Source organism: Manis pentadactyla, chromosome 3 (genome assembly GCF_030020395.1).
Source record: "Manis pentadactyla isolate mManPen7 chromosome 3, mManPen7.hap1, whole genome shotgun sequence".
NCBI classification, from domain to species: Eukaryota; Metazoa; Chordata; class Mammalia; order Pholidota; family Manidae; genus Manis; species Manis pentadactyla.
In genome coordinates, this window is record NC_080021.1 from 89711743 (window position 1) to 89946326 (window position 234584).

General features: G+C 42.7%; 3 protein-coding genes and 2 long non-coding RNA genes across 12 annotated transcripts; 2 read left to right on the forward strand and 3 right to left on the reverse strand.

The window, feature by feature from the left end:
- Positions 1-1904: 1904 nt before the first annotated feature.
- LARP4B (La ribonucleoprotein 4B) lies at positions 1905-143546 on the reverse strand. Of its 3 annotated transcripts, XM_057498103.1 has the most exons (18): positions 143280-143546; positions 110591-110724; positions 109925-109984; positions 66831-66981; positions 66440-66580; positions 42532-42610; positions 40824-40960; positions 34705-34808; positions 23693-23803; positions 22672-22725; positions 22377-22586; positions 19267-19373; positions 18482-18730; positions 10358-10403; positions 9010-9174; positions 6711-6835; positions 6517-6625; positions 1905-5486 (listed from the first exon to the last, which is right to left on the reverse strand). In XM_057498103.1, exons 2-18 carry the CDS (start codon positions 110669-110671, stop codon positions 5214-5216), a joined length of 2202 nt encoding a protein of 733 aa, XP_057354086.1. In that variant the 5' UTR covers positions 110672-110724; positions 143280-143546; the 3' UTR covers positions 1905-5213. The 3 variants fall into 3 exon arrangements, with proteins under 3 accessions (XP_057354086.1, XP_057354084.1, XP_057354085.1); XM_057498101.1 differs by lacking the exons at positions 109925-109984; positions 110591-110724; positions 143280-143546 and adding an exon at positions 82712-83182; XM_057498102.1 differs by lacking the exons at positions 9010-9174; positions 109925-109984; positions 110591-110724; positions 143280-143546 and adding an exon at positions 82712-83239.
- A 234-nt stretch (positions 143547-143780) lies between these two features.
- LOC118925149 (uncharacterized) lies at positions 143781-153002 on the forward strand. 4 transcript variants are annotated; one of them, XR_008996328.1, is made up of 4 exons: positions 143781-143824; positions 144595-144811; positions 150159-150433; positions 151158-153002. It is a non-coding gene; the product is annotated as an uncharacterized LOC118925149 (long non-coding RNA). The 4 variants fall into 4 exon arrangements; XR_008996327.1 differs by having other exon boundaries at positions 143811-143881; XR_008996326.1 differs by lacking the exon at positions 143781-143824 and having other exon boundaries at positions 143833-144811; positions 151158-151274; positions 151350-153002.
- Positions 153003-186451: 33449 nt separating this feature from the next.
- Positions 186452-193290, reverse strand: LOC118925175 (uncharacterized). Of its 2 annotated transcripts, none has more exons than XR_005029944.2 (3): positions 193198-193290; positions 188596-188755; positions 186452-187634 (listed from the first exon to the last, which is right to left on the reverse strand). It is a non-coding gene; the product is annotated as an uncharacterized LOC118925175 (long non-coding RNA). The 2 variants fall into 2 exon arrangements; XR_005029942.2 differs by lacking the exon at positions 193198-193290 and adding an exon at positions 193028-193175.
- Positions 193291-193330: 40 nt separating this feature from the next.
- On the forward strand, positions 193331-224945 carry GTPBP4 (GTP binding protein 4). Its single transcript, XM_036910736.2, has 17 exons — positions 193331-193440; positions 194220-194390; positions 196989-197092; positions 197172-197308; positions 198367-198467; positions 198848-198940; positions 199558-199749; positions 199828-199893; positions 201721-201810; positions 202427-202537; positions 218916-218993; positions 219204-219255; positions 219746-219846; positions 220236-220433; positions 221456-221521; positions 223397-223540; positions 224332-224945. Exons 1-17 carry the CDS (start codon positions 193393-193395, stop codon positions 224482-224484), a joined length of 1905 nt encoding a protein of 634 aa, XP_036766631.2. The 5' UTR covers positions 193331-193392; the 3' UTR covers positions 224485-224945.
- Positions 224946-227243: 2298 nt separating this feature from the next.
- On the reverse strand, positions 227244-229629 carry IDI1 (isopentenyl-diphosphate delta isomerase 1). 2 transcript variants are annotated; one of them, XM_036910777.2, is made up of 5 exons: positions 229237-229629; positions 228850-229022; positions 228674-228766; positions 228340-228470; positions 227244-227712 (listed from the first exon to the last, which is right to left on the reverse strand). In XM_036910777.2, exons 1-5 carry the CDS (start codon positions 229350-229352, stop codon positions 227395-227397), a joined length of 831 nt encoding a protein of 276 aa, XP_036766672.2. In that variant the 5' UTR covers positions 229353-229629; the 3' UTR covers positions 227244-227394. The 2 variants fall into 2 exon arrangements, with proteins under 2 accessions (XP_036766672.2, XP_036766680.2); XM_036910785.2 differs by lacking the exon at positions 229237-229629 and adding an exon at positions 229143-229234.
- Positions 229630-234584: the final 4955 nt, after the last annotated feature.

Sequence of the window (234584 nt, forward strand, 5' to 3'; positions counted from 1 at the left end):
ACTGTGGCTGCACCACACTCTGCCTGGCCATTGTTTCCAGGCCTGGGTAGCAGTTGTGAGCTCCTGTCCCAAGACACAGGACATAGAAGCTGCTGGGGATGCCAGAGGCCTCCTCAGTCTGTCACCTCTGCACCAGTGTGCCTGCACACTCCAACCTTGAATCTTGGGGCCCACAGTAAAGTGCTGACCTCGAATGTGTCCCAAGAACTGGAATGCATCCTTTCTGCCAAAGCATGGGGCAGAGAGCCAGGTAGCAGCTTATCTAGTTTCATGAAATCACTGGAAAAGGTCAGAGTGGGAGGGGGTCAGTGCGTGGTCACTGTCTTCCTGGGACCATCTGCTGGTGGTGGGTGCTCAACTGCCAGGGTCACCCAATGATCTAGACAAATGGGATCTTAACACTAGTAAAAGAGGCAGGCATACCAAGGACTGGAACACAGCCATTTCAGTTCCCAGGGTGGAGGGAGATTTAAACACTTGGGATTCAGCTCTTGCACCCCTCCCACAGCCATGGAAAAACCACTGTGGCTGGCCACCTGCCCAAAGGAGATGCATGGCAGTCAGGATCTGTGAGCTGAGCCCACGTCAGCCAGTTCCCACGTGTGACTGTCATTTTAAGCTGCCGAGTATTCTCGAGGCTTTAAGGTGGAAATAACAAAGCAACACACAGACCCATTTCTTAGATTTCCTGGGCCAGTGCTGTGCATGAAGAATACCCCTCAGCAGGACGTCATCAACTTGACAAGGCCTAATGGGCAACCTCAGTGTCACAGACGGTGCACTGAGAATGGGGTGCAATGTCCACCAGGCATGCCGAATTCATGCCTAACTCCTGTGGAACATGTTTCATTACCATCCTGGTGAGTTCTGTGAAGACAACTCTTAGGGAAGCAGGATGATGGGCTGATAAAACTGGACTAGAGCAGCAGGAAAACACCTGCAGTGTGGAACACAGCCAGGACAAGACATGTGCACAGGAGAGACTCTGCAGGTCACAGGAGCAGCATGCCATTTCAGTGGACAGATAGTGACCTACTCATAATTAGTAGTGATTTGGGAAAACCAATTTCCCACCTGGCAAAAAGCAAATTGGGTTCTTGCCTCAGACCATAAATGCAAACCAAATCAGTCACCCCACCAGATTGGAGACATGCATGCATGTTAGCATGCAAGATCTACTTATGACCCCAGCATAGGGACAGACTGGCATGCAAGACTGATACACTCACACCATGAGGGGGAAGAACTTACAAAATTTATGATGCAATAATTAAAAACTGTGAGTCAGAAGATACTCTGAATAAATATAGCTGGTATGGAGGTGGGCAGAAAGTATCTAATACACAGCAAAGGTAAGCAGCCAAAGGCAAATACTAGGTCAACAGGGAAAGAGCCCTGTAGACACACGGGAGAAGGGGACAACCCCTCAGTTTCCAGGGAGGAGACCCTGTCCACCTCTCAGGTCCCCATCACCCACCTCAGCCTGTGTCACACTGGCATCACTGGCCTTTAAGGATGAGTTGCCACTTTGCTTTTGAGGTTCACTTGTGATCCAAAGACCACGAGGCCCTAATGTCACTGCCAAGGGCTTTTGGTGACATCTCCTAAGTGGCCATTTCACACAGGAACAAAAGACCCAACACAGGGCATGTATTTTTGGCAAACACTGGACTTAATGAAGCTATTTCCTCATGAATATTTGACTTGAACCTCACCTGGGATGTCCTAAACCACAGAGCCTCCAGGGACAACTTGCACGTGTATGGGGTAAGCCTCTGTCATCCACACAGGTTGAAAGCAACCTGTATTTCACTCTCATGACACTGATGGAAACAGACAAAAATAATTCTTTAAAAAGATATATTCTTGAAGAAAATTTTAATTTAAAAAAAGCAAAAGAAAAATTGAACAGTGCCTAAGTTTTTATTTTTCATAACCTACATTTTTTTCAAATTAGACAGTTTTACACTGAATGACACAAAAGGAAACTTAAATTACCAATAGTTTACACATAAGCTTGATTCCAGTCTTAATGAAAAGGAGCAGAACAAAAATAAAGCCCTCAAGAAAGCTTCCGAGTTACACTCCATTCTGCGAATTGGCAGCTGCTGGCTCTCTGGGTGCCTGATTGTTGCTCTCTGTGAACAGGCTGCAAAGCCTCCAGCCCGGGCCCAGCCCGCTGACGGCAGATGCCACCTCCTCACCTGCTGCCCTCGTGAGAAACTGAGCCAGCTCTTACACGTGAACTGCAGTGATCCTGACTTTACAGCAACATGAAGCGTTTTCTGCCACCCGCTTGTGACAACCGGCGATGTGATTACAGGAGGGCCTGATCAGAAACATTATGACGCAAACTCCTAAAAAGCAACTACTCTACTTGAAATTCTGATGAAGTGGGGCCAGATTCTCATTCTTACATTTCCAAATGGGAAGAATAGTCACCCAAGCCTGTAAGTTTGGTGATTGCTGTACCTGATTCTAGACCTTGAGATACTGCTGGGGAAAGGAAAAGCATTAAGTTTCTAAAAATGGATGAAAACCTCCTACTGCTGGCTGCATGTGCCTCATCCCAGCTGCCTGTGTGTCAGCTCCCATTCTTTTCTGTGAGTGTAAAACCTCACAGTAGTATCAGAAAGACTGGGTTTTCTTGGACATTACATAGCTAATTGGCATATTGCCTTTGCTTAATTAAAAATGCTATGAAAATCACATCAGAGTGAAAATTCAGCCCTTGATGAAGATTCAGACTCTGGTTGCAGGCAGAGTAAATGTGGCACAGGAAGCTCATACAAAGGCAGCAGAATCTGCAAGAACATGCAGCGTGCTCGCAGCCAACACGCCACCTTGTGTCACTACCCACCACACCGCCTGGCTGCAGTCTGCTATCCTGAGTAACCACTCCAACCCGCCTGCAGCTGCCGAACCCTGCAATCTCCCCCAGTGGACAGCAGCCAGCCAGCCTCAGCTGGCCCTAACACATACCCACCTCCAGGGAAAGAGGGTCTGTCCTTAAAAACCAGTGTCCAATGCACAGGGTAATGATGGCTGACAACCCCGGCTCCCTCCACGAGCAAGGACTGCAATCTTAAGGAACCCTGGGGCTCAGAGCTGGCCTTCCCAATTCTTGTACAGTACTCATTAGTTTGGGTGTAAGAGGTCAATTATTTCTGTTATCTTTAATCAGCAATCTGACAACTGCTAAGAAATTCCCATGTTCTTTCACCAGGAATTTGCAAATATTAGGGCTGTATGTATTTTCAGGTATTTAAATCATGACAGCTTTTCTGCAGGATAAGCAATAGTCAAATACACCAGGGCTTGTGTCCCTCTGGCAGGTAAGCCACACCTAGCTATGTGATTCTAAGTCATTATTCTTCACTTTCATCTTAAGGCTCTCCAGTTTCTCTCTCTTTCTGCACTTTCACATTAGCTGTGATCAGTACATATTTACGTACTTTTAAGAAGAGCATGAAAAGGCTTTAGTAAGACCCCACTTCCCTTCTGCAGCAGCAAAGAGGCAGAATCAGTTCAACCCCAGTATAAAGGAAAAAGAAAGACCCCAACAAACTAAAATAATATTCAAACCACAACATTTAGTTTATCTACATCCAGCTCCATAGCAACATTTATAATATAGTAACAATTTTTATCAGATTTTCTCTTTAGGGTACCTGTTTAATATGTTCTGATTATTTACAACTGTACAAGCAAAGCACACACTCCCAAGTGCACATGTGATACAGTATCAACTATTTGCATTTACAGGGTTTTTCAACAATCTGAAAAAAGATCAACTGTTGAGGATCTCCTTGGTATATTACAACATGACTGTTAGCTCTCACAGTACATAAGCCAACTCAGTAAGACCAGCGACAGCAGCCCCCACCTGACTGAGTAGCTCTGTAATCCAGCCACGCCAACCCAGGGCCGGTCTCCATGAACTCTAAGCTGTCTCATACAAAAGTTAAGGCAAAGTCATTTTCAAGTTTAAATAAAATTCAAGTCTTTTAATATTGGATGGAAATAATTTTTTTTAAAAACCCTCAGTCTTGTTAAATAACATTGTGTGGAATAAACTGTATGGTTACATTTAGTGGGAAATATTTTAATGTATGCTGCTTACAATACTTAAAGAAATTTAGGCCTTTTAAAACAAAATAATTTATGTGCAGCTTTATCATAAACGGCTAGCTTCTGTGTGTGCATGCAGCACGGCACCTGCATAGGGCATCAGCAAGACCCTGGTCCTGGCGTTCGGGACAGCGGGGACTTCCATCTACCACCAACGGCACCAGGCGCCCTTCGCTCACGATTCAGCAACGTCTCCATTGAGTGCCGATGCACAGGCGTAGGCAGGAGCTGCGAACGTGGGGGAACCCCCGGAGCCACGGCAGGCTCCCACACCCTCCCCATAGCTTGCAGGTTAAGACCACATCAGGGTACAGGGTCGAGTTGACAGGTCAGTGAGCAATACAGTTTTGTTTTTTCATGTAGGTTCTATTCACAATGTGCTCTGAATCTACCTTACATAACAACCACTTGAGACTGGAGTGAGAAGCTGGTTGCTTGCTTACAGCCCATCAAAACTCAAGGTTTCAAGGTTTTCTCGGGTCAACTTTGCCCAGTAGATCAAAAATGGGCTATAGTTTTTTAGAGAAAAAAAATGCCAGCATCACTTAAGATTCTGAAAAAGTCAAGTCCCGTGCCAGCGTGTGACGCAAGCAGACCCTACCTTTCTCCAGGCAATGCTGGCGTGTGCTTTGTGCCCTTGTCTGGCTGTCCTCAGCTACGCCGCCATCTGGACAACTCATATACACACTTGCTAACCAGTCATTCAAAAAAATGAAGTAGCATAGTTCCGCATAATTCAGAAAAACTCACTATATATAGCTTGCATTCATAGCCATGTGGAGGCTTAATAAAAATATCAATTTGTTAGGATAAATGCATTTTCTATCCTGAAAAAAATCAGACTTATGCATCACCTCCCGTTAAGCACCAACCTAAAATAAGGTTTATATTAATTAAATCCTGAAAAATAGATTTTTTTCAAGAGGGGGAAAATCCAACTCACAGAAGAAAAATAACTTGCAGACATCTCATGGGCCTGGGCTACACTGCAAGCTCCTAACCAGCGGCTCATTCCCGGTACCGAGTGGGACAGTGCTTAGTTGTGGTGACCTCAGCTCCTCAGGCCTCCCCGACCTCAGCGCTCACTGAGGGGACTGTGGAGGGGTGCTCTGTTCTCTGTGGGGGCGCCTCCCTGTCGCCGGGGGGGAGGGCCGGCGGCCCGGCAGCCTTCTCTGGTCTCTAGGTGGTCCTGGGTTGGACTTGGTGGTGGGGGGCTCTCTCTCGGTGAGCTTCTTTTCTTCCTTTCCACAACCGACAGGATTTGGCTTTTGCTCTTTCTGGGGTTGCAAAAGGGCAGATGGGGGCTCTCTACTTGTCCTCTGACAAATCTCCGCATAGCTGGGCTTTCGCAATTCCTGGGAAATAGACAAACTCCGGGATTATATGCGTCAAATGGGTCTCCAGCGACATGTAAAAACAAAGTTTACTTCAGACAAAAGCAAAGTTTGCAAATGCAACCAAACCACCAAGTTCAAAAGTATTACTTTTACGAAGTTCATGAATTTCAACACTGGTGCTCCCTTCGCAGCACAGCTTTCCCTCCAAAATGCTCTAGAACATACTGTGAACAGATGAACTACTGAGGAACAAGTGCTGACAGGACCCTCGGCCCTGGGCTGCACCCCCACACTACACACAGTGGCTGCCCAACTTGTCGTGGACAAATGACCTTCAGAAACCGTTCTCCAGGGTCTCTGTGCACATTGCAAACTAGAGGGCTGAAGGAGTGGGTTCAGGAAAGGTGAAGAGAGTCAAAAACTAAAAAAAAAAAAAAAAAAAAAAAAAAAAAGCTAACAGGGTTTTAGGTAAGTAGTAGCATAAAGGCTAAATGACAGAAGAAAAGAGAACATTTAAAACCATTTCACCTCCATGAACCATTTAACTTAAAAATAACTTAGACCTAAAAATTATTTTAAAGACTCAACAGGGGATGATAGTAAGGGCTTCTCGTCCAAATCTAGTTGACAAAAGCTCAGCCAAAATCAAACTGAGGACAACACAAATCAAAATAAAACAGGCTGGCTCGCCCTGGCAGGTCTGTGGAATGGAGGTCCCTGGGAGCAGGCGGTGGGCCCTGGCGGTCGGGGCACAGTGCAGCTCTGACGGTCACAAATCCCTGAGAACACTGGGATCTTAATGCCCCTGGTGAGGCAGCCTCATTCACACAACACTGAAATTTGGCCCTGTGGCTATGTGGCAAGAAATAACCTGAGAGGTCGGTGGAAGGGAGCAGCTGACACCAAGGTATCCCACAGAAAGCACAGGCACATGGAACAAACCTAATGGGCAGATTTTACTGAAAATGAGATGACAGAGGGGAGGGGCTGTCCTGCCCTGAGGTACCAGCGCTGCCTCTGCAGGAAGCAGGGGGTGGCGGGCACATACCGTGGCAACGCCGTTCACCTGCACCGATTTACTCGCCGTGGCAGCCAGGGTGGAAGGAAGCCTGTCCACACCGAGGGTCTCCCTCTGCTTCTCCACCACCTTGTGATCCCTGTAAAAAGCACTCCCATTTGAGTCTGCCACACGACAGTAGCTGCACAGGTTGATGGGGACACATGGTAGCACGTAGTACTTACTCGGGCAGGCAGGCTGGGGATGGGGGCCGTGCACGGGCTGCTGCCAAGGCACAGGGGGCCGGCGCCACGGGCTCTCTGGAGGTTGCTATAGGACCGGTGTTAGAGCTTGTGTCCATGGTCAGGCTCTGAAACCATGGGAGTGGCAGCTTGTAAGTGGGTCCTATCATCTTAAAGATGCCAACAAAGGCACCAGCCTCCCACCCCCACGGACATGGTGTGTCCTGCCTGCTCCACAGGGAACAGAGCAGTCTTTCCCTGAGGGTCCCCTTTCCGTTCCCGTTTGGCCACCCCTGCCCCAGGCCTTCTTCTGGGCTTCCACTAGAGTCATCTGTGAGCTTGTTTCCTCAGGTGAACAGATATCAGAAGCATCTTATTCATGTGGGACACCCCAGCACTTAGCAGGCTGGCACACAGCGAGTGCTCCCACATCTATAAGTGGGGAGTTCCAGTGCACTTCAGGGCAGCTCATTCTCATACCCAGAACCAAAGACCAGCACCTCCTGCTGATACACATGTGAGTGCCTGGTGGTTGTGGCCAGTGCTGGCTGTGGTACCCTGAATCCACAAATGGGCCCGGGAAGCAGAGCCAACTCTCCCAGTTTCACAGGCGGGGGCACTGGAGTTAGCTTGCCGGTTGTCAGGGCAGGGACTGAGTAGCACACCCACTCCCGCCAGAGCCCCACCTCCATGGGGACAGCTCACACGTGGTCATCCTCACCTTGAGTGATTAGTAAGTAATGAGGTTAAGTGTAAAGAGACATTTTCTAAAAGATTTACTTTTCAAATCAGAGAAAAGGTTCCTAAAGTGAATTAAACCAAGAACTTCTTAATGGAGCAAGATGGGGAATGGCACCATCCCGGTTGGCCTGAGAGGGACCTGAGGCATGCAGCCCTCCCCAAGAAACAGAGCCTGTAATTCTGTCCTCAAGCTGAGCGGAAAATGCCTCCTTTTGTGAAAGCTCATTCAATCCAGGCTACGCGGAATGCAGTTCAAGCAGCCCCAAGAGAGCTCACACCTGAGGCCCCTGTAGCTGCTAAGCCCCCTCCTGCTAGATCCCAAACGCGAGTGTCAAGGTGACCCAACAGCTCCTCGAAGAACCAGGTTCATTCAGACTTTTCAAAAATTTCAATTCTTTCTTCAAAAACAAATTCAAATGTAAGAAACAGCAGCTGCTGTTCTCAAAGCAGGATAGAGGCCAGCCTCGTCTGCTCCTCTGCTCACCACTGAGAGGTAGGTTCGTTTGAACATAAGTCATGATCTTTGATCTGCCTTGATTCCCCAACATCATTCTACAGGGCATTTGTAGTCTAGAAATTATTGTTTGGAAGTTTAAATACTAAATATTAATGCACAACAAGACATGCCAAATTTAATGTGATGGTTAATATAAAATGCACTCTTGGAATTCACTTAACTTCGAAGGTTAAAACCAGAGCAGTAACCAGTACCCATATGAGAGGACTGAACACACTGGGCTTCAGCAATCACACTGTCAACCTGGCCTGGTGACTGAGGAACTTCAAGGTGGTCTGCAGGTGTACACGGTTGGGACGTGGCTGCAAGGTGGTGCCAACCCCCATCCAGAGGCCAGGGCTTTCTGACTCCTTACATTGGAGGGTAGTAGGCTGGCAGGGATGGGCTTCCATTAGGAAGTTCCACAAGGCTGAGTACTCGCACAGGGACCTGTGCCAGGGGCTCCTCTGCACAGGCGAAGAGCTCACAAGCCGAAAACACCAGTGCCAGCAGCAGGACAAACCCCCTCAACTCGTTCCCTACAGCAGAAGCCAGAAGGCACACTGGACGCTGCACTCTGACTCTGCAGCCCAGCTGGTTCTTGGGACTGTCATCATGGCTGGAATGAGAGCAATTCCTTTATCAGTCTACAAGTTCACCAAAGCTAAAGGTTATGGCAAAGTTCTTCCTGGCTTCCTGTTACTAATGCAGATTACTGAAAATTATCATTTAGATTTCTCTGTTATATTCTGCTGATTTGTAAAGTAGGGGCAGGTCCTCAATAACAACAATAATGCAATAATCTGCATTTCTGGGTGTGAGAAGTGTCTACACAGCATACCCCCCCACAGGCTTCTACCTCTGACCCTGGCAGCAAGGGAATTATGAGGGTCCAGTCCTGGGATCAACTCTGGCCCTACTACTCAAAATCTGTGTGGCCTCGGCAAGTCCCTTGCTTTCTGGCAACCCTAAGCACTGCATGGTAAAGAGTCCAGCAAGGTGCCTGGCACAGGGTCTGTGCTCCATAAATGTCAGCAAGCACCAGGCTGATAGTAAGCATCTTACCCTTTCTTTCGATGTTCCTATTAGCAAACTAGACAGCCTGTTTTCAAACAAGTCCTCTGTCTTCAGATGGCCTGCTGCCCCAGGCAATGGAGGAAAGCTGGACAACCCTAATTCGAAGCTTGGGGACGGAGGCTTTGGTGGTGTTGGAGACTGAGTTTGGCTCCTCTGAAAGAAAACAAGACCAGCAAAGTACACAGTGTAGCAGTCAGCATGGTACTGAGAAACACCAAAAAAGATAGAGGCAGATAGCCAGGTCTCCAATCTTGTAATCTCCCCATCTGTAAAAGCAACAGACAGATAATCCAGCCACACCAATGTTTGGTCATGTAATCGAAGGCCACTTGTTAGGCAGCTTTGAGCACTGAGACCAGAGCTGTAAGGCTTAGCCCTCAAGGCTGCTGCCGGCCACGGCCTGCACACCCTTCCTTCTCTATGCCCACCATACCCTCTGTTGTTTGGCCCCCCGAAAGGATGCAGGTGTGCAGCTGAGAGCAGATAGGGAGATGCTGCAAAAAACCCCACCCCTGGTCAAAACTCAAGGAGCCTGAGTCTACACATTAACGATACTCATCTCCAGACAAGTTTCATGTCATCACAGAATGTCTGTAAACTGGATCATAGAGGAGACAGAAGATAAAACAATGTTATTCTCTCAACTCTACAACTTACATAAGAAATTTTACAGAGATATCCATTAATGGTTTAACAAAAAAAGGGGACGCTTATCTGAAAATTAACTTATGGAAACACTTTATATTTTAACATCACTATGTAAAAATATGGCATTTGACAACGGATTCTTATTGGATTCCTTGACTTGAAGAATAAACTCAGCATAGTAATATCCAAACACAATACTATCTCAGGAGAGAGGCAGTGATGGAGCTTGGGGAAAAGCAACCACTTGGCTTGCTCTAACGAACTGGCAGTCATTAGATGCTAAGTGTCCAGGCCTTGGCTGAAGATTACAGAAGCAGAAGGGGAGGGGCTTGTACACGGTGGACACAGGCTTAGTGGATGGTGGGCCTGCCCACTAGGCTGCTCGCTTCAAAGGGCCAACATTTCCCAGCAATTTGTACTGACAGGAAGCTCCCTCCCCACAGCAGAGACCAGAGCAGTTGGCTGAACTCAAGGTGAGTACAGGGCAGAGCCAAAATGCTGCAAAAACCCCGCCACCCCTCTCGGAACCCCTGCCAACCTCTCCTTACTAGGGTGTAGGTGCTGGAGGCCAGCTGGTTTTGATGAGGTAGGTGTCCTCAGAACTAAGCTTGCATTTAATAACCATGTCTGCTTAGTAGGAATTGAACTTAAATAACTTGCAAAAACAATGCAGGCTTCAAGTACTCACTGTGAATTTGTCCTCCCTTTTCTTACGGTAGCCAAAGGAATTCTTCCTAGTAGAGAGGAAAGTGTGACTGTTAGTTCTTTTGCACCTGCAACATTTTTCATAGAGCACATGTGAACACATATATTCAGCCTTTATTCCTTTGTAATCTTTTATAGGAGCCTCCTGACTCTACAACACCAGTCACAAGAAGTATAAGCAAAATGAACAAAAGTTGTATAGTAAAGCACTAAAACTGATGTCCAGATAGTTCTCTAAAGGAAGTAAAACAAATTTATTGGAAGGATTTCCTAGTGGTTACTTAGAACTCTTGTTTCAATATGAGTATGTGGCCATCTGTCCCGTTGGAGTGCAAGATGTGCAAAATCTGATACTGAACTACAAAGGAGCATTGTGAACAGGAGGCAATGAGGATGCATCAAGGTCACCACCAAATGGGAAGAACCCAAGTAGCTGGTCATCCCGCCCATTCCCCTCCACCCAGACACTGCCATCAACGCCCACCCTTCACCCCTGAACCACACCCGGACCCTGCAGACAGTAGGGTCTACACCTGACTGCCAGCCACATGCTCCATGCTAAATTTCCATGGCTCAGAATCAGAGACCACTGGCAGCAGCGCCGTACTACATGTCACAGCAACAAACACTGGCCAAAGACTTCAGGACAGGCCCTGAAGATTCCAGCACACTTTCACTGCCCTGGACAGGCTCACATGACCTAATAACTCACATTTCATTCTAATTTAATTTATTTACCCTGTGTCATTTCAGCTGGGTGCAAAGACTCCCTGGGGGCCCTGTATTATATAAGCTGGAAAGGAGCCTAGAAATAACCTTGACTAGTTCCTTTATTTTACAGAAAACCTACAAGCAGGCTTACCCATGGCTTAAGTTGTCAGAGCCTTAGACCTCTGCTGAGCGGGGGTGCTCCATGGAGCCCTCGCTAGCCCATCCAGGAGGGGGACAGGGCAGAGCACACCCTCTCCTTCAGAAACGACTCCAGAAGCAGCTCGTGCCTTCAACCAGTTCCTAGTGAAGACCAAACACCTGCCTAAGTGGTCACAGCCAATGCACATGGGGCACCAGGCCACGGGGATGGCGCCCATGGTGGAGCAGCAGCAGTTCTCAACCCTCACTGACAACCTCACAGGGATCCCCTCAGCACCAGGACCTGCAGAGGGGTCCTAACCCAGATTACAGCAGCAATGCCACATACCAATCCACTCTGCATCACACCCCATCAAAAGTACCCTGAGAACCAGTGTGTAGGGGAATCTTCCCATCACTGTGTTTGGAGGCAACCTGTGCCAAGGTTTGCCTGCCTACCACTACCAACAGTATCCAGCCTGGCCTGGGACACCAGCCACTTGGCAGTACACTGATGACATTGGCCCTCGCCCACTCTGGAGGAGGCAGAGCATCCGCTGACTGCTGGCCTGTCAGTGCCACGCAGGGGCCCATGGAGACACTCATACTGCCAGGTGAAGGGGCCAGCAGTGCCTACAAAGGGTGGTCCCAGCTCAGGAGCTGCAGCAGATGCTGTGACAGGGTCACAGCAGCTCATGTAGCCCGAGCACATGGCTGCGTCCCATGTCCCATGAGCACCATCTGTGCTGCCTGTACTTGTAAGTCTAAATCCTGGTGGCTTGGCTGTCTTAGTTCCCACCAGGTGACATGACCGGGACAGCCATCTGCTCCCTGAAGTCCACAGCCACTGAGGCTGGCTGAGGACTTCCTTGAGAGCTGAGGTACCAAGGGTGGCAGTGTGACATGTGGTCTAGGGGCACTAGGGTGCTGCGTACCACTCTCTTACCACCTAACAAAGCTAAAGGAAACTGAGGTGAGGGAGCCAAAATGGCAGAGTGAGTAGTTCAGCTGAAATCTCCTCCCAAAAACATACATATTTTTTAAAACAAAAACAAAACAACTATTTCTAAGAGACACCAGTGGATACAGTACAACAGCCAGGCTACATCTACATCTGCGAGAACTCAGCACCACACGAAGAGGGTAAGATACAAGCCGTGGCCAGGCGGAACCCAAAATGGAAAAGCAAAACCTGCGAGCAGATCCCCACAATTGGCGCCCCTGAGACAAAACAAAAGCAAGTGCTTTTTGCAAGTTTTACAAGGACAGGGACCCCACAGCTGGACGAAGTCATCCCGGCACACTCAGTCTAGCACCTGGGAATCCCAGGGAACTCTAGGGGACTTAACCCCCTGGGCAGCAGTGCAGCTCTTAAGCCCGTCACGGCGATAAGGAACCTGCCAGTTGTTCCCCCATCTGGCGTGGACTCTGACACACCGGCCCAGTAGTGGGAGAGTGGCAGCACGTGACAGGGGCAGCGGTGCCAGAGGGGCCCAGGAGCGGCCCGCGTGAGCCCACGGTGGCAGTGGACAAGCAGCCCGAGGCCGGCTGGCATGAGGAGGCAGCGGCTGAGCAGCCCAGGGCCAGCCCGTGTGAGCCAGCAGTGGTGGCGACAGAGCAGAAGGCGCGAGCCCACGGTGGCAGCACCAGAGGGGACTGGGAGTAGCCCGCATGAGGCCATGGCGGTGGCAACCAAGCAGCCCATGCGCGCCAGCGGCAGCGGCGAAAGAGGGGTTTGGGAGTGGCCCGGGCACGCCAGTGGCGGCGGCGCCAGAGGGGCCCGGGAGAGGCCTGCATGAGTCCAAGGCAGAGGTGACCGAGTGGCCTGGGAGTGGCCCGTGCATGCAAGCGGTGGTGGCACAAGAGGGGCAAAGGAGTGGCCAGCGCACACCTGCGGCGGTGAAAGAGGGGTTTGAGTGCAGCCCGAGCACGCCAGCGGCGGCAGAGGGGCCCGGGAGAGGCCTGCATGAGTCCAAGGCAGCGGTGACCGAGTGGCCTGGGAGTGGCCCGTGCACGCAAGCGGTGGTGGCACAAGAGGGGCAAAGGAGTGGCCAGCGCGCACCTGCGGCTGTGAAAGAGGGGTTTGAGTGCAGCCTGAGCACGCCAGGGGCGGCAGAGGGGCCTGGGAGCAGCCTGTGGGAGCCTGCAGCGGCAGCAGAGGAACAGCCCAGGAGCAGCCGCACCCTCAGCAGCCGCCCAGAATCTCAGCCCGGCACACAGCCGCTTGGGCCAGACCGAAAGGCCGCTGCCGGCACACAGTTGCCTGGCAGGGGGCTGCTTTCACAAGAGAGCGCACATGGCGAGCCTGCCACACCCCACAGGTCTCTGCACTACTCTGATGGAGACTCCGCCCACAGCAGCTTAGGGGATTAACCCGGAGGCTTCTCCAGGAGTGCGGGTAACCGACACAGGCAGCGGAGACAGGCAAGGCAACCAGCAAGCATGGAACAACTTTGTTCTCCCAGCTGACACACGAGCTATCTGCCTATGCCTACCTCTATCACCATGAAAAGGCAGAAGAATTTAGTCGAGTCCAAAATAGTCCAGACAACCCCTGAGAGAGGGCCTGGGTAGATAGATCTAACCAATCTCCCCAAAAAAGAATTCAAAATACAGGTCATAATCAGGCCGATGGATCTGCAGAGAAATATGCAAGAGCTAAACGAGCAAGTACAGAGGGAGAACACAGAAATAAAACGATCTCTGGAAGGACTTAAGAGCACACTGGATGAGGTGCAAGAGGCCATTAATGGAATAGAAATCAGAGAACAGGAACACAGAGAAGCTGAGGCAGAGAGAGATAAAAGGATCTCCAGGAATGAAAGAATATTAAGAGAATTGTGTGGCCAATCCAAACAGAACAATATCTGCATTATAGGGGTACCAGTAGAAGAAGAGAGTGAAAAATGGATAGAAAGTGTCTTTGAAGAAATAATTGCTGAGAACTTCCCCAAACTGGGGGAGGAAATAGTTGCTCAGACCACGGAAGCACACAGAACTCCCAACAGAAGGGACCCAAGGAGGACAATACCAATACACATAATAATTAAAATGGCAAAGATCAAGGACAAGGACAGAGTATTATAGGCAGCCAGAGAGAGAAAAAAGGTCACCTACAAAGGAAAACCCATCAGACTCCTCAACAGAAACCTTACAGGCCAGAAGAGAATGGCATGATATATTTAATGCAATGAAACAGAAGGGCCTTGAACTAAGAATACTGTATCCAGAACGATTATCATTTATATAGGAAGGAGGGATTAAACAAGCAAAAGTTGTTGTTCCCAGACAAGCAAAACTTGAGGGAATTTGCTTCCCACAAATCACCTCTACAGGATATTTTAGAGGGACTGCTCTAGGTGGGAGCACCCCTAAGGCTAAACAGATGTCACCAGAGAAAATAAAATCACAACAAAGAAAGCAGCCCAACCTAATATTAACTAAAGGCAAAAAACAAAATCAACTACCCACAAAAGCAGTCAAAGGAAACACAAAAGAGCACAGAACAAAACACCCAACATATGAAGAATGGAGGAGGAGGTATAAGAAGGGAGAGAAGAAAAGAATCATCAGACAGTGTTTATAATAGCTCAATAAGCGAGTTAAATTAGACAGTAAGATAGTAAAGAAGGTAACCTTGAACCTTTGGTAACCACAAACTTAAAGCCCACAATGGCAATAAGTACATATCATTCAATAATCACCCTAATGTAAATGGACTGAATGCACCAATCAAAAGACACAGAGTAATAGAATAGATAAAAAAGCAAGACCCATCTATATGCTGCTTATAAGAGACTCACCTCAAAGACATGCACAGACTAAAACACTAGGGATGGAAAAAGATATTTCATGCAAACAACAGGGAGAAAAAAGCAGGTGTTGCAGTACTTGTATCAGACAAAATAGACTTCAAAATAAAGAAAGTAACAAGAGATAAAGAAGGACAATACATAATGATAAAGGGGTCAGTCCAACAAGAGATATAACCATTATAAATATATATGCACCCAATATAGGAACATCAGCATATGTGAAACTAATACTAACAGAATTAAAGGAGGAAACAGAATGCAGTGCATTCATTTTGGGAGACTTCAACACACTACTCATTCCAAAGGATAGATCCACCAGACAGAAAATAAGTAAGGACACAGAGGCACTGAACAACACACTAGAACAGATGGACCTAAAAGACATCTACAGAACTCTATACCCAAAATCAACAGGACACACATTCTTCTCAAGTGCACATGGAACATTCTCCAGAATAGACCACATACGAGGCCACAAAAAGAGCCTCAGTAAATTCAAAAAGACTGAAATCCTAACAACTAACTTTTCAAACCACAAAGGTTTAAAACTAGAAAAAATTGTACAAAGAAAGCAAAAAGGCTCACAAACACATGGAGGCTTAACAACATGCTGCTAAATAATCAATGGATCAACAACCAAATTAAAATAGAGATCAAGCAATATATGGAAACAAATGACAACAACAACACACAGCCCCAACTTCTGTGGGACGCAGCGAAAGCAGTCTTAAGAGGAAAGTATATAGCAATCCAGGCCTACTTAAAGAAGGAAGAACAATCCCAAATGAATAGTCTAACATCACAATTATTGAAATTGGAAAAAGAAGAACAAATGAGGTCTAAAGTCAGCAGAAGGAGGGACATAATAAAGATCAGAGAAGAAATACATAAAATTGAGAAGAATAAAACAACAGAAAAAAAATCAATGAAACCAAGAACTGGTTCTTTGAGAAAATAAACAAAATAGATAAGCCTCTAGTCAGACTTATTAAGAGAAAAAGAGAATCTACACATATAAATAGAATCAGAAACAAGAAAGGAAAAATCACGACAGACACCACAGAAATACAAAGAATTATTAGAGAATACTATGAAAACCTATATGCTAACAAGCTGGAAAACCTAGAGGAAATGGACAACTTCCTAGAAAAATACAACCTTCCAAGACTGATCAAGGAAGAAACCCAAAATCTAAACAGACCAATTACCAGCAACGAAATTGAATCAGTAACCAAAAAACTACCCAAGAACAAAACGCCCGGGCCAGATGGATTTACCTCAGAATTTTATCAGACATACAGAGAAGACATAATACCCATTCTCCTTAAAGTTTTCCAAAAAATAGAAGAGGAGGGAATACTTCCAAACTCATTCTATGAAGCCAACATCACCCTAATACCAAAACCAGGCAAAGACCCCACCAAAAAAGAAAACTACAGATCAATATCTCTAATGAATATAGATGCAAAAATACTCAATAAAATATTAGCAAACCGAATTCCAAAATACATCAGAAGGGTCATACACCATGACCAAGTGGGATTCATCCCAGGGATGCAAGGATGGTACAACATTCGAAAATCTATTAACATCATCTACCACATAAACAAAAGAAAGACAAAAACCACATGATCATCTCCATAGATGCTGAAAAAGCATTCAACAAAATTCAACATCCATTCATGATAAAAACTCTCAACAAAATGGGTATAGAGGGCAAGTACTTCAACATAATAAAGGCCATATATGATAAACCCACAGCCAACATCATACTGAACAGCAAGAGGCTGAAAGCTTTTCCTCTGAGATCGGGAACAAGACAGGGATGCCCACTCTCTCCACTGTTATTCAACATAGTACTGGAGGTCCTAGCCACGGCAATTAGACAAAACAAAGAAATACAAGGAATCCAGATTGGTAAAGAAGAAGTTAAACTGTCACTATATGCAGATGACATGATATTGTACATAAAAAACCCTAAAGACTCCACTCCAGAACTACTAGAACTAATACGGGAACTGCATGCTAGCAAGGGGTCCTCAGCTTCTCACCTCCCGCACCTCTTCCATGACACTGGACAGGCAGGCATTCCACTGCTAGGACATTTTGTGTCCAGCTTTTCCCAATGGGAGGGCCTGGAGCTTTTGTTCCTGAGGGTGTTTTTTTTGCACTGTCTCTCAACCAGCATGACCCTCAGCCCTGAAGGCCCTGCTTCAATCCACTGCTCTAACCACCACACCTTCCATGCCCCTACAGCCCCCAGGTGGCAGCTGCTTCCTAAATTCCCTGTCTCTATCTGCTCGGTGTCCAGTACCTGTGAACCAGCTCTCCATCAAACACCTGAGGATCTGAGGGTGTGCAGTCCAGCCAATGCCCCATGGTGGGCTGCTGCAGCACCTGCCCTGCCCTATGGCCCCCCCACAAGGCCCAACCACACCAACATGACCATGACAACATAACGGCCTGCCTCTGGGTCCCTCACACTGAGCTGCACCAGAAACCCATGCCAGGCCAGGAAGAGAGCGGAACCACTGATCCTGGAGTCTCCACGGGCCAGACATCATGCAGGTACACGGTGTGCAACTTGGAAATGTTCCCATTTAAAGTTCTCAGAGCACACCTAAAAGCTTAGGCAGGTTGAGCACTTGCTAGTTCTCATTCAGAGGGGACTTCCTTCTAGACAGCCCACAATGAATTAACCACCTAGAGCACAGACGGGACAAAGCCAGCTTCAATGAGTCAATAGTGGGCAGAATACCACTGACAGCGTACCCCGCAACTCACCTCCATCTGCTCTATCGCATCTCTGATGGAGGCGCGGGGCAGAAGGCAAGACAGCAAGCAAGCAGCAAGCTGCACCACAGGAATATGAGTGCTACACAACAGGGGATGACCCAGTTAAGGACCAAGACACCGAGGGTCATGCCCCAGGAGAACCAGCAAAATCTCCCCCACACATGGTCAGCAGGCACCAGGCAACCATGACAGCTTGTGTTCACAAAGCTCAGTACAAATGGAATTTAAACTCTGGTCTGCTGGGTTACGCAACTTGCCTTCCCATCACAGGACACTGCTGCCAGGAAGGAGCACAGCTGGAGTATGTGAGCAGGTGCAGGTGGGTGGGGGCCTCAGGTCTGCAGGGAGCAGAGTCTGGCACTTGCTGAGCTCTCCACACACTTCTCCACAAGTAGTGACTGTGCCCTGACACAGAGAAGTAGGTTCCATCTACCCTTCACACGGAACTACTTTGCAGTATTAAAAGAGGAAACCAATTTGGTCTCTGCTTTAAAAGTAACCCTTTTGAACGTTGTAGCCTTCAATCAGATCTTTTGTGATGTATTTGAAAATAATGATCATAAGACACATCTTAATTAATAGTATCTGAAAATATTGAGTTTACCATGTAGACACATGGTACATGCTCAACAAAAATTGTAACTCACCTTCCTCTACCTAAACCAGGAGAGGACTCAAGACTGCTCTGTTCCACCCGTCCACTTCCTGCCTCTCTCTTGGCAAAGGTTGGTGGGTTCTGTATCCGGGTTCTAGGCTGACTTGTCTGCCTTGTCTGTGGACTCCGCACACCATTAATTAACCGATCTGCAGTGAAGTTAAATATGGAAGGGCTCTCCAACAGTCCAGGTCTTTCTGCACTGGGAATGGCATGGCGTAGGTGGGATTTACTAGGATTCCTGTAAATAGAATGTTTGTATACGCTAAGTAATAAAACGATCACAGCATTACAAAATAAGCATATTAATACAGGAATGTCTAAGCTAAAATTTGCTAATTAGAAAACTATAAAAAATGCTATTTAGAACAGCTACCACATATGTCTGATAATGCAAATCTGCAAATAAAGTGTCAGTGTTCTGTTCAGCTACAGTCCAGGTCCAAATTAAAAGCAGGAACGCACACATGCAAGCTGCAAGCTGCCCCAGAAGCTTTTGTCTGGAGAGACTCTGTCCTTTATGTACTAATGCACACATTCTGGGTTTAAGCCTCACAGTAAGTGATTCTACACTGAGTAGTTTTGCCTCTGATGAACACTCCTAGTAGTTAAATATATTGGAGACTGTCAGAAGAGACCCTTCCCACATACAAATGTGCCTTATGTACAGTGAGGACTACCCAGGTTTAACACATTTTGATTTGCTTTCCTTTTGCAAGTGTCCAATGTGGTGGTGCCTCTTATCATAACAGCGTTCTAATCACTAATGGAACTTGCCTGCTTCTTGGAGGGCACTGTCTGAGTGAAGTCAGAGGAGATGCTGCAGGTTTGAAGGTTGGAGACGTAAACCCATTTATAAATCCAGTATTTGGAAATGGAGTTACCTAGATTCATTAAAAACAAACAGGTCAACAAGCCATACACAGACTCTGAGTTGGTCAACCCTGCATCCTGTGGTGACCTGGGTTGTTTCTTAACTTGTTGAATGGTGATGTTCTATTTTATACTTAAAATATTCCAAGGTTGCAAAGAGCACTGTGTGTGATCATTACTAGTGCTCAGTATTACTTGAGCCCAGTTGGGGCTAAGACCCTTTTCTGGGCTGCATCAGCTGATCCTCAGAACAGCACATGGGAAGCCAACTTACACATGTGGCAACTAGCCTGGAGGGAAGTGCTACTTAAGACCCCTAGACCTCGGCACAGGCCCAGAACCTGAGCTGCTTTGAGTACCGCTTGTCCCAGCTGTACTGGTAACACCATGTCCGTGACTGGTGAGAACTCAGTGGCTCACTATCCCTTCTCCATTGCAGGGACATTTCTGTACCTATTACGCGCTCATAGCCTGTGACAGCCTTTTTGACCTTCACCTCCATGCAAGTCTTGCTCTGAGTACCAGGATATATTCAGATCATTAATAAGTATTCCCCAATCACAATTTAAGATGATACACTTCATATAAATACACTGACATATGATTCAGAAGAGAATTTAAAAGGGCTACAGTGCCCTTAAAAGACATAACCCTAATTATAATCTTAAAAAGTTAAAAAGATTAAGTACAGAATAAATATCAGCCAACTATTTTTTAAAATGTAGGCAAGGCACAGACAAAAACAAGATAAAACTTAGTGTTGAAGCAGTTTAAAAAAAAAATGAAGAGGGTTTGGAACACAGGGTTCTAAACACTTTCTACGTTGATGACAATCTTCAGCAGGTTTCAAGGCATTTAATCCTGATCCATCCCTTCCCATCTCCACCCTAAACTGAGGCTATGTACAGGCCCCTCCTGGTTTGGAAGAAAGGGAAAAAAAAAAAAAAAGGAAATGAGAAAAAGCAAGCAATTCTGTTAACCAGAGCTACTTGGAAGCTCTGATAGAAGACAGCTTTAAATAAAACTGTTGTCTAATTTAAGAAAGTATTTGTGACCAGCAAAAAGCAAACTCTGGAGAGAGAAACACAGAACTTGTGGGAAGGTCCACAGCACTGACAAACTCTACAGCTGGTCAGAGCCAAACTACTCAAAAATATACCCATCACACAACACAAGGGATTCTGAAGACCAACTGAGATGAATTGTTTCATACATGTTCTTCTACATTAAGAATTCTGGTATTGGGGAACCTTTGTTCTAAGTGTAAATATATGCTGATTGCTAACACAGTAATTCAATACAACTTACACAGTAATTCAATACAACTTGAATTTCTCCCAACTTCTGCTCAAAATGACAGTGTGTTTGAGAGCAAGCAAAAGGGCCTCACCCCACAAACCAGGATGAGAGAGACCATCCCAAATGGCCAGATAGCTCTGGTCAGGGACAAATGTCAAGGGACAAGTCAGGAAGGCAACTTAATTCAAGCAGAAGAGACAGGCACACACACGTGGGCTGCTGCATCTGCCAGAGACACTGCCCCCTGCAGGAGTGCATGGCCATCCTGCAAGGCTCCCCCTGGCCTACTAACTCATGGCTAGTGTGTACCTCTACAGGTAATATACCCATCACACCACAAGGGATTCTCTACAGAATGTACTAGTCATTTTGAAAGAGCACAGTAAGAGACAGAAGCTACTGTGAAAGTCAGCCCCTCTTCCACCAGTTCCTCCCTAAGCAGTTCTGGTCCCTGAGGGAGCCCACCTGTGGTGACCTCTCCTGACTCAGCCCTCTCCCAGCTGCCTGCGCACATCCCACGGCCTCCCTACAGGCCCTGCCTGGTAGAACTCACCTCGTGTTTCCCCAGGGCCTGCCCCCATGCTTGCTCACCACACTCACCACCCACACCTACCTAGTGCCTCTGTGCACACCCTCTCACTCCATGTCCTTCCCCTCCTCACCTTCTGATGAGCTCATCTTGATGACCACATAGGTCTGATAAACCTGGCTGTAGATTTCATGGAACTCCATCCACGCCATGTTGACATATTTGTCTTCTCCAGACCTGTGTGCTCTTTCGTGGACATTCTAGGGCATACAAGGCACTGACCTTCTGGCCTGAGTCAACCCACCTTCTCTCAAGTTCACCCTCTTGCCACCCATCAGTGGGAATGAGAGCCCCAGGTGATACCCCACCACTGGAGCCTGCCACCACTGAGCAACGCACGGCTGATGGGGTGTCCTGCCTTCCCTTGATGAGGTCCACAGCTACGGCCTGTCCTCAAAGTGACTACTGCAGTTTTTGCTTTCTGAAACCTATTCCTCTAGTGCCAATTAAAGTTGCTTTGCAACCCCAGGCAAACCTCCCATCCAGGGTGGGAGTGGAATGACCACTTCCTTTCCTACTGCAGAGAAGCCCAGATTATCACATCCACACACTCTATCAAACTCATGCCAGTGCCAAGCCAGAGCCCATGTGGGCTAACATCTACAGCAGCATAGCGTGAGGAAGTAACTGGATCTGTTATACATCTATCCATCCCACCACAGGCCTTAACGCAGTTCAAAGCCTGCAAAAAATAATCCTGCCAACCAACTGTGGGGCTGGTGGGAGAAATAAACCTTATAGGACAGCATGTCCCCTACTTGTCTTTGACTATAAGAAAGAAGCCTATTAAACCACCTCTTATCCCTGAAAAGCATCCCCTGTGCTCACGAGGAAACCTGCAATCCTCCATTCACGTCATGTGCTGTGATTTACAAGGAAAGGAAATGCTAGACAGGAGGGCAGCAAACTGGGCAAGGGACTGAGACGACAGCGTCTGATGGTTTGTTAATGCACGTGGCTCCACACGTATCTACTGTGTAATCTACCTTGAAGGTCTGCTTCACTGTGCAAACTGCAACCCTACCTGGTTCCCTGATTAGATGAAGGTCTTTACCCATCACAGTACCTGGTGCAGCGTCCACACCATACCTTCCTGTCACCCAACTCCAAGTGAAGGCACACTCACCAATGGGGGGTCGAGATAGCTATGTGTTGCTGACCATGTCTGTGGGGCAATGAGGCTGTACAGGGGAAACTGCTGCTGGGGGCTGTAGATGGGCGGTAAGTAAAATGATGCTGTGAAGCGCTGCTGCGTGTAGAGGCTCACATCCACGGGCCGGAATCCGTTCTTTGGCAAGAATGTATTTATAGCTATTGCCTTTGCTTTTATCCGTGCCTGTTGGAGACGGAGAAGTGTCTGTCAGAACACTTACAAATACTGGTGTGCAAATCAAGAAGGTATAACCAATGATCTCGCTTACCTTAATTGGTTTTCCTTGAAAAGTTTTGACTTCTTCTCGCAGGTATTTGTAAGCCTGAGGGCAAAAATCACCCAAAATCCATGCGTCAATCTTGTTTAAGTAACATGAGCTGACCATCAATACCTCAAATGAGGAACTGTAGTTACAATGTGGTGGGCAGGTCCTAAAGCAGTGATCCTTAACATCTGTGTCACAGATTCCTCAAAGGAACCTGGTTGGAGCTATGGAAACTCCACCCAAAAGTCTCATCAACACTGGTGTACAATTTTAAGTACTAAAAGATCCTGTAAAAGCCTCCTAGACCAAGAGGCTAAGAATCTTAACCTAGGGGAAAACCATACTGGGCTCCTAGTAAGAACCCGTATTTGAAATGGAAAGATCAGGATCACAGTATTCTTCTCCAAGTTCCCTGAGCAGCTCTGAAGGCTCTCAACCTGGAGGCCTCAGCACTCCATTGCACACACGCAATTGCACCTCCTGCCATAGCCCCACCCCCCACCCCCCTAGTCACAATGCCCTTGCAGACTGTCTTGTGGGCCCACACCATTTAACACTTTGCACCACACCCACATTCCCTTGTGCATGCTATTATCTCCCTCAAACCAGACCCTTCCTTACAGGGCAGGGAAACCATCCTAACTCCATGTCTCCTGAATTTTTGGGTGCCTCTTCAAGTAGCTTATAACACACAATAATGTTTAGTCAAAGGTCAGGTTAGGTTCAAATTTCCCAGAGCACTTTCCAAATATTAAGACCTTTTTCTGCCCCAACATAAGAACAGAACCCATCTTCCTAGGCTGCCTGGACTATACGTCCATAGAAACTAGTGTCATATGCTTTTCATATTGCTACCAAAACTGTCTCTACACAACACACCTACTTAAGTTTCTACATTATATTTCCTCTGCACTTCCTATTCAAACTTAACACGACAATGCAAAGTAATCTCAATGCCCAAATTTAGTCCCACTATGTGCTAACTCTTAAGTAATGGTAAACTGAGGTGGTGGAAAAAGCTTACCTGTTGTGCATCAGCTTCTGTTTCAAATGTAATAAACCAATTATCATTATAGGCAAATTCACAGTTTATGAATTTCGGTAAATTATCTCCTTTGAATAATGCTTCTACGTCCTATAGACAATAGAGAGGTTACAAAATTAATTCTTAACAATGCCACTTACTGTCCTCACCAAATAAAAATGATGCTTACTCTGAGATGAAGAGTCCAACATAGCGATGTCCAGTAAACCTTTCTGTCAAAATGGTTGAGGAGTTAAGTATGGCTTCCACAATTAGGATCCCCTTGCCATAGGATGATCAGCCTGCAACTTACTAACAGCTTTCCCTACTCCCAAGATGCCCTGAGATAAATTAATGTGAAAATTTCATTCCATTTTACCAGAAGGCTGAGAACCACACAATTTAGTGGGAGGGGAGGTAACTTAAGAAATTTAACATTAGGTGGACTCTTGCTCTGGATGAGATGGACCAGATTTACCCTCCCACACGAAACAATTAAAAACAAAAGACAAAATACATGAAATAACAGTTTTGTGAGAGCAGACCTCAGGCCATCTCTGAGAGGAACAGTGAGGCGAGGGCTCAGCATGCAGGACACACCATCTGAAACAATTAGAGGGAATATCCAGAGCCCAGCAGGCAGAGTGGAAAACATTCCTCTCTCACAGAACACCTGGCTGAGCATGCAAAAGGGCACTGCCTCGGTGTGGGTAAGATGCAGCCCCAGGATATGCAGCTCCATGCCTGCCTGGCAAGGCTTCTGATGGGCCAGATGAACTTCAGAACAAAGTTCGACAACATCACAGGAGGAACACAAAGACTCAGTAACCAATAAAAGGAAACCCACAATGCCTGGCACCCATTCCAACTTTACCAGGCACACAAAGAAACAGAAAAATATGACCTAAAAGGATAAAAATCAAATTAGACCGAGAAATAATACAGATGACAAAATCAGTAGGCAAAGACATGAAAATAGTTACTGGATAGATATTCTATATTCAAAAAGACTGAGCATGCCAAATAGAGACATGGAAAAGTTAGAAAACAGAAGAAATGGAGATCCATAATGTCTGAAATGAAAAATACACTAAACAGGACTAATAGCTAGTCAGAGACACTCAGAAGAAAAGAAGAGAAGAGGAAAAACATTTGAAGAAATAACGGCTCTGTAAACTTCAAGTACAAGAAACCTGAAAGCTGTATCAAGGCACATCACAATTAAATTGCTTAAAACCAGTGACAAAATCTTCAAAGCTGAAAGATAAGGGGCATACTCATTACATGCAGAGCGATGATGACAGAAATAGCAGATTTATCCTCAGAACATTGCACACCAGCACAGAGAACATCTTTAAAATAAAGGAAGAAAAACAACCCTGCCAATACAACATTTTATACCCAGAAAACATATCTTCCATAAATAAAGGTGAAATAAAGATTTTCTCAAACATACAAAAGCTCAAACAATTCATTACAGGAGACCTGTACCACAAGAAGTATGACAGGGATCCTCTGAAAGAGGTGATGCCAGGTGGAGGTCTACGGTCAGCAAACTATAGAAAGCACTGTAATTGGCAAGAACTAGACACATATAAAGTACATTTTCTTACGTTTTGTCTCCTTGAAAGAAAACTTATGTGTTGAAAGCAAATATAAGATAGTGTGCGGTTTATGACTTCACAGAATTAAAATGTATGACAATAGGACACAGTGGGCACACGGAGGAATATTTCTGAAAGACGAAAAGAAGGGGTACCATAGTAATTAAAGGTGACATTAAATTACTACAAACCCTATGGCAACCACTAAAACAAAAGACTTGTATCTAACAAGCCAAAAAAGTAAATAAAAATACTCATTTAATCCAAAAGGAAGGGATTAAAAAAAAAGAAAGCAAACAACAGTAGAGACACAAAGAAAACAAGCTGCAAGATTGGGAAGTTAAAACCCAAGTGCATTAAATGTAAATGGTCTAAACTCCCCAATTAAAATGTGGAGAGTTCTGGACTTGTTAAGAAAACCAGGACTCAACTCTAAGCTGCTTACTAGAAGTCCACTTTAAATATAAAGACACAAGTGGGGGATTGGATTAAACATGGCAGTGTGAGAGGTGAGACAGAGACCTCCTCCTAAAACCACATATAATACGAAAACATAATTATTACAACTAACCCTGAAAGAGCAAGAGGAAAGAATGCTGCACCAGACTGCATACATCTGGAGAAAAGAGCAGACCTCATGGAACAGGGTAATGTACCAAAGCTGTGACCCAGCAAAACCCAAACCCTTCCCCCACCCCAGCTCCCTGGAAGGAGGAAGAGAAACAGAGCGGGGAGGGAGTGGAGGCCTGGGACTGCTGAACACCAAGCCCTGGAGATCCACTCTAGGAGCACAAACCTACATTTCATGGTGCTCTGTTGATGAGCGGTATTGGAAAGCTAAGACAGGCAGAATACCTGGAGACCAGAGATTCCAGCTACTTGTGGAAAAAAGGAATTCATATCTGGCTGATATGGATGGGCAGTCTGAGAGACTTCCCAACAGCGAGAGGGCTGCTAAAGGGGCAAGGATTGCAAAGAGCTTACTGCTCAGGAGAAAGGACAGGTAGACAAAAAGGTGCACTCTGCCCAGCAGGTTGGGAACTTAAACGATCTTCAGGTGCTTCATCCCCTTGGCTGGCTATGCAGCTCCAAGGCCCCCCACCATGATAGGCTGCTTGCTGTGTCTTCCTCCCAGCTAGCCTGCACCTGGCTTCCAAACCGGCAGCCCCTGCCCTGGCATCAGGCCAGTCAGAGGGAATCCCTGCCTATGACAGCTACAAACACAAAGCACAGAGGCTTACACCTGTGTGTTCGGCCCACTGGTTCTGGCAGGGGAGACAGGCATAGCAGCAAGGAAACAGGAAACAACTCTTTCCTCCCTCCAGGCACCAGCACCACTCCCATGCAACCCCCCGACATCACTCCAGGGGCTGAGTAGCTCCAGAGAGAATAGCTTCTGGGTGCCACATACAAATATGAAACGTCAAAGGAACCTGGTTCAAAGCAAAATCTCAACACCAGAGAAAGGACTGAGTGAGATTGAATTACATAAATCTTCCTGAAAGATATTTCAAAATAAATATCATAAAGATGCTCATGGAGGTACAGAAAAATATTCAAGAACTCAGGAATGAATTTAGGATGGTGATCCATTCATAGAAGAGCACAATGGAAGGTATATTAAAAGCAGATTAGATACGGTGGAGGAGACGATAAATGAAATACAAACTAGGGAAAAATACAACGAAGCTGAGGCACAGAGAGAAAAAGGGATCTCTAGGAATGAAAGAAGACTGAGAGAACTGTGTGACCAATCCAAACAGAACATTATTCACATTATAGGGGTACCAGAAGAAGAGAGAGAAAAAGGGATAGAAAGTGTCTCTGAGTAAGTAATTGTTGAAAACTTTCCCAATCTGGGGAAGGAGACAGTCTCTCAGGCCATGGAGGTGCACAGATCTCCAACACAAGGGACCCAAGGACAACACCACCAAGACATATAATAATTAAAATGGCAAAGATCAAGGATAAGGACAGACTGTTAAAAGCAGCCAGAGAGAAATAAGATCACATACAATGGAAAAGCATGCAGGCTATCTCAGACTTCTCAGCAAAAACCTTACAGGCCAGAAGGGACTGGCATGATATATTTAATGCAATGAAGCAGAAGGGCCTCAAACCAAGACTACTTTACCCAGCAACATTATCATTTAAATTTGAAGGAGGGATTAAACAATTTCCAGATAAGCAAAAGCTGAGGGAATTTAGCTCCCACAAACCATCTCTACAGTGTATTTTGGAGGAACTGCTATAGATGGAAGTGTTCCTAAGGTTACAGAGCTGTCACCAGAGGCAATAAAAGGAGACAAAGAGTACAGAACATAATACCTAATATATAAAGAATGGAGAAGGAAAAAAAGCGGGGGGGGGACCCTTTAGATTGTGTTTGTAATAGCATACTAAGTTAGTTAGACTCTTAGATAGTAAGGAAGTTACCCTTGAACCTTTGGTAACTATGAATCTAAAGCCTGCAAAGGCAATACGTACATACCTATTGATAATCACCCTAAACGTAAATGGTCTGAAGGCACCAATCAAAAGACACAGAGTCACTGAATGGATAAAAAAACAAGACCCAACTATATGCTGCCTACAAGAGACTCACTTCAAACCCAAAGACATACAAAGACTAAAAGTGAAGTGATGGAAAAAGATATTTCATGCGACTAATAGGGAGAAAAAAGCAGGTGTTGCAGTATTTGTCTCAGACAAAACAGACTTTAAAACAAAGAAAGTCACAAGAGACAAAGATGGACATTACATAAAGGGGCCAATCCAACAAGAGGATATAACCATTATAAATTATCTATGCACCCGATATCAAGAATTATTATAAACCTACTGTGATCAAGACAGTGCAGCATTGACACAAAATGGGCAGATTAAACCTACAGATCGGAGAAGGGAGCAGAGAAGCAAACTCATGCTCATATGAACACAGGAAGTTTAACAAATGTCAGATCATTGGGTCTTTTAAATAATGTTTTTGAATGGTTGTATAATTTTTTAAAAAATAAATGAACTAACACACACACCCTACTTCACACATATATGAACATTAATTCCAAGTTGACCATAAATGTATATCAAAAGAAAACTAATAAAGCTTTGGAAGAAAAAAAATTATGTCCTATTGTGAGTGACAAAAATTCAACACAAATAAGCATAAGCAAAAAGGCCTTTATTGGTTAATGTAATTGGGAGATCTGGATTATGGACCTGAAATATCCTAAGTACAGCTTCTCTCCTCACTTTGCCTTGCTCGCTTATGCTCAGGCCCTCTTCCCAAGTGGACCAGATGGCTGCTGGCAGCAACAGACCCATATCCTTTGATATGGACAACTCAACCTAAGAGAGAGTCTTTTCAGGTACTGACTGCTAGGCTTGACTCATATATCGGTAGTGAATACAGTGCAATGTCCATGAAGAGAGGATCATAACAGGCTCAGACAGAACTGTGTTCCTATGGTAAGACAGGACTTGTGATTGACTGCTACACAGGCATGACCTAAAGGGAGAGAGTGCTTCTCTTTTCTTGAAAACAATGTTGACCATCTGAATTTTAACATAAAATAGCAAAAATGAATTTTTTGTCTCAAACTTACAAATTACATATCAGAATAATGCAACAGAATCATAATAGTCACTGAAGTGTTTCATGTAATGTTTAAAATACTGCATGCTTATTTTTCCAGCAATATAATAAAATATACTGTGAACTGGAAAAAAAAATATCTATGCACCCAACAGAGGAGCACCTACATACATAAAATGAATACTAACAGAATTAAAAGGGGAAATAGAATGCAATGCATTCATTCTTAGAGACTTCAACACTCCACTCACTCCAAAGGACAGATCAACCAGACAGAAAATAAGTAAGGAGACAGGTACTGAACAACACATTAGAACAGATGGACCTAACAGATATTTACAGAAGTCTACACCCAAATGCAGCAGGATACACATTCTTCTCAAGTGCACATGGAACATTTTCCAGAATAGAATACATACTAGGCCACAAAAAGAGCCTCAATAAATTCAAAAAGACTGAAATTGTACCAACCAGCTTCTCAGAACACACAGGTATGAAACTAGAAATAAATTATGCAAAGAAAATGAAAAAGCCTACAAACACATGGAGGCTTAACAACATGCTCCTAAATAATCAATGGATCAATGACCAAATAAAAACAGATCAATCAATATATGGAGACAAAAGACAACAATAATTCAACAACGCAAAAAATCTGTGGGACGCAGCACAGGCCATGCTAAGAGGGAAGTATATTGCAATACAGGCCTACCTCAGAAAAGAAGAACAATCCCATATGAACAGTCTAAACTCACAATTAATGAAATAAGAAAAAGACGAACAAATGAGGCACAAAGTCAATACAAGGAGGGACATAATAAAGATTAGAGCATAAATAAATAAAATCAAGAAGAATAAAATAATAGAAAGAATCAATGAAAGCAGAAGCTAGTTCTTTGAGAAAATAAACAAAATAGATAAACCCCTAGCCAGACTTATCAAGAAAAAAAGTCTACATACATAAACAATCAGAAATGAGAAATGAAAAATCACAATGGACACCACAGAAATACAAAGAATTATGAGAGAATACTATGAAAAATTATATGCTAACAAACTGGATAACCCAGAAGAAATGGACAACTTTCTAGAAAAATACAACCTTCCAAGGCTGACCCAAGAAGAAACAGAAAATCTGAACAGACCAATTACTAGCAATGAAATTGAACTGGTAATCAAAAAACTACCTAAGAACACAATCTCTGGATCAGATGGCTTCACTGCTGAACTTTATCAAACATTTAGTGAGGATCTAATACCCATTCTCCTTAAAGTTTTCCAAAAAGTATAAGAGGAGGGAATACTTCCAAACTCATTCTACGAGACCAGCATCACCTAATACCAAAACAAGGCAAAGACATCACAATAAGAAAATTACAGACCAATATCCCTGATGAACACAGATGCAAAAATACTCAACACAATATTAACAAACCAAATTCAAAAATACATCAAAAAGATCATCCACCATGATCAAGTAGGATTTATTTCAGGTATGCAATGATGGTACAATATTAGAAAATCCATCATCATCATCCACCACATCAGCAAAAAGAAGGACAAAAGCCACATGATCATCTCCACAGATATCTAAAAATCATTTGACAAAATTCAACGTCCATTCATGATAAAAACTCTCAACAAAATGGGTATAGAGGGCAAGTACCTCAACATAATAAAGGCCATATATGACAAACCCACAGCCAACATCATAATTAACAGCAAGAAGCTGAAAGCCTTTCCTTTAAGATTGGGAACAAGACAAGGATGCCCACTCTCTTCACTTTCATTTCACATAGTTCTGGAGGTCCTCACCATCGCAATCAGACAACACAAATAAATAAAAGGCATCCAGATTGGTAAAGAAGAAGTTAAACTGTCACTGTTTACAGATGACATGATATTGTACATAAAAAACTCTAAAGAATCCACTCCAAAATTACTAGATCTAACATCTGAATTCAGCCATATTGCAGGATACAAAATTAATTCACAGAAATCTGTTGCACTCCCAATACACTAATGATGAACTAACATAAAGGGAAATCAGGAAAACAATTCCATTTAAAATTCTATCAAAAAGAATAAAATACCTAGGAATAAACCAAACCAAGGAAGTGAAAGACCTATACACTGAAAACTACAAGACACTCATGAGAGAAATTAAAGAAGATACCACTAAATGGAAACACATCCTGTGCACATGGGTAGGAAGAATTAACATTGTCAAAATGGCCATCCTGCCTAGTGCAATCTATAGATTCAATGCAATCCCTATCAAAATACCAAGAGCATTCTTCAATGAACTAGAGAAAATAATTCTAAAATTCATAGGGAATCATAAAAGACCCCGAATAGCCAAAGCAATCCTGAGAAAGAAGAATAAAGCAGGGGAGATTATGCTCCCTGACTTCAAGCTCTGCTACAAAGCCACAGTAATCAAGACAATTTGGTACTGACACAAGAACAGACCCATAGACCAATGGAACAGACTAGAGAGCCCAGATATATACCCAGTATATATGATCAATTAATATAAAACAAAGGAGCCATGGACATACAATGGGGAAATGACAGCCTCTTCAACAGCTGGTGTTGGCAAAACTGGACAGCTACATGCAAGGGAATGAAACTGGATTATTGTCTAATCCCATACACAAAAGTAAACTCAAAATGGATCAAAGACCTGAATGTAAGTCATGAAACCATAAAATTCTTAGAAGATAACATAGGCATAAATCTCCTGAATATAAACATGAGCAACTTTTTTCTGAATGCATCTCCTTGAGCAAGGGAAACAAAAGCAAAAATGAACACATGGGACTACATCAAACTTAAAAGCTTCTGTACAGCAAAGGACACACCATCAACAGAACAAAAAGGCAGCCTACAGTATGGGAGAATATATTTGTAAACGACATATCTGACAAGGGGTTAACATCCAAATTATAAAAAGAACTCATATGTCTCAACACCCAAAAGGCAAATAACCTGATTAAAAAACGGGTGGAGGATATGAACAGACAATTCTCCAAAGAAGAATGTCAGATGGCCAACAGGCACATGAAAAGATGCTCCACATCGCTAATTATCAGGGAAATGCAAATAAAAACCACAATGAGATATCACCTCACACCAGTTAGGATGGCCAGTATTGAAAAGACTAAGAACAACAAATGCTGGCGAGAATGTGGAGAAAGGGAAACCCTTCTACACTGCTGGTGGGAATGTAAGCTAATTCAACCACTGTGGAAAGTAATAGGTTCTTCAAAAAACTAAACACAGAAATACCATTTGACCTAGGAATTCCACTCCTAGGAATTTACCCAAAGAATATAATTTCTCAGATTCAGAAAGACATATGCACGCCTATGTTTATTGCAGCACTATTTACAATAGCTAAGATATGGATGCAACCTAAGTGCCCATCAGTAGATGAATGGATAAAGAAGATATGGTACATATACACAATGGAATACTACTCATCCATAAGAAAGAAACAAATTCTACAATTTGCAACAACATGAATGGAGCTGGAGGGTATTATGCTCAGTGAAATAAGCCAGGTGGAGAAAGACAAGTACCAAATGATTTCCCTCATTTGTGGAGTATAACAACGAAGCAAAACTGAAGGAACAAAACAAGAACAGACTCACAGACTCCAGGAAGGGACTAGCGGTTGTCAAACGGGAGGGGTCGGGGAGGATGGGTAGGGAGGGAGGGAGAAGGGGTATTATGATTGACGCACATGGCATGGGAGGGCCAGGGGGAAGACAGTGTAGCACAGAAAGGCAAGTGGTGACTCTATGGCATCTTGCTACACTGATGGGTAGTGACTGCACTGGGGTATGGGGGGAATAAGATAACAGGGGTGAAGGTAGTAACCACATTGTTTTTTTTATGTGAAACCTTCACATAAAATACCTTAATAAAAATAAATAAATAAAAATATTAATAAAGACACAAGTGGGTTAAACATCAAAGGGCAGGAAATGGCATACCAAGCTAACATTAATAAAAGAAAGCGGAATGGCTGTATCAATACCAGACAATGGAGAGTTCAGAGCAAGAAACATTACCATGGAAAATAGGTTCATTTCATAAAAGACTATTACCAGAAAAACTGGTAATAAAACACAAACATTACCACAAATCAATCGTATGTACTCCAACACACTTAAGAAACCTGTATACAATGGGGAGGAAACTATCACAAGTCTTGATAACTTAACACAGACTATCAAAAGGCAAGGCACATTTCAAGAAGAACTAAACAAATAACCAAATGAACTACAATTTAAAACATTTTCTAATCACTGACAGGTCTTGATTCTATTTAAAGAGAAACAATGTTCTGGCCTCCTAGCTGCTGGTGGTCCTAAGCTCCAGAAGAAGGGTGATCTCTACTCTCCTTTTCTTATTCACATTGTTTGGACTATTTTCCCTTTCCTTTCTTTTTCAACTTCTATGATAGCCTTTACTCTAAACCTTCTCTCTGAAGACTTTCCTCATTCAAGTTTTACAGCAAATATGGGGTGTGCTATTTGGAACAGAAATATATAAAGATAAATGTCTGCAACTAAAGGAAAATTCTTCTTGGTTGTAGTTTTTATAAATGTCTTAAGTCTTGAAACTAAGGACCTATGTTTTCAGTATTACTGTGAGTTAATAAAGAAATCTAGGTTAGTACTAAGAAATGTGCTTATCCTTCATATTTAGAACCTTAATTTAAAAAATGAGGAAAAAAATTTTTTGCTCACATATTACAATATAGAACTGGTAAAAATAGCCTAAGTTGAACAAAAAGTAAAACTTGTTAGAACAATGCCATCCTTAAGAATGTGTGATTTCTTATCCTCAGGTTTGTTGAGGTCCTCCCTTGAGTGGCACTCCCATCAATGGCATTCTTCAGCAAACCAGCACACACATTCGTCTACCCGCTCACAGAGAAGGCATTCAGGATGTGTGAAGCACGTGTCCCTCAGGCTTGTTCCTGGAGACCCGAGACAGACTGGCTGAGCTTCCCAGGCTCTTCAGGAGTGACCAGGGCAGACATGGAGCACCCTGGCTTGGCCGAGAACCGATCTCATCAGTGCTCTGTGCAGATTTCTCACACCCCTAGGCACCACCATCAGTGTCCACAGTGCAACTGAGTTTAAGCATCTGAATAAGTAACAGACTTTAAAGCAATGTGGCAAAGGTAGCCTATTTGTTGTAACTCTTCAACTATCAAATACTGTGGGTTTCCTAAAATACTGCCTTAGTTAAGAGCTCTCATATCATGATCTCCAGACCTCACTTACATAAAAAAAGATGTCTTTGCTTTTTGCCAGGGTGAATCTACACTGGTGCACATCAGCAAGAGGCAACCACAGTGTAACTGGTGCTCATGCAAGTCTTCACAATGCTCCTCTGGTCATGAAATACTTCTTTTGAAGTTATTTATCACAAAATATGTTTTTATTCTTATGGATTTATTATTCTTATTTTTAAATGAATAAAACACTTAAACCTTTTCTTACTTTTAACTTTTAAATATTGAAATTATGACATACTCTTGCAATTTCTTTAATGTAAGTGTGTGATGGAGTCTTGATACCCAAAAGCCTGAAAACCACTCTTACCAATGAATCACACAGTAACCATTAGTGTGTAAGTCCTGGGGAAAAGTGTTACCATATATATTTATTCTTTAAAATAAATCCCCCAAAACACACACACACACACACACACACACACAGATGTAAACAAAAAATCAAAACAAAAAACTCACAGAAAAGGTCCAAATGCCCTTCAGAGGAGCAATGACTCACCTCCACAGGGGTAGACTCTGGTATTTCCCGAAGTATCACAATACAGCGATTTTGATTTGGCCTTACTTTTTCTCCTTTCTCATCCACTTGGACTAAAGGTAAAGCTGCAAAGAGAGGAAAAACTGGTAATAAAACACAAACATTACCACAAATCAATCGTATATACTCCAACACACTTAAGAAACCTGTATACAATGGGGAGGAAACTATCACAAGTCTTGATAACTTAACACAGACTATCAAAAGGCAAGGCACATGTCTCAAAACTAAAGAACAAGGGAATTTTAAGTCCTCTAATAAAAGTAACAATACGAATAGTTTAAACAACTTAAAGTAGATTACAACTCAGGACAAATGGCTTTCTCCTTTCTACAAGTCCCCAAAATAAAATCATTTTCTGTCTCCATTATGACTGTATTTGAGCTCACAAGAAGGTGCTGCATGCCCCTCACCCAGTGATGACATCTTCCACAACTGTAGTCCCCTGTCCAAACAAGGAGGCTGGTCTGCTAATGCAGGGACAGGCCTGATTCAGACCTCTTTTGGTTTTGCACTTCTTTTGTTTTTGGTGTCATATCTGTCAAATATATCACCTGCAGATTTGAGTCACAGGATACCATGATAACAGGGCTCAGAGCTCTCCACCACAACAAAGACATATGTTAACCACCATCATGGAAGAAAGACTAACTTCGCTACAGGCTCTACTCACATTAAAAGAATCATAAGGGAATATTATGAAAAAGTTCATGTTAATAAATTAGACAACTTACATGAAATAGAAATATTCCTCAAAAGACATGCTCACCCTCAGAAGTGGTCATCAAAATAGACCTGGATCTAGGAGAAAAGAAAGCCCAGGGGCCCACACAATTTCTCCAGAGAATCCTATCAAACATTTAAGAAAAAAACACCAATTCTACAGTAAGCACTCTTCCAAAACATGTAAAAGAATACTTTCCAATTCAAAGTATGAAGCGAGCATGTCGGATATCCATCTTAAACAAAGACATTACAAAACAAGAAAACTACAGACCAGTATCCCTTAATAACAGAGATAAAAAATTCTTACCAAATTTTCCCAAATTGAATCCAACAAAATGGCAATCATGACAACTGGGGTTTATCTCAGATTTGCAAGGTTGGTTTACTAACTGAAAACTATATAATGTAATTTGCACATTAATGGACAAAAAAAATCCCATATAATTATCTCATAGATGCAGAAAATGTACCTACACGATCCAACACTCATTCCTGATAAAAATTCTCAGCAAACTAGGAATGCAAGGGAAGCCTCTTTGCCTATGAGAAGCCACCAGCCAGCACAGCACATACGTAGAGGTGGACCAGGTAGCAATGCCAACCCCTTCATCAAGGCTGTCCAGGTGGCTTGAGCCAGCAGAGCAAGACAACAAGCAAAGACAGTGCAGGCAGACAGCATCTAAGGCAAAGCTTCATACACAGACATCTCTAGGTAGAAAATCTGATACAAGTTTCCACAAATAAACAAGAATTGAGGTTAGCAAGGTTTTCATACACAAGATAGATACACAAAAATGAATGGTACCTCTACACACTAGCACCAAACTGACTGAATTTTTAAATTATCATTTTCAACTGTGTAAAAAACATGAGTAGCTGTAAATCTTGTAAGATATGAAAGACCTATACAGTGAAAACTGTTAAACACTGCCAAGAGAAAATTTTAGAAAAGATCTAGTAAGTAAGTGGAGGGATAGTCTTTGTTCATGGGATGGGAACTCAATACTGTTATGATGTCGATTCTCTACCAACTGATTTATAGGTTGAATGCAATCCCAACAGAAAGACACATAGGCCTATGAGTTCACTTAGATGTGGAGTCTAATAAACAAACAAACAAAAAGGAAAGAGTCTCATAAATGCAGAAAATAGAATGATGGTTACCATGGGGTCGGGGGCTTGGAGGAGTGGGTGAAATAAAGAGGATAGAGGTACACACTTATGGTTATGAAATAAATTTGTTATGGGAATAAAAAGTACAGCATAGGGAACATTGTCAAATACTTTGTAACATCTTTGTATGGTGACAGATGGTAACTACACTTACCATGGTGAGCATTTATTAATGTATAAAATTGTCGAATGACTATGTTGTACACCTGAATCCAACAATATCGTGTATCAACCATATTTCAATTTAAAAAATAACAGGCCTTTCTGAAAATTGAAATGTTGATTCTAAAATCCATATGGAAATGCAAAACATTTTAGAAGAAACAAAACGAAGTTGCACATTTTGGACCTACTTTGAGATTTACTATAAGGCCAGAGAAACCAGACTGCAGTATTGGTGTCAAAGAAAATAAGGAGGTCAAGGGCAGACACATGCCCACAGACAAACCCACACACATGGGCAAATGCTTCTGAAGATGGCACAAAGGCAATATCATGGAGAAAGAAGTGTCTTCAACACAGGGCTGGACCAGCTGCTTATTCACATGTGCATGGGTGAGGAGCTTGGCCCTGCATCCCACACCACATAGAAGAATTAGCTTAGAATGGAGTGTAAACCTAAAAAGTAAATCCTAAAACTGAAAATTCTAGGAGAAAGCCTTTGAGACCTTGGATTAAGCAAAGATTTCTTAGATACAATACCGAAAGCAAGATCCATAAAAGAAAATAATGAATAATCTCAACTATATAAAAAATTAACAACTCCGCTTTTCAACTGACACTACTACAACAGCAAAAAAGAGAAGCCACAGACTGGGAGAATGCATGTGAAACTCACATACTTGATGAGATTCATATCTAGAATACAGATAACTACATTATCTCAGATCAAAATCACCCATCTGATAAGAATTACATGCAGAATGTAGAAAATCTACAAACACACACACACACACACACACACGAAGCACCACCCCTCCCAAATCAAATCTCAATTTTAAGCAAACCAATAACAAAGTGGTAGGGAGGGTATGTGAACGGACATTTCAGCAAAGAAGATAAAAGGAGGGCAAACAGCACAAGGAAAGATTTTGTGACGTCATCAGGCGTGGAATTAAGGAAACTGAAGTAGGAATTAAAACCTGAATGGAAATGACCATGTGAGCCATGGTCTGCCAAGAACATGAAGTGCTGGGGCTCCCATCCCTGGGGCAGCACCCTGCAGTAAAATGGCAGCACCACCTGGAAACTTGTGGCCAGTTTCACAAGTCAAGGCACCCCTACCATACCACCCAGATACCCCACTCCCAGCTACAAACCCAAGAAATGGAAGCATTCAACCAAACAGAGACTTTTCCACAACTGTTCACAGCAACTTATTTGAAGTAGTCAAGACCTGACAACAGCCTAGACATCTTCCAACAGGATAGAATTCACCAGTGTGGAGCACTGACTCAGTGGACGGGGTCAGCAACAGAACAACAGTGCTGTGTCAGAGACACCAGACCAAGAAAAGTGATACTGCATGACTGGTCCCATTTACATCTAGGTTTTAGAAAATGCAAACTCGTTTAAAGAGACAAAAAGCTGATGAGTGCTTGCCTGGGCAGGAGGACACTCTGGGGGGTGATGGACATGTTCATTATCTTGGTCATGGTGGTTCTCTGCGTGTACAAACATGTCGGAACTTACACTAAAACCACGTTTGAGTTAAGGTATACAAATGCTACCTCAATAAAGCTGTAAAAACAATAAAAGCAAAGACAGGCACTGGCAGAAACCCTCTGTGCCTCTCCTCCCGCTCCCCTGGTCCTTCCTGAGCCCACCCTCCCTATAAACTCTGCCAAGTCAGGAATCTCAGTCCTTACCCTTTGAATCTGTAAAAACAGTTCTCGGTTCTACATGTACCTGGACTTTATATACATGGCATCATACTGTGTGTATTTGAAGTATGCTTTAATATTCAATATTATGACTTTATAAATTGAGTCTTATTGAAAAATGCAGGCCTATTTCATTTAAGTTGCTCAAGGAGTCACTGTAGGGCTATATCACAATGAATTTATTCACATTTTGGTGACAAGTACTTTAGTGGGTTTTTTTAATTAGCAATTTCAGTTGTATTAGGTATAAAAACAAACATGTGAATCAGATATAGTGCATGCACTGTATGTATGTTATGACAAAAAATAGGTCAAAAGTGTAATTAATACAATTCAACACTAGAATTTCAGTGATGTATTAAGAAATATTCCAATTAAACTAAAACTTCATCAAATGTCCACTGTGTGTGTGAGTCCCTTTAGGCATTTTGGGAATGGGGATAAGATCTTTGTTCAGAGGCTTATTTATTTATGTAGCTCTTCAAAACTACAGCTACTACAATAATACACTATACTCTGTTGACATAGACTATTACATATACACATTCATTTGTCCAAAACTAAGTGAAAAGAAACAATTAGGCACTAATGAGCTAAATACAAATGGATAGAAGGCAACATTACAACTCAAGAGTCCCCACAAATACAGTCCTGGAAAAGGGAAGGTCAGCTGTGGTGCAGAGGAAAGGCCATGGATAGAAATGGCAACTTTAATTAAGCAACTACGCAGGGCAAGTAAACATGTCTGTGAATCAGATATAGTCTGCATCAATGACCCCTCACCAGCAAGCAAACTGGGAAGTGGGGCAGCTACATTTCCAAGGGATGCCAAAAAGGAATGATTAAATCTGGGATTCCTAACAATAGCTGCAGACTTAACAGAGTAAAGTGTTTTAGGTTAAGAAAGACTCAAACCTTTTTAAGTGGGACAGATGAAACTAAACAGCTACATAAAAACAGGTTTCTGTTATAAACGGACTGCAAAAAAACAAAGTAGCATTGGAAAGCATAACACTGTTTCAGGAAATGGTATAATTTTCAGAATTCAAACTTGGATTGTGTCTGCTGGTTTCTTCATTATTTGCTTTAATAGTTCAATGAACTTAGGACAGTTGCCAAGGAACTGAAAATAGAAAACATTTATCTGTGAATAGAAAATCCAACTAAGTTCTAAGGTTAAGATGTTCATCTTTTCCTACTACTGTTAAGTCACATGCACAGAAGAAAACACCTCCACCAACTCTCAGCACTACAGCTAAGCAGCAGAGGATATGCAAACACTTCTGCATCAGTGTCCATGACAGGAAGCCCCAGCAGGGACACAGAGGAATGGGGCTTTAATTCAGGCATGAAAAATAGAGCATCATTTAGAAGTATTTGGGAGTGGGACACAATGCACACTGTTCTTTATGAAGGCCACAGAGCAGTTCTGAGGTAGACTATAGAAATAATTCACCAGGTATTGCAGTCCTATTATAAAAAGTGAACTTATAATGAAAAGCAATCCCATTTTTTAAAAAATCTAATATATCATACATTTAATATAAAACTAATACTCACTGAGACCATCTGCGTAAAAGCAAAGAACAAGAGTGTTACAAGAACACAAGGAGCCCTGACCATGGTGATGGCTTCACTGACGTAGATACATTCAAACTGATCCACCTGTACACTGTAAATACACACAGCTCACTCACTACGTGACAATTATACTTCACTGAAGTGGTTCAGGAAAAAAAACCTGGTTAGTTTGTACAAAATTCAATCTGCAAAGCAAGGCAGGACAAAAGCAAACTACTGTAAAAATACTTTTAGAATTTACATTTCCCGAATCCCTAAGGGTCTCTGGTATAACACCTAAACCTTCCTTTGATGTTGCCAAATGTCAAAGAAACAATCTCATTCACAATACCCTTTTAAGGGAAAACCTCAGTATTTCACCAAAACTTCATGAGGAAGTTGACGTCTCAAAGAAATGTTTTTCATGGCTAGAATGCTAATTAAAATGTATTCTACTATACCCCAACTATTATTATTTATTTATTTTTCGGCATGTAACAGAGGCCTTTAATCTGTTAGCCTTCTCTACTTCCATTCCACCTCTACAACCTGGGCACATCAGTGGTTGTCAGCTAAGGAGCTCGTCAAAGCCAGCACCAAACGTGGTGCTGGTCAGAAAGTCCTGGAAGGTGAAGGAAGACCCCATTTGCTGTCAAACACCTGAGCACGACTGGCTGTGGATTTGAAGGCTCTCTTGGGCATCCGGACGGTGTGATTGCCCAACTGCCTTCTACTTACACCGCAGCACGTCGACAATCAAGTCCACATCAGTGCTGAGCTTCTTGATGTGGTCCAGGTTAGCCACTGTGGTGATTGGCACATACTGATCGCTGTCCATCTGTGATATCAGGTACATGTCACTAGCAAGGTTCTCCCTACAGAATGAAGACAGCTGCTTTCAATTGATACTGCTTTGAAAGGAAGCTTCAAATGAGGTTTGAGTGTGGACGTATCACTTCAGAATTAGATGTGAGTTCAGATCCCATGTGTCCTCTGTCATCTCTATGACCGTAGGTGAATTGTTTTTCAAAGACATAAGGGGGAGAGAGAGAGAGCAAAAGTACCTGCATAGGGCACAGTACACAACCACTATTAATAAGCAAGTGAATCTTCAGAAATGTATTTACAGTTTATCTTTGTTCTAAAAAAGTGTTTGAGTGGCTTACTGAAAATACAAACATGATTTTTTAAAGTAAGGGAATCCAGCTGAAGGTAAGAAAACTAAGCAAAAGCCAGGAAAAATTGTTGCCCAAAGTGATTGCTGTTCAGTCTGGAACACTTGCAAGACCAGCTGCAAATCCAACTCTGTCTTCCTAACACTTTCTGGCAGCCAGAATTAAAAAGAAGGCAGTCATCAATAACATGACCCACAGGGCCACTCCAGGCAAGCCACAGATAATGAACCAGTGGTTTAGGTAAAGGTGGGTGAATTCCTGGTGCCTAAGTTTAGGCTCCTGAGGAATGTCTCCACTGAGTTTTCATAAAGAGAACAACATGCTTGGGAACATCTCAGCACCAACACAATAAACTCTGGGTCTCACTGTCCCACAACAAAGGTGGGTGGCAATCTCAAGCTCAGGGAGACTTGATTTGCAGAGGGAAACACAGCTCTGTCCTATCATCTGGCAGACATAGGGATCCTGGCCATGTTGAGGGCAAAGAGGGGCTGCTGGTATGGGTGCAGACAAGGCTTTTCAACTTCTGCAGCAGCTCTGTCCCCTTAATTTATGTCGTCATGCAGCATATGCGGCTCCCTGACCTGTGACACCAGGACCCAGCGCATAGCCCCTCGCCTCTCCCTCAGGCAGCCTGACTGTTCCCAAAGGGGCCTGCATCAGGCCCTTGGGAGGCATGAAGGCAGGCCCAGAGAAACACCTAGAAAGTGACTACTAATGACAGAAAACTTTATACATGATCAGTCAGCTGTCTTCATACTCAAAGAAAATTACATTTAATCCAATCCCATCTTGTAGGTCCAGCTCTGCCATTTCAACTTTAAAGGTTCTACTCTCTTTTTGAAAGGTATTTTTCAGGGGAAAAAAACCTAAACATATTAGTGCTACATAAATAAAACAATTTGCTACTGCAGCGTTTGGCCTATTTTGAGAACTAATACAGGAAATCTGTACTCAAACTTCTTAGTGTGCTAAGGAGTGTCTCTCTGATCTCATAGGTATGGGGCAGGGCCCAGGAATCTGAACTTCAGAAAGCAACCCAGAAAATAACCATCAGGATGGACTTGTGGACAGCTGGGGGATTATGTTCAGTTCTCTGACATGGCAAAGGCTGTTCCTCTTCAGTATTCTAGATTTCCTATTAACAGATGTACACAGACACAGATATGAATAGATGCATACCCTTCCTATGTAAGGTGTCACATTTGTATGTAATAGCCAGTGAGGACGACCTTCGATATTAGGTTCCAAAAAAACCCTATAGTCTTTACCTGGACAAGCAGAACTCCAGAGTTTTTTTAAGTACTTCTCGGGGGTCTTCCTGGCTTTCTGGTTGAGACTCATTTCCACCTACAAAAAAATAATTATCAACTCAGGAAGAATGGCTTAAAATTTATCAAGCAGATGATTCAGAAAGCAATTCTAATGGTTTATCAACATACGTATTAATTCATTTACATACTGTACAGAGAACATAAAAATGCTAGTTTACTACTATAACAAGGAAACCACAGGCAAAAGACAAAAAATAATCTCTATCCCCATCAAACACAAACAACAGTTTAAAAAAATACTCAGGGATAAGATTTATTAGCTAAGTTTAGCAGGTATTTATCATGCAAAGTATGAGCTTAGTTAATGCCTTGTCTCAGTTCAAAAAGGATGTGCAGACAAGAAAACAGACACTACAACAGTAACAGAATATAAAGGAGAGGATAAAAGTAAGAGGAAGATAAATATAGGCCAGAAATTGAGGTTGAGAGTCATGGACACATAGGCCGTCAGGGCTGAGCAGTATCCACACTACAACCTTTAAGTCTCCAGGTGGCCAGAATTACAAGTGAGAAACTGCTGAGTTAGAGATTCTGCCAGAGACTACTAAGCAAGCAGATCCTCAGGAAGAAACAAGCTGGCACTAGACTCCCAAGATACTGACGTCACAGTGGACATTCGGATATTCGAAATGGACTGACTTCATGCCTTTATCCAGACAGGCGTCTCCTGATCACACATTTAAATGCACACCCATGCCCCAGGTTTCTCCTGTGTGCCAGGCACTGCTGTACTACCATTCATTCAGCCTAAATAAGGCAAAGTGGGAGGGGAAATCCATACTTATATAGGTAGACGGATAGATGCTGTCAGGTAGGCTCAAGACACAAAGGAGAGTACCACCCACGTCCCATTCTGCTCGAGAGGCCGTCAGGAGGCAAGGAGCAGAGCTCTGATGGAATGGCTGCCCCGAGTCTGTGAAAGTGCATTCCAAGCAGAGGGCTGCAAGCACATGGGCCTGGGTTGGGGGAGGAGTTCAGCAAGCCTGGGAGAGATGATGGGGAACTCAGTAAGAAATGAGGCCACAGGTGGGAAGCATAGGAGCCACATTCTGCGGGCCATGCGGGCGCTACAGTGAAGACATGAGATTTCTGACCTAATATGATAGGAAACCATTGTACATCTGAAGAGAGCGCTCTGCTTGTGTGGGAGATTGCTGGGGAAGGTACACTGAGGAGCAGGAAGCCCAGGGAGGCCCATGCAATCTTCAAAGATAAACTAATATTTTGGACTCTTCAGGGTTAGGGTGAGGCACAGCCAAAATGTTGGACAACTGAGCCCTGGACACTCCAACCTCCCTGAGGATGCAGCCATGGAGGCAGGATATGGAACTGTTGGGAATTACAATGTGCCTCAGTTGGGCAGCACCACATCACTGCAGGCCTGGACAAACACACAGGATGGGGCTCGAGGGTGTTTCATTTAATACAAGAGGATACAGCAACATGGAGAAAGTCCTTCCAGCCCATAAAGGGCACGGGGAGCAAGGGCCTTGAGAATACAAAAGTACAGTCCCAGCAGAAGACAGCAAGGTCAGTGCCAGGGTGCAGAGGTGCCTCTGACGGATCATCTCCATGGTGAAAAAGACAGGAGCTCATTTGCTTCCAGGCAGGATGGACCACAGGGCCAGACTGACCTTCCCTTGAAAATGGCCAGCAAAACTAAGTAGAGGGGCAGGAGCGTCAGCAAGGGGGCAGGACAGGAGGTCCCCACTCATGTCCCCTCAGCAACAACTGGGCACCCATCCTCAGACAGAAGTGGGAGCTATGGGGTCCAGATGAGAGGCTGGGAAACCCTGCTGTGTTCCAAGACCGAGAGCAGTTTTGAGAAGGCAGGCCCACTGTCAGCAGGCAGTGCACTCACCACAGAAGACCTCGCTATAGCACCATCTGGCAAGGGGCCTGGCATGACCCTTGAAGTGGCCCCTTGAAACACAGTCCATGAGAAGTCCTGTTGGCCAGACCCCTGCTGGAAGATGCCCCGTTATCTCCTTCTGGAGACAGGCCAGCCAACCTTGCTGTGAGAGTAGGTCCAGAAACAGACCTATGAAGACCTGTGGGCTGCAGGCCCGCCCATCTGTGCTGCCAATCCACTAACAATTCTGCCCATCCAGAAAGCCTCTAGGAGAGGTGCCCAACCGTGTCCCCAGAGTGCCAAGGGACCAGACGGGATCCATGCCTGGCTAACAGTTTTATAACCCAGGTCATATGTAGCTTCACGACCCAGGTCCAACACAGGACTGTGACTCCAGAGGTAACCCAACAGGAGAAGACCTTCACCTGTCAAAACAAGTCTATAAAAATAGGAAGAAGTATTTGCTTCTTCAAATGTAGGCACCAAAGCAAGGATACAATAATCAGGCAAATACGACACTACCAAAGGAAATAAACTGACCCAAAAGAAACAGAGCCCTGCAGTGACCTGACAAGAGAATCCCAATCACTTTAAACTCTATGAAATTTAAGAGACAGACAGACAGCCATACAAAATCAGGAAACAGCATACAAATGAAATGAGGAGGTTAATAAAGAAAAACCTTAAAAAAGAACCAAAAAGAGCTGAACTAACAAAAAACTGAGATCTCAGCACCACTATCAAGTTGGGGGAGAGTCCGCCAACTTAGAGACAGTCACAGGAAACTAGCAGTTAAGAGAAGCAGAACGGGAAGGAGGAGAGAGTGAAAAATGCCAACATGAATTACACGATAGCACCAGCTGCATTTCCATATACAGTGACAACCTGGCTGGAAGAGATTAGGAAAACAATTCCAGTGAACCCGCACCACAAAGCATAAAATACCTGCAGATAACTTCCACCAAAGAACTGAAGACTATAAAACAGTGAAAGAAACTGAAGATGACAAAAATAAATGGAAAGATCCCTCTATTCTTGGAAGAGTTAATGTACTGAAAATCACCATACTACCTAAAGTGAGCTACAGAGTCATGTAACCCCTATCAAATTCCAATGGCATTTTTCATAGAAACAGAACAATACTAAATTCATATGGAACCACAAACATCCTGAAAAGGCAAAGCAATCTTGAGAAAGCAGCACAAAGCTGGGGATATCACAGTCCCTGCTTTCAAACCACACTACAAAGCTGTGGTAATAAAAGCAGTATGGTACTAGCATAAAAGCAAACACATAGACCAATGGAATATAACAGAGAGCCCAGAAATAAACCCCCCTACACACAGCCTTCAAGAAGGCTGCCAAGAACACACAATGGGGAAATGACAGTCTCTTCAATAAATGGTGTTGGGAAAACTAGACAGCCACATGCAAGAGAATGCAACTGGCAATTTGTAATACACTATATACAAAAATCAACTCAAAATGGATTAAAGACTTAAACATAAGACCTGAAACTGTAAAACTCATAGAAAAAAATGTAGGAAAAAAGTTCCTTGACATTGATCTTGGTAACAGTTTTTTGGATCTGACACTGAAAGCACAGGCAAGAGAAGCAAAAACAAGCTAATGAGGCTACAGCCAACTAGTGAGCTTTTGCATAGCAATGGACCACTGGGCAAGATCAAAGCAACCCACAGAATGGGGGAAAATATTTGCAGACTATGTATCTGTTAAGGGCTTAGTACCCAAAATGTGTAAGGGACTCATTCAAACTCAACAGCAGAAAAACCAATCAACAAAAAAACCCAATTAAAAAATGAGCAAAGGACCTGAACAGACGTATTTCCAAAGATACAGATGTCCAACAGGTAAATGAAAAGGTGCTCAATGTGACCAGTCATCAGGGAAATGCAGATCAAAACCATAATGAGGTATCACCTCACCCTAAGTCAGGATGGCCACCATCCAAAAGACAAGAAACAAGTACTGGAGAGGATGTGGGGGAAAGGGAGCCCTTCTACACGGCAGGTGGGGGATGCAAACTGGTGCAGCCTCCATGAACAGCAGTTTGGAGCTTCCTCAAAAAACTAAAAATAGAAATACCATTACGATCCAGCAATCCCACTACTAGGCATATAACCAAAGGAAATGAAATCAGCACCTCAAAGAGATATCTGCACCCCCATGTTCCCTGAAGTATTCTTCACAGTAGCCAAGACATGGAAACAACCTGTCTGTCAATGGATGAGTGGATAAAGATGTGGTACATACACAGTCACACATGCACGCACAGTGGAATATTATTCAGCTCTAAGAAAGAAGGAAATCCTGCCATGTGTGACAATATGGAGGGGCCTGGAGATTATGCTAAGTGAAGTAAGTTAGAGGAAGAAAAAATCTACATGATCTCCCTTACATGTGAATCCAAATAAGTCAGAATTCTTAAACCAGATGGTACAACCATGGTTATGGGGTGGCAGGGACAGGGAGATGTTGGTCTCAGGGCATAAGCTTCCAGTCTCAAGATGAATGCATCTGGAGGTCTCATGTCCAGTGTGGTGATTACAGAAAACAACACTGGGTTATTTGACTGAAATTTGCTAAAACAGCAGATCTTAAGTGTTCATAGCATAACAACAAAAGGTACCACCTATATGAGGTGGTGGGCATGTTAATCAGCTTGACTGTGGAGACCACTTCACAGCACATGTGAAATATCAAACCACTATGTTGTACACCTTAAGTATATTCACCCTGTGCACCTCTATAAAGCCAGAAAATGCTGTCTCCTCTCCCATCGTCTTCCTTTCCGTTGTGTTCATACCTTTAAGAGTATATACATCACCAGCTTCACTATTAACTGTCAGTGTCTGCCCATAGGATGCAAGTTATACTTACTTGTGTATCCCAAGTAAATGTGGCTCATGGTGGGCTTTGAAAAAATATTTTTTGAATGGGGAAAAAAAAACCAACCCTAACCAAATAGAATAAAAGAAACAAGTTTTCCAGATGTAGAATACTGGTTCCTGAGATAGGACACAGGTGACTGTCCTAGCTAGGCCTGAGGTCAAGAAACAGGAAGCCAGGTGGGACCTAGAGGGTATCTCAGCAGGAAACAAAGAGGTGCCAAGACAGGGCACAAAGAAGGGCACAGGTAGAGCCCCCATCAAGCATGCAGCCATGTGACAGAAGGAGGGTACTCCCTGAAGCTGGGCAGAGGCCCTGGAAGGATGTGAGTAGCATATGTGTCTCTCACAGAGCTGGAGAGCTGGAGGCAGTGCCCATCCCATCAGCTGGACCAGAGCCCTTGAGCTCACTGAACACTGGCTGCCCAGCTGAGAAAATTCCCAGATCAAATACTGTTCCACTCATAAAATAAGATGTGAAATGGCCAAATCATTTCCAAGGGACTTTGCTACATCCTGGCACAATAATCAAAGTATTTACACAGCTACAAAAATATTGAGTTCTCAATACAGACAAATTCAATCCAACCAAAAATTACCATTAATGTGAAAAAGCAGGAAAATATGACCCATTAGTCAACAGAAACCTACCTAGAACAGACACAGATGTTAACATTCAGTGACAGAGACAGTATAATGGTTATCCTGATTGCATTCCACAGGCTTAAAAGGTTATACACGAAAAATATTTTTAAAAGACCCAAAGGGAACTTCTACAAATGAAAACAACCACGTTTGATATTAAAATATACTTCATAGAATTATCAACATATTACACAACGTTGAAGGCTAATGAACTTGGAGATATAACAGAAATTTTCCAAACTGAAACACAGAAATTAGAATTCCTTAAAAGGGCAGGGGGTCAGTGAGCTGTGGGGCAACCTCAATGGGCTTAATATAGGCATTACTGGAGATCTTGAAGGAGAAGAAATGGCCAGGGGCAGGGGGCATTTGAATAACTATGGCCAAAGTTTTCCCAAGTCTGATTAAAACATTTATAAATCACAGATCCAAGAAGTTCACTGAACACCAAGTGCAAGAAACATGAGGATTACCTTTAAGATACATCACTGTCAAAATGCTCAAAACCACTGATAAAAAGAAAATCTTAAAAGTAAGCAAGATAGCAGAGGGGCGGAAGATGGCGGTGTGAGTAGAGCAGCGGAAATCTCCTCCCAAAACCACATATATCTATGAAAATATAACAAAGACAACCCTTCCTAGAATAAAGACCAGAGGACACAGGACAATATCCAGACCACATCCGCACCTGAGAGAACCCAGCGCCTCGCGAAGGGGGTAAGATACAAGCCCCGGCCCCGCGGGAGCCGAGCGACCCTCCCCCCAGCTCCCGGCGGGAGAAGAGCAGGCAGAGCGGGAGGGAGACGGAGCCCAGGACTGCCGAACACCCAGCACCCGCCATCCGGGCCAGAGTGCAGGGCCCTCGATACTAGGAAAACAAGGCAGCAAGAACAGTGAGCAGGCACTGGAGGCTGGGCGACAGAGGACATAAGAAAAGCGCGCGACCATTTTTTTTTTTTTTTGCTTTTTTGCTGTTTTGTTTTGGCGAGCGCTTTTTGGAAGTCTTAAAGGGATAGGGACCCCAATACTAGGGAAACAGGGCAGAAAGACCGGTGAGCAGAGGCCTGAGGCTGGCACCGGAGAATAAAGAAAAATGAACGACCACCTTTTTTTTTTTTTTTAATTAAAAACTTTTTTTTTTTTTTAATTAAAAAATTTTTTTTTCTTTTTTTTTTTTTTGGTGGTCGTTGTTTTGTTTTGGCGGGTGCTTTTTTGAAGTCTTAAAGGGGCAGGGCGGGTCACTTAATCCAGAGGTAGGGAATCTGGGATCTCTGGGCACCCTAACCCCTGGGCTGCAGGGAGCAGGGAGGCCCCTTACGGAGATAAATAGCCTCCCAGCAGCTCCTGCTCCAACGCGACTCCACCATTTTGGAGTAGCTGCCTGAGCCAGGCCACGCCCACAGCAACAGCGGAGATTAACTCCATAGCAGCCTGGCAGGAAGCAGAAACCCTGTCTGCGCACAGCTGCGCAGCACCAGCCACTAGAGGTCGCTGTTCTCCCAGGAGAGGAGGGCCACAAACCAACAAGAAAGGAAGTCCTTCCAGCCGTCACTCGTCCCAGTTCTGCAGACTATTCCTATCACCATGAAAAGGCAAAGCTACAGGCAGACAAAGATCACAGAGACAACACCAGAGAAGGAGACAGACCTAACCAGTCTTCCTGAAAAAGAATTCAAAATAAGAATCATAAACATGCTGACAGAGATGCAGAGAAATACGCAAGAGAAATGGGATGAAGTCCGGAAGGAGATCACAGATGCAGAAAGGAGATCGCAGAAATGAAACAAACTCTGGAAGGGTTTATAAGCAGAATGGATAGAATGCAAGAGGCCATTGATGGAACTGAAATCAGAGAACAGGAACGCATAGAAGCTGACATAGAGAGAGACAAAAGGATCTCCAGGAATGAAACAATATTAAGAGAACTGTGTGACCAATCCAAAAGGAACAATATCCGTATTATAGGGGTCCCAGAAGAAGAAGAGAGAGGAAAAGAGATGGAAAGTATCTTAGAAGAAATAATTGCTGAAAACTTCCCCAAACTGGGGGACGAAATAATCGAACAGACTACGGAAATACACAGAACCCTCAACAGAAAGGATCCAAGAAGGACAACACCAAGACACATAATAATTAAAATGGCAAAGATCAAGGACAAGAAAAGAGTGTTAAAGACAGCTAGAGAGAAAAAGGTCACCTATAAAGGGAAACCCATCAGGCTAACGTCAGATTTCTCAACAGAAACCCTACAGGCCAGAAGAGAATGGCATGATATATTTAATACAATGAAACAGAAGGGCCTTGAACCAAGGATACTGTATCCAGCACGACTATCATTCAAACATGATGGTGGGATTAAACAATTCCCAGACAAACAAAAGCTGAGGGAATTTGCTTTCCACAAACCACCTCCACAGAACATCTTACAGGGACTGCTCTAGATGGGAGCACTCCTAGAAAGAGCACAGCACAAATCACCCAACATATGAAGAATCGAGGAGGAGGAACAAGAAGGGAGAGAAGAAAAGAATCTCCAGACAGTGTATATAACAGCTCAATAAGCGAGCTAAGTTAGGCAGTAAGATACTAAAGAGGCTAACCTTGAACCTTTGGTAACCACGAATTTAAAGCCTGCAATGGCAATAAGTACATATCTTTCAATAGTCACCCTAAATGTTAATGGGTTGAATGCACCAATCAAAAGACACAGAGTAACAGAATGGATAAAAAAGCAAGACCCATCTATATGCTGCTTACAAGAAACTCACCTCAAACCCAAAGACATGTACAGACTAAAAGTCAAGGGATGGAAAAACATATTTCAAGCAAACAACAGTGAGAAGAAAGCAGGGGTTGCAGTACTAATATCAGACAAAATAGACTTCAAAACAAAGAAAGTAACAAGACATAAAGAAGGACACTACATAATGATAAAGGGCTCAGTCAAACAAGAGGATATAACCATTCTAAATATATATGCACCCAACACAGGAGCACCAGCATATGTGAAACAAATACTAACAGAACTAAAGGGGGAAATAGACTGCAATGCATTCATTCTAGGAGACTTCAACACATCACTCACCCCAAAGGATAGATCCACTGGGCAGAAAATAAGTAAGGACACGGAAGCACTGAACAACACAGTAGAGCAGATGGACCTAACAGACATCTATAGAACTCTACATCCAAAAGCAGCGGGATATACACTCTTCTCAAGTGCACATGGAACATTCTCCAGAATAGACCACATACTAGGCCACAAAAAGAGCCTCAGAAAATTCCAAAAGATTGAAATCCTACCAACCAACTTTTCAGACCACAAAGGCATAAAACTAGAAATAAACTGTACAAAGAAAGCAAAGAGGCTCACAAACACATGGAGGCTTAACAATACGCTCCTAAAACAGAAAAGGACATGAGGTAAGCTGTACCAATATTGCTTAGTAATTGTAGCAAATGTATCACTATGTGAGATGTTAAGAACAGGAAGAAACTGGACATCTGGTCTATGGGAACTCTACTCAAGTTCTCAACTCTTCTATAAATCTAAAATGATTCTCAAATAAATAGCAAGGTTAAGAGGCTCAAACCTCACTGTAACAATTACTATAGTAATATTAATGCTCCAAATATTTGAATTAAAGGCAGAGATCACAGGATTTTATTTTTTTAAAAGGCAAGACTCAACAGTTATGGTATCTATAAGAAAGGTACATTATTAAATATAAAGAAACAAATAGTTCAGAAGTGAAAGGATGGAAGAAGATAGGTCATGCTAACAGTAGTCAAAAGAAAACTGAAGTGACTATGTCAGAGTAAATTCAGAGCAAAAAAATTGCCAGAGATAAAGAAGGTCATTTCATAATGAGAGGAGTCAACTAATCAAGAAAGAGGCCCTAACAATCTTAAAACAGAACCCCACAATATATTAAGTGAAAACTGACAGAACTAAAAGGAAAACAAGATAAATAAAAAAAGTTGATAGAACACCTCTTAATAACTGACAGAACAAGTAGGCAGAAACCAGAAAGACTATGACAGACTTAAAACTATCACTCAACAAGACCCAGCTGATATTTATAGAACACCTGCATAGCAATAGAAAAATGCACTTTTCTCAAGTGCTAGGAAACATTTACTAAAATGGCCAATATCCTGTGCCACAATCCAAGTCTTGGCAAATTTAAAGGCATTCAAGTCTCACAAAGCATTTCCCTTGACCACAATGAGGGTTAAATAGAATTAGATCAAAGAAAGTTACCTGGACTATACAGGCCCCAAATATATGGATACTAAATAACAGACTTCTAAATTACCCATGGATCAAAGAAGAAAAAAAGGAAATTAGAAAGAAGTTTGAACTGAACTTTAAAAGGAAAACACATGCAACAACCTATCACAATCTGTGAGAGTGTGATAAACCAGTACTTGGGAAAAATTTATGGAACTAAATTGCTACATCAGAAAAGAAAAAATGCCTCATACCAATGAACTAGAAAAATGACAAATTAAACCTAAAGTAACTAGAAGAAAGTATATTATAAAGATCAGATGAAAACTGCTGGAACAGGTAAGAACACTTAATGGAACCAAATACTGGTTCTTTTTGAAGATCAACAAAAATGACAAACCTCTATCCAGACTGATTAGGGAAACAAACAAAAAAACAAAACAAAAGAGAAACCAGGAACAGGAATAAGTGCTGTAACATGACCACATATTCTACAGATATTAAAGCATAAGTAGCAGGTTAGGGGCAAGTCTATGCAGTAACTATGACAAGTTAGATGAAATGGACCAAATCTTTGTAAGACACAGGTAACAAAAGCGCTCTCAAGAAGGAACAGGGAACCTGAGTAGCCCTATATTTAAAAAAACACTGTAGGGAAAACTTTCTCTGAAACAAAATTTAAGGCCCAAATGGATCCACTTCTTTATTTAAGGAAAAAATAAACTCTTCCAAAAAAAAACTGGACAGGAAAGAATGTATCAAAAAGAAAACTACAGATCAGTATCCATCCCATGAACACAGGTGTAAAAATTCTAAGCAAAGTTTGTCAAAAATGTTATATCATGATGTGGTGGTGAGACTTGTTCCAAGAATGTAAGGCTGGTTAAATATTTTTTAAAAAATCAATGTAATTCATCTTAACACACTAAAACAGAAAAAAATGATTATCGCCATAGATGGAGAAAACGCATGAAAAATTCCAATATTCTTAAAAACCCTCAGCAAATCATAAAAGAAGGGTAACTCATCAACTTGGTAAAGGTCATGTATGTAAAACTACAACTAACATTATTATCAATAGTAAAAGACTGAATGTTTCTCCAGGATCAGTCAGATGCTGGCTTTCCCCACATTGTTCACCTTTGTAATGGAGGAGCTATCCAGTGCAATCAGGCAAGATAAAGAAGTAAAAGGGAAAAGACTGGATAGGAAATAAAACTGAATTTATTCCCAGATAGCAGGATTGTCATGATGTAGAAAACCCAGTGGAATCTACAAAAAGTCCCTATAACTTTTCAGTGATCTTAACAAGTTTTCAGGGTATGACATCCAAGTCTAAAAATTAATTCTATTTCTATCTACCAGTAACAACCAAATGCAAATTAAAGTTTTAAAAAACACAATAGTATGAAAAATTACAAAATACTTAAGGATAAATTTGATAAAATATGTGAAAGATCAGTACATTTAAAACTAAAAAATACAGCCAAGGCACACTGAGGAAGATCTAAGCAAGGGGAGACACCTGCCTTGCTCTGGAGCACTGAACAGAGGTGCCAATTTTCTCCAGCTTATCTGTAGATGCAATGCAATCCAATAAAAATCTCAGCATTTTATAGACACCAACCAGCTCATTGTAACTGGTATGGAAATGAAATTAGAATAGCCAAAAAAAAAAATTTGAAAAAGAACAAAATTGGAAGGCTAACACTGCCTGTTGGATTTACAGTAATCAAAATGGTACAGTACTATTGTCAAAACAGACTAACAGATACATGGGAAGAAAGACATGGTCCAGAAATAATCCCATGTGCTTGGACAGGTGGTTCTGACAGCAGCACAGAGGCAATGGAGGAGAGGAAGGTAGATGCTGGAACCGCTGCATGTCCACTTGTGGAAAATGGAACTGTGCTCTGTACATCACACCAAATACAACAAGTAGCTAACAATGGAGCAGGGACCCAAAACAATTAAAACTTAAAACTATACAACTTCTGGAAGAAAACCACTGTGACATTCAATTAAGCAAAGACTTCTTTGGCACAACACCAAAAGCAAAATCCAGAAAAGAAAAAAAACTGAAAAATTGGACTGTATCAAAAATATTTAAGTTCTACTTTTCAAAAGATACTGTTAGTCCTGGGAGCCAAGATGGCGACATAAGTAGAGCAGCGGAAATCTCCTCCCAAAACCACATATATCTATGAAAATATAACAAAGACAACTCTTCCTAGAATAAAGACCAGAGGACACAGGACAACATCCAGACCACATCCACACCTGCGAGAACCCAGTGCCTCGTAAAGGGGGTAAGATACAAGCCCTAGCCTGGTGGAACCTGAGCGCCCCTTCCCCCAGCTCCCGGCGGAAGAAGAACACGCAGAGCAGGAGAGAGATGGAGCCCAGGACTGCTGAACACCCAGCCCCAGCCATTCGGACCAGAGCGCAGACACAGTGCGTGCGTGAGGCCCTGGATACTAGGGAAACAGGGCAGCAAGAACGGTGAGAGGGTACTGGAGGCCTGGCGCCGGAGGACATAAGAAAAATTAGTGGCCATTTTTTTTTCTTTTCTGTTTTGTTTTGGCAAGCACTTTTTGGAAGTCTTAAAGGGATAGGGACCCCAATACTAGGGAAACAGGGCAGCAAGACCGGTGAGCAGATGCCTGGGGCAGGCGCCGGAGAATAAAGATGAACGAGCGGCCATTTTTTTTTTCTAAATTAAAAAAAAAAATTTTTTTTTTGTGGTCGTTGTTTTGTTTTGGCGGGTGCTTTTTTGAAGTCTTAAAGGGGCAGGGCGGGTCACTTAATCCAGAGGTAGGGAATCCGGGATCTCTGGGAACCCTAATCCCCTGGGCTGCAGGGAGCAGGGAGGCCCCTTACGGAGATAAATAGCCTCCCAGCAGCTCCTGCTCCAACGCGACTCCACCATTTTGGAGTAGCTGCCTGAGCCAGGCCACGCCCACAGCAACAGCGGAGATTAACTCCATAGCAGCCTGGCAGGAAGCAGAAACCCTGTCTGCGCACAGCTGCGCAGCACCAGCCACTAGAGGTCGCTGTTCTCCCAGGAGAGGAGCGCCACAAACCAACAAGAAAGGAAGTCCTTCCAGCCATCACTCGTCCCAGTTCTGCAGACTATTCCTATCACCATGAAAAGGCAAAGCTACAGGCAGACAAAGATCACAGAGACAACACCAGAGAAGGAGACAGACCTAACCAGTCTTCCTGAAAAAGAATTCAAAATAAGAATCATAAACATGCTGACAGAGATGCAGAGAAATACGCAAGAGAAATGGGATGAAGTCCGGAAGGAGATCACAGATGCAGAAAGGAGATCGCAGAAATGAAACAAACTCTGGAAGGGTTTATAAGCAGAATGGATAGAATGCAAGAGGCCACTGATGGAATTGAAACGAGAGAACAGGAAAGCATAGAAGCTGACATAAGGAGAGATAAAAGGATCTCCAGGAATGAAACAATATTAAGAGAACTGTGTGACCAATCCAAAAGGAACAATATCCGTATTATAGGGGTCCAGAAGAAGATGAGAGAGGAAAAGGGATTGAAAGTATCTTGGAAGAAATAATTGCTGAAAACTTCCCCAAACTGGGAGAGGAAATAATCGAACAGACCACGGAAATACACAGAACCCCCAACAGAAAGGATTCAAGGAGGACAACACCAAGACACATAATAATTAAAATGGCAAAGATCAAGGACAAGGAAAGAGTTTTTAAGGAAGCTAGAGAGAAAAAGGTCACCTATAAAGGAAAACCCATCAGGGTAACATCAGACTTCTCGACAGAAACCCTACAGGCCAGAAGAGAATGGCATGATATATTTAATGCAATGAAACAGAAGGGCCTTGAACTAAGGATACTGTATCCAGGACGACTATCATTCAGATATGATGGGGGGATTAAACAATGCCCAGACAAACAAAAGCTGAGGGAATTTGCTTCCCACAAATCACCTCTACAGGACATCTTACAGGGACTGCTCTAGATGGGAGCACTCCTAGAAAGAGCACAGCACAAATCACCCAACATATGAAGAATCGAGGAGGAGGAACAAGAAGGGAGAGAAGAAAAGAATCTCCAGACAGTGTATATAACAGCTCAATAAGCGAGCTAAGTTAGGCAGTAAGATACTAAAGAGGCTAACCTTGAACCTTTGGTAACCACGAATTTAAAGCCTGCAATGGCAATAAGTATATATCTTTCAATAGTCACCCTAAATGTTAATGGGATGAATGCACCAATCAAAAGACACAGAGTAACAGAATGGATAAAAAAGCAAGACCCATCTATATGCTGCTTACAAGAAACTCACCTCAAACCCAAAGACATGTACAGACTAAAAGTGAAGGGATGGAAAAACATATTACAGGCAAACAACAGCTAGAAGAAAGCAGGGGTTGCAGTACTAATATCAGACAAAATAGACTTCAAAACAAAGGAAGTAACAAGACATAAAGAAGGACACTACGTAATGATAAAGGCCTCAATCCAACTAGAGGATATAACCATTCTAAATATATATGCACCCAACACAGGAGCACAAGCATATGTGAAACAAATACTAACAGAACTAAAGGGGGAAATAGACTGCAATGCATTCATTCTAGGAGACTTCAACACATCACTCACCCCAAAGGATAGATCCACTGGGCAGAAAATAAGTAAGGACACGGAAGCACTGAACAACACAGTAGAGCAGATGGACCTAACAGACATCTATAGAACTCTACATCCAAAAGCAGCGGGATATACACTCTTCTCAAGTGCACATGGAACATTCTCCAGAATAGACCACATACTAGGCCACAAAAAGAGCCTCAGAAAATTCCAAAAGATTGAAATCCTACCAACCAACTTTTCAGACCACAAAGGCATAAAACTAGAAATAAACTGTACAAAGAAAGCAAAGAGGCTCACAAACACATGGAGGCTTAACAATACGCTCCTAAATAATCAATGGATCAATGACCAAATCAAAATGGAGATCCAGCAATATATGGAAACAAATGACAACAACAACACTAAGCCCCAACTTCTGTGGGACACAGCAAAAGCACTCTTAAGAGGAAAGTATATAGCAATCCAAGCATATTTAAAAAAGGAAGAACAATTCCAAATGAATGGTCTAATGTCACAATTATCAAAATTGGAAAAAGAAGAACAAATGAGGCCTAAGGTCAGCAGATGGAGGGACATAATAAAGATCAGAGAAGAAATAAATAAAATTGAGAAGAATAAAACTATAGCAAAAATCAATGAAACCAAGAGCTGGTTCTTCGAGAAAATAAAATAGATAAGGCTCTAGCCAGACTTATTAAGAGGAAAACAGAGTCAACACAAATCAACAGTATCAGAAATGAGAAAGGAAAAATCACGACGGACCCCACAGAAATACAAAGAATTATTAAAGAATACTATGAAAACCTATATGCTAAAAAGCTGGGAAACCTAGGAGAAATGGACAACTTCCTAGAAAAATAAAACGGTCCAAGACTGACCCAGAAAGAAACAGAAAATCTAAACAGACCAATTACCAGCAATGAAATTGAACCAGTAATCAAAAAACTACCAAAGAACAAAACCCCCGGGCCAGATGGATTTACCCCAGAATTTTATCAGACATACGGGGAAGACATCGTACCCATTCTCCTTAAAGTTTTCCAAAAAATAGAGGAGGAGGGAATACTCCCAAACTCATTCTATGAAGCTAACATCACCCTAATACCAAAACCAGGCAAAGACCCCACCAAAAAAGAAAATTACAGACCAATATCCCTGATGAACGGAGATGCAAAAATACTCAACAAAATATGAGCAAACCAAATTCAAAAATATATCAAAAGGATCATACACCATGATCAAGTGGGATTCATCCCAGGGATGCAAGGATGGTACAACATTCGAAAGTCCATCAACATCATCCACCACATCAACAAAAAGATAGACAAAAAACACATGATCATGTCCATAGATGCTGAAAAAGCATTTGACAAAGTTCAACATCCATTCATGATAAAAACTCTCAGCAAAATGGGAATAGAGGGCAAGTACCTCAATATAATAAAGGCCATATATGATAAACCCACAGCCAACATTATATTGAACAGTGAGAAGCTGAAAGCATTTCCTCTGAGATCGGGAACTAAACAGGGATGCCCACTCTCACCACTGTTATTTAACATAGTACTGGAGGTTCTAGCAACGGCAGTCAGACAAAACAAAAAAATACAAGGAATCCAGATTAGTAAAGAAGAATATAAACTGTCACTATTTGCAGATGACATGATACTGTACATAAAAAACCCTAAAGACTCCACCCCAAAACTACTAGAACTGATATCGGAATACAGCAAAGTTGCAGGATACAAAATCAACACACAGAAATCTGTGGTTTTCCTATACACTAACAATTAACCAACAGAAAGAGAAATCAGGAAAACAACTCCATTCACAATTGCATCAATAAAAAAAAATACCTAGGAATAAACCTAAGCAAAAAAGTGAAAGACCTATACTCTGAAAACTACAAGACACTCTTAAGAGAAATTAAAGGGGACACTAACAGATGGAAGCTCATCCCATGCTCGTGGCTAGGAAGAATTAATATCGTCAAAATGGCCATCCTGCTCAAAGCAATATACAGATTTAATGCAATCCCAATGAAAGTAACAGCAACATTCTTCAATGAACTGGAACAAATAATTCAGACATTCATATGGAAACACCAAAGACCCCAAATAGCCAAAGCAATCCTGAGAAAGAAGAATAAAATAGGGGGGATCTCACTCCCCAACTTCAAGCTCTACTATAAAGTCATAGTAATCAAGACAATTTGGTACTGGCACAAGAACAGAGCCACAGACCAATGGAACAGACTAGACAATCCAGACATTAACCCAGAAATATATGGTCAAGTAATATTTGATAAAGGAGCCATGGACATACAAGGGCGAAATGACAGTCTCTTCAACAGATGGTGCTGGCAGAACTGGACAGCTACATGTAAGAGAATGAAACTGGATCACTGTCTAACCCCATACACAAAAGTAAATTCAAAATGGATCAAAGACCTGAATGTAAGTCATGAAACCATTAAACTCTTGGAAGAAAACATAGGCAAAAACCTCTTAGACATAAACATGAGTGACCTCTTCTTGAACATATCTCCCCGGGCAAGGAAAAAAACAGCAAAAATGAACAAGTGGGACTATAATAAGCTGAAAAGCTTCTGTACAGCAAAAGACACCATAAACAGAACAAAAAGGAAACCTACAGTATGGGAGAATATATTTGAAAATGACACATCCGATAAAGGCTTGACGTCCAGAATATATAAAGAGCTCACACACCTCAACAAACAAAAAACAAATAACCCAACTAAAAAATGGGCAGAGGAACTGAACAGTTCTCCAAAACAGAAATACAGATGGCCAACAGACACATGAAAAGATGCTCCACATCGCTAATTATCAGAGAAATGCAAATTAAAACTACAATGAGGTATCACCTCACACCAGTAAGGATGGCTGCCATCCAAAAGACAAACAACAACAAATGTTGGCGAGGTTGTGGAGAAAGGGGAAACCTCCTACACTGCTGGTGGGAATGTAAGTTAGTTCAACCATTGTGGAAAGCAGTATGGAGGTACATCAAAATGCTCAAAACAGACTTACCATTTGACCCAGGAATTCCACTCCTAGGAATTTACCCTAAGAATGCAGCAATCAAGTTTGAGAAAGACAGATGCACCCCTATGTTTATTGCAGCACTATTTACAATAGCCAAGAATTGGAAGCAACCTAAATGTCCATCAATAGATGAATGGATAAAGAAGAGGTGGTACATATACACAATGGAATACTACTCAGCCATAAGAAAAGGGCAAATCCAACCATTTGCAGCAACATGGATGGAGCTGGAGGGTATTATGCTCAGTGAAACAAGCCAAATGGAGAAAGAGAAATACCAAATGATTTCACTTATCTGTGGAATATAAGAACAAAGGAAAAACTGAAGGAACAAAACAGCAGCAGAATCACAGAACTCAAGAATGGACTAACAGGTACCAAAGGGAAAGGGACTGGGGAGGATTGGTGGGTAGGGAGGGATAAGGGGGGGAGAAGTAGGGGGGTATTAAGATTAACATGCATGGGGGGGTAGGAGAAAAGGGAGGGCTGTACAACACAGAGAAGGCAAGTAGTGATTCTATAACATTTTGCTATGCTGATGGTCAGTGACTGTAAAGGGGTTTATAGGGGAGACCTGGTATAGGGGAGAGCCTAGTAAACATAATATTCGTCATGTAAGTGTAGATTAGTGATACCAAAAACAAAGCAAAAAAAAAAAAAAAAAGGGCAGTTCCTGTGTGGTAACCTCCAACGAGTTGTACACAAGGGTATAAAGGGCATATAAAAGTGTAGGCAAAGGGTCTGTTTGTGTTTATACAGAGGATCAAAGCCTAATTGGGCTACCCCGAAAATGAACTAAGATACGATATGAAAAAGAACTTCCAACATCTGCACTCTCTGGAAGACTCATGCCAGAAGATGATCATCAAAAAACCCCAACAAAGATCCACGCACTGCTACAGCTGTAGATGCACTCATCCCACCAGCTCCTGGACTTGCCATGGGAATGAAGGAGATATCTAAGCTGGCCTGTGCATACAGTAAAACAACAAATTTGACTGGATCTATACTGTTGGAACTCAACCAAGAATTAGGAGAAGTGCAAATTGTAGTGCGCCAAAATCTTACAACTACAGACTATTTACTGTTTAGAGAACATAGGGGATGTGAACAGTTCCCAGGAATGGGTTGTTTTAATTTGTCTGATTTCTCTCAGACTGTTCAAGTTCAGTTGGACAATATCCACCATGTCATAGATAAGTTTTCACAAATGCCTAAGGTGCCTAACTGGTTTTCTTGGTTTCACTGGAGATGGCTGGTAATTACAGATATGCTTTGGTTATGTAACTATACTCCTATTATGTTAATGTGTGTGTGCAATTTAAGTAGTAGCTTAAAACCTGTACATGCTGAAGTTACTCTACAAGAAGATATATCAAAGAAATAATCAATCTTCCCATGTTTTCTGCCGCCTGCTACTTCTATAGCTTTTCTTCTTCCTTCCTAATTACAACCCTTAAATAGAATTCGTGCCTCATATCAAATTTACCGAGTATCATAATTCTTCCAAGTGGTAAAGACACCTCAAGACAAATGCTGGGCATAGAAGCCACAGGGCATAAATATGCAAAGAAGTAAAAAGCTAACCTTTTCAAACAATAAGGCTTCCCTCTCACTTACCAACTTCACATTTCCCTGTATGGCCCCGGAAGATGACTGGTTAGCCAGAGACGGGTAAGATTCCTCAAGGGAGGAACAACCTAAGACAGGCACAGTCGCAGGGGGGCCATCAGGTTAGAAATTGGGGATCAACAGAGGTGAGGCTTAGAACCTCACCCCCCCTCTTCTGAGAGAAATCTTCTGCATATGTGGATGTTTTATTGCCCTGGTCTAGCTTGGATTAACACATAGTCTACAGGCACACACCTGATCATCTACATTTGCTCTCTTACAACACTAAACTATGTTTTCTACCTTTATCTTGCATCTACCTACTACTTAAGCATTTTATTAAAAATAATAATAATAAAGAGAGAAATGTGGTATCCACATATAAATCAAGTATAAAAACCAAATGAGTATTCATATTTGAACTGACTGTTTAGAGTTCATAATGCATGAGCAAAACTGAAAGTTTCTGTGATGACTGCCCTTGTACTGTTCACTATGTAACTTATTCATTATGTAAGAATTTGTTCTACATGTAAGAACTTGTTCGTTATGCTTCAGAAGATTGGAGAGTGACGAAAATTAGGTTTGGGGTGGATTAATGATTGTGCATTGAGCACTGACTCCCCTATACAGAATTTTATTGTCGTTAATAACCATTTGATCAATAAATATGAGAGATGCCCTCAGAAAAAAAAAAAAAAAAAAAAAGGACAGACTTCCAATGGTAAAATAAATAAGTAACCGGGATGTAATGTATAGCATAAGGAATATAGTCAAGATATTGTAACAGCTTAGTAGGGTGATAGCTGGAACCTAGAATTATGTATATAAATGTTCTACCACAGTGTTGTACACTTGAAACTAATGTAATGTAATACTGTGTGTCAACTACCCTTCAATAAAAAATAATTATTTAAAAAAAAAAAAAAAGTGTAGGCAAAGGGTCTGTTTGTGTTTATACGGAGGATCAAAGCCTAATTGGGCTACCCCGAAAATGAACTAAGATACGATATGAAAAAGAACTTCCAACATCAGCACTCTCGGGAAGACTCATGACAGAAGATGATCAGAAAAAAAAAAAAACTCCAACAAAGGTCCACGCACTGTCACAGGTGTAGATGCACTCATCCCACCAGTTCCTGGACTTGCCATGGGAATGATGAAGGAGATATCTAAGCTGGCCTGTGCATACAGTAAAACAAAAATTGGACTGGATCTATACTGTTGGAACTCAACCAAGAATTAGGAGAAGTGCAAATTGTAGCACTCCAAAATCTTACAACCACAGACTATTTATCGTTAAAAGAACATATGGGATATGAACAGTCCCCAGGAATGGGTTGTTCTAGTTTATCTGAATTCTCTCAGACTGTTTAAGTTCAGTCGGACAATGTCCACCATATCATAGATAAGTTTTCACAAATGCCTAAGGTGCCTAACTGGTTTCCTTGGTTTCACTGGAGATGGCTGGTAATTACAGGTATGCTTTGGTTAGGTAACTATATTCCTATTATGTTAATGTGTGTGCACAATTTAATTAGTAGTTTAAAACCTATCCATGCTGAAGTTACTCTACAAGAAGATATGTCAAAGAAATAATCAATCTTCCCAGGTTTTCTTCTGCCTGCTACTTCTATAGCTTTTCTTCTTCCTACCTAATCACAACCTTTAAATAGAACTCGTGCCACATGTCGAATTTACCGAGTATCATAATTCTTCCAAGTGGTAAAGACACCTCAAGACAAATGCTGAGCATAGAAGCCACAGGGCATAAATATGCAAAGAAGTAAAAAGCTAACCTTTTCAAACAATAAGGCTTCTCTCTCACCAACTTAACATTTCCCTGTATGGCCCCGGAAGATGACTGGTTAGCTAGAGACGGGTAAGATTCCTCAAGGGAGGAACAACCTAAGACAGGCACAGTCGCAGGGGGCCATCTGGTGAGAAAATGGGGAGCAGCAGAGGTGAGGCTTAGAACCTCACCCCCCCTGTTCTGAGAGAAATCTTCTGCATACGTGGATGTTTTATTGCCCTTGTCTAACTTGGATTAACACATAGTCTACAGGCACACACCTGATCATCTACATTTGCTCTCTTACAACACTAAACTATGTTTTCTACCTTTATCTTGTACCTACCTACCACTTCAGCATTTTATTAAAAATAATAATAATAAAGAGAGAAATGTGGTATCCACATATAAATCAAGTATAAAAACCAAATGAGTATTCATATTTGAACTGTTTATCGTTCATAATGCATGAGCAAAACTGAAAGTTTCTGTGATGACTGCCCTTGTACTGTTCACCATCTATCTTATTCACTATGTAAGAATTTGTTCTCCATGTAAGAACTTGTTCGTTATGCTTCAGAAGATTGGAGACTGATGAAAATTAGGCTTGGGGTGGATTAATGATTGTGCATTGAGCATTGACTCCCCTATACAGAATTTTATTGTCGTTAACAACCATTTGATCAATAAATATGAGAGATGCCCTCACAAAAAAAAAAGAAAAAAAAAAAAAAAGGACAGACTTCCAATGGTAAAATAAATAAGTAACCAGGATGTAATGTATAGCATAAGTAATATAGTCAAGATATTGTAACAACTTGGTATGGTGATAGCTGGTACCTAGAATTATCATGTATATAAATGTTGAATCACTGTGTTGTACACCTGAAACTAATGTAATACTGTGTGTCAACTACCCTTCAATAAAAAATAATTATCTAGAAAAAGAAAAAAAAAAAAGATACTGTTAGGAGAACAAAAAGTCAAGCCATAGACTAGGAGAATGTATTTGCAAATTATGTATCCAATCAGGACTTGTGTTCAAAACATATAAAGAACTCTAAAAACTCAAAATAGAACAACCCAATAAGAAAATGGGTAATAGACTTGAACAGATCCTTCAGCAAAGAAGATACAAGCAAATAAAAAGATGCCTGACACCATTAGTCATTAGGGGAATGCACATGAAAACCACAGTAAGATCCCACTGCCTATCTTTTAGAATGGCTAAAACAGTAAAGCTGAAGGTACCAAGTACTGGGGCCTCTATGGACCAGGGCAAGTCATTTTTTAGGCAGCTGAATATATGCCCACCAGATGATCCATCTGTCCCATTCCTACATATTTACCCACAAGAAATGAAAATGTATCTATACAAAGTCTTGCTTATAAATGTTATAGTAACTTTATTGGTAATATCCCCAAACTGAAAATGACCCATTCATGAACAGGCGAAGGGGAAAACACACTACGGTAGAAAATGGAACAGAATACTCATCGGCAGTGAGGAGGAACCATGGATAAACATTATGTGAATGAGTCTCAATGAATGAACTGGTAAGCCAGTACCAGAAGCCTGACAGAGAGAGAGCTCGTACTCTCAAACTCCATTTACATACAGTTCTAGAAACTCAAACTAACCCAGCGATAGAAGGCGGACAGGTGGTTGCCTTGGTGGGAGGCGGACAGGGAGGGCACAGGGTGCAGAGTATTTCAGGGTGATGGCTGTGTTCATTATCACTGACTGTGATGGTGGTTTTACAGGTGTACACGCATTATAAAACTCAGATAAATCAACGAGAGACAGAGTCAGCAAACAAGTCCTACAGTACACTCAATATTGTGCTTTGAGCAAGAGAAGTAAAACTTAAAGAAAAACTAAGATACACTTAAAATATGCAATGTTCACTATACATCAGTTTTGCCTCATTAACGGTCTATCCTTGGCCCCCCTGCCACCCCTGTGAACAAAAGGTGAGAGCAGGATCTAATGGGAGAACAAAGATGTCAGAGAGGTTCAGGAAGGCGTGTTCCCTGGGCCACACTGATGTTTGGTGGGCCAATGCGGGAGGCACTCAACAAGGGCTAGCCCCATTGCCAACAGTGAAGACAAGGTCTTCCTGGAGGTCACCCTTTAGGTGGAAAAATGAAACAAGTACTTAATGCCACTTATAAGGTGCTGACTACGTCTCGTATGTGACAGATGTTCAGTAATGAGCAGGCGACAGCACCACAAAGGATGGCATGTTTCCTCTAACTCAAGGTCTCCAGATGTGATCAGCTGGGAGACTGATCACCCACTGTGCACCCACTCACCACCATCCCCATGAGCCACTTGTGGGGAGATACTTCTTCCAGTCAAGTTGCCCCATCCAACTGGTAACAATGGAAGTGCAGCCCACCCACTCTTTCGGTCTGGTGTGGTTTTAAAAACATAGTGGTCTTTTAGATTAAGGCAGAAACAAAGCTGGAGGTGAGCAATCAGTGTCCCATTACCTACAGGCATTTCTAGTTCAGCCCACACCCTGGCCACCAAAGGGAACTGCTCTCTTCTCCCTGTTCTTTTTTTTTAATTAAGGTATTATTGATATACACTCTTATGAATGTTTCACATGAAAAACAATGTGGTTACTACACTGACCCATATTATCAAGTCCCCACCCATACCCCATTGCGGTCACTGACCATCATTGTAGCTCCCTGTTCTTTCTCGTCTCCTGAAAATAGCTTTAAATACCCCTTTTAAAGAACCAAACTTGGGTTTGACTCTTCATTTCAACATTAACATTCCCTCTCTGCAGTTTTACCGACTCTCTGCCCTACAGTCAACCTTCTGCTTCTCCCAATTCATCCAACTCGCCTTTCAGGAACTGTGCAGGTCCTACACTCTGCAGGATGCCTTCCCGGACCAGAACTCACCGCTGTATCCTCACAAGAGCGATGTCAAGGTAGAATCGAAGGAAGCAATGGAATGCACATTGTTTAGGGAAAGATTTAACAAGCTCAATTTCAAAAAGTAACAATAAGAGCCCATAGTCTGTTTGAAAATGAACTCATAAAATAAATGAAGTCTATGAAAACGAACTCATAGCTTTACCTGTTTCGCCATTCTCAGGCAGAGACTCATACTCTGAGGGGTCCAGAGCCAGAGGGCTCGTGGCTGTCTGGTCTGACTCCTGTAAATCTGACAGTGCCACATGCTCATGACTTTCATCACCATCACCACTGGCATCCAGTCCTGTAATTAGGAATTTTACCCCAAAAGGCAGGATTAGAAGAACTTTCTCTTACAACAACAAAAAAAGTTTACACTTGCAGTTGCCTGAATTATTTTAATATGATTGTGAAAAGATCTGCTGGCTCTTAAATATGTCACAAATCATGACACAAAATTTAAGTAGCAATTTCTCCAAGATGAATTAAAAGGAAACAAAAATCAAGCCTTGAGAGCAAAGCCACTGCTCACCATGTTCTCAAGCACAACTCACCACTGTGGCTGCAGTCTGTGTGATGGCCAGACCTCTCTTCCCAGGCTGTGCTCACACCGCCGTCCGCTGCACTACTTGCCTTCAAATGTAACATGTGAGTCCCCCATACTTTTGCATTAGGGTTTAGCTCAGAAACCCTGGCTGTTGGTACCTAGGAAAAAATTTGATTATGTACATTTGTATCTGAATTCTAACCAAGGGCAGTTTTACTTACTAATTCAGAGTCAACACATCCTCAAGCAAGGCTGAGCCTATTATTTACACGTATCTGGGGGTGAATCAGGTATACAAAGTTGATGCGTTCACCACTCAGTTCTTCAGCTCCTACCAAGTACAAGGCTCTCTGGTAACTGGGAATAAAAGGCAGGGTTCCCCACCTTCATGGCGGCATCAGCACCCTATCAACCTGTAACTTGATGAACACCTGGTGATGCAATCATCCTATTTGTTCTAGACAACCCTATACAACTTTCAGATTTACAAACCTGAATAGAATGTAGATAAAATTCTAAAATAAACCTCAAACACTCATATGAACAAAGTACATAAAAATCAGAGTTCCTCAGGATAACCAAGGTTTTCTTCCAGGCCTATCACCAGGCAATGCTCATCCCCAGGCAGGTAGGCTGGCCTCCCTGCTGCTCTGAGAGTGCCGGGCATTTCTGCCCTTAGTGCTCCAAGTGTCCAGGACATGCTCTAGATGTCCACACAGTTTGTGCCTCCACCTCTGGTGTAGATTTCCCAGTACACCTTATTAAACCCGCAATCACCCTTAATTTTTCCTCTCTTAAGAGCCTTCAGTGACTCCACAAAGCTAAAGGAAGCTCATGGCCCAGGAACAGCTGCTTCCCAGACTAGTTCCAGTTCTGCTGCCACAATCTCAGCAAACCCAGCCTAATTATTTGCCTTTTCCAAGTTTACAAGTCTGGACACCACTGTGTATGGAGCAGAGCTTCCTAAGAGAGGAACAAAGGTCTAGGGCCCCAGGAGCCCTCAGGCAGTGCCAGGCAGGAGCTCCAAGCTGGAAGCAGCCTCTGTCCCAACCCCAAAGAGGAGTAGGTGTCATCAATGCTACCTCCAAGTGTGGAAAGGGTCAGGAAGTCCTATGATGAGCTATCAGGAAACAGAAGGATTAACAATCTTACAAAAACAGACTGAATTCACTGTGGCTGGGGTGATTACAGCTTGCAGTGAAAAACAAAACTATTTCTGAAATTGAGAGTAAAAGCCGATGTGGTTAGAACTACTGCATATACTTTGCTCACATGTGGCAGGCAAGAGCAATAAACACCATGCCCACAAAACCAGGCACCTAATGCACACCCATATAGAACTGTTTATTTTTTTAGGTATTGGTGCTAGGGCAAAGAGCAGGATCCCCCTTCATTCAAGGCTATATACCCACCAAGCACTGATTCAATTCCCCTTACATGACGCCTAAACCTGTGGGTCATCCTTGGCCTCTGCTTCTGCAGTGTTTGTCTTCTGTCTTTCTCTTCTCTCCATCTCTCCAACAATTACTGCCTAAATGCTCATTAAATGCCAGGCACAGCGCTAAGAAAACAGGGCCTACTGGTGAACAAAGCTGGCACAAGTCCTGCCTCGTGAGCAAAGAGCTCAATGGAGATGCTCCTAATGGAGACCTCCCTGCCTTCCCTGCCTTCCCCCCCACCCCCACAGCTTTCCATCTGGTCCTCTGTCTCTTAAATGCATTCTCTCTTCTCTTTCCTCCTCCAATACGTGCATAAACCATCTCTGGCTCAGACCTTCCCAGCTTTCCTGATTGGAGCTGGTTTCTTTCCAACACACAGCACATGTGGTGCCTTCCCTGCATTAGTGCTATTGCACCCAGAGAATGGTTCCCTCATCTCATGTGCATTCCTAACACCAGCTTTGCTGGACTTATCCATTTTCAGTACCTTTGCAGCACCATGCCATACACAATACACACTCAGTTACAGTGCAGTTCCTAGTACTAGCCCCACAGCCTCCTAAAAACGAGTTACAACACTCTGAGACCCCTGCAGTGCTCGCACTGCTGGACCATGTTCCCCTCGTCCACAGGCTCTCTGGTGTCGCTTCTGTGCACTACTGGGTCGCTCCAACCTCGCAGTCCTGAAGTCATTACAGAGACGCTTGAGAAATCTGCTCAAGAAATCAAGGTTTAATAAAGGAGTAACATTTGTGCAGGCTTTATGCCACAGCTGAATAAATCCCTATTCTCACATAATTTACTACCTCCAGTTCCAGGGCTGGAGGTTTCCTGGGCCACCCAAGGCTGCACAGCCAGGCCGCCATTCCCACAGGACCAGCCTGCTCCTGGCTCACCATGATGCACACCTAGCCCCCTGCTCTTGGATCCAAGCCAGCTCTGTCTCCTCAGCCCTTCTGGATGGGCAGACACCTGCTGAAGCATATTCCCATCTCCCTCATCCTGTTTGGTGCCTGGATGTTTTTTTCAGATAACTTTTAACATGCTGCCTCGACACATGTTTTGGGGAGGCCTAGGCAGAATCTTCCTCATTCTCCCATAAAAATGATGATAACTGTGTTCTAATATCACAAACAAAACACTGATCAAGAGGGGGCGGAGCCAACATGGCGGCGTGAGTAGGACAGTGGGAATCTCCTCCCAAAAACATATATACTTTTGAAAATACAACAAACACAACTAGCCCTAAAAGAGAGACCAGAAGACGCAGGACAGTGGCCAGACTGCAGCTACACCAGCGAGAACCCAGCGACTGGTGAAAGGGGTGAGATACAAGCCCCGGCCCGGCGGGACCCGAGCGCCCCTCCCCCCAGCTCCCGGCGGGAGAACAATAGGCAGAGCGGGAGGGAGACGGAGCCCAGGACTGGTGAACACCCAGCCCCAGCCCTCCGGGCCAGAGCGCAGACACAGTACATGCCCAGGGGGCCCTGGATACTGGGGGAACAGGGAGTAAGACCTCTGAGCGGGTGCTGAAGCTGAAGCCCCTGTGACAAAGAAAAGCGGGGGCTTTTTGAAAGTCTTAAAGGGACAGGGACTTAACAGCTTGACGGAAACAACCCAGGTCACAGTACAGCAGCTGGAAATTACAGGGAAAACCGGGTGCACTAACCCCCTGGGCAACAGCTCTGAGACCCCTCACGGAGGCAAACAGTCAAGCAGCCCCCCCATCCATTACCCCACCGGGCGCTGCGAAAGCAGAGAAGCAGCCTGAGACAAATTCTGCCCACAGAAAGGGAAATTTCTCCCCTCCGGCCAGGAAAGACACAAAGACCCACTCTACACGCAATTACCCAACACAAGCCACTAGGGGTCGCAGTTGCCCAGTAAAGAAAGGCCAGTAGCAAGTGAAAATTTTGGCCCTCCCAGCTGACAGTCAATAGCACCTGTCAACATGAAAAGGCAAAAAAATATGATCCAGACAAGACTAACCCAGACAGCTTCAGCATCTGCTACATCTTCCCCTGAGAAGGAATCTGGGGAGATAGATTTAGCCAGTCTACCTGAAAAAGAATTCAAAACAAAAGTCATAACCATGCTGATGGACTTGCAGAGAAATATGCAAGAACTAAGGAAGGAGAATTCAGAAATAAAACAAGCTCTGGAAGGACTTCAAAACAGAATGGACGAGATGCAAGAGACCATTAATGGACTAGAAAACAGAGAACAGGAACGCAGAGAAGCTGATGCAGAGAGAGATAAAAGGATCTCCAGGAATGAAAGAATTTTAAGAGAGCTGAGTGATCAATCTAAAAGGAATAATATAAGAATCATAGGTATTCCAGAAGAAGTAGAGAGAGAAAAGGGGATAGAAAATGTCTTTGAAGAAATAATTGCTGAAAATTTCCCCAAACTAGGGGAAGAAATGGCCTCTCAGACCACAGAGGTACACAGAACTCCCATGACAAGGGATCCAAGGAGGGCAACACCAAGACACATAATAATTAAAATGGCAAAGATCAAAGACAAGGACAAAGTATTACAAGCAGCCAGAGAGAAAAAAAAGGTTACCTACAAAGGAAAACCCATCAGGCTATCATCAGACTTCTCAACAGAAACCCTACAGGCCAGAAGAGAATGGCATGATATACTTAATGCAATGAAACAGAAGGGCCTCGAACCAAGACTACTGTATCCAGCACGAATATCATTTAAATATGAAGGAGGGATTAAACAATTCCCAGACGAGCAAAAGTTGAGGGAATTTGCCTCCCACAAACCACCTCTACAGGGCATTCTACAGGGACTGCTCTAGATGGGAGCACTCCTAAAAAGAACACACAACAAAACACCCAACATATGAAGAAGGGAGGAGGAGGAATAAGAAGGGAGAGAAATAAAGAATCATCAGACCGCGTTTATAATAGCTCAACAAGCGAGTTAAGTTAGACACCCAACATATGAAGAAGGGAGGAGGAGGAATAAGAAGGGAGAGAAATAAAGAATCATCAGACCACGTTTATAATAGCTCAACAAGCAAGTTAAGTTAGACAGTAAGATAGTAAAGAAGCTAACCCTAAAACTTTGGTAACCAAAAACTTAAAGCCTGCAATGGCAATAAATTCATACCTTTCAATAATCACCCTAAATGTAAATGGACTGAATGCACCAATCAAAATACACAGAGTAATAGAATGGATAAAAAAGCAAGATCCATCCATATGCTGCTTACAAGAGACTCACCTCAAACCCAAAGACATGCACAGACTTAAAGTCAAGGGATGGAAAAAGATATTTCATACAAGAAAGAGAAGAAAGCAGGTGTTGCATTTCTGGTATCAGACAAAACAGACTTCAAAATAAAGAAAGTAACAAAAGGCAAAGAAGGACATTACATAATGATAAAGGGCTCAGTCCATCAAGAGGATATAACCATTATAAATATATATGCACCCAATACAGGAGCACCAACATACCTGAAACAAATATTAACAGAAGTAAAGGAGGAAATAGAATGCAATGCATTCATTAGAGGAGACTTCAACACACCACTCACTCCAAAGGACAGATCCACCAGACAGAAAATAAGTAAGGACACAGAGGCACTGAACAACACACTAGAACAGATGGACCTAATAGACATCTACAGAACTCTACATCCAAAAGCAACAGGATACACGTTCTTCTCAAGTGCACATGGAACATTCTCCAGAATAGACCACATACTAGGACACAAAAAGAGCCTCAGTAAATTCCAAAAGATTGAAATCCTACCAACCAACTTTTCAGACCACAAAGGCATTAAACTAGAAATAAACTGTTCAAAGAAAGCAAAAAGGCTCACAAACACATGGAGGCTAAACAACACGCTCCTAAATAATCAATGGATCAATGACCAAATCAAAATGGAGATCCAGCAATATATGGAAACAAATGACAACAACAACACTAAGCCCCAACTTCTGTGGGACGCAGCAAAAGCAGTCTTAAGAGGAAAGTATATAGCACTCCAAGCATATTTAGAAAAGGAAGAGCAATCCCAAATGAACGGTCTAATGTCACAACTATCAAAATTGGAAAAAGAAGAACAAATGAGGCCTAAGGTCAGCAGAAGGAGGGACATAATAAAGATCAGAGAAGAAATAAATAAAATTGAGAAGAATAAAACAATAGCAAAAATCAATGAAACCAAGAGCTGGTTCTTCGAGAAAATAAACAAAATAGATAAGCCTCTAGCCAGACTTACTAAGAGGAAAAGAGAGTCAACACAAATCAACAGTATCAGAAATGAGAAAGGAAAAATCACAACAGATCCCGCAGAAATACAAAGAATTATTAGAGACTACTATGAAAACCTATATGCTAACAAGCTGGGAAACCTAGGAGAAATGGACAACTTCCTAGAAAAATACAACCTTCCAAGACTGACCCAAAAAGAAACAGAAAATCTAAACAGACCAATTACCAGCAACGAAATTGAAGCGGTAATCAAAAAACTACCAAAGAACAAAACCCCCGGGCCAGATGGATTTACCTCGGAATTTTATCAGACATACAGGGAAGACATAATACCCATTCTCCTTAAAGTTTTCCAAGAAATAGAAGAGGAGGGGATACTCCCAAACTCATTCTATGAAGCTAACATCACCCTAATACCAAAACCAGGCAAAGACACCACCAAAAAAGAAAACTACAGACCAATATCCCTGATGAACGTAGACGCAAAAATACTCAACAAAATTTTAGCAAACCGAATTCAAAAATACATCAAAACCATCGTACACCATGACCAAGTGGGATTCATCACAGGGATGCAAGGATGGCACAACATTCGAAAGTCCATCAATATCATCCACCACATCAACAAAAAGAAAGACAAAAACCACATGATCATCTCCATAGATGCTGAAAAAGCATTTGACAAAGTTCAACATCCATTCATGATAAAAACTCTCAGCAAAATGGGAATAGAGGGCAAGTACCTCAACATAATAAAGGCCATCTATGAAAAACCCACAGCCAACATTATATTGAATAGCGAGAAGCTGAAAGCATTTCCGCTGAGATCGGGAACTAGACAGGGATGCCCACTCTCTCCACTGTTATTTAACATAGTACTGGAGGTCCTAGCCATGGCAATCAGACAAAATAAAGAAATACAAGGAATCCAGATTGGTAAAGAAGAAGTTAAACTGTCACTATTTGCAGATGACATGATACTGTACATAAAAAACCCTAAAGACTCCACCTCAGAACTACTAGAACTGATATCGGAATACAGCAAAGTTGCAGGATACAAAATCAACACACAGAAATCTGTGGCTTTCCTATATACCAACAATGAACCAACAGAAAGAGAAATCAGGAAAACAACTCCATTCACAATTGCATCAAAAAAATAAAATACCTAGGAATAAACCTAACCAAAGAAGTGAAAGACTTATATTCTGAAAACTACAAGTCACTCTTAAAAGAAATTAAAGGGGACACTAACAGATGGAAACGCATCCCATGCTCATGGCTAGGAAGAATTAATATCGTCAAAATGGCCATCCTGCCCAAAGCAATATACAGATTTGATGCAATCCCTATGAAACTACCAGCAACATTCTTCAAGGAACAGGAACAAATAATTCAAAAATTCATATGGAACCACCAAAGACCCCGAATAGCCAAAGCAATCCTGAGAAAGAAGAATAAAGTAGGGGGGATCTCACTCCCCAACTTCAAGCTCTATTATAAAGCCATAGTAATCAAGACAATTTGGTACTGGCACAAGAACAGAGCCACAGACCAATGGAACAGACTAGACAATCCAGACATTAACTCAGACATATATGGTCAATTAATATTTGATAAAAGAGCCATGGACATACAATGGCGAAATGACAGTCTCTTCAACAGATGGTGCTGGCAAAACTGGACAGCTACATGTAGGAGAATGAAACTGGACCATCGTCTAACCCCATATACAAAAGTAAACTCAAAATGGATCAAAGACCTGAATGTAAGTCATGAAACCATGAAACTCTTGGAAGAAAACATAGGCAAAAACCTCTTAGACATAAACATGAGTGACCTCTTCTTGAACATATCTCCCCGGGCAAGGAAAAAAACAGCAAAAATGAACAAGTGGGACTATATTAAGCTGAAAAGCTTCTGTACAGCAAAAGACACCATAAACAGAACAAAAAGGAAGCCTACAGTATGGGAGAATATATTTGAAAATGACACATCCGATAAAGGCTTGACGTCCAGAATATATAAAGAGCTCACACACCTCAACAAACAAAAAACAAATAACCCAACTAAAAAATGGGCAGAGGAACTGAACAGTTCTCCAAAACAGAAATACAGATGGCCAACAGACACATGAAAAGATGCTCCACATTGCTAATTATCAGAGAAATGCAAATTAAAACTACAATGAGGTATCACCTCACACCAGTAAGGATGGCTGCCATCCAAAAGACAAACAACAACAAATGTTGGCGAGGTTGTGGAGAAAGGGGAAACCTCCTACACTGCTGGTGGGAATGTAAGTTAGTTCAACCATTGTGGAAAGCAGTATGGAGGTACATCAAAATGCTCAAAACAGACTTACCATTTGACCCAGGAATTGCACTCCTAGGAATTTACCCTAAGAATGCAGCAATCAAGTATGAGAAAGACCAATGTACCCCTATGTTTATTGCAGCACTATTTACAATAGCCAAGAATTGGAAGCAACCTAAATGTCCATCGATAGATGAATGGATAAAGAAGATGTGGTACATATACACAATGGAATACTACTCAGCCATAAGAAAAGGGCAAATCCAACCATTTGCAGCAACATGGATGGAGCTGGAGGGTATTTTGCTCAGTGAAACAAGCCAAGCAGAGAAAGAGAAATACCAAATGATTTCACTCATCTGTGGAATATAAGAACAAAGGAAAAACTGAAGGAACAAAACAGCAGCAGAATCACAGAACTCAAGAATGGACTAACAGGTACCAAAGGGAAAGGGACTGGGGAGGATGGGTGGGTAGGGAGGGATAAGGGGGGGAGAAGTAGGGGGGTATTAAGATTAGCATCCATAGCGGGGTGGGAGAAAGGGGAGGGCTGTACAACACAGAGAAGACAAGTAGTGATTCTACAACAGGCTGCTACGCTGATGGACAGTGACTGTAAAGGAGTATATAGGGGGGACCTGGTATAGGGGAGAGCCTAGTAAACAAAGTATTCGTCATGTAAGTGTAGATTAATGATTAAAAAAAAAAAATGCAGTTCCTATGTGGTGACCTCTAATGAGTTCTACACAATGATATAAAGGACATATAAAAGTGTAGGCAAAGGGTCTGTATGTGTTTATACAGAGGATCAAAGCCTAATTTGGCTACCCCGAAAATGAACTAAGATACAATATGAAAAAGAACTTCCAACATCAGCACTCTCGGGAAGACTCATGACAGAAGATGATCAGAAAAAAAAAAAAAACTTCAACAAAGATCCATGCACTGTCACAGGTGTAGATGCACTCATCCCACCAGTTCCTGGACTTGCCATGGGAAAGATGAAGGAGATATCTAGGCTGGCCTGTGCATACAGTAAAACAAAAATTGGACTGGATCTATACTGTTGGAACTCAACCAAGAATTAGGAGAAGTGCAAATTGTAGCACTCCAAAATCTTACAACCACAGACTATTTATCGTTAAAAGAACATATGGGATATGAACAGTCCCCAGGAATAGGGTGTTCTAGTTTATCTGAATTCTCTCAGACTGTTTAAGTTCAGTCGGACAATGTCCACCATATCATAGATAAGTTTTCACAAATGCCTAAGGTGCCTAACTGGTTTCCTTGGTTTCACTGGAGATGGCTGGTAATTACAGGTATGCTTTGGTTAGGTAACTATATTCCTATTATGTTAATGTGTGTGCACAATTTAATTAGTCGTTTAAAACCTTTCCATGCTGAAGTTACTCTACAAGAAGATATGTCAAAGAAATAATCAATCTTCCCAGGTTTTCTTCTGCCTGCTACTTCTGTAGCTTTTCTTCTTCCTACCTAATCACAACCTTTAAATAGAACTCGTGCCACATGTCGAATTTACCGAGTATCATAATTCTTCCAAGTGGTAAAGACACCTCAAGACAAATGCTGGGCATAGAAGCCACAGGGCATAAATATGCAAAGAAGTAAAATGCTAACCTTTTCAAACGATAAGGCTTCTCTCTCACTTACCAACTTAACATTTCCCTGTATGGCCCTGGAAGATGACTGGTTAGCCAGAGACGGGTAAGATTCCTCAAGGGAGGAACAACCTAAGACAGGCACAGTCGCAGGGGGCCATCTGGTGAGAAAATGGGGAGCAGCAGAGGTGAGGCTTAGAACCTCCCCCCTCATGTTCTGAGAGAAATCTTCTGCATACATGGATGTTTATTGCCCTCGTCTAGCTTGGATTAACACATAGTCTACAGGCACACACCTGATCATCTACATTTGCTCTCTTACAACACTAAACTCTGTTTTCTACCTTTATCTCGTATCTACCTACCACTTCAGCATTTTATTAAAAATAATAATAATAGAGAAATGTGGTTTCCACATATAAATCAGGTTTAAAAATCAAATGAATATTCATATTTGAACTGACTGTGTATAGTTCATAATGCATTAACAAAACCGAAAGCTTCTGTGATGACTGCCCTTGCACTGTTCACCATGTAACTTATTCACTATGTAAGAATTTGTACTCCATCTAAGAATTTGTTCGTTATGCATCAGAAGATTGGAGACTGACGAAAATTGGGCTTGGGGTGGATTAATGATTGTGCATTGAGTATTGACCCCTCTATACAGAGATTTGTTGTGGTTAACAACTATTTGATCAATAAATATGAGAGATGCCCTCACAATATATATATATATATAAACACACTTCCAATTGTAAAATAAATAAATAACCGGGATGTAATGTATAGCATAAGGAATATAGTCAAAATATTGTAACAACTTGGTATGGTGATACCTGGTACCTAGAAATATCATGTATATAAATGTTGAGTCGCTGTGTTGTACACCTGAAACTAATGTAATGCAATGCTGTTGTCAACTACCCTTCAATAAAAAAAATAATTAAAAAAAAAAAAAAAACACTGATCAAGAGTTCATTAACTCCTATAATTCATATGAGAAATCTTACATTAAACATATTTCTTTAAAAATTAGTTTATTTTCTTATGTTCACAAGAAACTCCAACCAATCACTAACTCACATTTTATCTGCTTGACTACCTAAGTGTTATTTTGCACTGAAAATTCATGGCTAAGCAATGGTTATTAAACCCAGAAGTAAGTTGACCTTAACAGATGAATTCTAAAGCAACTTTTATATAAATGACCACTGCTACTCTTTGAAGAGTACAGCATCCCCAAATTCTAAAGGAACTCTGCCCCCCCCCAAACACTACAAAATAACCTACTGATTCACAAATGTGTGTTTTCTGGCCATTTACTGAGTAGGAACTACAGTAACCAACATCTGGGAAGAGAGGGTGCCAGAAAAATGTGAAGCAGGGGAGACAACAGGGGAATCGCTCAGTTCTGTACTTCAGGCTGGCCCAGACTATGCCTGGATTTGTCCCGAACTACGTTAACAATTCAGAGCAATTCACTGGCTTTATAGCCATGACATCTATCTCCAGCTCTCTACTTTTAAATAACAACTGCTACATGACATTAGTATAAAAAATGTATATCACTTTTATGACTGCCCTTGCACTGTTCGCCATGTAAGAACTTATTCACTATGTAAGACCTTGTTCACCATGTAAGAACTTGTTTGTTATGCTTCAGAAGATTGGAGACTATTGAGATATAGGCTTGGGGTTGATTAATGACTGTGCATTGAGCCCCCTATACAGAATTTTATTTTTGTTAACAACCATTTGATCAATAAATATGAGAGATGCCCTCTCAAAAAAAAAAATGTATATCACTTTGACAACTGGAGATGTGAAAAGAACGTACCACCATTGAATGTGGTCTGCAATTAGAAAAGTGCTCGAGCGCCTCTGGTCACGGGAAAGCTGATACAGCACAGTGCACAGGAACCTCACGTAAACTCCCAAGAGCAGGGTGGCAGGCAACCAACGTGCCCCGCACTGTTATTACACCATTTGCTTGAAGGCCCAGTTTTATAGTGTTCTGCACCCACAACTGTTGAAGGATCAAAACTGACTAACTTGAACATAACTCTTTCTGGTATAACTCCTAAATGTGGGAATGGAAAGGAAACAAAGGAGGTTCATGATGATTCCCTAAATTATAGAATTTAATTTCTTTGTTTATTTCCATATAATAGGTATTAACATTTGAACCACATCTATTTCCTTACTATTATCAACTGTTTTTCTTGCCTAATGCAAGAAATAATAGTAAACTAATACTTAACTATTATCTAACATTCAAGAAATTATAAGCACGGGTGAGGATGTGGAGAAAAGGCAGCACTTGTGCACTGCTGGTGGGAATGTAACTGGGGCAGCCTTGATGGATGGTAGTATGGAGGCTCCTCAAAAATTTTAAAATATAACAACCACATGACCCAGCAATTCCACTTCTGGATATTTATCTAAAGAAAATGAAAACACTAACTTGAAATGATAAATGCACCCCTATGTTCATTACATTTACAACAACAAAGACATGGAAACAACCTAAGAATCTGTCAGATGAATGGATAAAAGATATGGTAAGGAACAAACGTGTGTATGGAACATACAATGAACATTTTTCAGCCATAAAAGAAGGAAGTCTTGTTATTTGTGACAACATGGATGGACCTAGAGGGCATTAGCTAGTGAAATAAGTCAGACAGAGAAAGATGAATACAGTATGATCTCACTTACGTGTGGAATCTATAAACAAACAAAACCAACCAAGCCCACAGGTAAAAAGAATAGACTTGTGGCTGCCAGAGGCAGGTGGGGCAGAGGGTGAAAGAAATGGCTGAACTGTTTTGTTTAGTTTAGATAAACCGAATAAATAAACTATTGGTTGGATCGATGAATTTCTGCTATAACAAATATGACTTCTCCATCATGTCTTGCTTTAGGAGCAAGACTAACTTCCTATTTGTTGAATGTTTGCATTTATTACAGAATTTATAAAAAGATGCTCTAACTAGCTGCCCACTGCAGAAATCATCTGCAAAGACTATTCCAAGCAAGTGGGGACTGACCAAGGTGGTCTGAAAAGCTCCAGGGGCTTCTGACTGAAGGGAGACAGAATCAAGATTTTAGAGCCAGGTAAAAGCACATTCTACCTGCCTTAGTTACCATACGAAAGTAGCTGAAAGCAGAGTTAGATTCATTTATCCTGCAATGGGAACTTTTGGTAATGGTTTTAAATATTCAATGGGCAAATGCTCATTCTGCTCCAACAAGGAGATGGGGAGAGAACAGGGCTGGGCAGGTGGCCACCATGAGTACATGCACAACATCCACACAGAGGCAGTCTGCACTGTGCTGTGTCTCAAGGCCCAGCAGTGTGGGGGTTAGTGCTAAAAACAGATGACACACAAGCTCTGGCTTAAACCCAGCAAGCAGAACTTAACCTTTTCCAAGCGGGAGAGTGTGCATAAAGTTGACTAGAGTAACTCACAGCCTTACATAAACATTCAAACTGACCATGCATTGTTTGGAAGAAATTTTCATTAATTTTAAAATCAAAAGCAATCAAAACAAAACACTAGTGTATCACATCACAACAAAAATTGTTCAAACATACTTACCAACTCTGTATCTCTATTTTGCCATTCCCAAATAACCCCATCTTCTGCCACTGGTAGCAGATAAGGGGGCTTTTCCACCCAAAACAAAGCCATCTCTGTGTCCTGTGGCTTCCCGCACAGGTCCTCACTCAATACCTGTTTACCTACTAAAACATCTGTCACAACCCAATCAGCCCACAGGCAGCCCTCCAGATATCCACTGTAACCGCCGGCCAGTCTTTGAGAAGATATCTGACTTGCACACGTGCCCATCGGGTAATAGGAAAGTTCATTCAGAAACCGGGAGTACAATTCCTCTGAGAAGCTCTGCAAATCCCCTTTCGGGGGATTTTCTTCTGTGAATAAAACATGGTCCTCACTACCTGGTTCTACCATTTCTCTGCTGTCACCTGGGGTGGTGGGAATTACCTGCAGCACTTCTTGAGGAGCAGCTGGGTATCTGTCCACCTGGGTAGGACCAACCCCAGCCAAGCAGGAATACCCCTCAAGAGGTTCACATACCTCCATCTTTTCCAAAATCACCTTTACATCTCCCACAAAACCCACGTCACCGTTTAAGGCAGGATCTGTGACTGTAGGCCTAGTGTTCCTGCAGCTGAGATGGCATGCATGTCTGCCTGGCCTGTTTGGCCCACATGGCCCCACACAGTCAGTGATGTTGGGATCAGCATTGCCCTTCTGTCCCTCCCCTGCTGGTTTTGGTTCACTCATACCAGACGCACCACCACCAAAGGCACCAGAAGCTTCTTCAGCTGATTTGCAGAAAACCTGTGTCTGTCCCAGATGTTCAACACTGTTGACAGAGTGATTCTCCTCTACTCCTGACTCCTGTGAACCTGAATTCAAACTTAGGTTTAAAGGTGGTAGAAGATTTAGACTTTTACGTCTATAGTTATTCACTCTACAGGTTTCATCACTTTTATCTATTTGGTTTGCTGCAAACTCAGGAGTTTCTGTTACACTGGGCATTGCCGTGCACTTCAGTGTATCTGTTTCCCAGTCGCAAGCTGTTCTAGCACCTGACACGATGTTCCCTATGTCGTTCTCACTTGTCTCCCTATGATGAGCGTTCAGTGACTCTTCTCCAGTGTTTTCTAATCTGTGAGGGTCACTCTCTGAGCTCTTCACACACATTTCAGCTTCTGTTCTATAATATAAGCCTGTTCTACTTTCTTCTTCATTGCAGGTGAAAACAAATGCAGAAGAAATAAAGTTACTCTTAAGATACCTGGAACCATCAAGAGACTTGCTATTTGGAGGCACTTCCTGGGGAATTCTGAGCTCCGGAGTGTCTGTTCTTTGGAACTCACACCCTGAGGCTATTCCCTGCATCACAAGAGTTACATCACAGATCTGGGCCTGAGCCTGGGCCTTGCTGGCCCCAGGATCTTCAGCACACAAATGGGCCTGATGAGATATCCATTCAAAAGTCCTCTTAGCAAGATTCTCATGTTGAAAAGTGCTAACCTCACCCTCACCTTGATAGGAGGTGCAATTTTCAAATGGCAAAGACAGCTCTCCTTTGTTTGCAAGCTGGATGCTTCTAGTCTCCAGGCCATGGTCGCCACAGTGCTGCTCCTCCACCATTACTGACCCCAGGGGGTGGTCAGGTCCGGGAGCATCACCAGGTCTTTCAGGGGCTACCCCTCGGAAATTAGCACAAACAGGAAGACCCTCATTTCCAGAGGTCAGTGGGGCCATGCACCTACTTGAGCTTATGGAAAGAAGACTGCTGTTTGGTCCACTCACTTCTAAGTTGGACAAGCCCTCTGGTAGTTTTACAGAGTTATTTTCTCTTTCCCTTTCAGAGTGCAAACTCTGACCTATACTAACTGTTACAACCCCAGCTTCACCATTTCCTTCAACATTTGAAGTGTCATTCATTAAATTAATGAGTGACTCGCCCATCAGACTTCCCAGTCCTGGTCTGTGGCTCACTCTCTCTTCGGGCATGGCACACGCACACTCTAGTGAGCTGGCATCTATGTTAGTATTTAGTTCAGGGGGTGTGCCCACACCATGGAACTCACTGGCACTGCCTTCCCTGCAGTTGTGCAGGAGCCTGGTGTGAACGTTTGCCCTTAAGGACTCAGCCTGCATGTCACTGGTATTTATTTGGCAGGGTGGGTCACTGTCAGCCAGAAGTTCAGAACCAGGTTTAGTTTCCTCATCAAACAAGTCCTTCACTGCATTTGGACATGGCCTGCCATAAGGGGATAGCTCTTCCTGCTGTGCCTTGAGCCCCCTGGGCCCTTCCGCGATGTTATCTGGCAGCCAGGCCCCTTTGCAAATCCCCTTGGAGGGGGCAGCTGCTCCACACCTGGGAGCACACATATCATCTGCAATGCCCAGGCCATCAGGATCCACAACACAGAGACCGCATGGTGCGCTCACCTGTGAACTCCTACATCGTTGGTGACCAACACAAATAGAGTTTTCATCCTTCATCTCCCTACCAGACGTACCTACAGAGTGGTTCTCATTATCACTCATGATCTGAGTTTTTACTGCAACTTCATTCTGTATCATGGAGTTTTCATAAGTGACAGGGCAGTGGCAGAGATGGTTATTTACACAGGTTCCTTCCTGCACACCCTGGACACACGAAACAGACTCATCCTCTTGAGAACAAGCACCTTCAGAGAAAGCCCGGCCACTTCCAGTACTCACGCATGGAGCACCACAAACGTCACTGTGCCACTCAAGAGCAAGGTGTTCTGCGCACGTGCAGGTGTCGTCCGGGTTCTCAGACCTGGCTAAGAGCACACACATGGAAGAGGAGACAGAGTTAACTGGCAGCCCCAGTCTACAACCCTGCTTGTGCCCAGGCCTTGCAAAAGCCCCAGTGCACACATTAGCTCCAGCAGCTGCCCTGCTGGCTCTGAGTCCAGTCCTGTGAAGCTCTCTGCCCCCAGAGGGATCAAATAATGAAGATAAAGCTGTACTTATCTCCTTCTCCAGCTCCTTCTCCTTCTCCGCAGATTTCTGTAACAGGCCAGTTTTCTCACTGTCATCACTACTTAATTCTTTGCTGAAGCAACAACCCATGGTCGGGAGTTCAAAAGCTCACATAACAATGCACTGTTTCCTGGGCCTGAACAAGACATCTCACACTAACTTTCTACGGTTTCTGATGAGAAGCCGACACCCAGACACCAAAAATAGCCCATTGCACAGCAGTCACATGTCCTTGCCACTCAAATCCAAATTCTAAATTACCACAGACCCTGCCTAGCAGCCATTCTACTACACACACCACCACCTACAGAGCACGCAGAATTCAAAGACCCTGAACAGCAACAAAAAAAGTTTCAGATTATTTTTCTTAGTCTGATAAACTCGTAAAAAAATAACTAAAATTATTATCCCAGCCAGAAGGAATTTCAGACATCTGTGCTTTCAACAGTGTTTCAGTATTCTTTGAATTAAGTTTCATGGGATGGCGGCAACCAAAGAAGTTAGCATGTATATTCCCCCAAAGGGAAATAGTAATAAAAACCTATTCTTGAAAATTCAGGGGGTACTTAGTTGTACCTAATTTTCTGCCTTTGAGAATTAAGTTCTGTGAGTGTTTGGGAGTAACTGTGCTAGGCATAAGATTGGAACACACATGTAAATGTGGATGGTGGACAGCACCTTGTCTGGGATTTGCTTTAAATACCTAGGAAATAAGAAGGAAATAAGTGCACTCATATGTAGTATACATCTAACGTGTGTGTGCAGTGGGGAGGAGCTGAATGTGAGTAGTAGCTGCTCAAGTTCATACGAGCACACCAGGTTCAACCTGTTATTCTTGCAGGTTATCTGAAAATTCTAATGAAGATAAAGTGCAAGAGAAAAAGAGAAAAAAAATCTACGCCCACCTGTCCAATGTCAGGAAGACCCACAAGAACTCCCAAAGCTCCTCTGGGTCCAGCCTCAAGGTCAGTCACCCTGTACTAAAGCCAGGACACATGGCTCTGTTCTCATTTCAACATCTATAAGCTCTGTTCTTGGTATAAGCAATTCTTTTGTTATTACAGTTCTGATATGTTTAAAAAACAAAATGATTTTGCTAACTCCTCTGTGAGAGATTCTTCTGTTTACTATAATCTACCAGTTTCTGCTGGTGTCCTAGTTTTTCATAAAACATGAATACTTTATGATGAGAAAATTAGGAATTCTACTTAATTAACAGGAATCTAACAGGAACACTTCTGACCACTTAAACGCAGGTACTGAATCTACAGTACATGATGAGGAGGTAACATAGGCAAATGCTTTCCATGGCACTACGTACCACAAAATTTTAAGTACGCCTGTATTTTCCCTACACTGCGTCCCAACAAGCTAAGGTAGCTCTCTCAACACCACTCCATGATTTTGAGAACAAAACTCCAGGGGCAGAGCAGGACTCGTTATTTTACACTGCTCTCTCTTCCACTAGAGTCAATACCCACACAGAAAAGCACCCTTCATTCTGATGACACACGCCACACCTGCCCACATTCAGTGGAGCCTCAGTCACAGTTCAGGCTCATGAGCCAGCTGCCTAGGTATAAGTCTTGGTTGTTTGTTGTCCTGGGTATGTGAGCCTGGGAAAATACTTAACCTCTTTGTCTCAGTTCCTTGCTTTAAAGGGTCCCTACTTTAAAGGGCTGCTGTGAGGACATTAAGGAGAACACTCAAATGGGAACCACAACATCACTCTAAGTCCTCATGATCTGACTCCAGCCCAACTCCAGAATCACCTCTCCTGTTAAGCTGCCATACTCATCACCTCCATTTCATCCAAAAATCCCAGCTAAACACCAGCATATCCTGCCTTTGCTCAAACCACTCATTCCCAAATCTCACCATCCTTTGTGAACTTGTTCCCTCCCAATTTTGCAAAATGACTATCTCCTGTCGGCACATGCTGGCTGCTCTTACACCTCCAGGAAAGCATTCCAGAAGCCAAGCTTAGTGTTTGCACCACTAGCTATCTCAAACTGGGACTATGGTCTCCTCAGAATCTGCAAGCTCTTGAAGAGAAATAGAAAGCAAACACAAAGGCAAGCCCATTTTTGCACATAGATGTAGGAGTGCAGTGGCAGCATGTAACAATCCGTAAACAGACTTAACCTACTAAGAAAAGAGTTGGGTTTAAAATGTCATAAATTCATTGAGGACCAGGTGACACCAAGGTATGCCACAGAAACAAACCACCAAAATCAGTGGGTAGGTCAGACACTTAGCATTCAGCAGCCTGGGCTGTGGTAAACTCCAAAGACATTCTGGGTAACCAGTACCACAAACACTTGCTGGAGCAGTAATAGTTTCAGCAGAACATCATCTGCAAAACTAAATGAATGTCACTAGCTTTTACATTCCACAGCTCTGCGCAATCAAGTCTCATCTCTGTATAAGAATTACAAGCACTAAGAATATATCTATATTACTAGAAAAACAATTATGTCAAGGACAACACCTGGAAAAAGTTCTCATGTAAAAGGTTATTATGAAAGGTAAAGCAAAAAGGTAAACTAAGAAGCTTCAAGCTCCCATCTCTACAGAAATACCAAGAAAACACCAGAAGCTTCTGAACCAACTCTGCAGGAGCTCTGAAAACAATTATAGCTAGCAACTAAGTAAGCACACAACCAAGAAAAAGCTACCCTCTCTCTGATAGGAAGGTTTTGTGACGCAGTGTGGTCTTGGTCTGGGTTGTCAGTAGCCTGGGTCCAGATCCCCTACTGCAACGAAAGGGAGCAGTCAACCTTACTTGCAAATCCAAGTGTGAGTCTGCTCTGTTCCAGAAGGAGGCTACTGAGGACTGGCTTGCTCATCATCAGATAACTGAGCACAAATGAGACAAGTGGCAGGAACTGCTCAAGGAAGCCACAAGGTGGCTACAAACCCACACACACACACCTAGGCAGAACATCATACACTGAGAAAGAAAGAGCCATATAAACCAGAGCAGCTGGGGAAAATTCTCTGGGAATTAGGACACTGAAAACCAGACATGCACATGGAAAATTCAGAAAGACGCATCTAGGCAAGAGGCATGCTCAAAGAAGTCCTGGGACGACCTTAAGCCACCACCTTGGGCTGAGCCCTAGATGAGCTCATGAGGCAGGGACCGTCTCAGAACATAGCAAGTCTATAAAGACTGGGAGAGGGAGCTATATTCTCTCTCTGGTGGGTTTTTGTTTTTGTTTTTATTGGTAGGGGGATGGAGACTGGTCTCACTGTTTCAAAAAGTGGTACTCAAGGAAGGATAGTACAACATTTGAAAATCCATCAACATCATCCACTACACATCAATAAAAAGGAAAAAAATAACATGATCATCTCCATAGATGCTGAAAAAGTATTTGACAGAATTCAACACCCATTCATGATAAACACTCTCCACAAAATGGGTATAGAGGGCAAGTGCCTCAACATAATAAATACCATGTATGACAAACCCACAGCCAACATCATACTTAACAGTGAAAAGCTGAAACCCTTTCTTCTAAGATCAGGAACAAGACAAGGATGCCCACTCTCCCCACTTTTATTCAACATAGTTCTAGAAGTCCTAGCCATTGCAATCAGCCAACACAAAGAAATGAATAGCATCCAGTTTGTTAAGGAAGAAGTTAAACTGTCACTATTTGCAGACGACATGATATTGTACATAAAAAAAATCTTAAAGAATCCATTCCAAAACTACTAGAACTAATATATGAATTCAGCAAAGTTGAAAGATACAAAATTAATACACAGAAATCTGTGCATTCCTATACATTAATGATGAACTAGCAGAAAGAGAAATCAGGAAAACAATTCCATTCACAATTGCATCAGAAAGAATAATTAATATACCTAGGAATAAACCTAACCAAGGAAGTGAAAGACCTATACCCTGAAAACTACAAAACACTCTTGAGAGAAATTAAAGAGGATACTAATAAATGGAAATTCATCCCATGCTCTTGGATAGGAAGAATTTAATTTTGGCAAAATAGCCATCCTGCCTAAAGCAATCTACAGATTCAATGCAATCCCTTTCAAAATACTGACAGCATTCTTCAATGAACTGGAACAAATAGTTCTAAAATTCATATGGAACCACAAAAGACCCCAAATAGCCAAAGCAATCCTGAGAAGGAAGAATAAAGCTGGGGGGATTATCTCTCCAACTTCAAGCTTTACTACAAAGCCACAGTAATCAAGACAATTTGGTACTGGCACAAGAACAGACCCATAGATCAATGGAACAGAATAGAGAGCCCAGATATAAACCCACACATATATGGCCAATTAATATAGGATAAAGGAGCCATGGACATACCGTGGGGAAATGACAGCCTCTTCAACAACTGGTGTTGGCAAAACTGGACAGCTACATGTAAGAGAATGAAACTGGGTTACTGTCTAACTCCATATACAAATGTAAACTCGAACTGGATCAAAGACCTGAATGTAAGTCATGAAACCATAAAACTCTTAGAAGAAAACACAGGCAAAACTATCTTGAATGTAAACATGAGCAACTTTTTCATGAACATACCTCCTTGGGCAAGGGAAACAAAAGCAAAAATGAACAAGTGGGACTATATCAAACTAAAAAGCTTCTGTACAGCAAAGGACACTATCAGTAGAACCAGAGGCATCTTACAGTATGGGAGAATATATTCATAAATGACATATCCGATAAGGGCTTGACATCCAAAATATTTAAAGAGCTCATGTGCTTTAACAACCAAAAAGCAAATAACCTGATTAAAATATGGGCAGAGGATCTGAACAGACACTTCTCCAAAGAAGAAATTCAGATGGCCAACAGACACATGAAAAGACTCTCCAGGGGGCGGAAGATGGCGGCGTGAGTAGACCAGCGGAAATCTCCTCCCAAAACCACATATATCTATGAAAATATAACAAAGACAACCCTTCCTAGAATAAAGACCAGAGGACACAGGACAATATCCAGACCACATCCGCACCTGAGAGAACCCAGCGCCTCGCGAAGGGGGTAAGATACAAGCCCCGGCCCCACGGGAGCCGAGCGCCCCTCCCCCCAGCTCCCGGCGGGAGAAGAGCAGGTAGAGCCGGAGGGAGACGGAGCCCAGGACTGCCGAACACCCAGCCCCAGCCATCCGGGCCAGAGTGCAGGGCGCTAGATACTAGGAAAACAGGGCAGCAAGAACAGTGAGCGGGCACTGGAGGCTGGGCGCCAGAGGACATAAGAAAAGCGCGCGACCATTTTTTTTTGCTTTTTTGCTGTTTTGTTTTGGCGAGCGATTTTTGGAAGTCTTAAAGGGATAGGGACCCCAATACTAGGGAAACAGGGCAGAAAGACCGGTGAGCAGAGGCCTGAGGCTGGCACCGGAGAATAAAGAAAAACGAACGACCACCTTTTTTTTTTTTTTTTAATTAAAAATTTTTTTTTTTTTTAATTTAAAAATTTTTTTCTTTTTTTTTTTTTGGTGGTCGTTGTTTGGTTTTGGCGGGTGCTTTTTGGAAGACTTAAAGGGGCAGGGCGGGTCACTTAATCCAGAGGTAGGGAATCCGGAGATCTCTGGGCACCCTAACCCCTGGGCTGCAGGGAGCAGGGAGGCCCCTTACGGAGATAAATAGCCTCCCAGCAGCTCCTGCTCCAACGCGACTCCACCATTTTCGAGTAGCTGCCCGAGCCAGGCCATGCCCACAGCAACAGCGGAGATTAACTCCATAGCAGCCGGGCAGGAAGCAGAAACCCTGTCTGCGCGCAGCTGTGCAGCACAAGCCACTAGAGGGCGCTGTTCTCCCAGGAGAGGAGGGCCACAAACCAACAAGAAGGGAAGTCCTTCCAGCCGTCACTCGTCCCAGTTCTGCAGACTATTCTTATCACCATGAAAAGGCAAAGTTACAGGCAGACAAAGATCACAGAGACAACACCAGAGAAGGAGACAGACCTAACCAGTCTTCCTGAAAAAGAATTCAAAATAAGAATCATAAACATGCTGACAGAGATGCAGAGAAATACGCAAGAGAAATGGGATGAAGTCCGGAAAGAGATCACAGATGCCAGAAAGGAGATCGCAGAAATGAAACAAACTCTGGAAGGGTTTATAAGCAGAATGGATAGAATGCAAGAGGCCATTGATGGAATTGAAATCAGAGAACAGGAACGCATAGAAGCTGACATAGAGAGAGACAAAAGGATTTCCAGGAATGAAACAATATTAAGAGAACTGTGTGACCAATCCAAAAGGAACAATATCCGTATTATAGGGGTCCCAGAAGAAGAAGAAGAGAGAAAAAGAGATGGAAAGTATCTTAGAAGAAATAATTGCTGAAAACTTCCCCACACTGGGGGAGGAAGTAATCGAACAGACCACGGAAATACACAGAACCCCCAACAGAAAGGATCCAAGAAGGGCAACACCAAGACACATAATAATTAAAATGGCAAAGATCAAGGACAAGGAAAGAGTGTTAAAGGCAGCTAGAGAGAAAAAGGTCACCTATAAAGGGAAACGCATCAGGCTAACGTCAGATTTCTCAACAGAAACCCTACAGGCCAGAAGAGAATGGCATGAGATATTTAATACAATGAAACAGAAGGGCCTTGAACCAAGGATACTGTATCCAGCACGACTATCATTCAAATATGACGGTGGGATTAAACAATTCCCAGACAAACAAAAGCTGAGGGAATTTGCTTTCCACAAACCACCTCTACAGAACATCTTACAGGGACTGCTCTAGATGGGAGCACTCCTAGAAAGAGCACAGCACAAAACACCCAACATATGAAGAATCGAGGAGGAGGAACAAGAAGGGAGAGAAAAAAAGAATCTCCAGACAGTGTATATAACAGCTCAATAAGCGAGCTAAGTTAGGCAGTAAGATACTAAAGAGGCTAACCTTGAACCTTTGGTAACCACGAATTTAAAGCCTGCAATGGCAATAAGTACATATCTTTCAATAGTCACCCTAAATGTTAATGGGTTGAATGCACCAATCAAAAGACACAGAGTAACAGAATGGATAAAAAAGCAAGACCCATCTATATGCTGCTTACAAGAAACTCACCTCAAACCCAAAGACATGTACAGACTAAAAGTCAAGGGATGGAAAAACATATTTCAAGCAAACAACAGTGAGAAGAAAGCAGGGGTTGCAGTACTAATATCAGACAAAATAGACTTCAAAACAAAGAAAGTAACAAGACATAAAGAAGGACACTACATAATGATAAAGGGCTCAGTCAAACAAGAGGATATAACCATTCTAAATATATATGCACCCAACACAGGAGCACCAGCATATGTGAAACAAATACTAACAGAACTAAAGGGGGAAATAGACTGCAATGCATTCATTCTAGGAGACTTCAACACACCACTCACCCCAAAGGATAGATCCACTGGGCAGAAAATAAGTAAGGACACGGAAGCACTGAACAACACAGTAGAGCAGATGGACCTAATAGACATCTATAGAACTCTACATCCAAAAGCAGCGGGATATACATTCTTCTCAAGTGCACATGGAACATTCTCCAGAATAGACCACATACTAGGCCACAAAAAGAGCCTCAGAAAATTCCAAAAGATTGAAATCCTACCAACCAACTTTTCAGACCACAAAGGCATAAAACTAGAAATAAACTGTACAAAGAAAGCAAAGAGGCTCACAAACACATGGAGGCTTAACAACACGCTCCTAAATAATCAATGGATCAATGACCAAATCAAAATGGAGATCCAGCAATATATGGAAACAAATGACAACAACAACACTAAGCCCCAACTTCTGTGGGACACAGCAAAAGCAGTCTTAAGAGGAAAGTATATAGCAATCCAAGCATATTTAAAAAAGGAAGAGCAATCCCAAATGAATGGTCTAATGTCACAATTATCGAAATTGGAAAAAGAAGAACAGATGAGGCCTAAGGTCAGCAGAAGGAGGGACATAATAAAGATCAGAGAAGAAATAAATAAAATTGAGAAGAATAAAACAATAGCAAAAATCAATGAAACCAAGAGCTGGTTCTTCGAGAAAATAAACAAAATAGATAAGCCTCTAGCCAGACTTATTAAGAAGAAAAGAGAGTCAACACAAATCAACAGTATCAGAAACGAGAAAGGAAAAATCACGACGGACCCTACGGAAATGCAAAGAATTATTGGAGAATACTATGAAAACCTATATGCTAACAAGCTGGGAAACCTAGGAGAAATGGACAACTTCCTAGAAAAATATAACCTTCCAAGATTGACCCAGGAAGAAACAGAAAATCTAAACAGACCAATTACCAGCAACGAAATTGAAGCGGTAATCAAAAAACTACCAAAGCACAAAACCCCCGGGCCAGATGGATTTACCTCGGAATTTTATCAGACATACAGGGAAGACATAATACCCATTCTCCTTAAAGTTTTCCAAAAAATAGAGGAGGAGGGGATACTCCCAAACTCATTTTATGAAGCTAACATCACCCTAATACCAAAACCAGGCAAAGACCCCACCAAAAAAGAAAACTACAGACCAATATCGCTGATGAACGTAGATGCAAAAATACTCAACAAAATATTAGCAAACCAAATTCAAAAATACATCAAAAGGATCATACACCATGACCAAGTGGGATTCATCCCAGGGACGCAAGGATGGTACAACATTCGAAAGTCCATCAACATCATCCACCACATCAACAAAAAGAAAGACAAAAACCACATGATCATCTCCATAGATGCTGAAAAAGCATTTGACAAAGTTCAACATCCATTCATGTTAAAAACTCTCAGCAAAATGGGAATAGAGGGCAAGTACCTCAACATAATAAAGGCCATCTATGAAAAACCCACAGCCAACATTATATTGAACAGCGAGAAGCTGAAAGCATTTCCTCTGAGATCGGGAACTAGACAGGGATGCTCACTCTCTCCACTGTTATTTAACATAGTACTGGAGGTCCTAGCCACGGCAATCAGACAAAACAAAGAAATACAAGGAATCCAGATTGGTAAAGAAGAAGTTAAACTGTCACTATTTGCAGATGACATGATACTGTACATAAAAAACCCTAAAGACTCCACCCCAAAACTACTAGAACTGATATCGGAATACAGCAAAGTTGCAGGATATAAAATCAACACACAGAAGTCTGTGGCTTTCCCATATACTAACAATGAACCAACAGAAACAGAAATTAGGAAAACAACTCCATTCACAATTGCATCCAAAAAAATAAAATACCTAGGAATAAACCTAACCAAAGAAGTGAAAGACTTATACTCTGAAAACTACAAGTCACTCTTAAGAGAAATTAAAGGGGACACTAACAGATGGAAACTCATCCCATGCTCGTGGCTAGGAAGAATTAATATCGTCAAAATGGCCATCCTGCCCAAAGCAATATACAGATTTGATGCAATCTCTATGAAACTACCAGCAACATTATTCAATGAACTGGAACTAATAATTCAAAAATTCATATGGAAACACCAAAGACCCCGAATAGCCAAAGCAATCCTGAGAAAGAAGAATAAAGTAGGGGGGATCTCACTCCCCAACTTCAAGCTCTACTATAAAGCCATAGTAATCAAGACAATTTGGTACTGGCACAAGAACAGAGCCACAGACCAATGGAACAGACTAGACAATCCAGACATTAACCCAGACATATATGGTCAATTAATATTTGATAAAGGAGCCATGGACATACAATGGCGAATGACAGTCTCTTCAACAGGTGGTGCTGGCAAAACTGGACAGCTACATGTAGGAGAATGAAACTGGACCATTGTCTAACCCCATATACAAAAGTAAACTCAAAATGGATCAAAGACCTGAATGTAAGCCATGAAACCATTAAACTCTTGGAAGAAAACATAGGCAAAAACCTCTTAGACATAAACATGAGTGACCTCTTCTTGAACATATCTCCCCGGGCAAGGAAAACAACAGCAAAAATGAGTAAGTGGGACTATATTAAGCTGAAAAGCTTCTGTACAGCAAAAGACACCATCAATAGAACAAGAAGGATCCCTACAGTATGGGAGAATATATTTGAAAATGACACATCCGATAAAGGCTTGACGTCCAGAATATATAAAGAGCTCACACGCCTCAACAAACAAAAAACAAATAACCCAATTAAAAAATGGGCAGAGGAACTGAACAGACAGTTCTCCAAAAAAGAAATACAGATGGCCAACAGACACATGAAAAGATGCTCCACATCGCTAATTATCAGAGAAATGCAAATTAAAACTACAATGAGGTATCACCTCACACCAGTAAGGATGGCTGCCATCCAAAAGACAAACAACAACAAATGTTGGTGAGGCTGTGGAGAAAGGGGAACCCTCCTACACTGCTGGTGGGAATGTAAGTTAGTTCAACCATTGTGGAAAGCAGTATGGAGGTACATCAAAATGCTCAAAACAGACTTACCATTTGACCCAGGAATTGCACTCCTAGGAATTTACCCTAAGAATGCAGCAATCAAGTTTGAGAAAGACAGATGCACCCCTATGTTTATTGCAGCACTATTTACAATAGCCAAGAATTGGAAGCAACCTAAATGTCCATCAATAGATGAATGGATAAAGAAGATGTGGTACATATACACAATGGAATACTACTCAGCCATAAGAAAAGGGCAAATCCAATCATTTGCAGCAACATGGATGGAGCTGGAGGGTATTATGCTCAGTGAAACAAGCCAAGCGGAGAAAGAGAAATACCAAATGATTTCACTTATCTGTGGAATATAAGAACAAAGGAAAAACTGGAGGAACAAAACAGCAGCAGAATCACAGAACTCAAGAAAGGACTAACAGGTACCAAAGGGAAAGGGACCAGGGAGGATGGGTGGGTAGGGAGGGATAAGTGGCGGAGAAGTAGGGGGGTATTAAGATTAACATGCATGGGGGGGTAGGAGAAAAGGGAGGGCTATACAACACAGAGAAGGCAAGTAGTGATTCTACAACATTTTGCTATGCTGATGGACAGTGACTGTAAAGGGGTTTATAGGGGAGACCTGGTATAGGGGAGAGCCTAGTAAACATAATATTCGTCATGTAAGTGTAGATTAGTGATACCAAAAACAAAGCAAAAAAATAAATTAAAAAAAGGGCAGTTCCTGTGTGGTAACCTCCAACGAGTTCTACACAAGGGTATAAAGGGCATATAAAAGTGTAGGCAAAGGGTCTGTTTGTGTTTATACAGAGGATCAAAGCCTAATTGGGCTACCCCAAGAATGAACTAAGATACGATATGAAAAAGAACTTCCAACATCAGCACTCTCGGGAAGACTCATGCCAGAAGATGATCATCAAAAAACCCCAACAAAGATCCACGCACTGCTACAGATGTAGATGCACTCATCCCACCAGTTCCTGGACTTGCCATGGGAATGAGGAAGGAGATATCTTAGCTGACCTGTGCATACAGTAAAACAACAAATTTGACTGGATCTATACTGTTGGAACTCAACCAAGAATTTGGAGAAGTGCAAATTGTAGCGCTCCAAAGTCTTACAACTACAGACTATTTACTGTTAAAAGAACATATGGCATGTGAACAGTCCCCAGGAATGGGTTGTTTTAATTTGTCTGATTTCTCTCAGACTGTTCAAGTTCAGTTGGACAATATCCACCATATCATAGATAAGTTTTCACAAATGCCTAACGTGCCTAACTGGTTTTCTTGGTTTCACTGGAGATGGCTGGTAATTACAGATATGCTTTGGTTATGTAACTATACTCCTATCATGTTAATGTGTGTGCGCAATTTAAGTAGTAGCTTAAAACCTATACATGCTGAAGTACTCTACAAGAAGATATGTCAAATAAATAATCAATCTTCCCATGTTTTCTTCCGCCTGCTACTTCTATAGCTTTTCTTCTTCCTTCCTAATTACAACCCTTAAATAGAATTCGTGCCTCATATCAAATTTACCGAGTATCATAATTCTTCCAAGTGGTAAAGATACCTCAAGACAAATGCTGGGCATAGAAGCCACAGGGCATAAATATGCAAAGAAGTAAAAAGCTAACCTTTTCAAACAATAAGGCTTCTCTCTCACTTACCAACTTCACATTTCCCTGTATGGCCCCGGAAGATGACTGGTTAGCCAGAGACGGGTAAGATTCCTCAAGGGAGGAACAACCTAAGACAGGCACAGTCGCAGGGGGGCCATCAGGTGAGAAATTGGGGATCAACAGAGGTGAGGCTTAGAACCTCACCCCCCCTGTTCTGAGAGAAATCTTCTGCATACGTGGATGTTTTATTGCCCTTGTCTAGCTTGGATTAACACATAGTCTACAGGCACACACCTCATTATCTACATTTGCTCCCTTACAACACTAAACTATGTTTTCTACCTTTATCTTGTATCTACCTACCACTTCAGCATTTTATTAAAAATAATAATAATAAAGAGAGAAATGTGGTATCCACATATAAATCAAGTATAAAAACCAAATGAGTATTCATATTTGAACTGACTGTTTATAGTTCATAATGCATGAGCAAAACTGAAAGTTTCTGTGATGACTGCCCTTGTACTGTTCAGTATGTAACTTATTCATTATGTAAGAATTTGTTCTACATGTAAGAACTTGTTTGTTATGCCTCAGAAGATTGGAGACTGACGAAAATTAGGCTTGGGGTGGATTAATGATTGTGCATTGAGCATTGACTCCCCTATACAGAATTTTATTGTCGTTAACAACCATTTGATCAATAAATATGAGAGATGCCCTCACCAAAAAAAAAAAAAAAAAAAAAAAAAAACAAGGACAGACTTCCAATGGTAAAATAAATCAGTAACCGGGATGTAATGTATAGCATAAGGAATATAGTGAAGATATTGTAACAGCTTGGTAGGGTGATAGGTGGAACCTAGAATTATGTATATAAATGTTTTACCTCTGTGTTGTACACTTGAAACTAATGTAATGTAATACTGTGCGTCAACTATCCTTCAATAAAAAATAATTATTTAAAAAAAAAAAAAAAAGATTCTCCACATCGCTCAACAGCAGAGAAATGCAAATTAAAACCACAATGAGATATCACCTCACACAAGTTAGGATGGCCACCATCCAAAAGACAAACAACAACAAATGTTGGTGAGGATGTGGAGAAAGGAGAACCCTTCTACACTGCTGCTGGGAATGTAAACTAGTTCAACCATTGTGAAAAGCAGTAAGGAGGTTCCTCAAAAAAAAAAAAAATAGAAATACCATTTGACCTAAGAATTCCACTCCTAGGAATTTATCCTAAGAAAACAATCCCAGATTCAAAAAGACATATGCACCCCTATGTTTATCACAGCACTATTTACAATAGCCAAGAAATGGAAGCACCCTAAGTGTCCATCAGTAGATCAATGGATAAAGAAGATGTGGTACATATACACAATGGAATATTATTCAGCCATAAGAAGAAAACAAATCCTACCATTTGTAACAACATGGATGGAGCTAGAGGGTATTATGCTCAGTGAAATAAGTCAGGTGGAGAAAGACAAGTGCCAAATGATTTTACTAATTTGTGGAGTGTAACAACAAAGCAAAAACTGAAGGAGCAAAACAGCAGCAGACTCACAGAACCCAAGAATGGACTAACAGTTACCAAAGGGAAAGGGACTCTGGAAGGTGGCTGGGAAGGGCGGGATAAGGGGATTAAGGGGCATTATGATTAGCACACATAATATAGGGGGGACACAGAGAAGGAAGTATAGTACAGAAAAGACAAGTAGTGACTCTCTTGCATCTTACAATGCTGATGGACAGTGACTATAATGGGGTATGTGGTGGGGACTTGATAATAGGGGACATGTAGTAATCACAATGTTGCTCATGTAAAACCTGAGTATACGATTGTTTATCAATGATACCTTAAAAAAAATACAAGTAGCATTCAAGGACATCTCTCTCAAAATATTAGATGGATACAAGCTAAAGGAACAGAAACTTCAGTGAACATATGTGACAAGGAACAGCTTCACAAAAAATAATTTGTGAAAGTCTCAAAACGAGACTACAGCATTCAACAATGATGATGGCAAAGAGCAAACCATGGATAAGAAGAGAATGTTACTGCCCATGGATGGTGTGAGGCCGGTAGCGGCCCCCAGCATGCCAGGCCCGTGTCTTCCTGCAGTTGGGTTGCTTGGGAATGCAGCCCAAAGTGGGTGGTAAACTCCATCTAAGGCTAAATACCGGCACGAGACCAATAGTCAATACATACCGTAAGGGAAAGTTGAAAAGAACTTTGAAGAGAGAGTTCAAGAGGGTGTGAAACTGTTAAGAGGTAAATGGGTGGGGTAAAAAATATTTTTAAAAAAGAGAATGTTACTACATTACAAATATAACCAAATATCCAAGTTTCAATCCCCAAAACATCACTAGGCATACAAAGAAACGGAACAAAATTAATTGTCTCTGATAAAGCTCAGATATAGGACTGACTACATAAAAGACTAAAATAATTGTCTTAAATATGCTCATAAAGCTAAGGAAAAACATAGACAAGGAACTAAAGTTAATCAAGAAAACAACACATGAACAAAATGAGAGTATTAAAAAAGAGGAATTATAAAAAAAGAACCAAAGAAGTATTCTGGAACTAAAAAGTACAACAGCTGAATTGAAAAATTCACTAGGGGCGCTTAGTAGACTGGGATGGAGACAAGAAAGAATTGGCAAATCTGAAGACAGGATAAGTGAAATGGTCAAGTCTGAGGAACAGACAGAAAAAAAAATAATAAAGCTACTAGAGCCTAAAAGACTTATGGGGCATCATTAAATGGTCCCACATGTGCATTGCAGGAGTATTAGAGGAAAAGAGAATATTTAAAGAAATAATGGCCAAAAACTCCACAAATTTGCTGAAATACATGAACTTACAAATCCAAGAGTTCAATGAACTTCCATGGGATGAACCCAGAGACCCACCAAGGCACATTACTATTAAACCGTCAAGACCAGGGAGCTTAAAAGCTGCAGAAAAGCAGCTCATCAAGCACAAGAGCCTCATAAGATTATTGGCTGACTTATCAATAGAAAAACTTGCAGGTGCCAAAATAGAAAGATGATATATGTAAAGTGCTAAAAGAAAAACTGTCACTGAGGACTCTATCCAGCAAAACTATCCTTCAACAACCAAAGAGAAGCTAAGCAATTACCAGGCAGACAAAAACTGAAGGAGTTTGCTGCCACTAGAACTGTCCTGCAAGACATGCTAACTGGCGTCCCTCAAGCTGAGAAGAAGGGACCTGAGACAGTAACTCAAAGCTGCATGAGAAAATAAAGCTCTCTGGTAAAAGTAATTACACAGAAAATTATAAAGCTATTATAATTTGATTCTGATTTAGAGCTCAATTTTTATTTTCTACAGGATTTAAAAGGCAAATGCATAACTATAAATCTATGTTATTGGGCACAAAATAATAAAAGATGGGATTTGTGATACTAGTAACATAAGGCGGGGGAGAATTTTAATAAGTAGTTTTTGTGTGCTTCTGAGATTAAGGAGGCTTTGACTTAGATAGCTTTAACACCTGGGTGTTATACATAATCCCCATGGTAACCCTAAGATATAGATAAGATACATGGAATGGCTAAGTTTTTAGGATGAATGACTAAACTATCAATTATGTCATGCTGATGTTAACAAAGTTTCTATTTAAATATACCTTGCAGAGAAGTCCCAATAAGATTACATAGCCCTTTTGAGTCTTAAAACTCCCAAGATAAAATTTACACATTTGAAACATTTAGAAAAATATACAGAACGTAATTTCTTAAATAAACTTTAATCCAATATACACATAGGAATACTTAGTTGACTAAGCAGAAGATAAATCATTAAAGAACACAGTTATAACCAAAAATGCCCTTAACAGATGTAAAAACCTTCACACTGGGCAGAAAGTCAGAAGGATAAAAAAGTATATGAATAGGTTTTATTCTGTATGGTAACTCCATTACTTTTCAACTGTATACCCCTAATTCACATACACAATAGCTTTAATAGTCTTTTCTACATAAGTCCGGTTAAACATCTACCTGTTACATCTCAGCTCTAGACTCACTACTGAAGTTCAACTGGCCCACCTGCCCACTTCACTGCTTTCTTGAATTTCTACCAGGTGGATTTTCCCTCCACAAACATTTACTTCCCCAGCTTTTTCCATCTCAAAATGCAGGAAACCACCAGCCATCAGACTGCTCAACTACTCTTGTGTTATCTTGCTCTTACCTCGACCTTTACATCCTCTCCTCAGGTTGGTGCAGCAGATTCACCTCCAAAATAAAGGTGAAATCCCTTCATTCCTAACCTAAGTCACCATCGTTTCTCAACTTCATTAGTTAATAGTTTTTATTTGGTTTGTTTCTATTACTGACATGCTATAATTCATTCTCTTAACATAATGAGGTCAAAATAATCTTCCTAAAATATGTCATGCTATTCCCTACCTAAAATCTTCCAGCTTTATTCCAAATTAATTTCTTCTACTCAGAGACAATGCAAATTGCTGCCATGTGGCTCACAAGAGCTGGGTTGTTTTTGGTACTATTTTCTACCCACTGTTTCACTTTTTAAATGGAATTGACAGATGCCAAAGAGGAAGTACTTTATCTTAAGTTTGGCCTTTGAAGCCAGTTTGCCTGGATTGAAATCCTGGTTCTGCCTCTTTCTAGTTGATAGTTGAGTAAACTTGGGGAAATTACTTAAGATTCTTCAGATCTCAGCTTCCTCTAGTAAAAATCACTTTTTGGGACTCACTGTTTGGCAAAACTTGCAAATAGTTACTACTCAGTAAGATTTTTTTTTTTTTTTGGTGGCAGGTGGTGGGGTGGGGAGAGAACCATATAATAAATAAGAATATTATCACTGGATAAATGCAAACCTGCTCCTGAATTATTCAGACATTTACTTGGGCATCACTATGGTGATTCTCCTCCTACTGAGACTGCATCCAACTTTGGGTGAAAGATTAAACCTCAAAGAGACTGGTCCCTAACTCAGACTGCTAAGCATACTTGCTAATCACAGCAACTGACAACTACTTAGTATCAGTACTCAGAGCCACTAAACCAACTAAAATATCCTCACACTTAGATGCACTGTGAATAATGCCAGTTAGAAAAATGTCACTTATAATAGGAAAATAAACAATTTAAGTGCTCCACCAAAACCCCTCAAATGGCTTTAAGAAGTGATGGCATATCAACATAAAGAAAACACTACAAGGGCAAGTATGAGGCCATACATGATGTCCTTTAAAACTATTTAAAAAAGGACACACATGGTGTGAATCCAGATGGTGTCTTATGGCACCTTCCAGCTCTAGTATTTAATGATCCTAAGAAAATCTAAAGTATGCAATACCATGTAAAACTGGTAAACATATAATGCACATTTTAAGAAGCCTGTTGTCAGAGATGTGACCTGGACAAGGGATGCCAGGGGTACTGGGCAGCAAGGCTGGACCTAAAACTAGCCATATGACATTCTGTTACAGGATGTTAGCTCTTAGAAATGACAAAGAAAGCATGTATAGGCAGTACCAGTTGGAAATTGTTTCTCCACAGAAATGAAATATTGAATTCTGGCTCAAGAGTTTCAATTCTTTTCCATATAGGTCTTACTGAAATTCTTCCCCATAAAATACTTTAAAAAATCAGAGGGGGCGGAAGATGGCGGCGTGAGTAGAGCAGCGGAAATCTCCTCCCAAAACAACATATATCTATGAAAATATAACAAAGACAACCCTTCCTAGAATAAAGACCAGAGGACACAGGAAAATATCCAGACCACATCAGGACCTGAGAGAACCCAGCGCCTCGCGAAGGGGGTAAGATACAAGCCCCGGCCCGGCGGGAGCCGAGCGCCCCTCCCCCCAGCTCCCGGCGGGAGAAGAGCAGGCAGAGCGGGAGGGAGACGGAGCCCAGGACTGCCGAACACCCAGCCCCCGCCATCCGGGACAGAGTGCAGGGCCCTCGATACTGGGAAAACAGGGCAGCAAGAACAGTGAGCAGGCACTGGAGGCTGGGCGACAGAGGACATAAGAAAAGCGCGCGACCATTTTTTTTTTTTTTTTGCTTTTTTGCTGCTTTGTTTTGGCGAGCGCTTTTTGGAAGTCTTAAAGGGACAGGGACCCCAATATTAGGGAAACAGGGCAGAAAGACCAGTGAGCAGAGGCCTGAGGCTGGCACCGGAGAATAAAGAAAAACGAACGACCACCTTTTTTTTTTTTAATTAAAAAAATTTTTTTTTTTTTTTATTAAAAAAATTTTTTTTTTCTTGTTTTTTTTTGTGGTCGTTGTTTTGTTTTGGCGGGTGCTTTTTGGAAGTCTTAAAGGGGCAGGGCGGGCCACTTAATCCAGAGGTAGGGAATCCGGGATCTCTGGGCACCCTAACCCCTGGGCCGCAGGGAGCAGGGAGGCCCCTTACGGAGATAAATAGCCTCCCAGCAGCTCCTGCTCCAACGCGACTCCACCATTTTGGAGTAGCTGCCCGAGCCAGGCCACGCCCACAGCAACAGCGGAGATTAACTCCATAGCAGCCGGGCAGGAAGCAGAAACCCTGTCTGCGCGCAGCTGCGCAGCACAAGCCACTAGAGGCCGCTGTTCTCCCAGGAGAGGAGGGCCACAAACCAACAAGAAAGGAAGTCCTTCCAGCCGTCACTCGTCCCAGTTCTGCAGACTATTCCTATCACCATGAAAAGGCAAAGCTACAGGCAGACAAAGATCACAGAGACAACACCAGAGAAGGAGACAGACCTAACCAGTCTTCCTGACAAAGAATTCAAAATAAGAATCATAAACATGCTGACAGAGATGCAGAGAAACACGCAAGAAAAATGGGATGAAGTCCGGAAAGAGATCACAGATGCCAGAAAGGAGATCGCAGAAATGAAACAAACTCTGGAAGGGTTTATAAGCAGAATGGATAGAATGCAAGAGGCCATTGATGGAATTGAAATCAGAGAACAGGAACGCATAGAAGCTGACATAGAGAGAGACAAAAGGATCTCCAGGAATGAAACAATATTAAGAGAACTGTGTGACCAATCTAAAAGGAGCAATATCCGTATTATAGGGGTCCCAGAAGAAGAAGAGAGAGGCAAAGAGATGGAAAGTATCTTAGAAGAAATAATTGCTGAAAACTTCCCCACACTGGGGGAGGAAGTAATCAAACAGACCACGGAAATACACAGAACCCCCAACAGAAAGGATCCAAGAAGGGCAACACCAAGACACATAATAATTAAAATGGCAAAGATCAAGGACAAGGAAAGAGTGTTAAAGACAGCTAGAGAGAAAAAGGTCACCTATAAAGGGAAACCCATCAGGCTAACGTCAGATTTCTCAACAGAAACCCTACAGGCCAGAAGAGAATGGCATGATATATTTAATACAATGAAACAGAAGGGCCTTGAACCAAGGATACTGTATCCAGCACGACTATCATTCAAATATGACGGTGGGATTAAACAATTCCCAGACAAACAAAAGCTGAGGGAATTTGCTTTCCACAAACCACCTCTACAGAACATCTTACAGGGACTGCTCTAGATGGGAGCACTCCTAGAAAGAGCACAGCACAAAACACCCAACATATGAAGAATCGAGGAGGAGGAACAAGAAGGGAGAGAAGAAAAGAATCTCCAGACAGTGTATATAACAGCTCAATAAGCGAGCTAAGTTAGGCAGTAAGATACTAAAGAGGCTAACCTTGAACCTTTGGTAACCACGAATTTAAAGCCTGCAATGGCAATAAGTACATATCTTTCAATAGTCACCCTAAATGTTAATGGGTTGAATGCACCAATCAAAAGACACAGAGTAACAGAATGGATAAAAAAGCAAGACCCATCTATATGCTGCTTACAAGAAACTCACCTCAAACCCAAAGACATGTACAGACTAAAAGTCAAGGGATGTAAAAACATATTTCAAGCAAACAACAGTGAGAAGAAAGCAGGGGTTGCAGTACTAATATCAGACAAAATAGACTTCAAAACAAAGAAAGTAACAAGAGATAAAGAAGGACACTACATAATGATAAAGGGCTCAGTCAAACAAGAGGATATAACCATTCTAAATATATATGCACCCAACACAGGAGCACCAGCATATGTGAAACAAATACTAACAGAACTAAAGGGGGATATAGACTGCAATGCATTCATTCTAGGAGACTTCAACACACCACTCACCCCAAAGGATAGATCCACTGGGCAGAAAATAAGTAAGGATACGGAAGCACTGAACAACACAGTAGAGCAGATGGACCTAATAGACATCTATAGAACTCTACATCCAAAAGCAGCGGGATATACATTCTTCTCAAGTGCACATGGAACATTCTCCAGAATAGACCACATACTAGGCCACAAAAAGAGCCTCAGAAAATTCCAAAAGATTGAAATCCTACCAACCAACTTTTCAGACCACAAAGGCATAAAACTAGAAATAAACTGTACAAAGAAAGCAAAGAGGCTCACGAACACATGGAGGCTTAACAACACGCTCCTAAATAATCAATGGATCAATGACCAAATCAAAATGGAGATCCAGCAATATATGGAAACAAATGACAACAACAACACTAAGCCCCAACTTCTGTGGGACACAGCAAAAGCAGTCTTAAGAGGAAAGTATATAGCAATCCAAGCATATTTAAAAAAGGAAGAGCAATCCCAAATGAATGGTCTAATGTCACAATTATCGAAATTGGAAAAAGAAGAACAGATGAGGCCTAAGGTCAGCAGAAGGAGGGACATAATAAAGATCAGAGAAGAAATAAATAAAATTGAGAAGAATAAAACAATAGCAAAAATCAATGAAACCAAGAGCTGGTTCTTCGAGAAAATAAACAAAATAGATAAGCCTCTAGCCAGACTTATTAAGAAGAAAAGAGAGTCAACACAAATCAACAGTATCAGAAACGAGAAAGGAAAAATCACGACGGACCCCACGGAAATGCAAAGAATTATTGGAGAATACTATGAAAACCTATATGCTAACAAGCTGGGAAACCTAGGAGAAATGGACAACTTCCTAGAAAAATATAACCTTCCAAGATTGACCCAGGAAGAAACAGAAAATCTAAACAGACCAATTACCAGCAACGAAATTGAAGAGGTAATCAAAAAACTACCAAAGAACAAAACCCCCGGGCCAGATGGATTTACCTCGGAATTTTATCAGACATACAGGGAAGACATAATACCCATTCTCCTTAAAGTTTTCCAAAAAATAGAGGAGGAGGGGATACTCCCAAACTCATTCTATGAAGCTAACATCACCCTAATACCAAAACCAGGCAAAGACACCACCAAAAAAGAAAACTACAGACCAATATCCCTGATGAACGTAGATGCAAAAATACTTAACAAAATATTAGCAAACCGAATTCAAAAATACATCAAAAGGATCATACACCATGACCAAGTGGGATTCATTCCAGGGATGCAAGGATGGTACAACATTCGAAAGTCCATCAACATCATCCACCACATCAACAAAAAGAAAGACAAAAACCACATGATCATCTCCATAGATGCTGAAAAAGCATTTGACAAAGTTCAACATCCATTCATGTTAAAAACTCTCAGCAAAATGGGAATAGAGGGCAACTACCTCAACATAATAAAGGCCATCTATGATAAACCCACAGCCAACATTATATTGAACAGCGAGAAGCTGAAAGCATTTCCTCTGAGATCGGGAACTAGACAGGGATGCCCACTCTCTCCACTGTTATTTAACATAGTACTGGAGGTCCTAGCCACGGCAATCAGACAAAATAAAGAAATACAAGGAATCCAGATTGGTAAAGAAGAAGTTAAACTGTCACTATTTGCAGATGACATGATACTGTACATAAAAAACCCTAAAGACTCCACCCCAAAACTACTAGAACTGATATCGGAATACAGCAAAGTTGCAGGATACAAAATCAACACACAGAAATCTGTGGCTTTCCTATATACTAACAATGAACCAACAGAAGGAGAAATCAGGAAAACAACTCCATTCACAATTGCATCAAAAAAAATAAAATACCTAGGAATAAACCTAACCAAAGAAGTGAAAGACTTATACTCTGAAAACTACAAGTCACTCTTAAGAGAAATTAAAGGGGACACTAACAGATGGAAACTCATCCCATGCTCGTGGCTAGGAAGAATTAATATCGTTAAAATGGCCATCCTGCCCAAAGCAATATACAGATTTGATGCAATCCCTATGAAACTACCAGCAACATTCTTCAATGAACTGGAACAAATAATTCAAAAATTCATATGGAAACACCAAAGACCCCGAATAGCCAAAGCAATCCTGAGAAAGAAGAATAAAGTAGGGGGGATCTCACTCCCCAATTTCAAGCTCTACTATAAAGCCATAGTAATCAAGACAATTTGGTACTGGCACAAGAACAGAGCCACAGACCAATGGAACAGACTAGAGAATCCAGACATTAACCCAGACATATATGGTCAATTAATATTTGATAAAGGAGCCATGGACATACAATGGCGAAATGACAGTCTCTTCAACAGGTGGTGCTGGCAAAACTGGACAGCTACATGTAGGAGAATGAAACTGGACCATTGTCTAACCCCATATACAAAAGTAAACTCAAAATGGATCAAAGACCTGAATGTAAGCCATGAAACCATTAAACTCTTGGAAGAAAACATAGGCGAAAACCTCTTAGACATAAACATGAGTGACCTCTTCTTGAACATATCTCCCCGGGCAAGGAAAAAAACAGCAAAAATGAGTAAGTGGGACTATATTAAGCTGAAAAGCTTCTGTACAGCAAAAGACACCATCAATAGAACAAGAAGGATCCCTACAGTATGGGAGAATATATTTGAAAATGACACATCCGATAAAGGCTTGACGTCCAGAATATATAAGGAGCTCTCACGCCTCAACAAACAAAAAACAAATAACCCAATTAAAAAATGGGCAGAGGAACTGAACAGACAGTTCTCCAAAAAAGAAATACAGATGGCCAACAGACACATGAAAAGATGCTCCACATCGCTAATTATCAGAGAAATGCAAATTAAAACTACAATGAGGTATCACCTCACACCAGTAAGGATGGCTGCCATCCAAAAGACAAACAACAACAAATGTTGGCGAGGCTGTGGAGAAAGGGGAACCCTCCTACACTGCTGGTGGGAATGTAAGTTAGTTCAACCATTGTGGAAAGCAGTATGGAGGTACATCAAAATGCTCAAAACAGACTTACCATTTGACCCAGGAATTCCACTCCTAGGAATTTACCCTAAGAATGCAGCAATCAAGTTTGAGAAAGACAGATGCACCCCTATGTTTATTGCAGCACTATTTACAATAGCCAAGAATTGGAAGCAACCTAAATGTCCATCAATAGATGAATGGATAAAGAAGATGTGGTACATATACACAATAGAATACTACTCAGCTATAAGAAAAGGGCAAATCCAATCATTTGCAGCAACATGGATGGAGCTGGAGGGTATTATGCTCAGTGAAACAAGCCAAGCGGAGAAAGAGAAATACCAAATGATTTCACTTATCTGTGGAATATAAGAACAAAGGAAAAACTGAAGGAACAAAACAGCAGCAGAATCACAGAACTCAAGAATGGACTAACAGGTACCAAAGGGAAAGGGACTGGGGAGGATGGGTGGGTAGGGAGGGATAAGGGGGGGAGAAGTAGGGGGGTATTAAGATTAACATGCATGGGGGGGTAGGAGAAAAGGGAGGGCTGTACAACACAGAGAAGGCAAGTAGTGATTCTACAACATTTTGCTATGCTGATGGACAGTGACTGTAAAGGGGTTTATAGGGGAGACCTGGTATAGGGGAGAGCCTAGTAAACATAATATTCGTCATGTAAGTGTAGATTAGTGATAGCAAAAAAAAAAAAAAAAAAAAAAAAAAAAAAGGGCAGTTCCTGTGTGGTAACCTCCAACGAGTTCTACACAAGGGTATAAAGGGCATATAAAAGTGTAGGCAAAGGGTCTGTTTGTGTTTATACAGAGGATCAAAGCCTAATTGGGCTACCCCGAAAATGAACTAAGATACGATATGAAAAAGAACTTCCAACATCTGCACCCTCTGGAAGACTCATGCCAGAAGATGATCATCAAAAAACCCCAACAAAGATCCACGCACTGCTACAGCTGTAGATGCACTCATCCCACCAGTTCCTGGACCTGCCATGGGAATGAGGAAGGAGATATCTAAGCTGGCCTGTGCATATAGTAAAACAACAAAATTGGACTGGATCTATACTGTTGGAACTCAACCAAGAATTTGGAGAAGTGCAAATTGTAGCGCTCCAAAGTCTTACAACTACAAACTATTTATTGTTAAAAGAACATATGGCATGTGAACAGTCCCCAGGAATGGGTTGTTTTAATTTGTCTGATTTCTCTCAGACTGTTCAAGTTCATTTGGACAATATCCACCATATCATAGATAAGTTTTCACAAATGCCTAAGGTGCCTAACTGGTTTTCTTGGTTTCACTGCAGATGGCTGGTAATTACAGATATGCTTTGGTTATGTAACTATACTCCTATTATGTTAATGTGTGTGTGCAATTTAAGTAGTAGCTTAAAACCTATACATGCTGAAGTTACTCTACAAGAAGATATATCAAAGAAATAATCAATCTTCCCAAGTTTTCTTCCGCCTGCTACTTCTATAGCTTTTCTTCTTCCTTCCTAATTACAACCCTTAAATAGAATTCGTGCCTCATATCAAATTTACCGAGTATCATAATTCTTCCAAGTGGTAAAGATACCTCAAGACAAATGCTGGGCATAGAAGCCACAGGGCATAAATATGCAAAGAAGTAAAAAGCTAACTTTTTCAAACAATAAGGCTTCTCTCTCACTTACCAACTTCACATTTCCCTGTATGGCCCCGGAAGATGACTGGTTAGCCAGAGACGGGTAAGATTCCTCAAGGGAGGAACAACCTAAGACAGGCACAGTCGCAGGGGGGCCATCAGGTGAGAAATTGGGGATCAACAGAGGTGAGGCTTAGAACCTCACCCCCCCGTTCTGAGAGAAATCTTCTGCATACGTGGATGTTTTATTGCCCTGGTCTAGCTTGGATTAACACATAGTCTACAGGCACACACCTGATCATCTACATGTGCTCTCTTACAACACTAAACTATGTTTTCTACCTTTATCTTGTATCTACCTACCACTTCAGCATTTTATTAAAAATAATAATAATAAAGAGAGAAATGTGGTATCCACATATAAATCAAGTATAAAAACCAAATGAGTATTCATATTTGAACTGACTGTTTATAGTTCATAATGCATGAGCAAAACCGAAAGTTTCTGTGATGACTGCCCTTGTACTGTTCACTATGTAACTTATTCATTATGTAAGAATTTGTTCTACATGTAAAAACTTGTTTGTTATGCCTCAGAAGATTGGAGACTGACAAAAATTAGGCTTGGGGTGGAATAATGATTGTGCATTGAGCATTGACTCCCCTATACAGAATTTTATTGTCGTTAACAACCATTTGATCAATAAATATGAGAGATGCCCTCACAAAAAAAAAAAAAAAAAGGACAGACTTCCAATGGTAAAATAAATTAGTAACCGGGATGTAAGGTATAGCATAAGGAATATAGTCAAGATATTGTAACAGCCTGGTAGGGTGATAGCTGGAACCTAGAATTATGTATATAAATGTTCTACCACTGTGTTGTACACTTGAAACTCATGTAATGTAATACTGTGTGTCAACTACCCTTCAATAAAAAATCATTATTAAAAAAAAAAAAAAAAAAAAAAAATACTTTAAAAAATCAAGCAAAAAACTCCATACAATGCACAATTTAGTTTTATGCCCTGCAATAGGTTTTAAAGACATTTGAATATAATTTGGGGCTGTAAATCAACCATGGGGAGGGAGATCTGTTTTAAAATAATTAAAAAAAACTATTTCTGCATAATTTCCACCTTAAAGACTACTAGAGGTCTTTCTTATATTTGGATTTTAAATTACTTACAATATCATAAAACTATTTTTTTAAATCAATATAAAACACAGTATGCAAAAGATTCTACCTATGTAACAGAATAACAATAATGAAGTATAATATTTGAAGGGGGGTCTCATTTTTTAAAATTCTATCTTATTAAACGTAGATCAATAATCCAATCCCCTCCTTTAATTTATACATGAACTCCTTATAATTTGGGCGAATTATACATCTAATCCTCAGGCTGATGTGGTTGGTCCACCTCCAAAACAAACTTGAAATCCCTTCATTCCTAGCCTAAGTCACCAGGTTTACTATAAATTTTGAAAGATTACTTTAAAATTTTACTTTTACTTAAAAATAGATGGGGATTTACTTTTTTAACTTTTTGTAAGACTTAAAAGATAATTTAGAAGACTGCCAAGCCAAATTTGGAGTGGATCCAAATGCACCCACACACATACGTGAAACACAAAGCAGAGTTAACCCAACGGTCTCCGTGTTCTTACTCTTTCATTAGTAACAGCTGAAACATGACATCCATCTTCTCAGTAAAAGTGTACTAAGACTAGTGTGCTTTGAAGAGCACAAGTTTCAGAATGCAGACCTAATCATACACATTCTATAGGTCATCACTGGAACACTAAAAATAATGTGATGCATGTTCGACATGAAATGAACACACATGGCATACACTGTCCTCTGCAGAACTACCCACTCAACACACACTCAGAAGCCAGAACAGGATGTACAGTACAGACATTTGCTGCACACAGGTGGGTTCACCCACTTTCTTGGGCAAACTTGGACATTTTTTAGTTTTTTTACCACAAACATTTGTTGTAAGGAAATAACTGTTAGCCTTGGCTGTGATTAATCTCGAATTACCTGATTCAAAGCTGGGACAGAACTTGTCTGAGAAGTGGTTTGAGATATGGGACCATTCATCTGCAAAAGTGAAAACATCAAACACACTGTCACCAACAGTAAAGAAACATATTTTCAAACCACAGTAATTCAGCAAACCAAAACTCACCACAAAAGCACATTTTTTTACATGACAAAGAAAGATGGAGGGGTCTTGACATTTAAAATACTTTGAAATTCTGACTGTACACCACAAGTAAAGTTACTTGTAGTTTCAATAGGGAAAATTAAGAAAATCTACTTTTCCCAAAGCCATTTAAAAATTTACTACTGTCTGACATGATAAAATCTTACAATAAACAAAGACAGTCAAAATAAAAAATTCATACTGTAGCCTTAATTCACTCTTGATATACCACAACAGCTGCGATGCTATTAAAGTATTTATAAATCACTGCATTTCTCCTGGTGATTCATCATCCAAAAGCTTTATGTACCTAGAGTTGTAACTGCTACTTGTTTTTTCTCAGTTTCCTCTACTAAACTACCCATAAATTTATTCAGAATATAACACCATATCTGCCCATGTTACTATTTCAATTTACTTACTGCATCCCGTGTGGACTCCGTTAGCAGAAGAAGAGAAGAGAGAAATGCAGGCCAATGCTGGCCTCAAGGCCCACTCACCAGATGAGTGCTGTCTTTCCCCTCCTGGACACGCTGGCCCTGTGGTTCAGCCACGACCTTAGCGTCCTGATCAGAAGTCATGAGCCGTTCACTTTGTGGCTCCACTGGAGAAGTTTCCTGTTAACTGGAGGAGGCTGTAGAACAACAAAGACAGTTAAAATGGTAACTTGATGTGCAAAGTATAACTGACTCTTACAATGAAATTATTAAGAAGTCTTAAAATCTGCAAGTTTTCCAGGATACTGTTTATCCCTCTGCAGTCTAAGTAGTTTAAATAAATCTTCCCATAATTTACACTTTACTCACCCAAGAAATAATACTTTTTAAAAATAAGTTTCTTCTGCAAATGAATCTGGTTGGTGACCATGATGATATTCTAAGATTCGGACATATAAACCCACTCATGCCCATTTTTTAAAAACAGAAAATTACAAAGTTAATTGAACTCCAATTTGGGATTTGATGAATCCCATATTTGTATCTACATATATATATGTGTGTTTTTTTTGACCAGCCCCTATTAATTTCATTCTGTTTCAGGGTACAGCTACTGTTACCTGGACATCTGTTACTACTGTCCAGAAGCAACTAATTAAAAAGCAATCCCTTCACAGTCCTGAGCCACAGAAACTGAAAAAACTGAATACAGTTGACACACAAGTACTGCTAAACAGCCTTTGTGAAGCATTCACTCACTCAACAGCTAGACACTGAACTGCACATGTAATAAATATCTTATTTGATTTTCCAAAATGGCTTGAGAAGTAACTGGCTCAGAAGGGATGATAAGCTTTCGTGATTTCATGCTACCAGTATCAGAACCGGGATTCTTGGACATCCAGGCCTGAACTCAGGCATTCTGCCTCTTGGCTATAAGCTACATTGCTCCACAGGGTAAAGAACTGATTTACCCAGACAGCTTTTCAGGCTCCTCTGAAAACACAGGGTATCTGAGTACCCAACGGAGGAGCTGAAAAACAAACGACTATTGTCTCACAAGGTAACTATACAGGTTTGTTTTTATGATGGCGTTCCCTCATCTCAAAACCTGCTTATGAGAAAGTCTCAGAACACTAGCTAATGAAATAATCTGAGGATAAGAGGCTGTTGCATCCAACTGCGAGGTATGCCATCAACCGCAGAAGTGCAGAATCACTCAGATGCTGTGGGACGTGTTTGCAAGATGTAAACTACGAATAGAGAAAAGATATTTCAGATGAATTACATCTGTTTAAGGAACTCAATGTTTTCAAAATGTAGGATGAATGACCAATGTTAAATTATAACAGAAACTAACACCATTCTCACAAAACCATCAAAGGCCAAGAATAAAGATACAGACCGGTACCCAGAATGACAAGTCACATAAGGTGGTGGGGATGCTTTCACCACTATTAACTTCCAGATTTTTAAGATTCTCAAACAGAAAAATATTTGGTTGAAAACATGATAGCCAAAAGAGAAAAAAATCAACTATCAGAGTTCTTTATTATATACACTACCTTTATTTTTTTCAAAACAGTCTAAAATTACACATCTCCCAATTAAAATAGCACCACCTCCAGACAGGAAGTGGTCTTGGAAAACATACAACAATGAGCCTGGAGTGTGATCTTATGCAAATGTATAGCAAAACAAGCAGGGCCCCATGGACCTGCTAAGTGGGCAGACTGGCTTCAACATACAAGGAGACAACATACACACACTGACCAAACTATGGCTTAATTTGGTTTGTATGGCTTTACCTGGGTAAAACAAAGTAAAGCAAAAAGACTGTTGAGAAAGCAGTACTGACAGGAGATTTGATAGTCTTAAATGGTAGTTTATGATGCTGTGGCTAAGTGCAATAAAAAGAGACCTACCTTTTAAAGCTGCATATTGAAATCTTTACAGGGAAACAACACAATCCTGTGTTTTCCTCAAATTAATTATAGGGGCAGAGATGTAGGGATTCACAATTGTTCCTCCCAGGAAAGGGGGGTATCATGAGATGATCCAGTCTACTTTTATATGTTTGATATTTTCTGTAACAAAAGGTTTAAAAGGTAGCCACGGCATATCTCAGTACAACATATACAGTGGTCCTAACTTGATCCACACATCCTATCCATAAACAAGTAATCTTTACATTACACCATCATCTCTCTTAATTACTGACCTGACATATACCTAGTTAAAAAAAAACCTTCAACTGGAAAATTTTCAACAGAAGGGGTTACTGATACTCCATTTAAGCAATACAAAGATTCAGGCATTAAAATTAGACATTATAATCTAATGTCCAAGTCTAAAATAAGACAAATTACAATGTACAAGCACTGATAGCAGTTCTAATAAGTAACAAAGTTACTCTTCACTACTTGTTAAGAGACCAAAACTCTTCTGAGATATGTAAGCTCTAACTATATAAACTACCGTGTCCTGGTATGGCCAAAAAGCTGGTCTCAGGGTTGTAAAGAGAAAAATGACAAAGCAAAGTATCGCCTGGCGTAAGTCCTAGTCATGTGAAAAACTGATAGAGTTTGGAGCCTCACAAAAAGTTACTTTCCTGATTGGATTTCATCCATCTGTATGCAAAAAATTCCAGAGAGATGACACCCAAGGACCCTGCCTCCTACCTAGTGGTCTCTGCTGGCAACTCATTTTTAATCTCACCTGAGATTCCACTCATCTGGTGGACTATGGGTCTCTTAGATCTGTTTCTAAAGAATTCTTTTCACATATATCAGAAATGTGTTTCATAATTAAAAATTTATTAAGGTCTTTCCAGATACTTGAAGCAATCCTTAAGAATATAAAAAAATCCCAAAGCCACTTACCTACATATAAAGTCGGTGGCATAACTATCAAGATAATTATTCTAAGTGATTTTAAAAGCATTTTAAAATCAAGAGTATTTGCACCAGAAAATCTTAAAAATTCACCAAGAAATCTGAAAATGTAGTCAGTAGGCTTGCTTTTGGGGGTAAATGTTGGTATTACTTTTGAAATTTTTATTTTAAATATTATACACACACATATACATATTATATGATAAAGTAAATAAGGATTACATTGTTAGGTACTCAACATGTTGAGCATAAAAGGAGATACAAACATAAAATCGAATAAGCTAAGTAAAATCCATATAATCTTTTCAGTGGGGAATGTGACTTTAAACTACAACCTAGACTTTCTGTGACCTCCCCAGTTTTCTACTCTGTCCTCTTTCTGTGTGTGCCAGGACCCAACCCAGGCCCACGCTGTATCCCCGCTTTTCTGTCCGCCACTGGGGCTGCTCCTCAGCCTCTCCCCATTTTTCACCCACACTTTCGTAGAGTGCTGGCCCATCACTGCATAGAATGCTGCTCAATCTGAGAGGAACTTGGCATAGATCACTATGAAAGCAAGGGAGCTATCAAGAGACTGCTGTGGGCACGTCACAGGAGCAGTGGGAACTTCAAGGAGAGAGAGAGACTCTTGATGGCCAATGATGGACAGTGTGAGGGACAGGAAGAACAAATACACACTAACACAGAAAACCCACCATTGTTCAGACACCGTCACCTCACTGTCAGCTTCCAAGGCTGTTATGACACCACCTCGTTTTTCTGAAGGTTACTTGAGGGAGACAATCAGTAGCCTGCCTTTCCTGGATTACTAGTTCAGCAGAACTAAGAGGCTGATTAGGGCAAATACAACCTTCCAAGACTGACCAAGGAAGAAATAGAAAATCTGTTCTTTTTTTGTTTATGTGGTGGATGATGTTGATGGATTTTTGAATGTTATACCATCCTTGCATCCCTGGGATGAATCCCACTTGGTCATGGTGTATGATCCTCTTGATGTATTTTTGAATTTGGTTTGCTAATATTTTGTTGAGTATTTTTGCATCTAAGTTCATCAGGGATATTGGTCTGTAATTTTCTTTTTTGGTGGGGCGTTTGCCTGGTTTTGGTATTCGGGTGATGTTGGCTTCATAGAATGAGTTTGGGAGTATTCCCGCCTCTTCTATTTTTTGGAAAACTTTAAGAATGGGTATTACGTCCTCTCTGTATGTCTGATAAAATTCTGAGGTAAATCCATCTGGCCCAGAGGTTTTGTTGTTGGGTAGTTTTTTGATTAACGATTCAACTTCGTTGCTGGTAATTGGTCTGTTTAGATTTTCTGTTTCTTCCTCGGTCAATCTTGGAAGGTTGTATTTTTCTAGGAAGTTATCCATTTCTTCTAGGTTTTCCAACTTCTTAGCATATAGGTTTTTATAGTATTCTCTAATAATTCCTTGTATTTCTGTAGGGTCCATTGTGATTTTTCCTTTCTCATTTCTGATTCTGTTGATTCTCTTTTGCTCTTAATAAGTCTGGCTAGAGGCTTATCTATTTTGTTTATTTTCCCAAAGAGCCAGCTCTTGGTTTCATTGATTTTTTTTTCTACTGTTTTATTCGTCTCAATTTTATTTATTTCTTCTCTGATCTTTATTATGTCCCTCCATCTGCTGGCTTTAGGCCTCATTTGTTCTTCTTTTTTCCAATTTCGATAATTGTGACTTCAGACTATTCATTTGGGATTGTTCTTCCTTCTCTAAATAGGCCTGGATTGCTATACCCTTTCCTCTTAAGACTGCTTTCGCTGCGTCCCACAGAAGTTGGGGCTGTGTGTTGTTGTTGTCATTTGTTTCCATATATTGCTTGATCTCTATTTTAATTTGGTTGTTGATCCATTGATCATTTAGGAGCATGTTGTTAAGTCTCCATGTGTTTGTGAGCCTTTATGCTTTCTTTGTACAATTTATTTCTAGTTTTATACCTTTGTGGTCTCAGAAGTTGGTTGGTAGAATTTCAATCTTTTTGAATTTACTGAGGCTATTTTTGTGGCCTAGTATGTAGTCTATTCTGCAGAATGTTCCATGTGCACTTGAGAAGAATGTGTATCCTGTTGCTTTTGGGTGTAGAGCTCTATAGATGTCTATCAGGTCCATCTGCTGTAGTGTGTTGTTCAGTGCCTCTGTGTCCTTACTCATTTTCTGTCTGGTTGATCTATCCTTTGGAGTGAGTGGTGTGTTGAAGTCTCCTAAAATGAATGCATTGCATTCTATTTCCTCCTTTAATTCACATATGCTGGTGCTCCTGTATTGGGTGCATATATATTTATAATGGTTAAATCCTCTTGTTGCACTGACCCTGAAACAGAAAATCTAAATAGACCAATTACCAGCAACAAAATTGAAGCAGTAATCAAAAAAACTACCAAAGAGCAAAGCCCCCGGGCCAAATGGATTTACTGCAGAATTTTATCAGACATACAGAGAAGACATAATACCCATTCTCCTTAAAGTTTTCCAAAAAATAGAAGAGGAGGGAATACTCCCAAACTCATTCTATGAAGACAGCATCACCCGAATACCAAAACCAGGCAAAGACCCCACAAAAAAGAAAATTACAGACCAATGTCCCTGATGAACATAGATGCAAAAATACTCAACACTACAAGACACTGTTAAGAGAAACTAAAGAGGACACTAACAAATGGAAACTCATCCCATGCTCTTGGTTAGGAAAAATTAATATTGTCAAAATGGCCATCCTGCGCAAAGCAATATACAGATTCAATGCAATCCCTATCAAATTACCAACAGCATTCTTCAACAAACTGGAACAAATAGTTCAAAAATTCATATGGAACCACAAAAGACCCTGAATAGCTAAAGCAATCCTGAGAAGGAAGAATAAAGTCAGGGGGATCTCACTCCCCAACTTCAAGCTCTACTACAAAGCAACAGTAATCAAGACAATTTGGTACTGGCACAAGAACAGACCCACAGACCAGTGGAACAGAATAGAGACTCCAGACATTAACCCAAATATATATGGTCAATTAATATATGATAAAGGAGCCATGGACATACAATGGGGAAATGACAGCCTCTTCAACAGATGGTGCTGGCAAAACTGGACAGCTACATGTAAGAGAATGAAACTGGATCACTGTCTAACCCCATAAACAGAAGTAAATTCGAAATGGATCAAAGACCTGAATGTAAGTCATGAAACCACAAAACTCTTAGAAAAAAACACAGGCAAAAATCTCTTGGGGACAGATTCCTCAAGGGAGGAACAACCTAAGACAGGCACAGTCGCAGGGGTGCCATCAGGTGAGAAATTGGGTATCAACAGAGGTGAGGCTTAGAACCTCACTCCCCGTTTTGAGAGAAATCTTCTGCATCCGTGGATGTTTTGGATTGGATTGGATTAATACTTAGTCTATAGGCACAGACCTGATCATCTACATTTGCCCTCTTACAGCACTAAATTATGTTTTCTACCTTTATCTTGCATCTACCTACCACTTCAGCATTTCATTAAAAAAAAATAAATAAGGGAGAAATGTGGGATTCACATATAAATCAAGTATAAAAATCAAATGAATAATCATATCTGACTTGATTGTTTATAGTTCATGATGTGTGATCAAAACAGAAAGTTTCTGTGATATGACTGCCCTTGCACTGTTCACCATGTAAGAACTTGTTCACCATGTAAGAACTTGTTCACCATGTAAGAACTTGTTCACCATGTAAGAACTTGTTCGTTATACTTCAGAAGATTGGAGACTGTTGAGAATTAGGCTTGGGGTTGATTAATGACTGTGCATTGAGTCCCCTATACAGAATTTTATTGTTGTTAACAACCATTTGATCAATAAATATGAGAGATGCCCTCTCAAAAAAAAAAAAATCTCTTGGACATAAACATGAGCGACTTCTTCATGAACGTATCTCCCCAGGCAAGGGAAACAAAAGCAAAAATGAACAAGTGGGACTATATCAAGCTGAAAGGCTTCTGTACAGCAAAGGACACCATCAACAGAACAAAAAGGCATCCTACAGTATAGGAGAATATATTTGTAAATGACAGATCCAATAAAGGGTTGACATCCCAAATATATTAAAGGCTCACACACCTCAACAAACAAAAAGCAAATAATCCAATTAAAAAATGGGCAGAGGAGCTGAATAGACAGTTCTCCAAAGAAGAAATTCAAATGGCCAACAGACACATGAAAAAAAGCTCCACATCACTAGTCATCAGAGAAATGCAAATTAAAACCACAATGAGATATCACCTCACACCAGTAAGGATCGCCACCATCCAAAAGACAAAACAACAACAAATGTTGGCGAGGTTGTGGAGAAAGGGGAACCCTCCTACACTGCTGGTGGGAATGTAAATTAGTTCAACCATTGTGGAAAGCAATATAGAGGTTCCTTAAAATGCTCAAAAGAGAAATACCATTTGACCCAGGAATTCCACTTCTAGGAATTTACCCTAAGAATGCAGCAGCCCAGTTTGAAAAAGACAGATGCACCCCTATGTTTATCACAGCACTATTTACAATAGCCAAGAAATGGAAGCAACCTAAGTGTCCATCAGTAGATCAATGGATAAAAGAGATGTGGTACATATACACAATGGAATATTATTCAGCCATAAGAAGAAAACAAATCCTACCATTTGCAACAACATGGATGGAGCTAGAGGGTATTATGCTCAGTGAAATAAGCCAGGCAGAGAAAGACAAGTATCAAATGATTTCACTCATATGTGGAGTATAAGAACAAAGAAAAAACTGAAGGAACAAAACAACAGCAGAATCACAGAAACCAAGAATGGACTAACAGTTACCAAAGGGAAAGGGACTGGGGAGTATGGGTGGGAAGGGAGGGATAAGGGGGGGTGGGAAGAAAGGGGATATTACGATTAGCATGTATAATGAGGGGGGGCACGTGGAGGGCTGTGCAACACAGAGAAGACAAGTAGTGACTCTACAGCACTTACTAAGCTGATGGACAGTGACTGTAATGGGGTTTGTGGGGGGGACTTGGTGAAGGGGGGAGCCTAGGAAACAAAATGTTCCTTATGTAATTGTAGATTAATGATACCAAAATAAAAATATATATAAAAAATACAGCTAAAACAAACAAAAAAGTTTTAACCAAATAATCTTATGTAATATGAGAACTTTATCTGGATACATATTCAAATTAAGTTTAAAGTTACATTTTTGACAGGAAAATTTAATGTAGCTTAGGTAATAAAGGATTTTCAGAATAACTTAATTTTGCAGAGTGCAATCAAGGTCCCATGGCTGTTAATTTTTAAAGGTCTTATCTGTAAGAGACATAAATTAAAAGGCTATAAGTAAAATTATACATCTGGGGTTTTCTTTAAACTGTGCTAATAATTTTTTTATAAGTTTAAGGAAAGAGAATAATTAAAATACAGAGAATACAAACGAAAAGGAAAACACAAGAATGCAGTCATGTGGTGGCCACCTGCTGAACACAGTGAGGCTAGTACTGCCCTCTCAACTTCCGTGGTTAAAATTCTCCATAATAAAAAAGAAAAAGAAAAATCTAGGACATGGCATCAACATACATCTAAAACTTCACAACCTATTGCTAAAATCTGTACTAATGAAATATTACAAAAATGTGTAAACAATTTTATGAAAAATGTTCATAGCAACTTCAGCAAAAAAAGGGAAATAAAAACATTTAACTGTTAGAAAAACAGAAATTGATGCATTACAATTATTTAAATTAGTCACAAAATTTACATAAAGTAAAAAAAGGATATAAAACTATAGACAGTATAATTACAACTATGTTTAAAAATTCACATAACTAAATTTGCAAACAAAACAAAGGAAAGCAGGAAATGTATCAGATGACTAATAGTGTTTGATTAAAACTGGAGGACAGTGTTTCAGTTGGTTTTGTTTCTGTGGTCTCAAGCTTTTTAAATAATTTGTTTATAATCACATATGCCTAGTAATGAAACCTGTCCAGCTTGCTGAGGCCTCGTGTACCAGGCAGCCTAGCCCTTCGGGGTCCCACGGTGCCTCTCCTAGAGAAAGATCCAGGTCCCATCCCAGCTTGACTGACAAACGTCAGTCCAGGTTAAGGAAGCTGTCTTATGGATGGCCCAACATTTTCTTGTGAATCTACCTCCCCTGGTCTCGTTCCTATGACATGGGGTCTCAAAATAGGCTCTGGGCTCCATTAAGAGTCCCAGAGACCCATTCCAGACCAAGAGGTCAAAATAATTTTCATAATAATGCCAAGATGTTATTTACCTTTTCCACTCTCCTCACAAAAGTGCAGTGGTGTTTCGGTGTAGTATCAAAGAAAACGTTTAAGGTTATACGAAATGACTACTAAAATATTCCTCACTTTTCCAACTATGGATTTGTGTAAGACCAGGTTTCCTTCTTACAGTCCAACCAAAATAACACATCTCTAATGCAAAAGCAGAAGAGATTCTATTACATCAGACATTGAGAGACTTACAAAATTATAAAACAATGGCATGCTCATTAAATTATTTTGTTTTGGAAAAAAGTGCTATCTTTTCATAAGCAATGTTATTTATCTTAAATGTAATTGGCTTGTGGTTATTACTAAAGAAAAACATATTTTTAAGTTTGTGAGTCTTACTTTTTAATAGAGATAAGCCATATATATAAACAAAAGTGCTTAGGGATACTCAATAATGTTTAAAATTGTGAAGAGGTCCAAGACCATAATGTTTGAGAACCACTGAGAGAGCGGATAAAAGTGCTTCTTCTGACAGGACAGACACCCACCCAGTGCTCACACACGGATGGGAGACACAGCATGCTCGCAGATGGGAGATGTGCTGGGCTCATGATGCAACAATGCAATCCCTGGCCAAATCACTCCCACTTTTTTTGCAAAAATCGATGGGCTCACCCTAAAATTCCTACAGACCCACATGGGACCCAGAACAGCCACAACAATTTGAAAAGAATAAAACTGAAATATTAACACTTCCTGATTTTACAACTATGGCAATCAAGACAGTGTGGTGTTTTGCATAAGGAAAGACATACACATCAATGGGAAGAGAACTAACAGTACAGAAATAAACCTTTACATTTATGGTCAGTTTTCAAAATGGAGTCAAGCCCATTCAATGGACCAAAGATACTCTTTAACAGATGGTCCCGGGACAACTGGACAGCCATATGCAAAAGAATGAAGCTGGATCCTTATTTCTCTATTGTACAAATTAACTCAAAATGGATCAAACACCTAAATGTAAGAGCAAAAACTATAAACTCAGAAGGAAACACAGGAGGAAACCTTCATAAGCTTGGATAAGCAATGACTTCTTAGGACACCAAAAAAAAGCACACGAAACAAAAGAAAAAAGAAACTGGCCTTCATCAAAATTAAAAACTTCTGAGCCTTCAAGCATGCCATCAAGAAAATGAAAGGTAACCCACAGAATGTGAGAAAATACTTGAAAATCTAATCTGATAAGGGACATATATCTGGAACAAAGAATACCTAAAATTCAATAATAAAAAACAAATAAGTAAAAAATGAGCAGTCTGAACTGACATTTCCCCAAAGAAGATAATCAAAATGGCCAACAAGCACACAGCAAAATGATCATTAGGGAAATGCAAACTAAAACATGAGACACCACTTCACACTCACTGGGACAGCTCTAATCAAAAGGACCAATAACAAGCATTGGCAAAGTTGTGAATTGGAATCTTTATAAGTTGCTGGGGGGAATGTAAAATGTAACAGCCACTTTGGTAAACTGTTTCAGAATGTTCAACATAGTTACCCTACGACCCCGGCAATGCCACACCTAGGTATGTGCTCCAGAGAACTGAAAACATTCCCCCATCAAAACTTGTACATGAACATTCACAGCAACAATATTCATAAGAGCCAAAAAGTGTAAACAACCCAAATAGTAAACTATTAGAGGTTAAAAGCCTTACTTTCATACATGTGTATAGTATACCTCAGTCAATTTCCAAGTAACAATCGCAGAATCAGTTTGAGAATTCGGTGATTTCTAAAACAATCAAAATAAATATTTCATCCTTGTAAACAACAAGAAATTCTTTATCATGGTCACAAAGGGTGATGTGGAAACAAGGATTCAGCAATTTGGAAAGAACCAGCACTTGGATCTTCATTATGTAACTATTCTACGTGCTCCACGTGGACTGTTTCCAGCTTACCCTTAATTAGTTAGGGCTCATGCCCATTTAGCAGACTGGGAACTGGAGTTCAGAGGTAACTCAGGTCACAGAGCTAGTGAGTACAGGGAGCTGAGTCATGCACACACCTACAATTCCTGTTATTCCACTCTAGTGCTTATGAGCTCTGAAGTGCAGGCAGCTCACCCTACAACCCAGCCAATGGGCATATGTTCCACTGTAACACGACCTCATGACCTAACGACCTCAGAAGCACCTGCCGTTTCCCTAGGTGGGTAATATTTTTACTGCACCAATGTGCAGATTATGGTTTTGGCTTTCCACATTTTTTAAGAAAACAACATAGTGACTAAAACGAAAGTCAAATAATTCATCCTTTATACAATAAAAACAGCGATCTGATTCAATGCCGAAATAAAAACTGTCTTAAAAGATGATATATTTCACCTTACTGGGGAATTTCCAAGTGTTCAGATAATTTTTGCTTTATGAGTTGACCTTCAAATGTATGCATTTCACGTGAGATTCCACTATAGGGGGACAGATACAGACCCTCTGTTCTGAATCTAGACAATTATTCTGAAGTTGGAAGTCCCCACAAGTACAGAAACTCCAGGTTCTCTATATTCACCACGCTGCCCTATTGAATGTGTCCTGCTAGCTCCCCCTCATTCCTTCATGCACCCATGGGCTTCTTTGCCCCTTACGGCAAGGACCACTTGTGTGCTCTTCCCTGCTATCCTGAGTTTCTCAATGGCATCTATGAAGTCCATCTTCTCATGTATAGGACTCAAGAGAAATATATAACCCGCCAAGATATGTTAACAATTTTCCCCAAGGACTTCCTTTTGTCAGTAAACACTCAAATACATAGGGTTTAACTGCAGTGTTGTCTAAACACTGTTTCTGTAGCTATCTCTAGGTGTATCTGTAGGTATCTGAAGGCTCCTCTGTGACTAGGAACAGTTAACTTCAGGGAGAGAGCACACACAGAGACGGGCAGGACAAGATGCTACAACACAGACTTGTTCTAAGAACCCCAGCATAACTATTAGGATTATTTTACCAAAAAAATGGTAAATGAATATTCAACCAGATGAGTAAACAGTTTTACCTAAATATGGAAAATGGGCTGTTAAGAACTTAGAGACGACCCTAATTAAGTACTGTATGATCCCCTATGAGAATCAATTAGGAAAGCCAAAATTTTTTCTTTCAATTTCTAAACACGCTTTGTAGAAAGTTTACCTATCAGATCTTTCAAACAAAATAAAACATGAAAAAACAAATGTGGTCAAGAATCTAAGTCAAATCTCAAAGCATGATTACAGTATTTTGGGACTGAAAGAACATTTGTCAATTGTAGCTTTCTGTTATGAATCAAAATGGCCACATCTAACTGGAGAGGTGAGATGAGATGAAATTCCAAGACAGAACCACAGCTCTTCCTTCTGAGCCCTGTGCTGCTGGCTGGCCAGTTCACCCCAAGCTGTCTAATCTGAAATGCACACACCTGCCCTACGGCAGAATGACCTGAGTCCCCCAAGGCAGGCCAGTCTAGCTACCTTCCCCAGTTCCTTCCAGAGTACGCTCTCAACTGGATGTGTCGGCCTGAGTCATGGGAACAGTTACAAGAGAACAGAACAGCCACAACTCCAGTTGCTTCTTTCGATTCAGTACCTCTGTGATCGTCCATTCTTCCTGCTGAGTCTCCTCACGGTAATGTGCCTAAGACAGAAAGGAACCTGACTGCGGTAAAACACTTGTTTAATTGCACATTTAAACTGGCACCCAGTAGAGAAATATTCCTAAGCACATGCTGCCGATAAACTTCAAGATAATTTTTTTAAATTCCCTTTTATACATGTACCTGTGCTTTGCTGAAAAGACAGCAGTGGGAAAAAACGACCTACTTTACAGTTTGATCTGGCTCTGCTCCTAAGGAGGGCATAAAATCAGACACAAGATGCAAAAACTTTTTTCTTAGCTAAATAGGAATGGAAAAGTGTCTACATGGGAAGTATACCCAAAAAATTATATTTAAAAATGTTTTCAGGATCAACAGAGGTGAGGCTTAGAACCTCACCCCCCCTCTTCTGAGAGAAATCTTCTGCATATGTGGATGTTTTATTGCCCTTGTCTAGCTTGGATTAACACATAGTCTACAGGCACACACCTGATCATCTACATTTGCTCTCTTACAACACTAAACTATGTTTTCTACCTTTATCTTGTATCTACCCACCATTTCGGCATTTTATTAAAAATAATAATAATAAAGAGAGTAATGTGGTATCCACATATAAATCAAGTATAAAAATCAAATGTGTTCATATTTGAACTGACTGTTTATAGTTCATAATGCATGAGCAAAACCGAAAGTTTCTGTGATGACTGCCCTTGTACTGTTCACCATGTAACTTATTCACTATGTAAGAATTTGTTCTCCATGTAAGAACTTGTTCGTTATGCTTCAGAAGATTGGAGACTGACGAAAATCAGGCTTGGAGTGGATTAATGATTGTGCATTGAGCATTGACTCCCCTATACAGAATTTTATTGTTGTTAACAACCAGTTGATCAATAAATATGAGAGATGCCCTCACACACACACACACACACACACACAAAAAGTACACACTTCCAATTGTAAAATAAATAAGTAACCGGGATGTAATGTATAGCATAAGGAATATAGTCAAAATATTGTAACAACTTGGTATGGTGATAGCTGGTACCTAGAATTATCATGTATATAAATGTTGAATCACTGTGTTGTACACCTGAAACTAATGTAATACTGTGTGTCAACTACCCTTCAATAAAAAATAATTATCTACAAAAAAAAAAAATGTTTTCACTAATTGCTTTTAATTTAGAACTTATCTAGTAATTCCACACAAGAAAATGAAAAAGATCCATTCCAGCTTTAAGACTCATAATTGGTTTAGGACATACTATCTTGCCCTGGGGAAAAAACTATTTGGAAAGATCAATTTGGCTAGGATTCTTAATAAAACACAAATCAGATTTTACATCATCTCATTAACCCTCTGACTAGGAGGGCAGTATTTTATCCATTATATCTCTAACAAACTCTGGTACCTAGCCTAAATATTATTTGAAAGAAGTGAAACAATATGAAGATTAAAAAATCCTCTCTCTTACTTTGCATGTGGCTGGAATGGCTACTTTGTGGAAGTGAGTGCAAAGTTAACAGAGGGAATCACATCCTTAGCAATGTGGCCTCTCTGCCCTCAAGGTGTCATTTCTGCTCTTATCATGCATGGGTCATTCCTCTTCCATGAGAACACCTCCTGAAGCAGCACACACTTTTTCACCAGAGGAAGCAAATGGGCAGCTACATTAGATGCATCTTTATGGAGTGCAAGCCCAGCTAAATGACACGTCTTTGTGACCAAACTGGGAGCTATGCTGGCCTGCAGCTTCCACATGACACTGCAGGGCGTCCACCCCATCTACCCTACAAAAGGAGGACTGAAGTATAACAAGAAATGTTAATGAGGACATTCAGTCCACAGTTGAAGAGCTAGCTGTTCCATGTCCAGCCTGCTGGGAATGTATTCTGACCTCTGAGTGTCTGTGGACCCTTTTTTAATTAAAAACCATTTCCCATGTTGAGGATGACAACCCCTGGCCCACCAGATCCACAGTGCCTGACCCTGTGGCAGGCCCTTCCTGTTTTATTCCAGTGCCCTCCATGCCACTGCACATCCTTCGGGTCAGCCTGCTCACTTGCTGCAAAGGCACTTCTAGACAAACTGATAGCCCACCTCTCACTTGAGCCATCCTCCTCTTAGCCACTCACTCACCTTGCTGATGGCAAGCAAAACGTGCCTGGAGTTCCAAGCAACCCAACAACTCACTGCTGACACTCCACACGCAATACCATCTTTTGAACAGGAGCAGAACTACCTCACTTGTGTCCTTTACGACTTATTTTTACTCCAGGGAACTGCATATATGAGGTCATCACTTTTTTTTACTACATAGCTTTGTTAACTTCACTTTGAATATGTGATTGTTTTCTTGAGATTATTGACACTCCCCATAAAAATCTTCACTCCCTTTCATTCAGATCTGAAAACAAAAAATGCTGGTGGCCAAATGTAGCATCAGCACCACCAAAGAAAAGTCAGAATCAGTACCACAAGTTTTTCCAGATATGTAGGAATCCCATGAAACATGGATGCCCAACAGCTGTTCCAACTCTGCTCATGGAGCAAGTCTCTATTCATCTCACTCTGCTAATGAGTCTGCATTTCTTCAAGGACTGCCCACCAAATTCAACTCCCTTCCCAATATACGATCACATAAGGACAGTCTTTCAATTGAAAGCACCTAATACACCTGGGGTGGTGGTGAGCACACAGCAGCCAGTATTTGACAGAAAGACAGAATGTCCAATCTGGAATGCAGCTTAGGGCAGCTCTAACCCGAGGAAGCTCACATGGGACATGCTTATTATTCCTAGGAGGGCACCAAAGAACCACAACTAGAGGGGGTAAGATTGTGTTAAGTCCTGGAATTATTTATAAATTGATTTAGTTAAAAAAAAACAAAACGGTACACTAATAAGAGTATTTTCACTTCTTCCTATAATAGACCAATCCTTAGAAATACTACCAAACAAAAGAAAATTTTTGCTGTGGGACAAGGTACTTCTGATCTATAATGATCAACTAAACAATAAATCATAACAAAGCAAGAATATCTTGAATGTGCAATGTTTTTCCAAATAAAGGACAATGAAATTCAGTGAGTCATGAAATTCAAAAGGGTCTGCAGAACTCTAGAGCAATAAATACCTGTTTGGTGCAAGAGATAGTAGTGATAAATAGGGCACCTGTCTTCCTCAAGTCCATATGACAGCCCCACAGGTATTCCCTAAAATCCTGTTATCTGAACATGCAAATCGTCTTTAAATTAAAAGCCATTTAACAACTTTATAAACGGTGTTATATAAATGGCCTTAATTCAAGATTGACACTAATGTGCACCCCTTTTTTCTTGGATTCAGTATTTCTAACAGATAGTATTTCTCTTTCTTCCACTAAAGTGCTAAGAAATACATATCTATCTTAGCAGTTTGGTGACAGAAGGGAAATATTCCATAACAATTATAATCCTATATAGCTCTTGAAAATGAAACCTTACAAGTCAGGCAAAGGACTCAAATACAGCCTGGACATAAAACAACTTGAAAAGGCTTCATGAAAGTGAATGGGTTTTTGCTAGTAGCTTCTACATCAAGGAAAGATTTGGATAAAAACTGCTATTAATTAAAGAAGTACTGGTCCTCCATCTGTGGTCTGGGTACATTTCCTTCTCTTTTCCTGTATCTTCAACCTCTTCCCTGTTACTGGACAACACACAGGGAGAGAACGTGGAGAGGTGAGAGAAGCAGGGATGAAGGACAGAATCCCAGCTGGTGGCCCTCACTGGAGCCTGCAGCTTTTCCAAGGACTGGTTCCTGTCAGGACAGCCAGTTGCCTGCATGTTGTTGTGCCCTCATCCTGAGCTTTGGGCCTTGCTGACTCTCACCTGTATGGACACTCTCCTCCCCACCAACTACAGTAAACGCACTCTTGCCCTACAAAATCGGAAGTAACTGGGAAAGTAAACAGGAGTAAGCAACTGCATACAAAGACACATGAATCCTTAACCACTTTGACTTGTACAGTCTCCTTCCCCTGGACCTTTCCTTAGGCAGATCAGTCTATTAAACATTCTTTTCTGCATTTTGCATAAACCACATCAATACTGCATTACCTAAGACTTTCACTATTTCTTTAAAGTACCAAAAAAAAAAAAACTGAATGGCACAATGTGTCTAGAACGATTATGCTCAAACTTTTTATAGTTGTCTTATCCATATACCTAATGTAAAAGCAGCTCCTTAGTGATTTGTTTTTATTGAGATACTCCAATGTTTTCCAGTTAGTTTCCATGAGGACTATGTATGCACTATTCTTACCAGTGCCCATGAGTTAGATCACAAGTGCCCCAGCAGTCCTTGGAACAGACTGCACTGGCATCTAGGAGCCCCCAACTCAGACTCAGTGGGCAGGAAGGAGACAGAGCCAGAGGGGCCACGAGCCCAGCAAGTGGCTGTCCAAGGCTGACCGTGGGCTCACCTGGAGCTCCCAACACCCAGAGCCCAGCTCAGCTCTCCCTCTCAGCTTGTCATGGTTTCAGGTAACACCATATGCCAAATTTCAGTGCAACTAAGCAAATATCTGGTGACATTTCTTGACCTGCAGACTCCTCAAAACCAATTGTTTAAAAAAAAATCCATTCCTACCCCACTTCTCATTTAAAACAAACAAAAACTGACAATCTATCCATCAATCTCAAGGAAGGACAGCAAATCATCCATCCAGTTGCCCAAACCAGAAACGTGCAAGCACAGTTACCCTCTTCTCAAACAAGCTTGCATCTCCCCTCCTGCACTGCTGCTCAATTACCCAAGAACCACCTTCCCTGGGATGACTCACTACCCCAGCTTAAGTCCCCGACCATAACAATTCTTTCACAAATGACCTTCCTGTAACAGGAGACTGTCCGCCACCCTCAGCTCACTCTGGCCATGGCCCGCACTCAAGACACCATGACAAGCAAGTTAGCCAAGACGTCACTCCTGTCTTCCCCACAAAGCCTGGGCTGCAAACCCTTTATACTCAGTGACACAGCCTGTCTCTCCACTACTAGGACAGCAGGAATGTGGCTGCTTTCTGGACCCCCCAGAGTGGAGTATCTCAGGAAGTGTGTGCTCAGTCACTTCATCCCTCATGCAATAAACATGGAAGAAATTCCTAGTATTTAAAATACAAAGCTCAGAAAATGATAACAATTCCCAAGTGAAAGCCTCTGCTGTTACATATTCCAAATGATGGGTTAATGTGGGAAAAGGCAGTATTTTTAGGTTAGGGCAAAATTAGTCTGAGTTCACTTTTTGTTTTAGATATTCTCTGGGTTTTGTATATGTGCATATAACACACATATGCACATATGTAAGTGGCATTTGGGATCTAAACATACAAAGTGACAGTAAAAAACTACATTTAACTATCAAAATAACAAATCAATGAATAAGCTCTTAAGTGGCAAACACATACTAAAACTATGACTTATATTGAAAGTAGGGGTCAGAAGTCCTCTTGAAAATCTGCTCAAAGTGGAGTCCTTTCCCTAGAAAAAGACATACACTAGAAACATTAAACACAGGCTTTTACGTACAAGGATCCCCCCAAAAGTCCACCTGTGAATAACAGGCTGGGCATCTGAGGAGGAAGTCACGAGCAGGGGCTCAAGGCCCACTCGTGTGAACCCCACCTCCCCACTCCCCAGATGGTGATGCTGGGCACTCCCACTCTACCTGACTTAAGCAAATGCCATCATTACTACCACAGGCAACCACGAAATGCTATACTGCTCACAAATAACAGCCACCGAGTCCAAGCACTGCCCTCAAATGGTAGGTGTGACAACTGAAAATGGGTTCAGGGTTTCACGCAAAGTGACCGTACAGAAATTATAGATTTTAAAAAAGAACTTAGGTTCCACAGTTATGAATTCAAAAATATACACTACTTCAGATAATGTCTGTTTGTTATTTCGAAGGACACGTATACAAGGCTTAATACTATACCCACTTTATAAATAACTGGATCACAACTCCTAGGCCATTAGGATTAGAGTTCAACAGACAACGAACCTAGTAACATCACCATAGAAGTTCCAAGCAAACTACTGGAATCAGAATAAGCTCCAATGATTCTGAATTACTGCTCAGCAAAGTAAGTGAATTTCTCTCAGTCTCTGGCAAGGATCCTCACTATGAAAGCTACTGTTAAAACTTCCTGGGTAAAGTCAGCATTTCTGATGCTTTGCTATGCTGTGGCTGGTGCAGCCTTCAAATGTAGCAGGTACTTGGAACTAAGGCCTAAGGCATTACACAGGATACCTACATCTTCCAAGAGCTGGTTACTATTCGCAGGGGACTTAACAAAAAACTAGATGGACCCCATTCTCTGCTCTTCCTTCCCTGTGTGATGTAAGGCAAACAGTCTCCAGGCCTTAGTTACCCAAATAGTGAAACAGGTGTTCCAAAGAACAAATGGGAGGAAAAAAAAGGCAAGAGCACTGGGTCCACTGGATTATAAGGCAAATACGTTGTTGAGGGTCTACATCCATTTCTCACATTTGTAGAACTGTTAAAATCTGAAATTTGCGCACAGCAGGAAGCAAACAAAAGGAGTTGTGGGGATAGCACAAAAAAGAACACAAGAGGTGGCACAGCACCCACAGCAGGCCTTACCTCAAGTCTGAGGCCACTGCAAAGAGGGGATCAGTGTGAGCAGGGCCTGGGCACAGAGCCCTGCACCAGTAGCATGGACATCAAAGTTTACAACTGTTTGAACGCTTTAGGAAGGAAAACACTAAAGCTATATAAAATCTCTTAGACTCTTTCTCAAAGATATGCAAACTGCAGTCTGAATATATGATACAAGCTGGAAGACCAGTCAGCACCTTCCTAAATGAACTCAAGCTAACAGATTAAATTACCTAGAATGACAAATAGAACCCTTAATTTTCCTGCAATAAACACGTTAATGTTTTAAAAACCAGTTTAAAGATGGCGGCATGAGAGGAGAAACAGAGGCTTCCTCCTAAAACTGGATAAAATTAGAAAATTTAATTGGCGCAACTAATCCTGAGAGAGCAACAGGAAAGAGGACGGCATCAGACTGCACACACCTGGAGAAAAGAGCAGACCTCAGGGAACGGAGTAACGTACCAGAGCTGTGGCTCCGCGGGACCCAAGCCCCTCCCCCACCCCAGCTCACCGGCGGGAGGAGAAACAGAGCGGAGCAGGGAAGGAGTGGAAGGCCTGGGACTGCTGAATACCTAGCTCTGGAGATCTGCGCTGGGAGCACAAACCTACATTTCATCGTGCTTTCATGAGACTCGCATGACTATCGGGTTGGAAAGTTAATACTGGCAGAGTTCCTGGGGAGACTGGGATTCCGGCTGCTTGTGGAAAGCAGGGATCCATATCTGGCTGCTCTGGGACAAAAACTTATACCTGTGTGACCAGCCCACTGGCTCAGGCAGTGGAGACAGGCACAGCAGCCAGGAGGCGGGGAACAGCTCTTCCTACCCCCAGTACCGCTCCCCTGCAACCCCTGACATTACTTCAGGGGCTCAGCAGCTCTAGAATAGAGCTTCTAGACACTAGAGGGCACCATATACAAACATGAAACACCAAAGGAACCTTGTCCAGAGTAAAATTGTTAATACAACTCCCGAGAAAGATTTAAATGATATGGACCTCGTGACTCTTCCTGAAAGGGAGTTCAAAATAAAAATAATCAACATCCTAATGGAGGTACGGAAAGACATCCAAGAACTCAGGAATGAATTCAGGTCAGAGATCCAATCGTTAAAGAAAACTATGGAGGGTATTAAAAGCAGGTTGGATAAGGTAGAGGAGACAATAAATGAAATAGAAACTAGAGAAGAGGAATACAAAGAAGCTGAGGCACAGAGAGAAAACAGCATCTCTAAAAATGAAAGAATATTGAGAGAACTGTGTGACCAATCCAAGCAGAACAATATTTGCATTATATGGTTACCAGAAGAAGAAGAGAGAGAGAGAAAAGGATAGAAAGTGTCTTTGAGGAGGTAGTTGCTGAAAACTTCCCTAATCTGGGGAAGGAGATAGTCTCTCAGGCCATGGAGATCGACAGATCCCCCTACACAAGGGACCCAAGGAAGACAACAGCAAGACACATAGTAATTAAAATGGGAAAGATCAAGGATAAGGACAGACTGTTAAAAGCAGCCAGAGGCAGAAATAAGATCACATACAAAGGAAAGCCCATCAAGCTAACATCAGACTTCTCAGCAGAAACCTTACAGGCCAGAAGGGAGTGGCATGATGTATTTAATGCCATGAAGCAGAAGGACCTGGAACCAAGATTACTTTATCCGGCAAGATTATCATTTAAATTTGAAGGAGGGATTAAACAATTTCCAGATAAGCAAAAGCTGAGAGGGTTTAGCTCCCACAAACCATCTCTGCAGTCTATTTTGGAGGGACTGCTATAGATGGACGTGTTCCTAGGGTTGGATAGCTGTCACCAGAGGTAGTAAAATTATGGTAGGGAGGGTGGAGCAGCTGATTGCAAGGCAAATGCAAAATTAAATTGACTATCCCCAAAGCCAATCAAGGGATAGAGAAAAAGTATAGAATCTGATACCTAATATATAAAGAATGAAGGAGGAAGAAAAAGGAGGAGAAACAGAAAAGAACCTTTAGATTGTGTTTGTAACAGCATACTAAGTGAGTTAAGTTAGACTCTTAGATAGTAAGGAAAGTAACCTGGAACCTTTGGTAACCACGAATCTAAAGGCTGAAATGGCAATAAGTACATACCTATTGATAATCACCCTAAATGTAAATGGACTGAATGCACCAATCAAAAGACATAGAGTCACTGAATGGATAAAAAAACAAGACCCATCTATCTGCTGCTTACAAGAGACTCACCTGAAACCCAAAGACATGCACAGACTAAAAGTCAAGGGATGGAAAAAGATATTTCATGCAAACAATAGGGAGAAAAAAGCAGGTGTTGCAGTACTAGTATCAGACAAAATAGACTTCAAAACAAAGAAAGTAACAAGAGATAAAGAAGGACATTACATAATGATAAAGGGCTCAGTTCAACAAGAGGATATAACCATTATTAATATATATGCACCCAGTACAGGAGCACCAGCATATGTGAAACAAATGCTAACAGAACTAAAGGAGAAAATAGACTGCAATGCATTCATTTTAGGAGACTTTAACACACCATTCACTCCAAAGGACAGATCCACCAGACAGAAAATAAGTAAGGACACAGAGGCACTGAACAACACACTAGAACAGATGGACCTAATAGACATCTATAGAACTCTACATCCAAAAGCAACAGGATACACATTCTTCTCAAGTGCACATGGAACATTCTCCAGAATAGACCACATACTAGGCCACAAAAAAAGCCTCGGTAAATTCAAAAAGATTGAAATCCTGCCAACCAACTTTTCAGACCACAAAGGTATAAAACCAGAAATAAATTCTACAAAGAAAGCAAAAAGGCTCACAAACACATGGAGGCTTAACAACATGCTCCTAAATAGTCAATGGATCAACGACCAAATTAAAATGGAGATCCAGCAATATATGGAAATAAATGACAACAACATAAAGCCCCAACTTCCGTAGGACGCAGCAAAAGCAGTCTAAAGAGAAAAGTATATAGCAATCCAGGCATATTTAAAGAAGGAAGAACAAAGCCAAATGAATAGTCTAACGTCATGGTTATCAAAACTGGAAAAAGAAGAACAAATGAGGCCTAAGTCAGCAGAAGGAGGGACATAATAAAGATCAGAGAAGAAATAAATAAAATTGAGAGGAATAAAACAATAGAAAAAAATCAATGAAACCAAGAGCTGGTTCTTTGAGAAAATAAACAAAATAGATAAGCCTCTAGCCAGACTTACTAAGAGAAAAAGAGAATCAACACACATCAACAGAATCAGAAATGAGAAAGGAAACATCATGACGGACCCAACAGAAATACAAAGAATTATTAGAGACTACTATGAAAACCTATATGCTAACAAGCTGGAAAACCTAGAAGGAATGGATAACTTCCTAGAAAAATACAACCTTCCAAGACTGACCAAGAAAAAAACACAAAATCTAAGCAAACCAATTACCAGTAAAGAAATTGAAGCAGTAATCAAAAAACTACCCAAGAAAAAAACCCCTGGGCCAGATGAATTTACCTCGGAATTTTATCAGACATACTGAGAAGATATAATACCCATTCTCCTTAAAGTTTTCCAAAAAATAGAAGAGGAGGGAATACTCCCAAACTCATTCTATGAAGCCAACATCACCCTAATACCAAAACCAGGCAAAGACCCCACCAAAAAAGAAAACTACAGACCAATATCCCTGATGAACGTAGATGCAAAAATACTCAACAAAATATTAGCAAACCGAATTCAAAAACATATCAAAAGGATCGTACACCACGACCAAGTGGGATTCATCCCAGGATGTAAGGATGGTAGAACATTCGAAAATCCATCAACATCATCCACCACATCAACAAAAAGAAAGACAAAAACCACATGATCATGTCCATAGATGCTGAAAAAGCATTCGACAAAATTCAACATCCATTCATGATAAAAACTCTCAGCAAAGTGGGTATAGAGGGCAAGTACCTCAACATAATAAAGGCCATATACGATAAACCCACAGCCAACATCATACTTAACAGCGAGAAGCTGAAAGCTTTTCCTCTGAGATCGGGAACAAGACAGGGATGCCCACTCTCCCCACTGTTATTTAACATAGTTCTGGAGGTCCTAGCTATGGCAATTAGACAAAACAAAGAAATACAAGGAATCCAGATTGGTAAAGAAGAAGTTAAACTGTCACCGTTTGCAGATGACATGATATTGTACATAAAAAACCCTAAAGACTCCACTCCAAAACTACTAGAACTAATATCAGAATACAGCAAAGTTGCAGGATACAAAATTAACACACAGAAATCTGTGGCTTTCCTATACACTAACAATGAGCCAATAGAAAGAGAAATCAGGAAAACAATTCCATTCACAAGTGCATCAAAAAGAATAAAATACCTAGGAATAAACCTAACCAAAGAAGTGAAAGTCCTATACCCTGAAAACTATAAGAGAAGTTAAAGAGGACACTAACAAATGGAAACTCATCCCATGCTCTTGGCTAGGAAGAATTAATATTGTCAAAATGGCCATCCTGCCCAAAGCAATACACAGATTTGATGCAATCCCTATGAAATAACCAGCAACATTCTTCAACAAACTGGAACAAATAGTTCAAAAATTCATATGGAAACACCAAAGACCCCGAATAGCCAAAGCAATTCTGAGAAAGAAGAATAAAGTGGTGGGGATCTCACTCCCCAACTTCAAGCTCTACTACAAAGCCATAGTAATCAAGACAATTTGGTACTGGCACAAGAACAGAGCCACAGACCAGTGGAACAGAATAGAGACTCCAGACATTAACCCAGACATATATGGTCAAGTAATATTTGATAAAGGAGCCATGGACATACAACGGCGAAATGACAGTCTCTTCAACAGATGGTGCTGGCAAAACTGGACAGCTACATGTAGGAGAATGAAACTGGACCATTGTCTAACCCCATATACAAAAGTAAACTCAAAATGGATCAAAGACCTGAATGTAAGTCATGAAACCATGAAACTCTTGGAAGAAAACATAGGCAAAAACCTCTTAGACATAAACATGAGTGACCTCTTCTTGAACATATCTCCCTGGGCAAGGAAAAAAACAGCAAAAATGAACAAGTGGGACTATATTAAGCTGAAAAGCTTCTGTACAGCAAAAGACACCATCAACAGAACAAAAAGGAACCCTACAGTGTGGGAGAATATTTTCGTAAATGACAGATCCGATAAAGGCTTGACATCCAAAATATATAAAGAGCTCATGCTCCTCAACAAACAAAAAGCAAATAATCCAATTAAAATATGGGCAGAGGAGCTGAATAGACAGTTCTCCAAAGAAGAAATTCAGATGGTCTACAGACACATGAAAAGATGCTCCACATTGCTTGTCATCAGAGAAATGCAAATTAAAACTACAATGAGATATCACCTCACACCAGTAAGGATGGCCACCATCCAAAAGACAAAACAACAACAAATGTTGGTGAGGTTGCGGAGAAAGGGGAACCCTCCTACACTGCTGGTGGGAATGTAAATTAGTTCGACCATTGTGGAAAGCAATTTGGAGGTTCCTTAAAATGCTCAAAATAGACTTACCATTTGACCCAGGAATTCCACTTCTAGGAATTTACCCTAAGGATGCAGCACTCCAGTTTGAAAAAGACAGATGCACCCCTATGTTTATTGCAGCACTATTTACAATAGCCAAGAAATGGAAGTATCCTAAGTGTCCATCAGTAGATGAATGGATAAAGAAGATGTGGGACATATACACAATGGAATATTATTCAGCCATAAGAAGAAAACAAATCCTACCATTTGTAACAACATGGATGGAGCTAGAGGGTATTATGCTCAGTGAAATAAGTCAGGTGGAGAAAGACAAGTGCCAAATGATTTCACTCATCTGTGGAGTATAAGAACAAAAGAAAAACTGAAGGAACAAAACAGCAGCAGAATCACAGAACCCAAGAATGGACTAACAGTTACCAAAGGTAAAAAGACTGGGGAGAATGGGACGGTAGGGAGGGATAAGGGCGGGGAAGAAAAAAGGGGGTATTATGATTAGCATGTATAATGTGGGGGGTGGGGGAGAGGGGAGGGCTTTGCAACACAGAGAAGACAAGTAGTCATTCTACAACATCTTACTATGCTGATGGACAGTCACTGTAATGGGGTTTGTGGGGGGCACTTGGGGTAGGGGAGAGCCTAGTAAACATAATGTTCTTCAAAAAAAAAAACAAAAATCTTGCAAGCTTAAAAAAAAAACCAGTTTAATAGCTACTTTAAGAATCTGCTTTAAAAAAATTGCAAAATGCTGACTTAACTTCTATAGCATACATGAAGCTAATGCTTTCACCAATTTCAGTTTCCCTTGTGAAATTCCACTGTTAAGGGTGTACCTTGAAAAGTAACTTACATGAGTTCTGTAAGTACAGTGCGAGGGAAAACTGAGCTTTGGAAGGAGATCAAAGTTACAGTCTTTGCTCTGCCACCAACTAGCTGGCTGTGTTTCTAATTAACTGTACTCCTGTCAGCTTCAGTTTCTGAATGTTCAGAGCTCTAAAATCCTAAGACTAGAGCTGCAATCTTACACTGTGTTTCTGGCATTTATTTCAGAAACTAGTTATCAAATATGTTAACAAAATAATGTAGACCAAAACTCAAAATCTCAGGAAATGACAGCCCTGGACAGATGCTGCCTCCCCACCAAACACATGAAGAGTCAGAAAGAATGAAAGATTTCCTCAGTCTTACTCCAGACATGACTGTGGCATTGTACAAAGAAAATACACCTTGCAACTGGATGAAAGCTGATTAAATGTGCTACCATTATTAAGTGTTTGGTAAATATATTCTTTACAAATTATCAATAAACTATCTTGACCACACCCCCACACCAAATTGCAATGGTAATGATCCAGCTTTTATTTGCCCAGCTCCTAAAATTATAAAAGTAACGCAATTTGTGGTCATATAATGACTTTGGGAAGACATCTAAGGGTTTAAATCTTGAGCTGTAATCTCATGATTTCATGAAAATCTATACTGAGTTAACAGATTAAAAATCTCCACAGTAACAATCAAACACACTATCAATATTCTGAACTTGGAAGGAACAGTGTGTCAGGAGTGTCCATGGTTTGACAGAAAATACCGAGCACATAGTCACTTAGGTTCTCAACGCATTCTGCTGCAGGGAAAGCCTTCTTCTTAACTGGAGTTTCACCAGGTCAGAGAGTTGACCATGAGCTCTGTGAGGATTCTCTTTCCTATTTCTGGTCCTTCCACACTTGGGATTAACCCCCCTGCACAGAGACCTGAGAGACAGTGAGAAATGCTTTCTTCATTGTGACCCTTGATCTGCACTGACTGCCCTTCCCTCCCTAGGTATTTAAGGTGTGAAGAAGCAAATACTGCTGATCCATCAGTTAGTTACTCATTGGTACAATGGTCTGTAAGTGACCTGTTGAAGGGAAACTGGAAACAGCATTCTAGTCTGATAACAATTATCATTGGAGATACAGATATTAATCAAAAAGGAACATGGAACTTAATATAACGCCAGGGAAAATGTTATCCAAAAAGGTTTCATATTAAACTTCAACACTAAATGACAACCAGCCTACTAGCAATTGTTTGCACGTTTTTACCTCCTAAAACCACAAGAGAACATGTTTTTGCTTTCTAAATGTCTAAATTTTTAAAGTTAACTTTCCACAAGGCCTCCAACTACTTTTAGAGGTTCCTGGTATTGGCCCCAATGCAGAGTTATAGATGTCAGACAGCAATGGATTACAGTACTACATAGTTTGTGTGGGGATGTACAAATATGTGGTAAAGTGGAAATCAAACAGATGGTAAAATCTCTACAATGAAATACAAAGATATAATGTAACCACAAAGAAAAGTGTTCAGAAAGTATGAAGTCTTTAAAGAACAGATTTTAAAGGACTTGATATTTTCAGGAAAAAATACTTGAGAATGCATGTCAAAAAAGAAAAAAAAAACGGTTGGTGAAATTTGTACGATAATAATAATAATAATAAAACCCAGCAGCACATGTAAAAAAAAAAATACTTGAGAATGGAATACTTAACATATTCAGAAAGAGAATCATAGGGCAACTGGTAAATCTGTATCAAGTTGGTTACTATGTTTATGTGTGTTTTGAGTTTTGACAATAAAACAAATATTTGAAATGTGAAAACAAAATGTTCTCATTTTTCAGAGATGTTTCTAAAAAAGGAATCTCTTAATTAGTCTGCCTTAATAAAAGCTGAAATAACAACTATACTTTAAACAACTGACAAATGCTGGCATATTTTTTAAGTACTTTTTTAACATACCTGATTATATCCACTACACACGAAAGAGGTCCTAAGCAAGCTATTCCTCATTTAAACCAGGGCTTGGTCTTTTCCACATTGATAAACACAAGTGTAAACAAGAGGGCCCTCCACCTGGGAGCCAAGTAGTAGCTGTAGGTGTGCGCCCATTCCTCCCACACCATACCACTCTCCCTGCAGCAGGACCATCACTTAGAAAGGCAGTTCTGGCCATGTGATTCTCCTCTTTAAACCCTCCAACTGCTTCCATTGTTCTTAAGATACAGAGCAAAATTCCTACCCAGACCCTGTAAGATCCAGAGGCCTCCTGTCCAGGCCCTCCCCCTTATCAGCCTCATTCTAATTAGTCCCAGATCAAGCTGCCCTTCCCCAGCTCAGAGCTTCTGCACTCACCTTCTCAGCCTAGAAGGCTCTCTCCTGCATCCCACCCTTCCTTAGAGTGGCCTCTGGTCCTGCATGGACTACATGACGATGGCCCAGCATAGCATACTCTGATATCTAATTATCTGATTGTCTACCTCCTCAGTGGACAGCAAGCTCCAAAAAGGAGGTCAACTTATCCCTTTTGTTCATCACTGTAACTTAACAAGCAATACACCGACCAACATTCTGCACCCAGACAACTGTTTTGTTTTTCACTTCAGCACAGTGTTCAATGCTTTACATGACAGTCAACACTTGATTTTCAAACAGGCTTTGTGTTAGGTGACTTTGCCCAAATGTAGGCTCATGTGAATGTTCTCAGCATGTTTACGGTGGCTAAGCTAAGTTGTGAGGTGCAGGAAGTTATGTATACTAAGTGCAGTTTTGACTTATGATATTCTCAGCCTATAATGGGTTTATCCAGACAGAATACCATTGTATATCCAGGAAGATCTGTACAGTGTGCCTGGCCCTGGGTTGGGCAAAAACGTTACAAACATAAAAGGATCTTGCCCACAAGCAGTTTGCTTAATTAATTAGATGCAATGGGAAAAGAGATGTGTTCAGCATGACCTTAGAAATTAAGGCAAGGATTCACTCATATGTGGAGTATAAGAACAAAGGAAAACTGAAGGAACAAAACAGCAGCAGAATCACAGAACCCAAGAATGGACAGTTACCAAAGGGAAAGGGACTGGGGAGGATGGGTGGGAAGGGAGGGATAAGGGCGGGGAAAAAGAAAGAGAGCATTATGATTAGCATGTATAGTGTGGGGGGGGGCACGGGAAGGGCTGTGCAACACAGAGAAGACAAGTAGTCATTTTACAGCATCTTGCTACGCAGATGGACAGTGACTATGAAGGGGTATGTGGGGGGGACTTGGTGAAGGGGGGAGCCTAGTAAACATAATGTTCTTCATGTAATTGTAGATTAATGATACCAAAATAAAATTTAAAAAAAAAAAAAGAAATTAAGGCAAGGATTCCGGGAGAGCTCCTTTACAAGGATGGGTTAAGGAGCTAAGTTAAAAAAAAAAAAGGCAGGCATTAATTTCAGGCAAAGAAACCCAGGGAACAAAGGCTGCACAAGATTTCCAGGGAAGGCAGCTGTCAGTGCAGGCCAGCCAAAGGCAGCCCAGCCAGCAAGGAGGCAGAGATGGGAAAGTGTTTCTTATGTAGGCAGGGGACAGTGGTCACCAAGCAGTTTTTAAAAAGGGCCTAACAATCAGAGCATGCCTTTACTACAACTCTGACTGGAGTGACTAGAATGGTCTGTGTAAATAAAAGAAAGGATCTTATTTTGGCACACATAAATACCACCCTAATTCTAATTTATCAGCTTTTAAGCCAAAACTTTTGAACGTAAGATTAATGAAGAACATTTCAATGAAGACTAACTCTTGACTTAATGATTATCAAACTCCCCTAAAAGTTAAGCAGAATGCTTTCAACAAATTCAATGTCAATATAAAACATCTTCATTGTTACACAATGCACTCTGTAGCCCAGGTCTCAAGTGGGGACAGAGGTACAGAAGTGGTGGCGTCACTTACCTGCAACATTCAAGACTCAACAAGAGCCACAATAGTCTCACCAAAAAAATGATGAAGACAGTTTGTAAAGGCACTGAAGAGACTAAGGGTATGGGGGGGTTCAGTGTGGGGGAAGATAATTGTCAACATAAACCTGTTAACAATTTTCCCTCAAGTGCTAGAACATTAGGAAAAAAACATTTCCACGTTGGAATTATCTTCCTTCTTTTAATAAGAGAACCTAATGTCTTTCTACTTACAATTCCAAATTCTAATACAGAAATTCATTTTCTAGTTAAGACAACACCAGGAGAAGTAGTGTAGCTCCAAAGATACCACTAACAAGTACAACCTTAGGAACAAAAAGTTTGAACTGAACTGAAGTTAACTAAGATCAAGACTGGTGAGTTTAGCCCTTTCAGAAGGCAGTGTCTCTTCCCTGTGCACATGTAAATCGGCTCTTACAGAAAAGGAGAACTCTTTACAGGAATAACGTTTTACAAAAGATCATAAGCAACAAAACCCAAGATCAGTGTCTGTTTTTTAATGATGTATTTTCCATAAACAGACTTTCAGTATTTGTTTTCTTCCCTCCATTAGAAAAAGACTGAGTCTAAGAGGACTTACCAGAATATACTGAGATTTTCTTACATTTGCCAATCTCAAGAGAAAAATCCTAAAATATGAGAACTTTGTGCAAGTATGTGGTACAAAAGCATATTTAAGACCTCTGCCTTTAAGATTAAGACAATAACAAATGGAATTTAAAATAATGCATAACTTTACAGCTCTTTATAATCTCAAGGGACCTATTAAAGATAACACGTTACTAGACTCAGAAGACCTAGATTCTAATTGTAGGTATGAACTCTGGCATGACACTTTGATGGCAGCGAATGGGCCACTTGTTGGTCCTAATATGCCACAGGTCTAACACTACAGGAACTCCAAACCATTGCAGATCTACTGGCTGTGGGGCTACCTGAAGGCACTGTTTATTACTATTAGCAACCTGAGGTTGCCAACTCACACTGAAGTATTTTGTTTATGTTTTTGATATGTGAGGACTGTCTCATAAAAACTAGTGACTAAGTAAAATACTTGTTTCCACAGTTTAAATATGTATTTCTCAAAATGTGTGCTTATTTGTGGAAATCATATTAAGTTCAACAAATTTTCCAAATTTCAAATTTCTTTAAAGCACAATCCCTAAAGCACAATTTTTGAAAAGCAAAATCCCACATTAAATAAAATTAAATTTCTCCCTGAATGTGCTTTCACTTCAGCTACTCTTCTACATTTAATTTCAGCTACTCTTCTCCAAAATAAACTAATAAATGCTAGGAAACTTTTGTATCATATTATCATCTATTTTCTCTCTGGCTCCAATGCAAAATTTAAAACTTCTGAATAAGCATCTCGGTAATAAAAAAAGAAGTGAAAACAGCCAATCAACATCAAGGTGTTACAATAGCCCTATAAGGTCAATATTACTATGCCCCTTTTAGAGATGAAGCATCAAGAGAGTTAAGTCATTGCTAAACAGTATGAAGCCATCCATTCTTTCAAGAAAATAAGCCAACTCATGATATTTTTTCAAAATACAGGATGAAATTAATTTCTAACCAAAGGGAAGTTTCAAAGAGAAATACACAAATCAAATTTATGGTTGGATAATAAACGTGCTAGTCTTATGCCTTTCAGAAAGTAGTTCACTTTAGCAACTCAAGCCAACTTCGGTCAAGAGATTCCTTATAGCCTGATTTTAAAAATGCCCTTCCGTATATTAAATACATAGAAAAGTTGAACAGCCACATTTCAAGTTCTGTAAACTACCCGGACTGTAAACTGAGGGAGCCAGACAGGTGGTGAAGTCTGAACTTCCACGCTGCACATAGTATGTGACCACCAGAGAAATGAACAGGACTCTTTCTGATAGTGAGTCCTGTTCAAACTACACCTCAGCACCTATTTCAAGTTCATTTTAAGTGATATAACTTAAAAAGAGGCCAGTTCAATACCGTAACAGAAAAATATTTTTCAAAAGGGAAAATAACTTGTATGCTTACTTACAATATTCGTCTTCAAATTGGTTATTTATCTTTTCTCAAAACTCTCACGCTTACCATTTCCCTACACAGTCCAGGGAAATCCTTCCGTTCCCTCAGTTACACAAACCCTCCAACTTCTACTTAAAATCAGGAGACGTGACGGATAGTCAGGGAGATCTCCAACGCAGAAGAGCTACTCTACAGATAATTTTCCCAGTTTTCATCTCAGCCAAAATAAAAGACTGTGTTCCACAAAAATGGGGGGAAAACAAGATTACATGCACGAAGAGTTGCAATACAAAATAACACTTAAGTCTGAACAGCTCTTGGGTTTACGTTCTGATTGGTTAGACGCAGAAGCAGGTGGGAAGAGAATCCTGACCTGTCCCTGTGGCCCTATTTTCAACGCGGGGAATCCCTAGGTTTGATTTTTTCTAATTCCCACAGCATCTGCCTCTGCTCAAGCCTACCGAGAAGAGTACGGAAGCCTCCCAAATGCACCCCGAGTAACAGGATCCCACTTCCTGGTCCAAATGACCCCGTCCCCTCCCGGCTCGGCCGGCGGGCAGGGCGAGGCCGCCGCAGTGCGGGCGAGAGCGACGCTGTTCGGACCCCGGCCCTGCCCGCCCGGACCGAGCCCTGCCCGGACCCCAACCCCACCCGCCCCTGTCCCAGCGCCGGCCGAGACCTCGGCGCTGCCCCGCCCGACCCCGGCCTGCCTGCCTGGGTCCTGCCGACATCCTGGCCTGTCTCCGGCCCTGCCCGGCCCGGCCCCGCCTGCCGCCCGGCAGTCCCCAGACCCAGCCCTGCGTCTGCACTTGCCCGGCCCGGCCCGGCCGCGGCCCCGGCCCGCCGGCCCCCACCCGGTCGGCCCCGCCGCGTCCTCCGGGAAGATGGCGGCCTGGCGGCGGCGGCGCGAACCCAGGCTGGGGGCGGGCAGCGCGGGCTGAAGCTGCCGCGGCTTCCAAGCTCACCTGTCAGCACCACCGCCGCCCGGCCGCCGACCGCCGCAGCCCCGGAGCCGGCGACCGCGCCGCACGCGGACGGGCCGTGAAGGAGGGGCGCGGGAGGGCGCGGCCGGCAGGACGAGCGGCGGTGGCGGCGCGGGCGGGCGGCGGCGGCGGCGGCGGTGGCACCGTTTCCTTCCCGTTTCGGGCCGAAAATGTCTCAACCTCGCGACTCTACCGCCCCAACGCTCCTTCCCGTTCGCATGAGAACACACAGCTCCACTTCCGGGGCTCGGCGGAAGTCCCGCCCCGCGCGCCCGCGCACGGCGCACTCACCGCCTGGACGCCCGTCCAGGAGAGCTTACGTCATGGCGTTAGGACGCCCCAATTGGCAGTTCGCAGCGCCCAGTTCGCCTCTGCTTCCCGGCCTCTTCCCGCGCCCCTCCCTCCGGCACTTGTGATTGGCGAAGGTGTTCACGCAGCCCCGCCCCGCCCTGCGCACGCATTCCGGCCCCACCCCGCTGCCTCCACAAGCCTTGCAGCACTTTAAGGAGGCGGCGCAGTGGGGCTGGGTATGCTGACGGCTCTGCGGCCTGGGATTCCAACCTCCCAGCATCCCGGCCACGCGGGTCCGCGATGCCAAACCCCCTCACCCTCCAGACAGCAACCGTCGCCCCATCAGATAACCTTCAGAACCCTCCTGGGACTCCTGCTCCCCGACCCCTGGACCACGACCCTTGCCCCTCCCCTGGATAGCTTCTCCTAATAGCCCCCCCGGAACGCCTGTCCCCCCTTACCCTGGGCCAGCGACCTCCGCCCCTCCCCACAACCCCCAGCAGCCCCCGAACATCTGCCCGCTTAACTCCGGGTTAGCAAACCCCAGCACCTCTCAGGACACCTACCCCACTCAGCCCGAGAGAGCGACCCCCAGCACCCCCTGGGGCCCCTGACCGCCCCCCATCCCGGGTTAGCGACCCCTGCCTCTCCACGACCCCCAGCACTCCCCCAGACACCTGCCTCCTTCACACCGGGTCAGCAAACCCCAGAACCTTCCGGGACGCCTGCCCCCAGCCAGGAGCAGTGACCCCAGCCCGCGTTGAACGGCGGTGCAGTAGAGGCCGGGGTTGCGGGGAGCGAGAGGCGGTGCCCGTGGGGTGGGGCCTGGCAGAGCCGCCGGCTCGCCGTTTAGGGGTGTTGAAGCATAGCTCACCCACCCTGACGGTGGTATGTGGAGGGAGAACAAAGTACCAACCCCTAGACGCTGCTCCAAGTGACTGATGCCGGCGTAAACACTTGCATGAATTAGGGTTTGACCCACACACAGGTTTTGTGCCCCACCCAGAGCTAGGAAACTGCGGGTAAAGGCTGGACGGATAGCAAGGACTTGGAGGATAAAAGTCCTGAGGACTGAGGTCTCCAGTACTGAAAGCCTGAACTATTTCAGAAGAAGGGTCTGCAGGTCACTTCCCAGACAACCTGGCGGTCGCGTTGAAATAATTACCCACGCTCCCCAGCCCTGAGCTTGGTTCACCTGCAAAGATCAGGACCCTCCAAAGTTGGTAAGTAACACCATCTTCCCTGCTGTCTCTGCATTCTGGCAGACATTGCGATATGCAAATTTCCAATTTCCAGAGCGACTAAATGTTGGGGGAGGGAGAGGTTCCTTGTATTGTCTGGGCACCTCTCATTTCTGTTCACGTTGCATGAACCTTCCTAACAGCCCAAACTGGCTTTTTGTTCCTGATGATTTTTCTTCCTGTTTCAAAAGAAACTCATTTCTACCGTGGTTTATGGCATTTCTACTTTGAAAGATAAATCTTTAAAAGCCATTTCTAGTGTAAGTTTCTCAACATGGTCACACACACTTCCCATGTCAAGCCCTACCCAAAGGCTCTTTCCTTTTTCCTCATAGGAGGCTTTGCCCGCTGATTCTTCTCTTCCACTGTGTTTGGATAGCATGGTGGATGGCTGATGCGTCCATGTCCCCTCACCATGGCCCTGTGATTCAGCTACTGCCCCTGCATGTTGGCATGGATAAGGCAGTCCTTCACATGCAGGGCCATCTGCCTCAGCCCAAGCCTCTGATGCCCCAGCCTGCCAGCCAGTCACTCATCAAGCATTTGTGAAGATGAAGGCACCAGGGTGTTCACTGGGTGTAGGCGTTAGTAAGGCACAAACTTCATCCTCCAGGATGGCACTGTCCCCAAAAGGCAGATCAGCCAGCAGTCCCCATGGTGTGCTGAGTCCTGCTCAGGAATGGCCCAGCCTAGACCTGGTTCCCTGGGGTTTGCTGCTCTTGGTGGAGTCTGGAGCTCATTCCATCTCCAAACGCCTCAGTCTTCAGTGTCCTTCCTCTGAGCTCTTCCCTCTGCCTGGAGGGATCCCCCTCTGCTCCACTTCTGGTGAAATCTGGCTTATTGTTCAAGTTACAGCTCAACTGTCAACGATGTGAATGTCCCTTTTCAATAGCTGGTTTGCCTGTGGATCCTCCCAACACTCTTCATAGCTCTATTAAAGCCATGGTGATTTTCCATGTATGTGATTGTCAGTACCACTAAAGGTCAGTTCCACAAGGGCAGAGAGGGTCAGAGCGATGCCTGGCACCATATGCATGTGCATGTTTGGGGTGGGGGTGGGAGTAGTATCTTCTTAATAAACATCTGCTGAATTGAAAAGAGCAAGACATTCTCATAGTAAAGGCCTATATTTCAGCTAGTATCTGAGAATGTTTTCTTTCATTCTGCCAGCATCTTCTGTGAAAAACACTTTTGCTCTATTGAGTATTTCATCTTTGAAAATTACCTTACCTGTGTGTTAGCAAACTCATTTGTGGCTTAACTGCACAGCTCAAACTTTATTCCTAATGATTTAAAACTATTCATTTACCCATTAATTAAACAAACACTCAACAGGTCCCTACTCCCCCTCAGGGGCTGTGTAGTAAGGGCAGTGAGCAGGCAGGTAGGGACTAAGAGGGGTGAGGATATGTGGAGTGGCACAGACCCAGGGGCAAGCACCAGGGAGGGGCCAGAGCCATGGGGGAAGGAACCAGAGAGAGTGAGTGAGCCAGGACCAAAGAAACAAGGCTGTGAGCTGCCATAGCTTTCCAGCATGGAGGGAGAGGCCAGGCCAGAGAGCACAAGAATTGAAGATGACAGAACAAAAGGTCAAGTTGGAGAGGTGGTGGAGGCTCAGGAGCCTCAAGGGGCAAGCAAGGCAAAAATCCCAAGGGTCCTGTGAGCCACGTTGGACTTTGGGTTTGATAGTGGAGGAGATTTTATGAGGCAAGAGGGGCTTGGCTCATAAGTTTCTAAGCCCTGGAGGATGGCTGGCTCCAAAAAGCTGGCCCAACAGAAATATAGTAAGGAAACAGCTTGGTTAGGTGGGAGTATCAAAATGAATAGTGATGGCAATAAGCTGGGATACACTGGGAAAGGATGCATGAGTTCATACTAAGAAATATAAATAAACAGGTAAATAAAACAAGAATCCAGAGAAGAAGGAGCAGCAAGTGGAGAAAGAATCATTTATAACAGCCCCACAGTGCAGCTGTCACAGAGCTTACCCTTCAGGAATCACCAGTGGATGCTAAAATCGTTGTGTGAAGCTTCATTGAGGAGCAGGTCATGTACGCCACTTCACAGCCTATTAATTGCTTATTGCTTATTAAGCAGGAAGGGCGTTTGTACAGTAGGTACACTTGGACCCCATCTTCTTCAAGTAATGAAAGTTGGTAACCCCAGTGAGGTGGTCTACTGACATGTGACACCTCAATGATGATATTCCTGCCAAAAGTGTACCCACTAACCAGAGGAACCATCGCAAACATACTGAGGATGCTCTGTAAAACCATTGACCCATAATCTTTAACAATGTCAAGGACACAAAGGACTGAAATGTTGAAACTCTTCCCAATTAGGGAAACATGACAGCTGAAAGCAGCGTGCAGTCCTTGCTTTGATCCTCCATCCAAGTAGCGTGAGCTAGAACAAACATGATTGCAGTTTCAGTATGGACTCTAGTCTTGTAATCAAGGTTAAGTTTTCTGGATTAGTCTTATACATTGTTTAATGGCTATGTAAGAAGAATGTCTTTGATCTTAACAGATAAGTGTTTACGGGTGAGGGGTCAAGATATCTGCAAGTTTCTCCCAAATAGTTTAGTAAAACACACGCAAATATGACAAAATCTTAACTGGTAAATCTAGGTGTGGGATATATAAGTGGTTGCGACTTGTCTTTAGACTTGAAGCTCTTCAGATGGAGAATTATCCTTTAGAGGTATATACTGAATTTATGATGAATGACATGATTTTATGTCTAGTATTTGCTTCAAAATCTAAAGGGAAGGTGGTTGGTAGGAATGTATAAGAAATAATGGGACAAGCTGGTGGGTTGAGCATTGTTGAATGGGTGATAGGTACATGGGAGTTTATGAAGCTCTTCTCCCATCTTTGTATATGTTTTGTATATGTTTTAAGTATGGTGATGGGATGGAGGGTTTTAATTCATCACAGATATTCCATGGGCAAGTACCACTCAAAAAGCAGTGAAAGAGAAGGCCTGTATTTTCATCTGGCCAAAGGAGCAGAGGGCCTGGGGAAACCTCTAACTTTCCAAGCCAGGGTTGGGGGCAGTCATACTGGCAGGTACCAGCCCAGGGGGAGGAGGCCTGGGGACACCCCATGGCCAAGGGCCTACAAGGGCGATGCAGGGTCTACACGAGTATGGAATTTTGGAAAGAGGGACCATAACTAGAAAGAGAGATTCTGAGAAACATTTTATGTAGGGTGCTTTGTGATACCTCAGGGTTCTAGCTGCTTTATGGAAATCAGAGAAGACCTAGGCTGGTCCTTCAAGGCTTCTGTGGTTGAATTTGCATTTCCTTTGAAAGGAAAAGTCCATTCAGTATGGACTCTAGTCTTGTAATCAAGGTTAAGTTTTCTGGATTAGTCTTATAAATTGTTTTATGGCTATGTAAGAAGAATGTCTTTGATCAGATGTAAGAGGATGCTGCCCAGAACTGCAGCTTAAATTCTGCTTTCTTGCAGATTCTTTCTGGGATAGGTGGCCTACACAGAGCCTTTCTGCATTTAGCTTCTCTTATTTTTAGCACCACTCACCTAAAGAGAATCCAGTAGACTTGAAATTTTTGTCATTTGCTCTCGTTTTTTTCTGGATTCCATGGTGACAGCCCATTTCGTCTCTTTGTTTTGACAACATTATAACCTTAGACACCATATACAGAGTTGAGTGAATTATCATTTCCCAACATCAGCATTATTATAATCATGTTTTCCTCTGGATGTATTTTAGTCACTTTGGTCAGACTTAGGAAACATTGTTTCCTAGATTGGGTCTGTGAGACACCGGACTCGCATCAGTGACAATTGGACAGTCATCACTGATGCAGTTACTGCTATAGAAAGCAAACTAAACAACAGTTTATATCCATCTTTTTACCTTCAATGTCAAAGGATACTATTTTCTGACCTTATGCCCAACTCTGGGGGTGTTAACCTATTACAATGTTTGATCTCCGTGCATCTGTTACGTGAATAAATATGTAACACATGTAAAGACAAATCTGCATTTCAAATTTTTCACCATGTCACATATCTGTATATCTTTTTCTTTAGAATTACCTCCTCGTATTTAGGTTTAGAGTATTTCTCTAAGCCCCAGGACCTCAGGCCACTGTTTAAATAACCCCAGCACCTGGCAAGTGCCTGGCACCCAGAGGCCATTTAGCATTCACAGGAAGCAGGTGCTGGGGACTAGTAGAAGTTGTTTGCTTGGCACCCATGGTGGAGGCAGGCACCCTGATCTGACATGGGGTATGGAGGCCCACAGGTGAAGGCCATCTGTGTGACTGGCTTGGAGGCTCAGAAAAGAAGGGAGAGTATTAACAGCATGATCCGGGAACAGTCTTACTGGCATAACAGATGTGAATTAGGAAGAGATGAGCAAAAAGACATTGAATTCTGAAGTCCATCTTGTCTGCCAACATGGCTGTGTTTCTCTGGAATGCTTGGTAAAGTTCTGACTTGGAAGCACTAATTATTTACCCACTTACCACTATGTCCCTAAAGACTAAGCCTTTACAGGTCACCTGCTACCATTTGTGAAGAGTAGTCTAAGTAGTCTCAGTGCACTTGGGCTACCAGACTCACCTCTCAGCACAGCTGGGCAGTTTCCACTACAAGGAAAACCTGGGAATCCTGCTCTACATCACTGGCTGGAGCTTGCGACCCTTGGGCAGGGATGTGGGCTGGGTCTTAGAATGAGTAGATTTGGATTTGAAGCTCAACTTCCTGGCAGGTCCTGCCTGGGAACCCCTAGACCATAACAGTTCAAGGGGCAAGTGCTGCCATTCAGGCAGCACTGGGCAGAAAACAAGTCTCCCTTCCTGCTTACTCACAATCCAGATTTTTATTCTTGGCTCCTCCTGTGTGGTGCTGACCCTGCCCTCCCCTCGGACTGTCACTTTGCCCTCTGGCTGCAGTTGACTGTGTGCTCTGATTCAAGGACCTGTGTCTGAACTCTTTCTGTTCCAGTTATTGTGCTTGGTGCTCTTTGATTTCTAATTAAAATCATCCACAGTTTGTTAAAAGTTAGTGTCTAAAGTTTTATTCCCTGATGCTTTGAACTTCAGGATATGTATGTAGCAGTTCAAGTTGTATGCATGATTAGTGATCACCAAATTGTTAATAATATTCAACATAATTTGGAATTTAATAAATATTTTGCTTCTTGTGTTTATGGAATTATAAAAATATAAGCATATATTATAAACTATGGTTCTAATTCATATTTTTTACAATTAATATTTTTTAATGTAATTTAAGACATTTTAACATTACTGTCTATTATGGACTGAATGTTTGTGACCAACCCAAATTCACAGGTTGAAGCCCTAACCCCCATGTGGCTGTTTTGGAGACGGGGCATCTGAGGAAGTAAGTAGGATTCAAAGTGGTCTGGAGGGTAGGGCCCTGATCCGGGAGGAGTGATGTCCTTACAGAAGAAACACCAGGCAGCTCCCACACTCTGTCCTTGGGAACTCACTGAGGAAGGCCTCGTGAGGACATGTGCAGAGCCCTGTCTATGAGCCAGGACACTGGCCTCGCCAGAAACTGAATCGATCAGAACCTTGATCATAGACTTCCAGCCTCCAGAACTGTGAGAAAATTAATTTCTATTGTTTAAGCCACCCAGTCTCCGTTAGGGAAGAGTTGGTCCCTGGGGAAAGGACTCCCTGTAGATATTATTTGCTTCCCGGTACTTTTCCAAATTTAGCTGTCCTAGTTAACACCACATCATAGTATACCAAAAATCAACTACTAAAAATGGCATCAAACTTTTTAATTTCCATATTCCGTCTGAAAATTTCTGGAAATTCACATCCCTTACCTTTCTTATGGACTGTGTGTCTTACATCAGCTCTTAATTACGTATGCTGGTTTTTAAATGCAAATATAAAGATTTATAAAGATTTTTAAGTTACCAAATGGGGAAGAATATTTTTATAAATAAATACACATTTGTCCAAAAGAATGTAGGAAGGCAAGCAAATTACTCTTCTGATAACTTTTAGGGCAATTAATATGGTATTTTCTCCAGTTATTAAAAGAACCTTGAAAGGTTAGGAAAATAAACATTTCTGTTCAAGTGTGTCCTCTGACTCAGTGTGTAGCAGGCTGGAAGGCGGGATAAGTCAGAGGGGTGAGAACCTGGGGACCCATTGCCAACTCTTAACTTTCAGCAAGTTATTTTTGCTCTTTGGGCCTTGTTTCCCCATTTGTTGATTCAAAAGATTGAAATAGAAACTATGCCATCACTAAACAGAGCAGATGTATTACACACAAAAAAACCTCAAATAATTTTCTTTTTCTTGTTTTGGAAGCATGGAGGGAGGCAGACTTGGGTCAAAGCTAACTGGAAATGAGAGTGGCCATAGCTTTGACTCTGAACTGCTTTCACCTGCTGCAGTCCAGAAGCAGACCTTCTTCAGAGTGAAAAGGTAGCAAGAGACAGCATCCTTCATCAGAACCAGTATATCTTGCCAACAAACAAGCCCAAGTTCTGCTTCTTTCAGGAACAGAGAAAACATGGCTCACTTCTGTCCAGAAGTACAAATGGCACGGAGCATTGGTTCTTGCCACAGGTGGCCAGCGGTGGGCACATGTTCCAGCCCTGAGGACATCAGAACTCTGCCACCACCAGTGGTGGTGCCCAGAGCGATGCAAGGGCCTCGGGCAGAAGGTGTTTAACCTGCTAGACCCAGGAGGAGACAGCCTGCAGCCCTGGAAGGGGAGGTTGTGAAACCTCAGCTTTTCCTGCCTAAGAGTGGCTTCTTTAAATGTAAAAAGCCTTCAAACATGAAGGTAATTACATGATGTTTTAGAATTAATAAATCAAACAAAAGTGGCATAACACTTGACAAACTAAGCTGCTGGACTTGAGAAGGGCAGGAAGGCACTGACTGGTCTCCCCTCTGGACATACCATGAGGCCACACCGTGGACCTTGCAGCCAGTGTGGAAGCCACGCTGCCTTGCTGCTTCTATGTCAAACTTTGGGGGAGGAGCATAGAGAGACTCCACAGGAGCCTCCTGCATGGCACCGCCTTGACACTGGCCTGGGCACAGCCAACAGGGCTCTGCTTGCCCCAGGGCCGCCTCCTGTGGCCCTTTTAGGGACATGCCCACCTCCTTCTAAATCCTACCTGTTTCTGTAATTTCGTCCTTCCAGGGAGCTTGATTGGCCCTGGCAGGAGGAAAGTGGAAGGTAAGTGGGGTGGTGTGACTTTAGGGAGAGCTCCCTTCCTACCTGATAGGAACTTCCTCAGATATGCTGAGATCTTGAAGGTCTAGGTATCAGTGACATCCAAGTAGTCACCACCAACATTCAACTACTTTATTGTACACTGGTTTGAATGGTTTATACTTATGTGTACAATTTTTCAATTAATAAGGCAGCACAAACAAAAGTACTGCATAGAGTCTGGGTCCTGGCTCAGGCCCAGCTTTGGGTGGATGGGGGAAGGAACTTGACATCTGTGACCATCCACCCGTTGCACATGGGTCACTTGTAGGCTGGCTTCTGTCAGCTCTGCTGAAATGGGTCCTGTGTGAGCCCTGGCCTACTGGCTGCAGCACTGACACCTCTGGGGTCTCCCTCCCCAACCCTGGCCCTTTCTTTCCTGTGTTCCCTGGATCCATGCTGCTGCTTCCCTGCAATCTGCTTACTTTTGTTTCTGTTGCCCAGGCCTATCGTGCTGTTCTTCTAGGAAGTGAGTTTCTGTCTGGAGCAAGTCTAAATACTGTGTACTGGGCGGTGGGGCACCTGTATCCTCCAGGTCAGCACCCTGTGCCTCAACCCTGATCTCCTCTTCCACCTCCCCAAGGCCCATGGCTCTGTGGTCCAGCATGTGTAGAAATTGAGCTGACACGGACTCTGATAAGGAGGCAGTCATCTTGTGCCTCCAGGTTGCTGTGACATCACTGAGATGACCCCTACTCCCACCCTTATCTAAAAATATCAGACTTCAATCTCTAAGATGCAGGAACAAGTTCCTACATGTTTTTCATCACCCAGTGTCCTGCATGAGCAAGAATGTTCCCATCCTCCTTGAATAGGGTGAGTAGTGTGGAGCAAAGGTGGGAAGATTGGAGAGGAAACTGGTTGCTTATATCTGAGAAGAGTACAGGTTCTCGTGGTAATAAAAGCAGGTGGAACCTGCAGTTTCAAACACACAGGAGATGCCTCCAAGTGCCTTTTCTCCCCACCCTAACTCCCCTCACTGCCCGGTGTTACAGGCTCACACACACCACATTTGCCAGAGTGTTCAGTCCACCCCATCCAGGTGGGAGCTGTCAGGGACACAGATGGGTGTTGGGAAGAAGATATAGCCTGGTAGGATGGGGAGAAGCACAGCAGTGTGGAGGGGGCCTGACGTGGCAGCCATGGTGTGACTCATGAAGGATGCGCCCAAAGGAGGGTCTGGGCCAGTGCCTGGCCCAGGGCGGTGCTCGGGAGGCAGTGGCACTCCTGAGCTGGGTGGGGCCTGGCTGCAGGGTATAAGGCCTGATGTGAGTCTTAACTGCCCTTCCTTACCCACTCTGTGAACTCAAGGAGTCACACTGTCCACTGATGCCTACTCTTTCCAAACCTACAGTTGCATCACCTGCCTCTTAGCACTGCTCAGACGAGCGCCGCTGACCCATGCAGCCATGCAGGAAATAGTAGCTCTTGTTTATTCACCCCAAAAGCCCCTATCATTACCAAGTTCATCATCGCTATGCTAGATACATGGTGTGATGTATGCATACAAGGATTCTTTGGAAAGACGCAAGATTTGGCCTCATTGGTGAGTCAGCTGGGAATTGAAGTAGCACTGGTGACATTATTCTAAATATCACACGTGGATAAGCTTTGGGACTATGCCATATTTGTAACTTTAGAACACCTGAATAGTGTGTCAGGAGCACCACCATCAGAGGCAGAAAGCCCCAAGGAATAACCAGGTCCCTCCATTTATGAGACTGTGCTGAACTGCTGATAACAGGTCTGTGCAAAACCACAGTGCCCAGTCCTCTGCCTGGGCCATGTTTATTCCTGGAGAACAGTGACTCATAGCTGCTCAAAGTATTGCTGCTCAGGGTTTTCCTAACAGCTACTGTAGATTTCCCTTCCCACAGTGCCCCTTCACTTAATTATAGCACACTGGTAAACTGCAGCACTGCTGTGTGCTCATGCTGAGCAGATGCATTTGTATTTTGCTGTCAGTGAAGTACGTGGTATTTGCTCATAGGGTTCTTGCAGGCAGAGACAGACTGCACCTCTAGAGTGGGCCCACTGGCATGGTCTTCTTGCCTTCCTCTGCCACGTGCTGGTCACACATGCCCCCCAACCCAGGGTGTGTCCAGAGAAGACTGTGCCCCTGCAACAGCTGTGCATGTTGTGATGTAAAGCAAGAGGCTCTTCACTCTGCATTTACACCTGCTAGCTAGGGCTGCCTTTCCTAGAACTCCACCCAAGGAGACGAAGGAGTTAGCCCAGAGAGAAACTGAGCAGAATTGAAACAAGCACTGTCTCATGACCCAGAAACACTTACCTCATGAATGCATGGAACTCTGATTTATCTTTAGATCGTTTTCATCCATGTGTAGTTTCCTCTTTGCCTATAGGTGACCTGCAGGACCCCTGGAAAGTGACCTTGCAAACTGAAGGTCTACCCTTCAGGAATGAGGAAAAACAGGGCTGGCAGATGCGATGCAGCCCAAGTTCACTGAAAATGCCCTGGAACTTGCTCTTCACTTGTAAAAGTGGATGGTGCCGGGGCATCTGCGCTTTGCAGATGTGAGGACATGAGAACCACAGACAGCACTATGACTTTCAGCCTCAGATGTGATGGTGCTAATTTAGAATGAGCGAGAACTTTAAAAACTATTAAACTAGTAGACCGTTTGGAGCTGCCCAGTGTGATAATGTATCCATGAACAAGACCAGACTGCTGGCAGGAACCCCAGCACCAGAAGGAGTTGTGGGGAATTTGAAATTCAGTTTCTAAGAGAACTAGATCACAGAATTCAAAGGAGCAACCACATAACAGAATTTCATGTGTGCTCTACAGGACACATCCAAGGAAATGCCCTGAAACAGAGACAGGACACTTCCAGTAACGGCAGACTGGGGGTTCTGCCCAGGCCTCCCCAAAACACGGGATGAGGCAGCATATTAAAAGTTCTGGAAAACATCCAGGGACCAGACAAAATGGGGGAGATGGGAATTTGCCTCAGCTAGAAGGTGTCTGCCCATTAGAAAGCAGGGCTGAGGAGACAGAGCTGGCTTGGACCCAGTAGCAGGGCCCCAGGTGTGCGTCATGGCAAGCCAGGAGCAGGCCGGCCCTGTGGGGATTGAGGCCTGGCTGTGTGGCCTTAGGTGGCCCAGGAAACCTCCATCCCCAGAACTGGATTTCTGTGGTGTCAGGCACTGGCATTCTGGAGAACACAGGCTGCTCAGGGGTCATTCTGCACACAAAGCAAAGCCAAAATACCTGGCTCTCACAGAGGTGTGCAGCCCCTGGCCACCAGGTAGAGGGGGTCCTATGTCATGCGGCTTCTGTAGGGACAAGGAGGGAGGGCTGTCAACAATGGCTAGTGGACAAAGATGTGAAGATGACCATGACAGGTGTGACGAGTGTGGTGGGCACTGCAGGACACCGCGGGACCATGGGGCAGGCCTGCTTTCTGTGGAGGAGTGGGGTGGGGATGCAGCTGGTGGGGTCCGGGACCACACTGGCCAGCTCTGCATGGCTGTGGATTGCTGAGCAGGTTGGGCCCACACAGGTTCAGGAACTGATGGAGCTGGGTCTTGGTCAGAAGGTCAGTGGAGATGAAAGCATTGCATGAGACGAGGCTGAGGGGTGGAGAGGCTTGGTGTTGGTCAGAGCCACCCACCAATGTCCACCAGACACACTTCAAAGCTAATTGTTCTTGCAGAATTTTCTGCAACATCATCTCCCATTTCACGTGCTGTCCTTGCAATAGAGTAAGTCTGCATCCCTCCCTCCTACTCCAGGACGTTCAGTTAGCTGATAAAGGCCAGGTGGCTACCACATGCTCCTCCCAGGGCCCTGTCCCTGGGAACACCCACATCCTGTGTGGGGCCGCAGGAGGGATGTCGAGGCCTGGCAGACAGCCTGGCCTGAGTCCCAGTCTGTGAGAAGTGGGTCCTCCGGCAGTATGTACGTCCCACAGAGCAGGCCTGCCCGGATGGCGGGTTCCTGTGCCAGCGTGTGTACCTGCTCTCACGCTGGGTTTGTCAATGGATTGTTATCAGCAGTAACCTGCACTCTGGTGTGAGGGCCTATGTGAGAGACACACTGCCACTCAGGAACTGCTGACTGGGCAGCAAGGAGCACAGAGAGACACCACCAAGGAGGAAACAGGAATTCCTGGGTCGCCGCACTTGGGGAGGAGGCCCCATCTCTTCTGGTCTACGTTACAACCCAGCTGGTAGGAAGTGGTCCCTGAATGGTTGTCTCTCTGCCTGGAGAACACAGAGGCCCCTGTGTGGTTTGGCAAACAATGCCCCAGCTCTGGTAGCTCTGATGGATTCATCAGTGTTGTGACATTCCACATCTCACAGAGCAGACAAACAGACATGACTTGCTCCTTGCCATGCATTTGATTTCTCAAGGAGGCAGGATGATTTATGGGGGTGCCTGTGGTTTGAATTCACTGTTTCACCCACTGTAAAAGCAGGAGTTGGGGGAGCCTCCTGCTTTAAGCCTGGCTGGAGGGCCACTTCTCCCAGCAGGCTGCCTCCCCCACCCTCTGCCCATATGCCTGTTCACCCTGTGCAACCAGCACACATACCAAGACATGTTCTGCCAAAGAGTAAATGTGGGTCTCGGGATGCAGGAGCCAAATGCATGGCATAGGTAGGGGTAGCAGCCAGGGCAGAAAGGTGGGTGGGAATGCCAGGGAAAATGTGAACATTTTGCGAGTCACTCACATGAAGGTTAGAATTGTATGTGTTGTTGTAATCTGTAATTTCAGTCCTCCCATTAGAGTTCAAACTCTCTTTCCCCTTCTTTGTACAAACTATAGTTGATAAGAAAGTTGGCCATAATTCTAAAAATAACAGAGGTCCCACCTGAGTTAAATATTGATGCTTGAGAACTCCATGTTGCATGGGACTCTATGTGGTCCACTATCCCTAAGCCTCCGTGATGTCATGACACACCCAGGTGTTGGCACAGACTAGTAGGCAAAGAGTCACCTGAAACTTACCTGTCAAACCCAGTGACAGTGACAACAGAACAGAGGGTGGTTCAGAAATCACAGGTTTGACAGAAGAAACGATGACCAGAAATACTGCCCCTGAAATACGAAGTGGTAAGGAGTCTCCATCAGTGGACATGGGTCACTAACTGAAGCAAGCCAGAGCTGGTGCCAATTCCCCTGACTGCTGTCACTTCTGTGCCCCCGCCCACTCCTAAATTGGAAATTGATCTACAGCAATCCTGTGCTTGAGAAGTCATCGCTATGAACCCCTGGAGCATCTCTTCAGAAAGTGGAGAATATTTTAAGGAGTTCTGTGTCCAACCTGTGGACCTCCCAGAAGTAGCAACAAGCCTGTGCACAGGCCTCCTATACCCCTGCCACAGCTGGCGGGGCCCTGAGGCAGCCACTCCCCACAAACATTTGTCAAGGGAATTACCTAACTAATCAGTAATTGAGGGAGTAGGAGCTCACCTGTGGCCCTAGATGGGCAGGTGAGGGAAAATGAGGCTCCAGTGATGGGAATCCCCAAGCACTTCTGTTGACCACCTGTATCACAAGCAAGGCTGTACAGTAGATATTTTGTCAGAAAAGTAAATGGAGCTGATTAATCAAGGCACTTTCAAGCTTTTGCTTAAACATCATAAAAAGCAGGTATGTTATTTGATCATTTCCTTTTCATGTTGGAGAAACAGGAAGCCCATGAGAGTTGACGCACCGCTAGCTGATGGCGAGCTGCAACTGGGACCATGTCTTTTTGTGGCCAGACCAATCCTCTTTCTGCCATAAGATACCCAAAAACAGGTGCTTGTCCTCTGCTGATGATGGGGAACCTGAGGAATGTGCCAGGGCGCAATGGTGTCTCATTGAACCACATGGCTTCCTGTCCCAGCTGTCTGAGAAGTCTCTGCTTCATTAAAATGATCTGAGTGATTCAAGTATCCTGTTCCATTTAGAGTCCAGCCATCAGAGCAGCTCGCTGTGGCCCTATTTCTCTCCTGGGCTCTGGGTGTCAAGGCTGACTTCTTCGGGGTTGTGGAATAGGATTTCCATTCCTGACTTGTATAAGAGAGCCCCAAGGATGGGTGGGCAGGTGGCTTATGGCTAAAGCTCCCAACCAAATGCATTCATTCAACATGTTTATTCAACACTAACATGCTGGGCATGCCAGGCACAGTTGTCGGTTCTGGGGATGCAGCAGTGAACAAAACAGAATCTTACCTTACATTCTAGTGGTGTGTATGGGTATACCTTTTCTATCCTTTCACTTTCAGTCTGTGTTTTTATATTTGAAACATGCTGATGTAAACAGCAGATAGTTAGATCTGGTTCTCTTCCAGTCTGATAATCCTGCCTCTTTAATTATTCAGACCATTTATATTTAATATAATTATTAATTATAAATTATCCAGAACATTTATATTTAATATAATTCTTGTTAGTTGGGTTGCTTTTCTCTTCATTTGCCCCATGTAATTGTTGGCCTTTCATTTTATTGCTTCTATTGGCTTTTCAGCTATACCTCTTTTTAAAAATCTTTTAATGGCAATTCTAGTGATTACCATAGGCATCATTAGTTTGTCATGGTCTAGCTTAATGTTTTAAAACTTCACATTCAATATAAGTAACTCACAACAGTATAATATTCATTGCCCCTTAGTATGTTGTGCTATTGTTGTCTTCTACATGTGTCATAAAGCCCACAGTAATCCTTCTGCTCCTCATCAGCACCATCATTATACTATTGCTTTAAACTGTCAGTACACTGTAAAGAAGTCATGAAAACATCATCTTTTACATTTACCTATCTGTTGAATGTGTGCTCTTACTGCTTCTTGCAGGTCCAGATTTCCATCTTAGATAATCTCCCTTAAGCTTTAAGAACTTCCTTTAGCATTTCTTTGATCTTTGCCATTTTAATTATTATGTGTCTTGGTGTTGCCCTCCTTGGATCCCTTGTCATGGGAGTTCTGTGTACCTCTGTGGTCTGAGAGGCCATTTCTTCCCCTAGTTTGGGGAAATTTTCAGCAATTATTTCTTCAAAGACATTTTCTATCCCCTTTTCTCTCTCTACTTCTTCTGGAATACCTATGATTCTTATATTATTCCTTTTAGATTGATCACTCAGCTCTCTTAAAATTCTTTCATTCCTGGAGATCCTTTTATCTCTCTCTGCATCAGCTTCTCTGCGTTCCTGTTCTCTGTTTTCTAGTCCATTAATGGTCTCTTGCATCTCGTCCATTCTGTTTTGAAGTCCTTCCAGAGCTTGTTTTATTTCTGAATTCTCCTTCCTTAGTTCTTGCATATTTCTCTGCAAGTCCATCAGCATGGTTATGACTTTTGTTTTGAATTCTTTTTCAGGTAGACTGGCTAAATCTATCTCCCCAGATTCCTTCTCAGGGGAAGATGTAGCAGATGCTGAAGCTGTCTGGGTTAGTCTTGTCTGGATCATATTTTTTTGCCTTTTCATGTTGACAGGTGCTATTGACTGTCAGCTGGGAGGGCCAAAATTTTCACTTGCTACTGGCCTTTCTTTACTGGGACAACTGCGACCCCTAGTGGCTTGTGTTGGGTAATTGCGTGTAGAGTGGGTCTTTGTGTCTTTCCTGGCCGGAGGGGAGAAATTTCCCTTTCTGTGGGCGGAATTTGTCTCAGGCTGCTTCTCTGCTTTCGCAGCGCCCGGTGGGGTAATGGATGGGGGGGGCTGCTTGACTGTTTGCCTCCGTGAGGGGTCTCAGAGCTGTTGCCCAGGGGGTTAGTGCACCCGGTTTTCCCTGTAATTTCCAGCTGCTGTACTGTGACCTGGGTTGTTTCCGTCAAGCTGTTAAGTCCCTGTCCCTTTAAGACTTTCAAAAAGCCTCCGCTTTTCTTTGTCACAGGGGCTTCAGCTTCAGCACCCGCTCAGAGGTCTTACTCCCTGTTCCCCCAGTATCCAGGGCCCCCTGGGCATGTACTGTGTCTGCGCTCTGGCCCGGAGGGCTGGGGCTGGGTGTTCGGCAGTCCTGGGCTCCGTCTCCCTCCCGCTCTGCCTATTGTTCTCCCGCCAGGAGCTGGGGGGAGGGGCGCTCGGGTCCCGCCGGGCCGGGGCTTGTATCTTACCCCTTTCACCAGTCGCTGGGTTCTCGCTGGTGTAGCTGCAGTCTGGCCACTGTCCTGCGTCTTCTGGTCTCTCTTTTAGGGCTAGTTGTGTTTGTTGTATTTTCAAAAGTATATATGTTTTTGGGAGGAGATTCCCACTGTCCTACTCACGCCGCCATGTTGGCTCCGCCTCCCCTTTAGCATTTCTTGTAGTGCAGGTTTATTGGTGCCAAATTCACTGAGATTTTTTTTTTTTTTTTTTGCTTCTGAAATGTCTTTATTTTTCTTTCATTTTGAAGAATATTTTCACCATATAGAATTCAGGTTCCTAGGGTTCTTTTTCATTTTGTTTTTTTGTTTTTATAAGCATTACACTGTCTTCTGGCTTTCATTATTTCTGGTGAAAAATCCTACCATCTTATAGTTATTCCACTGAGTGCAAAGAGCAGTTTTTCTCTAGCTGTATTTAAGATTTACTCTTTATCTGGTTTTCAGTAAACTACCATATGCTTAGGAGTGGTTTCTTTGTGTTTATTCAGACTGGGATATATTGAGTTTCTTGGATCTGTGAGTTTGTGTCTTCCATCAGTTATAGAAAATCTTGGCCATTCTTTCTTTGAATATAGAGGCATCTCTGTGTTTTGCTGTCTTTCCTCTCCTTCTGGAGCTCCATTAACATGTTATTTTTAACCCTTTTATTATTCTGCACATCTTGGATGTTCATTTTTTTCATTTTTTCTTCTCTGTGTTTAATGTGAATATTTTCTACTGTAATATCTTCAGATTAACAGATCCTTTCTCTTCTGTATCCATTATGCTGTTAAGTCTATCAAATTTTTCATTTCAGATATTGCATTGTTTTACTTCAGAACTTTCATTCCATTCTTTTTCAACAGTTCCAATTTCTCTGGTGAAAATTTCCATCTTCTCACCCATTCTGTCCATCTTTCATATTTGTTTTCATAAATTGTTTTTCATGTTTATAATAGTTGTTTTAAAGTCTTCATCTGCTAATTCCAACATCCAGGCCATCTGTTGATCTGCTTCTGTTAACTGACTCCTTCTTTGATTATGGGTCATCTTTCTTAGCCCAGCCAGTGGTTTCTCACTGTATAGCTGATTTTGTGGATGACACATTGTAGACTCTGGATCATGTCATCTTCCCCTACAAAGAGCTGACATTTACTTGTTTTTCTGGCAGGCAGTTAAATTATGGCAGATTACCTTGATACTGTAGGAGGCTGGCTTTAATCTTTGTCAGGACAGGTCTGCTTTGTTTTTCCATTTTGTATACCATTTTGTATTGTTTACATTTTAATTTTTTGTTTAATACAATGTTTTGACATCTTAAAACCTTTCTAGCTGGGAAAAGACTGCCCTCCCCAGGGCTAGCCAATTCTTAGAGATGCCAAAAGGCTCATCTCAGATCTGCAAACTCACCAGTCCAGAGCCAGACCTCCTCTGTCTGCCCATGCGTCCCAGGAGGGTGCAGCACTCCTCTGCCATCATCATCCCAGAGCCAGGACCACCCTTACAGCTTAGAGACTATAGGACTGCTCTAACTAGCCAGTGCTAAGCTGTTCACCCTGCCTTGTCCTGCTTTCTTTCCCACAGAAATCCCACCAGAGGTCCTGGCCTTGGCCTCTCCTCACTCCTGCCACCTTGTGTCTTTCCCATGTGACCCTGCACAGTATGCCTTGCATCCCATTCCTGGGACCAATGAGCATAATGAGTTCTTTCTTTCCTGAGCCTCTCATGTGTCTCCTTTTGTGGCCGTACCTGCCTGACCATCACATAAAAGAGCACAGAACACCCTTAGCCCTTAGTGGGACCAATATCCCAAGGGGTGTCCCTTCTGGGAAAGCCACAGTATCCACCAGCTCTTCTAACAGACAGAAACTGAACCCCACACTATGCTCCAGCACCAGGCAGCCCAGAGCCTTCTCTGCTCTTCAGCTTTCCAGCTGCTGATTTCTGGGCATCCTTGGAGTCTCACCCACACATGTATAGTAGGAGCCAGTCAACACTGTGAAACAGGTTTGTACAAATCCAGGAGATGCCCATTCTGTGCATCCTCACTTATAGGATTTTCTCCTCACTTTCCAGCCACTCTGGCAGCCTCAACCTCCATATTCTGTGTCTTCATCTTAGTAAAGTTGCCACTTTTTGCTTGAACTCTATTCTCAGGTGTTCTGAGAGAAACTGGAAATGCCTGCAGGGGAAGGTCTGATGAATGGGGCTGAACAACATTCACTGGTTGCTTCCCTTATTTAAAGGATTGTGTCCTTCCAGTTTCTGGCTGTGTTTGTTTGACCTCTGATGCCTAGTTTATAACTGTTACTTGCAGGAGTTAGTCCAACAAGAGTAACTCTGCCGTGGCCTAAAACAGATTTTCCAAAATATTTTCCTGATCTGCAAGTGTGTTCAGATCATCAAATGATGATCAATCGAGATCAGATATCCTTACAAACTGAGAAAAAATTACTTTCCTGCTGTTTTTACAAAATAATTTTGGTCACATATACTTCCTCTTATCCCTAAATTATGTAATACAAACCTCCAAATGAATTGGCGCAGTCTTTATTTAAAGAGCAATAAATCAGAGTAATTTCTTCCTCCTTTTTACCTCTCCTGTCCCTGTGTTTAATATATGTTAATTACATAGAACTTGCTAATAGTTCACTTAAAAGTGACAAAAATAATTCCTATAGGTCTGTCAAAAATAAGAAGGAAAAGTTACCTTTCCACACTTTGATATTTGAACCAATATTTGAACTGTGGAGTTCTTGACGTTTTCAATAAATGAAGCTTTCAATGAAATGAAATAAAATTACTTCAGCAAAATAAAATCAGAGAACAAATTCCTGTTCCAAAAGTTTACCCAAATAACTCCTCTGTACGATAGCTGGGCTTGGAATAACTGCCACGGAACTAGCCACGAACACCATGTGGGCAGCTTGACATGTGTGTGGGTATATGTCTGTGTGTGTGAGTGCATGGGGACTCACTAATACCACTTTAGTTGGGTTTTGCACACACTGATAGCTTCATCTGACACATGGTGGAGTGGTAGCTGGAGAACAGTCAAGCCCAGCCCAGCACTTGGAGTGCTAACATCCTGTGACAAAACTTTCCGCTTGGCTTGAAAATGGTATTTGCAATGTTTCCACCCATCTTATTCTCTCTTCTGTTCCTCCACCCTAACTCTTCCAGTTGTACTTCTAGCTTTTACTTCAAACTTCTTCACTCTTGATGCTTACAGTTACTGTTTAAAAAAGGAAAGGAAAGGAAAGGAAAGGAAAGCACATCCCTTAGACATCAAGGAAGGAAACAAATACACCCCAACTCAGAGAACAGACACAGATGTCTTTCCTCTTTGAAAACGAGTTCAGATGCCATCCTAGGAACCAGAGTAAAATGAACACTGCAGTCATTTTCTGGGGCAAAGTGCTGTGATACAGAAGTCCTACTGTTGCTTTCAAAGCACTCCCATGTAAATATTTACAAACCACACAGACTCAAGCCTACTCCCACAAATGAGCCTGGGATTCCAGTGGCTCATAGAGTCACAGAACTCCAGATTTGGAAGAGACGGAAGAGTCCACTTAACCCAGTTTGTACCACCCATTGTGAGATTCTCCTTGAAAACAGCCCTGAAGTCCTCCCACCTGTGGTATAAGTTTCCATCTGTGCCCAGAGCTCATGGTTTCTCCAACCGGTCCATTCTATTGCTGGGCAGTGTCAATGGTTAGACATTTCTGTCTTATATAAGTAAAACCCTCCTTCAAGAACTGTCTACTCATTGGCCCTTGCTCTGTCATTGAGCTGTACAAATATACAGTTATCTAATCCATAAATAAAAATATATAAGCAATTGAAATTTCTTTAAGTCAACCTACATCTCATGTGAGCCTCCTCCTGGCAGTGTTGGTGGCAATACTATCAGTGATACGAAGTTCCCTGGGCCTTCCACCAAGGCACCTTCACAGAATGGGAATCAGGTTGCTTCTATCTGTGGGCAAGGGATGACTTCATTTCTCCCAGAATCTCTCCTTTTCTCCCTCCCAGAATATCTCCTTTTCTCCTAATTCTTCTGGAAAGTAGCATCACTCTCTCTATCCTACCATTTGAGACCATTTATCTAATTCCGTACAAGCTTTTATGAAAGTCAGGAAGAGGCCTGTCATCAAGCTTTCCTCCAAAGACCCAAGGCAGGGAAATTAAGGCTGAGCACCTAACTGGAGAAGGCAGGGTGACAGGGAAGACACATATGGACTTCCACATATAAGTTATAACTGTCACACATAGAAAAATGGAAAATTCTCTTAATTTCCTTGTAAGTATTTGAAAATATTTACCAGGTTTGCCCTAAATCCTATTCAATTCAGAAACTATTCTTACTTCCTGAAATTATTCCCTATAGAACATAGTTTCCGTTTTTAATCCATGTCCCAGCATTTCTTAAAGTCTTTCTTAAAATACGGTGCCAGGACCTCAGGTCAGCAGATGGAGGGACATAATAAAGATCAGAGAATAAATAAATAAAATTGAGAAGAATAAAACAATAGAAAAAAATCAATGAAACCAAGAGCTGGTTCTTCGAGAAAATAAATAAAATAGATAAGCCTCTAGCCAGACTTATTAAGAGAAAAAGAGAGTCAACACACATCAACAGAATCAGAAACAAGAAAGGAAAAATCATGACGGACCCCACAGAAATACAAAGAATTATTAGAGAATACTATGAAAACCTATATGCTAACAAGCTGGAAAACCTAGGAGAAATGGAAAACTTCCTAGAAAAATACAACCTTCCAAGACTGACCCAGAAAGAAACAGAAAATCTAAACAGACCAATTACCAGCAACGAAATTGAATCAGTAATCAAAAAACTACCCAAGAACTAAACCCCTGGGTCAGATGGATTTACCTTGGGATTTTATCTGACATACAGAGAAGACATAATACCCATTCTCCTTAAAGTTTTCCAAAAAAATAGAAGAAGAGGGAATATTCCCAAACCCATTATGTGAAGCCAACATCACCCTAATACCAAAACCAGGCAAAGACCCCACCAAAAAAGAAAACTACAGACCAATATCCCTGATGAACGAAGATGCAAAAATACTCAACAAAATATTAGCAAACCGAATTCAAAAATACATCAAAAGGATCATACACCATGACCAAGTGGGATTCAACCCAGGGATGCAAGGATGGTACAACATTCAAAAATCCATCAACATCATCCACCACATCAACAAAAAGAAGGACAAAAACCACATGATCATCTCCACAGATGTTGAAAAAGCATTCGACAAAATTCAACATCCATTCATAGTAAAAACTCTCAACAAAATGGGCATAGAGGGCAAGTACCTCAACATAATAAAGGCCATATATGATAAACCCACAGCTAACATCATACTGAACAGTGAGTGGCTGAAAGCTTTTCCTCTGAGATCGGGAACAAGACAGGGATGCCCACTCTCCCCACTGTTATTCAACATAGTACTGGAGGTCCTAGCCATGGCAATTAGACAAAACAAAGAAATACAAGGAATCCAGATTGGTAAAGAAGAAGTTAAACTGTCACTGTTTGCAGATGACATGATATTGTACATAAAAAACCCTAAAGACTCCACTCCAAAACTACTAGAACTGATATCAGAATACAGCAAAGTTGCAGGATACAAAATTAACACACAGAAATCTGTGGCTTTCCTATACACTAACAATGAACTAATAGAAAGAGAAATCAGGAAAACAATTCCATTCACAATAGTATCAAAAAGAATAAAATACCTAGGAATAAACCTAACCAAGGAAGTGAAAGACCTATACCCTGAAAACTACAAGACACTCCTAAGAGAAATTAAAGAGGACACTAACAAATGGAAACTCATCCCATGCTCCTGGCTAGGAAGAATTAATATCGTCAAAATGGCCATCCTGCGCAAAGCAATATACAGATTCAATGCAAGCCCTATCAAATTACCAACAGCATTCTTCAATGACCTGGAACAAATAGTTCAAAAATTCATATGGAAACACCAAAGACCCTGAATAGCCAAAGCAATCCTGAGAAGGAAGAATAAAGTGGGGGGGATCTCACTCCCCAACTTCAAGCTCTACTACAAAGCCACAGTAATCAAGACAATTTGGTACTGGCACAAGAACAGAGCCACAGACCAGTGGAACAGATTAGAGACTCCAGACATTAACCCAAACATATATGGTCAATTAATATTTGATAAAGGAGCCATGGACATACAATGGGGAAATGACAGTCTATTCAACAGATGTGCTGGCAAAACTGGACAGCTACATGTAAGAATGAAACTGGACCACTGTCTAACCCCATACACAAAAGTAAATTCCAAATGGATCAAAGACCTGAATGTAAGTCATGAAACCATAAAACTCTTAGAAAAAAAAAGGCAAAAATCTCATGGACATAAACATGAGTGACTTCTTCATGAACATATCTCCCTGGGCAAGGAAAACAAAAGCAAAAATGAACAAGTGGGACTATATTAAGCTAAAAAGCTTCTGTACGGCAAAGGACACCATCAATAGAACAAAAAGGTACCCTACAGTATGGGATAATATATTCATAAATGACAGATCCGATAAAGGGTTGACATCCAAAATGTATAAAGAGCTCACACACCTCAACAAACAAAAAGCAAATAATCCAATTAAAAAATGGGCAGAGGAGCTGAACAGACAATTCTCCAAAGAAGAAATTCAGATGGTCAACAGACACATGAAAAGATGCCACACATTGCTTGTCATCAGAGAAATGCAAATTTAAACCACAATGAGTTATCACCTCACACCAGTAAGGATCGTCATCATTGAAAAGACAAACAACAAATGTTGGCAAGGTTGTGGAGAAAGGGGAACCCTCCTACACTGCTGGTGGGAATGTAAATTAGTTCAACCATTGTGGAAAGCAGTAAGGAGGTTCCTCAAAATGCTCAAAATAGAAATACCATTTGACCCAGGAATTCCACTTCTAGGAATTTACCCTAAGAATGCAGGACTCCAGTTTGAAAAAGACAGATGCACCCCTATGTTTATCGCTGCTCTATTTACAATAGCCAAGATATGGAAGCAACCTAAATGCCCATCAGTAGATGAATGGATAAAGAAGATATGGTACATATACACAATGGAATATTACTCAACCATAAGAAAACAGATCCTACCATTTGAAACAACATGGATGGAGCTAGAGGGTATTATGCTCAGTGAAATAAGCCAGGCAGAGAAAGACAAGTACCAAATGATTTTACTCATATGTGGAGTGTAAGAACAAAGGAAAACTGAAGGAACAAAACAGCAGCAGAATCACAGAACCCAAGAATGGACTAACATTTACCAAAGGGAAAGGGACTGGGGAGGATGGGTGGGAAGGGAGGGATAAGGGCAGGGAAAAAGAAAGGGGGCATTACGATTAGCATGTGTATGTATAGTGTGTCGGGGGCATGGGGAGGGCTGTGCAACACAGAGAAGACAAGTAGTGATTTTACAGCATCTTACTATGCTGATGGACAGTGATTGTGAAGGGGTATGTGGCGGGGACTTGGTGAAGTGGGGAGCCTAGTAAACATAATGTTCTTCATGTAATTGTAGATTAATGATACCAAAATAAAAATAATAAAATAAATAAATAAATATGGGGCCAGGACCTGAGCACAGCATTCAGGTGTGCTCTGGCCTTGGAGGAGAACTGCAGAGCCAGGTCCTTGCTTGGGGCAGTGTACCCACAGAGAGCCCTCCACAGTGCCATATCCTCCCGGTGCATCTCGCTCCTACCACATGATGCGGCCAAGCTAGAATTGTGTTCTTTCCAGTGTGCACTCTGGAACAAGTCTGGTGACTTAGGAATAGCCCAGGTGTAAGGGTGCCACGTCCACAGCAGCTACGACTCAGAGGCAACGTCATTTTCTCCCAGCATTTCTTCTGCTTCAGTTCCTCTGCCATGCTTCTTGTGGTTCAGAGGAGTTTCAGCTTTTTGAGGTCACCAATAGAGTGAAGGAAACTCAGGCGCTGGACTTTCAGAGTTGGACCTACCACAGCTGGCCAGGGAGTGCATGCCCTGCCCTTGCTGACTTGTCTGCATGGTTGTTTGACTCATTAAAGTCTTCTTTCCGTGTCTATGGTTAGGCTGCTGGCAGGAGCAAACCCTATCGTTTTAGGCTAATTGGAAGAAGGGCCAGTGGAATGAGTGAAAAGCAAGTACATTTAGTGACCAAAAATATGCCAACAAAGGTTGCTAAGTAGAAAAAAATTCTTTGGAAATGATCTGAGCATTCTTTTAACTGGCATGAAAATCATTCATCTGGTACATCTATAATGGTGGACCTCAGTTTGCTCATAAATAGCATTACTGGCTTTACAAAGCCTTTTTTTTTGCTCAAAGGTATAGTACAACTTGAGCCAAGTCTGATTGTTATAAATTACCAGGTTTCAACTTAGTGCAGTTTTCATGTAAGTATTATAGGGTCTTGGAGACAGATTCTCAGTAGATATTGAATGTAAATTCCTATCCACTGCTAAAAGCTTCTGCTTGAGTATTTTTCTTGAGAAAGGAATATATAATATATTACACATATTACATAGTAAGTGGAGAGAAAGAGACACACAGAGAGAGAAGTATTTGTTTTGATTGGGCTAAAGTCTTTCTCTGGTCAATATCCACCTCCCTGGTTCAGATTTGCTTTCTGAAGCAAGGTGCAGGGAGGCTGCGCCCACCCTCTGAGGGCTCCTCATGGTCCCAGGCTGATCACACTAGCCAACTGGACCAGGGATACCATCTCCGACCTGGCAGACCACCCACCTACACTGTATGGCCAGAGGGACCTCTCCTGAGCTGGGCAGGGCAGAGCCTTGATCGCTGGACTTGAACCAGTCTCTCGGGCCACATGCTTTACTTCTCTTGTGGGTATGTCTCCCATCATAATGCTTGGCACATAAAGGTGTCTAGTGACTATTGATTATCACTGCCCCTTCCCTTCCCAATCAATACATAGGGCAATGGGGTGCCTGGACCCAAGGTCCTGATATCCTGGTTCTCCGTGAAAGAGTGTCCTGTGCCCAAACCACTGCTCTTTTCTTTGTAACCAGACTCTGTGAGAGGCACTGGGAATGGATCCTGCTTCTAAAGACAACTCAGGCCCCTGAAAACTGCTGGGCAGGGTGTGGGGAGACGCCTCCATTTACGCCCACGTGGTCACCACTGAGCTCGCCCAACACACACATTTGCCACAGCTATGAGTGTCACTCATCAGTGAGGGAAGACATTTGCATCTGCCTATGAGCCGGAGATCCACGCTGGGCTCTACCATGCCCTTCCCACCCCAGATCTGGGGAAACACCCATCTGCCAGTTATGCAGCAACATTCGCAGCTCTCGCTAGGGCTCCAAGCTAACATGTGCCGCTGGTACCTCACTGTTGCCACAGCAGGGCAGCTGACACCAATTTCAGACCTGTCTGCTTCCCAATAAGTACTGTAATCAGCCAATCGGTTTCTCAAGCCAAAACTCTAAGATTCATCCTGATTCTTCTTTTTTCATTCCCCACAGCCAGTCCATTATCAAATTCAAGGCCTTTCTTCAGATTCATTCTGGATCCAACCTCATTTTGCAAAATCCACCTGGATGCCCCCAGGCCTTCTGTCCGTCCCCCACCTCATCTGGGCACCCTGCACCCTCTGCCCATCCCCCACCTTGTCTTGAGCCCCTGGACCCATAGGCTCCATTCTGCCCTCGGCACAGCAGGTCCTGGTCCTGCCTCCAGGCCTCCGTCCTCTCTTCTCTGTACCCGGAGTGCTCTTCCTCCAGAACTCGGCAAAGCCCGCTCTCCTTATCAATAAGGATGTAGCTCCTCTGAGAGGCCTCCTTTCAGCATGCTGCCTAAAGGACCGGCCATGTTTCACGGCCCTTTATCACACACCCTATGGCAGGCAGAATAACTGCCCCAGAGGTGTGCACCTCCTAACTCTGGTAACATGAGTCTGTTACTGTGTCACAGGGGTTACTTTGATAGCAGGTGGGTTAAGGTTTCTAATCAGTTTGCCTTAAGTAGAGAGATTATTCTGGATTACCTGGGTGGGCCCAAGTAATCACAGAGGTTCTTAAAAGCAGAAGAGGGCCACAAGAGGATCAGTGTCAGGGGGATGGGACAAAAGAAAGACTCCACCCACTGTTGCTGGCTTTGAAGATGGAGGAAAGAGCCATAAGCCAACATGTTAGCTGGAAGGCAAAGGGCAGGTTCTCTGGTGGAGCGTCTGGATAGGACACCTTGATTCTGGCCCAGTGAGGTCCGTTCAGACTTCTGGGCTCCAGAACTGTAGGTGAATTTGTGTTGTTTAAGCCACTAAGCATGCAGTAATGAAGCAGCAGGAGGGAAACAGTGTGCAGCCCATTTTCGTTACTCTGCAGCACAATGATCTTATTTGTTCACATATGTACTATCTCCCTGCTCCAGGATGTAAACCTGTCGGGATGGGGACCTTGACTGTCTAGCTCACTGGTGTCCCCCAGGCCTTGAACAGCACAGAACAAACATGGGTGCTACATGAGATCCTCAGGTAAGAAAACAGGAGGAAGCTAGCAGATGCACCGGCCCTGATGGCTCTCCTGTGCGCCCACCGGGCAAGCTGAGTGAAATAGTAGCTGGGGTAGGTTTGCAGTGGGGGAGAAGGCAGAACCCAGTGGAGCAGCAAAAGAGGCCATCAGGACTGATGGTGCAGCTGCTCCAGGAACCCCTCAGGGTGCAGGTCTCTCTGTGTTCCTCCATCTCATGGGGTGGTCTTGTCCTCCTGGCCCATGGCAGACTTCAAGGCTAGTGTCCAGACACTGCCACACACTTGCCATATTAAGCTGGCACTAGTCATCAGAGGCAGTAGAAAAGCCACCGTGGCAGCATTATGCACACAGTATAATGCACGGTACCAGCTCACATCAGTAGAGGGCTTACATCAACAGCTGAGGAGCTTTTTTTCTTGGCAGTGGCAAATAGGAAATTTTCATTTCCTACTTTGGGCTTTTCTGTATTTTTCATATGAATGGCAATAAATATGTTCTGCTTTTGTAATAAAAAAAAACATTTCAAAAACTAGAGGAAATGTCAGAGTCCAGGGGCTAATGTAGCAACCCTCCCAGGACACAAAGAGGGGTGATTTGTGGCTGAGAGGGAGGGGACGGGATGGGAGTAGATGACGGTAGGAAAGGGATATTTCCAGAGTCACTAAAAGGACCAGCTTTCCCTCTCCTATTGTCATAAATGTTTACACACAGTGTGAAGGGTTGTTAGGCTTGGGTGTATTTTGATTTGGATGTATTCTCTTTGCAAAATGACAGACTCCAAAGGAGCAGAGTGTGGACAGCTCAGGTTGCAGGTGAGCCCTGAAGTTCCAGGATCTTGAAAACATCAAGCTCTTCTTCCAGTTTTGTCTGCATGGCAGCCGCTGCATTCCACCTCTTCCCATGCAGGGGCAGGGAAGTTTCTCTGCTCACACTCAGTGCCCCACTTCCAGCTGCACTGGAGGCAGATCCTGTTGCCTTATGGGGCTGTGGTCCTAACCACAGCCCACAGCTCACCATCAACAGGGATGCAGTCCAGCAGGAACCTGCTCACTTCTGGTCATTTTAGGCTGAACAAAGTTACAGGTTAAAGATTTTCTGCATGAGACTCTGCTCCTTAGTGCCTCTGATATGCAGACAGGAGCCCTGTAAGTACACACTTTGTAGTTTGTGGTGCAAATCAAGATCCAAGCTGCCATTAAAATTTGCTGTAGGGGTTGGTGCATGTATAATTTGACTCTGTCAGGGTTCACTGGGTCAGCAGTTGGGGAGCAGAAAGCTAGCCAGGGGCTCATCTCTGGGCTGTGCTGTGCTATGCAGATGGGTTCAGCCTGGTGGGAACCAGGAAGCTGGGCTGGAACCTCATCTCCTGCCGAGTGGCGGGTGTGGTAATTCTCTGTAGGACTGCTGGGCACAGGAGGCACAGGCATGTCACTAGGGCCTGCATGGGGAGGGAGAGATGTTGGGGACGCCTTTGTCTTCTCACATGTTTGTAGGCAGAATGGGAAAGCACCTTCCCCCATGTCTGAATGCAGCATGGGAAAGCACCAGCTTGAGAGCGTGCAGTCCTTGGAAGTTATCTGCCCACAAAAACATATCTTGTCCTCGAAGACGAGCCAAGACTCCTTACTCTGAAATGGAAACCTTGAGGATGTGTGAAAACACTGCCCCTGCTTCTGGCCTGCCCCCCGCTGAGAAGGGAAAGATGAGTATAGCACTTGGCTGAGGTCCGAGAAAGGCAGTATAAAAATAAAGGCTGTGCCACATCGGGGCTGCAGCCATTGTCTGTCTGTCTGTATTGTCTGTGTTTTTTGTTCTCTCATTTCACTCAGAGAAGAATAGTGGCACACTACATCAGGTGCCCAAACATGGGGCGTCCTCTCAGAGTGAGTTGTACATATATTCAGCTCCATGCCTCCCCTTCAGACTGTTCGACTTCCACGGCAGGCACCGTCAGAGAGAGTTCTGTGTGGCCAGGACAGTTTGCGTCAGGCAGATACAAGAGGTTCAGTTCCAAACAACCTCACACATTTCCCTTCTTGCCAGAGTTTCAAAGGATTGTATTTTAAAAAATATTAACAGTGCAGCTTCAAGTTATCCAGTTAACAGATAGTGTTTACTTTGTTTATTTCCTGATACAACTTAAAACAGAGCATTATTAAGCTCTTCCAATTTCGCAGTAATGCAGGCTGGAAAAGCTCTTTTAAATCCATAAAAAACATACGCTACACATCCTAGGCAACAGCTAAGAGCACATGTTTCCCAGGCAGTAAAAAATTGTATTGATCAAAATCCATTCATGATAAAAACTCTCAGCAAAATGGGTATAGAGGGCAAGTACCTCAACATAATAAAGGCCATATATGATAAACCCACAGCCAACATCATACTGAACGGCGAGAAGCAGAAAGCTTTTCCTCTGAGATCGGGAACAAGACAGGGATGCCCACTCTCCCCACTGTTATTCAACATAGTACTGGAGGTCCTAGCCATGGCAATTAGACAAAACAAAGAAATACAAGGAATCCAGATTGGTAAAGAAGAAGTTAAACTGTCACCGTTTGCAGATGACATGATATTGTACATAAAAAACCTTAAAGACCACTCCAAAACTACTAGAACTGATATCAGAATACAGCAAAGTTGCAGGATACAAAATTAACACACAGAAATCTGTGGCTTTCCTATACACTAACAATGAACCAATAGAAAGAGAAATCAGGGAAACAACTCCATTCACAATTGCATCAAAAAGAATAAAATACCTAGGAATAAACCTAACCAAGGAAGTGAAAGACCTATACCCTGAAAACTACAAGACACTCTTAAGAGAAATTAAAGGGGACACTAACAAATGGAAACTCATCCCATGCTCCTGGCTAGGAAGAATTAATATCGTCAAAATGACCATCCTGCCCAAAGCAATATACAGATTTGATGCAATCCCTATCAAATTACCAGCAACATTCTTCAACGAACTGGAACAAATAGTTCAAAAATTCATATAGAAACACCAAAGACCCCGAATAGCCAAAGCAATCCTGAGAAGGAAGAATAAAGTGGGGGGGATCTCACTCCCCAACTTCAAGCTCTACTACAAAGCCACAGTAATCAAGACAATTTGGTACTGGCACAAGAACAGAGCCACAGACCAGTGGAACAGATTAGAGACTCCAGACATTAACCCAAACATATATGGTCAATTAATATTTGATAAAGGAGCCATGGACATACAATGGGGAAATGACAGTCTATTCAACAGATGTGCTGGCAAAACTGGACAGCTACATGTAAGAATGAAACTGGACCACTGTCTAACCCCATACACAAAAGTAAATTCAAAATGAATCAAAGACCTGAATGTAAGTCATGAAACCATAAAACTCTTAGAAAAAAACATAGGCAAAAATCTCTTAGACATAAACATGAGTGACTTCTTCATGAACATATCTCCCCGGGCAAGGAAAACAAAAGCAAAAATGAACAAGTGGGACTATATTAAGCTGAAAAGCTTCTGTACAGCAAAAGACACCATCAATAGAACAAAAAGGTACCTTACAGTATGGGAGAATATATTTGTAAATGACAGATCCGATAAAGGCTTGACATCCAAAATACATAAAGAGCTCACCCACCTCAACAAACAAAAAACAAATAATCCAATTAAAAAATGGGCAGAGGAACTGAACAGACAATTCTCCAAAAAAGAAATTCAGATGTCCAACAGACACATGAAAAGATGCTCCACATTGCTAATTATCAGAGAAATGCAAATTAAAACCACAATGAGATATCACCTCACACCAGTAAGGATGGCTACCATCCAAAAGACAAACAACAGCAAATGTTGGCGACGTTGTGGAGAAAGGGGAACCCTCCTACACTGCTGGTGGGAATGTAAATTAGTTCAATCATTGTGGAAAGCAGTATGGAGGTTCCTCAGAATGCTCAAAATAGACTTACCACTTGACCCAGGAATTCCACTCCTAGGAATTTACCCTAAGAATGCAGCACTCCAGTTTGAAAAAGACAGATGCACCCTTATTGTTTATCGCAGCACTATTTACAATAGCCAAGAATTGGAAGCAACCTAAGTGTCCATCAGTAGATCAATGGATAAAGAAGATGTGGTACATATACACAATGGAATATTATTCAGCCATAAGAAAAAAACAAATTCTACCATTTGCAACAACATGGATGGAGCTAGAGGGTATTATGCTCAGTGAAATAAGCCAAGCAGAGAAAGAGAAATACCAAATGATTTCACTCATCTGTGGAGTATAAGAACAAAGGAAAAACTGAAGAAACAAAACAGCAGCAGAATCACAGAACCCAAGAATGGACTAACAGCAATTCCTGTGTGATGATCTCCAATAAGTTCTTCACAATGGTATAAAGGTCATATCAAAGTGTGGGCAAAGGGTTTGTTTGTGTTTATACAGAGGATCAAAGCCTAATTTGGCTACCCAGAAAACGAATTAAGATACAATATGAAGAAGAACTTTCAACATCAACATCCTCTGGAAGAGTCATTCCAGAAGATGATCATCAAAATCTTCAACAAAGATCCTGGCACTGTTGCAGTTGTAGCTGCATTCATCCCACTGGTTCCTGGACTTGCCATTGGAATGAAGAAGGAGATATCTACGCTGGCCTGTGCATACAGTAAAACAACAAATTTGACTGGATGTATACTGTTGTAACTCAACCAAGAATTAGAAGAAGTGCAAGTTGCAGCACTCCAAAATCATGCAACTATAGACTATCTACTGTTAAAAGAACATATGGGATGTGAACATTCCCCAGGAATGTGTTGTTTTAATTTGTCTGATTTTTCTCAAACTATTCAAATTCAGTTAGGCAATATGGAGCATATCATTGATAAGTTTTCACAAATGCCTAGGGAGCCTAACTGGTTTTCTTGGTTTCACTGGAGATAGCTGGGAATTGTAGGTCTGCTTTGTTTATGTAGCTGTATTCCTATTATGTCAATGTGTGTACGCAATTTAATTAGTAGTTTAAAACCTATATATGCTTATGTTACTCTACAAGAAGATATGTCAAAGAAATAATCAATCTTCCCATGTTTTCTTACATCTGCTACTTCTATAGCTTTTCTTCTTCCTTCCTAATTACAACCCTTTAGTAGAATTTGTGCCTCATAATGAAATTACCAAGTATCATAATTCTTCCAAGTGGTAAAGATACCTCAAGACAAATGCTGGGCATAGAAGCCACAGGGCATAAATCTGCAAAGAAGTAAAAAGCTAACCTTTTCAAACAATATTGCTTCTCTCTCACTTACCAACTTTACATTTCCCGGTATGGCCCCAGAAGATGACTGGTTAGCCAGAGACGGGTAAGATCCCTCAAGGGAGGAACAACCTAAGACAGGCACAGTCGCAGGGGGGCCATCAGGTGAGAAATTGGGGATCAACAGAGGTGAGGCTTAGAACCTCACCCCCCCTGTTCTGAGAGAAATCTTCTGCATCCGTGGATGTTTTATTGCCCTTGTCTAGCTTGGATTAATACTTAGTCTATAGGCACAGACCTGATCATCTACATTTGTCCTCTTACAGCACTAAATTATGTTTTCTACCTTTATCTACCTTTATCTTGCATCTACCTACCACTTCAGCATTTTATTTAAAAAAACAATAATAATAATAATAATAATAAGGGAGAAATGTGGGATTCACATATAAATCAAGTATAAAAATCAAATGAATAATCATATTTGACCTGATTGTTTATAGTTCATGATGCGTGATCAAAACCGAAGTTTCTGTGATATGACTGCCCTTGCACTGTTCACCATGTAAGAACTTATTCACTATGTAAGAACTTGTTCACCATGTAAGAACTTGTTTGTTATGGTTCAGAAGATTGGAGACTGTTGAGAATTAGGCGTGGGGTTGATTAATGATTGTGCGTTGAGTCCCCTATATAGAATTTTATTGTTGTTAACAACCATTTGATCAATAAATATGAGAGATGCCCTCTCAAAGAAAAAAAATTTTATTGAAAAGGCAGTGACCTGTGGCAAAGCCCTTACTGAATCCTAAGAGTGGTTATACCATCAGATAGGCAGAACTTTAGACGTTTATAAATTATTGGTATTGTTCAGTCAGCATCAAAACCACAAAAAGGAGAGTCATCTCAGGAGTCACAGAAGTGCTAGCAACATGCTTCTGATCTTATGAGGGATTGGGGCCAAGGAAGAAAAATCTGGCAGTGTATTAGGTTCCTGCCTAGTCTTCTATCTCGGAACACACCTCGTGCACTGATGAGGGGGTAGGGATGCTGGTGATGCAGCAGGAAGGCAGACCAGGCCCTGGCCGACTTGAACTCCAGCTGCCAGAGATCACCAGAGCCCAAAGCACGGATCCCTGGAGCTAGGCCCTGTTTGCCAACTGTGCCAGCTGGAGTTGTGGGTCAGAAGGACTTGCAGGAAGGGAAACCAGCTGTCCTGCCCTCTGCTTACCCTCAGCCTGGCTCTGGGCACCTCTGGAGAGCTGGTGGGTCAGAGGCTGATTTCTCAGCAGGGAGCACCAAGTGGAATCAGAAATTTGAGGTCACCTTAGGACCAGGTGTCTGGAAGGTGCTCTAGGAAACAGATCCTGCTGTGAGGAGGCTCTGCAGGTGCCTCATAGGGTCTGACATGCTGAGGAGCAGTCCTCTTTCTCGGTGCAGGAAGCCTGCCAGCCTTTCCCAGATGGCATGTTCTGGATCAGCCCCATGACATCCAGACACCTTGTCAGCAGAGGCCTAGGTGGCAGGGGGTCAAGACAGATGTGCAGAGCAAACACATGTGTCCTCTGAAGTGTTGTAACCAGGTTGGAAGCTGCTGGCAGAGGCATGCCTGTTGGCTGAGTCCTGGAAAAGCCTCCCTACTTGTGCATATTTTAAACTAGATTTGAAAGAAGTTGCTTAAAATTAAAACCCAGTGGGGCACATTTCCATGGTGACAACTCAGATGCTTCAACGACACCCCACCCTGGCATTGCCTAAGCTAGCAAAGAGTTCAAGCAATTAAGAACACGAGGAAGGGGTAGAATTCGACTGTGAGGATGGCAGCAACCAAGCAGGGAGAGTCCTGCTGACAGTTCCATTCCACGCTAGCCACTGGCTCCCCAGGAAGTGTCTGTGGCCGCTTGTGTTCACCTGCCTGGACAAGTGGGTACAGTTGCCACTCAGAGAACACGTGGCCTTTGCAACAAAAACTCTGCCCCCTTGTTCTTATTGTCAGTAAGAAGGCAAATACTGTTCTTCCAGGAGGAGGACTGCGGTGCAGCCCCTGATGCAGGGTAAGTCAGAGGAAGGCGAGGAACATGCCAGGCCCCAGCACAGGCCTGAGAGGCCCACATCTCCGAGGGCTTGGCACCAGCCACTCTGGGTCCAGCACATTCATGGTGAAAGGATGGAGAGTGTGCATTGGCACCACCGTCCACCACTTATGTTTCACATTTGCTTTCCTCCAGCTCAGACAACACGTATAAGCCACACAGGCATGCAAATATGGGCAGACTTCTACTTGCTTAATTGCAATTGGTTGAGAACACGTTTGTCTATCCAGGTCAAGAGTCCTATCTTCCTTTTCTTGTCCTTAGGTAACAGCTGGGCTAAACTGAGGAATCTGTGGTTGTGCTGACTTTTGGCTACTGCTGTGACAAATTACCACACATTTGGTTTATCACCTTACATACAGTTCTTCAGGTTGGGAATCGAGAAAGGGCCTAACTGGGCTGCCACCCAGATGTTGATAGAGCTGCATTCCTCCTTGGGGGTAAGAGGAGAAGCTATTTCCTTGGCTTTTCCAGCTTCTACAGGCTGCCCGTGTCCCTTAGCTCATCTTCAAAGCCAGCAGTGGCCAGTTAAGTCCTCTCATGGTATGGATCTGACACTGGCCCTGCTGTCTCTGTCTCCCACTTAGAGGGACCTTGAGATCAATGGCCACCCAGCAGACATAGGGCCACCTCCCAAGCTTCTGGTTTGCAGGTCAGCAACCTTCATTCATCTTCGATTTCATTCTCCTTGCCATGGAAGGTGACACATCCACAGGTCCAGGATTAGGACATGGATTTCATTGGAGGCTACAACTCTGCCATCATATCCACTCAAATGCTTGGCACAGTGTAGTATGCAATGTGGATTTCTCAAATGAAAGAAAATACATAAATACACCTTTATATTCAAACTACTGAATTGATCTAACTTATCCCATATTGTCTTATTAACAATTGTGTCATTTTCTGTGTTTAAGCCATTGCTTTTTCCTCACCCTTCAATTAAATCATTAGAATAGTTACTGAAGTTTCCAAATTCACTGTTTCCTGTACAATAGGCATTACTGTGTATCCTTGGCCACAGCCTGGCAGAACCATGACAGCACAGATATCCTAGTGACAAACAGAGGGCAGGCCATGACCCAGGGAAAACGACGAGCTGAGGCTGTGCCTGCTTCCCCAAGGCTGACTCACTGAGCACACCCCCAGCCTGGTAGATGAAGCTGACCCATGTCAGCTTATCCAAATGGTGCTTATGGCGAGGCACACTAGCATGGCGCTGCTGGGTGCCCTGGCTTTCTCTGTGCATCCCATCTGGGAGTTGCTCATTTAGAGCAACTAAATGGGTAGAGAGAAGTATCTGGAAGCTACACAAGTTTAAAAAGAAGAAAGCATTCTCTGGTAGTAAGGAATTATGGCAGGTATTTTGCCATGCCCACTGGAAAGAAGAAGAGCTGCTTTAGGTCTTTGGTTAACAAGCCTGCATTTAAAGCACACTCTGAGCAGGTGCATGAATGAACACAGGGAGGGTCTCCCTCCAGCATGCAGAGCCCTAGGGCATTAAGAGCCTCTACTGCCTGGAGAGGGGCTGCCTGAATGTCATAACCTGAGGAAAGAGTCATCAGAGCTGGGCCATGATGGTGTGCAGACACTTCAGTCTTACAGAGCGTTTTCTAAGTGACCAGAACATGCAAGTGCTTCCAGCAGTTTATTTCACTACTGGAATGAGATGAGGAAACTGTCCCCAGGCCACACAGCTGATGACACTGGATTCTAGAGCACGCAGTCTGAGTGCAGCACCTTAGCAGCCACTTAGGGATGAGAAGTTGTAAATCAGTATTAGACCTGTCACCATAGCACTGTTGGTGGCTGGATGTGCTCATCTTGGGATTAGTTCCCTCAGAGGCTGTCCCTGCTCTTGTCTCTTTAGAGTGGTCCCAGCAATCATCTACTGATCTCTCTCTAATAAGCCTCACTTTAAGGAACTGCATGGTTATGATTACGGATTATGTCTGGCCTAGGAAGAATCCACTGAAGATTGGGGAATCTGCAAGTAGAGCAGTCAGCAGCCCTGCACAGAAAGCTGCCCTGGTCAGGCCACTGCTGCTGGGGCTGCAGGGGCATACACACATCTGTTTGGTATTCGCTGTAGGTTTGGTGACACATGGAATGCAGTCACACTGAGGAGGGCTTTTCCTTAATAGCAGGAGGGGTGGTCACTGTCTCGGCACTGATGGAACACATGTCATGCTCTGCTCTGAGGCAGAGTGGTACTGACCTACCTTCAGCCTTGACTCCCCAGAGTGCTTGCCACTCCTCTCTGGGTGCCGCCAGACTAGCTGGGGATGGTTCTGTGTCACGGCGTCACACACATGGTCACACATCCCCAGGGGACCTCATGGCACAGCACATTTCTAGCTAGCTGAGACAAGGAGCAGACACCACTGCCCTTTCTCCAGCAGCCACAGCATGGTCTGCCCTTCCCCTGCCCTCCACACTTCCCTGTCTTGGCTCTGCACCCTCCTCCTGCTTAGCTTCTTTGAAGAGGTTCTAACCTGCCCGACCCATCCCTTCTGCTGTCTAGGATCTTTGCTCAGCCCAGTCCTCTCATCCACATACACTAAGCTGCCTCCACACTTTCCTGAAGCTCAAACCTGCCTTGCAAACCAATGATCTCTTCTGAACTGAATTGAGGTGCAGGTGCAAGGACAGGTCACCTGCTGGGAGGTGCAGGCACAAGGAAGGCTCATGGCTGGGTGTTCATGCCTTGGGACTTGACCAACCTGCCATGGGCTGTGCCATGTCCTGTTCCATTAGGCCAGGGCTTCACCTCTGAGCTGGGAACCCTCTGAGGCAGCTCTCTCAAGGGAGGTTGGCAGCTGCCCCAGGCGGCAGTGGAAAGGCCCAGGCCCAGCTGTTGGAAGAAGGTTCCCATGGCAGGAAGCTCACAGCTGCTGCCAGTGCCATGCCAGGGTTGCTGGACCACACACTCTGGCCAGGGCAGACATAGATGTTGGGCAGCAGAGGCCAGCTCTGCCCCTGGCCAGGGGTGCCTGGACCACCCTGTGAGTACCCAGAGCCTGCTTGAGACTTTAGTTCTCATGTAAAAATGGGAAACTAACCTGCCTTTGGTTGGCTTTTATCATATTTCTCCGGCTCTGGCAGCAGCCACACTGGTTTTCATTAGCTAAAATGTTATTTGCAGGTATTGTTTGCACACAAGAGTTGAGCGCTCCCAAAGTCACATGGACTAGATTTATTTAACAGTGACCCTAAGTGACACATTACCTTGTTATGTCAAGCCAGCAGTGACCTTCCATGAGTATGTCCCACTGTTCATCCTGCTGTATAAGAAAGTTTTCCTGGGCCCTCTGAACCCCCTGCCCCACTCCGCTATTGCTAGGTGTTAGGTAGTGTAGGGAAAATGGAAGTTACCATGGCCAGGATCCTCACCTGATCCTAATCTACTTGCCCACTGTGTAACATGTGATGATACAATTCTTAGCCTAATGAGCAGGCACATGCTTGGATACCTGTTGGCTATAAGCCATTATTGCTGTGTTGCTATAAAAAGAGCTCCACCAAGTGCTAAGGGGAGAGCAGAGGCTGGAGGTGAGGGCAGAGCCTGGAAGGAGACAGAGCCTGGAATGGACGCAGAGCCTGGGGCAGAGGTTGAGAGGAAGGCAGATGGGATTCTAGTGCTTGACCTACTGCTGTGAAAATAAAGCAGATAAATCCCTTTTTACCCCCAACATTCTGTTGTCATTTTTCAATCTCCCCAAATCCAGAGTGAACTTACCCAGGGCTAGAACCCCCTTTGCCCTGGAACTACAGGTAATTTCAATGATTTGTTTCAGATTCTCCTTATTGCATACCATTCTTCTAATTCTAAAAATTACAGAGGGTTGTGATTGTGGACAAAGCCAGGTGATGGCCTACCAATGGTTGGTGACAAAGGGTTGCTTGATGACTTGGCTGGTGTTGTTGCCAAAAAGACTGTTTTTAGGGGCAGATCAGTGTGATGTTGGGTCCTGGGCACAACTATGACACAGTGGTTAGTGTGATGGCGGGTCCTGGGCATACCCATGACATAGCGGTCAGTGTGACAGTGGGCCCCAGGCACTCCTGAGACACCGAAGTCAGTGTGACAGTGGCCACTGGGCATGCCTGCGACATGGTGGTTGCAAGGCTGTCAGGCCCCACTGGACTGACCAGTTTCCTCACAGGCTGATTTCCCAAGTCCGTGAAGGCCACTCCCACCCCAGATGGGGACCCTGCATGTCCCTGGAATTCATCTGTGGCCATGTACCAGACAACACAGTGGGCTGCCAATGTGGCTGCAGCCCAGTCTAACATGTGTGCCTGAGTTTTAAAGTTACATATCTGAGCTTGTAAATTAGCAACTTTTAGCTGGGAAATTGTAGTTTGGAATCAGAGGTTCTCAGAATGACTGTAGGAAAACTGAATGTTTTCTGCAAATAGTCCTCAGTTGTAGGGACAAGCCAGGCTCCCAGGGGCCACTGGCCATAAGAGCATCCCAGATCCAAAACACAGGCCTACCTGCATGCCCAGCATCTCATCAGTAGTGAACAGAGCAGACAGGAGGGGTGGCAAGCTGGAGTACATGGGGCGAAGGTAGTTCCACAGGGGTAATCACACATGACAGCCTCTGTGAGGAGGTCTGGCCAAACTGGTTTGGAAAAGCAAACACCAGCTCTGCCATCAAACAATGTGACAAGGTCCATGAGGGGGGCAGCCAATTGAGTTCCCATGAAGATGACTTGCGAACCCCTGGGGTCGCACCCACCCACCAGCCCTCCCATGGACAGCCAATGCACATCTGAAGCCTTCTCTGTAGGGTTGGCCTGTTAACTTTCTCCAGACCCACCTGGTTCTAAAGCTGCCCTTGAATGGGGAAACCCCACTTGACCCCTGTGTCTGTAATGGAAGTGATAAAACTTCTCTTAAAGGCTACAAATAATCCCCATAAAGCAAAGTCCCTCTACCTATGTGGTCACCTTACGCCTCCTGTCAGAAAGTGGGAATGAGGCCAGGCCACTGTTGGTGTTTCCACAGTCACCAGGCCATACCTATAATCTGTTTTCTGTTTACAAAAGAACAAAAAGAGAGTTTAGCTCAATTTTAAAGTTTCACATTAATAGATACCTCTAGGGTTGTTGGAAAGATGAATGTATGTAAAATGTTCAGAGCACACCCTGGCACAGAGTTGATGAAGGTTAGCTGCTGGCTGTCCCACCTGTCACTGTGAGTTTGGGGAAGGTGTGCATATGTGGCAACAAATGGGAAAATAGCAAAGGGGGACAGGGGGACTTAGGATTAAGCCTACCAGTGCCCTCCTTTGCTGATGGTCTTAACCACAGCTGACCTACCCAGCACATGGCACTGTTTGTGTACCCAATGAAACCATTTATGTAGAATACTGACATTTAAGTGGGAAACAGGCAAATTATCTTTATGATTTTATAGGTTCCCAGTAGTCAGGAAAAACATAGCAAATTCATGAACTGAAAATGGTTTACAATAGAGTTGCAAATAGGTTTATGTACTTATTCAAATTACATCTCTTGACTTAATCAACTCATTAGCATCACCAGTGGCTGCTGCTGGCATGCATGCTCTGGCAGCAGGTGCTGGGGGCAGGGACACTCGCTTTACTGATGTCCATGTTTCCACATGCTAGTGCCACATCTGTCAGACAGTTTGAATTTAGTAATATTTGCTGACATGATAATATACTAAATTTTCTGAGTGTATCTCTTAGGAAAGGTTCTTCCCCCTGCCAAGGGGCACAGCTTTAACTAGATTTTCATATAAAAGCTTGGATTTGAGGAAATGGAAGAAATTGTATATAATAATGGAATAACCTGGGGGGATTCCATCGAATGATGAATACTTTGAATTCACACAGATCACAGCTCTTGGGGTGGAAGTAAGGAAATCCAGGCAGTCTGGTGACATATGATGGAGGTAGTGACCAGGAACTGCGGAGATATGGTCTGCAGATGGCTGAATTTAGGGCTGTCACCGAATCTTTGCAGAACTCACTTTCTCATCTGCAAAATGACATTCTTGAAAAATAATCTTCAATACATCACCTTGGCTTACAACTGATATTCAGTGTCAGCATTTGGTAGCTGGGACTTGGTCTTGCAAACTTGGGTTGATCGATGAATGATGGTGTCAGGACGACCCTGGAAATGTTAGCTGTCAGGTCTGCAGATGTCTTCTTCTCTGCTCCTCCTCAGGCCCTCTGGAATTCTCACTAGACAAACTAGACACACACTGCTTCTCAAGCCCCCATCACCTTCACATCCCCTCTCCCCTGTGTTGTGCTCTCCTCCGCCTCTGACTTCTCTGTCTTCCGAGGTGTTCTGAACCAGGAAGCTGCCCCACACCCTGGCCCACTTTGCTCCTGCATTCTGGTGTTGGGGCCCAGCAGAAGTGAGGAGAGGCCACCTGGGCACCCTCCCCTGCCACCTCCCCCCTCCTGGGGTTGCGGTGCCCTACCTTCCTTTGACCCTGTGGAGGCCTTTCCACCTCCTGACACCTCCATTCAGCTCCTGGGATGAGGCAGCTTCCTAGTGTCCAGCCGAGGGCTCAGTCAGTGTCCTTTGTAGGTTCTTTTCCTGCCCGTGGCCCACACTCCTGTCCACACTCTCTTCTAAATCTCTGTCCATCTAGGCCCATCAAACACGCCACTATTTCCTGTTGCAAACACATACTGGGACAAATCTATCTTTGTATTTCCCACCACTTTGGGGGTGCATTCTGGATAATTTCTTCACATCTACACTTCAGTTCTCTAACTTTCTTCATCTATGTCTATTCTGCCGTTAAATCAGTTGAGATTTCATTCTCAATGATTACTTTTTTAAAATCAGTAAGTTTTGGTTAGAATTTTTCCAAGTCTTCTCAGTTGAGCTTTATTCTCTCTTTTTTGCTGCACACATTTAAAGTTCGTGCATTTACTTCTGTAAACATGACCTAATGCTATTTTGTGCTATGCTCCTTAATCCCAATTCTGACATCTTTGTGGCTCAATTTTTGTTCTTTGTTGTTTCTTCTGGTTCTTGTTCTAAAGCCTTTTCTTTTGGGTTTAATGATACTTTATTGTGTGCTGTTCATTTTCCATGGAAAATTATTTGTAGGGGCTCTTTGGGGCCTGGCATGCAAATGAATTCCTTCAGAGAGGACTGTGTTGGCTTTGCCAAGTCCTCTGAAATCACCATGACACCCAGTTTGGTTATGACTTCCCAGGGCCCCCTTCCCCATTTTCTGAGTGCCAAGCGTGTACCTTTGGGGCCCAGATTTATGGAGGGGCTGCTTTGTTTCTTCTCTTAGGGTGGATACTGGGCTTCTTGCCCTTTTGCCAGCCTGTGAACTCCAAAGCCTGAGTCTCTCAGTATATGTATTCAGTAAACATAAGTTTACCAGAGCCCAGGCTAGCAGAGGCTCTGAGCATGAAGCCAGTGCTGAGTTGGTCTGGGTACCTGTGTCCACTGACACGTCTTCCTGTAATCTTTAGATCATTTAAAAGTGCGCTTTAAATATATTTTAGGTACCTTTGATTGTTTTCAGTATGAGACAGATCCGGGTGTCCAGCTTACATGTGGGAGAAGTGGAATGCCTTCATTTGAAGGTTTGTCACTGTGTGTGCTGCAGGGAAGCCTGAGACTGCCTGGGTCTCTCAACAGTAGGGTAAGCCTGGATTTGGCATCTCTATGCCATCCAAAGCTATCCTAGATCTGCTACTTTTTCAACATATAGCTTATTTTAAAAGTAATTTGGCCTAGATCACATCAGCTCATACTAGCTATGGCAGTGGGCCAGCGAAATAAAAAGGGTGCAAATTGTGCTAGGCTGAAGAATGGAAAACACTATCTATGTGAAGTCATACACACCAGGCAACAATAAACTGCCTAAACTATCACATCATGAGGTTTTCTATGTTCTGTACTTTCTGGATTTATTATTGAAAGTTTGTGAACTTCTGTAAGACTCAATTTTCTCCACCCACTTTAAAGCCTTCCAAGTACTTTGCCGTTTTGAGTGGGTTTTAACTTATGTTTACTGAATATATGGTACTGTGCTTAGAAATTTTTTTTTGACAATGAGAGTAACTCAATCAAATAAAAGTTGTTTGGATTAATCCCAGTGGAAAGTGAGCTATGAAGACTGGTATCAATAGGAACAGGCTCTACCAGGAGCAAGGAAGCAGGGCGGCTGACCCAGGCAGGGTTGCTCTCTGGAGTCTTTGCACATTTAGTGCATAGTTAGGAGTGTTGGCTTATTGGTTCCCGGAGACATTGCTATATGTGTGATGTTTTTAGGGAACCATTATGAAAAATGTTTGTACCTGTATCAGCCATTTTGGTTGTGAGCCTGGGATGAATGAACAGAAAGGGTTGCTGCCTGACCTTTTCTAGTTCAAAATAGTATTTGTTGTGTCATATCTGAATTATTGACTGAACACATGCTTCTGGAGCAACCGTGTTGGAGGCCAGTGTGGTGGGTGTTCATACTGTTTGCCTTGGGCTTCCTGCCTCGTGGGATATTTCCAGCCAATGACAGAGGGGGAAGCCCTGAATTGTCAAGCTTTCTCCTTCCCAGCTGCAACTGGCTGCATTGGCTCCGGTGTCTGGTTCCCTTGGGAATGTCCAGAGAAGAGCACCCGATGTGGGCCTAGAGAAAAATAACACTATGCTGAGATGCAGGGACTGTCATCACCACAGCATAACCAAGGTTATACAGATTGATACATCCCGGTAAGTGAATATTATGTTTTTAATTCACAATAAATAGTGGAGAAAGCACTTAGCTTGCTATTGCTACAATAGTTGGTGGTAGGGCTTGGGTGGGAACTTCAGATCTTCTCCACCCTGAGGGGTGGACAGTGCAACCAGCTGTCTAACCGGCTTTCATAAACACCAAGAATTCAGATGTCTGTTGCAACATCAAACTTGTAATTGCCTTTCTTGAGTCTTTTTTTGGGTGTTTTACAGAATGCTAATCTTAAGAAATTCTTCCAGTAGATATTTAGAATCATTTGGAAATTAATCAAACATAAGTACACAATCTGACTGCAAACCTTTTATTATCACCTTTTATTTTCTTTTAGAAATTTTCATCAGACCTAAGGGTCCTTTAGGGAATTGTAAAATGGAAAGAACAGTGTGTGTGTTCATGTAATGGGATGATTCATATACTGGTGTTGTAATTGATGCACGAAACATCCCTTATCAACAGCTGCCAACATGCACAAGGCACTAGTTAAATAGCACAGGCCAGGACAATCCCACCTGTCTGTAGTGTTTTATTGACAGAAACCGTTCTTCTACCCCCCCCCCCAGAAGAAATGTACACGCACAGGTACTGCTTTAGTGAAACACCTGTGCCATGGATTATTTACAGCATACAACCCTGAGTGCATCCCATCTCCGTCTGAACACTGAAAGAAAGTAATCTCTGAAGAACAAAGTGACTCTTGACAGGCAGAGCAATAGGAAGAGTGGCTCTGGAGTTCCGCAGCCCTGGATTCCATCTCCACCTGGGCCACTCAGCAGCTGTGACTGAATGAACCACTTCACCTCTCCAAAACCAGTGTTTCCTGTGAAATAGACAGGGCCACACCCACCTCATTGAGCTGCTGTGAAATAAGTTACCTGGCATGTGCTTGAGGTTCCCTGCAAGGCAATTATTATATAAGACTCAATGAAAACTGAATGACTAGGACACGAATTTAGTGAATGTTACTGTGACCAAGTATGTAATAAGTACACAGCTAATGGGGAATCTTCTGCATTCTTACCCCATCCTGGCACTGTGATAATTATGTCATGCTTACTATCTAAGCTTCACAATCACCCCATTCTGTAGACATTGTTATTGCACTCAATTTACAATAAAGAAATCAAAAGTTTTGCCTAGATCCCATGGGTCTCAAAAATGGAGTCACCTTCTTGATGTTGTATGCAGCTCTGGAGGGAGGGCTTAGGTGGCTAACGTGGAGTGTGGCTGCCATGCTCCCACTCTGTGGAATGAGGGCAACCCCACTGGACTCATCCCTCCAAGCAGATGCTGTCTGTCCTACGGCACATTTAAGATTGGACATGACTCACAGGGACTATATAAATTTCACGGTTACATTAACACTTGCTAAGTGTTACGGACTAAAGGTTTTGTCCCTCCAAATTCCTATGTTGATGCCCAGCGCCAGTGTGATGGCATGAGGAAACAGGGCTTTTGGGGGTGATGAAGACTAGTAAGGTGATGAAGGGGGTCCCATTATGGGATTAGTGCCCAGAAGGAGAGACACCCATGTCCTCTCTCCACAGGTGAGGACATACATGAACGGCTCTAACCAGAGTGCAGCCACCTGGCACCTGAGTCTGGGCATTCTGCCCCCCAGAATGTGAGAAACAAATCTGTCATTTATAAGCCACTCCATCTGCTCCATCTGTGGTGTTTTGTCACAGCAGCCCAAGGTGATGGGCACCAGGAACAACATTAAAGTAAAACTCCCCTTCTCTTGAGTTTTCAGTGTTATAGTAACACGAGGAGGAGCCCACCTTTCAACTCTTTCTCCTCCCATGAGTTCTCCTCTTAACCAATCACTTCTCAAGGAAACGTGCACACAGATGCCATTGTGCGGGCCTGGCTCCTCTCCCCTGGGCCAGGAGCTGAGGCACTGTGGTTCACGCCAAGAGGCCAAGATCAGGAAGCTGTGGACTGGGGTGGGGTAGGTCGAAAGGCCATGGGTTAGGAGGTCATGGGTTGGGAGGCTGGGGGCCAGAAGCAGGGAGCAGGCCGATGGGCAGAATGTGGCTGTGGGCTGTGCACAGCTGGCAGCCTGGCTCCGCATCCTGTCCCTGCTCTGTGGGCTCTTTTCAGTGAGAAATGAGCTGGGCCAGTAGTCGGGGTGCTGGTTACAGGCTCCTTGGGGGAAAGTCTGTCAGTCAGAATCGAGGGGTGCATCTGTCTAGGCTATCACTGGGCTGGAGGTCTGCAGCAGCTTTCCTCCTGGGGTAGGGCTGGAGTGGTGACATAAGTGGGTATAATACACAAGCCAGATTCCAAATGCCACAGGCCTGGCAGTGCCAGGAATTCACCTAAGCAATTCTGACCTATTGGGATTGTCCTTAGCACTCAGGGCAATAAGGAACCCCATCTCCACCTCACAGAGGACAGAACAGACCCAGCCATGTCTAGACAATAGCTCACAGCAGCTGTGACACCTGCAGGTGAGGGGGCCAGAACACAGCTTCCAGGGTCCCAGGGAAACGACTGACACAGGCACTGATGAAACACCTCCCAACACCAGACTGCTCCTTGGGGCCAAGTGTGTAGTCCTCTCCAAAGGCTCCTTTAGGCAAGAAGTTTGTCACATTTCTCTGGCACAGATTCTGCTGCAAGAAATATTTTTCACCAACCATAATTATAGCAACAAGAGGGTAGGACAGAGGAGACCAGGTCCAGAAAATAGAGGCCCAGAAAAACAGCCTTTTTACTGTGCCCTGCTGTGACTGTCAGAAGTCACCAGAAGGCACTGCAGGGCACCCTTGAGAGTGTCCTTTGCCCGGGTAGGGCTAACATTCCCGTCACGGGCCTCACACTCTGAGGAGTCCCAGTAACCAGACAACCCCATGATACAGTCAGTATCAGCTCAGGAACTGGTGATCTGCCTTCTGCTGAAGTGCCTTTTCCGACTCTCCTGGAAGGGCCCTCGAGAGCCAGTTCCCCCAGAGACTAGCAGCTTGGTCTTGGTCTGGAATACACCTGCCCCCAGGCAGCTGCACTCAGCCTGGCAAAGTGCACCTGGAAAAGGAAGAGTATTGATTCCCATAGATGTGCAGGTTGTGTGGGATACCTGGTGCCCATCAAGGGCATATGGCTGTGGGACCATGCTGCTTCAGGTTGCTGGTGCCTTCACAGACAGGCCTGATGGCTGAGCAACTGAAAAGCAGGTGGCTCCTGGCAAGTGGTCTGCTTGTCCTATACCCCCTTTCCAATTTCACACCCACAGATGTATAATGAGGGGAGGGTGTTTTATACATCTCTTTTCATGAGCTAGTTCTTGTTCTTGAAAAGCTAGCAAATAACTTGGGTTCTGCATGACCATGCTCAAGGGTTGATGCTATTGTCACACCCAGGACTTGAGATTCCTGATAAGAAATTTGACATTTAATATGGGTTATGGCAATACTCAGATCATTATCTTGTGCTGATCCAATGAAGTTTTATAGGAAATTTTATTAATGATAGTCATTACATTACTTACTCTTGCCTTATGTTTTTTTGCAGATGGAACTTAATCAACTATTGCAGACAAGCCTTTGGAGGTGGGCATTATTTCCCTATTTTGTGAAAGAGAAACCAGGGCTGAGGGTCTAATATGCAGTTTGTGAGGTGCAGAGCTGCATGTGAGCTCAGGCCCTTAACAACTCACCATGGAGAGTGCTTATCAAGCGTTTTAAGCTAAAATGATTTCAAATTCATGGGAGAATAGTAAAATACCAAAGACCTGTCAGTTTTTCATTTATTCTCACATGAATGTTAATACACTTTTGTCCTATATCTGGTTTCTTAATGAATGTCTCCCTTCTGTTATACATGAACAAGAGGACTTTCACATAAAACCTAAAAAATTACATATGTTGATATTTTATATTGTTATTATCACTTTAAAAAATTCTGTTCCCTCCAGATACTATCTGTATAAATGATTTTGTTTATGGGTTGGCTCAAGAGATGCTGGTCCTCAGCGGGGTCTAGTCTTGTTTGCCACCTTGAGCTGCGTGACCCTGGGGAAAAGCAAGCCTCTGATCTTACTTCAGCACACATCAGAAAGCTGTTGGGAATATTACTGAGACAGGGACCATGGGCTTAGACAGAGTAGGGTGAGGGCCTCCAGAAAAAGGAAGGCAAGATATTTACAGTCAAAGCAATGTAACAATGTAAAGTCCCTATTGAAAGGAAGATCCCAGCTTAAAGCCAAAATTGCATTTTGAAAAAAAACCCAGGAAGTTTAAGAAGAAGATTCTTAACATACTCTTTAGCAAACAAATAACTCTGCCCTTGGAGGAAGGGCATATAGTCTTGATTGATATGCTCCCAAACCGGGAAGCTGCTATCCTGGGAGGGGACCAGAGCAGTAAATTTTTTGTGTTAAGCTAATTTTACCTAGAGGACTTATAAGAAACTTAATGTCTCATCCAAGATACTTGAGACCATTTAACAAGTCCACACCCCTAGCCCTTTGTCACATTCCTGAAAAATCCTTAAAAGGGGGAACCCCCAACCTTTCAAGGGTGCTTCTCTCTGAGGTTGCCTGCACTTCCTGGGTGCAAAACTTTAACGTTTCCCAACCTTTCAGGTTGCTCCTCTCTCACTCTGAGGTCGCCTGCACTTTCTCTCTAAGTAACATTAAAAGACTTTTACTCTGCTTCACTACTGTGTCTCTGCCCTTCAATTCCTTGTCGCGGCGGGACAAGAACTGAGGAAATACACAACGCTTCTCCCCCCAACACTAGGAGCCATAGGCCAGCTGCTAGTTACTGGCCTTGTGGGGCCTCGGTTTCACCACCCACCTCACAGGGTTGTAGGACTTCAGGAAGGTAGTATGCGGTCAAATGCTTTGAACAGTGCTAGGCACATGGTCACACCTACAGAAGGTTTACCACGGGGATGTGGTTCGGCGTTGCCCAAGGTGGTGTCCTCTTGTTAACAGAAACCACAGTAGAGATTGTCGGTTTCCTGAGGCAGATTCCAGAGGGCTCCTAACATACTGTGGGGAGCTGCTTGCAGCCCTCTCCCCGGACAGGGCTTCTCCTCTGTCCCGTGTCCGGATCCGGCACTCTTGGCACATGTCCTGGCCTGCCCCTCCCTTCATCCCTTATGCAGTTCCACACCGGACAGCAGCAGGCCTGTCCTGCTCTTGGATCTGGCTGTTCCGAGAGTGTAGGCGGGATTCAGGGCGTGGGGGCGGGGCCCTAGGCGCTTTGACATGCTGGGAATCCGGCGGGTGGGCACATCAGGGACGGAAATGTCTAGGTGAAGATAAACCCTCCGGAGTCACCGATATCTCCCGAAGCCCCCGAGCCCTCCGTGTCCCTCTGGTCCCCTGGACCGCCGACACCCCCGGAGATCCCCCGTACCCCCCGAGTCCCTGGACCCTTGACACATCCAAAGCCCCAGAGCTCCCAGAGCCCCCGGATCCCCGATACCCCGGAGTCACCTGAATCTCCAGTGAGACAGGGACCATGGGCTTAGACAGAATAGGGTGAGGGCCTCTGGAAAAAGCAAGGCTGGATATTTACAGTCAGAGCAATGTAAGTACATGCAAGGAAACCCCCTACCAAAACTCTGTGTTGAACATTAAGCTCTAGAGTCATTCTTCATTGAGATCAGTTAATATTCCCCAGATAAAGAAGAGTAGCACATGCTTTTATTATGCTAATCATTTGTAATCATGTGTACGGTTCACCTTAGCATGCTAAAGGCCCAGGCCTATTTGCTGTCTTTCCTCCTTCAGATCTGATGAGGTGATTTTGCAAACGGGGCAACTAATTTAGCATGCAGACCCAGCTGTAAATAACATAGTAAAAGGCAGGAAAGATTCCACCTTAAAGATTAGATTGCATTTTAACACCCAGTAAGTTTAACAAGTAAGATTCTTAACTTACTCTTCAGCAAACAGACAATACCTCAGCCCACCTTGGGGGCTGGGCAGGCGGCCTTTTGATATGCTCCCAAACCAAGACGCCGGTATCCCAGAGAGAAATCAAGGCAGGAAATTCCTTAAATTAATTTATAATATTCAGGGACCACTTAACAAGTCCACACCCCTAAGCTTTTTTTCATGTTCCCAAATATCCTCAACTGCCTGTAAAACCCCTAGACAACGCACCACTACGGGCTCTCCTGTCCCCTCCTGGCTCACGCCAGGAGCTCTGTCTGTCCTCTCACTGTATCTCTCAATAAATGTCTCCCTGGCTCTCCTACCTTGACTGTTTGCTAAGTTCATTCTTCGACTCCGCAAACAAGAACCCCGGTATCACCAGGACCCCGACATCCCGTACCCCCGAGCCAGGCTGGCCTGGGCGGGAGTAGCATGGACCCCAGGGCCCCTTCCGTGCCCACAGACCTCCCCGCCCCCGTGCTCTCCAACTTACCCCCAGCCCAGTGTCCTACTCAGTTAAGGACCTCCGTCCGGCAGGGGCGCTGTATGACGCAGAGAGCGTGCTTGGGAGTGCAGGGACGCCAGGAAGTGACGCGTGCGAGCAGGCGGAAGTCCCATCTGCCGGAAGTCCCGCCTGCCGGAAGTCCTGCCCGCCCATCGGCCCCGTCCCGCGTGTCCGGCAGTCAGCATGGCGCACTACAACTTCAAGAAAATCACTGTGGTCCCGTCTGCCAAGGTAGGGCTCCGAGGCGTCCGCTCCCTCTATTCTCCTGGGCCGGGAGGGCGCAGGCCTGCAGACCGGGCTGGGGAGGGGCCGCCTCCCCTCAGGCCCCGCGTCCTGCACTACGCTTCGGTATTAGCTCCCTGGGGTTAGGGGATCCCCGGAGTGGGGTCCCTCCCGAGAGCTGTGGGGAGAGTCAGGGAAAACTCGATGGAGCAGGTGACTTTTGAACTGGCCTCGTAAGGATTCCAGGAATCCTTTAGATGAAGAAGGTCTTGGTGAGACATTTATGCCCTTTCTCTTGCCAATACCACTGTGGGCACCTCTCCGCTGTTGTTTGCCTGCACTGGGGAGTTCGTGTAAAAATCTTTTGTGTCCTCCTCCGTCACCTGCCATATCTTAAGACATAACAGTGGATTTTAGTTTGGGCTATTATTCTGTGTACTTTCAAAATCAAAGAAGGGCAAATTGTGGGCTTTCTCTCTGTAGTATTTTTTCTGACTTATGCTTGAGTCGTCTAAGTTTCAAAGATTCTTAGGTATTTGGAAATTAAGATAACATCAAGAAAGTTTTGGATAACATTTATTTAGCAGTCATTTGCTAAGTGTTTCTTAAAGGCCAGAAATTAAGATGAACAGAGTTGTAGGTACAAGGTTAAAGATTTAGTTAGAAAATGTGTTTGTAGCTTCAAGTTTATAGTGTTACTAGATACTAGCCTTTTAAGAAGGTTTCAGATAAGCAGATGAGAAGTAGCCATTTTTGGTGTAAACTTGTCCTATTTTATTTAATCACAGGACTTCATTGACCTGACATTATCGAAGACTCAACGCAAGACTCCAACGGTTATTCATAAACATTATCAAATTCATCGCATTAGACATTTTTACATGAGGAAAGTCAAATTTACTCAGCAGAATTACCACGACAGACTCTCTCAGATTCTAGCGGATTTCCCCAAATTGGATGTGAGTGACTCTGAGGAATGCACGTGGTTATTTAAATATGTGCCTTCAGATAATTGGTGTTTAATCAGCTTGGTGTACTCATCTGACACCTAATCAGGGACAGAAAATAATTGACTTGTCATTGTTTGCTCTGAGTTAGTGGCAAAGCTGGGAGCAGAACTCAGGTGTTTTAATTCCTGAGAATTCCTCCTTCCCAAACTAAACTCCATCTGTGAGGGCCCAGAGCTGTCTCCTCAAGCCTTCTTTGTGACCTCTGGCTTGCAGGGCCAAACCAGGCTCTCTGAGAGTGAGGACTGTGAACCCAGAAGCCCAGGGTGCCCGTGGCTCCCAAGTGTGTCTGGGCCTTCTCTGCTGCCTCTTCCAGGGCTCTTTTTCTGTGGCCTCAGGTTGGGTCATTGTCTTGAGGTCACCACTCTTTGTCGTTCTGTTGCTTCATTAGCCAATGATGGTCAGTTAAGCATTGACCAAGTCTTGCCTCACTGGTGAGAAGAAATGGGGATCTGTGACTTCTACATTAAGTAAGAAGTTGGACTCTTCACTTCGCTGCTTAGAGCAGTTTGCCTGTTTGTTTAGCGACATGAAGCCAAGCATACACTGCATATGACATCCCTGTGTGGGGTCATTCAGTTGCAAGGTTATATGAGGTGTTGAAGAATATGGGGCCAGAAATATAGGGTGAGATTAAATTCACTGATGCCTGGAATTAGTCCCTGAAGATAGGTTAAGGTGAGAGAGAAAAGGTTGGTTTATGTGACAAGAATTTCTTTTACACTTAAAAAAGTAGTAATAGCTGGTTTAAGAAATAAAGGTGTTTAAGGTAAAGAGTAAAGTTTTGCTGTGGACAGGCGACTTGTTCTTGTCTGGGACTTGACACAGCTGCTACATAGATGCTGTCAGGTATGTGAATAGTTTCTTGGGAAAGGACAGGTGCTATAGGAAGGACATAGGGGTGGGAAAATTTAAGTATCTGATTGTCCTAAACTGATTTGATGTTAGAAATGTGTGGTTTGAGTAAAGAGAAAATAGTTTGATCTAATTAGTGCTCAGTTTTTGTGGTTCTTTGTAAGAAGTTTTATCTTTTTTGTCTTTGGTATCATTTTTAGTACATTAGAATTTCAAATTTATGAACATGCTCTTGCTTGTCTTTTTTAAGCTTTATTTGGTTATCTGAGGATGAATTTAAGAGTAGAGAGTTAGAGTAAGTCACCTTCATTGAGTGATTGCTGTGTCTCGTACTGTTTAGGTATAGGAGTACAGCAGTATTCCTGGTGGGGGTTGGGTGGGGGAGGATAGCACACGTGGAAATTAGTAGTATTTCGGATGAGTAAGGAGAGCAGGGAGGCCCCGTGCAGAGTGTTTATCAGTGACCTGAAGGCAGTGAGGTGGTGAGCCTGGCTGCTGGGGGAAGAGCTGTGTAGGCACAAAAACTGAGTGCAAAGGCCCTGAGGTCCGGATTGTATCTTGGAGGAACAGGAGGATCCAGCAGGTGGAGCAAGTGTTTGTGGGGCAGAGTAGGTGGAGGAGGGTCAGAGAGGCTGGGTGGGCTTGAGTTCTGTGTTGATGCCTTGGAGGTGAGCTGGGACCTGCCATGCTTTTACCTACCTGTAAAGGATGCCTGGGCTGTGGGGTTCAGGGGTCCCTTGGAGGTTAATGCAGCGAGTTAGCTTGTGCTAAGGAACTGAGACACAAGAGGAGGAAGAGCTAATGGATGTGCTATGGCACAGGTGTGGCTCGAATAGGATGGGGAGTAGGTGTGCGCTAAGCATGAGATGGGCCTGAGGGTCCTCTAGAAGAGCTGGGCTTGTGAGAGGTCTGGCCTTGTGACGAGCAGGTGGGCTATGAGGACATGGGTGCACTCAAAACCTCATGAGCCACCTGAGTCATGAGCATGGAAAGGAAAGCGCTCTGGGCCGGTAGTTGAATTCTGTGCAGTGGGGTGGGGCAATGAGCCTGCTGGGAGTTTGATAAGTGGCCAGTGAGAGGGAAGAGCCAGACAGGTGCCCTGGAGGCTGGTGACAGTGAGAGGATGCAAGGCCGGCAGCCCAGTGCCTGGGGGCCTAGAGGTGAAGGGAGGAGGGGAAGGCTGGTCTGACAGTAGAAACCATCCTGGTGAGACTGGGTTGACGAGCACCAGAGGGAAGGCAAGGTACTTGCCAAGAAGGAGAGTGACGAAACGGAAGAATTGTACGTTTCAGGGGAGTTTTAAAACTTAAAAAATTTTTTGGGAAGTAACAGCATGTTTGCAGGCTGATGAGAATGGACAGTTGAAGAGGAAAGAATTTCTGGAGCTCAGCCTTCAGTATGGGGATGGTGTGGTGCACAAATGGAGACGTGGCCTTGACTGGGTCCATGGATGGTGGCCCCACGGGAGCGGGGATGAAGGGAGTATTTTCCGCACAGGGCAGGTGCAGGCCAAAGCGACCCTTGGGCTTCCTTTGGCTTTCTCAGAACTAAACAGGCCTGGGCCAGGAGAGAGGGCTGGGAAAAGTGCCGGGCTTTGAAGAGAGTGGGGATGGCGGCTGTGTTTGCCTTGGAATGTGTTCTTCAAGTTGGGGTGAGGAACTTTTGTATCAAATGACTGCTTTGTTTTTGTTCCAGGATATCCATCCATTTTATGCTGATTTGATGAACATTCTTTATGACAAGGATCATTACAAGCTGGCCCTAGGACAAATAAATATTGCCAAAAACCTGGTGGACAAGTAAGGTATTTTCCTGGTAGAGTATTCTTAAATTACTTTAAGAAATGAAAAACGTCTTACATATTTCTTTTTATTTAAGTGTTGCTAAAGATTATGTGCGGCTTATGAAATACGGTGATTCTCTCTATCGCTGCAAGCAGCTGAAGCGTGCTGCCCTTGGGCGAATGTGTACTGTAATCAAAAGGCAGAGGCAGAGTTTGGAGTATTTGGAACAAGGTACTTGTTTTGCAAAAAAGTTGTTTTTACAGTGTTCTGTTGAGGCTCTTGATCCTTGTTGAGAACTCATTATGTTTGTTTTTGTTTTTTACTGTAGAGATGACAGGGTCAAATTATTTTTCTAGCTTAGCCTGTAAGAAGTCCTAAATAGGCTAGTTATTACTGAAAAGCCTAGCATTTATAATGATTACAAATGAATAACACTGCTAAGAAAATTTGTGTTTTCCATATTTAATATGTAAGGCACATAGATTATAAATCGTAGGAAAATACCAAAAAATAAATACAAATGAAATGACCTATAGTTTAACCTATTGACATTTTAACTGTTTTAAAAAAAAATTTTTTTTTATACCATGTGTTAGTATCAAACTGCTCTTCTTGTTTTGTTAAGTGATAGTTTTATTTAATAGGACAGTTTCTGAGTGAATGTAGTAGGATTTTTATTGAAACGATTATTTGCTGTTTGCATGCATATGTTTTTAAACTACAGATATTTTTAACTTGTTTGGTTTTGTTGCCCCTCCCCTGGCATTTTGCAAATAATTTGTGACAAGACTGTAATCTTGGCTGCTTTCATGCTTGTGGTAGCCCAGTGGTGTCACTGGGCTATGCATCATGGACTCGGTGCCTGAAGTCCAGGCATTGCATGGAGTTAAACCACTGTCTATCCAGGGAGTGACGGTACACATACTTGCTTGCTCGCTCTCTTAAGAACACTTTTCCAAGTATTTCACTAGACATGGTCTGGGCACTTGTCAGACATGTTTTGGCCCCCGCTTTGACCCAGTCAATAGGACAAGCCCTTTGGTCAGGCTTGGGAGCAGTATTTTTGGTGCGGCCACACTTGGGAGGCACTCTTCTGTATGCTGTGGTGCCTCTGCAGCAAACCCTTCTTTTGTTCATTCTCCGTCATTTTGTTTTCTCTCTTGCCTATGTTATAAATACTGGAGTGAGGTTGATGGAACCAGGGCCTGGGTTTAACTAAATCAAGCAGATCTTATACTTTGAGTTTCTTATTTTTCTTACAAAAGTAAGCATGTCTAAACGTTTTGCAGTGCGTCAGCATTTGTCCCGTCTGCCAACCATTGATCCAAACACGAGGACCCTGCTGCTGTGTGGGTACCCAAATGTTGGCAAGTCCAGCTTCATCAATAAGGTCAGTCTGTCTCTGAGGTGGAAGTGCTGCCCTTGGGCTGCTGCCCTTGGCTTGGAACACTGGTTCAAAGGAGGATGGACTGTCAGAGCCTGCGCTTTTGCTACAGGAGCCAGTTTGGTGTATTCTTGTGTGTGTCCCTCAGTTTCTGAGCAATCTGAGACGTTTAAGTGCATTATAGGAAACACTGGGTACCTGATGAGGCTGTGGGGCTGGGGTGTGAGGAGATGGAGCTGCCGTTCTTGCCAGCCCTCTGTGTGAGGTCTTCTGTTTTGTTGTCCTACCAAAGCAGTTGGGCTCTGTCCACATGGTGCTGGATGGACGTTGTCTGAGAGGGGTGGGGCATAGAGCTCATGTGACTAGATGTTGTGCTGCTGTTTCAGGTGACAAGGGCAGATGTGGATGTGCAGCCCTACGCGTTCACCACCAAGTCTCTGTTTGTGGGGCACATGGATTACAAGTATCTGCGTTGGCAGGTGAGTGCCCTGCTTGTGAAACCGCAGCTTTCCTAGGGGAGTTTTATTTGGAGGGGCTCTGAAGAACAAGAGTGTCCCTGTGCGGGGGTGCTGAGATCATAAGACTGAGTGGGTGGGAAAAGGCTCTGTGGGGTCCCGGAAGCATCCCCACAAGAAATCTCTGAGCTTTGGGGCTGTCTGAGGCAGTTCTTGTCTCTCTGATAGAGGTCAGGGAAAGCAGCTACCTCCAGTATGGATTTCTGCATTGTGTGACCGGGATGCCAGTGGTGACGTGAGGGTCTCCATGTCACCCTTCTGGAACCTGTTGGTAGAAATGGCATTTGCTATTGAAAAGCATGAGGCAATGTTTGACAGTTAGATTTGACTTTATAAATGATGACGTGATTCCTAATGCATGGGTGTTTGCTGATCTTGGCGTGGGCTGGCCCTCTGATCAGCTCACAGGGCCCCTCCACACACACCTCCTTTTTCCTTAATATCTAGGGATTGTACACTTCCCCCAGTGCCTTGCTGGTTTTGTCGATCATGTGGGAGACCAGTATTTCATTGGGTTTATGTGTGTGCGTGACTCCTGGGGTGTGCTGGGTGCAAAGCTGGGGAATGTGTGTGATTCGTAGGTTGTAGACACTCCAGGGATTTTGGACCATCCTCTGGAGGATCGGAACACCATCGAAATGCAGGCCATCACGGCCCTGGCCCACCTGCGTGCTGCCGTCCTCTACGTGATGGACGTGTCTGAGCAGTGCGGTCATGGCTTGAGGGAGCAGCTGGAGCTCTTTCAGAACATCCAACCCCTCTTCACCAACAAGGTAAGTGCTGACTACACTCTAGGCCCTCACCTGCAGTGCAAAGGTAGTAAATTCCATTATTTTTCTTCCTTGCTCCAGCCTCTTATAGTCGTAGCAAACAAATGTGACGTGAGGAGAATAGCTGAGCTTTCTGAAGATGACCAGGTAAGTCCCTTAATGTTCTAAGTATTCTTACTGATCTTGGATATCCTCTCAGACAACCAAAGCTGGGCAGGTATCTTAGCAATGTAAGTCCAGTGTCTTATTTTACAGTTGAGATAATAGTGTCAGTGGTTCAGCCACATGACATTATAAAGATCTATTAGTGACAAACTCAACTTGGAATTTCCTGATTCCTACTTTTATAGCTCTGGAAACATCCATGGGTTTGCCAGGTGGTCCATTTCACCTGTGGAAGGCATGTTACTTGGAAAGGGACTGTTCTCTCATTGGTGCCTTAAAGGGGGCAGAGTGCTGTAAGATGGGCTTAGCCTCTGCAGGATGGACTGCAGGGAGTTTGTGGGTAGGAAGGCTGCCTGGCTACCTGGGTGTCCTGGACCTGCTGCATGGACTCTATGGGGATGTAGGTTTGGGAACTGACTGAGTGAGGAGGGAAGGAGCAGCACCAGGCTCTGCAGAGCTGTATGCAGCCTCTGCTGAGTTTACAAGAGGCTGTCAGCATTGTCAGCCCTTTTCCAAACTGATCTCTAGACTCATTCAAGTCCACAGCTCTCTTTACTGGGCGTCTTGCAGAATAAATGCTTTGAGAAGCTTTGCACTAGTATGCTGGTTCTCAGATTCTCGGGCACACCCCTGGCTATGTGATCAAAAATTCTAGGAGGTGCCCACAGCCTCTTCCCAGCATCTATCTTTTGCTATTTGGATATTTAAAACTTGGTAGAAATTAGGTTTTTTAAGCAGCCAACCTGGTTTCCTTGGGGCATTGCACTGTATTCTTTAAATTACAAATTAGATAAACAGTGACATCAGACAGTTTACTTGTGTTTGAAAGGCCCAAATACCTGTCGAGTCATCTGTTTTTCAGGCTAGAAGGCATTGGAAGGCAGAGGCGAGGGAAAGTCTAGAACAGCAGGCAGGGAAGGGGGAAGCTGAGCTCAGGTCCCAGCCTGCCTTTCCACTGCTTCCCTTAGAATCAGTGGTGGTAGCAGCTGTATCATGGGGTTGTTTACCAGTGACATTGGCGGGAAAGGGGGCTAAAGTCGGACAGTGTGACTATAGTGGCTGCTATTGGGTTACTATAGGCTGGCACAACTGGTCTCCTGCCCTGTTCATTGGTGATTCTGACCTCAGAGCACAATTGCTGAACGCTGCATCACAAGCTTGGGTAGACACGGTGTCTTGGGACACATGCTAGTTTTGGTGGGCTTGGCTTTCAGACCTGGTGTTCCCCAAGACCACTGCTCCTTCCGGGGTGGGGTTTGATGGGTAAGTCAGACCTGCCTGTCGTAAGGCAAGTCGGTCATGTTCCTGAGAAGCTTACCCCTCATGGGCTTGTTTACCTGCATCGGTGGTGAGGCACTAGCATAGCCTTAGGGGAGGGTAAGCAGATGGATATCCTTGCTTGGAAGGTCTTAGTGATTGACATGCAGCTTGAGTCCTAAACATTTTTCTGTTGTTTTCTAAGTAATTCTCTTAGGCTGCAGAGGCCAAATATTTTATAAAAAAGAGAATTGTAAACATTCTTTTAAAAGTCCCTGCCTTGACCCTGACAAATTTCTTTGTGAAGGGTGTGGTCTCACAGTATTTCCAAGAGCCTCTGGTTTGATCCTCCCAATAATCTGTATTTTCATAATCATAGAAGAATTTAAGGAGAACAAATAACTTATTGGGAGCCATCCTTCAAAGAGTTAAAAAAACCACAGAGGTGCTAATTACAATTACATTATTATCACCCATTTGCAGAACAGCAAGATTTATTCATGGGGAGCTAAAAATAAATAATGCACCTTTACTTCTCTTTTGTATTGCCAGAAAATATTTGCAAATTTGCAGGCAGAAGGATTTCCTGTGGTGGAGACCAGCACCCTGACGGAAGAGGGAGTCACCCAAGTGAAAACAGAGGTGGGCACCTCTGGGCAGGTAGCGGTGGCCATGTGACCAGCTCTCTGGTTTAGGAAGAGTCAGTTGTGGGAACTCTCCTCTAGTGTTTCCAGCACTGAGCATTGAGAGGTGGGCGGTGAGCCTGGGATTTGAGGGGGTGCCCCACCTCAAGTGGTGACGTTCTCCAGGCCTGCTGTGCCCTCCCTGCCACCAACTCCAGGGGCTGTGGGAAGTCCCCCTTAGAGTGTGTTCAGAAGCACATGGAAAAGTGTGGCAGAACCAAGACAAGCTGGGGCAGTGTAATGAATGATTGCTCTGTTGGATTTTTTTCTTAACCTGAGCTACAAAGGGCAGCTCTCCGTTTGGAGCCCTCAGTAGGGAGCAGGGCGCGAGGTGCCTTCTGGGAGCCACGCCTGGGCACCTTGGGGTGCTGCCTCAGTTTGGGCTGGGCCTGGCCTGGAGAGGGGGTGTGTGGCCCATCCAGCACTGTGGGTCTCAGTGGGACTTGCCACAGGAGTTGCTCCCGAGGGGAGTGTGGAGCAGTTGTGGGCCTCTGGACCGCTGGTGGGATGCACAGGGTCGGGTCCTTCCTGACAGGAGTGCCTTGTGAGTGGTGTCTGTTTCCTCTCCTTCCTAGGCCTGTGACAGGCTTTTGGCTCATCGGGTTGAAACCAAAATGAAAGGAAACAAAGTGAATGAGGTGCTGAACAGGTTGCACTTAGCTGTCCCAAACAAGAGGGATGACAAGGTAAGGGCCTCCATGATCAGACCAGCTCCCCACACACTCTTTAGGGGCACAGAGTCAGCCTCGTGTGCACCAGAGAGCCCTGGGGTTTCTTACATAGAGTGAAAATTGTGCCATGTGTATCAGAAGGAATGGAAAGGTAAAAGACATTAAGCTGCTAGGGTACAGCCTGTGCCTCCACCAGAGGCCGTTACTGGGAACTGTCTTAACTTCCCAGAAATACTTTTGGCATGTAAGCATATTTTTAAAACAATTTTAAACGCAGGTATGTAAACGTATAAACACAGATGTGTTTTTAAAATATTTTCATTGTTGCCATTATAAACACGTCCGGTGCACTTCTGTATACACAGGTCTTTGATTTTAATTGGAAATGTATTCGTAGAGTGACTTAGGGTGTGACATGGGATCATGTCCTTGCCTTCCAAGGGGGCCTTACTCGTCTATAGGGTACAGACCATTCGGGAATGCTTGTTTCCCTGTGCTGCTGAGGATGGGGTTAGCATCTGTCTCAGGTGAGGACGGTTCCGTTGTGGTACATTTCTTTAATGGTTAGTGTGGGCAAGCATTTTCATTGTGTTTGTTGGCTTTTTTAGTTCTTTAAGTAAGCCATTTTTAAAAAATTGAAGTATCATTGATATGCAATCATAATCTTGAGAAGAACGTGTATCCTGTTGCTTTTGGATGTAGAGTTCTGTAGATGTCTATTAGGTCCATCTGTTCTAGTGTGTTGTTCAGTGCCTCTGTGTCCTTACTTATTTTCTGTCTGGTGGATCTGTCCTTTGGAGTGAGTGGTGTGTTGAAGTCTCCTCTAATGAATGCATTGCATTCTATTTCCTCCTTTACTTCTGTTAATATTTGTTTCAGGTATGTTGGTGCTCCTGTATTGGGTGCATATATATTTATAATGGTTATATCCTCTTGATGGACTGAGCCCTTTATCATTATGTAATGTCCTTCTTTGTCTTTTGTTACTTTCTTTATTTTGAAGTCTGTTTTGTCTGATACCAGAATTGCAACACCTGCTTTCTTCTCTCTGTTGTTTGCTTGAAATATCTTTTTCCATCCCTTGACTTTAAGTCTGTGCGCATCTTTGGGTTTGAGGTGAGTCTCTTGTAAGCAGCATATGGATGGATCTTGCTTTTTTATCCATTCTATTACTCTGTGTCTTTTGATTGGTGCATTCAGTCCATTTACATTTAGGGTGATTATTGAAAGGTATGAATTTATTGCCATTGCAGGCTTTAAGTTTGTGGTTACCAAAGGTTTAGGGTTAGCTTCTTTACTGTCTTACTGTCTAACTTAACTCGCTTGTTGAGCTATTATAAACACAATCTGATGATTCTTTATTTCTCTCCCTTCTTATTCCTCCTCCTCCCTTCTTCATATGTTGGGTGTTTTGTTGTGTGCTCTTTTTAGGAGTGCTCCCATCTAGAGCAGTCCCTGTAGGATGCCCTGTAGAGGTGGTTTGTGGGAGGCAAATTCCCTCAACTTTTGCTTGTCTGGGAATTGTTTAATCCCTCCTTCATATTTAAATGATATTCGTGCTGGATACAGTAGTCTTGGTTCGAGGCCCTTCTGTTTCATTGCATTAAGTATATCATGCCATTCTCTTCTGGCCTGTAGGGTTTCTGTTGAGAAGTCTGATGATAGTCTGATGGGTTTTCCTTTGTAGGTAACCTTTTTTTTCTCTCTGGCTGCTTGTAATACTTTGTCCTTGTCTTTGATCTTTGCCATTTTAATTATTATGTGTCTTGGTGTTGCCCTCCTTGGATCCCTTGTCATGGGAGTTCTGTGTACCTCTGTGGTCTGAGAGGCCATTTCTTCCCCTAGTTTGGGGAAATTTTCAGCAATTATTTCTTCAAAGACATTTTCTATCCCCTTTTCTCTCTCTACTTCTTCTGGAATACCTATGATTCTTATATTATTCCTTTTAGATTGATCACTCAGCTCTCTTAAAATTCTTTCATTCCTGGAGATCCTTTTATCTCTCTCTGCATCAGCTTCTCTGCGTTCCTGTTCTCTGTTTTCTAGTCCATTAATGGTCTCTTGCATCTCGTCCATTCTGTTTTGAAGTCCTTCCAGAGCTTGTTTTATTTCTGAATTCTCCTTCCTTAGTTCTTGCATATTTCTCTGCAAGTCCATCAGCATGGTTATGACTTTTGTTTTGAATTCTTTTTCAGGTAGACTGGCTAAATCTATCTCCCCAGATTCCTTCTCAGGGGAAGATGTAGCAGATGCTGAAGCTGTCTGGGTTAGTCTTGTCTGGATCATATTTTTTGCCTTTTCATGTTGACAGGTGATATTGACTGTCAGCTGGGAGGGCCAAAATTTTCACTTGCTACTGGCCTTTCTTTACTGGGACAACTGCGACCCCTAGTGGCTTGTGTTGGGTAATTGCGTGTAGAGTGGGTCTTTGTGTCTTGCCTGGCCGGAAGGGAGAAATTTCCCTTTCTGTGGGCGGAATTTGTCTCAGGCTGCTTCTCTGCTTTCGCAGCGCCCGGTGGGGTAATGGATGGGGGGGCTGCTTGACTGTTTGCCTCCGTGAGGGGTCTCAGAGCTGTTGCCCAGGGGGTTAGTGCACCCGGTTTTCCCTGTAATTTCCAGCTGCTGTACTGTGACCTGGGTTGTTTCCGTCAAGCTTTTAAGTCCCTGTCCCTTTAAGACTTTCAAAAAGCCCCCGCTTTTCTTTGTCACAGGGGCATCAGCTTCAGCACCCGTTCAGAGGTCTTACTCCCTGTTCCCCCAGTATCCAGGGCCCCCTGGGCATGTACTGTGTCTGCGCTCTGGCCCGGATGGCTGGGGCTGGGTGTTCGGCAGTCCTGGGCTCCGTCTCCCTCCCGCTCTGCCTATTGTTCTCCCGCCGGGAGCTGGGGGGAGGGGCGCTCGGGTCCCGCGGGGCCGGGGCTTGTATCTTACCCCTTTCACCAGGCGCTGGGTTCTCGCTGGTGTAGCTGCAGTCTGGCCACTGTCCTGCGTCTTCTGGTCTCTCTTTTAGGGCTAGTTGTGTTTGTTGTATTTTCAAAAGTATATATGTTTTTGGGAGGAGATTCCCACTGTCCTACTCACGCCGCCATGTTGGCTCCGCCTCTCCGCAATCATAATCTTGATTTCAAATCTACAACACAGTGGTTCAGCAGTTACTTATAGTATTAAATCCTCACCCCGCCTTGTGTGGTTACAATCTGTCAACATAGAAAGATGTTACAGAATCATTGACTACATTCTCTATGCTTTTCTACCATCTCCAAGATGAATTTATATAGTTATTGCAAGTTATTGTGCATTTTTACTGGTCTCCTCACCCACCCACCTCAACCTCTCCCCTCCTCCATGGTAACCACTAGATGCTTGTCTATGAGTCTACTGCTATTTTGTTTATTCTGTTTGCTTTGTTTTTATATTCCAAAAATAAGTGAAATCATATGGTATTTGTCTTTCTCCTCTTGGCTTATTTCACTTAACATAATACCCTCTAGATCATCTATGTTGCAAATGGCAGGATTTCTTTTTTTTTTTAATGGATGGATAATACTCCATTGTGTATAGATACCACATATTTTTTATCCATTCATCTGTTGATGGACACTTAGCTTGCTTCCATATCTTGGCTATGGTAAATAGTGTGGCGATGAACATAGGGGCACATATATCTTTTTGAATCAGGGATTGTTTTCTTTGGATAAATTCCTATAAGTGGAATTACTGGGTCAAATGGTATTTCTATTTTTAGTTTTTTGAGGAACCTTTATACTCCACATTTCCATGGTGGCTGCAGCAATTTATATTCCCACCAACAGTGCCTGTTTCTCCACATCCTCTCCAACACTTGTTGTTTCTTGTCTTTTGGATAGTGGCCATTCTAACTGGTGTGATATGATACCTCATTGTCATTTTGATTTGCCTTTCCTTGAAGATTAGTGATGTGGAACATCTTTTCATGTGCCTGTTGGCCATCTGTGTTTCTTCTTTAGATGTCTGTTAAGGTACTCTGCCCTTTTTTTTATTAAGGTATTACTGATATACACTCTTTATGAAGGTTTCACATGAAAAACAATGTGGTTACTACATTAACCCATGTTACTGTGTCCCCCCTATACCCCATTGCAGTTGTGGCCCTTCAGTGTAGTAAGATACCACAGAGTCACTATTTGCCTTCTCTGTGCTATAGTATCTTCCCCATGATCCCCCCCACAACACACCATGTGTGCCAATCATAATACCCCATAATCCTTTTCTCCCACCCTCCCCCACCGGCCTTCCCCCACCCCTCCCCTTGGGTAACCATTAGTCCCCTCTTGGAGTCTGTGAATCTGTTGCTGTTTTGTTCCTTCAGTTTTGCTCCGTTGTTATACTCCACAAATGAGGGAAATCATTTGGTACTTGTCTTTCTCCACCTGGCTTATTTCACTGAGCATCCATCCATGTTGTTGCAAATGATAGGATTTGTTTCTTCCTTTTTTGTTTCACCTTAAAATATAATTGACTTTTTAAAATGAAAGTCTCTTTATTTATTTATTTTTGGTATCATTAATATACACTACATGAACAACATTGTGGTTACTAGATTCCCCCCATTATCAAGTCCCCACCACATAACCCATTACAGTCACTGTCCATCAGCGTAGTAAGATGCTATAGAATCACTACTTGTCTTCTCTGTGCTATACTGCCTTCCCCTTGCCCCACCCCTTACATTGTGTGTACAAATCATAATGCCCCTTTTTCCCCTTATCCCTTCCTTCCCACCCAGCCTCCCCCGTCCCTTTCCTTTTGGTAACTGTTAGTTCATTCTTGGGTTCTTTAAGTCTGCTGCTGTTCCGTTCCTTCAGTTTTTTCTTTGTTCTTATACTCCACAGATGAGTGAAATCATTTCCATTTCTTGGCTAATGTAAATAGTGCTACGATAAACATAGGGGTGCATATGTCTTTTTCAAACTGGGCTCCTGCATTCTTAGGGTGAATTCCTAGGAGGGAATCCCTGGGTCAAATGGTATTTCTATTTTGAGTTTTTTGAGGAACCTCCATACTGCTTTCCACAATGGTTGAACTAATTTACATTCTCACCAGCAGTGTAGGAGGGTTCCCCTTTCTCCATATCCTCACCAACATTTGTTGTTGTTTGTCCTTTGGATGGTGGCCATCCTAACTGGTGTGAGGTGATATCTCATTCTGGTTTTAATTTGCATTTCTCTGATGATTAGCGATATGGAGCATCTTTTCATGTGCCTGTTGGCCATCTAAATTTTTTCTTTGGAGAAGTGTCTGTTTAGCTCCTCTGCCCATTTTTTAATTGGATTATTTGCTTTTTGTTTGTTGAGGTGTGTGTGTTCTTTGTATATTTTAGATGTCAACCCCTTATCGGAAATGTCATTTATGAATATTCTCCCATACTGTAGGATGCCTTTTTGTTCTATTGATTTTGTCCTTTGCTGTAGAGAAGCTTTTTAGTTTGATATAGTTCCACATGTTCATTTTTGCTTTTGTTTCCCTTGCCCATGGAGATACGTTCATGAAGAAGTTGCTCATGTTTATGTTCAAGAGAGTTTTGCCTATATATTCTTCTTTGAGTTTTATGGTTTCATGACTTGCATTCAGTTCTTTGATCCATTTTGAGTTTACTTTTGTGTATGGGGTTAGACAGTAATCAATTTCATTCTCTTACATGTAGTGTCCAATTTTGCCAACACCAGGTGTGGAAGAGGCTGTCATTTCCCCATTGTATATCCGTGACTCCTTTATCGTACTTTAATTGACCATATATGCTTGGGTTAATATCTGGACTCTCTATTCTGTTCCACTGGTGTGTGGGTCTGTTCTTGTGCCAGTACCAAATTGTCTGTGGCTTTGTAGTAGAGCTTAAAGTTGGGATGTGACATCCCCCCTGCTTTATTCTTCCTTCTCAGGATTGCTTTGGCTATTCAGGGTCTTTTGTGGTTCTATATGAATTTTAGAACTATTTGTTCCAGTTCGTTGAAGAATGCTGTCAGTATTTTGATAGGGATTGCATTGAATCTGTAGATTGCTTTAGGCAGGATGGCCATTTTAACAATATTAATTCTTGCTATTCAAAAGCATGGGATGAGTTTCCATTTATTAGTATCCTCTTTAATTTCTCTCAAGAGTGTCTTGTGGTTTTCAGGATATAGGTTTTCACTTCCTTGGTTAGGTTTATTCCTAGGTATTTTATTTTTTTTATGCAATTGTGAATTTAATTGTTTTCCTGATTTCTCTTTCTGCTAGTTCATTGTTAGTGTATAGGAATGCAACAGATTTCTATGTATTAATTTTGTATCCTGCAACTTTGCTGAATTCAGATATTAGTTCTAGTAGTTTTGGAGTGGAGTCTTTAGGGTTTTTTATGTACAGTGTCATGTCATCTGCAAACAGTGACAGTTTTAACTTCTTTACCAATCTGGATGCCTTTTATTTCTTTGTGTTGTCTGATGGCCATGGTGAGGACCTCCAGAACTATGTTGAATAAAAGTGGAGAAAGTACAGATCCTTGTCTTGTTCCCGATCTTAGGGAAAAGCTTTCAGCTTCTCGCTGTTAAGTGTGATGTAGGCTGTGGGTTTGTGATATATGGCCTTTATTATGTTGAGGTACTTGCTCTCTGTACCCATTTTGTTGGTATTTTTTATCATGAATGGATGTTGAATTTTGTCAAATGTTTTTTCAGCATGTATGGAGATGATCATGTGGTTTTTGTCCTTTTTGTTGATGTGGTGGATGATATTGATGGATTTTCTAATACTGTACCATCGTTGCATCCCTGGAATGAATCCTACTTGATTATGATGGATGATCTTTTTGATGTATTTTTCAATTCAGTTTGCTAACATTTTGTTGAATTTTATGTTCATCAGGGATATTGGTCTGTAATTTTCTTTTTTCATGGGGTCTTTGCCTGGTTTTGGTATTAGGGTGATGCCGGCCTCATAGAATGAGTAGAAGTATTCCTTCCTCTTCTACTTTTTGGAAAACTTTAAGAGGATGGGTATTCTCTCTTTTTTATGTCCCCCCTACTAATTTTGGGTTTCATTTGTTCTTTTTCTAGTTTCTTTAGTTGTGAGTTTAGACTCTTTATTTGGTATTGTTCTTGTTTTTTGAGGTAAGCCTGTATTGCCAGAATGGCCTTTGCGGTATCCTACATATACTGGAGTGCTGAATTTTTGTTTTCGTTTGTGTGCATGTATTGTTCGATTCTGTTTTAGTCTGTTCATTGATCCATTGATCATTTAGAAGTATGTTGTTTAAGCCTCCATGTGTTCGTAGGCTTCTTGTTTTCCTTGTGTAATTTATTTCTGCTTTCATACCATTGTGGTCTGAAAAACTGCTTGATACAATTTCAATCTTTTTTTTTTTTTTTTGGTAGATAATTATTTTTTATTGAAGGGTAGTTGACACACAGTATTACATTACATTAGTTTCAAGTGTACAACATAGTGATTCAACATTTATGTACATGATAATTCTAGGTACCAGCTATCACCATACCAAGTTCTTACAATATTTTGACTATATTCCTTATGCTATACATTACAACCCAGTTACTTATTTATTTTACAATTGGAAGTGTGTACTTTTGTTGTTGTTGTTGTTTTTTTTGTTTGTTTGTGAGGGCATCTCTCATATTTATTGATCAAATGGTTGTTAACAACAATAAAATTCTGTATAGGGGAGTCAATGCTCAATGCACAATCATTAATCCACTCCAAGCCTAATTTTCATCAGTCTCCAGTCTTCTGAGGCATAACAAACAAGTTCTTACATGGAGAACAAATTCTTACATAGTGAATAAGTTACATGGTGAACAGTACAAGGGCAGTCATCACAGAAACTTTCGGTTTTGCTCATGCATTATGAACAATAAACAGTTCAAATATGAATACTCATTTGGTTTTTATACTTGATTTATATGTGGATACCACATTTCTCTCTTTATTATTATTATTTTTAATAAAATGCTGAAGTGGTAGGTAGGTACAAGATAAAGGTAGAAAACATAGTTTAGTGTTGTAAGAGAGCAAATGTAGATGATCAGGTGTGTGCCTGTAGACTATGTGTTAATCCAAGCTAGACAAGGGCAATAAAACATCCACGTATGCAGAAGATTTCTCTCAGAAGGGGGGGTGAGGTTCTAAGCCTCACCTCTGTTGATCCCCAATTTCTCACCTAATGACCCCCCTGCGACTGTGCCTGTCTTAGGTTGTTCCTCCTTTGAGAAATCTTACCTGTCTCTGGCTAACCAGTCATCTTCCGGGGCCATACAGGGAAATGTAAAGTTGGTAAGTGAGAGAGAAGCCTTATTGTTTGAAATGGTTAGCTTTTTATTTCTTTGCATATTTATGCCCTGTAGCTTCTATGCCCAGCATTTGTCTTGAGGTATCTTTACCACTTGGAAGAATTATGATACTCGGTAAATTTGATATGAGGCACGAATTCTATTTAAGGGTTGTAATTAGGAAGGAAGAAGAAAAGCTATAGAAGTAGCAGGCGGAAGAAAACATGGGAAGATTGATTATTTCTTTGACATATCTTCTTGTAGAGTAACTTCAGCATGTATAGGTTTTTAGCTACTACTTAAATTGCGCACACACATTAACATAATAGGAGTATAGTTACATAACCAAAGCATACCTGTAATTACCAGCCATCTCCAGTGAAACCAAGAAAACCAGTTAGGCACCTTAGGCATTTGTAAAAACTTATCTATGATATGGTGGATATTGTCCAACTGAACTTGAACAGTCTGAGAGAAATCAGACAAATTAAAACAACCCATTCCTGAGGAATGTTTGCATCCCTTATGTTCTTTTAACAGTAAATAGTCTGTAGTTGTAAGATTTTGGAGCGCTACAATTTGCACTTCTCCTAATTCTTGATTGAGTTCCAACAGTATAGATCCAGTCAAATTTGTTGTTTTAGTGTATGCACAGGCCAGCTTAGATATCTCCTTCTTCATTCCCATGGCAAGTCCAGGAGCTGGTGGGATGAGTGCATCTACAGCTGTAGCAGTGCGTGGATCTTTTTTGCGGTTTTTTGATGATCATCTTCTGGCATGAGTCTTCCAGAGAGTGCTGATGTTGGAAGTTCTCTTTCATATCGTATCTTAGTTCATTTTCGGGGTAGCCCAATTAGGCTTTGATCCTCTATATAAACACAAACAGACCCTTTGCCTACACTTTTATATGCCCTTTATACCCTTGTGTAGAACTCATTGGAGGTTACCACACAGGAACTGCCTTTTTTTTTTTTTTTTTGCTATCACTAATCTACACTTACATGACGAATATTATGTTTACTAGGCTCTCCCCTATACCAGGTCCCTCCTATAAACCCCTTTACAGTCACTGTCCATCAGCATAGCAAAATGTTGTAGAATCACTGCTTGACTTCTCTGTGTTGTATAGCCCTCCCCTTTCTCCCACCCCCCCATGCATGCTAATCTTAATACCCCCTTACTTCTCCCCCCCTTATCCCTCCCTACCCACCCATCCTCCCTAGTCCCTTTCCCTTTGGTACCTGTTAGTCCATTCTTGAGTTCTGTGATTCTGCTGCTGTTTTGTTCCTTCAGTTTTTCCTTTGTTCTTATATTCCCCAGATGAGTGAAATCATTTGGTATTTCTCTTTCTCCGCTTGGCTTGTTTCACTGAGCATAATACCCTCCAGCTCCATCCATGTTGCTGCAAATGGTAGGATTTGCCCTTTTCTTATGGCTGAGTAGTATTCCATTGTGTTTATGTACCACATCTTCTTTATCCATTCATCTATCGATGGACATTTAGGTTGCTTCCAATTCTTGGCTATTGCAAATAGAGCTGCGATAAACATAGGGGTGCACTGATCTTTCTCATACTTGAGTGCTGCATTCTTAGGGTAAATTCCTAGGAGTGCAATTCCTGGGTCAAATGGTAAGTCTGTTTAGAGCATTTTGATGTACCTCCATACTGCTTTCCACAATGGTTGAACTAACTTACATTCCCACCAGCAGTGTAGGAGGGTTCCCCTTTCTCCACAGCCTCGCCAACATTTGTTGTTGTTTGTCTTTTGGATGGCAGCCATCCTTACTGGTGTGAGGTGATACCTCATTGTAGTTTTAATTTCCATTTCTCTGATAATTAGCGATGTGGAGCATCTTTTCATGTGTCTGTTGGCCATCTGTATTTCTTTTTTGGAGAACTGTCTGTTCAGTTCCTCTGCCCATTTTTTAATTGGGTTATTTGTTTTTTGTTTGTTGAGGCGTGTGAGCTCTTTATATATTCTGGACGTCAAGCCTTTATCGGATGTGTCATTTTCAAATATATTCTCCCATATTGTAGGGTTCCTTTTTGTTCTAGTGATGGTGTCTTTTGCTGTACAGAAGCTTTTCAGCTAAATATAGTCCCACTTATTCATTTTTGCTGTTTTTTTCCTTGCCCGGGGAGATATGTTCAAGAAGAGGTCACTCATGTTTATGTCTAAGAGGTTTTTGCCTATGTTTTCTTCCAAGAGTTTAATGGTTTCATGACTTACATTCAGGTCTTTGATCCATTTTGAGTTTACTTTTGTATATGGGGTTAGACAATGGTCCAGTTTCATTCTCCTACATGTAGCTGTCCAGTTTTGCCAGCACCATCTGTTGAAGAGACTCATTTCGCCATTGTATGTCCATGGCTCCTTTATCAAATATTAATTGACCATATATGTCTGGGTTAATGTCTGGATTCTCTAGTCTGTTCCATTGGTCTGTGGCTCTGTTCTTGTGCCAGTACCAAATTGTCTTGATTACTATGGCTTTGTAGTAGAGCTTGAAGTTGGGGAGTGAGATCCCCCCTACTTTATTCTTCTTTCTCAGGATTGCTTTGGCTATTCGGGGTCTTTGGTGTTTCCATATGAATTTTTGAATTATTTGTTCCAGTTCATTGAAGAATGTTGCTGGTAATTTCATAGGGATTGCATCAAATCTGTATATTGCTTTGGGCAGGATGGCCATTTTGACAATATTAATTCTTCCTAGCCATGAGCATGGGATGAGTTTCCATCTGTTAGTGTCCCGTTTAATTTCTCTTAAGAGTGACTTATAGTTTTCAGAGTACAGGTCTTTCACTTTTTTGGTTAGGTTTATTCCTAGGTATTTTTTTTTTATTGATGCAATTGTTTCATTCCTGGAGATCCTTTTATCTCTCTCTCTGTCAGCTTCTATGCGTTCCTGTTCTCTGGTTTCAATTCCATCAATGGCCTGTTGCCTCCTATCCATTTTGCTTATAAACCCTTCCAGAGTTTGTTTCATTTCTGTAATCTCCTTTCTGGCATCTGTGATCTCCCTCCGGACTTCATCCCATTTCTCTTGAGTATTTCTCTGCATCTCTGTCAGCATGTTTATGATTTTTATTTTGAATTCTTTGTCAGGAAGACTGGTTAGGTCTGTCTCCTTCTCAGGTGTTGTTTCTGTGATCTTTGTCTGCCTGTAGTTTTGCCTTTTCATGGTGATAGGAATAGTTTGCAGAGCTGGAACAAGTGACGGCTGGAAGAACTTCCATTCTTGTTGGTTTGTGGCCCTCCTCTCCTGGGAGAACAGCGACCTCTTGTGACTTGTGCTGGGCAGCTGCGCGCAGACAGGGTTTCTGCTTCCTGCCCGGCTGCTATGGAGTTTATCTCTGCTGTTGCTGTGGGCGTTTCCTGGTTCAGGCCTGTGCTCCAAAGTGGTGGAGTCGCGTTGGAAGGGGAGCGGCTGGGAGGCTATTTATCTCCATAAGGGTCCTCTGTGCTCCCTGCAGCCCAGGGGTTAGGGTGCCCAGAGGTCCCCGGTTTCCTTACCTCTGGATTAAGTGTCCAGCCCTGCCCCGTTAAGACTTCCAAAAAGCACCCGCCAAAACAAAACAACGACCACAAAAAAAAAGAAAAAAAAATAGTTTAAATTAAAAAAAAAAAAAATAGTGGCTGCTCATTTTTCTTTATTCTCTAGCGCCAGCCTCACACATCTGCTCACCGGTCTTTCTGCCCTGTTTCCCTAGTATTGGGGTCCCTATCCCTTTAAGAGTTCCAAAAGCGCTCGCCAAAACAAAACAGCAAAAAAAAAGGTCGCTCGCTTTTCTGGTGTCCTCCGGCGCCTGGTCTCCGGTGCCTGCTCACTGTTCTTGCTGCCTGTTTCCCTAGTATCCAGGGACCCCGCGCACGCACTGTGTCTGCACTCTGGCCTGGATGGCGGGGGCTGGGTGTTCGGCAGTCCTGGGCTCCGTCTCCCTCCCGCTCTGCCTACTCTTCTCCCGCCGGGAGCTGGGGGGAGGGGCACTTGGGTCCTGCCAGGCTGGGGCTTGTATCTTACCCCCTTCGCGTGGCGCTGGGTTCTCTCAGGTTATTGTCTTGTGTCCTCTGGTCTTTATTCTAGGAAGAGTTGTCTTTGTTATATTTTCATAGATATATGTGGTTTTGGGAGGAGATTTCTGCTGCTCTACTCACACCGCCATCTTGGCTCTGCCACAATTTCAATCTTTATGAATTTATTGAGGCTGTTTTTTGGCCTAGTATGTGATCTGTTCTGGAGAACATTCTATGTACACTTGAGGAAACTGTTTCCTGCCTGCTTTTGGGTGGAATGTTCTGTAGATATCTGTTACGTCCATCTGATCTAATGTATTGTTCCATTCCTGTGTTTATTTACTTATATTCTGTCTGGTTGATCTGTCTATTGATGTGAGTGGTTAATTAATATCTCCTAAAATGAATGTGTTGCAGTCTTTTCCCCACTTTAATTCTGTTAGTATTTGTTTGATATATTTAGGTGCTCCTGTGTTGGGTACATAGATATTTATAATGGTTACATTCTCTTGTTGCACTGATCCCTATACGATTATGTAATGTTCTTCTTTGTCTCTTGTTAGTGTCTTTGTTTTGAAGTCTATTTTATCTGATATAAGTACTGCTACTCCTGCTTTTTTCTCCCTTTTGTTTACATGAAATATCTTTTTCTATCCCTTCACTTCTAGTCTGTGTATGCCTTTGGGTTTGAAATGAGTCTCCTGTAGCAGTATATGGATGGTCCATGTTTCTTTATCCATTCTGTCACCCTAAGTCTTGTGATTGGTGCATTGAGTCCATTTACAGTTAAGGTAATCATTGATAGGTATGTACTTATTACTTATTACCATTTTATTAATTTTTTTTGTGGTGGTTATTGTAGCTTCTCTCTGTTCCTTTGTTCCTCTCTCATACTCTTGTTATTTGATGGTTTTTCTTGTTGTTATTGGACTTCTCTATTTTAGTTTTCTCGTGTTATCTATTACAGGCTTTAGTTTTGTGGTTACCAAAGGTACAAGGATAGCTTCCTGACTATTATACAATAGTCTATATTAAGTTGCTGATTGTTCTATTTCAACCACAATGTAAAAGTACTTTTTTCTTCTTCTTCCTCCTCCATGCTTTATTTGTTAGATGGCATAATCTGCACTTTTTGTGTATTCTTGGATTGATTTTGTGTATAGTTGGTTTTGCTACTTTTGTTTTAAATTTGTACTTGCTAGGTAATTAATTGGCCTACTACCATTATTGTGGGTTTATTTTCACTGGTGAAAGTTATTTAGCTTTAGGAATATTTCCATGTACAACAGTCTCCTTAACATATTGTGTAATGCTGGTTTAGTGGTTAAATATTCCTTGAGCCTTCATTTATCTGGGAATTGTTTAATCTCTGCTTCAAATTTGAATGATAATCTTGCTGGGTAGAGGATTATTGGTTGAAAGTCCTTTTGTTTTAATACATTAAATATGTCATGCCACTCCCTTTTGATCTGTAAAGTTTGTGCTGAGAAGTCAGTGCTGATAGCCTGATGGGGTTTCCCTTATAAGTAATCTTTTTTCTTTCTCTGGCTGTTTTCAGTACTATCTCTGTATCCTTAATCTTTGTCATTTTAATTATTACATGTTTTAGTGGTGTCCCCTTGGAGTTTCTTTTGTTGTGGGCTCTCTGTGCTTCCATCCAGGACCTGAGTATCTATTTCCTTTCACACATTGGGGAAGTTTTCAACAATTACTTCCACTGAGACTTTCTATCCTTTTGTCTCTCTTCTCCTTTTTGTACTCTTATTATGTGAATATTGTTATGTTTGGATTGGTCTCACAGCTCTTATTATTCTTTCATTCCTAGAGATCCTTTTTTCTCTCCATTCCTCATCTTTATTGTGTTTCTGTTCTGATTTCCATCTCATTGATTGTCCTGTGCACTTACAGCAGTCTATTATTTATTCCCTCCATTGTATGTTTCATTTCAGTTACTGTAGTCTTCAGCTCTTGTATCTCTTTGTTGAAGTCTTCCCTGAGATTTTTAATTCATTTCTTCAGACAATGAGCATTTTTATGACTTTGAAATCTTTATCAAGAAAGTTGGTGATCTCTGTTTCGTTTAGTCCTCCTCTTGGTGTCTTACCCTGTAGTTTTGTTTGGAACATATTCCTATGCCTCATTTTTTTCTGTGTTTCTGTGTTTCTTCCTTGTATCTGTATGCTTCCAGGTCTAGAGAGTAATGTTTTTTTTGAAGAAGGTGTCCTTTGATGCCCAGAAGGTCAAGACTCTTTCCTTTCCATGCCTAGTTCTCCTTTGCTGTGGAGTCCCAATTGCTATTGGTGGGTAGTGGGTGGGGCAGCCTTTCTGTCTGTCTGCTACCAGTGGTTTTCTCAGTCTGCTGCTGTGGGCGGTGTGCCTCAGCCAGACCTCTGTAATCAGAGCAGTGGCTTCTGCTGGGATCGTTGTCGGGGGGGCCACCCTCTGCCTATCCTGCAGCAGTGGCAGGACTGCAGGATTAATGGGGTGTGCGGGGTGTAGGAGTTTGTGGGGTGGTTGGGTGTGGTGTGGTGGCAGGCTGTGCTGTGGCAGTGAGTTGTTCAGGTGCCCTCTGGGAGTGGTGCGGCATGCAGCACCAGGCTTGGCCATCCATGGGGAGGAAGGAGTGCTTGGAACTGACTCCTCTAGGCATGTCCCACAGTGGTCTGAGAGAGGGCTGAGAAAACTGGGAGAGCCTCCCTCCATGTGCCAGGTGACAGGGTCTGATGTTGCTGGGCCAAGTGGGCTGGCACGCTGGAGGTGCACAGGGAAGTGCCTTGGTACAGAGCTGCCATTGAGGGGAATGGAGTGTCTGGGGCTCCTGAGAGTGCCTGACCTGTTGGTCCAAGGGAGGGCTAGGGAGGTATCGTCCACTGCTCTTTGTCCTGAGGAGAGAGCTCTGTCCAATCCTTGGCCTTCTGGCATCCCTCCTGTTGCTGACAAATCTTTCAGATGGCCTTCTCTGCTTTGGGTCTTGGTGGGACTGGCAGAGCATGCCTGTCCTCCACAAGTGGCTAGTCCCAGCTCCCCGAAGTGCAACTGTCTCTGGTGTCCAGCCCCACCAGCCACCAGAACCCAATGCATTGTGGACCTGTGTTTTCAGAGCAGATCTCCATGTCCAGGTGTGTTCCTGAGCACCTATCCTTCCCCGCTCTGTTCCTCTTCTGCTCCCTGTGGGTTGGATTGGGGGAAGGGCTAGAGTTCTTCTTGATCATGGCTCTGCCATTTTATCCTTCTTTGTGGGCATTTCTTCTTCCCCAGGTGCAGGTGGTCTGTTCTGCAGTCTTCAGGTCATTTTCATGGTTAGCTGTATTTGCTTCCTTGGTGTGTATGTGGGAGGAGGTCTTTGCTTTGCCTTCCTACTCTGACATCTTTTTTCCTACGCTGTTTGTCTTTTACTTATTGATCTGTAACTTCTGTGTTAAAGAACTCTTGTATGTTCTGTAAATATATTTTTCTTTTTGTTATTTCCTTTTTGATTTTTTTAACATCAAAAAAATTACACATTTTTAAGCTACTAGTGTATATTAATATTCCTTTTACAGCTGCTGGGTTTTGTGTCATGCATAAGAGGGCCAAAAACATTCTTTAAGAAGTACTTTTTCTTCTGTAGGGTGGTTAATATTTTACCTGTTTTGAATGGAATTCCTCACTCAGTCTTGGATTTGTTTTGTTTTTAGGAATCAGATGGAGTCAGTTACCATCTATGTTTTCAACTGGCTATCATTTGTCTCAGAACTGGTGATTGAATAGTTTGTTTTTCCATTGAATTCTCGTACATTCTTGAGTGAATTTCTAAATTCACTCATTCATCAGTCTTTATTTCTCCTGTATTGCTTTCTTTGTCCATAATTTTTCTTGATGATCTTAATGTTTATTTTTTCTAAATAAGTTTAGGATCAGCTTATTGGGTCTTCCTGGCTTCCGTGCACCTCCTCTCTCCTGCCAAGTCACTTGTGGCTTGATTGATCTGGGTAGTGCTTTGTGTTTCCTTTGCAGATGGAGAACTTGTCTTGAGTTTTCATGTTTGTCTTGCATTCAGCAAAGTGTTTCCCCTAAATATTTCCAACATTGTCTTCTCAGGAGAGGCCCCCTTTCATCCCGGAAGGAGTGGTGGCACACAGGAAGAGAATGGAAACTGGGGAGCATGAGAGGAAGAGGGTAGGTTACTGTCACTCGCCCTCGTAGGTGGGGGTTGGCAGGGAGTACTGTTCAGATGTGAGATGTCCAACAGATGCTCTGCCAGCTTCCCTACCAGAAGTAAGAGCTGAAATTCATGCCTCTGCATGGGGTGAGGAGCATTTCTGGGACCTCAGCACTTGTGGACTGAAGGTCAAGCAGCTGATTAACAGTTCTGCTTTGCTATTGCAGGAACGAGACCTTGAACTGGAGCTGGGAGATGACTACATTTTGGATCTTCAGAGTAAGGGCTGTAGTGTCCTGGGGGTTCCAGAATGCCCACTGTGTACAAGGGCTTTAGAGCCATGTGGAAGGGCTTCAGTGAGGACGTCAGTTTAATTTTAAATACAGAAGGTTGCATGCTAATGGGCTCTGCAAGTTCTTCCTTCACCAGTGTTTTCTATGACTTTAGGATGTGGGACTATCCTTGTAGTTTCCGTAGCATATAAATGCTAAACTGTGTTGATAGTGTTAACAACCGCCTGTCTGTGCCTTTGTGTTCCACCTTATATTTGCTTTCCATCTCTAGTCACTTAGTCTCAAGACACTGGGAGACCTGGCAAGGGTTTGGAGTGATTCTCGCATAAGCATCTTTGTCAATTTATGTTGTGTGGAACACAAATGTTCTGTAATCTTTACAGACTGACATGCCTAAATTATATAACTCATTGTGGGGACATGGTATTTGGACACAGTACAAAGTATTTATGAATGTAATTTTTTTCTAACTTTAGAATACTGGGATATAATGAATTCATCTGAAAAATGTGATAAGATACCTGAGATCTGGCAGGGCCATAATATAGCTGATTACATTGATCCTGACATCATGCAGGTTTGTTTCGTATGTTAAATGATTTTTACTGCTCTTTGTGTGGCTACCAGCTGCAAGCACAGCTTTTGGCTCATTTGTACCGGTTGCCCTCGTCCTTCTCCCTGATCACACATAGCCTGCTCCTGCTGAGGGCCTGTGAGATCCCAGGGGAGGTGATGTCTGCACATCCTTAACCCTGATATTTGCAGTAGTTGCTTTTAAAGAAGAAAAAAATGACACAGAACTGTGAAGAGGCTGTTTTCAGCTCAGTGTTCTTGCAGAGCAGGTCCCTGTGTGGAGACCCTCCATTCAGTGCATCTCCAAAGGCTAGGGGACACGTAGTTCCCATGTAAATGTTGCTACACTTATTTTTGAGTTTTCACTATGGTTTAATTTATGACTTTTTGAAGAAACTAGAAGAGTTAGAAAAAGAAGAGGAGCTAAGAACAGCTGCTGGGGAGTATGACAGTGAGTCTGAAAGTGAGGATGAAGAAATGGTGGAAATCCGACAGCTGGCAAAACAAATTAGAGAAAAGAAGAAGCTGAAGATTCTGCAATCCAAAGAGAAGAATACACAGGGACCCAGAATGCCTCGGACGGCTAAGAAGGCAAGTTGCTCTTTGTGTGTTGGGTTCCTATATAGCCATTGCTCAATACAGCATTTCAACTCCAATGTGGCTATGAGTTTGCACATACTTGGTTTTATTGGTGATATTGACTCTGAGTCTCTTGTTTACATTCTGATGGTTGTGGCTTTTTTTTGAAAGGTGACTTTCAGCTTGAGCATTTGCATTTGTACACATAGGGTCATAATTTGACTGTAGAGAGTAGAGCCATCAGTCAGTGTGTGCTTCAGTTTCTCTATCAGGCAGAACTCATCTATTGCAGGTTACAGACACAGCACGACCTAACCTAGCTCCAGAGGCGGCATACTGGCTCCTGGGACTCATGGTGGTGTTAGGTACAGATGAGTCACATGGTGTTGGGATTCCTTGCAGCCCTCAGCTCTATCATTGTGAATGTTCTTCTCTCCGGCTCCATGCTCCTGTGAGGGTGACAGTGAGGCTGTGGTTGTCTCCAAATCATGGCAGAGGATGGGGCAGGTCAGCTCTCCAAGGAGAGGCAATGTGCAGAGCAGCTATGGTGTAATGGGAGAGAAGGACAATAATGAGATTCCAGACACCTCTGTCTGTGTGAATTGTTCCCATGTGATGTGGGCATCTGTCTGTGTGAATAGTTTCCATATGACGGTGAAGCACTGGCTTCTGACAGGCACGCATGTCATGGCACCCCAGGTGCTTAGTGGCTTTGGGAGGAGAGGTTGGCCTCTGGAGTCTATATCTTGGGCTCACCTCTGACCTCAACCTTGGTGACCTCTGTACATGGAGCAGTCCCTGCAGAGTTGTGCAGAATCGAGAACATAAAGTCACACATCTTAAACATGGCAATTGCCAAGGAAATGTTCATTTTCATGGGATTTAATGAAACATGAACATGAACCCAAGGAAAACGTGTTATTTCTAAGGGAAGTGTATCATAGATCACTGTGAAAGGTACATTTTTCCCTTGAATTTTTGACATTTCATCAAGCTAGTTTTGCTTAAAACAAACACTGTTTTCTCCTTTTCAGGTTCAGCGGAAAGTGTTGGAGAATGAGATGCGCAGTCTTGGAGTTGACATGGATTATAAGGACAGTGTGAGTGTATAGGGCTCTCAGAGCTTATGGAGCTGGGCACAGCATTGTCTTAGAAAACCAGGGCCTCAAGAAGCTATAGGATGGTAGTCGATTAAAAAGGAAACAAGAACTTGCTGTATTTCTGCTGAGGAGCTTCATTGGCACAAGGTCTTTAGGGAAGTGGCTGGTTAAGCATTGATTGCATTGAGCACATGGTATCCTTTTCCCTCTCAGGTGACTCTGGGCATGTGGCTTATGGGACCATGCTGAGTGCAGCTCTTCTCCTGACTCGAGGAGAATTTGGGAAGACCTTGCTTACTCCATCATCCTCAAATACACCTCATTCCTGAGGGAGGACGGGTTCCCTGGAATAGTCAGTTCTAGTTAATGGCAGTTATGTGAGGTGGCCCAGTGCATCTTCTTTGTTTTTTTTTGCTTTTGTCAGTGTATTATTATATGTGTATATACATTATCTTCCATTCCAGGTTAATGGAAAAATTGGAAAATACTCAAAACTGGAAAAAAGTCACTTGTGGTTCCAGTACACAAAACAGACTAGGTTTACATGTAGATGCCTCTTTATTCATTTCCTCACCAGAGGGCTTTCATCTTTATTTCCTTAACATATATTTGTAATCCCATTACACATGTCACATCTACTTTTCACTGTGATGTAAACATTTTTCATTTTAGGGTAATTTTCTCACATTTTTGATTGAGTAAAAGAATTTAGTTTGTTTATTTTAGGCTTTTTGGATTGCTTGCAATTTAAAAATTTGTTTGCTATCACCTCTAATAATGTAAGGGACATATAAGAAATGCGTATAATAAAATAGAAGAATTTGTGTTAGGGAAAAATACAAATTGGAATGGAGTATTGAAGAACAAAGCAGATAAAGTTATGTCCTACATAATCTTTTTACTTGAACTCTGATTTTGGTGACAAGTGCTTTCTTATAGTGCTATAAGTAACTTCAGTTGAGTTATCAGATAAATAGGAGGTTGTGTTGTCTCTCAATGTGAGAGGAATTTAGGCTTGGACTTAGAAGTTTTCCTGGGAGCCCAAAGATTAGAAGGCATTTCTTGTACCTGTTAGAATTACAGCTCTTTCTGCCTGAGTTATGCTGGAGCACATAAATCTTTATATAAATAAAGAACTTTTCTATATTCTGGGATGATTTTTTTAAGACAGTCCCAGAAATGGAATATCCAAAATCAAAGGCTAACGTTGCATTAAAGTTCTTTTCCAAAAGGATTGGACTAATTTGATTTTAGTCAGTGATGTCTGAGAGTGCTTCCTTACAGGGAGTATTATTTTAATGTACAGATACAGCTTGACTTCTGGTTAAGTGCTGGGCTTACATCTGTGTGCTGAGGCAGTTGTGTTATCCTTGTGTCCAGGCTAGTGATGAGGGCGAGAGGTGCCCACCAATGTGAACAGAGCTAACGTGTCCCAGGGCAGACTGCTGCACTGTTCTAGACGTGACCCTGTGTCACTGCTTACTCTTGAGGGTGGTTTCTGATATTCTATCCTGTGTAGACAGATGCTCCGAGATGGAGGTGTGAAGGAGGGGCCTCTGCATCTGGAATGTAAGTTGTGAAGCTAGTCTAGTGATCTAGGGTGAGGGAAAACACTAGAATGGGAAGCTCTCAGTAGAGTGTTTTAAATGGAGTTAAAATCAGCTGTAACAAAAAGCAGCTGTTAACATGAGAAACACTATTTGACCAATAACTTGAAATTAACTTTGTGCCGTTTAAAGATCTCTAGCTCATTTGATGATGGTGCTAAAAGTCCCTAAGTGTCCTTTCCTCTTGCCATATAATTTCATGCTTGTCACCAGGCCTGGAAGCGAGGCCAGGATCCTGAAGAGATGGTTTGCTGTCTATGTTTTTCAGGCGCATTATGCAGTCCAGGCCAGAAGGTCTCGGAGTGTGACCAGGAAAAGGAAGCGGGAAGACTCAGTCCCACCCATCTCTGCCACCCGGAGCCACAGCTGCTCTCGAGTGCCACGTGACGTCTCAGGGCTCCGGGATGGCAAGGTAGGTCTCTATGATATGTGGTTAAAGAAGCCGTGGCTTCTGTGTTGGTTACACAAGGGGGGGTGAGGCCTGCAGGTGGGTTTGCTGTGCTGTACCCTGGGGGCTGCAGTTGGGTATCCCTGGACCTTGGCCCTAGGGCACCAATCCCTACTGGCATCCCTTCTGGGGGTGGACAGGAGCATGGTGTCCTGTGGCTGTTAAAGGTCATGCTCAGAACGTGGAAGCCTGGGCCCTCTCCCACAACAAACCCAGGCAGGGAACCAGCTCAGAGGGAGCTGTTTTGGTTAGTCTTTTGCGAAAGACTTTGGTGTACATAGTACTTTTTTGCTCAAACTTTATTAAGTAAACATGAAAATTGTTTGAGCATTTTGAAAAAGGAGAGTCTGTATATAAACTGGCAGGCAGTCCAGGTTATGCATGCCTGAGTTTTGCAGTGTACTATGCTGTCTCCATTTATAGATCTGGTAATGCTTCACTGCCACTTGCCATTCAGATGTGAGTAGTACAGTTTCACAAGCCACTGTTTCTTCGTTTGTCTAAGTGGGAGTTAGAACAGATGCTCTCCAGTCCTCCAGGTCCAAACAAACCTTGTCCAGATGAATTTTCATCTTGGCATCTCAGATACTGGGTAGTCTGTGCAGATAACTATGGTGGTCCAGGGAAGACTGCTATGAATGAGACTTAATCTGGGTCTTTTTGTAGAACAGACCTGGCTTCCTAGATGGGTAAGGAAAATACACATGGAGATGGGGTTCTCATTAGCGGATGCATTGTTTCCTTCCCCTTTACAGATGGTGAAGAAAGCCAAGACGATGATGAAGAGTGCACAGAAGAAGATGAATCGCTTGGGGAAGAGGGGGGAGGCAGACAGGCATGTGTTCGATATGAAGCCAAAGCACCTGCTCTCTGGAAAGAGGAAAGCTGGAAAAAAGGACAGGAGATAAGTGTCCATTGCAACCTAAACTGTTTCTTGTTTGGGTCTGGTTTGGTTTCACAAAAGTGAGGCTTGATCTATGAACTGCAAATAATGAAATAGCTAAAGCTTGTAACTATATAACTATACAGGTGTGGCAAATTCTTACCACTGCACATACTACATATTTTGGGTGGACAGTGGTTTCTGCATTAATGGAGTTTTGATTGCTTTAGATTTGCAGAACTGGAGATTTATTGATGTGACTGTTTTTGATGGGGAAGATCTTACTGAACAGTCTTTTTTTGCAGAGAAAACATATCCACTTGACATGGCCTGAAGGCTACCAGCTCTGCCCTGCAGACATAGGTGCACATGAGTATTGGGGTGTTGAAGCTCCAGCCTAAATTATTTTCTAGTCTTTGTCTACAATGTATGAACCACTGTAGTCTGTCTGCAATTATTTTATCCAAAATAAATTTCCAAAAGAAAGTATATTCACTTTTTTTTAGGTTATGAATTGCTTGCTGTCAGTTTGGTTAAATGAAAAGGGAAAATAAGTTTTTTGTTTTCAAGGCAAAGAATTATTATATTTTATAGAATAAAATGTTCCGAGGCACTACAGTAATCAAACGTGGGCACTTCCTGCTTCAGCCGTCCAAGATTACATGTCCAATAAAACACCACAATACACTAGCACCACAGAAGCACCTCCTGGGGGTGTTTTTGATACTCTCAATGGGAATCCTGAGGTGCATGTCAACTCAAGACACCCAAGCACGGTAAAATGTGGGAAATTAAATGCCACTTAACCATGAGAGTCCCATTACCCTACTTCATGACTTTCAGAGGGATGTACTCTGCTCAGCAAGTCCTTGCTGACCGTGGAGCACTTCCTCAGCTCACCTGTGTGGGACAGTCTAGTAGTGTTTTTCTTATACATAGGTGTGTTTAAATAATACTGCATTTGGGCAAGTAAAATTTCACACACACACAGCTGGAAAAGATTATATGGAGAGAAACAAACTCGAGTGGTGTCTGAGAAGGTGGAGCATGAGGCAGCAGGAATCCCTCTCCATTTGAACAGCTGCACCAGCAGAATCTGCTCTCATCTAGTTTGGAACTCTGGAGGCTTGCCTCTTCCAGGGGAAGGCGTGGCCAGTAAACCAGTGACTTTTGGTCAGCTTTAGCCCCTATGGCTTAGCCTCTGCCCCTAGCCCCTTGTAATCATTGTGGCTGCATTTCTGAACTCTGCATTCCCAGGGAGCAGACGCGCTCCACTGACTGTGAACATGCCCCAAGGAGCTTGTCCTTCCATCTGTACCTGTCCCCTCTGCCAAGTGAGTGCCCTCCTTCATCCCACAGTATCTTTTTGCTCTTGTTCTCTGGGTAACACACGTGGGGACTGAATAAACGATTTTACAGAAGGCCACCTCTGGCCCTTAAATGAGTGATCAGTGGTTTTTCCAGCATCAAACAGGATTTTATTTGGATACTGAATTTCAAACACTTGAAAAAATTTTAAACTCTGATTTGGCTTTAAAAAGATAAAATAGTCCTAAAGAGTTCACATTTTGGAGGAGCATTCTAGTACAACAGTGGTCATTTCTCCACTTGCTGAGTCTAAGGCTCTAAGGTCCAAGAGGCAGCAAGTGTAGCTACTGAATTAGGTTGCTATGTGTGGAAGACAACTATAAGGGACTAGAAATATTATAAATGTATTTTGAAGCTATAAGGCATTTATGTTTAAGCTACATTGGCAGGTTAATCTACTATTAACATTTCAACAAACTAAACAGTATTAAAATTGGTTTTGCAATACAATAAAATACTTGCTCCACAGTCCTGCCTGAAATTGTTAACTGTTCTTAACAGATATCTCTACTGAATTTATAAACATAAAGCCTTTTAACTTTGTAAGAAATAATTTTTAATCTTTTTCTTCATTATTATAGTGTAGCATTCAAGGGTAACATAGCTACTGTAAGGTGGCAAATCTGAGAAATCTATGGCAAGAGTTTTAAAAAGTGCATTAGTCAAGGTACAGCTTATTAACATACACATATTCCATGTTTAACATGAATATTAGCTTTTCTGTGAATTTTCCCCCCTACAATATGGCCTGAGTTGTAAACAGTGGTTCTAAACTGGGGGTGACTGTGCCCTGCAGGAGACCTTTGGCCTGGTGTGTTGTGGCTGTCATGGTGGTAGGGGTGTTACTGGCATTTGGTGGGTAGAATCTAGGGATTGTGTCAAACAGCCTCCACTGCACAGGAGGAACCCCGCAACAGAGAATTATCCAGCCCAAATGTCAACAGAGCCAAGATTAGGAAACAACGGTGGTTAAGTATGACCTGTTTTCCAAAGAGCCTGTAATTCTGAAAACAGACTTTACTAATTGGTTAAGACCATTTAAAAGATTTAAGCTAACCTGTCTAATTACCAAATCACAAAATCAACTTAGAATGACAGAAATTAGAATATATACCATTTAACTTCCCTTGAACCTGATCTACTAGTTTTCTATTACTATGTGAAGTTAATTTGGACTGTTTTTAAGTAGCTAAGCCAACAGTTTCCTTTGCAGTTTTTCTGGACCATGACTATATATATAGAGCACCTGGCAAACAGCAAAATGCTCTATTTTCTGAAAATGCTTATCACATATCAAAAATGAAGAGCTTCATTGACTTGTAAAACATGTCAGGACTATGTTTAGACAGGTTAAATTATTTGCTTATTTACAATCATAAATGTCTATAGCAGTGCACATATATAGGGTGTGTGATACACAGTTAAGAAGTGGCTTTATTTCCCACACAAATACTGGTTGTAAAGTATCATTTCAAATGAGAATTCTAATGGAGAGCCAGATTAAAAAAAAATTTAAGTTCACTTGGAAGTTTTTCAGTATTTCGTTCATCATTCATCTCCACATTTACTACATTCTATGTATTTTTTCATGGTCAACAAACTGATTCAAATGATTCAAGTTATCCCACCACGTAAAGAGAAAAGTCTCTGCGATAATTTGAAACCATGGAGTTATCTTAACTTCACCACTGGCTGCCTTTTTCAGGAGCTCTTCCAGTTCTTCTTTTGACACATAGCAGTAGCTTTTAATCTCATTGGGGTTTGGATCCAGAGTTACATTCTTCCTCACAAACAAGATGTAATCAATTTCATGTTCTCCCCAGGTGCCATCAGATTGAGCTTTGTAGTGAATTCGGGTTAGGTAATTAATGTCCTCTGGAGGAACCTAGAATGAAAATAACATCAACAATAAAAAAAAGTAACCTAAACTGACCCACCACATATCAGTAACACCTTGAAAACAGAACTATACTATTGATGTATGGAAATACTACTGTTTTGAGAGACTGTTTACCTTGAACACGGTGGTTAAGTATGACCCGTTTCTCTAACCGTTTGAGACTATTTACATAGGACCAAAAATATAACTTGATTTTTATCAAAATAATTTAAAACTCACTAAAGTAAGAAGAACTTAATATTACTTTTTGGTAGAGAGAAATACCACTTAAGTTAGATGAGAAGAGGTTTTATAGGGGGCAATTCAGGAAAAGATGGTTCAACAGATTTGTAGTTCACATTCCTAAAGATTACCACAAGAAAATAAGCATCTTTGATGTGATCAATTATAAAAATAATTTACATACTGGTTAACAGATCAATCTATTTCTGCATTGAGGTAAAATTCTGATATTACCGAAAAATCAAAATTTAAATAATCTTTACTCAAGGTGCTTTTTGAGGCAAGTAACTCGAGGTTGCACCGCGAACACTTCCACTTGAATTTAAAATTGTACGTTTAGACTTCCAGGGAAGATTTCGGCTTACTAGACTGCGCAGTCAAGCCAGTTACCTCTTCTATGGGGATTCCTAATTCAGCCTTTAACCGCCTCTGGGCCGCTCGTCTTACTCCAATAGCATCATTTTCTTCAAGCTCTCTGGGATTACTTACAGGATGACTGCAACAGGTGTTGGTAAAGCAACCTGGAACAAGGTAACACGGCCGCAGGTTAACGTTTCAAACGAAAAAGCAACGGGACTCCTGACACGTGGAAAGCAGCTACAATAGTGTCACTCGGCCTGGTAACGGCGCCGGCTGCTCTTCTTCGCAACGGGGATGGAGTCTGGTTTCCCTCCCCGCCAGGCCGCAAACCAGCCCCCCGACCAACGCCACCGCGGGCCCTGACCTGGGAAAGTGATCTTGGCGTCCGACCTCTGCTGCAGTAGGAGCTTGTCCTCGGTGTTGAACAGAAACACGCTGAAGGCGCGGTGCAGCAGCCCTGCAAGCGGGAGGCGCGGTCACCAGGGCAGGGTCCCCGCCTCTCCAGCGGCGCCCCCGCCCCGCTCGGGCGCCCGGCCGCACCTCTCTCGATGTTCTCGTTCAGATGGCAGTTCTTTTTGCTGTCGGTCCCAATCTTGTGGTCGTGCTCGTCGATGACGATGCACATCTCCGCCAGCAGCTGCACCTGCTGCTCGTCCAAATGGCTGGTGTTGATCTCCGGCATTGTCCTGGCGCGTTTCGGGTATCCCGGGGGTCTGAGGCCGAGCGGGCGGAGGGCTCAGCGCGCGGCCCGGGGCGCCCCCCACCCATCCTCCGGGTCCCCGCCACACTCCGGCCCCAACAGCCCCATCTCCCCATCCCATCCTCCCGTTAACCTCGGCGCCGTCCGTCCGCGCGCTTCCGCAGGTCCCACCCCGACAGCCCCACTTCCAACAGACCGCTGTCCCCAAGTCCTTGATCCCTCTGTACCTCAGGCGCCGGCTGTCAGCGCACTCCTGCTCCGCGGCCTTAAGACCTCGCTTCCAGGCTCCGCCTACCGGCGCCGCGCGCCCAATAGCCCGAGCTCGTGCCAGAGCGCGCCACATGCCCGCCTGCCAATTGCGCGCCGGACCGCGCCTGATGTCAAGATCGCGCGGTGGTGCCACGCCCGGCGTCCTCAAGACTGACGCGCAGGGACTCCCGGCGCCCTCCCTTTCCGGTGAGAGGGGGTGCTGGACGGTGGAGCGGTGGTGGCCTGACAGACGGCGCCGAAGGCGGGGCGAGCTGCTGCCCTCCTGTCGCGCCCGCCAATCGACTGCGACCGAAGCTCCCAAGGACGCCAACGTTCCTGCACAATCGCGCTCTGAAGCTTTGAGACCCGTCTGCACGCTGGTCTTCCGGAGCATTAAGGTTGGAGGCTGAGCGTTGGGAATCCCCTCCGGAAGTGTGGCGTGGGGCACTCTTCCGGCAAGTCCAGATTTAACGGGAGTGAGGTCAAAGCTAGCAATTACCATTTCGTCAGCGCGTGCACTTTCCGCGCATGCGCAACGGTCACAGGACCTCTCCCAGGCCGGGCGGCAAAGTATGTTATTTGTTTCGTTTCTTCAGAACTCTCCATACTGCTGCCCATAGAAGGTGCCCCAGTTTATATCCCCTCCTGCACTGTAAGGAGGGCTCCCTTTTCCCCACATCCTCTTCAGCACGTTTCTTGTCTTTTGGATGGCGGCCATTCTGACTGGTGTGATGTGATGCCTTCACTGTGGTTTTGCCTAAGTTTGTTTTTAAAGTATGTCTTCCAAATATCCAGGTTTCAATAAATGTTCGGCATTCTTTTCAGTAAAATGTTCAATGAAAAAAGTTTCAGTATGCACCTCAAACATTCTTACAAATGCTTTTACTCAAGGCAACCATGGTACTTTAGTATGTATAAGTGTTTTATATGTACTTTTCATTTTGATATATGTACTATTAAAATGATGAATACTTAAGGACTATTAAAATTAATATTTTCTTGCTTCGTTAAGGGTATTGTAAGGGAAACTGACGTTTTATTTTTTATTACAAGTGCATGGGCGTGGGGGGGAACATGGTGAGTACCAGTACAACAGTCTGGTGGCACTGCCTTGATTAGTGCCACGGTAGCAGTTCTATCCACCCATCCTTCCTACCCCCAACCTTGGCTTTTGCACCATCAGTACAAATGTCAACACAGTGAAAAAAGCAAATAACATTGAGTATTCTTATGAAAATGATTTTGATGTCAGACTTACAAGATTCTCAGAAACCCCAAGGGATCTGTGTCCCACACTTTGAGAAACACAGTCCTGGATCTATTGCCTCAGAAAATTCCAGAAGGCATACATAATACACAAGCACACATTTCATTAGCTTTCAGAGAATGACATCACACATCATGTAATTTCTGGGAAAATTCCACCTATGCTCATGAGAATAAAAGTGAAAAAGGAAACTAATAGTTTAGTATTGTAATGGAATTTTGACCTCATGGAGCCCCTGGAAGGGTCTTGGGGCCTCTAGGTGGGGGTTCCCTGGACCAGTCTTTGAGAACTGCTGGTGTAGTGGAAAGCCCACTGAATTTAGAACACACCTATCTGGGTTTTGCTACATATTGTTGAGTAATGTCAGACCAGGATTCTTAGCCTCATTGCCTCCGTATGTAATAGTAGAAAGGCCAGATGGTCTGTTTCCTCTTCCTTCCAGGTTTTTTTTTTTTTTCTTTTAAAAAAAATTTTGGTATCATTAATCTATAATTACATGAGCAATATTATGGTTACTAGACTCCCTCCATCCTTCCAGTTTTAACTTTGCTGGCATTAGATACTGTGCTAGGAGCTTTTTACATATATTACCTCATTTCATCCTTACAATAATTCTACATGGTAAATATTATATCCCCATTTATATGAAGAAATTGAAGTTCAGAGATGACATACTACATTAAAAAAATTCTTCGTTTATAACATAAATATGTAGTCAAACATTCTAGATTTACTAACATGCCACAGTATTTGAACTCCAACACTCTACTTTGAAGATTCCAAGTTATGCCAAATATTGACATCACATTGGGGATAATGATGTTGCTATCACGAAATTTTTGTACAGAGTCTTGACAGATATGGAGAAATGTAGAATTCAGAATATCCAACAGTCAGTCCATCTGTTATGCTTAGGCCTATTTATTTGAGATTCATATAGTAGTTTGGTTTTAAGTTGTTCTGTTTTTTCAGAAAAGTTCACTCCAGAGCCGTCTGAGTATTTGGTTTCCATATGGTTAATATAAGTGAAAAGAGAAGACAGGGTAGTTAGTTTCAGCTCAGCCTCTTACTCTGTGACCTTGGGCTAGTTATTAAATATATTGGAGTTCTTCTTCCCTAAAATATGCATAAGAATAGCTCAATAACTGGGCACTGTTATTTTTAATAATGTCAATAAATGCTTGTTGGGTTACAAGTTATGTGGCATTTATAAAGAAATAAAAGAATATCAACTATATGGCTTAAAGACCAGTAGAAAGCTACTCACCAAATTTTATTTCTCATTTATGTATACTTTTGATCAACCAAGATACAGTTTTCTAACATCATTTGGAACAGGTTTATAGTATATGTTTGGTTGCTCATGACAGAGTTTCACAACATTTTCCCCCTAAAACAATTACCTCACGTCATAAGAATCGAGGTGCATGATGAGAATAATCCAGATTTGTCTCTATATTTAAAACCGTTTCTAGACTTGAACTAAACATATTTCTGAAGACAGATTGAAAATCAAATATACCGTCACAGTGAGATTAGTTGTCCCTTTTTGTTTAGCACAAGGGCACTACACAAAGGCCACTTTAGAGAAAAGATGGCAAGTACACACTGGATGTAACCATATACAGAGACTGTGATAAAATGTTCTGAGGTGAGAAATCTGTGCCTGTTTGAGTGTCATGGATAAAGTACAGGGACCTCGGTCACCAAGTCTATGCTGGTGAAGTTTCATTGTGTAGACTGGACCCTTTGGTCCACAAAACTATGAAATAACTTTCCTCCTCTCCTGGTGAGGACAGGTAGGAGTCGGAGGAAGAGACTGGGTAACTGTTCAGGTAATTCGTATTCCAGCTGGTTGTGTTTTTCTTAGTTCTCCTGGTAGAGCCAGATAAAGTTGGTAGATAAAAGGAATTAGCAAACTTGACCCCTGCCATTCAGGAGTTTGTATGTTCATCAGGAGAGGTTCAGATATTTATTTACCTTTTAGCAAACACTTTTTGGCTGCATACCATGTGCCAAGCACTCTTCTAGATCATGGGAATATAGCAGTGAACAAAACAAGGAAAAGTTGCTTTTATGGAGCTTACATTCTAGTAGGGGAAATAGTAAACAAAAACAAATCATGTCAAGAAGTGACAAGTACTATGAAGAAAAATGAAGTGTGGCTACAGGATAGTGAGGGACCAAGCCATTTACAAATGAGTGGTGAGGAAAACATCTCTAAGGTGGTGATAACTGAGGAGATAATCTGAATGAAGTGCAACTGTGCAGTTCAAGGAAAAGTGCTTATATAGCATATATAACAAGCATATATAGAACTTGCAAATGACTGTGAAGCACGTCAACCAGCTCAGACCCTATAGTATAAATACGTAGGTGTTTGGGGCACAGATAAAATAACCAATGGTTGAAGATGCAGTAAACCTTATCTACCTATAAATCATGCTTATAATTGAATCTTACTAAGTTCAGCTTTATTTCCCCTCTGATGGAGGGAAAACCTGATGGGGAGATTATCACATGCATTTTGCATGGATGGGCAAGTCACAAGATAGGAACTTATTTTGTGGGAAGGGGACTCCTGATAACTTCTGCAAAACTGGATACTAGGATTGCAATTCCAAAGACAACCTTTTACAATTTAGGCTTTTTTAAAAAACTACATGGAAAGTTATTTCAGGATACATACAGTGTGTTATGGGTTGAATTGTGTCCCCCCAAAATTTACATTGAACTTCTCATTTCTAGAGTCTCAGAATGTGACCTTATTTGGAAACAGGGTTGTTACAGATGTAGTCCTAGTAGAGTGGGATGGGCTCCTGATCCAATATGACCTTACAATAAGAAAGCCAAGTGAAGGCACAGGCCCACATGCATGGAGAATGCCATGTGAAGATGGGAGTTAAGTTGCCACAAGCCAAGTTATGCCAGACTGCTGGCACATCACCAGAAGCTAACAGAGGCCAGGAACAGATGCTCCCTCATAGCTCTCTGAAGGAACCAACCCTGAAGACACCCTTGGACTTGTTGCCTCCGGGCCTGTGAGACAATAAATTTCTATTATTTAAGCCACTTAGTTTGTGGTATTTTGTTACAACTGCCTCGTCAAAGGAATGCCCAGTGGAAAGAATGTGCGCTTTGATGTGGACCTGGATTTTCATCTAATGTTTGCTCCACTGTGTACTAGGTTTTTGAGTTTTGACAAGTAGTTTTAACATTCTTATGCTTAATTGGAATTAAATTTAGGATAACTGCTACTTTATTGGATTGAGGTTTAAATAAATTAGCAAACGTGGTGCCAGGCACACAGTAGGCCCTCCAAGTGTTGATTCCTTCCCTTTTTAGTTTTGTCACACCTCATTATGCACTCATTTATTTACAGTGACTTTTGTGGGATCCTAAATATATGAAAGAAAAATTATCTCAAAAAACAATGTACTTTCACCCACATTGTTGATGCCTAGCTGCAAAATAAACCACATATTAGCATCTGAGTTAGTTGGAGATGATACTGTGGTTCATAAAGCTTTCCATCTGTTACCATGCCCAGCAGAAAGCCTTTCGCATACTAGGTGCTAAATAAAATTGTTACTTGTGTAGGGGAGCAAAATTTGCCACCTCAAGATGTGTCACTTTTGTATGTGGATTATTTGGAGCTAAAAACAACCGAGGTCCAAAAGACTCAGGCAGAAACTTTGGCCTTTCTCTTTACCCCCAGTTGTCTGAAAGGATTTGATAGAGAACCGGCTTCAGGCAGGAAGCTGTCGCCAGAGAAACCTATAGTGTAATAGGAGTAGGTGGTAGACAGGCTTCTCTGCTTAAAGTCCTCTCTGTTCCCTTGTTCTCGATGGCCCATCAACATCTGTTTGCCAAACGCCTGTTCTGTCTCATATTCCTGTGGATTGCTTTTCTTCCCTTTGAAGTCCTGCACCCCTACCCACTCTCCGTAGTTCAGGGTGACATACATACCTCATTTTGCTGTGCTGTCTTTGGAATCTCATGTTTATGTAGATTCCCCGTATGCTTAAAGTTCAATTTAATTTCTCCTTTTAATCTGCC

Coding starts and splice junctions, on each gene's coding strand:
- GTPBP4 (XM_036910736.2), top strand. CDS start 193,393: ATGGCGCACTACAACTTCAAGAAAATCACTGTGGTCCCGTCTGCCAAG. Junction 219,256..219,745: donor CTACATTTTGGATCTTCAGA/GTAAGGGCTGTA, acceptor TTCTAACTTTAG/AATACTGGGATATAATGAAT. Junction 223,541..224,331: donor CAGGGCTCCGGGATGGCAAG/GTAGGTCTCTAT, acceptor TCCCCTTTACAG/ATGGTGAAGAAAGCCAAGAC.
- IDI1 (XM_036910777.2), bottom strand. CDS start 229,352: ATGTGGCGCGCTCTGGCACGAGCTCGGGCTATTGGGCGCGCGGCGCCG. Junction 228,767..228,849: donor GAACGAGAACATCGAGAGAG/GTGCGGCCGGGC, acceptor TCCCGCTTGCAG/GGCTGCTGCACCGCGCCTTC. Junction 228,471..228,673: donor CGCCAAGATCACTTTCCCAG/GTCAGGGCCCGC, acceptor ACCTTGTTCCAG/GTTGCTTTACCAACACCTGT.
- LARP4B (XM_057498101.1), bottom strand. CDS start 83,089: ATGGGTTGTTGCTTCAGCAAAGAATTAAGTAGTGATGACAGTGAGAAA. Junction 40,961..42,531: donor CTGGAGTTCTGCTTGTCCAG/GTAAAGACTATA, acceptor TTCATTCTGTAG/GGAGAACCTTGCTAGTGACA. Junction 18,731..19,266: donor CAGTGCCCTCCAAGAAGCAG/GCAAGTTCCATT, acceptor TTCTATTTACAG/GAATCCTAGTAAATCCCACC.